Source organism: Podarcis tiliguerta (assembly GCF_965153285.1).
Source record: "Podarcis tiliguerta genome assembly, chromosome: 5".
NCBI classification, from domain to species: domain Eukaryota; kingdom Metazoa; phylum Chordata; class Lepidosauria; order Squamata; family Lacertidae; genus Podarcis; species Podarcis tiliguerta.
This window is the reverse complement of record NC_139538.1, coordinates 93,666,570-93,910,362: the sequence shown is the minus strand read 5'-3', so window position 1 is coordinate 93,910,362 and position 243,793 is coordinate 93,666,570. Positions and strand designations below refer to the sequence as shown.

Below are 243,793 nucleotides of genomic sequence, written 5' to 3'. Positions count from 1 at the left end.
CTGGGGTTGCGGCGCTCATCTCGCTTTATTGGCTGAGGGAGCCGGTGTACAGCTTCCGGGTCATGTGGCCAGCATGACTAAGCCGCTTCTGGCGAACCAGAGCAGTGCACGGAAATGCTGTTTACCTTCCTGCTGGAGCGGTACCTATTTATCTACTTGCACTTTGACGTGCTTTCGAACTGCTAGGTTGGCAGGAGCAGGGACTGAGCAACGGGAGCTCACCCCGAACCGCCAACCTTCTGATCGGCAAGTCCTAGGCTCTGTGGTTTAACCCACAGCGCCACCCGCATCCCTTGGGAATAGTAACAAGCAGCTTAAAGATAGCAAATCCTCCTGGTACATGGAAGGCTAAAGGACTGGCTCATCTCTGTCTCGTCCTCCCTAAGTGCAACGGCACACAGAGGAGCACTTGGAAGGGGCCTCACAATCAATCAAGTTTATTACGGCCATGGGCCCATACAGAAAAAACATAAATAACAGCTTGTGGACGTGGGGAAAGAAAAAAAAAAAAAAAAGAATAAAAATAAACAGCCGCTAAAACGCCCCTATAACAATAAAATACTGTAAGGTGGAGTGGCATCCTACACCTTAATTAGCTTGTAGTGCTCCTTGGCGTCGCTTTTGGGTAAGGACCGCGGCCAGGAACCTAGCCACTTTCAGGGTCGTATGTGTATCCTTATCCTGCAAGATTTGGGCAAGGTGGAATGTTGGAGGGGTACCCACTAGTTTCTGAATGATTGATCCCAGCAAATTTGCCCGTAGCACATTAAACAAGGGGCAAGAGAACATAATGTGCTGGAGCGACTCCGGCGTCACCTTATCACATTCGCACATGGCGGGGACTTGGCCCTTTGAGAATCTATGTCTCAGGACATTGGAGGGAAAAACGTTAAACCTCGCTTTGGTGAAGGCCAATCTATGGGCAACAGTCGAAAGGGAGGAAAGGTATGATGGGACGCAGTAAGTTAAAGTGATACCAATGCTCTGGGGCGAACAAACACCTCCCCCCAGCATATAATTTCGCTGTAAGTCGATGTCGTCCAGTCTTTGGCGGATCAGTCTTTGAGCTGTGATTTGATCTAATTTTAGGGAATCTGAGGGAGAGATTCCATAGCTCAAGAGTTTGGCATGAATTCTACTAGACCAAAGGCTAGAGAATTCATCTCGCCATAGGCATTGGACAAGGTAATGGTTTGGTAATCTGTGCCACAATGATAACCAGTAATTGAAGGCTTGCTTCCACAGGCAAGCTTCTAAGGATGCGATCTTCAATTCTAGTCGCATGGCTGCGTTGCTAACGCACATAGGGAGCATTAGGAGCCGACGTAGGAATTGGTTTTGCAGAGTCTCAAGGGGGGCAAGATCTGTCAACACGGCCCAGAGCGGGGCAGCATAAGCGAGCACAGCCACCACTTTTGCCTTGAACACCTTTAGGGCCGAGGGAACATGCAAAGCTCCATCCGAAAAGAAAAATCGGAGGAGCGCATATGACAGAGTTTTGGCCTTATTAAGTAGGTGTTGGATTTGAGCTTTCCACCCCAGATTGTATTGGAAAATAACTCCTAGGTATTGAAATTTTAAGACTTGCTCTATTTTTGCTCCACCAAGCTTCCATTTATATAATCTCCGACTTCTGGAGAAAATCAGAATCTTGGATTTGGCATAGTTGATGGTTAATTGGTTGAGTTGACAATACGTGGCAAAGATCTTCAGAGCTCTGGTTAGTCCAACACGTGTAAAAGATAGAATTACTGCGTCGTCCGCATATAAAAGGAGTGGGCAACGATAATCCGCTAGTCTGGGCGCGTGTGTACTTGGAGATGAGTTAACTAGGGATGCTCGCATGTCGCTGATGAATAGGTTGAATAGGCAGGGAGCCAATATACAACCTTGGCGCACTCCCTTGTTTATTGGTATCGGGTTTGTGAGGTCGCCCGCAGGAGTGAGTCTTACTCTGGCAAGGGTACCTTCGTGGAGTTGACTTATAAGCCATAAGAGTCTTCTATCAATGCCCTGTTTCGCCAGTTTCTCCCAAAGAATGTTTCTAGGCACGCTGTCGAAGGCTGCCTTTAGATCTAAAAAGGCCGCACAGAGGTAGCCCCGAGGAGGGGAGGAGCACTTCCGTGCCAGATGATAAAGCACTATCGCATGGTCGGTTGTAGAACGTTTAGTTCTGAACCCTGCTTGTTCGTGGCCAATCTGGTTAGTCTCATCTACCCATCGCAATAGTTTAGTCAGCAAAAAGCTGGCATAAATTTTCCCTATAATCGAAAGGAGGCTGATGTTACGGTAATTTTCCGGCTCCGTTGGAAAACCTTTTTTGTGAATTGGTACTATGATGGCCTCCTTCCATATTTTGGGGATGAGACCAGAGGCGTTGATTGCGTCGAAGGTTTTGGCCAGGATGCCAGCCCACCATTTTGGGTGTAGTTTAATGGCTTCGGCAGGGATCAGATCGGGCCCAGGGGCTTTGCCCGGTTTCAGCTGAGCTATTAGCTTGACTATTTCGTCCGGATCGGTGGGAGGCCAAGGGCCTCAAAAGATCACTCTCTGCCTTTCTGGCTAGCCACCACTTCCCCAAATCTCTGTAATTGTGAGCTTTTGGGGAGTGGGGCTCATCATTTAGCAATGGCAATACAATGGTACCTCTAGAGATGAACTTAATTCGTTCCGGAGGTCCATTCTTAACCTGAAACTGTTCTTAACAAGAGGCGTGCTTTTGCTAATGGGGCCTCTTGCTGCTGCTGTGCCACTGGCACACGATTTCAGTTCTCATCCTGGGGCAAAGTTCTCAACTTGAGGTAACTCTTCCAGGTTAGCGGAGTTTGTAGCCTGAAGCGTTTGTAACCTGAGGTGTTCGTAACTCAAGGTACCACTGTAGATTCCCAACCCCCTTTTTATTGTGCAATTGGCAGCATTAGAAAATGTGCTGGCAAACAAGCCGCCATCTTGCATGCCCATAATGCCCCAGAGCTGGTGTCAAATGGCCACTACAAACAATAAAATAAAATAAAAAGATAGCAATTATTCAGAGAAAAATATACCAAGTGGCTTTCTTTTCCAGAAGAATGAGGGGGGAAAAATACTCTTTGTCTTCTGGGGCGGGGGGAGATTACCCTCATGTTGAGGACACTTTCCTCAACATGTCCAGTTGGATGAAAATTTATGGGAGGATGTGCAACAGTGTGTGTTAGCCTATTATCCGAACAGAATGCCAGTCCATAGGTTTCATGACAAGTCCATGCACAATAAAAGGAAAAGGAGAATTCTGACCATTTACTTCACATTTAATTAGCCTATAACAAAGAGAAGCAGGTATTAGACAAGAATGGTATTCAACATCTACATGGACTTCCATTTTATTTCAGTAAAAGTGTCTTAATTGGCAAACCCACATTGGCAGACTCTTTTTTATTCCACACAGCCTGTTAGTCCATAGGGCGAGTCTCTCTCAAAAGAGCAGAGATGTTGCTTGCCTAGAGCGTTCGCCATAATGCCTGCTCCACGCCAGGTGGCCAGCCTCGTGGCTGTAGCAGTGAGCCAACGACACCAGAACCAATCTCACGGAACACCTGGCAGGATTGTCAAAATTGGACGTCTAACCCCAGCTGGACAGCAGCGGGGTGTGATGAAGTGCCATAGCCGGGGACACATCTGCAATGCCACTGCTCATGCTAGCCAGGGGGTGGCAGGAAAGGCTTGGCTCGGTCCAATGATGTCTAGTGACGGGTGGCGAGCTCAGGAACCTAGACCGGCTCAGTCCCTCCCAGCAATGGGAATGATCCATTGGGGGGGGGGTTCTTTCTGTGGGCTGCCACCCACACTTCCACCTGCCTGCACTTTCCATAGGGAGGATGTTGAGGTCTACACGAGAGGAGGGACACCACTCCAGCAATGAAGGTCAGAGCAGCTGTTTTGGATCGGCTGGAGGGAGACTCAACATTTGGAATGCAGCCTTAGAAAGACGGATCTTGCAGTGGGACTCCGTTTATTAGCCAAGCCCCAACGCCAAGGTACAGCTTTCAGCCTGCATTTACTGTAAAAGGTAAAGGGACCCCTGACCATTAGGTCCAGTCGTGGCCGACTCTGGGGTTGCGGCGCTCATCTTGCTTTACTGGCCGAGGGAGCCGGCGTACAGCTTCCGGGTCATGTGACCAGCATGACTAAGCCGCTTCTGGCGAACCAGAGCAGCGCACGGAAACGCCGTTTACCTTCCTGCCAGAGTGGTACCTATTTATCTACTTGCACTTTGAGGTGCTTTCAAACTGCTAGGTTGGCAGGAGCAGGGACCGAACAGCGGGAGCTCACCCCGTTGGCATCTACTGTACCCGTCAGCAAAATGTGCCTGCTCAGGACTGTCTCGGTGTATGAATAAGAAGATTAATTTAGAGCACTGGTGGACTTAAAAGGACTAATTATCCTGGAGTTACCTTGGAGAAAAGGATACTGCAAGTTTAAACAGCAGTTGGGGCAAATGAAAGCCGAGTGGTGAGGGCAAAACTGGGGAGAGAAAATGAACATCAAGAACATCTGAAACAATGTGGACATGTAGTTTTGCAGTGTTAACTGGAAATTGCCAAAAAAGAAAAAGAAATTAGAGAATATGAACCTTTCTATAGTTTTCCTGCAGTGCTAATAATCTTTTGCATCATATTGAAATTTAGAATCTGTGTACTGCACAGAGCAGAATGTAATGTTGTTTCATTGCCACAAGAGGGAGATCGCATTAGCTTTTGAGAGAGGATGCTTTGTTCCTTTGGTAGGTGGTTATACCGACCTCCCTGAGAGAGGGAGAGAAAACATCTGGCATAATCAAATGGCACTACTTGGCTGTGGTTCAGATGCAAATGGAATCAATCAGTCAAATGTAGAAATAAGTAGCAATTTTCTTCAGGCTTTTAACAATATTGATGGCTCTAAGAACCAGGGACGGGCACCCTGTTCATCATTTCCAAATTAAGAAAATGCATTAGTGTGAGGTGGCGTGCCAAAATGAACCTGGTTGTATTTGTGCTGCATCTTATGCACCTAAGTGTGATCCAGGCAGAGCCCCGTGGATCACAGAAAAAAGATGCAGGCCCTGTGCTGATGGGAGGCGGATTATGGCAAGCAAATCCTTTGTGGAAACAAGCGTGAAGGAGGCAAGGGGTGGAAGAAATGGACTCTTGTGCCAATCTGAATGTAATTTTAGTAAATTTGGAAAATCCCAAATTGGACGTGCTGGGCACACAGCACTTGGATCTTAAGAAGCCCTGGTCCATCCAGATCAGTACTGTTCACACTGATTGGCAGCAACCCTCTAGGATTTCAGAGAGGGAGTCTTTCTTCCCTCCCTGGAAATCAAACCAGGGACCTTCTGTGTTCAAAGCAGGTGCTGCACCTCTGAGTGGTGGCCCTTTGTCCTAGAAAGACGATTCTTCCTGGTATGTTATTCTCCCCAAAAGAGGACACTGGAGCCAGCCTTCAGAATTAGTGGTAAAAGGGACACAGAAATTGAACAAAGATATTTTGGGCACAGCTACAATTAGTCCTGATTAACTGCCCTTGGCATCAAGTGGGATTTGAGTTAGCCACAACCAATTCCATTGCTTTCAATGAGATACAATCATTGCTCGCTTTTGCTATATTGTACTCAGTGCCCCCCCTTATTTGTTTTTAGTCCTTTTATTTATGACCCTTCATCATTTCTGTTCACAGCCGTGGCTACTGTCACATACACAAACAGATTTCTGCAGCAATGAGCCCTAGAAACTGCTCTTCAGAAATGAAAACTGGAGCCCGTGGGACACAGGATATACGCCACGTCGAAAATTTGCAAGATGTTTGTGAAATCAAAACGAAACCATACATTGTTGCTTTGTGATGCTTTAGCATTTGTGTTCACTTAAATATCCCCAACAACACACTAGAATATACAGTACAGACATGGTCCATGCTTGATTAATTGGACTAAATGTTGAATATGATGATTGTCAGATTGTCCTTAAATGGAAAACGCATTGTGGAATGATTTAAGTAGACCAAAGAATTAAGCAGATTTGCTTTTTTAAAAAATGCATCTAAACAGACATGAAGTGTATAACTTACTAAAAACACATTTCCCCCCCATTTCCAGTCTCAACGTTTCATATATATATAAACCTGTATTCGTCACTAAATCCAAGAAGGATTTCCCTTTCCTTAGGTCCAAAAAACAAAACAAAAACAAAAAAGCTTTCTTGAATCTGTGGGATTTCTTTTTCCCATCAAGAGTCAGCAGTGTGCCTGGGAACACGGTAATGGTCAGGTTTGATGCGTGCCTTCTTCTCTTGCGGATTGGCATACTTCCACTTGGATGGAGACATCTTCAGCTTTTTCCTCTTCTTGTCCGTGCACCACACTTTCTCACAATACTCCTCCACTCTCTGGAAGTTGCTGTAGCCTATTAACTGCAGGAACTCCTTGTACCAAGGCCTTGAACCCTGGGGTATGCTGCTCTGTGCCGGGCAGGGCATCTTGTGTGATGCATCCTCCTCATAGTCTTTGTTGAACATGTCGTCCACACGCTCTTCTTCCACAACTTCTAATGTGATTTTCCTTACTGTGTGAACGATGCTGTGCTCCACTGTCTGGCAGAAATACGTCCCGGCGTCCATCCTGTGCAGCCTTAAGAACAAGAGGCCAAAGTCCACTTTGAGTACCCTTTCATCAGTCTTCACCTGAGGGTGGGCAACAAGGAAATGGTGTTATTCAGTGGAAATAAAGCAATACAGTAATACAGTAATATCGCATGGGTGTGGTTTTAAAAATAATATAATAATAATCAGGAGAAAGAAGGTAAAAAAAGTGTAAGGGTAATTAGAAACACTATGACAGGATAACAGAATCATGGAGTTTCATTGGATTTCTGGAAAGCTTATCAGGAGCAACTTGAGTGCAGAAGTTGGAGCAAACGGAAGCATAATTTGTGTGTGTTTTTTTGATTTCAAACATCTTTGGGTTCAATGCAGTCAAAAACTAACCACCTTAGGGGACTTCCGGGTTGGTGCCTCCGGGTAATAGCGGAATTCCTCTGACCGGGAGGAATTTGCTTCGTGGGAATCTGGGTCTGGCCGCCACGGCGAAGGCGGAGACCCGCAAAAAATCACAGGCGGGAGAAGCCTGTGGACCTGGGATTCGGCTGGCACCTTTTGCGCCTCCCCTACTTGTGGGGAAACCCGATTTTCAGGGATCCAGAGTGACGTGGGGTGAGCGGCGCGGTGCTTCGAGTCGTCTGCTTCTTCCACGGAGCGAAGCCGCATAGCTGTTGCCGGAGAGCACTGACTTTTTCCTGTGGACAATTTGACTTTAAAGCAACTACCCATGAGTAGAGCTGAAACGGGAGGACTGGACTTTAAAAAAATTTAATTTGATATCGAAGCGGGGAGGCTCAAAACGGGAAGTCCGCCTTCCCCTTTTGTAAATAGATGGAGGCAAAGAGGCTGCAAGCTGAAGTCTTGGAAAGCCTTTTTGTAAAGGACTGAATTCCCCCCCCCCCGACAAAAAGAGCATTAAGCCCCCCCCCCCCCCCCCGTGGAGGCAGGAGAAGGGGGGGGGAAGTTGTGGGTTGAGTGTCATTGTAAAGAGAGCGATGAGAGTTAAAATACAGCCGCTCTGACCCTGGAAACGGACTGCTAGTGGGATTGACAGGATTGACAGCGCTTAGAACGTTCACTGAAACTAACCACCTTAAGGTACTACTCATTTTAATAAGAGAGATCAACTCTTTAACTGAAATCAATGATATTTGGGGTGGAAGTTGATGTGCTCATGGGGGATCCATGTGTCAGAATAATTACCTATAAAAGCTGCAAGAGGTGCTTGATAACACAGCATGAATGGGTGAAATGCAGATCTTGGGTTTTCCTGGTGGATTACAGGCTCGACTCTAGGAAGAGTGCACAAGCTCATGGCTTCCTCCTCTGACCATGATGCGCATGACCTGCCTACCCGTGTCATGTGTGAACTGGTCCACAGAGGAGGGATTACATATCAAAGAAAACTGCATCATTCCCAAGCACCCTTCCCCACATAATGATAATAATCATAAGATCCTAGGCGAGGAATCCGGGTGACAACACTGGTGTCATTCAGATAACAGCTCTCAGTCTCATTGCTCTCTCGATAAATTTGGCAACCTTCTCTGTTGTCGAGCTGTTCTGGTTGGCTAGGAGTGAGAACAATTTGGCTTCACAAGAGCGGCCCGGGATGGCAGATAGGAGCGGTGTAATGGTCTTGTCCCTGAGATCTTTATATAGGGAGCAAGACAAGAGAACGTGTGACACCGTCTCTACATAGCCAGCTCCACAGGGGCAGAGCCGTTTCTCGAATGGAATTTTTTGATATCTACCTTCGAGAACAGCTAAGGGTAACATATTTAGTCTGGCGAGTGTAAAGGCCCGTCTGAGTTTTGGAATGGTTAAGGTAGACAAATAAGGTGCCCGAAAATCAAAGTGGGAGGGGGGCAGATAAGCGTACCAAGCACTAAATTTCTTAATACAGGACAGATTATTCTGCTGCTCAATATCCTTCATGCGCTGATCAATAATGGTTTTTGCCTTGGGGAGACCCATTTTCAGGAGATGCTGTGCTTGTAGGCCACATGTAAGTAGTTTTTGATGCACTACTTTGGACCAACGACTTCTATGAGCATCTCGTGCTACTAGAGGTAGTAGTCCGGATGGATTTAAATTTAAGCGAAGCCAATAGTTGAATGCTCTTAACCAGGTCCGGGTTTCGACGGAGAGGAGGCCAGTCTCCAGCCGTAGGGACGCATGGTGGAACGGCTAGAATCTGTCTTAAGAATTTAGACTGGACCGTTTCAAGTGTGTGGCAATGATTTCCCGTCCAGATTTGGGCCCCATAGAGTAATTGCACCAAGGGTTTTGCTTGAAAGACCTCCAGAGCTGCTGGGATATGTCTGCCCCCCTTTGTAAAGTAAAAGCGAGACTGTATTTTGGAGCTTTGAGATGCTTTTTCAATAGGTCACAAGATTTTATGGTAACCATATTTGTAATGTATTTTTGTTGGTGTTTGTCCTTTGATACTATGGCCTGTCGGCTACGCAAATAAAGTCTACTACTACTACTACCCTTCCTCACAATCTAAATAAACTGGTTATTTAAATGCAGTATAAATATTTACAGAGCAACCTTTCCTTTTAATTTATCTCTACCCGAAGGAGTCTCAAAGCGGCTAACATTCTCCTTTCCCTTCCTCCCCCACAACAAACACTCTGTGAGGTGAGTGAGGCTGAGAGACTTCAAAGAAGTGTGACTGGCCCAAGGTCACCCAGCAGCTGCATGTGGAGGAGCGGAGATGCGAACCCGGTTCACCAGATTACGGGTCCACTGCTCTTAACCACTACACCACACTGGCTGCAGTAAGCGCAACAGAACGTTTCACAATATTGCACAATATTGTGATGATAAGGATATGATGATGGCTTCAAAATGCCATTAATACTGGAGGACGTGAAGTAGACGAGGGGGCCCGTGCAAGAGAGAGATTAACCCCTTCCATTCAGTGAAAACGTACCTCTTCCTTCCGTGCTTCGTGTGCTCTCTGTACAAACCAGATCACTTTGGCCTGCAAGGTCCTTGGTATACATTCAAGGAGAGTGCTGTTGTATTCTATTCCGTATACTAGTCGCTCTTCAGTCTTATCCAGGATGTCTCCTATAAAGAAAGAAAACACACACAAAAACCTGGTATGGTCCTTCACAAATACTCATTTGTCTTTCCCCAGGCCAGCCCAAGCCATTTTGCCATCTGAGATGATAAAGATGGGCACCACCGCATCCCACAGGGCTGGCAGCTGCTGCCCACTGCTGGCAGCAGAGAGAAAGGGCTTCTTCAGCTCTTGTGAGGCTTCACCAAAACTCCTGGTCAGGCAGCTGCTAGCAATGGAAGCTCAAGGGGCATGGCAGTGCCTGGCAAGGGCACCCACTCTTTCTTGCAGGGGCCTGGGCAGGCAGCAAGAGGCATTCTGTCTGCTGTCTCTCCCAATCTGCCATCTGAGGCAGGTGGCTCAGGGTGGCACATGATAGGACTGGCCTTCACACTTCTAGGAAAAACTTTAGCCTTCACTTTTCAATCACAAAATAACAAATAACTTCCATTATAACGACTGGTGGCAATTGAGGATTTATCAACATACGCCTTCCTTGATAAATTTATGATTGTACTGGTTCCCAAGATCATAGAAAGTGACCTTTTGTTTTAAAGAAAATGTTTGCAAATGGCTCTCTGATTAGAAGCAGCCTCTGTTGATGATCTTTTATTAAAAGTGCTAACAAAGCATTGTCTGTCAAAGGGCTACTTTAGATAATATGTTTTTTATATAAGCATTGCATATGTCTGTGTGACGTGAATGGCGCTGCCTCTTTCCTGAAGGAAACGAGTGGTTCTGTGTCTGAGTTACAGGATTTTGCAGAATGTGCATGCCTAGCAGTACTAGCTTTTGCTTTTAGCCCCTCAAAGTGCTCCACACTTGCATCAACAGGGCAGCAGAGCCAGGCTAGGCATGCAAATTTCATCCACTTCTGTCAAAAGGGGGAAATGTTATTATCATTTTTTTTCATTTCCCATGAAAGGAGATGCTCTATCTAGTAGAACAGAGATTCATCAGTAGTCTATACTCATACCCCTTGATCCAGCTAAATGCTTGTAAACTGGACTTCTTGCTTTCACATTCAGGAGTTAAATTAAGTCTGAATGGACCACTGCCACTGCTTAACAACTTGGTGGGATCAAGTCTTCAGTGGCTGCCACTGAGCAAATGATTTTGTTGTCCTGAGGCCAGAAATTAGTCATCTGCTGATCTTTATAAATTGCATAAACTTGCCAAGAGAACTTGCAGCCCTTTGCAAAACACATGCCATGTTGAATAGAAGGCTCTTTGTGGAAACAGTCCTCCTGTAGGCTGCATTTAGTGCCAAAACCATGAATGCACACTCAATGGTGCTTCTTGAAGAATAGAGGCCAAAGCAATGTCTTTTGTCTCTATTTTATAATTTGCCTTTCTTCCATGATAAAAACTTCAGTTTTTCTTAGAATTATGACTCTGCTACATTCTAATCTGAAGGTCTCTTGAGTATCTTACAACCCTATCTAAAATTCCAATGCATGGTGTGTTTTTTTTTACAGTTAAATATGACAGTGTGCTATATATTCTGTTCAGCAGCAAACTCTTCAGAGAATTGCATCAAAACCCTAAACAGTATGGAATTTCCTCACATCACCAGACAAATCTGAAAAATATTTGCGTTGTGAAATATTTCCCTTCCAGATTATTTAGCAGGAGAAGGGAGGGTCAAGCTCTTTGGGTCTGGTCCACAAAATGATGCCTGCTATCTAAATGGTGCACGTGGGAAAGGAATTAAAGAGATCGGTAATTGAGAGTTCTAGGCAGGTTCAAGGATATGAATGCATTATGCTTCTGGCCCCTGCTAGCATTTGTTTCTCTCCAGATTTATTTCTGCTTCATTGCAAATTCTCTTTGGAAACTTCATGTTAGGTCCTAGTACTCAAGATTAACAGAGGCAGAACCATCGGAGGCAAGGGCCAAGTCCAGTAGAAGATGGCTGCTACATAGAGGACAACTGGTAGCAAAGCTGAACCAACAGACAGATGTGAAAACTGGCAGCTAGATAGGGCAGCAGTTGCTTAGGGAGACTAGGCAGGTAGAGATACTTAAATAGAGTGGCAGGCACCTGTTAGGCTTGACCTGGAAGGATTGATTGCCAGGCCAAGTTAGGAAGAACTAATGAGTTCATTTGTCTCTCATTTGCACTGAACGCTAAGCCAAAATTTGGCTTACTGAGAATGAGTAAAAGTGATTCTGGAGGGAGGCTGCAGCTGTTATGCCCCTCCCCAGTTCCTTTCTTGAACTAAGCAATGATTTGGCTTAGTGCAGGGGCCACCAATGTCCGGCCCGGGGGCCGGATAAGGCCCGAGACCCTCGTTTATCTGGTCCGTGGCAACCACTGCCCTCCTGCCCCCTGCCACTGCCCGCTCTTACCAGTGCGCTGCAGCGCGGTACAGGGACCCACTTATGGGTCGGAGGAGCACAGGAAATAGCTTGTGCGCATGCGAAGGGCCCTCCTACATGTGCGCAAAAGCTATTTCTGGTGCTTCTCTGACCCAGAAGTGCACCGGAAATAGCGTGTGCACACGTGTATGGGACATGCTCCCCCGCCCTCCGGCCCGCCGCATGATCGTAACTGGAGACACTGGCCCGAGGCATGAAAAGCTTGCCAACCCCTGGCTTAGTGTGTTGTCCAAACCTGTGTTCACGGTTTAGCTTCCCCAGATAAATCACAAGTCAAACCATTCTGGGAGCCCATGTCTGCTCCTTCATGCTAAGCAAGTCATGGATTGACTTAGCATTTTAAGACACACACAAAATAGCTGGTTAGCACTTAACATTAAGTCATCTCTGGGAGTTGATTTGCTCATTTGCATTAAACCATGCTTTGCCTTAGCATTCAGTGCAAATGAAGGCAATGACAGCCAGATTAACCCACTGGTTCCTCCTAACTTGGCTGGGCTAGAAATCTAGGGCTGCTATGCGTCCCGGACATTACCAGGATTTCACATGCGGAATTGACGTCCTGGATCTTAGCCAAGTCAATCAAAAAATTGATCTTCCTAAAACCGGGGTCTTCCTAAAATAAGCTTTCGGGATGTCCTGGTTTTTACTTTTTGAAATATGGCAACCCTATAAAAACCATCCCAGTCTATAAATCCTACCAGTGGCCAGGTGTCCATATTCACGTTCCAGCAGATCCTGACACAAATTTGCATAATTCATCAAGTCTAGCACTCAAAAGGTTTTCTCTTGACAATTTAAGAACGTTTTCTTGGGCCACTGAAAAAGCTTCATGTATCAAAGAACTTTGCCTAAGCAATAACCCAAACCAGATCTCCTTGGTTTATACATTTATACACAAACTTGTATTGGCAGACAATCAGGATGATGTACCTAAATTAATGAAATCATTGATATAAGTTCTCTTAGGGTTCTTCTTGTAAAGGTATGCATTGCTAAGTTCTCTGTATTTCAAAGGTGGGGAATCTGTGGTCCCCACGCTGAACAACAAATCCCTTTGTCCCTAGCTATTGGCCATGCTAACTGTGCCAATGGGAGCTGGAGTTTAACAGCCTCTAGAGAGCCACAGGTCATCCATCCCTGATGCGCTGACTCACTAAAGCATTCTAACGCACAGCATGAGAATTACCAAGAAATTGCTGGCCAAAGCACTGCTGAGCTGCATTTCCATGACGGACATCTTGTCTGCGGAAACGTCTAGGGAAAAGTAAAAAAACAAACAAAACAGTTTGAAAAAAATACAACTTGCGAACAGCCCTCAGAAACCTTCCCCAATTCCTGTGGGAAATTCATATGTTTGTGTCATCTTGAGGTCCTTTAACTGAAAATGGCTCTTCTAGGGCCTGGAAGGAAAATGTCTAGTATTTTAGGGAAACCCGTAAGAGGTGCTTACGGAAATTTCATTTCGAGAATCCAGAGTGCCTACAAAAGGTCTCTAATCTCTGCTATGATTGAAGTTAAGTGGGGTTTTTTAGCAACAATGTTAAGGAATATGTAAAAATGGTTTGTTAACGGGTGATAATCTAAAGCTATAATATATTAAGATAAAAGATTAAGATAAAATTAAAGAGGGAAAGGATTTGCTGAATTAACCAACTGAACTGGAATACAAGAAAGGGAGGTGTGAGGAGGTCAGGGAAACAAGTAAATGAAAGATAAGATATGGAAAGACTGATTTGTTTTTAACTGTTTTTATTTTGTATTTTCTTTTTCTTTTTATTCTTTTTTATTCTTTCTAATTTTTGTAATATGTTGAAATCTCAATAAATATATTAAAAAAATAAATACATCTCTGCTATGATTAAAGGACCACTCACCCTACCTTTGAGATCGGAGATCCAAACAGCATATAAATAAACAGGAAACTAGAATATTTTGAGAAGCCTAGGCCAGAACCTTTCCCCCTTACATCTAGCATTCTTTGTAGATAAATTAGTTATCTATTATTAGGTGTGGAAGAAAATTTCATCATGCGAACACCCCTACCCCACAGCCTGAATGGTACAGCCTAGACATAGGTATATCATTGGGTTGAGAACTTGGCTTTAGGCTGCTTTGCCTCGTGGAGGGGACCATCATTCTCATGTTCAATGAGCCGCAGGCCCAGGAGTAGTGCTATTCCTGTTTGCAGAGTGCCTGATATAGGTGTGTAGATGAAGGTCATTTCCTTCTTAGAGGCTATTTGGTATGCAATATATCCTGCAGGAAAAGGGACCCGGGTGGCACTGTGGGTAAAAGCCTCAGCGCCTAGGGCTTGCCGATCGAAAGGTCGGTGGTTCGAATCTCCACGGCAGGGTGCGCTCCTGTCGCTCGGTCCCAGCGCCTGCCAACCTAGCAGTTTGAAAGCACCCCCGGGTGCAAGTAGATAAATAGGGACAGCTTACTAGCGGGAAGGTAAACGGCGTTCTGTGTGCTGCGCTGGCTTGCCAGATGCAGCTTGTCATGCTGGCCACGTGACCCGGAAGTGTCTGCGGACAGCGCTGGCCCCCGGCCTATAGAGTGAGATGAGCACACAACCCTAGAGTCTGGAAAGACTGGCCCGTACGGGCAGGGGTACCTTTTATATCCTGCAGGAGCTAATGACCTTTAGGCGAACAGTGCTATCTAAGGGGTGCATCTCACAGTTAGAGATGCTTCTTGCATTTGTGGACTGCGGCAAAGCTAATAGACTGAAAATGGCCATTGTAGGGTCTCCAGTCCCTAGTGAAATTAAGGCCAAGTACATGTAACTCAGCTGAAGGCATTTTCTTCCTGTTACATTTCTTTCTGTCTTCTTCCCCTCTGTCAGTTGCCTGCCTTCCCTCTGTGCTGCTAGACAGAAAGTTCAAATAACATGCCTAATTTGCAATAAGCATTGCTATCCAATCAAGGTGCAAATGGTAGGGAATGATTCTTCATATTCCCCAGTCCAGATGGGGCAATGCACCCCCCCATCATTTCCATGTGGGACAGCCAAATTCTACTTGATTTAAGCACATGAAAAATCTAAAGTTATTCTGTTGGGAATATTTCCCTGAGTGATGTTCAGAAAACGTGACGACAAAGGCAGAACAGTTTTGGAGATTCCCACTTTGTCTTCGACATTTAAACAAAAGAATGTGCCACTATTGGAAAAGAATATTTCTAAACTTTGTTCTGGCCAAAATATGAGTGTAATCAAAGTTTTCCTTCATGTCTTTTCATATCTCTACATAATCATGAAAAAAACCCACCGGAAGGAATTTTGTGGGTGGGTCAATCATGTGTTGTTATAATGATGTCATTTGATTGACAGGTGGCCAACCTTCTTTTACTTCTTCTTTTTTGATGTTTTTTCCATTGGTCTGGATTGGAAAAGGAGTGGCAGAAAGGGCGTTTAAAGGGTGTTTTAGAGGGTTTTCCCCAGTTAGAAATTTTCGCTTATGCACGTGGGGCCTGAAATGTAACCCCCTGCATAAGTGGATGGATGTCTGTATACTGATTTAATGTGTAGAAATGTAGACATCTTTGTGACGTTAACATATATGAGAGAGTGCTGGAAGGGAAATAGTTAAACAGGTTGCACAGACAGGACCCAGGGGGGTGGAGTCAGTGGGTCTATTAAACTAGTTCTGGGAGGAGTTCGTTGGGAGTTGTTGGTGGGTAGTTGGTCGGATTTTGTGGGTTGGCTGGTTGGGAAAGGCAGTTGGTACTAGAGAGACAGGGCCATGGGTTCTTGAGTGTGGAGAGGTAGAAGAGATAGAGAGAGGAAAATAAGACTAGGAAAGTAAAGAGCAACAATGTTTGGAATGCTGTAAAAGTTTTGTTTGTGTCTGAAATAAAATACACTCTTCTTTATCAATTGAAAAGCTGACTGAGACTGAAGTGATTTTACCAGGCAGGACCTGGTTGGTGGCAGCGGATTAGTGGTGTATGGGTCAATAGTCCGTGAGACGACCGGGGGCTCCATACTAACGCCACAATCTTCATGACTACACAGAAGATACATAGTGCTAGTTTGGTAACAGATGCCTTGAAGTCTGTCCCAAGGATTTGGGAATCATGTATTTTGTGGAAAAGGAAATACAATTTATGCTTTTAGTAGAGTAACCAACCATCATGCTGGACTTGTGAGCTTTACAAGGGCATCTGCTTTGACAGCCTCAGTCTAGGAAGCGGTTTATTGATTTGAAAAACACAACACAAATTGGGTGTGCATGTGACCAATTATGCATTGGTGTGCATTTTTGTGTGAACTGAAAACAACCACAGTGAATACCAATTGTTTTCTTTGGATTGGTTTCCGTTCTTCACATGGGACCAATAGGCAAACATTGGACATTTCCTTTTCCATTGAAATTCTGAGACATTCTTATTGGCTTGGCACCATGCTCTTGAGAAATGGGTTTATCTCCCTCCCCAGTTTTCCAGGCCTGTTTCAATCCTATTCACCCTCCCCCTTCTCCCACCAACTGCTTTTAAGTGGAGGTGGGGGTGTAAGAAAAAATAGGGAGGTCTGATCATGCTTCACACATCTATGACTCTTCAGATTTGAAAGTACAGTGGTGCCTCGCAAGACGAAATTAATTCGTTCTGCGAGTTTTTTCGTCTTGTGAATTTTTCATCTTGCGAAGCACGGTTTCCCATAGGAAATGCATTGATGGTTTCCCATAGGAATGCATTGACGGTTTTAAGAAAAAGGCGCAAGACGTTTTCGTCTTGCGAAGCAAGCCCATAGGGAAATTCGTCTTGCAAAGCAACTCAAAAAACAAAAAACTCTTTCGTCTTGCGAGTTTTTCGTCTTGCGAGGTACCACTGTAGACTCAGATTTCTCTGAATCTCCTCTGAGCAGTCTCTTCCTAATATGTCTGCACCCAATCCATGAAGAATATCTGACTGTAAGTTTCTTTCTTCTACAGCCAGACGTACCTCATGGTTCAGTGCCTGAAACTGTTGAAACGAATCAATGCACATTGTTAAAATTGTGGTTCTTTCTTTCTTTCTTTCTTTCTTTCTTTCTTTCTTTCTTTTTTGCCCTTTAAACATTTATTATTCACTATTTTGTATCTCCTGAAATACGTTCTAAAAACAAGTGAAAAGAAGTGCAGGGCAGCTGACTGTAGAAGAACAATCAAAATCAAATATCATTCTGTACATCACTGTACACTGATAAATTAATTTACATCTCTAAACACTATGGTAATAAACAACTGCCTACGATGAGTTAATTCAGTTTCCTTGTACAATAAAGCCCCGTCCGCACTATAAATTTAAAGCAGTATCATACCATTGTAAGCAGCAATGGCTTCTCCCAAAGAATCCTGGGAACTGTAGTTTGTTACAGGTGCTGAGAGTTGTTAGGAGACCCCTACTTCCTTCACAGGGCTACAGTTCTCAGAGTGTTTTTACAGCCGGTCCCTCTTCCCAGGCAACTATGAGAATTGTAAGGAAGCCATGGCTGTTTAAAGTGGTACGATTCTTCTTTAAATCTATAGTGCAGACAGGGTGATGGGGGTAAATTTCAGACTCATAGTACCAGAGGGACCTTGTAGGGCATCTACTCCGACCCCTTGCTTGATGCTGGGAATCCAGAGCTGGTGTATTTTTAATGGATGGCTGCCCAAACTCTGCTAACTCTGCCCAAACCTTCAACAAGAGAGAGAACTGTCAAAGGCACTTCCTAATTCTGGAAGAAATGGAACCATCTCAGCCTGGTATGGAGAACCTATGGCAGAATGCGAATTTGCATGCAAGATAGGAGTCCCACCTCTTTGCCTGTGTTCCTGTTGGGTAGTATCTGGAACAAGAGATCCCATCCCAAGCACAGTAAGGATCCCTTGCGAGGCAGCAGTCAGCGCAGGCTGTTCCATACATGTCACACTGGTGGAACTTCAGTTGTGCAACGGCGGACTCAGACCCAACATAAATTTGTTGCTGTAAGGAAAGCACCAATATTAGGAGAATGTTGGAAGACTCCTTCTGTTGAGCCATAACAGCCAGTCCCCAGAGTTCTATAGCATGGTGGAAAAGGACCAAGAAACAAAGCTTGTTTAGAGGACCTGTTCTCCTTGAAGGAGCAACGACACCCTCAAAGTGTAACTTAGCTTTGGTGTAGGGAAACAAGAGTGAAGAGGCATTACAGTGCCTGCATACCCTCCTGTGGGATGTAAACACAGGAGCAGTCAATGACAACATTCCTAGAGTGTACATGTTAGAACATGGGGAGGGATGTCAGTGCAGCAAGCAGGTAAACTTCCTGGGGACGGACTTCCTCCGCATGTGACCGGAGGTGGGTGTGGCCTCACCTGTGCAGGTAAATGATAAAAGCACAGGGCAGGCAGCCATCTCTCTCTCTCTGCCATCTTCCTTCGATGAGGAAACATCTAAGGATGCTCTCTTGGCTCCCAGAGAGGAGATAAGGACTATCTTGCTACAAGATAGATTCTAAGTGTATGTAACCTTTTTTAAGCTGTCTGCCTTCTCGGATCACATTGTGAACAGAACGTGAGTAAACTCTTTTATACTTTTATAAAGACTGTGCCGTGTCTTGTATTTTAAGAGGGAACAAAGGGGAAATTACCAGAGTCATTATTATAGAGGTTCTAGTGAACCTGTGCAGACGTTACCATTGCGAACTTAAAGGGGAATGTCTATAAACTCTGCTGATATTTTGGGAACTTGTTAGCACAAGTTGGATAAGGATATAATTAGTCAATATATCCTGCACCCCTGAACATTTCCACACCTCCAACATTTCTAAGGAAAGACAGGACATTCTGGGATCAAATCAGAAGCTAGGATGGCTTCTGTAAATCCGGAACTGTCCCTGGAAAATAGGGGCACTTGGAGGGTCTGGTTCCTGTGTTTCCCTAACTTAGGAGCTGGCTTTGGCCTCTCTCTAGGGCAGGGTGGGGCAGTTCAGGCTGACAGAATGATGTCTTGCCTAAGCTCATCTTGGTCACCTGCACATCAGCATATCATCTTCAGACCCCCCCAGAGAGATTTCCATTTTGTGGCCACGCTAGAATATGCTGGAACCATGGAAATGCTTTGATACGATGCCATGATATATATATTAAGGTAGATAGACTAGAGTCTGACCATTTTGCCTTAAAACACTTAAACCCCCAGGTTTCTTCAGTGAGCCGTGCTACATTTATCAGCTACTGCATTTTCATCAAGTTCCCATTTCTCTCATGAATCAGGATGGCTGCTTGCTTACTTTGCAGCCGATGTGGGACACAACATTTAAAACAGCTTAAGGCAAATGGGGGGGGGCAGGGGGATACATCTGAATATTTCATAGGGAAACAGTGCGTGAGAATGTCTTGATATTCAAAATCCAAGCATCACTCCATGGAAACTCATTTTAGATGGCATATTAAGTCACACCATGGTAGCAATGACATTTTATTATCAACACAGAGGCATCCTCCCTCTTTCTGAAGTGAGGGGAAAGATGGCAACAGCAGCCGTAATGATCAATGCCAGTAAAAATATGATGCTGTGATCCTAATTTTATTTAATGAAATTATGCTGGTTTTTAAAATGTTTACATTTAGGATTGCCTCCTTAAGCACATTTTGGTTGGTCTAATAAAGGTATTGCCCTAATACGGGTTATTATTATTATTATTCATTGTGTTGTGGGCCAATATTGTGACCCTAACTTTTTATGTACCCCAACAATGCGGTGTGTTTATCTGTCGGTTCTTCTGCATCCACGCGTTGGAGATTCGCAACTCCTCGGTGGCGTAGCGTGGGGGGTGCAGGGGGGGGGCGGCCGTACCGGGCGCAACATCGGGGGGGGGGGCGCTCACACTCACAGCTCTCTGCCCTTACCTGGCTAACTCACTCTCTCTCACTGCAGTGCTGGCTGTGCGAATCTGATCCGAGCCGCGGGGTCGCCGCCCACTGTGGAGGGGAGGGTGCCAGGAGTGCAGTGTGGTGCGGAGAGAGAGCGAGGGATTATCTGGGGGAGGGGCAGTGCAGCGGGGGGGGGGCCCCGCAAATTACTTGCCTTGCCCCAGGTTAGGGGGCGCAAATTACTTGCCTTGCCCCGGGTGCTGACAACCCACGCTACGCCACTGCAACTCCTGTAGAGACGTGGGTTGCTCCTGAGCATGCCAGCCTAGCACAAAGGCTGCTAAGGTGTTAAAATGAGACCAGAGCAGGGAATATTGAACTAATACTGCAATGCAGACAATGAGGAGACACAATTCCTTGCATCTTAGTCTGGGATTCTGAGTCTTTTCTCTACAGCTCTTTCCCAGACTGTTGCCTCAATCTAGTGACAGGTAAACCCGTCCGGCTTACTGGTAATTTGTTCCATCTTTATCAGTTTTCTTCAACAGGTTTGCCTCCTCAATAAGAACGGGGCTATAGAGATCTGTGAAACACCTATAAGATCATCATCTTGCTTATCTAAGTTATTTTTGCTTCCAACGTCCTTTCGCTTCCTTCAAAAATTCTTTCAGTCATTTCGCCAGAGCACTCTCAAAATTTGCTCTGAATTTTGCTTCATATGAAACTCAGTGGGAATTCTAATTTATACATGGTATACATGATCACAGTCCTGAGTCCTGTAGTCTTATACACAGAGCCACACTCACCCTTTTGGAAGAAATCTCCATGGATATAACAGGAGCTGGCACCTGAAAGGAAAGAATTTTCTTTTATTTAGGAAACAGACCAGCTCTGTAGATAACACACACACACACACACACACACACACACAGTGAAGTTGAGATAGATAGATAGAATGATTAACAAAATGTTTATTATTTATCTATTTATGAAGCTTCTGCATTCATCAGTAGCTCTGATAAAAATGAAAGGTGCTGTTGCCAAGGCAGCAGTTACAGAGCTTTGAGGATGGAAAGGCTTCATTTGCTAAAGATAAGTGATGGTGGTACTGTTCTCCATTTGGCATCAAATGTGTCCAGTGTGTACATTCAGAAGTTATCCCTCTGTGCTTACATCGTAGGATCAGTTGGCATCTCTGTTGCAGTTATTGGTAAGTCTGACAGGCTGCGGTTCTCAGAACCGAGGTTTTTGGCAACTGGTTGCTCCCTGTTTTTTTTGGACAAAATGGCAGATTTCTGGTTTCTGAAATGTGTGTGTAGGTCAGCAGTAGTCTTACCTACATAGTGGACATCACAGTAGTGTATATATTGCCTTAGTGATTAACACGTTCTGATGCATTTGTAACTATATTTTGACAGAGAATGAAAAGCACTCGAATTATTTACAGGTGCTCTACCAATGTTGCTGAATATTCTGTTCCACAAAGTATAACAATAACCTGGACATCATCATCTCATTGTCTGGGAGACAGGGATTATGACACCTGGTGTAGAGGCATGGATTTCTGAAGAAAGAAAACCAGAAGAGGAGAGCCACAAAGAATTCAAAGGAGTGTTGAGGGTTGCCCTTGGGATTATTATCACCTGGTGGGAAACAAGAAGGCACAGGAACATGGAGGCCGTGCCACTGACAGCTTTCTCAGACCACCAGTGTCTTTCATAGAATCAAAATTCTAATGATCTCAAGTAGGAAATGGGTTTGGCTATTTACATGGCAGTTTTGTGTTGGAGCTCAGGCAGAAACCATAATCAAAACCATATATTACAACAATACAGTAGTGCCTCGCAAGATGAAATTAATTCGTTCCGCGAGTCTCTTCGTCTAGTGGTTTTTTCGTCTTGCGAAGCAACCCTATTAGCGGCTTAGCGGATTAGTGCTATTAGCGGTTTAGCGGCTATTAGCGGCTATTAAAGGCTTAGCGGCTTAGCTGCTAAAAGGCTATTAGCGGTTTAGCGGCTTAGAAAAAGGGGGTGGGGAGTGAAAAAAAATCTCAAAACTCGCAAGACATTTTTGTCTTGCGAAGCAAGCCCATAGGGAAATTCATCCTGCGAAGTGCATCGAAAAACGGAAAACCCTTTTGTCTAGCAGGTTTTCCATCTTGCGAGGCATTCGTCTTGCGGGGCACCACTGTACACTGCAGCTTGGTGTGCTTTTTCATCATCATCCTCATCCTCATCCTCATCATCACATTATTATTATTACCACCACCACCATCATCATCTCCAAGACAGTTGTTAAAGGCAATCCTAGAAGCTGCATTGGCTTTCCCCAATTCTTCCCCATACCACCCAAACATTGCAAAATTCAGCAGTTTTCATAGTCACAGTCCATACACTCTACTAGGGAAAATGTCTTGGTTGGAATGATTTTCAGTTTTATACCGAAACACAGTCCAGTACAATGTTACTAGTGCAGATGATACAAAGGCTAATTTATAGGCTTTATGGCTGAAATTCTGTGCTCATTCAGGGCGCTTAAAACTTATTTACCCCAATGAGCTTTAAGTAGCCTCATGTGTGCGCAGGACTGCAGTCTCTGCGGTTTGGTGGATATGAAGTCAGACTGAAAAGAATACCTTACTTTGAACACTTGCAGCTCTTCAAGAATCACTTCTTCCATCGATTCTGTGTCCTGGTTGTAAATTGTAATGACTTTCAGTACAATCCCATTATCTGCAGTTGAGTTTCAGAGAGAGAGAGAGATAGAGAGAGAGATTGAGAGAGAGAGAGAGAGAGATAGATTGAAAACTCAGGACTGGTAACCATATTTATTTGTACACCAGTAAAGCACAAAATGTTTCCAAACAAATATGACCAAAAGAATTCTGAAGGGAAATAGAATATGATTTTTCATCCACTCTAAAATATGAAAATACAAATGGCCAGAGACAGAAGTTTTCTTCCTCCCATCTGTGAAGTAGATTTGGCTGAGAGAGAGAGAAGCCCAATATGACCCCAAAAGCTTCTGGCTGAGTGGATATGGGACTTTCTCTTCCTACCCCAGCTCAGAAAAATCATTTGACAGCTCTGTAAGGTAGGTCACTCATGAATATCCTACAAAAACAGACCCTCCAAGTGTCCCTATTTTCCAGGTACGACCCCAGTTTACAGAAGCCATTCCAGTTTCTGATTTGATCCCAGAATGTCTATTTTCATCCCTATTTTCATTAGAGAAATGTTGGGGGTATGGGGGTGTCCGACCCCCGAGCCATCTGAAGGGAGGTTTTTTAATGGTTAATGTTTTATTATGTTTTATATATGTTGGAAGCCACCCAGAGTGGCAACCCAGTCAAATGGGTGGGGTATAAATAGTAAAGTTTGTCGTCTTCTTCTTCTTCTTCTTCTTCTTCTTCTTCTGGAATAGGTTGTTCCTATTTTCATCAGAAAAATGTTGGAGGGTATGCAAAATGTGAGGTGGCAACTCTGCTACAGCTATGCAACTGAATTTGTGGCGAAACTGTGATGTGAACTGGTGACCTTCCTGACTGACCAGTATCATTGATGATAACAAAATGGCAACAGCATATAACAGGCTTGTATTAATATTATTATTATACTGACCTATACCCGGAGGTCTCAGGGCGCTTCACAGAATAAAATCAAAATACAAAACCACAAAATACATAATCAAAATTGTAGGCCCAGCTCTAGGATTATTTGACACAGGCAATTATCCTAAAAGTCTTAGGAACAATGTCACCAGAGTGGTTTGAAGATCACAGCTGAGGTCCCTTTACAAGAAAGGAGTTGTGGAAGACAGCAGAGTTCACCACTTCTAAAAAACTTTTAGTTAGAAAACACAGCAATAAATCTTCCAACTGAGAAAATGGCCCCATTTAGAAGTCTCCTGCGGAAGGAGAGGCCTGAGGAGAAAAGAATTCCACCCCAGCAAAGAGAGGACTGAGTTTTAAAGTAATTGGACACTAAAGTGATCTGACAAGCGTTTAAACTATGTTACTCCCTCACAACTCACAGCATGCAAGTACTCAATAAATCAGAATCATGCCCAGAATTCATACTGCTCAACTTCCAAGAATTTGCTCAAGTGGAGAGCGGAGAAGCCACATCTCAGCTAAATCGAGACCTTCAGAACATCTGGCATGAGGGAGCCAAGGCTGGAGGAGGGCAGTGAAATGAGTAGCCAATTGCCCAATGGCCATGATGACAGAAGTGTGGCCCTGCCCATCACAAGGAATTATATCTGAGGAATACTAGCGTTATTGCTGGGCAACGGACATGCATGCCCTAGTACAGGGGTGGTGAAGTTGTGGGACTCAAATGGCCACCATCCCAAGGCAACATGGCCAATGGCCAGGTAACACAGGAGTTATAGTACTACAAAATCTGGAGGGGCACAGGTTTGTGATTTTAAATCTCTCACCCAAGAGTACTTGCCCCCCAACCTGGATCTTAGGCATCCAGGGAATTCTCTCTCTCTCTTTTTAAATATACCATATTTTTTCCTTTAACCAAAATACAAAAAACCCAAGAAGTGAACATTGACTAGGGAGAAAGCAGAGCGTGAGCATCAGCTGGGAGCCAGAAATTCAGGCCTGCAGGTAGCTAGGCCAAGGAAGACTGCTCAGAGTTCACCTAAGTTCATGGAAGCTGAGTTGGGGAAGAAAAGAAGGGAAAGTGGGTGCTTTTAACCCCTTCTCTTTCCTTCTCAGTACGATTCCGAGCACAATTCAAAGTGCTGGTGTTGACCTTTAAAGCCCTAAACGGCCTCGGCCCAGTATACCTGAAGGAGCGTCTCCACCCCCATCGTTCTGCCCAGACACTGAGGTCCAGCTCCGAGGGCCTCCTGGCGGTTCCCTCATTGCGAGAAGTAAAGCTACAGGGAACCAGGCAGAGGGCCTTCTCGGTAGTGGCGCCCGCCCTGTGGAACGCCCTCCCACCAGATGTCAAAGCGATAAATAACTACCTGACATTTAGAAGACATCTTAAGGCAGCCCTGTTCAGGGAAGTTTTTAATCTGTGATATTTTACTGTATTTTTTGTTTCTATGGAAGCCGCCCAGAGTGGCTGGGGAAACCCAGCCAGATGGGCGGGGTACAAATAATAAATTATTATTATTATTATTATTATTATTATTATTATTATTATTATTATTATTATTCAATTACCTGTCCCAATAAATAAGACATCGTATTGCCCGTCTTCTGCTTCCACTCTGTCTACGACTATTTGTTTGAGGTTGTATTTCCCATCCGTCTTCACAAGAACTGGTCTCTTATGAACAGGCCTAACCGACTGATACATCAGTGGGTGACTCCTAGCAAAACGGATTGCTTCATCTGGGTAGTCTTTGGTGCTCACGTAGAGACCTCCGTTCACTTTGCTGGCACACTAGGAAACACAAAGTAGATTACAGTTATGATGCTGATAGCTGTCCATGGAAGAACATGGAGCTAGTAAAAGGTGGGTCCTGCTTTATTTTGTAAGATTAAGGCTGCTCCCGTAAACACATTTAACAAGGTACAAGCATCACTGGACAGATTGGGACTCACATGCACTGCACAGCATCCAGATCAAATGATATCTTTTGCAGTAAGCATTGCAGTTTGACAAAATACATGGAATAGATTAGATTTCTAGGTTTTTAAAAAAGGAGTAGATAGAAAGTTGCAACTGTGAACTTGTGATCACTTTGGAAGTTGGATAATGCCAAAGCTGGGGGAAAAAATGTAGACAACAAAGCTGCTGCAGAACTTGAAGATTGAGGGATTTGTTCTGACCTGTGGAGAGCAATGATGCGTTTCAACGACTTTCCCTTGAAATAATAATAATAATAAATTTTATTTATATCCCGCCCTCCCCAGCCAAAGCCGGGCTCAGGGTGGCTAACAACACTAAAATAGTGCAACATTATAAAACATTATAAAATTAATTAAAATCAAAATTGATGGCAACCATAAACTAAAGTTTTGTAAAGATTGCCAAAGGAGGGAGTCAGGCTGCACCCTGACCAAAGGCCTGGTGGAACAGCTCTGTCTTGCAGGCCCTGCGGAAAGATGTCAAGTCCTGCAGGGCCCTTGTCTCTTGTGACAGAGCGTTCCACCAGGTTGGAGCCGCAGCCGAAAAAGCCCTGGCTCTAGTTGAGGCCAGCCTAACCTAACTTCTCTTTTTTTTTATAAATAATTTTTATTCACTTTCCAATAAACATTTTTTCCAAATTTAACATTTGTTTTGACATAAACATCTTTTTGACTTCCATCAGCCTATCTGAAAATTCTCCATAATCTCACTACGTCTCACATTTCTTACATTTATATTGCACATTATATCTCTTAATCTTAGCCTTTCTTTTAAACAACATCTAACCTAACTTCTCTAGCAGTCTGTCTCTCAAATGGCTTTCTAAACATCTCTTCTCCAAGAAGAGTACAGTAGTTGATGGAACAGATTCAAAACAATATTGTTAAGAGTTGTGGTGCCAGGGTTTGTGGGTGCAAGGCTCCCTTAAATCCCTGGGGCTCATAGGTGTTAGAATTTAATGAATGCTTGGAGAGTTAAACTTGAGGTCAGACTCTGAATAGCTGGACTCAGCTTCGTGTGTTCAGGAGATCACCTGAGGGATGGGCCATTAACAAAGGCAAAGATGGGTCATTGGCAAACTAAAGACTGGCAAACGGGTTGAGCCCCTCCCTGAGCTCTGAGATGGTTCACAGAGACAAAGCAGAGTGGAGAGTTTAGGATTGCCATTGAGGATGATGTGGGCTGGAGGAAAATAGTTGCAGTCTGTAAAAATGCGGCAAGCTGGAGAGAGGTTGAGCCACATCTGGAGTCTTTTTGAATCCAAGGCTGCTGTGGCCATGGCAGAAGTCTTGGAGTGTAATGCTGGGAACCCCTCTATCCTAGGCTCAGGTATGTGTGCAAATAAACCATATATCATAAAGGCACCGCAGTCTCCGCAGTGCCTCATTTCCAAAGGAAACCTGAATCCTTAATAAGTGCTTGGAATCTCGCAGAGCTTAGAGATTGGGGTGCCGTGCAACAATAAATTATATCGGTCTGATAGAAAAAAAAAGATGTTAACTGTTCCATTTCTTCAAACATGCAAATGCTAATGCTGTTTTTTTTTTTAAAGAAAAGAATCGGTCAGCAATATTTGATTCCAATGCCTAGCTTAATTTCCTTTGATTTACACCCATAGCCTTGCAAAAGACAGATGTGCTGAGTGAGCACCCCTCAGAGCTATAGCACATGCCAGTGTTTCTATCCTCACCCTAAACATCTTATAAAATACAACCAGGGGGTAGGATTCAGCCCCAGCCATGCATGCCAACATTTTCTCCTGCAAGAGAGGGGTACTGCTATGGAACTCCTTTCTGCACATCAGGAAAGTAGAAGATTATACATCAGCAATTTGATGTTTGCTTCTAGGGCAGAGGAAGCTGTCGACCCCCAGACACTTTTGGAATCCCAACTCCCATCAGCACCAGCCAGCATGTTCAAGAGTCAGGGGCAAGAGGAGTTGCTGTCACAAGTTTAAGTTCACTAACTGTACTAAGATAGGCACGTTTTTATCCTGAAAAGGAAGCTTTAAATTAGTCGATAGAAGTAGCTCCTTATAGAGTCTTCTGTTCAAAAGTTACCTTGTGCACTTTAATTAGAACCATTTAAGGTTTTTGCTAGAAATATTTCAGTAATCATTTATTTCCTACATGGCTGCTGAAAACAGTGTGGTTTTAAGAGAAGGTTCAAGCCCAGCCACAGTAGCAGGCTCCCCCTATTTAAATTGGATTTTCAATCAATAAAGTGAAATAAAATACTCTTTATGTTTACTGGAAACATTCAGTCTCAACTTGCGGCAGGGGCTGTAATTGACTCTAATAAACTCCTGCACTTGTCAAATGGGGCAGTGTTTATTTTCTTTTCCCTGGGTCTTGGCTATGGCCTGACGTATTTGCTCAGCCTCGGTTTTGAAGTGCATTTTCTAATCAGCCAGCAGTGGGATTTTCATCATAAAAGGCGTCGCATGTGGCTTTCAAGCAGGAGCTCGGACGTCTGGTTGCCAATGAAACAGAAATGCCAAATCCAGTTGAAAAGTTCCAGCTTGAGCAAGATTTGAGAATGTATTATTTAGATGGATTTAAAACAAAATGTTTGAAAAAATATGTGTAAATCGCTTCAAGGCTAACTTAGCCCATCAGCACATTTTTATTATTCTTTGGGGTTGCTTTGTAGTGCTGCGTTTGAAAGCACCATGCTGGGCATTAAGCAATTAAGCCAACTGTTTAGAGAGATGCCAACAGCAACAGGAGAGGCTCTGCGAAGCTCTAGCAGGGATTTGCCTTAGAATGAATCAATGTTTAAGATCCAGTGCAGTGGTGTGCGGTCAGTGGACTAAGGGGGGGGGACAGGCTTCTCCCCTAAATGTTCCCAGTAAAGTAGAGTATTAAAGTATCAAAGCCTGGTGCCTCCTTCACAAAGCCCAGGAAGCTTCTGCCTGGCTTAGGGAGGCAGGCGCGATGCTCCAATGGGGTCCAAGACCTCTCCCACCACCTCCCCAAAGCACCCCTGTCTTTGGGAAGGAGGCAGCAGGGATCCAGCATTCTGTCAGAAGCCTGCACCCTCCTCCCCAAAGCCTGGGAAGCTTCTGCCCGGTTTAGGGAGGGAGGCGCGATGCTCACGCACATGATGTTGCTCTCCCACATCACCCTCACAACCTGGCACCTCCGGCCCTAACTGTTCCCACTGTTAATGAATGATGGAATGATGTTGGTTTGAGGTAAAGGGTTTTATAGCAACAAGGTTTGAAGTATTAGGGAAAAATGGAATGTTAAACAGAGGGAAAGGTAAAGTTAAAATATTAAGATAATAATTAAGATAAAGGTAAAGAGGGAAAGGATTTGCTGAACAAACAATTGTATTGGAATACAAAGGAGGGAGGTGTGGGGAAGTCGAAGAAACAAGCCAAGGCAAGATATGTTTGGAAAGATGGAATTTGTTTTTAATTGTTGTTGTTTTTTGTATTTTTTCTTTGGTATTGTTTTTTCTTTTTTCTTTTTTTGTTTATATCACATTGTGAAAATCTTAATAAAATCTTAATATAAAAAAAACCACTAACTGTTCCCACTGTTCGCCTACAAAAAAAATCATTGCACGCCACTGATCCAGTGGCACAAATACTATTTTTTCCTGTTCATTTGCACCAAGTCTCTGCTTACTCAAAGGAGAGGTGTTCTGACGGAGAAGGCAGTTGCTGCAGTGGAATTTTAACGCGGCCAAAATAAGTAAGCGAAGGAGTGTGCAGTCATCCTTTCCTAAGTCAAAGTATTTTATGTCCTGTTCCCACTTCCAGGTTTGCAGCCAAGAATTCCCTTAACTACACCCAGTGTCATGATAGAAAGGGAGAGAGTCCCATGTAGATGTCCCCCGCCCCAGCCAAGCCCTAGACACCCACAACATTTAGGAGATCTGACAGGCCCCTCCATATTAAACACCATGCCAGGTTAGAACAGAGGCATGGCAGAGCGTGGAGGGACCTCTGCTCTAGCTACATGCGGAGAAACTGGCTTCTGCTTATGGACCTTCCTTTCTGGGCCAGGGAAAGGGCATATCTCACCTAGGATCTCTACCAGCGGGAGTCCCACCGATATGGAGCAGGTTTTGCCCCCTCCAGATGCAAGCTCCAAGTGCAATGAATGGCAGCCCTTTGTTCATATGGGGGAAAGCAAAGAGGGATGACTCACCTTGCAGCCAGTCATCTGGAGAGACTGGGGAATTATGTTAGAAGGTTGTTTATTGATTACAGCTCGGCTTTTAATACCATACTTCTGGACATTCTTATCAAAAAGCTGATGGCACTAGACCCTTCTTCTACCATCTGTGACAGGATTAAAGCCTTTCTGAGGGATTGGACACAAACAGTGAGGATTGGGCCTGTTACATCTACCTCCCTGAAGCTCAGCACTGGCACCCTGCAGGGATGTGTGCTGAGTCCCTACCTGTACTCGTTGTATACATATGACTGTATTTCATCTGATCCATCCTCTGTAATTATTAAGTTTGCAGATGATACTACCACAATGGGTCTAAATACAGGTGGAGATAAATCAGCGTACAGGGAGGAGGTTCAAAAAGTATCTACATGGTGCTTAGAGAATAACTTGCACCTAAATATTAGCAAGACAAAGGAGATGGTGTTGGACTTTTGGAGGAAGAGAGGGGAACTAGCCCGTTGTATATCGGGGGGTTGTGTGGAGAGTGTTTCTTCCTTTAAATACCTGGGAGTTTACCTTAGTGAAGACCTCACTTGGAAAAACAATAGAACGCAGGTGGTTAGGAAGGCCCAACAGAGACTCCATTTTCAGCATCTTGCGAAAGAACAATGTTAAACAACAATTGATGACCTCCTTCTACTGGTCCACAATAGAAAGTGTCCTCTCATATTGTATCACAGTGTGGTACATTGGCTTGACAGCCACGGACAGAAAGTCTTTACAGAGGGTGGTGAACACAGCACATGATACCATGGGCTGTGCCCTGAGCCCGCTAGATGACATAGCAAGGGATCGTTGCCTTAGGAGAGCAAGAAAAATTCTCAGGGACAATTCACACTCCGGCCAGCACCTCTTTAATCTTCTACCCTCGGGCAGGAGATATAGAAGTATAATCAGTCGTACCAACAGGCTAAAAAACAGTTTCTATCTGTGGGCTGTTAGGCTGCTGAACAGAAAATAATATAGTGCAACTGATTTTTTGGGGTTGGTGTGTTGTGCAACAAGCACACAGAGTGCAATGAGATTGAGTGTTTGAGGGGGGAGGGAGGCTCGGTTAATTTCATTGTACACAGCTTGTACATTGACAATAAAGGTATTATTATTATTATTGAAGTCAGAGGTATGTTTATGGGCCCTAAACCGACCAACTGCCTCTGGCAACTCCAGTTCTTATCTACAAGATTTGTCTATTTTTTTGTTTCAATGGTACTCTATTTTATGACATTTGGGGATGGAGGGGAACCTCGCTCACTTACTGATCCAGGCCTTGGGTATGGCACTTTCCCTTCATACACAGACCAGTGGTATTCAGGTCCCTCTTTATGAGCATATGGTCCATTGAAAGCTGCCCGGATGCTAGCCATGTGATAGACACATATAGCATATCCTCGGAATATGTTGCTGCAAAACAAAAATCAAGAAAGACTCTGGTAACCTCATGTTCAGATTACTGCAATACACTTTACATAGGACTTTTCTTGACGGCAGTGCAGAAGCTGCAGCTGGCACAGCGTGTCACTAGAGGGCTGTGCAGGGTGTACCGACCATAACACACCAATTGTCCAAGAATGTCATTGGCTACTGATATGCTTCTGGACCCATTTATATGCTGACATATAAAGGTCTGAACAAATACTTGAAGTGGTGCCTCTTCCAGTATTTGTCAGCCTGGGTGTTAAGTTCTGCAACGATCTCTCCAATGAATGCTATCTCTTGGGACCTTCTCTGTGGTGGAGTCCCTTTCCCTGAAGATGCAGCCAACATTTCAATGTTGAGTTTCCATTGCCAACTGGAGACGTACTTATTCACCCAGGCCATTGGGATACTCTTGCACTTGAGCCTGGGTATTACTATTGATTTGGTCTGCTGCTATAATGGTATTATGGGTAAAAAACTTGAAAAAACTGGTTCTTAAATTGTATCGTATGTTACAAATGCAATCACAATGGTTGCATTTTTGTGCTTGTTCAGTTGAAATATTGTGGTCCACCCTGTGATCAGTTGATGGACAGTTGATAAATAAATACTTTCTATTCTATGTCCAGGTCTCAGTCCACTATGTTCATTGACACCTTAGAAAATATATCTAACCAGACCCTTTCATTTGCTAGTAGGGCATATGGTGTTTTCACATTCACCATAAAGCAGGTTCCTCAAAATGTATCCATCTTTCATCTAGGGTGGCTACATCACGATTCCTTACCTTGTAGTGTTGAAGAGTCCGAATATCACGGGGTTTTTGTTATCTCGAGTGTGGAGCAAAAAGACGTCCTCTGCAAAGTGGAGGCATGATGCTGGTTAAGTATGAATAAACCATTTATGGAAGAAATTAGTCTTAGTGACTGCTTATGCAACCTAGCAAATGAATAGGTTTACATTCTTACTTCTGTCTCAAAACCACTGACACACAGGGCCATTATGGACGTCATGGCAAATCACAATTGAACACGGCCAGAACAAGCTGTCACGTGTCTTCCCTCTTCTCTTCTGATATGAATGTGAGGACAAGTTGAGAAGGTTTTGCTTCTGTTTGTGATCGTCCACAGTTTAGCGCTACAACAGACGTTTTGTTGTAGCAGGCAACTTTACGATCGATGGTTTCAAACAAGCTATAGTTAAGATTAGCCACAATTTCCTGGGTTTGGATGAAACGTCAAGGTGCGCACTATGGCCAGGGTTCAAATCCCCACTCAGCCATGAAGCTCACTGGGTGACCTTGGGCCAGTCAACATCCCTCAGTCAGGCTGACGTACCTCACAGAGAGAAGAGGAGAGCCAGTCATGGGACATCGAGCTCCTTGGAGGAAAAGGTGGCATATAAGTGTAATATATAAATGTAATAAACCAATAGTTAATTTAAAAAAGAAGAAGAAGGAAAGAATCTGTTTTCCTCTGTTGTTGCATACATAAAAAAAGTTCTATTCTTCTTTGGCACCAATTGGCCAACCATGCCCAGGAGAAAGGCCTCTGGTTTCTTCAGGAAGGTATATATACTCATCGCGAAGTATTGGAAGACACAAGATTTACCCACCCAGGAAGAATGGCAGATGAAGTTGATGGACTATATGGAACTGGCGGAAATGACTGGCAGAATCCGAGACCAGGGAGAAGAGTCGATGGAAGAAGATTGGAAAAAGTTTAAAGACTATCTACAGAAATACTGCAAAATTAATGAATGTTAGAACAAAGTTGGAATGAAGTTATATGGCTTTAGTAGAAATGTTATAAGGAATTAAGTATAAATAGATTAATAGAGTGTTAAAGGAAAAAATAAGGTTAGAATGTCTTAAGATAACTATAGGATAGAAAACAGAGGAAGATGGAAAGGAATTGCTGAAATAATTAATAGAAGTGGAATACAAAACGGGAGGTGTGAGGAGGTCATTGAAATAAGTGAATGGAAGATAAGATATTGAAATTGTTTGATGTGTTTTAAATTGTTTTTGTTTTGTTTTGTTAGTTTAATGTGTTAGTGTTAGTGTTATGTAGTGTTTTTGTATTGTATTGTATTGTCCATTTTTATTTCTTCTATGTAGTGTTTTAATTGTTGGAAAAGTAATAAATATTATTTTTTTAAAAAAAGAATCTGTTTTCCTCATGGCTGTGCCAGAGGAGGAAAGCATAAAAGGCCAATGCAAATTTTGACTCATTCTCAACACAATAAACCATGTTTCATCATGATGCTCAAAGTCCCTAAGTTCATAGGAACTTAGCATAAGATTAGTGATAGCAGTCACTTACACACAGCTGTGAATCTGCATGAGTTTACAATGGGCTGTGCCTTCCACCTACACAGAAGCAGGAAGCTCACCTAGCTCATCAAAATGTGTGTCGATTCCATTCATCCCTGGCACAGAGCAGATCAACCTGGTTTTGAGGAAAGTGGTCCATTTATTCACCAGCATCCGTTGTCCACCCATGTCATTCTAGAGAGGACGGAGCAAGAGAAGACAAACGCACGGACAGGTTAGACGTGTTGTGTTCTTCTGCTATTGGAGGGGAAATTTTGGATCACTACTTTGCTGCTATGGGTAGATTTGACACTTCCAGTGTGTATGAAGACTTTATGGCTTTAACACCAAGCCAGCACTTTTAATTCCCTCACTTGCTTTGCATAGTATCCAACATGATGAAGGGTTCTGGAGAATCTGGAAGCCTGCTCAGTATTTTGTGACTTTTTGGTTGGTCCTAATAAAGATCTTTCCCTATAGCGGGTTCCCCCCCTTTTTTCTTATGTCCTACAGTGACCCCCTTTACTTTTTATATAGCTTACATTATTACTCCAGAGTCTACATTTTATCTAAACTATCAAAGTACTCATTAAAAGCAGTAGTTTGGTAAGAATTTTTTTAATGAAATCATGCCAATAACAAGTTTTAACTGTCTAGATATTATTAATCCCTTTCCGATTACTCAATTTTGGCACATCTGTGAAGCAAATACGCTAGCCAGTTAAATTCTTTGTTTTATTAATCACCCTTAGCATTAGTTCAGTGAGATTAAGAAATAGTGACCCTCACATTTGTTTATTTCAGACTTGAGTTACTTCATGGAACTCATTCTGAGGCAGATGGTCTGGGTGCTGTAATCCTAAAGTAAGAAATCTTGTATAAAATGACTACAGTTACTAATTACCCTCCTTTCCTAAGGGTGCAAAGAAACATTTCCCTCTCTCCCCAGGGCTGAGCTATAAAATCATGCCTGTTCTGCAAATCTGCATTAAAAGCTGGCTATGAATGGTGCTGACTTGCCCTATTCTGTGACATGTCTTGTGATTTTTTTAAATTTAATTTTTAATGTTAATATAGTGTTGAATGAACGGTTGAGCTTCTAGACTGGCTATTTATTGAGTGTCCACGTTGATGTGCTGACACAAAACCTGTGGGGAAGTTATCTACCCCAACATCCAGCCTGGACACTGAGGTCCAGCGCCGAGGGCCTTCTGGCAGTTCCCTCACTGTGAGAAATGAGGTTACAGTGAACCAGGCAGAGGGTCTTCTCGGTAGTGGTGCCCGCCCTGTGGAACGCCCTCCCACCAGATGTCAAGGAATAAACAACTATCTGACTTTTAGAAGACATCTGAAGGCAGCCCTGTTTAGGGAAGTTTTTAATGCTTGTTGTTTTATTGTGTTTTTAATATTCTGTTGGGAGCCACCAAGAGTGGGGAAACCAAGCCAGAAGGGTGGGGTATAAATAATAAATAAATTATTATTATTATTATTATTATTATTATTATTATTATTATTATTATTATTATTATTGAATGTTCCCAATATGTTCATGCAGAGATTATACGACATTCCAACTAGTGGTTCTTATGCCAAACTTTCTGAGGGAATTTCCCCTCCTTGTTCTTGTTTATTTTGCAGTTAGAAAAGTGACATTTATGAGATTCTGTGCATATTTACATAGAGGTATTTCCCACTGTTTAACCAAACCTTCTTTTGCAATCCTACGGACATTCATTGAGAAGGAAGTGTCATTCATTTGCAGTGGCGCTTGCATTTGAGTAAGCATGCGCAAGACAAGGCCGGGAAGCGGCAACCCCAAGCACATTTATGTAAAAGCAAGTTGCGCTGAAATAAATTGGGCTCTCCACTAAGAAAACATGATTAAGATCAGGCGTGGTGGTGCTGGTGGGATCTGCAAAGCTCTTTTGGTTTCTTCTATTGGGCTTAATGCTGAGCTTTTGTAATTTTATTTTCCCTCAACAGAAGCTCTGAGTTAAATTTAGGAAAACACACACACACACAAGATAAGGAGCAGACCAAAATTTTGCATGCGGCCTGCCACTCAAGTGACTGTTTTCTTTCCATACCCGTTTCTCTTGATCCCTTTTATGTTTCTCCTCAAGTTTTACTTTATGCCACTCAATAGGGAATGAACTCTACAGATGCAGCTCATTGCTGAGCTATGCCAGAACCACAGTTAGGTGGGTGGTCACAACCATCTCCCACCCTGTCTCTGGACAAGGGGCTCTGTATGGAGCCTGGAAGAAAGTCAGAATTCAGGCTTGGATGTTCTTTTTAAATACATATATTTTTTACTTTTAGCTTTCCCAAACCCAAAGCATCTAAACTCCAGAGCAAAAAGAAGGAACACACTGTAAGCAGAAGTTTTATCATAAAAGGTTTCTTACGGCACACGTTCTTCCAACTCTGGAATAGATGGCGTGAGCACCTGTCTCGGCCTCTAACGCTTTCTCAGTAAAGAAGAAGTACACCTTGTTATCTTCCCGGTCTTCGTTGTCAGGAATCATGAAGGAGCTTACAAATTTTGGTTCTTTAAAAAACCAAAGGAAAGGGGGGAGGGGAGGGGAAGAGATACCAAAAAAGCAAAAGGAAAAAGGGATGAATCAAATTTATTTTAGAAAAAACACTGGTAATCATGCATATATAAAAACATGTATAAGTGCAACCAGATAGCACACTTTTTATTCCAGATATTATGGACTGGCCCAAGGCAGACATGAGCACTGAGCTATCTATGGCTTGAGTTTTGGATTTGATATCCCACTTTATCATTACCCGAAGGAGTCTCAAAGCGGCTAGCATTCTCCTTTCCCTTCCTCCCCCACAACAAACACTCTCTGAGGTGAGTGGGGCTGAGAGGCTTCAAAGAAATGTGACTGGCCCAAGGTCACCCAGCAGCTGCATGTGGAGGAGCAGGGAAGCGAACCCGGTTCCCCAGATTACGAGTCCACCACTCTTAACCACTGCACCACACTGGCTCGCTTGGGGAGGGGGGGGTTATAGGTCCCAATCCAGGAACATTTTGAGATCCCGAAAACCAGAGTGCCTTCATTTCTAGTCTCTTGATGTGTATCATTAGGAACTAAATGGACAGATACGGATCACAGTTGGGAAAGGGAACAGGAAATCTTCCCATTCAAGCTGACAGACCTGGGTTCGCACACTTGGAACTGAGCGAATTCATGCACACGTCTGCAAGTGTTTTATCTCAATGAAATAACGGGACTGCAGATCTAAGCTTGCTCAACTGCTGCAGGGCAATGCAGTCATTGCGCCTTCAACTGCGGTGATGAATTTGCAAGGGCTGCTTGAGGTTAATTATTTTAGAAGGAGTACAAATGATGTGGACTGGCCATAATGTGGCCTATACATCATACACAGGATGCTGGCACATTAGCATTGACCGTGCAGCTCATGATAGATTGCTACGGGGGGCCTTAAGTGGTGAGCAGGTAAGCCCACAATGAGATTCTCTCTGCTTTTTGGAGTGAGATGAAGGCACCAGAAAGAGGGAAGCATTTACCAGCATCTTCCAAATTCCTGCTTAAATGTGGCCACAAAGTGGGGCACTGGGAGGTACTTCAAAAATGCACAAAGACACTAGTTTTAGTAATATTTGCATCTCCAAATGTATAGGAAGAGAAAGAAATTAAAAACTTCAGTTCCACAGAGGGCAGGCCAAACAATTTCCCACTCAAATCACTCCAGACAAATTGTCAATTTCCACCCTACTCTAAATCACCCCAAATCTGTTCCTCTTCAATTCATTTACCCCCAGTTAATTTCCCAGTATATCCTGCTCTAAATCAATTAAATTCCCCTTCACTTACACCCATTCCATAACCCCCAAATCATCTGTAAAAGTAGTCTTACATTAATTCATTTCCTAAAATTAATATCCTATACACACCAAATTCAATTTATTGCAAATTCATGAATGACCCAGAAGCATGTGGGACACTTCAGGAAATATTTTGGGGTCTCTACCTCATGGGTTTACTCCAGCAATACCTCTTGGTTCAGATCCTGGCTCACAGAGAGGGGAAGCCAAATTTCCTCCCCAGTATACTGCTCTAATATTTGGAATGTGCCTAAGTCCTGAGCAAGATAGCCTTAAGTACAAACATACTTTTGCAATAGATATTTCTAGTAAATATGAATGGAACTGCAAAGCAATAACAACCAAGATCTCAAGGGGGACCAAAAGACAAACTTAAAAACTGTTTCATGCAAGTGAATGAACATATGGAGAATATCAGCTTTGAAAATATTTGTGTAGCTCCAACTTACATATCAATATTTTTTTTCTTACACACATACACAAAAAAACCCCTAAGATGCTTTTCCAATCTTACTCTCTGGGGTTCATTTATTTTAATTTATATTAGCCTGAAACTTGGCATGCATTTGATACAACCATCTGTGGCTGTATACAAAACAGGAATCAGAGCTGTTGAGGCAGACTGATTTGCCACTGGGGGTGGGGGTGGGGAGAGCAAAACACTGTGCGAGAGGGATGTGCAGATTTGAAAGCATTTTGCCTCTTTTGTTGTCAAATTGGAACCATGTGACTTGGCTACGAGAAACCAAACACTGACGTTTACCCTTGGGATAGATCAGAATAACTCAACTCATCAAGGCTCTGTAGGGACGATCCTTTGACAGTCATCATGGCCCTCAATCTACATGACGCTCACAACTCAAGCAAAAATTAAGAAACCCAAGGGAGTGAGTCTTCCAGAGCACACATTCAAAATAGCTCGGGGCAATGAGAGAGTCAAACAGCAAGGTAGTTCACACACTCAGGTACATGAGGACCTAAGTATGCATGGTAGGTGAGCTGTTGTGCAGATCTTACTTCTCCCAAACCTGACGTGAGCAAAATTAAATGTGGCGTTATGCACATTCATATACCAGACGTTTGACTTCTCCATCCCTTTTTGCGGGGGAAGGATCAAACAAATCATGTCTACAAATGTGCATCTCAAAGGTCCAGGGGGATGGGTCATGCTGATTCTTTCTCTGCCTATGGAGTCCTTGTCAGCTGACTGAGTGTGCAAATTCTGTTTCCTTTCTCTGTAGAATTAGTAGGGAACAATTTGGGTCTGTATGAACTATTGGTATTGCACAATTGGCCAAACACATGATATTTATGCTAACCTAAAGGACCCAATAGGGACACAGGTGGCGCTGTGGGTTAAACCACAGAGCTTAGGACTTGCCGATCAGAAGGTCGGCGGTTCAAATCCCTGCGACGGGGTGAGCTCCCGTTGCTCGGTCCCAGCTCCTGCCAACCTAGCAGTTCGAAAGCACGTCAAGTGCAAGTAGATAAATAGGTACCGCTCCGGCGGGAAGGCAAACAGCATTTCCGTGTGCTGCTCTGGTTCGCCAGAAGCGGCTTAGTCCTGCTGGCCACATGACCTGGAAGCTGTACACCGGCTCCCTCGGCCAATAAAGCGAGATGAGTGCCGCAACCCCAGAGTTGGCCACGACTGGACCTAATGGTCAGGGGTCCCTTTACCTTTAAAGGACCCAATGCACAACTTATAGTTGGACTCTCCAGTGCCCTCCCCAATCTGGACTCACAAGCAAAAGTACTGTTCCCCTGAGATCTTTTCAAGGGATCATCACTGATGCTGCAAATATTGACTGCTAAGGGGATTAGCAATGATTTGGAGAGGACTTTGCAGGTAGGATAAGGCTAGAACCTTGTGTCGCTGAAGCCTTTTAAACCTACTGGCGCATCTGGGCAAAACACTATTGTTTATTTTTATGATTACTACGATTAAACAACGAAGATTTCTTACGGACCCCTTGTACCTTTCAGCAGGCGCTCATCGTCTGGCTCAGTCCGGATGTGTGCCGCACGGCCCATTGTGCGGAAGATGGCAGCATCTCGCCCCCAGTAGTCACTGTAGAGCCCAGCGAACAATTCCCCACCTGAAGGTCAGATTGCATCCATGGTAAGTGGAGAGAGGGTTGCCACACTCACACAACATACATGTTACATCACAGGTGAGGTTTCAATCTAGACTTCTCCCTGGCATTCTGTTTTTCCATGCGCAGGGATGTCAATGCTGTTGTCAAGGCCCAACTTGTATACCCAAGCGTTACAGGAAAAGCTGTGCCCACGGAAGTGTGAAGCTGGCGTAAAAGCTTAAGGCAATTTACAGTAGCAGGTATAAAAGTCCCAATGTGTTTTATACATGATACAAACAGAGACATCAACAGGAAGTCAATGGTTAACCCACACTTAAAGAAGTTGAGGTATTCCATCTTTCATCACTGATGTATCTTTTAAAAAAACCTTACAGTAAGTCTGCACTTTCCTTTCTCCCAAATCTCCTTGCCCCCACCATGCTGAGTGAGACCAGAATTCCCCCCCCCCTACATTAAATTACTTGTACTCTACATTACGAGTTCAAGATTCCGCTCCAGAGCGAACTGCAAGGCGCTGGCTGCCCGATGACATTTTCTGCCTCGCTTGTCTTTTTAAAAGGGGATTTCATAAGGTACTTGGTTTTCCCCCTTTCTCAACGTGTCTTACATTTATTTGCCACTGGATGGCACCCGAGTACCACAAAAGCAGCAGAAAGAAGCCATCCTTTCAGAACAGGAAGAAAATTAGCCCTTTGACAGTCTAAATTAAACTGTGCAGATATTTTACTGCCCTCTGACAAAAAACTGAATACTTTCAACCTTTTTTAAAGCTATAAGCAAACATATTTGACTAACTTTACTGTTATGGTTTTTAATTATTATCATTATCACTATTACTACTTTCCCTCTCTCTCAAGGATTTGCAATCTTTTACTTGCTGTCTGCAAATAAGTGCGGATCTGATTTCAGTGCAACTGATGCATTTGGAAGTAATGATCCTGCAATTCCTAATACTGTAATGACCCTAAATATTCTGCAGAAGTATAGGAGATACGGCAAACCCAGAAATCTTTCATTGGTGCTAGCCAACCCACGCGGAGAACAGCTTCGCAGAGGAACAACACCTTAGCAAATAAAGTAAATAAGTCACAGCAGTTCTTGAGAAAAAGGACTCCTTATGTATTTGAGATGGCATGAAAACTTCAGTCTCCAAACACCTGAATAATCACTCCCAACTTCACAAGGTGCCTGGGCTTATGTAGCCAAAACAGTATGACAGCTCACCCTTGCAAAACGATATGTGTGTGTGTGTGTGTGTGTGTGTGTGTGTGTGTTATCAGCATCCTTGGTCCGAGACCAGGGAGAAGAGTTGATGGAAGAAGATTGGAAAAAAATTAAAGTATATTTACAGAAATATTGTAAAATTAATGAATGTTAGAAGAATATTGGAATGAAGCTACATGGTTTTAGCAGAAGTGTTATCAAGAATTATATGAACATTAAGTGTTAATGTGTTAAGGTGAAAAATTTAAAGTTAATTGTGTTAGGATAAATTTTAGAACAAAAATTGAAGAAGAGGGAAAGGATTTGTTGAACCAGTTAATTTGAACTAGAATACAAAAAAGGGAGGTGCGAGGAAGTCGAGGAATTAAGCTAATGAAAGATATAGATATAAAATTTGGACATGTGTTTTTGTTTTCTTTTTTATGTTGTATTGTTGTATTGTATTCTTTTTATTGTTGATGTATTGTTTGTTGAATTCATGTATTGTCTTTTTTATTTTTTCATTGTTTTTCTTTTTATAATTATAAAATATCTAATAAATATTATTATTATTATTATTATTATTATTATTATTATTATTATTTAAATCCTTGGAAGAAGCATTTGTGTGTGTTTTTGTAAGCCTGCATGTTTGTGCTGAGGCTGCAGTCTGGCTTAGCATTACATGTGAACTGTGTAGTGTACAACTTCCACAAGGAAATTTTCTATCCATGTGTGATTTTCAGCCTTTCTCAGACTACAGACATCCTTGGCAGACTGAAGGTCATGCATGACTTACAAAGCGAATTCTTAAACTAAGTTTTTAATTCGTGAGGTAACTTTGATTTCCCAGAGGAAGTGCCAAGGGCTTTACAGTTCATTACGTGGAGGGTCTTCCCACTCTGCCCTGAGATAAGGGAAATTTGAGCATTCGTAGAGGCATTGTCACTTTGCACACTGGTGTTTATTTTCTTACTGGAGAGAACCTAAAGCCCTAGGATGGCTGCTTTGGGGCTGCCAGCACTGATTGCAGTCACATGCGTGAGAGAGCCTGTAGACTCGCTTCAGTGTCAGATGCTAGATGCCTAAAAGACTCAGTTTAGGCATTTCACTACATACATCTTGTCAGAAGCAAAGGGAGCAATCAAGCTAAAGTTAAGCAGCCATTCCGATTCCCCACCAATTTCAGTGGGAGGTGCTGAAGCAAGCACTCTTATTCTTCTGCCGGAATCATAAATCTGGTGGGATCAAGTCCACAAAGCACTGCAATTTAAGGGGATATTGGTAGCATTTCAATTCCACAAATATACTTTGGATTGCATCCAATGTGTTCTTCCATTCATGGAATAGTTTTTTGACCCAGTGACGGTTTGAACAAGAATAGAGTTTGCAGTCAAATGTTAGATGTGCTATGTAAAATTAGACGTCATTGCATAATTGCAAACTAAACTATCTGGATCTAAAACTGTAGAACAGGTAAGTCTTCTTTGTTAATAAACATGTGCAGAGGGGAATGGTCGCAGCTCAGTAATGGAGCATCTTTTTCGCCGCTGCATCTGCAGATACAGCTGGGGAAATTCCCTGTATGAAAACCTAGAAAGTGGCTGCCAGTCAGTGTAGGGAACTATAATGAACCAGGCAGACCAACACGTCCTATGTTATTGTGCATGCAAAGCATGTTATTCATATCGTTCTTACTTATTTAAAATATTTATATCCTACCTTCTAGTCTAAATCCTTAAGTCAGGAAAATATACATATGGAAAGGGCACCTAAATGGGTATATTATTTTTAATATATAACTAATGACAAATAGAAGGATGGGAAAAACCACAGAACAAAGCCAATGGAAATCATGCTTCAGTGTGAGGTAGAAGCTCTCTGGAGTTATTCCCCGCCCCCTCTCAAAAATGTCCTGAAGAGTAGAAGAAGAAGAAGAAGAGTTTGGATTTGATATCCTGCCTTTCACTCCCTTTAAGGAGTCTCAAAGCGGCTAACATTCTCCTTTCCCTTCCTCCCCCACAACAAACACTCTGTGAGGTGAGTGGGGCTGAGAGACTTCAAAGAAGTGTGACTGGCCCAAGGTCACCCAGCAGCTGCATGTGGAGGAGCGGAGACGCGAACCCGGTTCCCCAGATTACGAGACTACCACTCTTAACCACTGCATCACACTGGCTCTCTAAGGAAGTTTCACATTGTTCAGGGCACTTATGCTGATTATACATATCGGAAATGTGGCATCTGAATGTTATTGTGTGGTTATTGTGGCCTTTCAATTCTTGCAACTACTCTTCACCTGACCCATCACCAATGATGAAATACAAATGAATTGATTTTGTATTGTTATATACTGTCCGGGGCGTGTGTGTGTGTGTGTGTGCTTGTGTTTACTGGAGAATTTTATGGCCTGTACATACATAGAAATATAAAGAATGGTCCTCTCATTAGATCTCTGAATTGATCTAGCTGGGAGAGTTGACATCCCTGGTTTCACAGGGCCCTTCTCTGAACTGGTGCTACTCAGAGACATGGCACAAGCTGAGACCAAAGAAACCTAGGGGGTTCCTGGGATAAGGTGAGGCATAAGAGCTGTCCTGTTGCACAAGTTTGAGCAGAATGAGAATCTTCAGCATAAAGGTCATGCTCAGGGCTGCTTCACTGGCAGCGTGTGACATGTGCTGGCTCTGTCTCCTCCACCCAAGCATGGACCATTATCCAACACCAATATTTCCTTCTGCTGCTACTTGAGATCCTTTAGCTGGAACTGTCGGGGGTTGATCTGGGCACTTCTGCATAAAAAGCATTTGCACTGCCACCCAGTCACGGGAATAAGTCACATCTCAGTCTCAGCAGCAGAAAAGATCTGGGCTAGAAAAGGCGCAGATAACAGGGCTGCTACTACTGTGTGCTACATATCAAAAGCCACGCGCCTGAAGAAAATTATCCTTTCAAGAACTTCTGTGGTCTCTGTCAACCTGCCAATGAGATCTATTACCAAGTAGAGCTTTTGCTTTATTGGAAACAGACAGGAGAATTCATTTGCTTTGGGTACTTAGGTCCAAAAATTCTTTATGGAATTTATCTAACCATTTAACATTTTTATGTAGCATTATCTGCGGTTGAAGGTCTGTTCTGTTTCCTGATTGTAATTTACAACTTACTCTGAGTTTATTCAGAAATGAAATTGTTCCTTGCTGCCTCTTTCCTTAGTACCAGGTCAAGAGAAAGTAAGTTTTGAAGGTAATTTAAGAAAAAAAAACCCTAAACAATGGGGAAAAAGGAGGAACTGAAATCCAATCCAAATTAATCACTTTGCAATCACAGTGCAAATTAATCACAGTGCAATCTGTGTGAATACACAGTGCAAAAACGTGTGTATTCAAAAGGAAATCTCACTAAACCGAATGGGGCTTACTCCCAGGTAACAGTGCCACCTTGAAATCTTGTCTATTTCAACAGAAAAGGTAAGCAGCTTCCTCGGGTCTTAGGCATGCTTAGTTTTGGCTAGATTGTCCCCAGTATTTTTAACTAATGAACTGAAAATCACCAAAAATGGAGTATCGGGGATTGTCCTCTGCCATGTATCAGTCTCTGTTGAAGTCATGATAAACAAACAGGATTTTAAAAACATAACAACTGTATGTGATATTTTAAAATGCCAACATGTTATCCCATCATTCTGGGGGGAAGGTGTGCCAAGAGGGTAAAGCTATAGTCTTGTCTATGTTTAGCCCAATCCAGGTAGGAATAGGCTTCTGTTCTTAAATCACTTTTTGGTGTCTAGTCCATGTGCCCAAACAGTTATGGAGCTCTTTGCCCGCTGAGATTAAGCTGGCACTTAATAATGATGTTAAAGTTTTGTAAAAAATGTATAAATTATTACTTGAGTGGCATACTAAATATGAGGAAGTGAAATCGGTTATGATTCAATGGGCCAAAGATTTTGGATATAACATACAATTTGATCAATGGATAAAATTGTGGAAAGAAGGAATGAAATTCACTGCATGCACTACAATAAAAGAAAATGTAATGAAAATGATGTACAGATGGTATGTAACACCAGTGAAACTTGGTAAGATGTACAATCTTAGTAATAAATGTTGGAAATGTAAAGAAAAAGAGGGAACATTTTACCATATGTGGTGGGAATGTAAGAAAGTGAAATGCTTCTGGGAAATGATTTATAATGAGATGAAGAAAATGTTGAAATATACTTTTATTAAGAAACCAGAAGCATTTCTATTAGGAATAATAGGGAATGATATTAGAAGGAATGATGTGAAATTATTTAGGTATGCAGTGACAGCGGCAAGAATCTTGATGGCCCAGAAATGGAAGAAATGCCGACCAAGGAAGAATGGAGAATGAAGTTGATGGAATATGCAGAGATGGATAAATTGACTGGGAGAATAAGGAACCAACGTGACCAGAGATTTTCCGAGGACTGGAATAAATTTACAGAATATATCAAAAATGTATGTGAGGAACAACTAACGCTTGTTGGCTTTCAAGAAGCTTTGTGAAAAAGATTGATTGAAATGTTGTTTGAAAGATAGGTTAAGATTAAGAGTGGTAAAGTGCAACATAAACTTAAGAAATGTGAAATGTAGTGATAATAGGGAGAATTGTCAGATAGGCTGAAGGAAGTCCAAAGATGTATATGTTTAATGCGAATGTCAAATTTGGATAGAATGTGTATTGGAAATTGAATAAAAATTAATTATATATAAAAAAAGAGATTAAGCTGGCACTGTCTGTCATATCTTTTAGGACACCAGCTTGAAATTTGGTTCCTCCAGAAAGCCTTCACTTGGAGATGACCCACCCATATTGTATAGCTGTGACTTTCTGTGAACATGCTGTTTCGTTATGCTGTGTTGATTTGTTTGCTTGTTTTTGTATTGGTATTAAAGTTTGTATTTTGTACACTGCATAGATATATACAGCAGAAAAACTGAACAACCAAACAATAAAGTTTGGCAGTGCCTGGGGTGCCTGAATTGCACTTGGACAGTGTTCATCAGCAAATCTATCCCATCATTTCCCAACACATAATTAACAAAAGGCAAAACTGCCATCATGAACCATCAGTATTTCACTGAGAGAGGTGGTAGTGTGCTGAAAATTCAGGCATGGGCTACTGACCTGCAAGATGATCTCTGGAATCAGGCCCAGGGTCGACAGGCTTATTGTGGATCTATGTCCCTACTCAAAATCAACATCTGTACAAACCTTTCCTACCCAATTTCGACCAGGTGTTTAGCACTACAGCTGCCATAATCCTGGGCCATTGGCCATGATAGCTGGAGCAGATCAGATTGTAGTCCTGATCTGTGATGGCAGATATGGAGAGCATTATTTATTTATCTATCATCTATCTATCTATCATCTATCATCTCTCTCTCTCTCTCTCTCTCTCTATCATCTATCTATCTATCATCTATCTATCTATCTATCTATCTATCTATCTATCATCTATCTATCTATCTATCTATCTATCATCTATCTATCTATCTATCATCTATATCATCTATATCATCTATCTATCATCTATCTATCTATCTATCTATCTATCTATCTATCATCTATCTATCTACCATCTATCTATTTGAATCTAATATACAGTGAATCAGAGCTCAGTGGGCAATATTGCTTTGAAGTTAAATTACTGTGCCTGAATATTCCCTAATATTATGCAACCATTGCATGTCTACCTATCAAACCGGCAAAAGAAAACAGAAGAACATTGGCTATATGGTTGATCTAGTGAAACAAAGAGAATTAAACGCAACATAAATGCAGGTAGAACTGACACATCAAAGGCATGTAAAAGAATACTGTAGTGACAACACCTTAAGAGAGTTGGGGAAGAAAACTCAGAAAGAAATTTTATAACATACGACAAGCCATTACCAAATAAAGTGGAGATGAAGGAGGAATTGGGGTCAAATGGGCACCTTCCACGTCCCCTCTCCAGTCTGTGTGCTTCTAGATAGAACAGATGATCCTTTGAAAAGAAGAAGTACAGAAAGCATTATATAAAGTTCCGGTTTATGCAAACGAAGCTGCAGCTACCTTTGTACCAGTGCTGCGGCTTAGGAACAACTACCGTATTTTTCGCTCCATAAAGCACACCAGACCATAAGGCACACCTAGTTTTTAGAGGGGGAAATCAAGGGGAAAAAATCTTATTTCCCCCACCCCCAGCCCCAAAGAGCAAAGAAACCAAGACAGGATGGATCCCGCTCGCTGCTTGGCTTCCTCTTTAGCTGCGCGCAACCTCTCCAGCCGGGAGAGGCTGTGCGCGGCTAAAGAAGCCATAGCCGCATGCAGCCTCTCCCCCCCAGAGGGGCTGTGCGCAGCTATGGCAATACGCCCACCTCCCGCAAAAGCCCACAGGAGCAGCGCACCCTTTAAGGAGTGTGCGGCTTCTGCGGGCTTTTCTACAAGGAGGGAGAAGGGCCTGACTGGCGGTGTCAGTCCTTTCTCCTTCCTGGGGAAAAGCCCGCAAGAGCCGAAATTATTAGCTGCTCAGGTATTACTCCATTAAAAGGAACAGCTTTAATCAATCTGGGAAGCAACCACTGGAAAAGAAAGAGCATTGCTATCGTATTATTTTTCTCTTTATGACAGCATGAAATTTTAAACCAGCAGACTTTAAGAGAATTAAGTGAAAATTAGTAGTTAGAAATGAAAAATGAATTTTATAGGGTGAAGACTGGGAATATTATACTTTTGTATTATTATACTGGAAATACATTTTGCAGAAAATAATCAATGGAAGACCAGCTGAATTATTTGAACCTTCTCCTGTTTGCTGGGAGTGCACACAAGCCCAAAATTTCAGTCTCATAAATCAAAGCTATCCCAAGATGTGTGTTGGGGGGGGGGGAGGGAGGGGGAACCTGGTTCTAATAACATCTCAGAATAAATCAAGGCAACATCTAAATCCAAGCTCAAACTTGCAAATCAATAAGCTGAATGGAAGAGCTAACAAAAACCAACAATGTACCCAAATGGAAAGACCTGTTGATGGCAATTTACACTCGTTGAGGCAACTGCAACTACGCCAGAAGATTCTGCAGGAATATCCTGCGGCAGGAATGAAGCTAGATCGTGTTTGTTGCAAGAGCAAAGGCCCAGGCACCAGAGCCAGTGTGGTGTAGTGGTTAAGAGCGGTAGTCTCGTAATCTGGGGAACCGGGTTCGCGTCTCCGCTCCTCCACATGCAGCTGCTGGGTGACCTTGGGCCAGTCACACTTCTTTGAAGTCTCTCGGCCCCACTCGCCTCACAGAGTGTTTGTTGTGGGGGAGGAAGGGAAAGGAGAATGTTAGCCGCTTTGAGACTCCTTAAAGGGAGTGAAAGGCGGGATATCAAATCCAAACTCTTCTTCTTCATCCCTGCTTCTTCTCTCTTAACAACAGAAATGAACTGCTGGTCCTCGTCACCAGCACCTGTACAATACCTTTCAAGAGCCGTTCAGGGAGCACCACACCCTGTCAAATCAGCAGCAAACTATGTACCTTTCTATACCTCCAGGAATAGGGCAGTATAGAAATTCAATAATAATAAAACAACACAAAACTAGGAAGGTGTACTAATGAGCTTGTACTGGAGTGCCTTCCCTCACGACAGATCTTGGTATTTTGAGAAGCATTGATTCTCAGACTTCATCTGGATAGCTCAGTTGGTTAGGTCATGATGATGACAAACACCAAGGTTGCAGGTTCAATCCCCGCATGGGACAGCTGGTTGTTTGAACACTTACTTTTAACTTGGCAATTAAGTTGTGCTATTTCTAAATTGCCGCCGGTTTTAAACATCACATTCTGCTTTCATCGTTTACAACAGTTCTGCTTAAGACTAAAAATTTGGGTTGATGAAACTGCTTTCAACATTTTTCACCGACATTAGGTTTTTACTCTTACCAAACCAAATCTTCTCCATTTATACCATAAACGAAAATTCTCTCTTGTGCGAAATGCTCGGTGTATTGGCTTAAGCCTAACGAGTAAATTAGACGGTGCTCGTACTGTCTTTTGTTATCTATGTTTGCACAGCTGCAGTTTCTGATTGAATAATGTGGTTTACATTCTTCAAGGTACCCTTCCACGTTAAGGTGGACCACAATTTATATTCCACTGAAACAGAGAGATGTGTTTTTTCAGTAAATCTTACCCGATTTGACAGAAACCAAAGCATATTCTTCATAAATGTTTGCAGATGCGCAGGATCGCTGGGGAAATGGTCTGCAAAATTTCAACATTGACTTTTTTATTTTCCTGTAGAGTTTTTCCATCTCAACCTTTCAGGACATTGTGGCCTACAATGCTGGCTGCTCTGAAGCACCCAGTGCTGGTGTTTTTCACCATGAATCGAGTGATTTGTGTGTGTCAAGTTCCACATGATGCTAATTTCAAAGGAAAACGGTTCCCTATTAATATCGGTTTCAAGGACCAGCACTGTAATTTTAGCCACTCTTTGCCATTTGTGAGAACAGTGCTGTAAAAGAAATGTCAGGAGAAAAACTGACACGCTACAGGATATGAGGTAGCACTTTGTTGCCATTAGTCATGTCTCCGTCTCTTTCCAGTGACTAGGATAGAGTCATAGAGGAAAACACAGAAGAGGAACTAGAGATTATTCTGTCTCAGTGTAGCTGGGAAGGAAAAGGTTTGATTTATGGTACCTATGACTTAAGAAACCTGAGAAGTATTCATCGGGCATTAACATTGCCATTTTAAAAATAAAATAAAAATCACCACGCTATTTGTTTTGTGAAGTCTTAGCTACTCTGTAACATAGCAACAGGGTATGAATCAATGACATCAAAAGGCAGCACTTGCCAAAAGATGATATACGATAAAGAGAAACCACGTCCCATTCAATGAGCTCTCTTCTTAGGGCCAATGACATTATTTTGTTGTACGTAAGATTTTAAAGCTAATCCTTTCTATCGCATAAATGAGACAAATGCACGTTTTGGATTTCTGACACACCCTTTGCCATAAGATCCGGTTACAATAGAAAAAGACGACATTAAAATCAGTTAAAATGTATATCAGACAGGCATGAGCGTAAGAGCCTCAGGCTTTAACATCCAGCTCCTTTAATACATTCTGACCAAGCATCTGCAGCCACAATAACTTGGTTCGCCCCCTAATTTCCACAGATGTGAAAATGCATGTAAATCAGTTTTGAAATAATCCTATAAACTCAACCCTTATGACAGGAACAACTCAGGGTGCTCCCCAAAGCATAAGACTCACTCTCCAAAATTCGCCAAAACCCCAGAGATTTTTAAGGTTTTGAGCGGCTGATTCCCCCCACCCCCAATTGATTTATAATGTATTCTTCTATTATTTACATACTTTACCATACTGTGATGGCTGCTTTAAGAAAAGCAGGCAAGAAATAAAAAAGACTCACTGGTTCAACCCAATAAGTTAGTTGTTACTTTCTTAACCACATGTTTTTCCTTAGATCAATTGTGTTCATACAGTACATCTCCCCATCCTTTTATGAAGAGCTGGAACGTTCAGCTTAGTGAGGTCACCGAGTTAAGAGTTCAGTTTGGAGCCTGTGCTTGGATTTAAACAAAACACTAAATTTTCTGCTGATTTACTGACATGTCCTGTGGTTTTTCAGGTTTAAAAATACCGTGTACAAGTCAGAGTTCAGCTGATATAGCCAACCTCAATGAAGCTTCTGTAGCCTGTATTTAACATCATTACTGCAGATGGAGGGGAAAGCTGGTAACTTTGGTTTTTCCCCTATACTTCGGAATATACAGTATTTACAACAGCATTCAAAAACATGAATGTATTTGTAAAGTAATCTATCTTAAATGGTATATTGCCCTTTAATAGCAAATGAAGGCAAAGTTTGAAAACACACATCAAGACAACGTGTATCTATTTCTTTGTAGTTTGTGAGCGAAGAAGGTCAGGACTGAATGTCAATTCCTTATCATGCAAAACCCCACTCCATTTCTCGTTACAGGTTTCACATTTGATGAAATAAGCAATGTTAATATTAATGAGAAAATTATTATCCTAAGCTGTTCTTGATAGCTCTTCAAACACAGGCCCTGATCCTGCTCTGCATCCAGCTAGCTATTCTCTATCCACTCGGTCTGTGTCCATGCAAACTTCATTCTGTTTGCATTTCCCCTCTGCTCTTTTGAGACAACGGCCTTCATATTACCGCTAAAGACAATTTAGCAAAGGCAAATAAGAGAAATAGTGGACGCTCCATGGAATTAGGAGTGTTGACACTGATCCACAACAGGGATGCTTCCAGTCACCTCCATGAAAATTGGAATATGCGTTATTGATGTAGCTATAAATGAGAAAAGGGGGTGTTTCAAATCCCCCTCCCATGTGAATGTTGCTGAGAAGCTCTTCTGCGTGCAAATTTTCCTGGCTGCATGGCTATCTCTTATTCCACCATCTTTTGCCCACTGCGCTTGGGGCACTAATGCAATGAAGAAGTATTTCTCACTTCTAACGTCTACTAACTGCATCTCATGATGTACAGAGGCCACTTGCAAGGGACCCAGAAATGTACTGCACTACCTGTGGGATGCATCTAGACAAATACATATGGAAAGAAGCTTTAAGAGAAATTCTGTGTGGAGTATGATCATGAGAAGAAGTATCTTGGGTGGTGGTCCTGTGTGAGCCGGCACTTGGGATTAAATATAACAAGCACAGCTGACCATAGATGTAAAAACTTGAGCAATGCACCTTTCTGTATGTTATGTACTGAGCTGAATAGGATCCAAAAGGCAGCAGTCTGATTGGTCCTAGAACAATAGGATCCAAAATGCAGCAGTCTGATTGGTCCTAGAACATTAGGATTCAGAATGCAGCAGTGCGATTGGTCCTAGAACAATGCAGAAGTATGATTGGTCCGCAGGAGCCACCCAATCCAGCTCCAGGTGGAAGTGAATCCGCAACCTGATTGGCCCACGGGAGAATCCCAGAATTAGCCAATCACGTGCGGCCCATTATGTAAATAATGTATATAAAGCAGATATTTTGGGGGAACTTTCATTCCTCACTACTATGAGCTGAATAAAGAGCATAAAATCAACACTCGACTCAGAGTATATTTCACTGTACCTCATACCACTACAAGTGCAACTCACTTATACTGCCCATCTCCTGCATCTAAGTAATGTTGATGTACTGTACCAGGTCACACTCTAGCAGTTCAAAGTAATGCTACCCGATTGCCAAACCATAGACTGGTAACCAGAAGTGCCCCACAAATTTATATACTCCCTGCCCACCCACCTCCTCCCCCCAGCTTGCTGTGCTTTTCCCCCTTTGTTCTCCACTGAAAGTTAACAATAGGACAGTCTTTGTTTATTTGCACCCCTTCTTTGTGAGTTAAAAAAGGCTCACATGCAAGCTTAAAGCAATCCCAAATATCAAATATCCAGGCGTCCCGTCCCCCCCCCCTTATGTGGGGGTTGCGTTCTGGGGCCCTGCATGCATAAGCGGAATTGCGTAAAGTGGGGAGCACCCCACTTTAATAGGGAGGGCCCATGGGGGAAGGAGGGACAGAGGGGAAGAGAGACTCTCAGCTTGGAAAGATTAGCCTGTCTTGAGCTTGCCTGCCTGCGAGGACCCAGTGTGTGTGGCGGCTGCTGGCCACAGAGTGCGAGGGCTGAGAAGGGCACCCAGCAGAACTGGTGCCAGGATGGGGGAGCAGATGCAAGGTAGGCGGTGGAGACTGGTCAGCTGAGGGACAATCTATTTATTTATTTCACAGCCACCTTCATAAGTGTGGGTGGGTGTGCCTGGATTAATACAGAAACAGTTGCAAGAAGCATGAACCAACAGATGAAATAACCTTCAGCAAAGTGTTAAAAGTCTGGGCAAATGGGAAGGCTTATGCCTGGTGTCTGAAAGAAAACAATGTTGGTGCAACAGAAGCCTCCTTGGGGAGTATGCTCCATAGCCAGCAAAGTCCTCTCTTGTTGCACCCCACTTCAGACAAAGGTGGCACTAAGAGAAAGGCATTAACGGACGAATACAGAAAACAAGGAGGTTGATATGAACCGTGTTATGTCAAAGCTGGGTAATTAAGGCCAAAGGTATCAATGGAAAGTATGTGTAAATCTGTGCTGGACTGAATATTCAGGGACTTAAGAAACTGAAATTTCTGAAATTTCCAATCCAGAACCCGAAGTATCTGCAACAGACCTTGTATCTGGGTAAATACTGGACAGGAAATTTGTTTTTGTCCTACATTTTCATATTATGCTTTTAAAGAACTTTTAAAGGACTGATACTCCACATTATTTAACATGCTTCATTGTATTATATCTATTGTAAGTCACTTTGCGAACTTTTAATGTGAAGTGATGCAAATCAAATTTAAAATGGTCAGACTATTACACCATACATAGAAAATTCTCAGTGAAATATTTGCTGAAAGAATATTCCTTATGCAATTGATTATGTGTGGACTTTCAAATAGGTGATTATAGGGAGATCTCTGTGGTGTTTAGACACATTAAGAACTTTACTGCTGATGGCATATTGGGCCAAAGGGACACTGAACTTGAATTGTTTCAAACACATTGAAAATTTAAAATCAGTTAATATAAAGCTACATAGAATCATCTGTTCCTTTTCTAAAGAGCATGTTGAAAGTTAATACTTTGCAGCCATTTCCCCTAAGATCTGTTTTTAATCTTCTTTACTATTGAAATTTATTGAATAACAATAGTGCTAGGTCATGAAATCTTTATTATTAAAGATAAACAGCAAAAGAGAGATAATAAATCGTAACCTAAAGTATGATTTTGCAGTCTATATTTTTGTTACACATAAATGATATAGACAATATATGGAACTGTAAAGTAAAAACATACTGGAAAATCTAGAGTGAAGTCAGGTTTCTCCTTCTTGTTGTAAGTTTAAAAATTTGGGATTCCTTTCAAAATAGCCATCCTGATTGCTGTGATCAAGAAATGCTGGTTTGATTTAATGCATACTGAACGCACAAATCCATGCAAGTATCAGTTCTTTCCCTCCCCCTCCCCTCTCTTTTCTCCCAATTGTACTTTTCTCCGCTTATTTGTCTGTTTTGTAACACAAGAAATCTTTAATAAAACCTAATTTTTGAAAAAAAATGCATTGGTTAGCTTACTGCTTGGAGAGCCAACTGCACAGTTAGGGATTCAAAATGGTAACCATGTCAACAAAACAGCTTTTGAAAATTGCCCAAACTTTATAGTTCACTTTAATGATGGTAAAGAGGATGCTGTGAGCCACAGCAGTAGCTGATTTCTCATGCTCCATTCTAATTCATAGTTCTGGCATCCCCTGTGGTGTCCCCAAGGCTCAGTGCCTAGTGTGACCAAACCAGTTGCGCTCTCCTAAATCTGCCTCTGGCCATGGATAACTAACCTGTGGCTCTCAAGACGTTTCTGGACTACAGCTCTCATCATTCCTGACCACTGGCCATGCAGGGCAAGGCTGATAGGCTTTGGAGTCCAACAACATTTGGAGAAACACAGCTTTCCACCCTTGCCATAAGACCTATTTTTCTAGCTTTTGTTGAACACCGGGAACTCCCCCATCCCATGTTCCATCACCACTTTGTGAAGATACCACAGTTCAAAATGCACTCTGCCTAGCTAAACCATACATTGCAAATGAAAACAATGAAGGCTCATGTAGCACCGTAAAGATTAAACAACGTATTACAGCATAAGATTTTGCGGAATAGAAACTGAAAAGCTAGTTTGTTCCCTGCTTCCGTCAGGTTCCACCAGGCCAGACTTCTAACATAATCCACCAGCTTCTACCCTCCCAGATTCTGCCCTGCTGGAATCTGCAAGCATGAGCTTAGAGATTCTTCCAGGCTCAACCCCTGATTTGGTGGGATTCAGTATGACCCCACCCAGATTGCCTGTCTTTTGAAAGGAAAGACTTGCCACCTGCAGTTTCACGGAAGGTGCAAAACCCTTGCTTAGTACAGCAGGAAAGCAAGAAAAGAAAAGAAAATTTGGTTACTGGAAATTGTAGAGCTTATCAGAAGAACAAACAAGCAAAACCCCCCAAAAAACTAATGGAAAGTGTAGCATAGCTATTTTTCAAGCCTATGAATATTTAAGATGTAATTAGCATTCTACATGAATGGCTGTGTGAAAATGAGGAGAATGAAAAGATGGCACACCTAGGGGGATGACCTTTTTGAGATAGGGAAAAAGGAGAAGTGAAGAGTCTCTTGATAAAAACCATTAATTAATTTGGGATACTTCCGGAATAATTCTCAAATATTACTAAATACAGATTATTTAGTGTTTATTCCGGTTGCCTAGTACTTTACAGCACAGTCAGCTCATGAATAGCAGCAGGAGTCATCACAAGCTGAAAGATTAATAGAGCTAGCAGAATGAAAGCCGAAGACAGGTCCAAAATCAACTTATTTACTTATTTTCTCACATTTGCAGCAATTTGTCAGTCATTGGAAGAATATGAAGGATCACTTGAAGATGTCAAGTTACATTCAGACTGCTTTTTTTTTTTTTAAAGACATCATCTGAAGCTCCAAGTGCCATGTTAATGAATCTAGAAAAAATATTTGTCGGTCAACAAATATTCATTTGTCCTGCAGAACTTCCATGCATCTTGACAAAGAAAAGCGAAAGTGGGGAGAGCACTGTTTGTCTTTAAGGAGTGGAGGATCACAGACATTCAATAAATGAGTAGCCAGGCCCAGGGGACGTACAAGAAAATGAGCAAGGGGCTTTGGGCAAAGGAAGCTTTCCTTCTGAAGGCTTATTTCCATTTTTCAACTTTGAACAACTCTCCTATCAGTGTTTTGTCCACTTGGAACCATCTGCACTGCAGAATTCAGAGGAACAGAAGTGTTCCATCCCATCTCATCAGCAGTGTGTTCAAAGAAACGACTCCATTCAAAGGACTTGCAAAAGTGGAAGAACGTGGACAGCTGCCTCATGGTTTGTGCCCTATGCAGAATTACCAGGAAATAACTCCCAGTGATCCAAGTGGGTCTTATTTCTGAGTCAACACATTTGGGATCAGGCTATAACGGTGCCTACACATGTCACAATCACTCTTGAATCGAGCTGCTGCCAAACATTTGAAGCAGGCCCCACCAATGGAGCCATTTTCTTATTTGGTTGTTTTATCCTGCCCTCTCCCCAGAGGCTCAAGCACTCTGTGCAGCAGTTCAGAGCTTCTTCCAAGTAAACTTGGCTGTCAGGTTGCAACAGTCCAGGCTGAGCAGGGCTTCACTATGAAGCAAATCCCAGGCTTTGTGAGCAAACCATTTTATGAATGGGCTGTAGAAGAAACACACAGAACACGGCGATTCTGAATGTAGGCAAAGCCTAGGGAACCAACCCTAGTTGTAAAGAACATCAATTTAGGTGGGAATGATGAAGGTTCGCTTATGATATTTCTTCACATTCTTTCTCAATGGCCTGTGCTCGCTTTCCTAATGGCTTGTGATGAATGTAACCCACCCAAACCTCATTGATTCACTTGAGAGCCGTGATTGTACAAATATTTATTTTTGTTATTCGAAGCTATCTTTTTTGACCTATCATATTGCAATCCAAACCAAGGCAGCTCTGTGCAATTATTTCTCCTGGATCCGTTTCCTTATGACCTCATCTCCGCGGCCCAACGTGCAGGGGCTTAGGGAAGCAGAACATCTGGTTTTGCTGATCAAACAGGAGTCAGCCCTTCACTAGATGAAGAGTGTGACAAATTCTTACCCTGAGCATATTCAGCCAGACACACTGCTTATGTGTGCCTGAGTATGTCATTGTCTGGTCAAGAAGCCAACCATCCAGAAAGCCACCAATTAGGGCTGTTTATCAAGCAAATCCAGTTATATAATCAAATATGCAGCGCTAGTTACTATTGAAATTGTTTGCTTGCTGCGCTCTGCCCTTCAATCCACTGTTTATGTGAAGCCATTTAGGAAGCTTTGAAATTATGGCATGATTTCATGCACTTAATGTGGTTCTGCATGAAGTGGCCTTGCAAGAACAGTAATTTGTAAACTGCACTCCTGTACCAATATGCGTTGAGGAAAATGGCTGCCATCCTAAATCTGGGAGGAATCCCAATGAATGCAATAGACTTCTGAGTGGGCAAGTTTAGGATTGTGCCGCAAATAAAGCAAATCAATTAAACAGGCAAAGTCCAAAGTATCTTTGCACACATTCTTGCCCTGCCCACACTTCTTGTCAATCAGCCTGCCCTGGGGCAGAATTATTGCAGTGGGTGTGATTTGTCATTCACAGTCACCTGATGCAAAGATGTAGCAGGGCTTCTTGCTGCTCTGGGCTAGCCTTCATCCAACAGACACTGTTAACAAGAGTTATTGTGAAAACCCCTAAATGCCTCCATTTTAGCAATGGTTTCAGTGCAAACAGCTTCATGCCCATGGATCACCCATCACCCATCATTCATGCCCACCACCCATCAGCTGATTGGCAGTAGAAGCATGCCTTGCACCAGCAAGGTGTGTTGTTGCCACACCAGGTAAAGGTAAAAGACCCCTGGATGGTTAAGTCCAGTCAAAGGTGACTATGGGGTTGCGGCACTCATTTCACTTTCAGGCTGAGGGAGCCGGTGTTTGTCCACAGACAGTTTTCTGGGTCATGTGGCCAGCTTGACTAAACCGCCACTGGCACACAGAGGACCGTGATGAGTGCCAGAATGCACGGAAACACCATTTACCTTCCCCCTGGAGCGGTACCTATTTATCTACTTGCACTTTGACGTGCTTTCGAACTGCTAGGTTGGCAGGAGCTGGGACAGAGCAACGGGAGCTCACCCTGTCGCGGGGATTCAAACCGCCGACCTTCCCATCAGCAAGCCCAAGAGGCTCAGTGGTTTAAACCACAGCGCCACCTGCGTCCCATGTTGCCACATCAGCAGATGATCCACACCATCATATAGGTAAAGTGTGGGTCAGGTGGGCATGGTTTTTGAGGAACAGCTCACATGCCATATGACCTGAATATGACCTGTGGGCCAGAAACCCCTCTCCACCCTAATGCCTATGTTTGAAACACAGAGACATGAAGGCAGCAGTGGAGGTCCTCTGATTAGCCCTTCCTGAATTTGCCAGGGACTGAACCCAGTATCTTTTGCACACTAAGCATATGCACAAAGGGAAGAAAAGTATCTCAGCTATTAGAAGACACAGAGCCTATAATGATAAGGTAGCACCGTGACAATGATATGCAGTGATATTTAGGTCAGACCGATGGTTTATGCATCAGCCACCATTTCAAAATGAAATTTTAATCTACCTTTGCCCAATTCAGGAAGAAGGCAGGGACCATAACAGCACGGATCCACTCAAGTATTCTGTTAAATTTGGAGTACATTATTTATCTTTCCATTTTGACAGAAGCATCAGATCTCTGTGCTGTAACACCATGCAGTTAATCCCAGAATGGATTTGAGGTCCTGGTGATCAAGAACAGCAGCAGAGCAGATGCTCAGCGAAAGGGCTTTGCATGCCGACTGTTCCAGGTTCAGTCTCTGGCAGCTCTTGCTGATAAGGTTCTGGAAATAAGTAATCGTAAGAGCTCCTACCAGACAGAGTAGATGACACTATGCCAGACAAATAGTCTGACCCTTATAAAATATGAAAATTTGAATTCTGAGGTTGCGTTGAAACTTGCCCATTGTTCCTTTGGCTCTCGTATGAATCAGCGAGGCCACAGAATGTAGGTGTCATCAGGCAGAAAGTAATGTATTGCTCATGAGGACAATCTTACATCAAGAGTACTGAAGAACAGAGAGGGAGATTAACAACCGCAATGTGCACCTCGTACGGAGCATCACGTCACGTGGCTCTGGGCTTACGATGGAATTCAAAACAATCAATATGCAGGTAAGTTTCCCTTGTGTTTCCCTTTTTTTGCCCTGGTGCTTGAATCACACATGCAGATGTATATACATAGACTTCAGGTGTCTTTCTACTTGTGTTGTGCACAAGAGTAGAGCACAAAGAAAATGCATGAACCTAAATCTTATTCCCCCTCCTCATGACAAGCTGGGCTTAAGTGTGGACCACAAACTATAAGCCCACTCTGCTTCTTCTGGTTTTGGCGTGGTTAGATAAATGTCTAAATGCTCTTTGGAAGATGTACCTAAACGCTGAGTAATTTCACACATCTGACGTGACCACCTGAGGGAAAGAACAGGCAGTGGGTCATATGGAACCAGGAAAGGTTGTGACTAGACTCTTCTAAAAAACCAATAACGCATTTTTACCCCCAGTTCTCATTTCACACTGGCAGGATGTGCACAGAGAAGTGTATAACAAGACAAAGCCATGCCTTCTCCAGCTATCCACACATCCTATGTCTCATACAAAGACTCCTTCAAAACAATGAGACCTGACTTTCTCTGCAGTAGTTTGCTCAAGAAGTATTAATAAGTGCCTTCATTACAAAGGTCAACTACTCTAGTTTTAAAGAACCAGCTGAGTCAATAGTCCTCATTTTCTTTACTTATTCCTACAGTTTTCTCACTCTCAAAAGTCTCTTAATCAAATCACACATCATGCCTGCAAAGAGGGAACAGGGCACACACAGCAGACCCATGCAGTCAACCAAAACATTTCATTGCTTTTTGGGTGTAGAGGTACACCCCCCCCCCCCAGTTTTAATCATAAAGTTACCCTTTAAATATTTTAAAATAAAGAAATAAGTTTAATTACTTATTATTTCATATACCACAATGCAAAAATGGCAATTTATAAGTAAAAAAACCCAATTGCACATTAAAAGATTAATGTCCATAATTAACAGCTCCTCATTTGCACAGCAGTGATACATACCAAAATTGTTAAAATAAAGCCTTAAAATATGAATCTTCCATCAAATGAGCCGGCAGGCATTTATCTACTCACTGGAGATGAGGGAGTTTTATTATTGGCAGCTGATTACAATGTGGTTAGTGGGAAAGATAGATCTGGGCTCTCTCACACTAGAAAGTGATGGTTACAATATAGCTAAGATTGGGGTGTCTCACTGAACCACAACTCACATCATCCCCAGCCAGGGGCCATGTTTGCTGGGCACGATGGGATTTGTAGTTCGGCAACACCTGAAGGGCTCCGCACCCCTGAGCTAAGAGGATGAAAACTTTGCCTTGGGTAACGTGGGCCATTGTGACATTGTTACAAATGTAACTCAAAATTATAAAACGAGGTGTCAGGCGTGAGGAATTCGCTTCCTCCCCCAATGGCACCAAGAAGCAGGGAAGAAACAAGAAAGTTCTTACTTATGATTTTATTCAGTCATCGCAGTGAAAGACAAAGAATCTAGCCATTCCCCAATTATGGCCTTGCTCACGCTGAGCTCCTCCCCTCTTCTTTTGAGGAACAGCACCTGCCTCGATGGCGTGAGTGCGTGGTCAATTGTCTTTGTGATCTTTGTTCTTGCACTCGTAATGAATGCACATTTTGGTGGTGGTTATGCTGCCCAGTTACATGTCAGATAACTGCTCTGCCTCCCTTCCTCCTTCTGCTAACACCTCATAATTTTGTTGTTTGCCTTTTTCTGAGCTGTTATCTTCCTTAAAGCCCTGCTGTTTGAAGAAGAAGAAGAGTTTGGATTTGATATCCCGCCTTTCACTCCCTTTAAGGAGTCTCAAAGCGGCTAACATTCTCCTTTCCCTTCCTCCCCCACAACAAACACTCTGTGAGGTGAGTGGGGCTGAGAGACTTCAGAGAAGCGTGACTGGCCCAAGGTCACCCAGCAGCTGCATGTGGAGGGGCAGAGACGCAAACCCGGTTCCCCAGATTACGAGACTACCGCTCTTAACCACTACACCACACTGGCTCTCTTTACTGCTGTAATTTGAGAATGCATTCCTTTTCTCTGGGAGCTACAGGGGAAGCGGGTGGGGGCGACCTCCGCCATTCCTTCTCCCCTTCAGTCCAGTCCCTGACACGAGATTCAAGTATGTCTTATGAAACTGACTGCAGCAGAGGTTTCTCAGACTTTCTTCTCCACAGATCACTTACATTGCTAGGGATCTTGGTGGACCACTTAAAAACTACAAATCAAAACACACAGAATTTTGAGGGAATGGGCAACATTACTGCCCCAAAAAGTACCCTATGATGAAAACCATGCGCCAAAGGTCTGAGCCTCATTAGCCTGTTTGATAATACAGCCTTTGTCAAAAGGGCTTCAATCTCCATTGTCAGAAAAAGCAAATCAAGCACAGGGTAGGAATAAGGAGAGAAATTTGGTTCAATTTGCATTTATGAAGCCGTGGAATTGGAATTCACTAACAGATTATGCACCATGAACTTGACCTGGGTCAAATTCAGTTCTGCAACATGGGCTTCAGAATCCTGGGAGGGGAAATGAATGTTCATTAGGTGTTCCCTTCAACCACAGAACTTCTTAATCTGCTCTTTACCAGTGGCTGCTGGTCACTCACTAAATCTTGTACTACTTTGTTTTGCATGGACAGGTGGAGACCCCCCAAACCCCAGGCGACCCCCGGGAGGAATAATGACACCTGACAATGTGTTATGGGATTAAAATTGGCCACAACTTTATTAAATTATCAGATGTAGGAAGACCTTGGCTGAGGCATTGGGCATTTATCCCTCCCAGTTCCCAGCCGGAGATCTGGAGAACATCAGGGTTATCCAAAGTGTGTGGGGATTGGGTTGACTCTGGAGAATGTCTGTTCAAGCAGAGAGCACACACCCATTTCGCCGCGTCATAGGGGAGAGCACTGACAACCCATTGATGTATGGATGGACATAAGCTGAACTCAGAGGTGATGGGGCTTGAGAGTCAGAATCGGAGAGACAGTGCCCCGCTTGGACTGAAGAAGGGAAGATGGGCAGATTTCCCTATGGAGGGAGGCACTGAGGGAGAGATTGGAAATGCGGAGCTCTTTAGCCTCAAAGGGCCTTTGGAGTGTGTCCTGGAACATCTTTTGGATTACAGCTTCGAATATGGAGTATGGGCAAACTTGTTGAGATGGAATCAAGGAGCTGCTAAGAAGGAAGCCCTTTGGGACTTAATTTTTGGCATCAAAAGAAATCTGCAGACAGGACAGGGAGAAGAGTTAAGAGCCTCGGATAGAAGAGCACCAGGTTGATGGACTATATGGAACTGATAGAAAAGACTGACAAAATCCGAGACCAGGGAGAAGAGACGGTGGAAGAAGATTGGAAATTTTTAAAATTTTATTCAGAGTAATATAGCATAATTAAGGAATGCTGGGAAATGGTGGAATGAAATTATATGACTTTAGTAGAAATATGATAAGGATTTAAGTATAGATAAATTTTAAGATTTTGATGGTAAGATAAGGATAAAATCAATTAAGATAATTAAACGATAGAAAGCAGTGAAAGATGGAAAGGATTTGCTGATTTAATTATTAACTGGAATACAAAAATGGGAGGTGGGAGGTCGAGGAAATAAGTTATTGAAAGATAAAGATATGAAAAATGGATGTGTTTTTAAATGTTTTTGCTTTTTCTTGTTGTGTGGATGTATTGCTTTTTTTCTTTTATTTTTGATGTATTATCTTTTAATTTCTTTATTTTTTTTTATATACTGTCTTTTTCTTTTTTTCCTGTAACTATAAAACCTTTAATAATTTTTTTTTTTAAAAAAAGACAACCCATTGGTGTATGGCCAGTGCCTCTCCTCAAAACAACCCCTTTAACGGGTAACCCTGGGATCTCCGCGGGGGGGGGGGCATGAGTCACCACTTCACCCCCCCCCCAATCGAGGGAAGATAGACTAAAGGATTCTGCTCAAGGCCTACAAACCACCAAAGTTGTGACATTTTGCTATGGGGAAGGCAAAACCTGCCAATGCAGGAGATTTCCTTCCCGGTCCCCCCCGCTCCGGAGACTACTAGACCCCCAGCAAGGTAGCTGGCTTCGCTGCCCCCTGAGCTGGATATCTATAGGTTCCCACCTAGCCTCGTCAATTAGCCAATCGTGGTGGGGGGGGCATTGCCAAGGGAGTCGGCCAGGTAGAGTTAGGACTGCCCCCCCACACAACAGGTAAGTTACACCCTTTATTGTGCGTGTGGGTGGTCTTAACTCTACCTGGCCAACTCCCTTGACAATGCCCCCCCCCGCCAGGATTGGCTAATTGACGAGGCTAGGTGGGAACCTATAGGTATCCAGCTTGGGGGGCAGCGAAGCCAGCTATCTTGCTGGGGGTCTAGTAGTCTCTGGAGGGGGGGGGGCTGTGCGTGACTACGCAAAAGCCGCCCCGCAGCTAATGCGGGGAGCGGTCATTATCCTGTATTATTTAACCACTTTATCTCATCAGTTAAACAAAACCAACAACCCTTCTCTCATTACACCAATTTAGGTAAATACTTCATGCCTTGGTTGAAGTCTGGCTCATATAAACTCACGCCACAGAACATTTGTTCATCTTTGAAGGTGCCACAGGACTTGGAAACGGCTCTCCTTTTCTTTCAGTTGGTGGATTCCTGCAAGCGTTTTATAACTTACCGTGAGGTGAAACCCATTTTTCAATACTTTTGTCACATGGCATCACGGTTGACTAATATCACTAATCCTATATAACAGATGTCTTATTAATATAACAATATCCATTTATCCACATTTCCTTTACTTGTCAGATGTGCGGAGCGGGGAGCCACAACATAAATTTTGGTTATGGAGACAATTAATAAAAAGCATTTCAACTTGTCAGTTTTAAATGCCTGGTGTGTGTTTTGTTTTTAATAAAAAAAACACAACCCCAATACATGCATGTCCAAGGACATCCCATAGGCCACATTTAGATCTTGTGACAGCTGTACAAGTTTATATCCCGGTTCCCTTGTGAAAGTTGTTGCTCTTTGCCTGGGTGCCTATAACTACTGAAAGAATTAAGGGAATCTATTTGCAGGCTGCATGAGAAGGACAGAGAGCAGAAACAACGAACTGAAAGTCTGTGAATTCAAACAATGCACTGGAGCTCAACAGATAATAAATGGCAGGTAAAATCTCCATTCATGCACAGAGCAGTTGGAAATGCTGGGCTCAGGTATATTTACACCCTAATCCTAACCTTGTTTGTGTCACAGTGTGACGCGGCAGCTAAAAAAGCCAATGCAATTCTGGGCTGCATCAATAGGAGTATAGCGTCTAGATCAAGGGAAGTAATAGTGCCACTGTCTTCTGCTCTGGTCAGACCTCACCTGGAGTACTGTGTCCAGTTCTGGGCACCACAGTTCAAGAAGGACACTGAGAAACTGGAACTTGTCCAGAGGAGGGCAACCAAAATGGTCAAAGGCCTGGAAACGATGCCTTATGAGGAACGGCTAAGGGAGCTGGGCATGTTTAGCCTGGAGAAGAGGAGGTTAAGGGGTGATATGATACCCATGTTCAAATATATAAAAGGATGTCACATAGAGGAGGGAGAAAGGTTGTTTTCTGCTGCTCCAGAGAAGCGGACAGAGAAGCGGAGCAATGGATCCAAACGACAAGAAAGAAGATTCCACCTAAACATTAGGAAGAACCTCCTGACAGTAAGAGCTGTTTGACAGTGGAATTTGCTGCCGAGGAGTGTGGTGGAGTCTCCTTCTTTGGAGGTCTTTAAGCAGAGGCTTGACAACCATATGTCAGGAGTGCTCTGATGGTGTTTCCTGCTTGGCAGGGGGTTGGACTCGATGGCCCTTGTGGTCTCTTCCAACTCTATGATTCTATGATTCTATTCTATGAAATCTGCAACCTTGGCATTATCAGCACTGGAGCTCAACAGATAATAAATGGCAGGTAAAATCTCCATTCATGCACAGAGCAGTTGGAAATGCTGGGCTCAGGTAGATTTACACCCTAATCCTAACCTTGTTTGTGTCACATTAAGAGCTAAAACAGGTGAGCAGAAGCCCCTTATTGTTTCATGGCAGCGGAAAAATCAAATACAAAACAAACGAGTCAGAGAAAGGGTTCTAGATGAGCATGCATCCCAGAATGCTATTTTGGGGGAAGGGGGAGGATCAAAATGTTTGTGCACTTCTTTTCATCATGCCTGCTCAAACTCATCCACTACAGCTCTAAGGCTTTAGTCCTAAGGACAGTTACTTATGTGTAAGCTCCTCTGAAATCAATGAGATTTACTGTGCATTCCTAACCACGGCCACTCAAAATCAAGTCCTATTGAATTCCTTGTGGCTTACTGCCTACTGATATCAGTGGGATGCACTTTCAAGTCTACATAGGGAGAATTGCAGCTTTAGCATTCTGTTTGTTTTTTTAAAAAAAACAAATGAAGAAAAAGCCTAGTTGCTTGAAAGGTGGGATCAAACATCTCAGTACAATCCAGACAGAATTAACAACCACAGCAATCAGAACAACCATTGCCTCCTGTGGAGCACTTTTGAGTGTTCAAAATGCTTCACGGACTGAGTTTGCTGTAATCCTTACACAACAGCTACATAGGTTAGTGAGCATAACTCCCATGTATGTACTGGGGAATGAGGCTGTGTGCCTGAGTTCATGGAGGAGGTGAAATTTGAACTGCTGTCTTCCCGATTCTGAGCTCAGCCTCTTAACTGCAGCACTACATCCCTCCTCATTTTATGCATTTTTCATTTTAATTGATTGATTGATGAGGAAATACATGGAAGCTCACAAAACAGCTAACAGAACCAAGAATGAGAAACAGGCCTGCAAGAATTCACTGAGTAATTAATTACAGAGCATTTAGTCAATGCTGAAGCGGAACAAACCATTGGCAGCCTTTTCAACTGGATGCATTATTTATTTCTAAAATCATTTAGAGGCTGCCTCTAGGGGACGTAACCCACCCAAGGCAACTCACAATATCATAGAAGTAGAATGACTACAAATAATTAAAAACAAAAAAACACTAATCAGTCAATCTGACGTTTTGTTTGGCTGCCACCTTTCCAAAGTTAAAACCATGCTCAGGCAGCTTACAACATATAAGAGATTACAAACATAAAAAGTAGTCATAAACAATAAAATCATCAAAAAGTGCACAACCAAATCGAAAAATTTCCACGTAAACTAACAAAAGTGATAAAGTGAACAGGTAGCACCCTAACATAACAACTAACATTGTTAGATAGATTGTAAAAGAGCTCTCTGCGGGTGGGAACTTATTTAAGAAACGGCAATACAAGAAAAGGTGTGTGTGTTTGAAATGGGTGGGTGGTGGGGAGGCAGATTCTGGTTATTTGTTACTGTCGATATAGTTCATCTGAACTGGGTTGGAAGTAGAGGGACTATTTAGCTACGTACAGTGGTGCCCCGCAAGACGAATGCCTCGGAAGACGAATGCCTCGGAAGACGAAAGAGTTTTTCGTTTTCTGAGCTGCTTCGCAAGACGGATTTCCCTATGGGCTTGCTTCGCAAGACGAAACGTCTTGCGCCCTTTTTTTTTTAAACCGCCAATGCATTCCTATGGGAAACCGTCAATACACATTGGTGCTTCTCAAGACGAAAAAACTCGTAGAACGAAAAAACTCGCAGAACGAATTAATTCCGTCTTGCGGGGCACCACTGTATCTAGGCTCTTGGCTCTTGATAGATGTATCTTGAAGCAACAACAAAGTTTATTGATGGGACCACACACACACACACACACACACACTGATATACATATCGGCAAAACAAAAAATGCAGCCTAAGAATAAAAATATACAAAGTGCATTGCTGTACTAGGGTGATTGTGAACATTCCCTCACAAAACCAATATATATCCATTGACATGTATGATCTTGCTTCCCTATAGCCTGTTTGACAAACAAGACTAACGTAACAGCTCCAACTGGCAGGCCTTAATTTGAGAATGCAAGGTATATTACTGCTATAGCGAGAACATTTACTCAGGCTGAGCACGCATAAACATGGATGTCATTCCTATAGTAATGTCTCTGACTGAAACCACACTTTCAAAACAAGTGTAACATTTGATGAAAAATATATGTGATTTGTATACAGTATTTTTACACCAATGTAAATATCGCTCACGAATTCTGCTCCAAGCAATTAGGAGGAGATTTTCAATATCCTAGGAAACAGCAGATCCTATTCAATCCACCCAAATCTTTCCCTAGGAAATCATTCAGCAATACTTTTTTTCTGTTGGGAATTATGGCTAGAATTTATATGTACACACTCTTTGATTGATAGTTTATAATAAAATGCAAACTATTCTGGCAAACATTCTGATATGTTTGGATAAAAACTGTAAATGGAAAGGACAGTCTTTGTAACTGCATATATTTTCTAAGCTTCTTTGCTGTGTCTGTAGGGATGTCAGTTGATGTTTACCCCTAAGCTGGTAGGCTCTCTCTGCTGCAGCTGAAAGTTCATGCAATAAAAATATATTAAATCAAATCTAATGCTGCTTTCTGAACATTATATCCTTTTCTATTTTCTTATTGGGAGAGTATGAATGATAAAGGTAAAGGTACCCCTGCCAGGGGTACAGGCCAGTCTTGCCAGACTCTAGGGTTGTGCGCCCATCTCACTCAAGAGGCCAGTGCTGTCCGGAGACACTTCCGGGTCATGTGGCCAGCGTGACATCACTGCTCTGGCGAGCCGGAGCCGCACACGGAAACGCCGTTTACCTTCCCGCTAGTAAGCGGTCCCTATTTATCTACTTGCACCCGAGAGTGCTTTCAAACTGCTAGGTTGGCAGGCGCTGGGACTGAACAACGGGAGCGCACCCGCCGCGGGGATTCGAACCGCCGACCTTTTGATCGGCAAGCCCTAGGCGCTGAGGCTTTTACCCACAGCGCCACCCGCGTCCCTCATGTAAGAATCATGGTGGTCTTGTGATCATCACACTTGGCTCTGGAATTAGAATGGCAGCTCAGAGGGCCAATAGGTCTGGCTGTCTTGGTCTTCACAACTAGCTTTCCTTCTCCACAGACACATTCTGACCAGAATGCAGGTCTCCTGAGTAATAATGGTCTTTATCTCTCTTTGGGACCACGTTGGCTGTCATAGTATGTATCACTTTCAACGAAGAAGAAGAAGAAAAAGAAGAAGAGTTTGGATTTGATATCCCGCTTTATCACTACCCTAAGGAGTCTCAAAGCGGCTAACATTCTCCTTTCCCTTCCTCCCCTACAACAAACACTCTGTGAGGTGAGTGGGGCTGAGAGACTTCAAAGAAGTGTGACTTGCCCAAGGTTACCAAGCAGCTGCATGTGGAGGAGCGGGGAATCGAACCCAGTTCACCAGATTACAAGTCCACTGCTCTGAAACACTACACCACACTGGCTCTCTTTGTCAATGAAGCAATTCAATGAAGCTGGGAGCTTAGGAGCTGTAGACCTTTCAAGGCTCATGGCCTTGTCTTCCTCTCCTTCCAAGCAGCTTCACCTACAACTAGGTGGCTGAAGCTCCTGTCTAGCTCTGAAGCTCCTGTCTAGCTCACCATCTGTGGTTCTGCAGCCTTCGGGGAAAGGGGGATTTCCGAGAGCTGATAAAGAATCCATGCAGCTGGTGTGGGGACCTTCAGTCCCCAGACAGCAGCCACAGAGACCTGAAGGAAGACTATACAAAGTTTCCCCACCCCCATACTCACAGAGGACTTCTTTGGGCTAATTGTGCAGCGTGTTTCTTACCTCTGACTGATGGCCAACTCGGATAAAGGCACAGACGGGATCAAAAGCTCCTGTCCCACAGGCCAGCAGGTGTGTTCGGTTGAATCGGTGCAGGGCACGGATGTAATTTGCGCACTCTTCCTAAGAGGAGAGATAAGAACTGCAATTAAGTAGGCCTCGTTTAAAAGCAATTCTTCTGTCTCTTGAGGTGACATCATGAAGACTGCACTTTGAACAAATTCCCTCTATCCATCTGGCATACGGATGAGCTTTCCAACTCTAAATGGAAGTTCCCTTTCCACAGAGGAGAAGGGTGAAATAAGTGAGAGTTGTCAGGCCTCCAGAGCCTCAGACTCAGGGAATCCGGAAGAGGAGCCTGCGAGAGGAGGGGGACGGCAAAATTGGGAGATGATGGAGGCAGGGAGGAACATCTGGCGCATCAGAGGCAGAGTCTGATGGACGTGAGAGAAGAAGTAATAGCAAGGAATCTCATTCCTTTCAACAAGCCAAGCAGAAAAGGGGCCTAGGCCTTCTTTCCGTATTCTAATGCTTCTTGGAACCCCGAGAACGAAGGTGACAACACATGACTATACTCAGTCCTACTCAAAAGCATGTCCCTTTGGGGCTTACTTCTAGAATAATAATAATAATAATAAATTTTATTTATATCCCGCCCTCCCCAGCCGAAGCCGGGCTCAGGGCGGCTAACAACACTAAAATAGTGCAACATTATAAAAAATTAATTAAAAGCAAATTCAAAATTGATGGCAACCATAAACTAAAGTTTTGTAAAGATTGCCAAAGGAGGGAGTCAGGCTGCACCCTGACCAAAGGCCTGGTGGAACAGCTCTGTCTTGCAGGCCCTGCGGAAAGATGTCAAGTCCCGCAGGGCCCTTGTCTCTTGTGACAGAGCGTTCCACCAGGTTGGAGCCGCAGCTGAAAAAGCCCTGGCTCTAGTTGAGGCCAGCCTAGCCTCTCTGTGGCCTGGGACCTTCAAGATGTTTTTATTTGAAGACCGTAAGTTCCTCTGTGGGGCATACCAGGAGAGGCGGTCCCATAGGTACGCGGGTCCTAGGCCGTATAGGGCTTTGAAGGTTAAAACCAGCGACCAGAGCCATCTCGGTCCCATGACCAGCGCGGAAGCCGGACTGGAATGGATCCAGATAATTGTGTATAAGATCACAGTCTAAACCCCCCAAGCATCAGGCCAAACCTTGAGGCCTAGCAACTCTTAAATGGGACATGGTGCCGCTGCAAAAATCCCCCTTTCTAATTTTAGTATATGTGCTGCCGAAGCGAGCACCAAAAATCCCCCTTTCTAACCTACCGTAAGGGGTCTCATTTCTCTTTGCAGAGGTGTTGTAGCCGGCTAGGTATCTGACTGCCCCTAGGTTTTGCAGTTCCAAGCAGAATCCCAAACCAAGTCCTGGTGGGAGAGTCCTGAAAGCTGAGCTATGTTTGGCTTGGCATTTCACAAGTTGTCCAGGGCTGCTATCAAAGGGTGCAGTAGTGCTAAATCACTACTAAACAAGTGATTTAGAAAAGCGTGAAAACTTCTGCTAAATATTCTATTGCTCAGGATTGAAGCAAGTTATAAGCAAGGTGCATCAAAATCAACATGTTTTGAGTGATGCATTTTGAAAGAATTTTGAAGGGGATGTTTCAGGAATGATTTAAATTATTATTTTTCTGAAACAGATATGAGATAAAAAGCTTAGGAAGTCAAAAGGAGAAGTTATTTTAAATGGTAGAGAGAAAGTGACTTCAGTATTTAATATTTTTATAACCTATCCATGGTAACATCTTACGCTCTTGAAAACTATAACCTTAAAGATGGTTTCATGTGCAGCCTTCTGAACTGTGAAGTTCAGATGGGCCTTAGTGTCAAATTAAAATAACAGAAGAACTCTTTACATACACCTAGGAGACTCCCTCAGTCAGTGCTATAACCTTTAAGGAATATCCTGTTACACCTGATCTGATCAGCTGGTACACCAGGTATCAAAGAGCTGTCCCAGGTGAGGTGCTGGCTGCTGATCTCTTGTACCCACCAGGGCTGCTAGAACAATGTGGCCTATGTTGCAGCTGGTCAGCCTTTTTTATAACATGCTGATAACAGGAATACACCTGTGTGCCTCTCCTGCATCTAAGGTGGTCAATTCAGGGCTTAAGCCTCATTTCTATTATCTCGGAGGCAAGGAATAACATATAAGAGCCAGAATGAAGGGAGGGTCAAGCGCTCTCTCTCCCTCCCCCCTCCAACATTTCTCCGATGAAAATAAGGACATCCCATTCCATAATGATAATATTACTATTTATACCCCACACATCTTACTGGGTTGCCCAGTGGCTTCCAACATACATAAAACATAATTAAACATTTTAAAAAAACCCTTCCCTATTCAGGATTGCCTTCAGGCAGCTCAGGGGTCACCATACCCTCCAACATTTCTTCAATGAAGATAGGGACGTCCTTCGGAAAAGCGGGACATTCAGAGATCAAATCAGAAACAGGAACGACATCTCTAAATCAGGGACACCCCTGGAAAACAGGGGCACTTGGAGGGTCTGCAACTGGGGGCCGTGCCCTCATGTTCATGAGCGGATGCTAAAGGAGGCAAACATCATCAACCCTGTTTGAGTGCCATGTAAGATGCATGCGGGAGAGAGGGGTCTTGCATACAGAGGGGTTCCCGGCTCTGATACTCCCCTCCCTTCAGTAAATAGGAATATTCCAGTTAATACATACAGCATATCTTCCTTTGATTGTGCATTCCTCCACCTGCAGGGATGTAGTAGGCCAATGAATCTGTAATAAAATGAGTTATTTAATAATCTGGATAAAGGATCTGTAATTCTCATCTTTCCTTGTCTGGAGCAAGCTCAACAACAACAACAAATCTTTATTATAGTCGTAGACCATCATAAGGAGGGAGGGCTACAATCATTTAAAATCTTTTTTTAAAAAAGTTTGTTTTTTAAAAAAACTAAACTAAACTAAAAGGAGTTGAAACAGAATATATACATAAGAATCCAAAAGAGGCTAAGAAAGTCTATAAAAAAGGGTTAGGAACATCAGACAAGGCTGAAAGAGCGCTAAAGGATAGTATATATAAGACCACAGCTATCAGTCTACAGAGCACTCCAGTACGAGTGCTCATCACATCCAGCCTGTGGCACAGGTTATCATCTGACAAATATTGAATGCTGCTGTGCAGAATCTGGCAACATTGTATGCTGTATTGGTACAGTGGTGGCCCGCAAGACGAATGCCTCGCAAGACGGAAAACCCGCTAGACGAAAGGGGTTTTCCATCTGCAGAGGTGCTTTGCAAGACGAATTTCCCTATGGGCTTGCTTCGCAAGACGAAAAATGACGAAAAAATTTGAATTTTTTTTCCGCTCCAAAACCCCTTATTTTGAATCGCTAAGCTGCTAAAAGCATTTTAGCAGCAAAACCGCTAATCCCTTAAGCCTTAAAAAGCTGTTTTTAGCCCTTAAAGTGCCAATAGGGCTAATAGCGCTACTCCATCAATGGGCTTGCTTCGCAAGACGAAAAAAACGCAAGACGAAAAGACCTGCGGAACGGATTCTTTTCGTCTTGCGAGGCACCACTGTATCTGAATTGGTATCTGATTGGTATCTGAAACCAGCAGGGAGGTATAGAATCGTCCTGTGAGCCCTGGGAACTTATGCAGTGATGGTAAAATGAGGCTATAATTCTCAGTTTATACTAATCCAACCTTTTGCTCATCTTTCCTTGTATGGAGCAGCCTCTGTTCTCGACTGAACAGAATGAAAGTGAAAATTTATCAGAAGAAACTGAGGTTATGTGAGAGGCAGTACAAATTCAGACATTTACAGAAGTTCAGGGATACTTGAGGCAGAAAAGATTTTGGATGGGTTGGCCTACTCGATAGGCAAAATGAAGCTTTAAAAAATGATTAAGGTTTTTCAAAATGCAATAAAAAACAAACTAATCTAAGCCCAAAAATAATTAAAAAGCAAAAAAAAAAAAAAGAAAAAAGAAAAAGGAGGAGGAGACAGGACAGGTCTTCTCTCACAAGTATATCTCAACTTTTGCCCCAAACAGAAAAAGGTGAGTCCTATCAGCAGGTAACAAAGAGATACGAAACAGAGAAATATAAGAAGAAAAAAGAAATAGGAATAGATGGAAAGAAATAAAAATACACAGAACTTCCAGCTATCTGTCTTTCAGTTGTATATATGTACAGGATTTCTTCAAAATATTTAAAATGTTCACTCCAAAATAATATCCAGTTGTTCTTCCTTCTGCTAGATGTTGTTTCCCCCATCTTCAATTTCTGAGGGGGAGGGCGTTATCTTGCCAGCTGGTATTTTTTATTGTTTTTATGATACGTAAGCCTCCTCAAAAATGGTTTTTGATGGGGTGGGAATCAATATATCATGTAAATAAACACATAAACAGATAAATAATTTAGCCTCCATACAATTGTCCAATAAGTCAATTCATTCCGCAAGTGGCAGTATGAGCCAGGGCATTCCCAATGAACAGCCAAAATCCAAACCATTATCCATTTCCGACTGAGTTTTAAAAATGTTTATGTTTGAAAAGCAGGATGAAGTTCAAGAACGTGGAAACTTGCAACTTCTCAGCAGCAGATTATGGAGCCAACTAAAGGGTATGACCATGGATAAAGCCATCTTTCACCCGAAGAAAGTAACTTGGCCAACATCCTTTTTGCACATATGCACAGACAGCACATGAGTGGACTTATAGCCTTTGCACAATGCATTGCCTTTCCTTGATTGCAAGTGTTTAATTGCTGAATATTTTCCACACAGATAATGTAAGCTATGTTTGCACAGTACATAAAGCCAAAAACTAATTGATTGTAAATGGTGGCCTTTAGCCCTCCATGTGTGATTTTCCTAGGTATTATATACTGTTGGAGAATTCCTCATGATGACTACATCCTTAACTTGGTATTGGGTGCTTGCCAAGATGACAACCTTTTGGCAAACTGGCAATCCCTATCGCTCAGTGATTACTCCAGAGCATTTGAGCAGGAATGATATTATACTAGCGCACATTTTGTTGGCCTTTGTGTGTGACTTTTTTTGTTCAAACAGAGTTATTCAATAACTGTCATGACCATGAGTCAGCGTCTGAAGCATTTTGTAAATTTCAACACGAGCAATTTTTCTTTATCCATCACATTTATTTCACCTTTGAAATACACAAAGCATGCAAGGAATTTATGCTGGAGGGGGGAAGCTGAAACAATAGCAGGAAGTAGCTTTGAAACATGTCTTCTGTTAGACCAGGCATAGGCAACCTTGACCCTCCAGATGTTTTGGGACTACAACTCCCATGATCCCTAGCTAACAGGACCAGTGGTCAGGGGTGATGGGAATTGTAGTCCCAAAACATCTGGAGGGCCGAGGTTGCCTATGCCTATGTTAGACCATACACTGGAGATCAGTACTAGAAATGAGTGACCTAAAATTATCCCACTTATTTTTTTTAAGGTGTACACTACTGACAGAGGTGTGGTGGCTATGCAGCGTATTGAATAATTATCTGTGTTTATTCAGTGCCATAAATCACTGGCCCTTGGGGAATGGCTCCATTCCCCTGGGGCCTGGAGAAGCTAAGAATTGCAGAGAATTTGGTGGACAAGGCCTTTTGTGGATGGGACAGCTGTGTCCTGCTCTTTGGGGGACTTTTCCCCTGCCGTCATAGAGAATGGGGTTCTTGGATAAGGATGATCCCCACAAGTTGGGGGATGAGCAGTTATCCTCTTGGGTCAAAGACAGACCTCTAGAGGTGGGAGCATTTTGGTAGGGGGCAATTCGAAAGTTAGGGACGTAGTTGGGTGTGTGATGGGCAGGCAGACCATATGATCACTTACCTGTCTGGCACAAAGATTGTGGATGTATCTAGAAAGTATGGTGAATAGTGTTGGGGAGGAGTGAGTGGCCATGGTGCGTGTTGGCACCAATGACATGAGAAAATGTAGTCAGGCATGCTATGATTTAAGAAAGAACGTAATGAAGATGCAGTATAGATGGTACCTGACCCCAGTCAGATTGGCCAAAATGTATAAAAACGGTACTGATGTTTTCTGGAGATGCAATAATGGGGCAGGCACCTTCTTACACATATGGTGGGAGTGCAAAGAGATAGTAGGATTTTGGGATAATATTTATAACAAACTGAAAAAGATGTTTAGATTTTCATTTGAAAAAAAGCCGGAATCCTTTCTTTTGGGGATCATGACAGAAGAAATTTAAAACAAAACAAAACAGTCAGACCAATAAATATCCCAAAATATAAATATCCTACAGTTTTTCCTGATTTCCTTAAGAATGGATAGGTTTGATCTTCTTGCAGTCCATGGGACTCTCAAGAGTCTCCTCCAGCACCAGAATTCAAAAGCATCAATTCTTCAGCGATCAGCCTTCTTTATGGTCCAGCTCTCACTTCCATACATCACCACTGGGAAAACCATGGCTTTAACTATATGGACCTTTGTTGGCAAGGTGATGTCTCTGCTTTTTAAGATGCTGTCTAGGTTTGCCATCGCCTTTCTCCCAAGGAGCAGGCGTCTTTTAATTTCGTGACTGCTGTCACCATCTGCAGTGATCATGGAGCCCAAGAAATTAAAATCTCTCACTGCCTCCATTTCTTCCCCTTCTATTTGCCAGGAGGTGATGGGCCCAGTGGCCATGATCTTCGGTTTTTTGATGTTGAGCTTCAGCCCATAATTTGCGCTCTCCTCTGTCACCCTCATTAATAGGTTAATAGTAAGTTCTTTAATTCCTCCTCACTTTCTGCCATCAAGGTTGTGTCGTCTGCATATCTGAGGTTGTTGATATTTCTTCCAGTGATGTTAATTCCAGCTTGGGATTCATCCAGCCCAGCCTTTCACATGATGAATTCTGCATATAAGTTAAATAAGCAGGGAGACAATATACAGCCTTGTCGTACTCCTTTCCCAATTTTGAACCAGTCAGTTGTTCCATATCCAGTTCTAACTGTAGCATCTTGTCCCACATAGAGATTTCTCAGGAGACAGATGAGGTGATCAGGCACTCCCATTTCTTTAAGAACTTGCCATAGTTTGCTGTGATCGACACAGAAAATCTACTTAATTTATTTTAAATGTGTTTCTTGAACTAAGTGACCTTTGGGGACCCGAAGAAATAGCCATAAAGTAAAGAGTCCAGAGAGAGTGACCACCTTACATTCTTTGCCAATTAAGTTATTTTCAAGTTATGGCCTCATAAAAATCCAAGTGCATTTTACATCCACCCAAGTTTTTATTGCTTCATCCTTGGAGATTCCTAAACCATTCCTTCTTGCTGAAATTTCTAAGATATCATTCAATTGTTTAATGAGAGAGCGAACACATCTGTGATGAACATGTTTCCTTTCTGTTGTTGAAAAATATTTGTTAATCAGACTCATCCATCAGGTTGAAGCCAAGCCGGTTAAATAAAACCTCGGTTCATAGCCACTCTTGGAGAGCACAGCACAGCAATCTGACCGAATACAATACAATCCCTTTTCATGGGACCGAAGATAAAAAGAGATTTATTAAGACTGTGCACCATTACAGTAATTAAAGTATTTCTGTTAGTTCTGCTGACTTTAGTCTTTAGAGGGGGAAAGTAGACAGGATTATTTACATTATTATTCCTCACTATATCAGATTGTAATTGTGGGTTACATCCAAAACTATTTCTACTCAGAGTAGACACACTGGAATTAATGACCATTATTTACTTGGGTCCATTAATTTCAACAGGTCAACTCTGTGTGTAATTTAGTTGGAGTCAACCCATTGTTCCCACTCTTCTGCCTTTAATAATAAGAAAACAAATCATGGCAGAAACATTACAATGAATAAGCTGGGCCCCACTTCCCAAAATTGACTATTTTCCTGGAAAATAGTCACAGAAATGCCATGCAATTTTTCTGCTGAAGACTGGGACTGAACATTTTAGGAGGACTCCAACTCAGCCCTAATTTTTTAATCTTAGTACTTCTTTCTTTCTGTAATTGGGAATGAAAGAGAAAATATAGAAAATGGCATTTCCTTCTAATAACGAGTAATAGTTTTTGTTCATGAAACTGCAAGTTGTTTGACACACAAAAAACGCAGCTGTGGTGAATTTGCTGCAAACTGAAAAGCAGCTATTTGGATGGGTTTAATCAAGATTTCAGTTAAGAGGCTGATGACCAATCAACTACATGTTCGTTAATCGGAACACAACCCCTAGTTGGAATCTGACAGCGTTAAGGTAGAATTATTTGTTGTTTAGTTGTTTAGTCGTGTGACCCCATGGACCAGAGCACACCAGGCACTCCTGTCTTCCACTGCCTCCTGCAGTTTGCTCAAACTCATGCTGGTAGCTTCGAGAACACTGTCCCACCATCTCATCCTCTGTCGTCCCCTTCTCCTTGTGCCCTCCATCTTTCCCAACATCAGGGTCTTTTTCCAGGGAGTCTTCTCTTCTCATGAGGTGGCCAAAGTATTGGAGCCTCAGCTTCACGATCTGTCCTTCCAGTGAGCACTCAGGGCTGATTTCCCTAAGAATGGATAGGTTGGATCTTCTTGCAGTCCATGGGACTCTCAAGAGTCTCCTCCAGCACCAGAATTCAAAAGCATCAATTCTTCAGCGATCAGCCTTCTTTATTATGTAGAATTATTATTAAATGTAGAATTATTACATGCAAACATTTCATGTATATATACTGTAAACTGCTCTGTGATTATCCTATGCTATAGGTCTCAGGTCTGTTGACACATTGCTCATTCATAATATGACCTTTTTTCTTTCTTTTGCACATTGGATAACTCAGGAGAGAAATTTAAAAAGAGATGAATAAGGAATGCAACACCTCTGCCCCACCCTATCAATTGCTAATGTTTAAATAATTATTTAGGGGACAAGGGCTCAGCAAGAAAGATCTGGCTATGTTTAGAGTGATGCCGCATAGAGAAATGTTCCTTTGGAATGCAGATAGAGATAATTGATAAGAATAATGATCTGTTGTGAACTTGACAGAAGTGTACAATAGATGAGCCTTCCTGCTTTGGCTCATCTTCCTTTTTCTTTTTCTTTTTCTTTCTATTTTTCTTTTTTATTTTCTTTTATCTTTTCCTTAGTTGCTTATGTTCTGTGTCATGTACTTTGATATTTTTTGTAGTTTTTAAAGTTTTTTCTCTCATTACTATTAAGGAATTTTCCTTTGCAATTTTGGTTGTCTATATTTATATGTACCTGTTTAAAGCAAAATCAAAGTTAAAAAAAAACAACTGCTAATGGTCTGCTTGCTTCCACTGTGGTTCATGTGTGCATTTGTAAATAAAACATTTTTTAAGATACTGTAAGACTCCAGTTGTCTCTCATCCCAAGGAAACTAAAACTTGCAATGCTGCTTCTCGACAGCATAATAATATAGACTATTTTCCTCTACACATCTCCCTCCTTTCACATTTTTTTTGCATAGTGTTTCACAAATACTTATTGTTGATTTGGCTGTCTTGCACTGAAGCCTCCAGGCAAAACAATGAGCTATGCAGGAAGTGAAGCAATAGTTATGAATCTGAAGAATCTGTTCAAATGGAATAAATATTCCTCCTGCAAACAGACACTGAATATTCAATGTGTCATTTTATAGGATATAGACTTGGTCTTAATAGCTGAAAAACACATTACTTTCTAAATGCCTTTGCATCCTCTTGCAATCCAGGATCCGTATGCTATCAATGGACATAATCAGATGGAAATAATAGCTTGCCTTACAGTAAATCTTCCCTATTCTTGTCTGGAGGATTTCTGATGGTACTTCTTATAGAGATTGCTTTCCTACTGAGATAAACGTATATGGACACCTCTTGAGGGTTTGCGGCACCTGCTTATCACCCTGAAATTATATACCATGGTAATCAGATAAAGCTGCTTCTTTAGATGTGCTGTAAATGCTTTGAATTGATGCAGATGAAAGTGGTCAGGCTTTAAAAAAGGATAATTCACAAAATAGGTGGATTCCCCACTCCTGGCATGTAAGTGGTATAACATTTGTCATTTCCCAAGCTGAGCTAAAAGTCACAGGCCAGAGATGGCAGTAGAGCTTCTGAAGTCTCCAACAAGCTGGAAGGATGCCCATCCAATTTTCAAGTGGTGGTAGAAAGGTGAAAGATGTCAAATGAAAGCAAAACCTCAGATCTAACATCTTTGAGGTTTCATGTCAAATGGCATGTAACTTTTGTTATTTTTGTTACATCTCTACCAATCTCTAGGTAAGGTAAAGGGACCCCTGACCATTAGATCCAGTCGTGACTGACTCTGGGGTTGCGGCGCTCATCTCGCTTTATTGGCCGAGGGAGCCGGCATACAGCTTCCGGGTCATGTGGCCAGCATGACTAAGCCGCTTCTGGCGAACCAGAGCAGCGCACAGAAACACCGTTTACCTTCCCGCTGAAGTGGTACCTATTTATCTACTTGCACTTTGACGTGCTTTTGAACTGCTAGGTTGGCAGGAGCAGGGACTGAGCAACAGGAGCTCACCCCGTCGTGGGGATTCTAACTGCTGACCTTCTGATTGGCAAGTCCTAGGCTTTGTGGTTTGACCCACAGCGCCACCCGCGTCCCACTCTCTACCTACAGCACAAAGCAATCCTTCCTTCCTTAAGCTTGCACAAGCATTTGTGGTTTAGCATGTTCTCCTTCAGGGAGAGCACGTGTTGCGGTGGGGTCTACTGAGCCACCCCTCTGTTACCAGGCAGGGTCTCTAAAGATGGCCTGGGGCAGTGATTGGTTCACTGGGTTGCTGGGGTAAAAGTTATGTTGCAATTTTGGTGGGAGGGGTAAAAGGTTTAAATACTCTGCACGCAGCCTTGTGCTTTCTCTTTTGCTGCATGCAACGGATCACCCGCCCACCCGCCCTAGAGTAAGGGGTTGTTGCGTTGACCTTGCTATGCCTGTCATGGGGTCATCTGCCTTTGAGCAGGGGCCTGGTAGGAATTTTTCCACCTGGCAAATTGGCTGGCTGGGTGGTTTTTGCCTACTGCGTAGTAAATCGTCACAACTTGTAAGGTTGTGGTTAGGCATTGGTTATAAATCTGGTGGAGGAGGGGTTAGGATAGGCTGTGCCTGCCCCTCCATGGTTGCTGCGGAAAGGGAATTCCGTTAAAGGAATCCTGGGGCTTGCCATCTTTTCGTCCAATCCCTGGAATGGGACTAGGGCCGGCAAGCCTTCGGGGAGCAGGCGGGTGAGAGTTGAGGGTCTGTGTCTCAGCTCCAATGCCTCCCCGACTTGCTTTCCCCCGCACTGTCTTTCGGTGGTGCCCGGAAGTCAGTTCTGTCCCCAGGCGGGGGGACAGATAGTCTTATCCCATGCCTAAACAACCACTCACAGTTTGTATTTGAATAAAGTTGTGGCCAAAATCATGCCAAAAATCTTAAACAAAAATTACGTGTCTGTTGTGAGTTATTTGGGGGGTGGATTGGGGACCTCGACACGCAAAAAACGCAGACAGGTCATTCTTTCGCTTAGTTTGGATTGAAGCTGGCTTGGGGCGGATATGTATCAAAACACGGCAGGATAAATACAGGATAGATACGGATAGTGGCCGACATCATACATAACTGCTTTATAAATCCGCAGTGGGAGCCACGGATGCAGAGCGAATGGGAGCATGTACACACCTGAATTTAGTGGCAACTTTATCTACTAAGAGACAGAGCAACGGAGAGGCAAGAGATTGCACAAATGAACCCACGAGAAACTGTGCACTCAAAGTAAATGCAAGAAGTGAATGCCAAAAAAAGAGAAAAATTATGTACAATCCCTTTCAATTACACCAGTTATGTGTTACATTCAAGGTGAGATCTCAGCACATGAGGAAATTAATAATAATAATAATAATAATAATAATAATAATAATAATAATTTTACTTATACCCCACCCTTCCCCATTCAAAAACCGGGCTCAGGGTGGCTAACAACAAATTTAAAACACTTAATTATAAAAGCAGCATAAAATACGGTATAGAAACATGAATAACAATAAAAATCAAAAATCAGTTAGTTAATCCCCAGGGCTAGCTGGCTGAATTCGTCCTACTTGGGCCAGCGAGGAGGCCATGGGAGAATTAGCTGTGGGATCTCAGAGTGGGTGATCTTCATAAAAAGGGGAGGGGGAGGGAAGAGAAGGAAAATAAAAAATCAGGCTGAATTCAAATTAAAGGCCAGGTTGAATAGCTCTGTCTTACAGGCCCGGCGGAAGGAGGTTAAATCCTGAAGGGCCCTAGTCTCATGGGACAGAGCATTCCACCAGGTCGGAGCCATCACTGAAAAGGCCCTGGTGGAGGATAGTCTGACTTCCTTAGGGCCTGGGACCTCTAAACTATGGTTATTCATGGACCTTAAGGTCCTCTGCGGGGCAGACCAGGAGAGGCTGTCCCATAGATACCAGGGCCCTAAGCCACAAAGGGCTTTAAAGGTCAATTAACCAGCATAAGGCCTCATTGAAGTGGACATTTTGGAACGAGCTTGCTCAAATGGTGCTCCCAGAGTATTGTGAGAGAGAGAAAGAAAGAAAGAAAGAAAGAAAGAAAGAAAGAAAGAAAGAAAGCGAGCCCCACATTATAAAGAATGTCTTGCTATTACTGTAGCATATATAGTTACTGTACCTCTCTGTAATTTTCACTGACTCGGTCTAAGCTGAGAGAATATACCAGGTTCTTTCCTCCCACAAAGAGCCGGTCTTGATACTCATCCAGAAGCATTACATGAAGGCCGAGGTATCCAGATGGACTGTGGAAGACTGATGTTCTGTTCAAATCCCAGAGCTCTGAAACACAACCAAAGTGTACATTATAAGTGCTGAAAAGCCTTACACTCATATTCCCTTGGGTAATCAGGAAAATGGTTCCAGGACAGTTAGATCTTCCCAAGCTTTTAACTTTATGGAATACCTGGGTTTTCATTTTTGAATTCCCTTAACCTTAAAGGAAGAGCTTAAAGGTGGAGAGCTTTCCAATTCAATATTGCTTCTCAATACATCAGTCGTTCACTCACACAATAAGGAGAGTCTTCCTTTTTCAATAAAGATATCTTTAGAAAAAATCAGAAAGGTTAGATTAAATCAATTGAAAGTCCTCTTTCATCCTTCTACTTGCCAGAGCTCTACAGCTGTATTGTCCTGACATAAATCGTCTAATGCCTAACAAGCTTATACCGGGGTAGCTAGATTTTGCACACAATTATATGCTGACACTTACTACAGGACTAAGAATATAGATTTGTAGATTATATATCCTAAATTAAATTCTTCTCAAAAAAACCCAACACCCTACAACCACCAAAGATGCCATAATAAAGGTGTTACAAGATACTACAAGCCATGTCTATGTCTCCAAGAGGTGTAACCATTGCTGTGATATCTTTGGTGACTATTATTCAAAAATATGCATTCTAGTCTTATGGTTATGTCTTGAACCTGTCAACCCCATGTTGGCAAGGATGAAAAAGCAAGGCCGTTTCTTTTGCAGCCTTGGAAAATGATCAAAACAATTTCTACTTCAGAACCACTGCCATAAAGAGCTGCAAGTTCTTGTGAACCTTAGACATGTAGACTGCTTCTGCTGTTTGATATTGTTTTGATTGATGTATTTTATGCATTCTACTTTCATTTTATATTTATTTTGCATTAGCCTTTGGGCCAAAAGGTATATAAATATATGTGGTGAATAAAAATACACTATCACACCATCAGGTCTGATGTTTGATGGAGCGAAGGTTGGAGCTTAGAAGCACACAATTTCAAATATAGAAAGAAAGATCTCAAGTGATGGGTGATGGTGTAGATAATGTCATTATACAGTTTGGTCACGTTGTTGTTGTTTAGTCGTGTAGTCGTGTCCGACTCTTTGTGACCCCATGGACCAGAGCACGCCAGGCACTCCTGTCTTCCACTGCCTCCCGCAGTTTGGTCAGACTCATGTTTGTAGCTTCAAGAACACTATCCAAACATCTCGTCCTCTGGCGTCCCCTTCTCCTTGTGCCCTCCATCTTTCCCAACATCAGGGTCTTTTCCAGGGAGTCTTCTCTTCTCATGAGGTGGCCAAAGTATTGGAGCCTCAGCTTCAGGATCTGTCCTTCCAGTGAGCACTCAGGGCTGATTTCCTTCAGAATGGAGAGGTTTGATCTTCTTGCAGTCCATGGGACTCTCAAGAGTCTCCTCCAGCACCATAATTCAAAAGCATCAATTCTTTGGCGATCAGCCTTCTTTATGGTCCAGCTCTCACTTCCATACATCACTACTGGGAAAACCATGGCTTTAACTATACGGACCTTTGGTCACTAAGTTTGGTCACTAAGAGGTACTAAACCTTAGCTATACCTGGGTTCTGTCATAGATGTCCCATTGCTGTTCTTAGTTAAGGGAAACCCTGTCCTGCTTCCTAACTTGTGTGTTCTTGAACCAATGACACTTGGCTCAGCTCAGCCTAACATGAGAATGTTTTCCAGTCTACTCTTACCTCTCGAGCAAGCTTACACTTGTGCACTAGGGACAGGAGAACATTAGCTGGAGGTGAGAAAAGCTTGCAGGAGAAAGGAGATGCTTCATCAGCCTCATCTTTAAGGTATGGATGTTCTGTTTAAAGATTTTGGTTTCCTTCTGAATATCTTGGGGAAAGAACTAAGATCTCAGGTGAGAAACCTTCTAGAAGGAAGGGGGAAAGCTAGTTTCCACAGGACCCATCTTGAGGCTTACCCCCTGTTCAAAAATTCAAACCAGTTGGCTTTTGTACTTTGGCTAAAAGAAAAATACTAGATAAAATAAAAAGGAGAACTACTGGATTCCTGGGTTCAGGTTTGTGGCAAGTACTGCTGGGTGAGAGAGCCCTAACAGAGACTTTTCAATCCTGTTCTCATGCCACCAGACACAGTAGGCCGTGCATAAATATTTACAATATTCAGCATCCCTTAGTACATTTTTTTTACGGAATCTTAGTACATTTTGATGTTCATTTTTCAATAGCACCAATTCATCACAAGCAAAAAGGATGGCATGGCCAATGCTTTGCACTGAAAGTAAAACAGCTTCTCAACTGCAACACATGAGGGGAAAACAATATTTTCCTCCCAGTTTGATTCTATGTGTATTTAAGCAGATACAGGTTACTCTTAGTCTCAAGTAAGTGTGAAAACTGACAACATATTTCATTTTAATAATGAGCACTCACACTTTACATTGTGGGTGCCCTTTGCAGGATCGCGTGTGGTGCTACAATTCCCAGGGAGCTTACTGGCAAACAGGGGCTGGCTTGCCTCTCAGTGTTAATTTTCACGCCCAGCCTCAGTAATCAAGTTTTTTGCTGGGAGGTGGGGCCAGCCCCATTTATAATTAGGTGGTGGAGCCAACAATAGCCAGGCAGTGGGCTCTGGAGATTCACCCACCCTCCCCTCCCTTTGTTTAATGTTTATTGTTTGCAGGTTAACTTTTTTCTTCCTGTTTGGTGGGCGCTTCTACGGTCGTTAATGGGAAAATGGTTGAAGGACAGGGAAGAAATTTTCCTGCATTGGCAGGTTTTGTCTTCCCTGTAGCAATTCATCACAACTTTGGCAGTTATGGCCTTGGGTGGAATCCTTTAGCCTTTTCTTCCCTATATGGGGGGTGGGGCATGAAGTGGTGACTCAGCCCCCTGCGGCGGTGATTTCAGAGCCCCCCCTCTTAAAGGGGTTATATTTTGGGTGTCACTGGCCAGACACTGAAAGGTCATCAGTGAACTACCCTGCGTGTGGGGATATGGGCTGGGCTGTCTGCTACACTTACGTCTCGCAGAGCACCCCCACATCCCAGTTCCCCCCGGCTGGGGGGCTGGGAGGGATACACGCCCAAGGCCTAAGCCAAGGTCTTCCTACATTCAGAAGTTCAATAAAGTAGTGGCTTAATTTTAATTCCATATAACGTTGTCAGAGTCTTTATTCCTTCCTTATGATCCCTGGGGGCTGGGGCTGTCGCCGCCTGGTCACACAATGGGAAGCTTTATAGAAAGGTGACTGAAGTTAGCACCAAAATGAAAAGAAAGAAAAAATTCTCTTAGAACAGTGAATCGTATGACCCCCGATAGTTTTTCAGTGGAAGGCACCTCAGTCATTATCTATTGTACACCTAGTTGATATTCCGGTCAGAGCTGTGAAGACATTTCTGACAGACAGACAGGTGAAAGATTTTACAGAGTATATCGTTTGCACAAGCAGACCTACTTCACACATTCTCTAACCTCTTGTGAAATCTTCCTCAATCTCAAGTAATTATATGGAGCATCCTTCAAGGAAGATGCCTTCCAGATGTGGGGCACTGGTGAGCGGCATTTTGAACTCATCAATATGCAAGGGACCCCTTTCATGATTTCTTTATGGAGCAACGGTCCACGTTACCATATGTCCCAAGCAATAATATCCCAGACTGTATAATGTAATAATCTACAAAGTTCATGTAATGTGAGCAGACCATCTAACGGGCATCTCGTGTCTTCAACTATCAATTTAGCAAAGGGCTGTCAAATGGATTTCCTGCCATTCTTAAACCTGGGAATATTTGTCAGGATGTTGGCAGGCTACCAAGACATTTAATTTGTCTACGTTTCTTGGTACCTGCTGGAGAAGAGAATGCAGAAAACGCCTTTTTAAAATATGATGGACGTAGTCAGGTGTGGGGGGAAGACAGAAAGACTTCTTGTTTGGAGGGGGAGCAAAATTAGATGACAACCCAACCCCCTGGCCAGTGGTGGCAAGGCCTGATGGATAACTGCTGTCTACACAGCCCTGTTGCTCGTGCCACCCAGGGGGGTGGGGCGGGTGTGTGTGTGGAAGGGACAGTACAATGTCTCTTTGTAGATTTTACCAGAAAGTGGAAATGGACCAGATACCTCAAGCAATCCCGTCCGCGGGCATGCAGAATTGTTCAAAGTTGTGCTCTATTTTAAAGCATTCCCATGCCATAAATTGGAGGTGCAAAAGCGAATTGTAATTCATAAAGACAAGTCAACATCTGAAATTAAATAGAGTGATTATTGTTCTTAGAGCAGGTTAAGTGTTTCATGAAGTTCAGAAATTTATCCTCACACTTTAAAAAAGAAAAGAAAAGATTGGACACTTTTTTTTTTTACTGGAGCCATCCTGAAGACAAGCAAGACAGAGTGGTTTACATTTTCCCTTCTCAGTTGGATCTGGTTGCTATTACTGCACAGAATCCAAAAGGCTGTAAAAACACGAGACACATCTACACTGTAAAATTGGTTACAGCCTGTCTAGATTTTTAAGCGGCTCTGTATGACTGAAATTATTTTCCTAATTTTTCCTCTGTCATCTCCTATAAGAACTTGGTTTATGCTCCTTTGTGAACACATATCAAATTCAGCTAGTGTCATTGAAACTGATCTGTTTTTAGATCTTAACAATGGAAATATAAAACATAACAAACCTGCCAAGATCTATGGCAGGAGTCTTTTTATAATCCTACTGAAACCAAAGTTCATGATCACAAAGAATTATGGTGTTTGCTTCCCCTCCCAGGTTTCCACTGGGAGGTTGGAGTTTCCATGAAAGGGGTTGGGGCTGAAACTCCACATATGAACATTAAGCAACTTGTATAGCTTCAGATTTTACAATTTAGCCTTAGGAACAGGTTCCTCTCCAAACAAATAAATGAGCACCCTTTCAAATAAACTAATTCAATAACAAACTGGTAATTATAATCTAATAAAATCCCTAATCTAATATTGAAACAAACAAGTTCTCTAGTATCCTTTTTCAATCGTCCTTCAGATTTTTTGGAAGAGAACAGCATTAAAATGTTAACCATTTTATTGGTGGTCTCTTCTCAAAAAACAAACTTGAAAGAGACATTTTTTAAAATAAAAATGGGAGTGAGGGTGGGCATAAAGTTTACCTTTTGGGAGGGTTCTTTTGCATTTCAGAATATCTATCTATATCTATCTATCATCTATCTATATCTATCTATCTATCATCTATCTATCTATCTATCTATCTATCTATCTATCTATCTATCATCTATCTATCTACCATCTATCTATATCTCTCTATCTCTCTCTCTCTCTCTCTCTCTCTCTCTCTATCTATCTATCTATCTATCATCTATCTATCTATCTAATCTATCATCTATCTATCATCTATCTATCTATCTATCTATCATCTATCTATCATCTATCTATCTATCATCTATCTATCTATCATATATCATCTATCTATCTATCATCTATCTATATCTATCTATCTATCTATCTATATCTATCTATCATCTATCATCTATCTATCTATCAACATCTATCTATATATATATATATCAGAGGCTTATAACTCATAATCTCCACACAGATGAAAGGTTGAAGATTTTGAGACTAGATAATAGAGATTCCCATTGTTCTGCCAAATCAAAATTCCTATTGACATCAATATGTGACAGACAATCTCACTGTCAGCAACGTACTTGATGTCAGCTGTACAACTGGGTCAGATTTGTGGGACTGAGACTGTGTCACAATAATAATTCAGAGAAGCAAATTTCCAAGAATTGTCTAAACTGGATCATGTGATGTTCCCTTACGCCAAGTCAGACAGTTGACCCACTCATATCCGGTATTATTTCCGGAGTAGCAATTCAGAGTCTCAGGCTGAGGAACCTCCCAGCCCTGCTATCTAAGATCCTTTAAATTGAGGTGGAAAGTAAGCCTGAGACCTTCCTCATTGCAAAGTCACATGCTGTGCCACTGAGTTATAGCCTCTCCACCGAGGGATCACAACATTATGGAGAAGGGGATATGATATACCTATAAAACCAGCCAGCAACACTGCCACACTAATCTTGGAAATGAGTAAGAGAACACTATCTGAATATCATGGTCAACTCAAGCAGGATGCCTTCCTTGGTGGCTGCTCCACAGTGACCTGCCTTTGTAGAATAGGGCAGTACCTCTACAGAGAAGTTAAATGCCAAGAGCTTTTAGCCCCATCACAGTTCTGGGTCATATGTATCAGCTAATCACATGAACTGACTCCAATGAAAACTTTGAAGTAATGTCCGAGAAATGAATTCATACAAGCAAGCCACCATTTGTCTAGTCATGAACATTCAGAACATTCAGACTGCAGCATATTCTGACTTCCTGACATTTCCTTACGTGGTGTTTTACACAACATAAAGGTCTCTTCTGAAAATCTAGTGGAATCTACTGGAAACTTATTGATCATTTCCATGTTAATTGCTTCCAGAAAAATATATATGCAACCTTGTTAATCAGGAGCTTTAATTTAAAATCCAACACCTGGTCCAGAACTGTGATATAACAGACACTGTACACCAATGTTTGCTTGTATTGTCATGGTCTACTACTTTTTGGGAAAATGGTTTATATTTTTCTCTGATCAACCACTTATTCTCCAAAAGCTTTCACCAGAGTCAATGCCTCTCATTAGTCCTTGAGTTCTTGGTGATTTATTAATACACACTGAGTAAACTATTTTGTTTTATTTTTATTTTGCTTTAAACAAATACAAATAAATATAAACAACCAAAAATACAAAAGAAAAATCCTCGATAATAATAATAATAATAATAATAATGGAAAAGGCTAAAAAACTACAAAAAATATCAAAGTACATGGCATAGAACATAAGCCATTATGGGAAAGAAAAAAGAAAAAAGAAAGAGGAAAGAAGAAGGAAGACAAAGGGGTGGGTGGGTGGGAACGCGCCAAAACACAAGAAGGTCACAACAGATCATTATTCTTATCAATTCTATCTGCATTCCATAGAATCCCTCACCTTGGTATCAGGGAACATCAGGCAAATGAGTAAACTATTTTGAACATCATCAAAACCTCCCTGAGTCTTGAATGGGAAAATTTGTGAGAGGGGGGAATTTGGGGAAATGAGTGAATGCTTCAGGAAGCTTTAGACCAGGCATAGGCAAACTTGGCCCTCCAGATGTTTTGGGACTACAATTCCCATAATCCCTGACCACTGGTCCTGTTAGCTAGGAATGATGGGAGTTGTAGTCCCAAAACATCTGGAGGGCCGAGTTTGCCTATGCCTGCTTTATACCCAAAAACTTGAAGGTCACCAAACATGGTACTTTGGGGGAACTTAGGTACTGCTTTGCAAACTAGCACACCTATCTCATTGCCCCCTGTTCAACATGTAGATTGTAAAATGAATAGGCATTCAATACTTCAATGCGAGTCTCCAATACTTTTCCTGTCAAAAGGTCACGGAAACATTTAAGCAGTCCAGAATGTGGAACGATACAATGCTCTTTCTATCTGGCAGCAGTGTGGTTACGAATATTTTATAAGGCACATCAAATTAAAATCATTTTAGTAGTTGAAATCATGGATCATTATGTTTTAGAAAGCACACGTGGTTCAAATAAAGCAACGTATTTCTTCTGATCAGCCACAGACAGACAGGTCCTTAGGGACGTTGGTTTATTAAGGTGTACCAGTCACTACACGCTTATTACCAGTTGAGACAGAGTGGAATTCTTCCTACAGTGTTTTGACAGAAAAGGTATCTGCTGCCTTCATTTAAAATGAAGATGCCGAATTTGAAGAGGTGGGGGCAGGGAGGGTTGGTCTTCGGAATGATGTTTAAATTGAATTTCCTTTGAAATAATGGATAGAAGCAATCTATCCCTGGAGAGTTACACTGGGCGCTCAGTCCACAGGCTAGCATGGCATGTGACTGGCAGCTCATGTAAAGCTATCTTGATCCCAAAACATCTAAAGGAATAACAACACAAAAGCAGCATTGTACTGACAAGGAAAAGGAGGGGGCAGAGAAAGTAATGGAACAGCAACAAAAAAGGACATTTCCCCTCCCATAGAAACCCATAGATTTCAAGTTGAACCATTAAAACTGGGGATGGGGAAAAAATTATGGCATATCTGTTGAAGAACGCAAAGTGACAAATTGAGTCCAGAATCAGAAAATATAAACAGTTAATAAATGATGTGTAAAAAGAAAGTTCTCATCGCTACTAGGATCAATCCATCCCACGTGGAGCAGCAGGATCTTGGACTGATACAGTTTTCAAAAACAGTACAGGGGCAGCGTCTTTCAGTTGGCGTTAACAACTGGAAAGGCGCCACTCATTCCAATGTGCAGGGATTTACTGATTTGCACGGGATAAGGCCACATGTTTCCTATCTCGTGCAGCCTGCGAAACGTGACAGTTGATACAAATTGCTGTATTGTTATGTACTGTCCCAATAAGCGCCTTCTTTGCACGTTCAGAACTTCTGCAGAGTATCAGCAGGAATTCTAGATGCACACAAGCACACCATCATTAGCAAAATCCAGCTAAATCAGATTGTGAATTTTCACAAGTCTGATTTGTTAGCACTTTATTTGCACACACACACCCTCCAAGAGTCCTACTTCATTGTGATGCACTTCCAAAGGAATTTGGGCTCCAGAGTGACTGCTGTGCCCATAGAGGAAAACTGATGAATAGTACCAATCAGCTTACTGAGAATCTTAGCTTTTTGTTCCGTTCTGTCCCCCCCCCCTTTTAAAGCAAGTTTCTGTGGCTGCTGAAATCTCAAAAGCTAAAGAAGAGGCTGAACCAGTTTTCCAGTGGTTTGCGATGATTCTTTGGCATCCTTGCCCTTCTCATGTTCAGCACAATGGGAGGAGGGAAAGCATACAAGTTTTTATAATTTATACAGGCTGTACAATTTGGCTTCTCTTGACAGAAAATCTGGATTGACCAAGTGCAATACTCTATTTTAACAGTGAGTACATACAGCCCATTAAGTGGGTATATAATGTTTCATAATATGTTCAGTACAACTGAGATTTTACCACCAGCTAAATTACCATAGTCCACATTGCGGATGCTGAGAGTGGCTTACCTAAGGTTCCCCTGTGAGTTCATAGCAGAGGCAAGATTTGACCTTGAGCCATATATTCTCTGTGCTGAACCACCCCCATTTATTTGATTTATGAAAAGTAAGATACAGGCACTCACACACATGCATCATCCGACTGAAAGCTTTTACATAGCTCTTTTGAAGCTATGTAATGCGGGTGGCGCTGTGGGTAAAAGCCTCAGCGCCTAGGGCTTGCCGATTGAAAGGTCGGCGGTTCGAATCCCCGCAGCGGGGTGCGCTCCCGTTGTTCGGTCCCAGCGCCTGCCAACCTAGCAGTTCGAAAGCACTTTCGGGTGCAAGTAGATAAATAGGGACCGCTTACTAGCGGGAAGGTAAACGGCGTTTCCGTGTGCGGCTCTGGCTCGCCAGATGCAGCTTGTCACGCTGGCCACGTGACCCGGAAGTGTCTCCGGACAGCGCTGGCCCCCGGCCTCTTGAGTGAGATAGGCGCACAACCCTAGAGTCTGTCAAGACTGGCCCGTATGGGCAGGGGTACCTTTACCTTTACCTTTGAAGCTGAAGGCACTGTCTTTGGACCTGGAAGCTCTAAATGTATGCTGGTTATGAATACCCCCTTCCTGGGGAAGGTTCTTGAGAGGGTGGCTGCCAACCAGATCCAGGCAGTTTGGCTGAGGCTGTTTTGGGGGATCCATTTCATTCAGGGGTTTGGCTCAGTTTGGGCACCTCTGAAACCACCTTGGCCGACCTGTGCTTGTCAGGAGAGAGAAGGGGGAGTGTGACCCTGTTGATCCTCCTTGATCTCTTGGCAGCTTTCAGTATCATCAACCAGGATATCCTTTTGCGGAAGTGGAGGAGGGCAAGCCCCACTTTGAGTCAGGCTCAGATTGAAGGGCATTGGCCCCAACTCAAAACAAAATCACCTTCTTTCATTTCAAGCTTTGCACATCTTGAATACCTGCCTCATCCCGTGTGTGTGTGTGTGTGTGTGTGTGTGTAGATTTTCAAAGACTCCAGCATTTAAAGTCTGGAAGTCACTGCTTTTCTGTTAGATTTAGATTTCTTCCTTCTCAACTTTAATAACAGAATTGTTAAGCATGACTCATTATTTTTTTTAACCACTTGCATAGCTGAATAGTCTCGCCTATAAGATCACATTATAATTTAACTTAAGTAAGGACTGGAAGAAACATACTTTGAAATTATGGCTCTGAAGGAATGTCTGCAGCAGTGTGGGGGGCCTTCCGCAATAAGTACACTCACGCCAAAAACAAAATTTAGTGATATATAGTGTAGTATTGTTAAGGATTGAGGTTAAACAATCTAAAACAATGCTGCTAGTCAGATTGCCGTATATTGTGCTGGAAGATAAACTATAGACTGACTTAGTACAAGGCAGATTCCTGTGCCTTTCTGGACCACAAGTTGAGGAGGCTGCTATGGGAACAATGGTCCTGTAGGAAAACTTCAGTTCCTGGCAGTCTGCTCAGAGGACGAGCATCTTCTAGAATGGGCCTTGTCTACAGCAGCGGAATGGTCTCCCCAGGTAGGCTCGCCTGGTGCCTTCACTACAAATCTTTAGGCGCCAGGTGAAAACTTTCCCCTTTGTGGAAGACACAAGACCTACCCACTCTGGAGGAATGGCAGATGAAGGTGATGGACTATATGGAACTGGCAGAAATGACTGGCAGAATCAGAGACCGGGGAGAAGAGACGGTGGAGGAAGATTGGAAGAAATTTAAAGACTATTTACAGAAATATTATAAAATTAATGAATGTTAGAATGATGTTGGATGGAGGTTAAAGGGTTATTAGTAATAATGTGGTGAAGGAGAACAGAAAACTCGAAGGTTAAAAAGATGAAGAATTTAAGGTATAACACACTAAGATAAAGATAAGGACAAGACAGAGGGAAGGGATTTGCTGATTAAATATTTGAATTGGAATACAGAGAGGGGAGGTGTGGGGAAGTCTGGGAAATAAGCGAATGTAAGCAATATTATGAAAATGGAATTGTTTTTATTTGTTTTTACCTGTTTTCTTTTTGGATTTTGTGTTTTCTTTTTTCCTTTTTTCTATGTGAAAATCTTAATAAAATATTATGGAAAAAAAAGAAAAAGAAAACTTTCCCCTTTGGCCTTTTGCTAACTGTGGCCTTTTAGAAGTGGGTGGGATATTTTTAATGTATTTCTCTTTCCTCTTGGTTTTAATGTATCTCTGTGGGGTTTATTGTCTGGTTAGTTAGTTGGTTGGTTGATTGGATGCAAGTTTCTTTGGGTTGTCCTGGGCAAGATAAAGCCAATAGCAAATTTAATTAACAACAACAACATTGTTGGTCTACATGGAGCCCAAATTCTATAGTCACAGCTCAACAGAGTTCACAAGGGAGACCCGATAGACACACAACCCAATGGGACTATTTGCTCTTATATTTACATACTGTCCTCTTGCGACACATGAGGTGGTGTACAGCAACATGAAAAACAATTAAAAGCAGTACAGAACAATCATTAAATGACTTGACTACTCCCGAAAATGTTATACCGTTGCATAGGCCTGTCAGCATATGTAATATGTGTGTTTGTGAGGATAAATTCCATGCACTGCCTTAATGTGGATAAAAGTATGATAAATAAAATGATACATTCACCGGGCAATACAGCTGTTGTCTCTGTAGTCGCCATAAGCAGTTGCAATGCATCACAGATGCTAACCTTTCAGAAACTAGGGTGGAATCTATATTAAAAAATGCTGTGAAAATGCTTTTTTAAAAAACAAACAAAAAACAAAAACATTTTGAAAAATACACTGAATTTTGCATAGCTCACTGTCTCCATCTAGGGTCACATTTGTATATTGTACTTTACAACACATTTAAAACGTTTTATTTGCAGGTGTGTTGCCGAGTCCTAGGTATGGAAAAAACTTGGTAGAACATATGTGCCCAGACTTTGTGTACTTGGAGCCAACAATATCTAATTATAGACTCAGCATTGCCCAAGCTCAAGGCTGCTTAAGAAAACAAACACGGAATGTTTTAGCTTCCATCACTGGGTTTTAGCTGGAAGTTGTTTGAGGCTGGCTTCCTTTGTGTTTCCTATCAGAGCTTAGATCTAGTAAGTACTTCATGCATCCGTTCATCTACTTCACACATAGCGAAGTGCACAAAGCAGGGAGCCTTGCCACTTCTGCTTTTTTGTGGACAGAGGCTTTGCAGTAGAAATACATTGGTTAATATAGGACACATTTAGTTAGCAGGGACAAGAGAACGTTTGTAGTACCCTTGACAGCTAAACCTCCTGGACAGAGGCTCTTGCTGTCTTCCTTCCTGCTGGGCATGCCAAATATATTGCTTTCCTTTCCTTTGGACCACTCCAGCGAGGCTGGGGTGTCTGTGTCTTGTTGTCAGGGCAGCCCTGGACCTCCAGACACACTGCCCAGGCTTGCAACCTGGGAAGGTAGAAGAAGAAGAAGAAGAGTTTGGATTTGATATCCCGCCTTTCACTCCCCTTCAGGAGTCTCAAAGCGGCTAACATTCTCCTTTCCCTTCCTCCCCCACAACAAACACTCTGTGAGGTGAGTGGGGCTGAGAGACTTCAAAGAAGTGTGACTGGCCCAAGGTCACCCAGCAGCTGCATGTGGAGGAGCGGGGAAGCGAACCCGGTTCCCCAGATTACGAGACTACCGCTCTTAACCACTACACCACACAAGGTCACTTCAGCAGTGGTGGAGCTTCATGCTCTGGCACCTAGGGGCACAAGGCAGGCAGGAGCGGGGCTGGCACACGTCCTGGGGGTGAGATGCATTGCCCACAGGGGCGTGGCGTGCATCCTGGGGGCGTGGTGTGCAGCATGAGCGGGGGGGGGGGGAGCTGCGATGGCACCCCACTGGGATCGCGCTGCTAGGGGCAGTGCACTCCCCCCCACTCCTCCTCCTCCACCAGTGCTCTTCACTCCTTTGTAATGCAGTGGTTTGACTTCACCGGGGGAGGCACTCTCTGTTGTCTCTCAAGACAGATGGGTGCCAACCACAACAATGAGGGCCAGCCACAGGGTTGAATGATTTATGAGCCAACAGTGTGACGCGGCAGCTAAAAAAGCCAATGCAATTCTGGGCTGCATCAATAGGAGTATAGCATCTAGATCAATAGTGCCACTGTAGTTCTAGATCAATAGTGCCACTGTATTCTGCTCTGGTCAGACCTCACCTGGAGTACTGTGTCCAGTTCTGGGCACCACAGTTCAAGAAGGACACTGACAAACTGGAACGTGTCCAGAGGAGGGCAACCAAAATGGTCAAAGGCCTGGAAACGATGCCTTATGAGGAACGGCTAAGGGAGCTGGGCATGTTTAGCCTGGAGAAGAGGAGGTTAAGGGGTGATATGATAGCCATGTTCAAATATATAAAAGGATGTCACATAGAGGAGGGAGAAAGGTTGTTTTCTGCTGCTCCAGAGAAGCGGACAGAGAAGCGGAGCAATGGATCCAAACGACAAGAAAGAAGATTCCACCTAAACATTAGGAAGAACTTCCTGACAGTAAGAGCTGTTTGACAGTGGAATTTGCTGCCAAGGAGTGTGGTGGAGTCTCCTTCTTTGGAGGTCTTTAAGCAGAGGCTTGACAACCATATGTCAGGAGTGCTCTGATGGTGTTTCCTGCTTGGCAGGGGGTTGGACTCGATGGCCCTTGTGGTCTCTTCCAACTCTATGATTCTATGATTCTATGAAATTTATCTTTACAACAACTCTCTGTGGTCGCTTAGGCTCACAGAGAGCTGCATGACTGAGTGGGGATTTGAAGCTGGATCTCTCCAGCCCTCATCCAATGCATGGTCAGCATAGGAAGAAAACACTGCAGTCCTCTGCCATCTGATTCCAGTAGTTTTCAAAGTTGCATGGAATGTAGCTATCACTAGAGGTGGATGTCGGGGAGCCTGACTGGTTCGGTCGCTCTGGGTCCGGAGCCTCAGGGACAGGGGCGGAGCAAGGTGGGGGCAGTGGGGGCACCGCCCCAGGTGTCATCTCCGAGGAGGCTAACATTCGGCATGCTGCTCGCCCGCGACTCCCGCCTATCCCGACCCGACGGCTGCCTTCCCCCATTCCCCCTTCGTTTTGAGAGCCCTGCACTCCCTGGCTGCTGGAGGAGGCAGGCAGGCAGGCAGGTAGAGGATGGGAAGGAGGCATGCAAACAAACAAGAGGAGGGTGGAGGGAAGGAGGGAAGCTCCCTCAACTCAGGACCCAAACTATGTAACCCAAAAAAAGCTCAACAAGTCCTGGCAATGAGAATGGGTAGATCACAACCAGTTTTTTTTATACTGTGAGTAGATCACAGTCTCTTGGGAATCCTACTAGATTTCAGTGTGGGAGGGGGTGACAAGAAATTTCCCGCACTGGGTACCACCTGACCTTGCTACACCACTGCTCAGGGATACCACATCTATGATGTTGAATGGAAGACGAGAGGCTCTCTGTGTGCCAAATGTTGATGTCACGCAGGGTGCCACTGAAATTTGAGATGCAAAGGTCCGCCATTGTTACTGCATTTTTAAAACAATGTAAGTGATAGCCCCAAGCATAACCAAACACTAGATCCCAAATTTGCGCTGGCATGATGCAGCACTCCACTGTCACGGTCCAGTTCACGGGCGAGCGAAGTCCCGGCTGGGGACGTCGGGACCGGGGGCAAGATGGCGGGGTGGGAGCAGGAACGGGAGTCCAGAAGCCAGGAGTCAGAAAGCCAAGAGTCCAAGGGTCAGAGAGCCAGGAGTCCAGAAGCCAAGGGTCCGAGGATCAAGAGGCAAGGAGTCAAACACAGCAAGGCAGGGAACGTGTTGCTGTGGCAAAGAGGCGAAGGGAAAATGCTGACCTTATATCCCTTCCCGGCTCTTGCCACCAGGTGCTGTGAGTTACCAATCGGCCTCACCGCCTTGCCTCTTCAGAACAAACTTAGGAAGGCCCCGGTCCTGCAAGAGTCCTATTGGTCACAGGGCCTGGCACCTGACATCCACAACTTAAGACCGCCACATAGAAAGATCTAAAGTGGCTTCTTCCATGCGGCAGCCACAAGATTAAAAGGTAAAGGTACCCCTGCCCGTACGGGCCAGTCTTGCCAGACTCTAGGGTTGTGCGCTCATCTCACTCTATAGGCCGGGAGCCAGCGCTGTCCGCAGACACTTCCGGGTCACGTGGCCAGCATGACATCGCTGCTCTGGCGAGCCAGAGCCGCACATGGAAACGCCGTTTACCTTCCCGCTGATAAGCGGTCCCTATTTATCTACTTGCACCCGGAGGTGCTTTCGAACTGCTAGGTTGGCAGGCGCTGCGACCGAACGACGGGAGCGCACCCCGCCACGGGGATTCGAACCGCCGACCATGCGATCGGCAAGTCCTAGGCGCTGAGGTTTTACCCACAGCGCCACCCGCGTCCCATCAGCCACAAGATTAGCCTGCCTTTATCCTTGTTCTGGAACAAGTAGTTGCAATTCTGAATTAAAGTGGTGCACAGGAGCGTGGCCTTGCATTTGTGATGTTTTATTCTAATGCCTGTTTCTCAAGAGCAGAATTTCTGTAGGTGCCGTCAAGACCTCCAGAGGCTCAGAGGGGTCTGGCGAGGTTGTTTCCTTATGTAATCTCCATGATATCATTCACACTCTGCGTTGGATTTCTTTGATGGCTTACAGGGAATTGGTTGTGGGTCACTGGCTGGAGTAGAGACCATTGGGACAATATAATCATGAATGGCAAGAAGACTAAACGGACACCATTGCATAACCCATCTCCTCTGCCAGTTCAAACAAAGATCAGAAGGGGAAGGCACCACAGCCCATTAAAATGTGTATGTTTTAATTATAACGTATGCATGTAGCAAAACATTCAATGCAGCTGGTGCCAGCTGTTTTATAATGTGAAACTATTTTAGTGGAAGAGGCCGTTTGCCATCACAAACAGTGCTGGAGGAGTGGGCAGAAAAACCCATGTTGCCAAATTAACACATAAAATAGCAACCCAAACAAAAGCAGACTTATATTTTTCATATGAATTTAGGCTGGGTGTGAGCAACTGCTGATAATTTTAATTTGGCTTGGAAACAGAGAAATGGCAGCCTTTAGAAAATGCTACTATTGTGTACTCTGGACTTAAAATATTTCTTCTTCTTCTTTTTTTACAGTAAAGTACCCATAAAATTCTGTGTTACGCCATGTAAATACACTATTGCAATCAAGCCATTTTGCTTATATTTTCTGGATTCAAAGAATTTTTCTGCTGCTGTTAGTCATAAGCCTTGGGGCAAACTGAACGTTATGTTTCAATCCTTGAGACCTTCTTATTTATATTTTCCATGGCGGTTTCAGGAAGAGGGAATTTCAAGCACGGAATAAGTGGGTGGGGAAACGGTTAAATACCTGCCTTGCAAGTGACAGGGTCAGGAATGCCTATCACTGTTTTTCACATTCGATAGCGAATTGTGGTCAACTTTGCAAGCACACAAAATTTTCTTTCTTATTTTTCAGTTCTCTAATTTGCTTGATATACTTTGTGCCCGCACATTTTTCACATGGTCACTATGCAATTTAATGGGGGCTAAAGTAAGGCAGCATGTTTCTTTTCTTATAAAAATGTTAGAAATGAGTAGTATTTTTCCGCTCACCAGAAAAAGGCCCATTAGGGAAATCCCCCAAATTAGCAGCCACTGTAGTTATCTCAAGAGAACTGCCAGGTCTCCCTGGTTGGCATGTGATGCCGTTTCGGGTAAGTCCTGGACACCTGACCCACACCTGATCTCATATATGTGTTCTTCTTCTTCTTTGGCTATCACTCATTAGCCTGGAGAAGAGGAGGTTAAGGGGGGATATGATAGCCATGTTCCAATATATAAAAGGATGTCACATAGAGGAGGGAGAAAGGTTGTTTTCTGCTGCTCCAGAGAAGCGGACACGGAGCAATGGATCCAAACTACAAGAAAGAAGATTCCACCTAAACATTAGGAAGAACTTCCTGACAGTAAGAGCTGTTCGACAGTGGAATTTGCTGCCAAGGAGTGTGGTGGAGTCTCCTTCTTTGGAGGTCTTTAAGCAGAGGCTTGACAACCATATGTCAGGAGTGGTCTGATGGTGTTTCCTGCTTGGCAGGGGGTTGGACTCGATGGCCCTTGTGGTCACTTCCAACTCTATGATTCTTTGATTCTATAACTCATAGCTGAGTGAGATTGTCTTTCATAAACACGGTCAGTGAGCCTGTGAAGTCCCACACACGCTTACCAGGGAGCAGGGATGGAAGAGAATTCCAACTCAGGAAGCATTTAAAATGAAATTTAGCAAACCTGCACTATACAAAGCAATATAAGCTGCAAAGCACAGCTATCATTTGAAATTTGCGCTTATCTGAATTTTTATACGCAGTACTCCAACCAATGTTTGCGCGAAAAGAATACATTAGAGAAAAATATGCATAAAAATGAAGGCGTTAGCGAAAATAACATTAAGCGGTGCATATGGGAAAACGGCTTGCAACAATGTGTACATTTGTCAAAAATGCAGATAGACATGGGTTTATTGGGAGAAATTCATACTAAAATATTGAGGAATTTTCATGCTGACTAAAATAAATAAATAATGAACTGCTGTAGAATGTAGAGAACTGAATTTAAGATTGGAAAAACAGTGAGGGAACCAGAACTGGCAGCTCCTTCCACCCCTGCTGATAAGTATAGGCCTTCACTGTTATTTGGAACAAATTTTGAAGAAGGCCTTCTCTGCTAAGAATAGCCATGCCTCTTTCCTTCTTTTCAAATTCTCCACATTCTATACTGGGAAATATTTCAGTGATAGACATTTATGTGCGCACTCGTGCTTTCTGTATATACTATGCTGCTTATGCCTCTTGAAAAACTGGGTTCTAAGTGAATTCCATTAAAGACATGCAAGAAATTTCCTTTATTTAAATATTTACTTTATTCTCACAACTCTATCCAGTTTAAATTGTTTCAGCCAAGTGTTGTGTGCGTGGGAGGGGAGAGGCGAGGGGAAGAAGAGTTCTTGCACCTTTAACTGTGCTAAAGCAGGGGAATGTCAGCCAGTTTGGCCTGGCATGCCAATTTACATTCCCTCCCAGAAGCTGGACTGTAAACATTCCGACCACTTTCTTCTCCAGGGGCTTCAAGTCAGGCTAATGCAACCAGTTGGTGCCAGAAGTGGACTGACTGCCACATGCACATTACAGTATAGACTGAAAATGTTTTGTGAGTCTTTATATTTAAAAAAACACACCGACTCAAATGCTGTGGCCAGGACAAGGGCTGATAAAGTACAAACTGCATCCAAAACCACGGAGCAGCGACAGGAGCGAAAACTGAACAAGCAAACCGAGGCTGGATTCTGGGTCATTTTTAAGAATCAAGTACACAAAATGTCAGAAAGCTTCTTTTGGGGAGGTGTGGGGCAGAAAAGGATACCTGTGAACAATTTCATGCCCGCTTGCTTTCTGGGTAGCTAGCTTTAGTGATGCCTGTTGTGTTTGACAGCATCTTAAAAAGCAGAGACATCACCTTGCCAACAAAGGTCCGTATAGTTAAAGCTATGGTTTTCCCAGTAGTGATGTATGGAAGTGAGAGCTGGACCATAAAGAAGGCTGATCGCCGAAGAATTGATGCTTTTGAATTCTGGTGCTGGAGGAGACTCTTGAGAATCCCATGGACTGCAAGAAGATCAAACCTCTCCATTCTTAAGGAAATCAGCCCTGAGTGCTCACTGGAAGGACAGATCGTGAAGCTGAGGCTCCACCTCATGGCCACCTCATGAGAAGAGAAGACTCCCTGGAAAAGACCCTGATGTTGGGAAAGATGGAGGGCACAAGGAGAAGGGGACGACAGAGGATGAGATGGTTGGACAGTGTTCTTGAAGCTACAAACATGAGTCTGACCAAACTGAGGGAGGCAGTGGAAGACAGGAGTGCCTGGCATGCTCTGGTCCATGGGGTCACGAAGAGTCGGACATGACTAAACAACAACAACAACAACAAGCTTTAGTGACATGAAAGAAAACATTGTACATATGTAAACTGTGTCTTTCTTCTCTTATTTAAATTTAATGTTGGCATTGTCAAAAGGATGTAGAGCAGCCATGACCAAAGCCCATTTCATCAATCTGGCCCACTGGTCGATTTAATCCCGCCCCTGTGGCAATATATGTCCTGGGATAAAAATCCTTAAAAAAGCTTAACAACTTTGGTAGGCCTTCACACATGTTCACTTCATCAAATCTGGCCCTCTTTGAAAAAAGTTTGGGCACGCCTGATAGAGCAACTGATCCCTTTTTAGACTTAACAAATACCAAGGCCCAAAATGCAGGTTCTGGGATGTTCCTCAGCCAACGGCTGTCCCTGGGGTTGGGTGCAGCCGGCCTTTATATGTGGCGGGTAGACCAGAGTAAAGCCTGCTCCACTCCGTTCTGCTCCCAAGCTCTGCCTACTTACCCAGTATGCAAATGGTCAGCCAGCAGAAAAGCCGGCCAATCAGAGCGGCTGACCTGGGAATTCCCCAACTGCCAGCTGCCCAACCCCAGCTTTGCTCTCAGCGAAGTGAAAGCGCCACAATGGGCTGCAACAGCCGTCCACCCCATTAGCTGGGTAAGTAGCCATTGTGCAGCAATATCTGAATCAACTCATGAAGCTCTCTGTCAGGGCCCCTAAGATTCTCATTCCCCCATAATTTGTTTGACACCCCCATAATTCTTCCTAATTTCCTCCAGGAGTGTAGACCAGAGCCATTTATCTGCTACTGGATGCCGGAACGTTACTTGTCAACAAGCCTTTGGATTTCAGATGCACAGCAAGTTTGCTTTTCTCTGTAGAAATCACAATGCCATATGTATGTCAGCTCAAAAGAGAAAGCCACATTATTAATGCCTTTATTTTAGTTGAATAATAGGACCCAGCACTGCACCTCCTGTAACTTGTGGAATGTAGAATTGTTTTCCCAGCAGAGAGTGGGAGAGAAAGATATCAAGGTTGACTGGATGTGGGGTGCAATAATGGAGTCTTTTGGAAGTAGGAAACCTATTGGTTGAGAAGGCAAAGTCCTGGGGTGAACAGACAAGAAAAATGATGACTGATATGAAGTATGATGAACTCCCCCTGAACATAAATGAAATAAGAATGCTCATCAAAGCATTGCTGTGCCCTTCAACTGTGAGGTAATAAGAAAGTGCAAAGATGAATAAACTTCAGACTGTATCTCATTAATCACACATATCTTAAGAGTGGCACCACTCCTTTTGCTTTTCATGTATACATTTGCATGGCGAGGTACAGCTGATGGGCTCCTACACATTTTTGCAAGGTAGCCAATGTGTCAGAGCTTGACAAATGAGTTCCCCCCACTCCAAAGCTCAAATTATGTTATTTCTATACAACGTTGACTAATGTAGGAAACCAAAGTAAGATAAATTATTTCAAAAATCGAAAATGATTTTGGGCATTCTTGGAAAGCAGAAGAGGAAAGGAGACATTCCACAACACCGGATAAATGAGGTTGCGCCACTTCTATGCTGCCAAACTCTATTTCTATATATTTAAGGTATCTCTGCATGTCACCCGGCAGGCACAAAACCTCAGGATGGCCCACCATTTCTAGATGTTCTGAGTGCATCTCAACGTTTCCAGGTATTTTAAATTGTGTTGTGCTAACATTGTGGCATTTGCTACCTTGGGCACCTTTGAGAGGAAGTGAGAGGGATGGAGAGATAGAAATAAGACTTTTCAATTCAAATGCAACCAAGTTATTAAATGACTACGAAAACACAAAATAATAGCACTTTCCAAATTCATCTAAAAAAGCAACTCAGAGAGCAGAATCCTTTTCTGAAATGCATCCCCATTTGATAATGTATCCCCATTTATAATGTATGAGAGAATAAAACTGTTTCAGCCTGGGAACGAAGGAATTACAACGCGGGCACCAGCCAGAGGGGTTACCAGGATGGCAGGGGGTTTGTGGGTTCAAAATGTGGAATGCCATGTGCCCTGATTTCAGTGCCACTGTGCCCCGCTGTCACTGGCGCAGGAAGAGGAGTGCGGGGGGAGCGCACCGCCCCTGGCAGCGCAATCCCAATGGGGTGCCATCATGGCTGCCCCCCACCCGTGCTGGGTGCCACACCCACCACAGGAGACGTGCCACATCCCCAGGATGTGTGTTACACCCCTGCGGGCAGCACATCACACCCCCCAGGATACACGTCCCGCCTCCATCTGCTCCCCCCCCACCAGTGCTGGAGCACGAAGCTCTGCCACTATACCTTGGTACACGGCCGTGACATGGCTCCTGAGAGACCACATCCATGCTGCTTCCCCTCCCTGTTGGCCCTTCTTGGGCACCATACAATCTTACCTTCCTAATGTACAAAGCCCTTAACAACTTGGGCCCTAAGTATTTGAACCGGTCCCCTTCTTGTGTGCTAGGATTGTCTTGAGAGGCCCTGCCCACTGGGCCACTACCAAATGAGGTTTGTTGGGTGGTGACACATTCGAAAGGACATAGGATCAACCCAAGGCCTGGTTGAAGAGGAATTTTTTGCCTTGCATCTAGAGATGTTTATGAAGGTGCCAGGCGAGCCTCCCTGGGGAGAACACTCCACAAGCAGGGAGCCACTGCAGAAAAGGCCCGTTCTTATGTTGACACCCTCTTGTGGAGGTGGCACATGAAGAATGACCTCCAATGTTGACTGCAGGGTCCAGGCCCAACGTTGGTGACTGAGTGGTATTTACACTGGTGTTTCTATACATTAATACTATGCTATCATTCACTTATTAAAGCAATTTGTTATTTTATGTTTTCTTTTTTACTGCTACTTATACTTAGGGTTGGACGCGGGTGGCGCTGTGGGTTAAACCACAGAGCCTAGGGCTTGCCGATCAGAAGGTCGGTGGTTTGAATCCCTGCGATCGGGTGAGCTCCCGTTGCTCGGTCCCTGCTCCTGCCAACCTAGCAGTTCAAAAGCACGTCAAAGTTCAAGTAGATAAATAGGTACCGCTCCGACGGGAAGGTAAACAGCGTTTCCGTGCGCTGCTCTGGTTCACCAGAAGTGGCTTAGTCGTGCTGGCCACATGACCCGGAAGCCGTCTGCAGACAAATGCTGGCTCCCTCGGCATATAGAGCGAGATGAGCACCCCAACTCCAGAGTCGTCCGTGACTGGACCTAACAGTCAGGGGTACCTTTACCTATACTTAGGGTTGCCATACGTCTGGAATTTCCTGGACATAGCCAGGATTTGGCCGTTGGAAGCAGCATCCAGGCGGAAATCACTAAAAATGTCCGGGAAAATCCAGACGTATGGCAACCCATGTCAGAAGTGTAGATTTTGGCGAATTTCCTTAAAAATAGCTCAATAAGTTACGGTGGTTTGTTTGTTTGTTGGAGATTTTGCAAAAAAAAATCAACAACTTTGGGCAAAAGTGATTTCTCCTACCTCCCCACACCAGTGGCGTAGCGTGGGTTGTCAGCACCCGGGGCAAGGCAAGTAATTTGCCCCCCCCCCGCTGCACTGTCCCTCCCCCAGATAGTCCCTCGCTCTCTCTCCGCACCGCACCGCACGCCTGGCACCCTCCCCTCCACAGTGGGCGGCGACCCGGCGGCTCGGATCGGATTCGCACAGCCAGCACCGCAGTGAGAGAGAGTGAGTGAGCCAGGTAGGGGCAGAGAGCTGCGAGTGCGAGCGCCCCCCCCAGTTGTTGCGCCCGGTGCGGCCGGCCCCCCTGCACCCCCCACGCTACGTCACTGCCCCACACTACAGTTCTGGAATCAACAGTGGGAATAACGCACTGATTATTTATATGCATTTAAAACTGTATTTCAAATTGTAGCCCCAATCCTTGCAGTCCAAGCGTATGTGTTTATGAGTTCATCGCACCTTAACTCTCAAGTGTCTCAGTCCTCTTTATTGGAATTACCAACTTCCTTTCATGTGGTAACATAAATAAGTATCATGAGTGAAAATCATGTGAACCGCTGCCCCATGTCTCAGTCTGCCCCATGCTATGCCTTTTCTGGCATACATGTGTTCACGTTTAAACTCGGAAAGAAGCAAACTGAAAATGATCACGTCTAACGACGTGACAAGAATTCTTGGACGGTGTATTATTCCTACCCCAGAGACGACTTTATAAACACAAGCAATTCTGTGATTCAAATGGGGAGAATGTAGACATTGCAAACGGCGCTCCCCACAGCACCATTTCTAGCGAGGAATCAGCCAGAAGCTAAGAAAATATCTCTAGGAGTTAAAGACATTAAATACGAAGATAGGAAGAAAAACAAACAGAGGATCTAACGCCTCTGCTCAATTGCATGTATTAAAACACATCTCATAGCCTAGATAAATATATGAACAGGATTCCCTGCTGTTTATGCCTAACCATTGTTTGCAGGAATATGTGATATATCAGCAGGGCCTCTGCTCCTTCTCTATTTAGTTATGCTCAAAAGGGCAAACTCACTCTGTTATGGTTTAGAGACCTGCTGATTGCACATGGAAGATTTTGAAATATGTGTTTTTCAGGGGGGAAAAATATTACTACAGAACGGATATTCTCCTTTGTTTTTCTTACTGCTGAAGGTGTTTCCGTAAGGGAGGGGGTTCTTTGTTCTGCTGCCTACCTGCTCCTGTTACTAAGTGCTCCTGCTAAAGTTATATTTTTTGAGGTTGTAGATCTGTTTCTATGCTATAGCAAAATACCCTCCAAGTGCCCCGATATTCCAGGGACAGTCCTGGAATTACAGAAACCATCCCTGTTTCTGATTTGGTCCCAGAATGTCCTGGTTTTCCTTTTTCCTTCCCTTCCCGCCTCAGGCAACAATTACTGTATTTTTCACCCTATAGGACGCACTTTTCCCCCTCCAAAAATGAAGGGGAAATGTGTGTGCGTCCTATGGGGCGAATGCAGGCTTTCGCTGAAGCCTGGAGAGCAAGGGGGGTCGGTGCGCACCGACCCCTCTCGCTCTCCAGGCTTCAGGAAGCTATCCGCTAGCCGTGGGAGACCCAGCTCTCCCACGGCTAGCGGAGACCTTGCCGGCATCCCAAGCTTGGGGCATGCGGAGCTCAGTGCTCCCCAAGCTTTGGGATTAGCGCAGCACACCTGGGTGGGAAATAAAATTTTTTTCCTTTATTTCCCCCCAAAAAAACTAGGTGCGACCTATGGGCCGATGCATCCTATGGGGTGAAAAATACGGTAAAATTTGCTGTTGTTGTTGTGTGTAGGTGGGTAGGCAGGTGCAAACACAGAGTCCTGTTTCCACCGAAAATAAAATCCCTGCACCAAATGAAGGAAATGGTGAAGCTGGTGTACAAAGCCCTTCCTACACTTTTGAAGGGAAAGGTCATCAATCCACTTTAAATTCTTTAATTGCAGTGCTTCAGCAGTGCTTCAGCAACTACATAGTGTGAGTGGGCCGCAGGAGCGGTTTTCCCGGGCACAAAATTGTTGGGGGGGGGCACAATATTTCAATAGCTGGTGCTGCCTCAATACATTTGCACGCTTACATCACTAGGCTCTATTGAAAACGGCTTCTCCATGCAACCCAGGAAGCGACCTCTCCAGACAACGGAACAACTCTTCTTTTCATATCTCTGTAGCTGTGATCTCTTGGGTGACGTGGACGCCATTAGGCAGTTGAATGAAGACATGTACTCCTTTTCCCTCCCACCCACCCCAGGGGCTGGCAACCCACGCTATGCCACTGACAGCAAGCAGCCATTTTTTTTTTTAAGGAAACACATGGAGTGTTTATTCCTTTCCTGTAACTTTGAGTATTGAGCCTTGTTACTGGGTAAAGAGTGGGCAGCTTCACACTGCAAGGTGACAGATGTGTATGATGTTTGTGTGCAGCCAGATCAAATGCAGGAGAAGCTTCTTGATGTAGAAGAGGACCTCCCTATTTTCTTCTGAGAAATGTTGCAGGGTAAAGTAAAGGTAAAGGGACCCCTGACCATTAGGTCCAGTCGTAACCGACTCTGGGGTTGCGGCGCTCATCTCGCTTTATTGGCCGAGGGAGCTGGCGTACAGCTTCCGGGTCATGTGGCCAACAGGACTAAGCCACTTCTGGCAAACCAGAGCAACGCATGGAAACACTGTTTACCTTCCCGCTGGAGCGGTACCTATTTATCTACTTGCACTTTGACGTGCTTTCGAACTGCTAGGTTGGCAGGAGGAGGGACCGAGTAACGGGAGCTCACCCCGTCACGGGGATTTGAACCGCCAACCTTCTGATCAGCAAGTCCTAGGCTCTGTGGTTTAACCCACAGCACCACCCACGTCACATGTTGCAGGGTAGCGTTGCCGTATTTCAAAAATGCCTGGAAACTTTTTTGCGGGGGAAACCACCAAAATTGTTGCGCTTCAATTCCATATTTGATTCATGTCTGGTAAAATGGCAGCCCTATTGGAGGGTATGTACCAATGCACATACCCTGAAAATCTCGGCAAGGATCTAACCCTCATGACTGCAAAAATATGCAATCCTTAAGGTAAAATCTTTATTTTTTATTTTTGCTTCGGGTAAAAGAATCATATTAGTCCACTGCCATAGGTATTAAAGATAGCCCTCCATCTTTCCCAACATCAGGGTCTTTTCCAGGGAGTCTTTTCTTCTCACGAGGTGGCCAAAGTATTGGCGCCTCCGCCAACACCATAATTCAAAAGCATCAATTTTTCAGTGATCAGCCTTCCTTATGGTCCAGCTCTCACTTCCATACATTACTACTGGGAAAACCATAGCTTTAACTATACGGACCTTTGTCGGCAAGGTGATGTCTCTGCTTTTTAAGATGCTGTCTAGGTTTGTCATTGCTTTTCTCCCAAGAAGCAGGCGTCTTTTAATTTTGTGACTGCTGTCAGCATCTGCAGTGATCATGGAGCCCAAGAAAGTAAAATCTCTCACTGCCTCCATTTCCTCCCCTTCTATTTGCCAGGAGGTGATGGGACCAGTGGCCATGATCTTCGTTTTTTTGATGTTCAGCTTCAGAGCATATTTTGTGCTCTCCTCTTTCACCCTCATTAAAAGTTTCTTATGGGCCTAGCCATACCCCATAAATGCCGTATACCCCAGCCACACCCCAAGCAGAGACTGGGTCAGCATTCATCTGAAGGGAGTGGGAACTCTGGTCAATTAAAGTCCTTGTCCCCATTTCCGAAAAGCCTGCGCATGCTGAAGGCTCAAACTGATCTTCTCGTGTGTCAGCTGGGACATTGCATCTGAGGCACATATTCCTGCAGGCACTTTCACACACCTGGTACCCAAGGACACCAAACAGCCAAACAGAGCTTTGATCTAAACTAGCAAAACTACAGGCTATTTTGAATATGTGAAAACCATTACCTGGTAAACCATTCTCTCCACTGCAAAAGTTAAAAAGGGGACCGCCTGGCGATAACCTCATTTTAGCCACATGGATTTGCGAACAATGAGGGCTTAGAGCAAAGGAGGGGAGCACCGGGGAAGTTAACTGGAAATACTTAGCACTTGAGAAAACACTCCTATTTCATTTCCATCTGCTGGGGTGACAAAATTACGCTGGGAATATAGTTGCTCCTGGGAAATTCAGAGTTCATAAATCTAAAGTCTTTAGTGCTCCGTGCTTCTAATATAATCTGCTGTCATTACGTAGTGCTTTCACATTTCAGAAGGCAGCCGGAGTTAATGTAACCGTACACATTAATCTAACGCTAATGCAAAATTATAGGCACAGGCTGCCTCTTGATACCAGAAAACCTTAGGCATCTGAATATATCGGTCTCCCAAGCACATGATTCATAGCACTTCACGCAGCAGTTCTGACACGGGGCTGCCAGAGGCCCAGCCAAGTTCGGCCGCTCATTGCTGCACAGCAAGCACCCTCGCTGCGAGTCACGGAGGCCGTCCGTGCTGCAGTTTGTTTGCATTGCCTTGAGCAATGTGCACGGGGGGACTTGCATGTGTTTTAATGTCAGAAGGCAACTCAGGGAATGACTTTAATGTTGAATGGCCTCCTAGAGAGAGAGGGAGAGAGACTGGCCCCTGGCACCTATGGGTTTGATTTTTATTTTATTTTTTAAATGCAAGCCAGACACTATAGCCTGGGTTTTATTACACTGTGGCATAGCAAAGATATGAGATTTGCAGGGAGGTTTTGTAGAGGAAAAGAGGGACCTGTGTGAACAGGAGCTGGTTAAGTCCTTTGCCCCCCCCCCCCCAGTACAAAATGAGCTGCAATGGGTGGAGTAAGAACATAAAGAAACGAAGCCAATGTACTCCAAATCGTGTCCTCCCTAAAAGATGGCACGCGTTGCGGTGAGACCTGGAGACTGGCCTCTTGGTTGTGGGTGGGTCCATTGGATAGCACAACACCCGATTGGTAGGTCCCTCGATGCTGGGTGTCAATCTGGCCAATGGGGTTGCAGTCTAAATGGATCAAGGGACCTATATAAACCCATGCACGTGACCCAGAGCTTCCTCTTTCAGCCTTAACATCCGCCCACCTCTTCCTACTTTTAGGGCATTTTGTGATTAATCTTGCTATGCTGTCGTGTGTCGTCTGTCGTTGGGACAGGGGCACAGCAAGAATTTCCTCCACTTGGCTGATGGGCTGTTGCCTTCTGGGTTTCGCCTGCTGTGCAGCAATTTGTCACAACTTGTAAGGTTGCGGATAGGCACTGGTTCAGATGATAGGGATGGGAGCAAGTCTTGCCATCCCTATGTGAAGGGTATTCCGTTAAAGGAATCCAGGGACTCAACTTGGTTTGGCTAGCCCCCAAAAAGGGGTTGTGCCTGTTCCTGAATCCAGGGGAGCATCTGGGGAGTGAACAGAGTCTGCTCCCAGGCTTTCCACCTTTCTCAGGTGTTCACCTTTGGCTGACCTCTGGGTCAGCACTGCCTGCAAGGGTGTATGGAGCTAGTCGAACCAGAGCCTATGCAACCACTCACTTTTCTGTAAGCAAAAAAGTTGTGGCCTAAATTCTGCCAGAAACCAAAACTAAAATTTGAGTCAAATGTGTCTTTATTTAAGGAGGGAGGTCTCTGGGTCTGAACACGCAACTTCCTGTTTCCAAAACCGATCAGCCAGATGCTTCTGGAAGCGAAGTGGCAGGGTAGGAAAGGGGTGGGACTGCATCCTGCGTCACACCAAGGGATGCAGCCCAGCTGAGAAGATGCAGTTCTGCCCTCCAGCAACCTTGCTGCTGCTTGAAGTGGCTCCCTCTTGCAGTGCTTACACCATGGGACCAGAGTATCTCATGTGCAGGTGTGGACTAGGCCGGCTGCCTCACTCCCTGTCCACCCAGCTGGGGGTCTTTCCCAATGGCCACTGTCTGTGGGAAGACAACTGGCAAGATCCGTCAACCAGGCCCACCCAGCAGCAAGCAAGCATCACTATCATGGTGCCGACTCTGGAGGAATTGCCAGGATTACCAAGGCCCACCCCACAAACTCAGGGTCTGCTACCTGACACAGCCAACTCATTCTCATCCTAATGTCAGGGCCAGTCCCTTCCAGGAAGAAAGCATAAAAGTACAGCTTCTGTCTGGAATAATGGGTTTCCTCAATATCATACAGAGATGATATCTGACAAATCACGTTTGCGTGTGTAGGTCCCCAGGCCACCCCTCAAATAACTTCACACATAACACGTAATTTAGTTTTGGTTTTTGGGCACTATTTTGGCCACAACTTTATTAAAATACAAAATCAGTGAGTGGTTGTTTAGACATTGGTTATGACTATCTGTCCCCCCGCCTGGGACAGAACTGACATCCCGAGGTCCGATCGGTAGCCAGTAGAAAGGAAAGTCAAACTGGGGGGTCATCTGAACTAAGCATTGGACCCACGCCGCTCACCCCAGCAGCTCCCCGAAAGCTTGCCGGCCCTAGTCCCATGACAGGGATTCCCATGACAGGGATTGGGCGGCCCTGGTCCCATGACAGGGATTGGACGAAATCATGGCAAGCCCCAGGATTCCTTTAACGGAATTCCCTTCAGCGCAATAGGAGGGGCAGGCACAGCCTATCCTGACCCCTCCACCACCAGCATATTATAACCAATGCCTAACCGCAACCTTACAAGTTGTGACGAATTACTGAGTAGTAGGCAAAAACCAAATGGCACAGCCCATCACCAAATGGCAAAATTCCTACTAGGCCCCTGCGCCAAGGCAGACGACCCCATGACAGGCAAAGCAAGGTCAACCGGAAAAGAGGGCGGGCGGGCGGGTGATCCGATGCACTCTGCAAAGAGAAAGAGAAACCAGAGTGCACCAATATTTAAAGACTATGGTCCCACCCACCCAATTTGCAACATACAATTTGCCCCAGCAACCCGGTTATCCAATCACAATGCCGGGCAACAACTATTAACCTGCCTGGCAACAAGAGGCCTGGCCCGGTGGCCCACACCGCAACACGTGCTCTCATTTATTGGAGAACACGCTTTAGTCATATTTAGGCGTTACCTTGTTCAGTATCCGAAACAAAAGATGTTTAAAAGACCTTCTTAAAAAAACCAAATACCTTCCTAATGATATCCTTGTGTCCATCAGTGCCTCGTGTCTGTGTTTCCTTTGCTGTCAAATTGTACTTAAAAATAATAAAGCCTCTAATACAAATTGAAATTAACCCCAGATGGTTTTCTGAAGCTAGTTAACATTAATGGCCTTCCTCACTTTATTTAACACCCATTTTTTAAAGGCAGGATTTCATTGGCCCAGCTATATAACCCTGATAACCGTACACTTTGTCAAAGGGAAAATGAGCCCAGGCTCGTAAGTCCAGTGGTTTGCACAATCAGCTGCATTTGGCAGGTTGAGGCCACGTCATCAGGTTTTGGTTTTCAAGAGCAGTCATCTTTTGAGCTATTTCTGAATATGTTGCATGGGGAATGCTTTTATTTAAAGGAACAGAGTAGCTATTTTTCCATTCAGGTAGATGGCTCCGTGGAACCAAGGGCTGGGCTAGGTTATTGCTGCACTTAAAATGATATCTAAATACAATCGCACAAAGTAATCATCGTCCGAAGAGAATCTGTAAGCAGTCTCTAGAGAAGACTGTGCAGATAAAGATGAATGAAATGGTCAGATCCAGCTAGGTAGATTGTTAGAAAACGTGTTCTCCCTAAACGAGAGCATGTGTTGCGGTTGGGGGATACAAGCCACCCTATTCTTACTGGGCTGATTTGGATAAACCCAAGCCCTTAAGTGGTTAATTGGGTTACTGGGGAGTTTTGAATCTTGCCAAATTTGGGGGAGGGGTCAGAGGCTTTAAATGCAGGACGCACAACGCTTGGCGTCCTCTTGGCTTTTTGCACCGGATCACCCGCCCACCCTCCCTTTAAGGGGGGGGGGGGTTCTTGATCGCTTGACCTTGCTATGCCTGTCATGGGGTTGTCTGCCTTGGAGCAGGGGCCTGGTAGGAATTTTGCCAATTGGCTGATTGGCTGGTGCCATTTGGTTTTTGCCTACTGCGTAGCAAATCGTCACAACTTGTAAGGTTGGCGGTTAGGCATTGGTTAAATTGGTTGGTGGAGGGGTAAGTGCCTACCCCTCCAATGGTGGTGAGAAAAAGGGAATTCCGTTAAAGGAATCCAGGGGGTTGCCATTCTTTTCGTCCTTGTCCCTGGCATCGGACTTGGGCCGTGCAAGCCCCACCGGAACATGCGGGTGAGAAGTGAGGGACTGATGCCCAGCTTCATTTCTCACCCAATACTTGTTTCCCACACTGACTTCCGCTGGAATCCGGAAGTCAGTTCTGTCCCTGGGGCAAGGACAGATAGTCATAACCAATGCCTAAGCAACCACTCACATTTTTTTTTGTATTTTGAATAAAGTTGTGGCCAAAATTATGCCAAAAACCTTAAACAAAAATTGGATGTGTGATGTGTGACTTTTTTGCTGGGGGGTGGCATTGTGGGACTCAACAGGCAACACTTTGTACCTGTTGTAGGGTCGTTTTATGCTGATATATTACATACTCTAATGTCCTTCTTTAAAGTTTCTTAAGGAAGGCAGTTTATTTTTTCTGCCCTACATGTGGGATCTTAAATCATGGTACTCAAACTGCAGGGTCATAAAATCTCTCTCTCTCTTTCTTACTTACTGTTAATGTTATTAAAAGATACTATCAAATCGTTTGATGAATTAAGTAAGGCAAAAAGAAACAAAAACGAAATGCGCAAACCACATGCACTCAGCCATAACATACTGCCGCGTACATAGTTCATAACTTGGAGAAGCACAAGAATTTCGTTCTAATTTACATGCCTAGCGAATGGGAGAATAATTCTTCAGCTATGTAGTAATCTTTCAGTTAATAAAACACATCCTAACAGGTCTGAAAACAAAATCAGGTATCTACAGAGGACATGTCTTAATTTAATTAAGCAGTTTCAAAAACGCAAGTTTGGCTTTCTAATTCATAGAACAAAAACAGCTGGAAATATTTACTTTGAACTCATAGCATTTCTTATTGACCTTAGATTGAATCTAATTAGAAACAATACATGCGGTGCATAACTTTCCATTGCTGTTGGTAAAAAACACTACGAAGCAGGTGCAGTGGATACAGCAAATTTCCAAGCCCAGCTCTGTCCTGCAATGGAGGGGAATGGCAGGTGGTCTCAGGAAGGATGGTCAGGGGCATAGGAGCCAACTTCTAGGGTCCAAGGTCCCTTTGCCCCCCGCTAAAATATTTGAGGGGGCTGTCTCCCCAAAGTTGATGGGCATTGCTATTCAAATGGTGTGCATGCTTTGTGTCATGTGACACAGAAGCTTACCTGCTTGCCTCCAATATTTTATTCAAGTTGGCATCCCTGGTCAGGAGGCTGCAGGTGCCACCTGAGGAGGCTGCCTCACTCTGCCTAGTGGTAGGACCAGCCCCGCTATGGTCCTAAATATAAATTTGATAATACAAATTTGCTTGACAAAACAGTGAGAGGAACCTCTGAGGTTTCAGGTGGTCAGAGAGTGGGGCCTCAGTGCCTTTGGGTAGTTCATTGACTTTCCCTTTCAAGCAGAATATATTCTGCAAAACTAGCGAAATTATTTAAATTGCTTGTTTTGCACAGGACACAACATTTACCGTATTTTTCACTCTATTGGACGCACCCGACCATAGGACACACCTTGTTTTAGAGGGGTAGAACAAGGAAATATATTCTCCCCCTCTCTGCGCAGCGTCCCTTCAGCGAAGCAGCAGGAGAAATGGAGCCCCTTCCATTTCTCCTCCTGCTTAGCTGAAGGGGCATTGCGCCTTAGCTGAAGGGGCACCTACCCTTCAGTGAAAGGAACCCGAAGCCTCCAGTGCGCAGCGGGAACTCCTGCTGCGCTCCGGAGGCTTCAGGCGGCTATCTTTGAAGCCTGGAGAGCGAGAGGGGTCAGTGCGTACCGACCCCTCTCACTCTCCAGGCTTCAGTGAAGGCAACCCAAAGCCTCCGGAGCACAGCGGGAGCACTCCCACTGCGCTTCAGAGGCTTCGCATTGCTATCGCTGAAGCCAAGGAGCCTGCATTCGCTCCATAAGACGCGCACACATTTCCCCTTAATTTTTGGAGGGGAAAATGTGCGTCTTATAGAGCAAAAAATACGGTAGTTTCCTCCTGGCACCGAATCTGTGGTACAGAATATTTACTGCCCTGCCTGCCTACCACATCTGTGTCTTGGCATTTTCCTCCAAAGTACTTGGAAGTTTTATTCCCTTTCCTTTTCTCCAAGGATCTCATGGCATCCATAGTTCTCCCCCACAACAGCCCTGTGAGGTAGATTAGGTTGAGAGGCAGTGATCGGTCCAAGGTCTCTGAACGAGCTTCATGGCCCAGTGGGGTTTGAACCCTGGTCTCACAGGTCCTAGTCTGACACCAGGGCTGATCCCTGGTACCTGAGGCAAACCACAAAATGGGAAGAAGGGGTGAGAGAATATTTACATCAGGAGCAAGGAAGGAATAAGGATCTACATTGGGGAGGGAAGATCTACATTGGGGGGGGGGCAGGAGGGTGGAAAACAACCTCACCCAATGGTTGAAGTGGGAATCAAAGGCTGTCATGGGGGGGGCATACATTACAACATTTCTCCAATGAAAATAAAAAGGTAAAGGGACCCCTGACTGTTAGGTCCAGTCGTGGACAACTCTGAGGTTGTGCGCTCATCTCGCTCTATAGGCTGAGGAAGCCGGCGTTTGTCCGCAGACAGCTTTTGGGTCATGTGGCCAGCATGACTAAGCCGCTTCTGGCAAACCAGAGCAGCGCACAGAAACGCTGTTTACATTCCCACTGGAGTGGTACCTATTTATCTACTTGCATGTTGATGTGCTTTTGAACTGCTAGGTTGGCAGAAGCAGGGACCGAACAACGGGAGCTCATGCCGTCGTGGGGATTCGAACCGCTGACCCTCCAATCGGCAAGCCCTACCCACCACAGTGCCACCTGCATTCCACCCTATTCAATAGTAGTAGTAGTAATACTATTTGTATCCCACCAATCTGACTGGGTTGCCCAAGCCATAATAGAACATTAAACATTAAAAAACTTCCCTATGTAGGGCTGCCTTCAGATCTCTTCTGAATAGTTCCTTATCTCCTTGGCTCAGGGGTCACATCCCTTCCAACATTTCTCAGATGATAACAGGGACATCTTAAGGAAAAGTGGGATATTCCAGGATCAAATCAGAAACCAGGACAGCTTCTGTAAAGGGGCGGGGGCTCTGAATTATGCAGCGTGGGTCGACCAGCCCTGTCTGGCACTCTTACCATGACACCAACAAACCTGTGATATAGGTGGAGCTGAGAGCAGGCGCACAGAAGAGGCCCAAGGTCAGCCAAGGAGCAGGAATGAGAACCCCGATTTCCACACAGCTTTTAGCTGTCCCAGCCCCTCGCAGTGGCTTTGCGATCACTTAGGCATCCGTTTGGAAGATGTTTTGCTTCAGGGCGTTCCACAAATCTTGCTGACAAGTTTGAAGCAACTCTTCTAACACAACGCCTTTATTACTATTGCCAAGAAGCTTTAAAAAGAAGTCCTGTGCGCTTCATTCCATCCCTCCAAAAAGTCTCACTTTCATACACTATTTTTCAAAAATGTACACAGGAGGGAATCGTTTTCCTTATTCCAGAGCTGCTTGGAAATCAGGACAGACACAGGATGCTTTAAGAACTTAGGAGGATGATAACAAACCCTATAATATATATTTTTTAACTGTGCACCACCCGAATAGGCATTGACTAGTCTGTTTTCTGTCAGGCCATTATCCAACAAATTAGTCATTAATTGCTGTTGAAAATCAATTTGCTGGAATAATGGCTTAAATGTATTGCCTAGTGGTTTGTCACAAAGGATATGCAGCAAAAGAGCCAAGAACGCCAGAATTTCACGTTGCAATTCAGAAGTTGTGTCTGGGCTGCCAATCATTTTTTAGCCACCAGGGCACTTTCTTCACCCCCCAGCAGTAGGAAACTCTGTCAACATTTTCACAAGAGCAAAATAATTGAATTAACGACAAACTCCCAACATTATTCCTTTTCAGGCACACTGAAGAGAAACAGAATTACACTTCTGAGAAATGCCGAAATGCTTTAAGACAGGATCAATTAGGCGTCATAAAAGCAGGCTGACCCCGCTAGCTGGCTTCCAAGCATGGCTAGATCTCAAGGCGGCATTATCAGAAGCAGCTGCAAATGGAAACATGGCTTACTGGAGAATGAAAGCACTGAAACCAGGAAGAGCATCAACCCCATGGACTTTGGTAGATCAATATTATTGTAATTTTGCTCCTAGATTTTCAGAGCCCTCCACTCGCAGGCATCATGCAGCGTAAGCACTGAAATATTTGACTTCAGCAGAAAAGTGGAGCAAGCTCCTTTGGGAGACCGAAAAGGCTTTTTTTTCCCGTGAGAGGGCAGTTACGTCTAAGGAATGACACGTTGAATGTTTCTCAGTTTGATTTCTAATAGAGCTCTAAGTTCCACCGCTGTCCAAGTTCATACATTTTAGAGATGGAAAACATATTAATTGTCATTCATAAATAATGCTAGATTGGGTACATAGCATTTTAGATAAATTTTTTTAGCAGACTCTGTCATGACTTTACAATCCAAAGCTAAAACATATTAAGTAGGAGAAAAAAGCAGCAAGAGAAGGAAGTTCCCCTAGGAATCAACATCCAAAAATTCAGGTTAATACAGTCTAAAATTCTTCCTTCAAGGATTAGCAGCTGGGAGACCTTGATCCAAGCCCCCAGAGGGTTGAAACAGGACTGCTGGAATTGTGCCAGAGGACTTGCTGTCCTGCCATTTGCACAGTGGACTTCTTGCTGGTCAGAATATTTGGTGTGATAGATATTTTGACTCTGCAGTTCCATACATGGATTCACTGGGCATGTGCTGAGGGAAGATGTTGCGTATTCAGCCCTCAGATCCCCAAACTAGTGTGCCTGTAGGCCCCATTCCCTGATATCTTCACGTTCAGCCATAGTGCAAAAAAATAATAATTTTAAAAAAGGTCCCATGTATAAATGTGGTTCTCAGTTGCATGGAAGAACAGGGGAATAGATCACTTTCACCCTTATGCTGAACATGTGCATTTGGGAAAACTAGAGACAGCATGTGGGATCAGTATCCACATTGGGGAAATGGATGCATATCTGGTATCAGAGCACTTTAGATACGGCCCCTCCCTGCTGTGGCTTTGGAAACGATGCTCTCAATGGACTTCAGAATATCATTTTAATCACCAATAGGTTCCCTTATCGGGCTTCTTTTTTTTTGGGGGGGGGGGAGAACCTTTTATGGTCTTTATTTAATTTTTAAGATTGCTATTGGTTTTAATTTTCTGTTGTTTTATTACATCATTGTAAGCCAGCTGGTGAGCATGTTTGCTTATTAAAAAACAGGGTAGAAATATATGAAAGCAAAGAACGATTGGGTCCTGCAGTTCTTTGAACACAGAATACAACAGTCCAGCCCCACTAGTCAGTGATGGCTTCTGAGGAAAAGAAAATAGTCACTTTCTTTAAGCATCCTGGTAAATATTCTACCATTTTAAACTGGAATGATGGGATCATTTTTATATACCAACAGTGGATTTGGAAAAGGGTTTGGCTAAGTGAAAATATTATTGATTTTCAGCCAAACCCTGTGAATTTTCACATGACAGTGGGCCAGCTGTGTGGAATGAGGCTTACTCCCTGGTAAATGTGTACAGAATTGCAGCCTGTATTTATGAAATGCTTTGCCCAAAATAAGATTCCTTCTCAGGTTCACCAAAAACACAATTACGACACCAAAAAACCAACCACATTTTTAATCCTTATACAGTATCAAACAATTGGTTTTATGCAAGCTGAAAGCTCATTTTGCCTTTTAAAAGCTGATTGGCCCCTCATCACAGCTACAAGGTTTCTGATCTACAGCTGGAAAAAAATGTACCTGCTTGATCACAATTACCTTGATGTTCTGGGGTGGGGAGGGGAAATAAAATATTGACAGAACCCTTTTTTCCCCCTGCCACCATCTGAAATATAAGTTACCCCCAAATTAATTTAAAGTAAAAAATTGAGACCAGAATGGGGTTGAAAGGGTGCTGTGGTGCTGAAACAAAATGATTGGGCTTTTTTTGTTCTACCTGCAAGTTTTTTCCATGGAACAAGTTGGCACCTGCCTCTCAATCTGCCAGAGGCAACGGCGCAATCTGAAGCAGGAAGGTGCAGATGAGCACACCATATTTCACCTGCCTGATCCCTTTGATGAGAACATCACACAGTGATGAAGTCTGTTCACTAGGGAGAAAATGATATACATCGGAACAAGGTTGCACAGCATTTCTGGAAATAACATGCTAAATCCGAATGGATATTTTCCCACAGTGATGGTCATGAAGGGGACTATATAATGTGATTATATAATAGGAGTGGGGTGGTACTTTTATAAAGCCCAAAAATTTCTGCAGAAATTACGAGTGCAAAAATTTGAAATTCATGGGACGTTATACTTGAAAACCTAAGTGTTTCAGTACTGCTGGCATCTGAGTTTTTTTAAAAAACATGACAGGTGTCAAATATGAAGCCATGAAAGCAGTCAGCTAGCCCATAATACTGGGACTCTGTCGGGAAACAACAAAGGTTGTGACATGATTGAAGCCAAGCAAGTGTAAGAAGAACTGCCAGGAGGAAGGCAGACTGAATCCATCATTGCAAGTAGCGACCTTCTATTATATGGTCTCAAAAAAATCAAAGAAAAGTTCGTTCCCAAGGGAGAGGGAAAATGCCACAGGATTCTCCTTAGTTAATTAGGCATTATTATTTTATTCATTTATTCAGCCTGCTATTGCAAATGTCATGCTAGGAAAGCAAGGGAGGAACTAAGAAGTAGAAGACACACTGTTAGGTTTAGCACTTCTCTCACACAAGACATGGGCTGCTGGCAGTTATTCTAGTTGAGGTTTATTTAGCAGTCCGAGCTTCCACAATTCATTCCTCACTGGCGGAGTCAGTTGACTCAACTGACTTCTGGCTCCTCCCAAGGCCAGATATATGCCATATCCTCCTCTTCCCCCTGCTGGTCTTCCTTTGTTCTATTCACTTGCTCTGCCTCCTACTTCTTGGAGACTCAGGTGCAGCCAATTCCTACTCCTCTGGAGCTGAATCCAACCCCCTCCTACCACCTGCCGCCTGCCTCCTGCATCTCTGTGCTGCTGCGAAAACAGGCAGCATTCCAGACTGACAAATCGTGTCCTCCCTAAAAGAGGGCACGTGTTGCGGCGAGACCTGGAGACTGACCTCTTGGTTGTGGGTGGGTATATCGGACAGCCACAACACCTGATTGGTAGGTCCTTCATTGCTGGGTTGAATCTGGCCAATGGGACGCAGTCTTAATGGGTCGAGGGACCTATATAAACCCATGCACGTGACCCAGAGCTTCCTCTTTCGGCTCGTGCATCGGAACACCTGCCCACCTCTCCTTATATTAAGGGCATTCTGTGATTGACCTTTCTATGCCGCCGTGTGTTATCTGTCATTGGGACAGGGGCACAGCAGGAATTTTCCCCACTTGGCTGATTGGCTGTTGCCATTTGGGTTTTGCCTGCCGCATAGAAAATCGTCACAACTTGTAAGGCTGCGGATAGGCTCTGGTTCAGGTGATAGGGAAGGGAGAACAGTCTTGCCATCCCTATGTGAAGGGTATTCCATTAAAGGAATCCAGGGACTCAACTTGGTTTGGTCAACCCCCGAGAGGGGGTTGTGCCCATGCCTGAGTCCAGGGGAGCATCGGGGGGAGTGAACAGAGTCTGTTCCCGGGCTTTTCACCTTCCTCAGGTGTTCACCCTTGGCTGACCTATGATAGAGCTCTAGGTCAGTGCTGCCTGCAACGGTGCAGGGAGCTAGTCGAACCAGAGCCTGTGCAACCACTCACTTTTCTGTAATCAATAAAGTTGTGGCCTGTTATGTACTGAGTTGAATAGGATCCAAAATGCAGCAGTCTGATTGGTCCTAGAACAATAGGCTCCAAAATGCAGCAGTCTGATTGGTCCTAGAACAATAGGATCCAAAATGCAGCAGTTTGATTGGTCCTAGAACAATATGATTCAGAATGCAGCAGTATGATTGGTCTGCAGGAGCCACCCAATCTGGCTCCAGATGGAAGTGAATCCACAACCTGATTGGCCTACAGGAGAATTCTGGAATTAGCCAATCACGTGCAGACCTTTGTGTAAATAATGTATATAAAGCAGATACTTTGAGGGGACATTCATTCCTCCTCACCACCATGAGCTGAATAAAGAGCATGAAATCCACTCTCGACTCTGAGTATATTTCATGGCCTATATTCTGCCAGAAACCAAAACTAAAATTTGAGTCAAATGTGTCTTTATTTAGAGTGGAGGTCTCTGGGTCTGAACACACAAGGGCTTCTCTCACTTTCATGGTGTGAAAGAATCAAGTTCCTGTTTTCCTCTGCCTCTTCCTCCCCCTCTGCAGACTCTTCTTTGCTGGCCATGTCTCTGACACAGACTGATGCTGAAAAGAGCATCCCAGCTGTTAAGTTGTGGGCGAACATATCAGACGACACAGCGATTCTTCCAAAGCAGCTCTTTATTTGTAAGCTGGAACAGAACTAACTGAGGAGCTCAGTCAGCCTGCTTATATAGAGCTCCAGAACAATGTAACTGTTGCCATTTTCTAAAACTATCCAATCACTGAAGGTCATTTTTGATCCTTCATTTGCATAACTATCTACAGTATCCCCCTGCTGGCCCAGGGTGAAAACTTCAGTACATAACACCAGCCCATGGCTGCACCCCCCTCTGTGAATCCCCCCCCCCACTTTTCCATATATTTTTGGCACCTGCTGTGTATGGAAAGGCAGGAAAACGCCTGTGGTAACATCAGGGAAAGTTGTGGCACATGCTAACAGGTGGCAACAAGGGAAATTTGAATAGGGGATGCATTTCAGGTACCAGTTCTGTGCATCTGTGGACAGGCTGCTGATAAGCCGCATTGCCTATTCTACCAGCACACCATGACTTGACCAAGTGGAGCACCTGCTTGTGAGCAAGTCTGTTTTGCTCCTTTGGACCACCCCCAATGTTTTGCACAGAGCAACAGAGCATCCCTCCTTGTGAGTCCTCTTGAGCTTGCCAGAAGCAGGCTTGGTTCAGGCACCCCATACTGCGCTTCAGAGACATCTGGAAGGAGGAAGCGAGAAGGTGGCCTCCCCCTCTAGCATCCCAGAGAACACAGGAGAGAGAGGAGAAGCTGGACATTAGCACAAATAATTTGTGGACCTCTAATCATTTGCTTTGGTTTATAAATATATCAATGAGAAAAGCTCTGTTTAAAAATTATTGACATTGTTGTTCATTTATACACTTCTTTTCAGTCCCCTTAAGTGGTGAACTGGACCATAAAGGAGGCTGATCGCCGAAGAATTGATGCTTTTGAATTATGGTGCTGGAGGAGACTCTTGAGAGTCCCATGGACTGCAAGAAGATCAGACCTCTCCATTCTGAAGGAAATCAGCCCTGTGTGCTCACTGGAAGGACAGATCCTGAAGCTGAGGCTCCAATACTTTGGCCACCTCATGAGAAGAGAAGACTCCCTGGAAAAGACCCTGATGTTGGGAAAGATGGAGGGCACAAGGAGAAGGGGACGACAGAGGACGAGATGGTTGGATAGTGTTCTGGAAGCTACCAGCATGAGTCTGACAAAACTGCGGGAGGCAGGGGTCATGAAGAGTCGGACATGACTAAACGACTAAACAACAACAAAGTGGTGAACAGTATATTATTGCCACAAATAATATTTTAAAAGTACAATAATTCATTCATACAAACACAAATATTCCTCATATGCCCCATTTCCATTTCTCCCTTTTTCTGTCTTTCCCCTTTCCTTTCCCTTTCCCTTTCCCTTTCCTTTCCTTTCCTCCTTTCTTTCCTCCTCCATCCCCTGCTCTATCTTATGTACCCCATTTTAATTACTATTATTACTATTAGTTTAATTTCAATACACCTTTCTCAATCAATTTCCTTTGTGTGTGTCTCTATATTTGAATATACTAATATAATTACTAACGGATGCGGTAAAGCAATTAAGTGTGTAATCACACCTAATGAAATATGCTTGCTGTATTTCTCTCTATTTACTTGCACCCCCCTTGAAAAAAGCAGTGATGAGGCACATGACAGTACAAAAGCATTTATATGAGCTGTTTTTTTTTAATAAAAAGAAAGTAGAATAAAAATAAAAGGTGCAATAATTCACTCGGCAATATAAGATAGCAAATCACAACATTGGGGGAGCAAGTATAACTGAAGACCTTTCTGAGCTCAAGAATTAAAGTGTGCTCTCACCAACCTTATATCTACCATCCTTAGGAGATGGAAACTTAAACAGACAAAATATGCGAAATAAAATTTACCCCAGTTAGAGGAATTTAATCTGTCGCATCTAACAATGCAGGGGATCAAGACAATCTGCTCATAAAACAAACTTTTTTAAAAAATGGAATCAGATCAAGTATTAAAAGTTGAGAGATAATCCAGTTGCTTTCTAGGTAAGTACAATTCCACAAAAGCCTAAGCTAAGAAGGGTGAAGTCCTTTCCCCTGTGCCAACACAACAGAAGTGAAACGGCAGCAATACCCCAGTGGTGGCAGTCATCCCAAAAAAATCAGTCCTGATTGGCATTCTGGATAGATGTCAACAAAGCATTAATCCTTTTTAAAAGGATTATCATGAAGAAATCAAGAGAGGCAAGAGATTTCTGAATCCTTTACAAAAACTCATTAATCAAAACGATGGCACAAAATACTTTTTGAAATTACACACCCATTCAGCATAAGAGCGGGCAGCAAGTAGAGCCAAAATCCTGTTTTCCAAAATTAGGTCAACAGGAATATGAAAATAAATTTCAAGAGTAGCAGAGCAGGATAAGAAGTTTAGGATAAGAAAAGAACTTTGGCTTTAAAAAAATGGCAGCTATTGGTCCTTTAAAATCTTATTTATATTATTTCTAAATGCATTTTAACAACCTTCACATACCTCTGAGAGTATCTTGTCCTTATTTTGCAAACCCACACCCTCTAACCTCTCTAATAAACCCTTATTAGGCCGTCCTCAAAGCAGTAGATGGGGAACATTTCGTTTCCAGATTTATTATCAAGAGCATATGAATTTTCTGATGAAGACGACTCATGCAGAATGACCTTTTGCCTCTTTCACCCAGTTCTGAGATTGATGCTCAAGATTTAAACTCCCAACAGGAGTGACCCTGACTCTCAGAATTCCTAAGAGCAAAGGTCTGAGAAACCTTTAATAGCTTATGGAAGAAGCAGCAGATGTCAAAGTCTTGGTTGGAAACAGAGTTGCTGGATTAAACAACAATAGTTTATTTTATGTTATATGGTGTCCAGCCTAGTGGCAAACATGCAAATGCCTTGTTCCATTTTCTTCCTGTAAACTTTGGATTATTATATTTTTAAGCAGTACCGCAATTTAAAAACAAAAGGGTCTCAGGCTGCAGTCCTAACTCCACTTACCTGGCAAGCCCCTCTGAATTCCATAGGATTTGCTTCATAGGAAAGGGATGTGAGTTAAGAATATGGGCTATGGATTGGATAGGAGACTTAATAAAGGTGTCCTCAGTCCATATGAGTGGTGGAAAGAAAAGAGACTGGAACTAGGTTCAAGAGGAAATAATGAACAATTTACAAGAATACTACTTTCAGGTGCAAACCCAAATACACAATGGAGAGTAAGCTCTTTTGAACTGGGAGGAACAAACTTCTGAGTAAACATGCTGAGAACTGTACTCAGTAGTCCCACATGTTATGGGGTGGACCCAGGGCTTTTTTTCTGGGGGGACGCAGGGGTACGCATACCCCTAAACATTCTGTGAATCTAAGTTTGGCTTCATTGAGGGGCAGTATTTCAATATGAGTAGGAAAATGAGAGTAGAGTACCCCTAAATATTTTTTAGGGAAAAAAACTCTGGGTGGACCCACAAAGCTGCCCTCTTGGAACTGGTGTCACTGCTGCTTACCTGAATGGGGCCGGGGTGAGGTGGGGCTGGGGTGAGGCATGGCTGGACCAGCCCTTTCCGGTATCATCATGTGAGCCCCCTGCCCTCGCAGGCACAAGGTCCCTACTATTTTGCAGGTTTGAAATTAAATTGGAAGTGAGTGCCATTTAAATTAATGGGATACAGTGGTACCTTGGTTTACAACCATAATCCGTTTTGGAGGTCCGTTTGTAAACCAAAACAGGTTGTAACCCAAGGTGCACTTTCGCCAATGGGGCCTCCAAATAAAATTGGTTCGTAATCCCAAAAAAATGGGTTGTAATCCAAAAAAAGGTTGCAAACGGGGACAGGCACTTCCGGGTTTGACATGTTTGTAATCCAAAACGTATGCAAACCAAGATGTATGCAAACCAAGGTACCACTGTATTAGCACAACAGCGCAACCCACAAAATGCTGTGTTGGTTGGCTTCACTTCCAAATAATTGTGTATATGAATAGGAGTATTGGGTGTGTGTTTTTTGCCATTGCTGGAACAAAGTTTTAAAAAGCTTTTTGATCAACGCATCACTGTCTAAGCACATCACAGAGTTACATCAAAGGTAGCTTAAAGGCAAGAAAAATAATATATACCTAACCCACTGTTGGCTAAATTCCAGTAGCGGTGGAAATTCGCCTTTATAAAACAACAAAGGCTTGCTAGCAGGGGCCAGTCAGGTTATAAAGCTTCTCTCTTCAAATGCTACAAGTCAATATTTCTCAAAAAGAAATGCAACATGTAATGTATTATTCTGTTAATTCTCCTCCGTTCTCCCAACAGCTTTAGTTTTCCATTCTTGGAACGACACACAGCACAGCTGACAACTGGGATTTTCCTCAAGAGCCCTCTAAAGCACAAGCAGAACTTCCTGGCAGAACACTTTCCTAGCCTATAACACAGTTTGCTGAGTAAATGTGAGCATGCAAGAACCCCATGTAAGAGATGCAGATAGCAGAAAGCCATTATCAAAACTCCCAGCATTGTGCTACTCTTTGCTTATATGCGGCACATCAAACCTCCTCTCTGGTCAGATTCTTATTTTTCAAAGCTAGCATTTTGAGAATGGAAGTTGTTGACTCAATGAACTTTGACATAGGGATATACAATGAATTTTTCATCAACAACTATTTCATATCTGCCTTATTCTTTCTCATGGCTTGATTTTTCTGATTTTACTGAAAACACTGATTCCCTTCCCACTGCCGGGACTAAGAACACAACCTCCTTTGAACTTTGTGGCTTTCAAAGGAAGAATCAGAAGCACGTTCTAGGTGCACTCCCAAGTCTTCCTTCCCTCCGGCTTGAATAAAAGCTGCGGCTGCAAAAGGAGATTTTAACACTATAGCCCTGGCTTGAATTCAAGCCAAGGCTGCAAAGGTAAATTACTTATTTTCAAGTCATGGCTGTGGCTACAGAGGAAGTCCTAGTACAGTATTTGAAGGGCACTCTCAGTCCTTCCTTTCTATCTGTAGCTCAGTGCTTCTTGAATTAGGTGTCTTTTTCTGTCTCTGCAGAGTGAAAGAAAAAGACACCCAATTCAAAATCTGCCAGTATTCACCAACCACTGGTGTAATTTGGCCCTGTGGGTCATGTGACACTAGGTGATGGACAGGTGGGGAGGTCTGGGGACAAACCACGCTGTGACCAAATGGGGAGTCCTGGCAGGTCTACCTGGGCCTGAGATTCTCCATGACTGTCTTAAACTGCAAACCATTGTTTTAAAATGTTAACTGCCTTGGGTGTTTTGGAAGGAACAAAACACACAAAGACAGTTATTAAAACATTCATTGTCCTCATCACACATGCACAGACGAGGGCCAGTGTGGCCTGAATATTTCCTTCTGCTGTGCTTGTTTATGAACACATCAAGACCTATCAGTGAATCCAGAATCCACCAGAGTGGAAACTATTAGTTTTCCCCAGTAATGCGGCTAAAACATGAGGGTAGGCAGTGCTGAGAAGAGTCAAATCAAGCTGATCCTGTAAAATAAAGTAATTAAAGAGGCTGTATTTTCCCCATCAAATGTCAGATTAATCTGCCATATATTTTATTGTGTACAAGACGGGCTCACTGTAGTTCAGGTTGACTTCTAAACCTCCAGTTTAATCCCTAACTTTGCAACACAAGGAAAAGGAGATTTGGGACGAGGATGAGTTATCATGCAAAAATGCTAAGATGATTATACAGTCAAAGTATACCTCGGCGTACACCTGGATATATCCTGAGATCCAAATACAGGGCGCTTCAGCTGTAGATTGCAAAGCTTATGCTTGCTGGTAATTTCTGACAGTAAACCAGCTCGTCAGCATTTATCCCCTGCTTTCAGAAGACACATTTGCTATTTATAATTTTGCCTTTCATACCTGCTTGCTTGACAAAGAGCAGCCTGCAGACATCACTGCTCATTGCATTTCTCAGTGTCAGGATATTTCTGATTCCTGTATTGTTACAAGCAGATTTCAATCCAGAGATGAGCTAGAAGAGCCAGAAATTTTTAAACCTATAGATACGTTCAGTTCCCAGTGATACACGACTCATCTTTGTCACAGCTGCAGACTGGATATCTGACAACAGGCAGACTCTGACAGCACCCACAGATGCTCCCGTCTTCCTCTTGAATTGGAAACTTTTGATCTGGCCCCATTCAAATCTTTCTACTTCCACTCTCTTTACCATTCACATTGACCATTCAATCAACTTGAAGATGCTCGCTCATTATTAAGAGTCAGAAAAGGTCCATACGCACAAGCTGGACTAACTTTATGACACAACCCTGATTTAAAAATAGGTAGAAAGACCTTTATGTGGAAGCCTTTGACGCCTTTCCAGGTTATGGGTTTGGACCAACATTTAAATAGGGTGGGCAAATTCAAAGTGTTCCATGCATTGCTAAACACAAGTAAGTGGTAGTTTCTAGAACTTAAACATATTGAGTGGTAGTCAACTCACAGTAGACCTATTGAACTTAATGGATGACTAAGTTAGGCCCATTAACTTTAATGGGCTACCCTGAGTAAAAGTTGAATGCCACCAATTTTCACCCACTGTGTATATCATCGGTACCCTCAGGGCACCTGGAAGATCTGCCCAGCTTACCTGGCCTGCCAAAGCCAGCAGTCAGCTTATAGAATCATAGAATCATAGAATCATAGAGTTGGAAGAGACCACAAGGGCCATCGAGTCCAACCCCCTGCCAAGCAGGAAACACCATCAGAGCACTCCTGACATATGGTCGTCAAGCCTCTGCTTAAAGACCTCCAAAGAAGGAGACTCCACCACACTCCTTATATAAGTGGTTCTCATATAGATTTAAGATGGATATATCATACCTCCATGAGGAGTGGAATAGGCAGTTGGAAAGTCCTGTTCAACTTAAGTGCTTCTCCATCACACTCTCATCTACCTCCCTTGACCTGAGCATGCATCTATTACAACAAAAGCTGACATTCTGCAGAGGTAAAAGGTAAAGGACGCCTGACAGTTAAGTCCAGTTGTGAATGACTCTGGGGTTGCGGCGCTCATCTCGCTCTATAGGCCAAGGGAGCCGGTGTTTGTCCGCAGACAGTTTTTCCAGGTCATGTGGCCAGCATGACTAAGCCGCTTCTGGCGAAATCAGAGCAGCGCACAGAAACGCCATTTACCTTCCCACGAGAGGGGGGCTTTGACATGCTTTTGAACTGCTAGGCTGGCAGGAGCAGGGACCGAGCAATGGGAGCTCATCCCATCATGGGGATTTGAACCTTCTGATCGGCAAGCCCTGTGGTTTAGACCGCATTGCCACCGTATTCTCCAGAGGCTCCATGATAAATGGTTAGCCCTGTCCCCCAGGTGTTGGCAATGTGGAGCAGAAATTAGACCTCTTGTCCACATGATGTGAAACTGCCTCACTGTAGGCCAGTTTGGGGTGAAGTCATTTCAGAGACATACACGCTTTGTTGAATTACATTCCTGTTATTTTGAGTTTACTACTAGGCCATGAACTAAGCACTGGGCACATGTACACCAGGATCAACCATCAACACTGTACTTCAACATGGAAGGAGAAGTCATCACCTTCCACAAAGCAATAAATTAACTATTTGTGTGGACAGGCGGAGTCCCCCAGATCCCGAGCGGCCCCGTCATGTGGAATAACAACTCAAGACAACGTGCTATGGGATTAAATTGGCCACAACTTTATTAAATTTCAAATGTGGGTAGACCTTGGCTCAGACATTGGGCGTTCTCCCTCCCCAGCCCCCAGACAGGGACCTAGGGAGCATCAGGGTTATCCAGTGTGTGTGGGGGGGAATGGGCCGGCTCTGGAGAACATATGTTCAAGCAGAGATAGCCGCCCCCATTACGCCGCCGCCGCAGGGGAGAGCAATGACGACCTTTCGGCGTACGGTCAAAGCCTCCCTTCAGAACCCCCTTTAACGGGGAACCCTGGTATCGCCACCGCAAAGAGGAAGATGGACTAAAGGATTCCGCCCAAGGCCTGATACCGCCAAAGTTGTGACGTTTTGCTACGGGAAAGGCGAAACCTGCCAATGCAGGGAAATTCCTTTCCGGCCTTTTAACAGCAACATTGACGTAGCAGCGCCCGCATACCTGTGAAGAAAAGTTAACCTGCAGAGTGAAGAAAAGTTAACCTGCAAAACAAGACATTAACTGAGGGTGGGTAGGGTGGGAGAAGCTCTGGAGCCAAGTGAGGATTCCCAGGTAAGATCCTCCCTCTATTGTGTGGGCAGGTAGTCCCTCCCCTACCTGGCCTGGTCTCCTTGGCAACACTTCACCCAGGTGGGATTGGACAATTGACTGAGGTAGGCGGAGACCTCCTGGTATCCCACCTGAGGGAAGGCGAAGCCAAGCCTATGCTGATGGAGCCGCTCCAGATCCAGGGGCTGCGCGCATCCATGCAAAGGGCGTGCCCATTTTTATGCGGGGAGCGGTCATTGCAGTCTGTGTCCTCATTTGAACCTGCAATGCACCAACCCGAGCACAGCAAAGAAAACAGATTGTTTGGTTGAGACTTACGTATCATAGTATGTGCCCAGTATATTTGCATTTCCAATTTCTAAGGTTAGATAATCCTAACCTATGTCCCCGTTCTCTATTTTAACTTTTGTGTGTTTGTTTTGTTTTAATGTTACTTCGTCTTGTTCAAAAATTGCAATAAAAAACTTTGGTTAAAAAAAGGAAAACACTATTCCCCGCCAACCTACAAACAGCGTCAGGAAACAGGGAAGGAAAGGCTAATGCCGTATCTATAAAAAGAATTCTGTGCTGGAGAATTCACTAGGCACCTTTAGTCTTAGCAGCTACTTATTCTGCACTTGCCTTTAGGCTAGTCCTGGAGGTAAAATAATTTAGATGGAATTACTCAGTGTTGCCCTTGAAACAAAAAAAACCCCACCTCAGGCAAAGGGAAAGTTAGTTTTAAATAACGTGAGTTGTGCTTGCATGAAATCCTTCATTAGTATGAGTAACACACCAAATCCATTAACACGGCTTTAGGAGTGAGAAAGTTGTTATCACAAAACCTCAGGGGGAATCCAGGACTGCTGAACTAATTCACTTTCTGGAACATCCAAACTGGTGCTGATGCTGCTATTTCAGTTGCCTCTCTTTTACAAATAATTTTTGAAAAATCAAAATGGAGAGTGTTCTACTGGATTCTGCATTCACCTCCTTCAGAAAAATCTTCTTGGGCTGCAGTGATTCATGATGTACAAAAATAAGGAACACAAGTTAGAACTTATTCTATTAAGCTCGCTGAGTGATGTAATTTCAGTATTCAAGGGGTGATATGATGAGTAATGGGTGGAGAATCAAAAAATATCCCTTGATCCAAAACCATGTGGGTTTCTATCTTGTAAATATTTCAGTGTTTGTTCTGACCAGAGGCCAACATGAGTTTGTTAATCTTTCTTTTTTTTTAAAAAAAAAAAGCCTCATATTGGCTTATGTACAAGTTCCTCCCAAACTCAAAGTGCAGCGAGCTTTGTGGTTGCCTGCCCATGGCGTTGGTTCTCCTGCAGTCGGCCAATCTCAGAAGAGCTCTGTGGACACCCTAAGCCCACAGTGTAGTGTGCATCAACTCCATCAAATGCTAGACTCCTTCCAAAACTATTTCACATTACAACATAACTGGACACAAGCAATGCTTGTGGTGCGTATATCAGGCATAGGCAAACTCGGCCCTCCAGATGTTTTGGGACTACAACTCCCACCATCTCTGACCACTGGTCCTGCTAGCTAGGGATGATGGGAGTTGTAGTCCCAAAAACGTCTGGAGGGCCAAGTTTGCCTATGCCTGGCATATATGCATACAGCATGAACATTGTCGGTAGAGCAACAGACCGATGGCAGTCATGCAAAGCTACCAATAGCACGTTTGCTGGAGGAGCCAATAAAAGCAGCTCACCATGATTTGCAGTGGCCTTCCAGGTAGGCGGGAAGAAGATCACAGAGATTGGTGGTGTTCCGTGCTTTTTTGGGGGGGTACGCATACCCCTAAACATTTTGTGAATCTAAGTTGAGGTGCAGTATTTCAATATGAGTAGGAAAATGAGAGTACCCCTAAACATTTTTTAATAAAAAAAAGCACTGGTGGTCTGGCACAGTATGCAGCCCAGCACAACAAACTTAAATGCACCCTCAAAGTTCGGAGGCTTTGAGCATCCCTAACCTGAGATTTCCAAGTCCACAGACAGCATTCTTCTTCTTCTTCTTCTTCTTCTTCTTCTTCTTCTTCTTCTTCTTCTTCTTCTTCTATAATAATTTATTTGTACCCCACCCATCTGGCTGGGTTTCCCCAGCCACACTGGGCGGTTTCCAACAAAGATTTAAAATATATTAAAATGTCACACATTAAAAGCTTCCCTAAACAGGGCTGCCTTCAGATGCCTTCTAAAAGTCTGGTAGTTGTTCTTGTCTTTGACATCTGCTGGGAGGGCCTTCCACAGGGAGGGCGCCACTACCGAGAAGGCCCTCTGCCTGGTTCCCTGTAACTTGGCTTCTCGCAGTGAGGGAACCACCAGAAGGCCCTTGGAGCTGGACCTCAATGTCTGGGCAGAACGATGGGGGTGGAGACACTCCTTCAGGTATACTGGACCGAGGCCGTTTAGGGCTTTGAATTGCGCTTAGAAACATACTGGGAGCCAATGTAGGTCTTTCAAGACCGGTGTTATGTGGTCTTGGTGGCCGCTCCCAGTCACCAGTCTAGCTGCCGCATTCTGGATTAGTTTTAGTTTTCAGGTCACCTTCAAAGGTAGCCCCACATAGAGCGCATTGCAGTAGTCCAAGTGGGAGATCACTAGAGCATGCACCACTCTGGTGAGACAGTCCGCGGGCAGGTAGGGTCTTAGCCTGCGTACCAAATGGAGCTAGTAGACAGCTGCCCCAGATACAGAATTGACCTGCGCCTCCATGGACAGCTGCAAGTCCAAAATGAGTCCCAGGCTGCGCACCTGGTCCTTCAGGGGCACTGTTACCTCATTCAGGACAAGGGAGTCCTCCACACCAGCCCGCCCCCTGTCCTCCAAGAACAGTACTTGTGTCTTGTCAGGATTCAACCTCAATCCTTTAGCTGCCATCCATTCTCCAGGCACTCACACAGGACCTTCACTGCCTTCACTGGTTCCGATTTAAAAGAGAGGTAGAGCTGGGTATCATCCGCCTTCCACCCAGTGCACCAGACTGATTCTGTTATTTAAAAGGTGCAGTTCTAATGTATATTTTGCACTTAGGAGTCAGGCAGATTTTGTAGGAGCCAGCTTGGAAGAAGGAGAGACCAAGTACCAGTCACAGGAAAAATCCTGTTCTTGCTGGTATGCTCTGGTCTTCCCCCCGCCCTCCCAGCCCAGGTGCTTCCCTGTAGTGCTTAATTTCAGAGCTGTCAGGGATGAAGCTGACCTGTAAATCACAGTCTCTTTTTCCAGTCACTGGCTTCTGGATGCAGTTAGGCACTCAGAAGGTAAGAGAAGGAAATGCGCAGCCTCCCCCACAGCAGCAAACAGAAGGAAGAAACCTGTTCCCTATCCTCTGCAGCGGCCCATGTGCCAGGGTCAACGTTTAGGTGTCCGAGTTTCACATCCCAGATTTTTATTCATTTATTTGCAGAGCAACATAAGCGAAGTACAGGGCAAAATCCTGGCATGCCAGCTTTCTGTGTGCAGGGATGTTCTCAACTGGGCAAGAATCCTAGCACAATCCTACAACTGTTGGGAATCAAGCCAGTGTGTGTCGACAGGCTTTCTATGTGACTGAGAACAGAGGACCAAGCACACCTTTCTCATAGAATCATAGAGTTGGAAGAGACCACAAGGGCCATTGAGTCCAACCCCCTGCCAAGCAGGAAACACCATCAGAGCACTCCTGACATATGGTTGTCAAGCCTCTGCTTAAAGACCTCCAAAGAAGGAGACTCCACCACACTCCTTGGCAGCAAATTCCACTGTCGAACAGCTCTTACTGTCAGGAAGTTCTTCCTAATGTTTAGGTGGAATCTTCTTTCTTGTAGTTTGGATCCATTGCTCCGTGTCCGCTTGTCTGGAGCAGCAGAAAACAACCTTTCTCTCTCCTCTATGTGACATCCTTTTATATATTTGAACATGGCTATCATATCACCCCTTAACCTCCTCTTCTCCAGGCTAAACATGCCCAGCTCCCTTAGCCGTTCCTCATAAGGCATCGTTTCCAGGCCTTTGACCATTTTGGTTGCCCTCCTCTGGACACGTTCCAGTTTGTCAGTGTCCTTCTTGAACTGTGGTGCCCAGAACTGGACACAGTACTCCAGGTGAGGTCTGACCAGAGCAGAATACAGTAGCACTATTACTTCTCTGGGGAGCTGACACATAAAGGCCCAATGTATTTGGATCAGATCAAGGTTTCTTTAAAATAAGTTTTCAAAATGAGATGTGCTGTACAAACACTGAACTCTGAATGCGCTTATTTGGATTAGTGTGGTTTCTTCAAAAGAATCTCCTGGCCACTTTATGCTGTGCCAACTTGTGTTTACTGATTTTTTTTTCTTAGCGCCTTTCTTCTTTCAATATTTCTCCCTTATCATTTGTATACAGACCTTCCTTATGTTTATTGGATGTATATACACAATAGGAAAACTGGAATGGAATGATTTATACAATATTTACAACGTAGGTCCTTTCCAGACACTGTTTAAACATACATGCAGTGGGGGTGGGCAATTATCTGTGCTCTACCCAGAACTGTTAATGCCATTTTGAAGGTCTGGATGGAACCCACATAGGTGGAACCGTTCACGTGTAGGACGCTCTCGCAAGCAATAAGGAAACTTGATTTTTAGGATTTCAAATCGCACAGAGAGAGGCCTATAAGTATATAGGTGCTATTCTGACATTCAAATGAATATATGCATGACAGGGGTGGAACCTACACTGGAGCTCTGCTCCACAGACGTAGGTTCAGCATCACTCCACAGATTATGCCTCAAGGAAAGGGTTAAACTCTCCTCCTGAAGCGCAATCCACTTTGCACTCCCATCTCTCCCCACCCCCCACATTTTAAATACTTTATTGAAATTCATAGGTAACATACACAATATACCAAGATGAAAACAATCGTGTACTAATAATCTTACATATGTTTACATAAATTAAATTTATGCGATCTCTTTTTTCCTATCTTTTTACTAACATAGAATAGTCTTCCTATCATTTCCCGATGCATATAATCTTTCTGGTGATGAATGTGCTTACCATTATTACCTTACTCTTTCTGTATTTTCTAATACTTTATTACAACAATTTGTACCTTTTTGCAAGTTTCTTGGCAGTTTGTTTAGACATGGGTCATTCAAACACTGCCATAGATATTGTACCACTGCTGTTATTCTGTAAATATCTCTTATACTTATCCCATTTGCACTTTGCTTTGCATTCCCATCTCAATGCTGCAAGCACATTTTAAAACCCACTGCAAGAGATCCACAGTTAGAGACAACTTGTTTGGCCTTAAACGATTGTGCTGAAACCAAAGCCAACCAAAACTAGCAAGGATTGCCCCTCTCAAGAGTCTTCAAGCTAAAAGCTCGCTGTCCCAAATCCTCCAACGCTTCCATAACACGAGTCTTCAAATACTTGCTTGAGTACCTAAGAGCCAAAATCTCACCACAAGATCCGCAGCTAAATTAATCTAAAGTACTTGGTGCTTGAACTTCCTGGCACTAAATCAGCTGAAGTTCAAGCAATCCAGCCTAATGGGGTTATGGGTGGGTTGTTAAGTAACCAACTGCTGCGCACTAAAAATAGAAAAAAGGACCTTTTGGTGTTTGCGGACAATAAAGTCACTAAGTGATAGTAAATGTTCTGGCTCTGTGTTTCTAAGGGATGGCATCTTTTTCGTTACCATCTAGGTGATCAAATGTAGCTTGAAGTAGCTGTAGGGAAACTTAGGTCCTATGGATGTTGCTGAACCACAACCTACATCCTCTCTGGCCATTGGCCTTGCTTGCTCATGGGAGCTGTAGCATAGCTGAATCTGTAGGACCAGCAGTTCCTTACAGGTGCCTATTGAAGGAACTCTGAATGGGTTATATAGACGAATCTCATTTTGCCATAGCTGTCACTTACAGATTTGAAAATAAGGGACCAGCGGCCTCAAAAATAAGGGACCAGCAGCCAAAATAAGGGATTTTCAGAGCACAGGTATGTTCAACTTCTGAGCCCCTCCAAGCAAAAGGCAGAAAGCCCAGCCAGCAGCCAAACGAAGCCTCAAGCGGTGGTTCCCACAGCGCAGCAACTCAGCAAAGGGGATGCAGCAAGGAAAACCACGTCACCTCTCCGCTGGGAAGCACTGAGCAAAGGCGAGTCCCCAGGCAACGTGGCCGATTTGATTGGCACAAGGCATGCAAGCTCCACCCCCCCAGTCATTCTCAGACTCCTTATTCGGTGAGCAACGCAGCCAAGCAACACAGTTGGAGCCTCCCTCCTCCCTGGCTGGCAGGGAGGGAGGGAGAGGAGCTTCTTCCTTTGAAACCCGGGAAATTTAAGGGACATCATCAATAAGGGACAGCAGCGGGACACGGCGCTGGGATAAGGGCCTTTCCTGCCAAATAAGGGACGGTTGACAGCTATGCATTTTGATCCCATAACAATTCTGTGAGAGAGTTTCAGCTGGGAGATAACAACTAGATCTAAGCCAGCCAATGAGTTATAATGAGTGAGGAGGTTGTGAATGCAGATTTGTTCAGGAGCTTCACAACTACACTGGTGCAGCTGGGATTGAACTGCCTAATTCAGGCATAGGCAAACTCGGCCCTCCAGATGTTTTGGGACTACAACTCCCATGATCCCTAGCTAACAGGGCCAGTGGTCAGGGATGATGGGAATTGTAGTCCCGAAACACCTGGAGGGCCGAGTTTGCTTATGCCTGGTCTAATTCAACCTTTTCAGACCCAGGACCCACATTTAAGCCAAACGTGCGTTTGGGGGCCCCTTTCTTAATCTTTTACCATATTCTTGCATAGTGGGACTGCTCCTGTTGTGACCTACCTTGGAACAGGCCCAGACCCACCAGTTGAAGACCCGTGGTCTGAGGCCACGCAGAGAGCTGTATAAAATAGGTTGCCTCCATCCTGTCCTCATCTTAGGCCTGTGGTCGTTTTTCTGAGCTGCGCTGTTGTGCTTAAACAGTGTGAATGGGAAAGTGTTAAACCGGAGATGGAAAGCACTAATGCTATTTAAATATTTCAGTATTTCCGTAGCTGCAAGGTAAGTAGCCACTTGAGAGGGAGGGGGAGAAAGCTATTTTAAGTGGAGCTGCTTGAGTGTTTGAATGAAGTACCAGGTGTTGATCATGCATTCCTTCATTTAAATAAATAATTACAAAGATTGTTTGTTTTGATGTCCTGACCGAAGCGCAACCAATTCAGAAGCCCAACCATTTCAGGTCATGTTTTTATTGCGCGAATTTATTTCACACGCCTTTTATTTTTATTTTAATAAATGATATCCTTTAATTGGCATTAACGTGCGCAGGCTGGCTAGAGGCAGAGACATATCCCAATTTCCCCATCTTTAAGTGTGATCACTTTGTCAAATATAATGAGAAAAAGAAGGGGAATAAAGTGCTTTGTTTTGTGACTGAACTGCCCTGCATGTGTTGCATTGTTTGTGCCTTCCCAATGGTCAAACCCATTTGGATTATGGATGTGCTGCCTGCCATACATGATGAAACCGACCCCTCAAGATGCAAACAAGTAGGCTGCTATATGAGCCCCATGGATGTGGGACAGATGAGACATTTCAAACTAATCCTTAGTGAAATGAAGAATATCATCCCCCCATTTAATTAATAGGCCAGGAGGTTGGTGGGCTTGCACTTCATGGAAAGCAGAAACACCAGGGAGCTCTCATTCCTGAATACCCCATAGGGAACAGCAATTGTTACTTATGCACCCGCCTTTAGCACCCTGCCGGCTGCTCACAGCCGAAGACTTGATGAGAAAATTGAAAGTATGGAACCTGCTGCTCACCAGGGATGTGGTTTTTCTGGCGGTGGGAGGGGGAGAGTCCCCATTACAAAATTGTGAGCCGGGAGGTGGGGCTGATAGTTAGAAGCTGAGTACTTTCTCTGTCATAACAGACTACAAAGGCAATTCACCCAAGATTTCTTAAACAATAATGGTATGGCAGTTCATCAGTTTGCTGAAAGGTCCCTATGAGTTTGAAGGAAAAGGCTTCAGGAAACTAAAATGATGGAATCATAGCACTCTTAAAAAAACAAAGACCTTTGAAAACGTTGGTGTCTGCAGCATACTTTCTGGCCTTGCCCTAAAATAAAGAAATTCTGGGGCAAGGTGCAAAATGAACCAGAAACAGTCAGAAGATATATGCCTCCAATAGATCTACTCGTTATGCTTTTAGGGGATATTAATAGCAGTTCAAAAGCACTCCCGGGTGCAAGTAGATAAATAGGGACCGCTTACTAGCGGGAAGGTAAACGGCATTTCCATGTGCGGCTCTGGCTCGCCAGAGCAGCGATGTCACGCTGGCCACGTGACCCAGAAGTGTCTTCGGACAGCACTGGCCCCCGGCCTCTTTGAGTGAGATGGGCACACAACCCTAGAGTCTGTCAAGACTGGCCCATACGGCCAGGGGTACCTTTACCTTTAATGATTTAGTTCCAACAATCAGGTTCTAAGAAATCAATGGTTATTAATGTATTAACTGCTAAATAACTGGAGAAATGTGGGATGTAATCCACTGAGAGCAGTCAAGTACAACATTCCTTGTAATGCTAGAGAAGACATGCGAGGGAATGTTTGGGCCAGCCAGTTGAAACTTCCTGTTCCTTCTGGCTGGAACATCCTTCCTTTTGCATGTGATAGAAGGTGGGTGTGACCTAACCTGTCCAGGTAACAAAAAGATGAGTCACGCAGCACCCCCCCCTCTCTTCCTTCTTCATTCGACCAGCTTTTTAGCTAGGATAGGAATGCTGCACTGGGATTATCCCCCCCCCCCCCATGGGGTAGATCCACATGTACATATTTGTAACTAAGTCTGCCTTCAGGAATCCAACTGTGAACTGATGTAAGTAAACTTCTTTTATTGACTTTGAATAAGATTGTGGCGTCTTTATTCTTTTAAGAGGGATTCAAGGGAACTTACCAGGACGTACAATTCAATCTGAAGACAGATTGAATTGTATAATAGTCAGAGGCTTACACGAGCCTGCAACCAGCTATTTGCTGTGCATGTAAAAGGGGAATGTAAACGCTGCTAAGTAAAGGAACTTGCTAGCGCAAGTTAGGAAGGATATCAATAAACAATATATCCTCTCCTGCCATCCTGAACATTTCCATAAATGTTCAGGACTCCCACCAGGGTTGGCCCAAGACATGTTGGCACCTGAGGCGAACCACAAAATGGCATTCTCTAGGGAAGATGGGGCGAGTGAAGAGCTACCTTGGGAATGGGGGTCAGAGTCAACGCAATCTTACCAGATGGTTGAAGTGGGAAGCACAGGCCATTGGGCAGGGTGGAGGGCACACTGAGTCACCCCTCAGGGAAGGAGGAGAGCAGCAGCACCTCCTATTCACCAAGAGGCTGCTGTAGATGTGGAGTTGGGGGTCAACTGCCGATAAGGTATATACAAATTTAATAAGTAGTAATAATAAGAAGGTGGCAGAACCAGCTTCCAAAGCACATGATACAGCCCTTACTGCCCTGTGGCAGCTGTAGCGACCAACACATCCCTTGGAAGCGGGATCTGCTGTCCCGGTGGATCCTGCCACCTGAGTCGGTCACTTCACCTTGCCTCATGGATGCGCCGGCCCTGACTCCCTGACTGGATAATGTTGTGTGGAGCATAATAAATACGATTAAATTGACTGATCTAGGCAAAGTTTAGAGAGGGCAGACAATCTTATGACTGTTTCATGGGGTGTACTTAGAATGTACTGGAGTAATGCAGTACAGGAAAATGTTGAGACATGTAATTTGGGTTGTATCCAGTGGCAGTTCCATTGATGTTAATGGGTGTGACTAACTCTGGTTCGTTGATTTCCATGGGTCTACTCTGGGTACCCTTCATTTCCAGAGGAGCACTGTTAGTCGTCCCCCATGTTTATTTTATTTATTTATTACATTTTTATGTCACCTTCCGAAGAACTCAAAGTGGTTCACATCCTCCCCGTTTCTCTTCCTCTGCCCCATTTTATCCACATAACAAACCTCTGAGGCAGGTTAGGCTAAGAGATGGTGACTGGCTCAAGGTCACCTAACGAGCTTCATGGCTGAGTGGGGATTCAAACCCTGTCCTCCCAGGTCACAGTCCAACACTCTAACCACTAGGCCACACAGAGACCTAACTAGCGTCAGCAGAAAGTTGGGTATTTAGTGTCTCTGGTTCTGTGCTGTTGAACTCTCTTCCAGCAGAGATTCAGCAGGTAGCTTTGCTTCTGATTTTCAGGCATCATTGGAAGACAGGCCTATGAAGTTGTTTGGATTCTTCTTGAGTAGCCAGTCATTTTAACAACTGCCCTATGCTGCTTTTAATGGGTTTTCATATTGCTGCACACTGTCCTGATATTTTATACGAAGGCACTATATAAATACTTCCATTAATAAATAAATAAAAGATCAGTAATATAATTTATTTTTGAGCATAACTCAGTATATACAGAGAGAATAATTGTATTTTGCATGTTGTGAAACAGGATCACATTTTTTTTTAAAAGTTCCACATCAGATTTTGACAGATTGAGAAGGTTCAGTCCAAAACTCAGCAAGCTCTAATGAATATGTCCCTAAATCAAGACTCTGTGGGTCAGTTTACATGGAGGGAGGCTCTCACATGCCTCTGGCGCAGGACCCACCCCCATCCTATTCTTTCGGAGGCACCAATTCCAGGAGCCTGCATGAAATCATGATGAGGAGGACACACAGAGAATGTGCAACACCACTCTTTTAATCAGAAACATTTTACAGAGGGAACATACCGTCCAGCAGGCTGCTGCTTGTACTGCAGAACAGAAACTAACCAGCACTCCCAGCTGATTGCTGGCTGGTCTGGTCCTCACAGGACAAGCCAGGAAGACAGATACACCACATATTAGCTTGTCCCAGCCTAGGCCCTTCAGACGTTCTTGGGCTTCAAATTCCCAGCAGCCCCAGGCAGTGTTGCCAACAGTAAGGAATAATCAGAGTTGTCCAAAATATCCAGAGGGCACCAGGTTGCAGAAGGCTACCTTGCATTGACTTCTTATTCTCATCTGCCTTTGATGGACAAGCTTTTAAATTGCAGTTGCTCCATGTTTTACACCACACAACTGTTGGTTGGCTTCTACTGGACTACTGTTCTAATCCGAACTTGAACCCGTTTTATATGTTGGTGTGTTAAGCTTAAATTTGTAGGTATTTGTCATATTTTCAAAGCGCTCGTGTTGATTCTTAGATACCCTGGAAAGACTTTTACCTCTAGAAAGTGGCATAATGTTTTTAATAAATAGATAAATAGGACTAGGTTTGCTGCTCTGATGCAGGAGGGCCACACCAGAAGGACATTGGCTACATGAACGGCGTCCAGAAAGGATTACATTCTTTGGCTATATGGCCTACTCAGATATACATCTCCAGCAGACTCCAGCCTAATAGACCAACACAGCCTGGAGAACATCAGTAACTATGACAACTTCTTCCTAAAGCTGAAGGTCATCACATCAGGCACCTATTTCCACGATCGCTTTGGAACAAACCTAGGCATGTAGATAAGAACAACTGGCTTCTGTCTGGGGTAGAGTTCTGCAGGCAGTCTGAGAGGGGAGTCAGAAAGCAGGAATCCTTGCAGCTACAAAAGAATAGCTGACAGTGAAGCAACACCTCATGCAACCATTTGATAAGAAGGCGGAGGAAATCTACTAGCTAGCCGGTGTCATCTGACCCCTGTTGAAATAGTAGCTGCAAGACTCATTCTAGTTATCTGCGGTGATGGCCCTGAAGCAGTCCAGCAGTACCCTCTTGCAGAGCTAAGGGTCATCTAGTTCAACCCCCTGCAAGGCAGGAATCTCAACTAGATCGTACCAGACTGATGGCCATCAAAGCTCTGCTTGAAAACCTCCGTGGAAGGATTTGTCCTGCATGTGAGCCCCACTTCCAGAGCAGCTGTTGGGAGCTCACTTTAACTTCCTGGCTCCTCCTCTATGGCCACTTACCTGCCCCCCATGAATCAAATATGTTGTCAGGTGTGGGGCAGATGGGCATAGCTGGGGGAATAGCCTCACAGGCCAAAGTGGGATCTGTGCTGGGAACATGGGCTGAAGGTATCCCACTCACCGCTGGCACAGAAAATGAAGCACTTGTGCCCAAGTCTTTGAACAGAGATTCTTGACATCCAAGTACGGTATCTAAGAATGAATGCTCTCCTTATGGGACCGCCTCTCCTGGTATGTTCTGCAGAGGACCCTAAGGTCCATGAATAATAATAGCTTAAAGGTTCTGGGGCCCTAAGGAAGCCAGACTATCCTCCACCAGAGCCAGGGCTTTTTCAGTGACAGCTCTGACCTGGTGGAATGCTCTGTCCCATGAGACTAGGGCCCTGCAGGACTTGATCATCTTCCGCAGGGCCTGTAAGACAGAGCTATTCCACCTGGCCTTCAATTTGAATTAGCCTGATCATCTATTCCCTTTTCCCTTTCCTCTTCTATGAAGAAACCCTTTCTGGGACCCCACATTTAAATTTTTCCCTGGTCTCCTTGCTGGCCCTAGTAGGACCAACTTGGCCAGTTAGCCCTGGTGATCATTTGATGTCTACTGACTGGGTTTGCCCCCCCCCCAAAAAAAAATGACCCCTGAATTTTAGAATTTTATTGATATTGATGCTGCATTTTATGTTGTATTTTATGCTGTTTTATGCTGTTTCTAAGTTGCATTTTAATCAGTGTTTTATGTTTGCTGTTAGCCTCCCTGATACCCCAGTTTTTAAACCGGGAAGGGCAGGGTATAAATAAAAAAATATTATTTATTATTATTATTAAGAGGAGTAACATCAGAGCTCTTGGGTTTAGGTGCCTTTTATGTGGATGTGAAGTGAATTTACAAACACCACTGGTGTACACAAGGAGTAGGACTCAATGAGAGCCATGATGAACCTCTCAAACTCCATGCTTCAAGCACCTTTTCAGAGCAGCAGGAAGGCTCTATCTCTGCGTCTGGCTAATAGAGGAGGATAAATGGGTGGCAGATGGGAACAGTTAGTGCCTTGGGACCCTGGAATGATTTCCTTGAACGGACAACAGCAAGGCTCTTTTTATAAGAGGCTTTAAGATGTTCTGGCAGCTAGAACAGCTAATGGGGGTGATATCCTGAGATTCCCTGGGTTTAAAACCTTTGGGTGAATTAAACATGGGCATGAGTGCAGGGCTCGGAGATCATGAGAAGAAACCCTGGCAATGTGGATTGTGCAGGAGCATCTGGGACAGGTGTGGTGAAAGCAGAAGCTGCTCTCCAGGTAGGGTGGAGCTCCTATGCTAGATACTCAGCAGGTAAGTCATTGCTGGTCACGGGGATGGAGAGGAGGAGAGCGGAAGAAGCGAGGAGGTCAGTGTGCTGCAAATGCACTGGCAGGACCATAGGACAGGCTGCCTCCCCACAGCCTCAGTCCTCGCCTTCCTCCTGGTAAGCAAGAGAGACCCACCAGCAGGAAAACTAGTTCAATGAACCGAGTCTGGGTGAAAGGATAACCAAGTGGGGGTTAACAAAGAAGACCATGCCAAATGAAAATTCAGAAATCATGTCCATGTTAAACGGCTATAATGTGCTGTGTATAAACCATTTGGACCGGAGCTGGGATGGAATGAGTTGATCCATGCCTCCATATTTAACTGTTGCTGTGTCTCCAAGGGAGGGAGAAGGGAAATGGGACCCCAAGGCTTCTGCTCTGAAATGTTGCTTCTTTCTATCTGAGGGCTGCCCTATTGGTGTTGACCAGTGGCAGGGCCTTTTCCGTGGCCACTCCCTGTTTGTGGAATGTCTTTTCTGGTGTGGTGCATCTGGCGACCTCATGACTTTCAGGAGGTATTGGAAAATAGGTGATGCCTGCAAGGCACTGTTTTTGGTAATCCAGAGATCACTGTTTTTAACTGAAACTCTTTAGATAAAAAAAAAGCAAGCTTTATTTTGGGTGTGTTTGCAGGGCCGGATTTAGGTTTGATGGGGCCCTTTTTATGTCCAGCTGTCCTTTGTCAACTACAAATTGACGCTGTTTTTTGTTGTCGAATATATGCTATATGGTCATTTATGGACCTCATAGGTATCTAAAGCCACTTGCACATAACAAAATACCGGTATGTGTTTTATCAAAGTAATTGTTGAACTGAAATACAATTTAGACGAATATATTAATAGTGAAATATAATTAAGAAGAAGTATATTAATAGTGAAATAATTATTAAGCTCTAACTTAAAATGATTTTTTTATTCATAACAAACTTAATAATGCAAACACATTGGCATTTGGCAATAACAAAAGTTCCTTTAGAAATGAGCAAACCAGTGATATTTTAGGGAGCAGGCTAGCAGGCGGGGTCCATTACTTATATCATAGGAACCTGCACAACACAAAACACGATTGCTGTATGTACGTTTTATTTTATTTGTTTTTTATCTTATATTTTGGAAATGTATATCCAGTTCTTTTTTCCTTTGAATTTTTTGGGGGCGCCCAAGAGAGTGGGGCGCTAAGCTATAGCTTAGTAAATCCAGGACACACATTGAATGAATGAAATCCACCTAGTGGATTGAAAGCTCTTGGTGCTGGTAGTGAGGTTCTGCCTGCAATTGTGGGGATGGGAAGCCCTGACTGGTTAATGGCCTCAAACCTCTGCTTGAAAACAGCTTGAAATCTACATTTTGGCTAAGCTGGAGGAACGGATGCGACTTCCAGGCGGTTCTTCATTTGTTCAAAATGTGGTCGTTATCCTGAACTTCCAAGTACAATTATCTCATCACCTTTCTTACTGCAAAAAGCCCAACAAGAAAAGCGACATGAAATTGTTCTGGAGAGCAGTGTTACAATCTCCACATGAACACGGACACTTGGATTTTCACTTGTTTTTATTCCAGTTACAGGATTATTATTCCCTTTCCCCATTTAAAATCATTTGTATATCACTTAATATTAAAAAATAATAATAATTAAGTATCATAGAATCATAGAGTTGGGAAGAGACCACAAGGGCCATTGAGTCCAACCCCCTGCCAAGCAGGAAACACCATCAGAGCACTCCTGACATATGGTTGTCAAGCCTCTGCTTAAAGACCTCCAAAGAAGGAGACTCCACCACACTCCTTGGCAGCAATTTCCACTGTCGAACAGCTCTTACTGTCAGGAAGTTCTTCCTAATGTTTAGGTGGAATCTTCTTTCTTGTAGTTTGGATCCATTGCTCCGTGTCCACTTCTCTGGAGCAGCAGAAAACAACCTTTCTCCCTCCTCTATGTGACATCCTTTTATATATTTGAACATGGCTATCATATCACCCCTTAACCTCCTCTTCTCCAGTAGTGCATCTCAGAGCTTTTTTGGTGTCACATTTATATCTCCTGTCCCCCCCTCATGCCCATGTATATATATATGCTGCATGTGTATATATATATGCTACAGTCAATGGAAGCTTCAATTATCTTCAGAGCTATAATCAACAAAAGCTTATGCCACAACCAAACAAAACTCTGTTATTCAAAGTGCCATAAGACCCTTTTTTTAAAAAAAATGCAAACAAAAAAAATGGAGGAGGGGAGTTTACAACTAGAAGCAATTTGAATGCTGTATAGGAAATGCAAGTTCTGTATATTTAAAAAGGGAGACAGAGAGAAAGAGCGAGCTGCCAAACTTATACAGCCTGAACTGTGACACAAGGTATGAAAAAATAATTGACACTTCTACAAAAATAATAAGAAAATGGTTGAAAGGTGTGCAGCCATGTTTGTTAGGGTAGGTACTTCCATCTTGAGGAGTTGACAATCCCCTCTTCCCCAGATCTCATATAAGAGCCATTCTCATGCAGTACAGCTAGCAAATAACAATTGGCTCAGGGAAACTTTGCATTTCCCAGTTTGGAAGCGTTTCAGCAATATAAATCTCCTTTATCTCTGTCTGAATGAATTCTGTTTGTCATGGCTCAGCTGATTGGCCCAGCTCATTCCAGCTTTTAAAGCAATGTGACAAGGGGAAATGCTAGCAGATCACTGTCTTTTCTCTCTCTCCTCTTCATCCCCAGAATCGCTGGGAGGTGGGAGATATGTGCAGGACACGGATCTGGAAAGGCTGTTTTTTTAAATAATTGAAAGCTGGCACGTGGCAGTGAAAACTGAGGTGAAAAGTAGGGTCCTGACTGAGCCAGGAAGGATGTTTGGACTGTGATCAGATAAAAATTGGTCTGGGATATTTACAAGAACTGAAACACGGGAGAAGCAGATCATGAAAAAAAGAAACCAACCACACCATGCAATTTAAACTCAAACCAGCCTTCGTCAATCTGGTGCCCTCCAGGTACCCTGTACTGCAACCTCTTTCAGTCCCAGCCAGCGCAGTCCTGGTGGATGGTGTGGATGACAGCTAAGGAGACCAGGTTGATGGAAACTGTCCTCCACCCTCCCACTCTGGTCCCACAGCTTGCTGGCATTGATTTAAGCAAATTCCAGGCAATGTTGCAAGTACAGCCATGCCCAACTCCTATGCTTTTATTTTGGTGAGCAATTGCCTGCAATCCTCTGTCCACTTCCCTGAGAGAAAAAGTACAGTGGTACCTCAAGTTACATACACTTCAGGTTCCAAACGCTTCAGGTTACAGACTCCGCTAACCCAGAAATATTGCCTTGGGTAAGAACTTTGCTTCAGGATGAGAACAGAAATTGTGTGGCGGTGGCACAGCAGCAGCAGGAGGCCCCATTAGCTAAAGTGGTGCTTCAGGTTAAGAACAGTTTTAGGTACGGACGAATTAAGTACTTAACCCGAGGTATCACTGTAGGTTGGAACTCATCCCTTAACTGAAAACAAGCCACAGAGTTATTACTAACCAACCAGTAGAGGTGGGGTCTTGCCTTTTTATTATTTTACAGGCTTGAGAAAACACAACTGAACAAAAAATGAAGTTTGCATCACTGACGAGGTATGACTTAATTGTGTTTACTTACACAGCCCTATGGGGGACGCGGGTGGCACTGTGGGTAAAAGCCTCAGCGCCCAGGGCGGTTTGAATACCCCACGGCGGGGTGCGCTCCCGTTGTTCGGTCCCAGCGCCTGCCCACCTAGCAGTTCGAAAGCACTCCCGGGTGCAAGTAGATAAATAGGGACCGCTTACTAGCGGGAAGGTAAACGGCGTTTCCGTGTGCGGCTCTGGCTCGCCAGAGCAGCAATGTCACGCTAGCCACGTGACCCGGAAGTGTCTCCGGACAGCGCTGGCCCCCGGCCTCTTGAGTGAGATGGGCGCACAACCCTAGAGTCTGTCAAGACTGGCCTGTATGGGCAGGGGTACCTTTACCTTTACCTTTTACACAGCCCTATGTTTTTTAACTGAATCCTAGAAGCATAGAATGGGAAGGGACTGTCAGGAGGTCCTACACACGAGTAGGTGTCCAGCAGAGACACATACCTGACTGGCATGTTCTCTCCCTCCTGGTCGTTCGTTCGGGAACTTCAAAAGCTTATAAGAAGTGACTGCAACACGGGGGATGAATCCTAACAGGGACTCCCTGCAACACAGGAATCTTTTGCCCAGTGTGAACTGAGAAGTGAGCACAGGACCGAAACCTCCTAGATGCCGCCCTTGTGACCTCCTGGATGTCCCACCAGGTCTAAATTCCACCTGCCTCCAGTTGCAGAAGAGGCTACTAAAAGAGCCTGGAGCCGGATCTTCTGGAAACAGCTCTCATGATGCTCATGAAGTAGACTTAGGAATCTCAACTCTTAGTGAAGGGAGCCCCATTCATTCGTTGCATAGGGTAAGAGCCTTTTCTTTCCATTACACAAGAACAGAGAATCAATTATAGGGAAACGCACCAAAAACAAAACAACAGCTGCACCACTTGGTATGGTTCCCAGTGCTTTATCTTCATTGCCTTACACTATTTCCTAAACGAATTACATGGAAATAAAACCTACGGATTTCAGAAGGGTCCTACCTCCATATAAGTACATGCCTAAACCCTGGCATATGGATTAGCAGAGTATCACAGATCCACGGGACACTGGTTTTCCAGATAGGTGGGTCTAAAACTGATAAAGTGAAACATACTTGAAAGGTGCCCTACTTACTGAAGCAGTCTGTTCTGCTTGGTGGTGAGGTGGAGGGTTAAAATGCGCTTAAGATTCCACAAAGTAGGTCCCATGAAATTTACTTAAGTTTTTAAGTGAAACAAAAGAGTGCACTGCAAATATTTTATTTAGCTCAATGCATTTTAGAGTCAGTTATTCTCCTTTAGGGGCACATATTAACCAAGGCAAGTTTTCTACATTGTTGTATGCCCCCAAGTTTCCAAGCGGTCTCCCCCTCCCCTTGGCTTCCTTAATGGCTCATTACCTTTGCTTTGTTTCCTTAATGGCTCATCTCCCAGGCGATTAACTCATGAGGAAGCTGGCCTGGCTTATATTTTAATGCTAGCTGGGTCCAGCGTTTCGCAAGGCTTGATTAAATTCCGACACTTATTGGGTCCTGGCATTTAGAAGTGTGTCACACCCACAAAATCATAACAATATAGTTTCAGAGTACGCTGGCCTTAGTTTGAGGTAGTAAAGAAGACTGGTTTAACACGGGGGTGAGGAACCTCGATTCCAGGGGCTGAATGTCTATCTGCCCTTGACAATCTCCCCACATCAGTGGCGTAGCGTGGGTTGTCAGCACCCGGGGCAAGGCAAGTAATTTGCGCCCCCCCTGCTGCACTGTCCCTCCCCCAGACAGTCCCCCTCTCTCTCTCCGCACCACACTGCACGCCTGGCACCCTCCCCTCCACAGTGGGCGGCGATCCGGCAGCTCGGATCGGATTCGCACAGCCAGCACTGCAGTGAGAGAGAGTGAGTGAGCCAGGTAGGGGCAGAGAGCTGCGAGTGCGAGCGCCCCCCCCCCCGATGTTGCGGCCGGTGCGGCCGGCCCCCCCTGCACCCCCCACGCTACGCCACTGCCCCACATACACCTGCTCCCCAGGCCACGCTCCCTCTTGCCAGACCATGAGCTTCACCAGCCTTGCTTGCCCTACTCCTTGATTATTTTTGCCTGTCTGGACTGTCTCATTGAACCCAATAATGCTTCTTGCTTGCCTGGATGGAGAGGGGTGTATGAGCATGTGTCGAAAGCATCCCATTGTACAACGGTAAAGTTTGCCTTGGTTGCACCAGCCACTTTTCCTTTTGGCCCCACCTACTGCTGGCATGCACCCCCCACCCCCTGCTGAAGATTGTCCAGAAGGGAATGTGGTCCTTGGGCTCAAAAGCATCCCTACTCCTGGTTTAATTCAGGGCCCTTTTTCTTCATAGGCTTCTAAATCCTCCAAAATCAGGTGTAAGAAATCTGAAACCCCGAATACACCATTAACAAAGCCTGTGATCACTGTGGGCAGGTCTCAGTGACAAACTTATAAATCCTGCTTTATGCCAGTTTAATGACCTTCCTCCAGCAGTCTCACTTAGTGCAGGGAACTGTCTGTCAAAGCTCAGTGGAAATAAGGGATGGCTGTTAAACCATCCAGAGGGGCTGGGAGCTGGGGGCACTGTTATACAGTGGTTCTGCTCCTTCCTCCTGGGCCATGTTCAGAAAGTGGTGGTGAGGGATGAGTGTTCAGACCCCTGGGCTCCCAATTGTGGGGTGCCTCAGGGTTCCATCCTCTCCCCCATGCTTTTCAACATCTACATGAAGCCACTGGGAGAGATCATCAGGGGGTTTGGGCTGGGTGTTCATCAGTATGCGGATGATACCCAGCTCTAGCTCTCTTTCAAAACGGAACCAGTGAAGGCGGTGAAGGTCCTGTGTGAGTGTCTGGAGTGGTTGGAGGATGGATGGCGGCTAACAGATTGAGGTTGAATTCTGACAAGACAGAAGTACTGTTTTGGGGAGACAGGAGGCGGGTGGGTGTGGAGGACTCCCTGGTCCTGAATGGGGTAAATGTGCCCCTGAAGGACCAGGTGCGCAGCCTGGGAGTCATTCTGGACTCACAGCTGTCCATGGAGGCACAGGTCATTTCTGTTTCCAGGGCAGCTGTTTATCAGCTCCATCTGGTACGCAGGCTGAGACCCTACCTGCCCGTGGACTGTCTCGCCAGAGTGGTGCATGCTCTGGTTATCTCTCGCTTGGACTACTGCAATGTGCTCTATGTGGGGCTACCTTTGAAGGTGACCCGGAAAAAACTAATCCAGAATGCAGCAGCTAGACTGGTGACTGGGAGCGGCTGCCGAGACCATATAACATCAGTACTACAATGTGCTCTATGTGGAGCATCTCCACCCTCATCGTTCTACCCAGACACTGAGGTCCAGTGCCGAGGGCCTTTTGGCGGTTCCATCACTGTGAGAAGCCAAGTTACAGGGAACCAGGCAGAGGGCCTTCTTGGTAGTGGCACCCACCCTGTGGAACGCCCTCCCACCAGATGTCAAAGAGAACAACTACCAGACTTTTAGAAGACATCTGAAGGCAGCCCTGTTTAGGGAAGCTTTTAATGTTTGATGGATTACTGTATTTTAATATTTTGTTGGAAGCCGCCCAGTGTGGCTGGGGAAACCCAGCCAGATGGGTGGGGTATAAATAAATTATTATTATTATTATTATTATTATTATTATTATTATTATTCCAGTTTAAGAAGCCTCCAGTTTTTTCCTTCATCCAAATCTTTTCTCTCCATAGTGCTTCATGGCTGAAAGTAAAACAGGGTATGTGACAGGGTTTATCTGTGTTTGTTTAGGCTTTAGGTGGTAAGAATAGGCAGATCATTCCATTTCTTTGTTCTCCATTTTCCCAGTCTTAAATTCAGTTCTCCGTATTTCTGCATCACTCTGAATTTTTTAAAACAGTTGTCATAAAAACTCACCAGCATTTTGGTACAAATTTATCATACACGTTTTGTGTGTAATTTATCTTTATATGCACTTTTTTGCATGTGTTTTTCCCCAATACAAGGCATTATTTCCACTAATATATGCACATTTTCATGCATCCTTTCCACCAATGTGCACTTTTTAAAGCATTATTCAGTTGGAGAACTGTCACAAAATTTGGGAAGGTGTGCATTTTGAATGAAAGCTGTGTTTTAGTTTACATATTGTTTTGGTAGGTGGGAATTAGGCAGGTCTGCATTAAAAATCGAACGGGATCAAATTTCTACCCATCCTTTATTTGCTGGGCAGATTTTAAAGCTGAACCTTGAACTTGACTCAAAGCGATAGGGTGGCCCCAAAAAGTAAAATACATTTTCAAAAAAGTTCTTTACCCAATAGTGTTCTGTACAACTGGAAGGGAGTTGCTTGATGCAATTTAAATAATGTGCTAGTAATTGATGGCAACAGATATGGGCGCCTTTAACTGAAGAGCTGCTTGAAAACAAAAGTTATTTCAGCCCATACAAATGAAATAATTTTAGTGGACACTGGGTGTTTCCTGTGTGTTTGCCTCTGTGTGGACACGGGTGGCACTGTGGTTTAAATCACAGAGCCTAGGACTTGCCGATCAGAAGGTTGGCGGTTCGAATCCCCACGACGGGTGAGCTCCCATTGCTCGGTCCCTGCTCCTTTAAACCTAGCAGTTCGAAAGCACATCAAAGTGCAAGTAGATAAATAGGTACCGCTCCGGTGGGAAGGTAAATGGCGTTTCCGTGCGCTGCTCTGGTTCGGCAGAAGCGGCTTAGTCATGCTGGCCACATGACCCGGAAGCTGTACGCCGGCTCCCTCGGCCAATAAAGCGAGATGAGCGCCGCAACCCCAGAGTCGGCCACGGCTGGACCTAATGGTCAGGGATCACTTTACCTTTACCTAAAGGAATCTTAACCCAAAATGACTGTTTTAGCTTTGGAGTTGTTAAATTTCCCTTGCTTACCTTGTAGTCTCCCTCAATATTTAGCCTGGGTTTCTATAAATAATGAACAGGCCCTTGTCAAAGCAGGAAAAAAGAAATCTCAGGATATAAATCCCAAGGCAGAGAATTAAAGCATAGTAGTATGCTTGTTAGAGGGATGCGGGTGGCGCTGTGGGTAAAACCTCAACGCCTAGGACTTGCCGATCGTCAGGTCAGCGGTTCGAATCCCCGCAGCGGGGTGCGCTCCCGTCGTTCGGTCCCAGCGCCTGCCAACATAGCAGTTCGAAAGCACCCCCGGGTGCAAGTAGATAAATAGGTACCGCTTTATAGCGGGAAGGTAAACGGCGTTTCCGTGTGCTGCGCTGGCTCGCCAGATGCGGCTTTGTCACGCTGGCCACGTGACCTGGAAGTGTCTCCGGACAGCGCTGGCTCCTGGCCTCTAGAGTGAGATGAGTGCACAACCCTAGAGTCTGTCAAGACTGGCCCGTACGGGCAGGAGTACCTTTACCTTTACCTAGTATGCTTGTCCTATTAGAGAAATAAGATACTGAGCGAAAGTGGTGCCAAGAGTGATGGAAAAAGCAACAAAACTAATAAATGCAGAATAGTGGGTGGCTAGTTCCTTGGATATAAATTTAGCATATACTTCATCGTCTGGTGTGGGCTTGAGAAAGACGATCTTCACGCCTCTATGGTAGCTACTTCCAAAAAACACTGTAGGCAGAGCAAATAAGAAGTCTTGCCATTAGCACATATTTCAAAGTAATAAAGAATCAGATAGCAATATTTGGTAGACTATGTGATGGCTAAGCATGCGATGTTAAATGGGCATCATGTGCTGTATAATCAGCTGCTCACAATAGTCAATGTAGAAGGCTGACATCAGTGTAAGGTGATCTTGGGAGTGGGGGCCATGGATGGCCATTTGGGTGGTATCCACAGAGTGTGAATATAATAATAATAATAATAATAATAATAATAATAATAATAATAATAATAAATCATCATAGAATGCTTCAGTCATTCCAAATGGAAACTGTAAAGAAGAACTGCAAATTGCCAGTAAAATTACAAGTCCAGATGTGCCGCTAAAACCCTTTTGTATTTAGAGCTGAAGAGAAACCAGAGACCTCATTTCATCAGAGGCCACCTCATTCACCTCCAAATGGAGCCCCCCAAAATCTCTCTTGGATTCTCAAAACGGCTGCAAGGAGACAAAGCTACAGCACCAAATGTCACATCAAGTCTAAAATACTGTTGGGAGTTTAGCCAGGAAATGCAAGAAAGAACCTAGGAAGTTTCTGCACAACAAAATCCTCCTTTATGCTTTGAAATGGAGTAGCTTATATTAGTGGTTAATCCCACAGCATGGTAAACAGCAGAAGATCTGAATCATCCAACTTTGGTCAGACAAGATGTGCTGCTTATTCCATGTTCAGTGAGATTCCTAGGCTTTGCCCATGTGGCAAATGTGCCAGGGACATTGCTCTAAGAAAGCTCCCTTTGCGAAAGTCATGACTCCAGGCTTATTTGTGGGTAAAGCAGGGTCTATGTTGTGGATGAAGCTGGAGCTGAGTGGCAAATGCAAAACCAAGTATCTTTCCAGGGTGTCTAACGAAGTCAGCCCAAGTTTCTGCCAGTACAGAAGAACCTCTACTTACAACCGCCTCCACTTGCAGACGTTCCAAGTTGCGACGACAGCAAACCCAGAAGTAACTGGCAGGTTTGCCTCTGTTCGTGCATGCGCCAGAGCTGCAATCACCGTCCGCGCCTGCGTGGAAGCAGCAGTTGCCATTCATGCATGCGCAGAAGCAGGCAATCACCGCCCACACCTGCGCACAATGGCGTCTCTCCCAGCGACCCGTTTCGCCATAAGGACGGGCCTCTGGAACGGATTTTGGTTGTGAGTTCCACTGTAGTGGCGTTCCTCTTTATGTGTCCTGACTGCAGAAAGCCCTCGCTCATTAAATTTCACCTCCCTTTTTTGAGTGTTGTAAAGTGGGTGACCAGGGCATCAAATGGTCTAGTTGCATCAAGTACCGTTTTAGCACATTTCAAAGCGTTGGTGCTGACCTTTAAAGCCCTAAACATCCTCGATCCTGTATACCTGAAGGAGCGTCTCCACCCCCATCGTTCTGCCCAGACACTGAGGTCCAGCGCCAAGGGCCTTCTGGTGGTTCCCTCGCTGCGAGAAGCCAAGTTACAGGGAACCAGGCAGAGGGCCTTCTCGGTAGTGGCACCCGCCCTGTGGAAAACCCTCCCACCAGATGTCAAAGAGAAAAACAACTAACAGACTTTTAGAAGACATCTGAAGGCAGGCCTCTTTAGGGAAGCTTTTAATGTTTAGTAGGTTATTGAATTTTAGTGTTCTGTTGGAAGCTGCCCAGAGTGGCTGGGGAAACCCAGCCAGATGGGTGGGGTATAAATAAATTATTATTATTATTATGTTGTTGTTGTTAATTGCCCTGGCATCTGCCGATGAAAGGCGGTATACAAATTTAATAAATGATCATGATAGTGAGTTCACACAAAGCAGAGCATCACTGCTGGCGGCCTATGAATCAGGGAATGGGAGAGCAGCTGCCCTCCCAAAGTGCAATTTCACTTTGCCACTACAGCTAAGCTCACCTCAATGCATTGTACACATGAAGAGGGCTTCACGTGATGTTGGGGCATTGGGTGGCCCTGATAGCCCCTGTCTCATCCATGCATAGACCTCCATGTGCAAAGGCTCCACATAAGCTGTAGCTCATGCAGGTCTCTGGTCACAGGCTCCCCTGCTGCAGTTGTCCACCTTTATGTGTGGATGCTGTTAGGTGATGCTGGAGACACCTGTGGCAGCAGGTGTGAGACCAGGGACACAGCCTCACTGCCACCTCGAGATGCAAAGGTTTCCCTTCATGTGCGCTACATGTGAAGGGGGCACCAGTCATGGTGCAAGGAAAAAAACAAAACCATTCAGTGGCTTTAAAAAAGCCATGCAGTTTGAGCTGTCCTTTCTTTTCCATGCTGTCAAACACATTTGTCCAAAAAACCCCAAACAGCTTAAATGGGATTTGATTCTACACCTTTGCAGAATATTGGTGGTGGTTCCTTTGAAGTTCTTGTAAATTGAAAGTGTGATGTAAGATGAAAAAGAGATAAGAGGAAAGACTTTTTAAACACATACCACGTGAATTTCTCACTGAAAGAAGATCCTGAAACTAACACCACGTCTTATAAGCTTTTCGGCTTTTGAAATCCGTCTAGCCTTTAGAGCACCACAACAGTCTAAACCAGCTGTTTCAATGCCTGATAAATAAAAGAGGCAATTTTATGTTCTTTTACTCTTGCTTAATCCACCCACCCACACTGTAACATCCAGCTTAATTATAAATGACAGCAGCATGTAAAGTCTAGAGTACTGAGTAACAATTGTTTCTGAACTGCAAAAGCATCATAAAATTAAGCAAACTTCTCTCCCTTTTCCAATTATAACAAGTTGTATCTAATGTTAGTCATATTCAGAATAAATCCACTGAAATTAATAGCCACAACTAACCATAGAATCATAGAACTGTGGAGTTGGAAGGGACCCCAAGGTTCATCTAGTCCAATCTCTGGCAATTCAGGGATCTCAGCTAGATCATACATGGTAGATGGCTACCCAACCTCCGTTTAAAAATCTCCAAGGAAGGAGAGTCCACAACCTCTTGAGGAAGACCATTCCACCATCTAACATCTCTTACTGTCAGAAAGTTATTTCTGATGTTGAGTTTGAATCACTTTTCTTATAACTTGAAGCCATGGGTTTGAGTCCCACCCTCCAGAGGAGAAGAAAACAAGCTTGCTCCATCTTCCATGTGACAGCCCTTGGGATATTTGAAGATGGCTATCATATCTCCTTTAAGTCTCCTCTTTTCCAGGCTAAACATACCCAGCTCCTTCACCCACACCTCATAAGGCTTAGTTTCCAGACCCTTAATCATCTTGGTTGCCCTCCTCTGCACACATTCCAGCTGGTCAACATCCTTCTTAAATTGTGGTGCCCAGAATTGGACACAGTATTCCAGGTGTGGTCTGACCAAGGCAGAATAGAGTGGGACTATTACTTCCCTTGATCTGGACACTAGACTTCTGTTGATGCAGCCAAGAAGAGCATTGGCTTTTTTGCTGCTGCATCACACCATTGACTTATGCTCTTGTCTACTAAGAACCCTAGATCCTTTTCACATGTACCCGCTACAACCAGTCAACCAGCTACAAATCCGCCTAACAGTTACCTCATTCAACCCACATTTTACTAGCTTCCTTGAAAGAATATCATGGGGGAATTTATCAAAAAAACCTTGCTGAAATCAAGATACACTACTTTCACAGCATTTTCCTGATCCACCAATCTTGTAACACTATACAAAAAAGGAAAGAAAGGAGATAGGTCTGGCATGACTCATTTTTGAGAAACCTATGCTGCGTCTTAGTAATCACAGAATCCTTTTCTAAGTGCTCACATTTTAATTATCGGTTCTAGGACCATTCCTGGTATTGACAATAAGCTAACTGGTTGGTAGTAGTTACATTGATCTTCATTTCTCCCCTGTTCAAAAATGGGGAAAACATTTGCCTGCTTCCAGTCCTTAGGGACCTCATCTGTTCTCCAAAAATTCTCAAACATCATAGACAGAGGCTGTGAGATTACACCCGCAAGCTCCTTTAGTACCCTTGGGTACAGCTCATCAGGCCCGGGATTTGAATTCATTTAAAGTAGCTAGATGTTCCCTCACCACCTCTCTTCCTAGACTGGACTGCAGCATCCTCCTTACCTATTCTATTATCTTTTTTAAAAAAATAATATTTATTAGAAGTTTAATAACTACAGAAGAAAATAAAAATAAAAAACAATAAAAAATTTAACAAACAATACATCAAAAATAAAAGGAAAAACAAAAAAAAAAAACCCAATACAGCAAAACAACAAGAAAAACAAAAACATTTAAAAACACATCCAATATTTCCATATCTTTACCTTTCATTTACTTGTTTCATCGACCTCCTCACACCTCCCTTTTTTGTATTCTAGTTCAATTTAGCTATTTCAGCAAATCCTTTCCATCTTTCTCAATTTTTTGTTCTATAATTTATCTTAACACAATCTAAGTTTAAATTTTCCATTTTGGCCTATTAACAATCAGTTTTTGCTTAATTCTTTGTAACATTTTTGCTAAAACCATATAACTTCATTCCAGCATTCTTCTAACATTCATTAATTTTGCAGTATTTCTGTAAATATACTTTGAATTTTTTCCAATCTTCTTCCACCGACTCTTCTCCCTGGTCTCGGATTCTGCCAGTCATTTCCGCCAATTCCATTATTCTATTATCACCAAGGTTGGGCAGTGCTTCCCTTTTGTGTTTTTTTCAGTAGAGGAGGCGTTTTCTCTGAACTTCCCTATTGTTTTTACATTACAGTTGTACCTTGGAAGTCAAACAGAATCCATTCCAGACGTTCGTTTGACTTCCAAAACGTTTGGAAACCAAGACACGGCTTCCGATTGGCTGCAGGAAGCTACTGCAGCCAATCGGAACCCGCAGAACCAGCGTCAGACATTTGGGTTCTGAAGAACGTTTGCAAACCGGAACACTCACTTCCGGGTTTGCAGCATTCAGGAGCCAAAATGTTCGACTTGCAAGGTTTTCGACTTCTGAGGTACGACTGTATAGGAAGAAAAAGATTTTCACGAGTTCCTGTGTTAAACACCAAACAGGGATGACTTGGCTGATCTCCACCACATATGTAACCTTGCTAAGGGATTCTATTTTTTAAATGGTGCTCCTAATAGATAAATAATAGTTTGCATTCGCCCTATCGAGCAGCAAAAGTGAGAGAAAGAATATGGCCTGCAGACTAGCACTTATTTATTGGGTCACATGGCTAATTGCTTTGCTGGTCAAGTTGCAAGCAAGTATCAGAAATACCCAGCATTAGCAGGAGGAACCACAACCAGAATTGAAACCAAGGTGGAATCTAGACATATATAAATAACGCTGTGGAAATGCTTATATATATATATATATATATATATATATATATATATATATTGATATATATATATTGCCATAAGCTCACCATTGCCATCTAGTGTCACATTTGAATAATGCACTTAAAACACACTTAAAATGTTATATTTGGAAGAGAATAACAACCATGAGAGCCAAGTGTTTGCTCTGGACATTTGAAGTGTCAAGCTTGTAGGATTAAGTGTGACCATGCTCAAGAAACGGAACACAAACCAAGTGTCAGATTGCAGGTATTGAGGTTGCTATGTGCATGGTGCCTATTGCCCAGAGTTCTTATCATGCATTTTTTTTAACCATATGCTGAATACTCAGAAAAACAACAAATACAGCTGATTATTACCCTAGTTCCAGGCTCTGGATGTATCACAGTGCCTTTCGATAACGGTGATGTGGACAGCTCCCAGTCAAGCTGGTCATTGCTGTTTGCTCTGACAGTGCCGGTAACCATCTGTTCTGAGACAGAAGGGGTTGAATTTCACCTTCTCCCCCCCCCCCAATGGATTGCTGCTGCTGTAAAAGGTGTAGCAAACATCATCTTGTTCTACAGGTAAGCATGGCAGCTACTTAATCTCAGGCCAAATATCTTTTTAAAATAAACAGCCATAATGTTTTTCAAGCCTTCAGAAGTGCAGCAAGTGAGAATAGTAATAAATTGAACAAAGCCACCAGCAAACTAACTCCTGTTAACATGGTACAGTTGTCGGCTACAGGCTTGTCACTCCGGAAGGCTAAAAAAGGGGGATCATGACTTTATAGATTGTAGCTCTTCTGCTTTGTTTCTTGACTCATCAGTAAATAAATTATACCCCTCGGTCTCATGAGCAGCTACAAGTCAAATGATTTACAGCTGCTTCTCTCTATTTTTGTAAGCCTGCTAAATAAATCTGTTGCACATTACAAGGAACAATTCGTATCCCGCATCCTTATAAAACAAATTTAGAACCATTAAGAAGCTTCCCATTTGACTTCCAATAGAAGTTTAATTGCATCACAGTTTGAAGCCAATAGGCCTTTAGATAAAAAATAAATAAACAGAAGAGAGGGGAGTTTGGAGCAGATGCCAAACTGCAGAAGGACTTGGGATTCTATACGCCTTTCTTCCCAATATTAGTTCGCTGGCTTGCCGAACTGCCACATTTAACGGCTTGCCAAAAATAATCATTACCATATGAAAGGGTTTCATTTAAGTCCCTTCTCAGTCTATTAGTAAATATTCATTTTGCCAGGAATCTGGAAACAGGCAAAATGATAAAGTTCAGATGATGCACTCACAGGGCCATACGGCTTGAAAAATGTTGCTGCTTCCGTGTTGATGAAACTTTCAAAAAATGTGAGCAATGTGATTTCGTAAGGATCACACACGTACTGTGAAATTTCTTTTCCTCAACAGCTGCCGCTTTACTGTAGCCCATGAGTCCAGAGAAGACCATATATCTGCCCTTTCTCAGGGCATTGGCATCCGACCAAACATCATATACTGCAGCCAACAGGAAGGGAGTTTAGCAAGATGCTGAGCAAATAATTCTTAACAAAAATGCTATTCAGTGAATTATCCTTACTTCCTGATGAAGATTGCAATTTCCAGCCTACTTATGGTTTCGAGGATCACTCATTCATGCTATGCTAAGTTTGGATTGGCTGCAGACATCAGAGTATATCTCTGCCTCAAACGGAGGCATATTACACTATGGACCTAGCTGTCAAAAACTCACAGGGAGAGAGAAAAGACGGTGGAAGAAGATTGGAAAAAATTCAAAGTATATTTACAGAAATATTGCAAAATTAATGAATGTTAGAAGAATGCTGGAATGAAGTTATATGGTTTTAGCAGAAATGTTATAAAGAACTAAGCAAAAAATGATTGTTAATGGGCCAAAGTGGAAAATTTAAGGTTAGATTGTGTTAAGATAAATTATAGAACAAAAAATTGAGAAAGATGGAAAGGATTTGCTGAAATAGCTAATTGAACTAGAATACAAAAAAGGGAGGTGTGAGGAGGTCGATGAAACAAGTAAATGAAAGGTAAAGATATGGAAATATTGGATGTGTTTTTAAATGTTTTTGTTTTTCTTGTTGTTTTGCTGTATTGTTTTTTGTTTTTCTTTTTATTTTTGATGTATTGTAAGGTATTGTTTTGTTCTGTTAAACTTTTTATTGTATCTTTCTTCTTTTTTTCTGTAACTATTAAACCTCTAATAAATATTTTTTTATAAAAAAAAACCTCACAGGGAGAAACGTAAGCTATGGAACTATGATAGCCTACCAACCAGTTACAATACATCTGGGTCCTTAGATGACTCACAGCACACAGGAATGTCTACCTGTGTGGCATGCAGCTGCCAAAACTGACCAAAAGAAAGGAGAGTGGTTTGATGTTTCAGTCTGACAACTGACAACTTGCCCTCCCACATTACCACTAAGGCCCAGATCCTTAAGTGAAAAGCCCAGCTATGACATGCAAGGGACACATGCCCAATGAGGGGCTTGGGCTGCAAACCTATGTGCACATATATTTATGGGCACCTGCAAGGAGCATCCAGAATGTTAAAGCTAGTTTTCCTCAGGCTGTTGCATGTTAGGGCTGGGTGATATATCAATATATTGTCCAAAAGTGGTTTGAAGTCCACATCGTGATATCGGTTTCATAATTTTTGACCTGGCTATATATCACGAAACATGATGTGTATGCTATGCAAAAATCAGGATGCAGGAAAAACCGTGAGGCCAGCTGGTGTCTCTACAGAGCTCCATCTTTATTTAGCACATCATTGATATATCAGTATTGTTAATATTATTTATTCAACTTATACATCAGTATATATATATCAGTATATCACAATGTTGATCTGGTGATATATTGTGGTGTTGAAAACTAGATATCTCCCAGCCCTAGTGCATGTATTCTGTCAATACCAGAGAGACATTTGACAGTCCAACACTTTCTTTTGTTTGTGTGTTTTACAGATAACCACCTAAGTGTGGACGGACCATTTGCTTGCTTAGTTTCACTGTATCTGCAAGGATTTGTAACTAGCCAATGGTTAAGGATGTTCCCTGAAACCCAAGGAGATGCACAAAGCTTTGACTTAAGGTATTCACTCTCCAGAATGAAACTATGCAGATGCTTGGCTGGCATTTGTTGCCATCTGAGTGACCTCGGAAACTATCTAGAGGTAAGAAACCCAAGGGCAAAAGGAATGTCTCCGGCAAACAGGAGAGTGCTTAAGCATTCCTTCTTTCCTCTTGTGACCAAAGCTGTTTGCATCTAAGAAGTGATCGGCTCAGGGCAAATACAGTTATCAGAACTGAACTTGACAGTGGACATGAAGACCGTAGAAGTGTTTTCTGAAAAGCAGTTCCTGCGTTTCTTTAAGAAGGCAAAAACAGGATCCTAAAAGTATAGGATAGGAGACTCTGAGATGGTTCACACTTATTTGTACATGGAGACACAGAACGTAAGCCTGTTTTCCCCCTGCTTCCTCAGTCCAGTACCAGCTGCTCGCTGAATATTTTCAATCCCAAAGCAGGGAACAGTAAAACAAAGTACTAAATGTATTCGGGGGGGGGGGAGGGGAATAACAAAACACAAAAATTCAGAAATCATAAAATCAGGTCCAATAAATAACAATGACTTAGCAGCTGCATCATAAGGCAAATGAAGCTAAACCACAGTGAAGACAACAATTAGAAAACAGGTGTGAGAAGAACCTCTCAAGCAAGTCTCTCCTCCTGCAACCCATTCCTTAGGCTCTTTCCACCCCACTGCCTCTGGAACATGGCAACAAAATTTGCAGCATCCCAAATTCAATGACGCTGCCAGTCATATATTGTGGCCTGACTAATTACCCAAGTTCCAAGTAGGTTAAAAATAATTTTATAAAGGGGTGAGTCTCTGTACATGGCTGAAGGGTTGGATTCCGCTTGATGAGTCACAAATGATGGAAGCCTTTTTTGAAGCACCAGGGGTTGTTACACCAGGTGCCATGGAGATGCACCCAGCTATTTTTTTCTTGGGATGATTTGACTAATAAGTTTCAATGTACACTGGCAGTGATCCTAACTCCTCCTCCTCCTCCTCCTCCTCCTCCTCCTCCTCCTTCTCCTCCTCCTCCTCCTCCTCCTCCTCCTCCTCCTCCTCCTTCTCCTCCTCCTCCTCCTCCTTCTCCTCCTCCTCCTCCTCCTCCTCCTCCTCCTCCTCCTCCTCCTCCTTCTCCTCCTCCTCCTCCTCCTCCTCCTCCTCCTCCTTCTCCTCCTCTTGCCTTTCTCCATCATTTGTCTTCTTCTGCACCTGTACTTCACTTGAGGGACATGGTGGGACTGACCTTGGGAAGGACTGCCATACGTCTGGTTTTTCCCAGAGATTTCCTGGATTTCAAAGGCGCAACTGATATTCAGAGGGAATTTCCGAAAGGCAGCACTTTGTCCTGGATCTTAGACAAGTCAATAGAAAAATAAACAACTTTTGGGTTTTCTTTTAAAAAGCTCAACAATTTTCAGGGTGTCTTTGTTTTTACTTTTTGAAATATGTCAACCCTTAAGGTGGGTGAGATAGCTGGCCCTGTGTCACAGGTACATTTCTAAACTGTGGCCCAGAGACTACATGTTGCCCAAAGGGCACTTTCAGGTGGTCTCCCAGATGAACGTAGATGAAAATGCCAAGGTGATTAATGTTGATTGATCTGCACTTCTACATCTCAAGCAGTTCTGCTGAGTGCATGCAGTGATGAAAAAGGGGAAACAATAGAAGGTTTGCTGTGCTGTGTCACTATTCTTTTAACTTTGCCACTATTATTTCAGTAATGCTCACTCAGCAACTAGCCAAGCTTCCCGCCCTTGCAATGCTTCACCTTCTCCTGTCCCTTAATTTGGGAGTGTTTTGAACTGTCATGACTATTTGCTCTGGTGCTCATTTGATTGAATATCTGTGAGCAGGATCTGGGTGGACACAACCCTGATGGCATCCCTGTTGTGAACAAGACAGTGGCCATCCTGAACCTGCAAACTGACGGCTGTCTCTCTTAGCCCCAGTCTCCCCAGAAACTTAACTTGGAGCAGGTGGAAGGAAGAGATGGGTGCTGCAGAGCATCTTTCCCCATGACAGATGCAGGGACTTATATGCCATTCTCCTCACCATCAGGAACAAAGTGTCCCGCCACCAGCACTTTCTCCCTTCTCCAACATAATATTTCTGGGAAGCCTGAGGGCTCTCCTCATGTTTGACTGGAGACTTCTGGGATGCTTTTATTCCATCTTCTGCATCATTTCCTATACTTTGTGGAGGTTCACAAAGAAGAAGCAAACCAGAACGGTGGTCCCCCGTACAACAAAACTTTAGGAATTGATGGACTAGATGGTCTTTTGGTCTCACTATTTTGTGATACAAAGCTCCCCATCTGTTTTTGAACAGGAAACTCCATTTCATGCCTCATCAGCCCTGGAATGTTCAGTGCCATTCCATCTCAACAGCTTGTCTAGGGCCTAGTTCATACATGCTAAAATCCCCCAGGCTGCCATCCTTAGTAGGAACAAATATACGAGCAGTCTGACTACGCAGCAGGTAAAAGAAATGTGCCACTGGCCTCATGCAGGGTGCTCCTGGCAAACTCAGTGGCCCATTTGTCTCGTATGTTCCTTCTTCCATGCTCCTGTGGCTGCAAAACTGCCCCCCATGGGGGATTTCAGTGGACTGGACATATGGCCACCAGCTAAACTGGAAAAGAGCTTCGAAAATGAACAAATGTTTCAAATGGACTGAAGTGGTTTTCTATCCTTTTCTCTCCCGGGGAAGCATGTTTTTTTTAAAAAAGACGAGGGATTCCTAATTAGTGCTGACTGCACACTGCCGTTTCATCATCTTGGTCTGGCAGCATGAAGAGAACCAGGACACCAGATTTAATAATGCTAAGTATTCCCAACTGCAACGTTTTACAGTACTCGTTGACCCAAGGTTCCTCAGGAAGGCTGAAAACAGATGTGTGTTGCTGCACAGCATACAGTAAATCACCTCGAGAATATTAATGCGACATTAAGTAAAACTTTTGTTTCTAGCGGAGCCCTGACTTGCACCATAAAGTTTCCAACAGATGGTGTTGTCACTTTGAAAGCAGAGAGATAAGAGAACAGAAACAGCCACATCCAGCCCATTCATGTTTCGTAACTTCAAGTGACACTCAGTTCTTCTCCAATGTAAAGAACAAAAGCTGAAAACAGCCTGAGGAGTGAAATCGACGCAGCTTGCCGTCTTCTTCATGCCAAGCAACTTCAAACCCTTCCAAGTCCTGCTGCACAAAATCCACAGAAGCTTTTGTTGACAAGATGCAGTTATGAGAGGAGCTGAGAGGAGATCTAAAGCATACAAAGCCCAGCTCGGCTTCAGATAAACGAGGAGACAACAATCCTGAACATAGCTACCACGAATCTGATGGCCACTTTGCATGCTACCAAATCAATTGCTTTAAGTTACTCACGTAATACAAGAAATGCTTTCAAGCGTCCATACAGCCCAGCATTCTGTTTCCAACAGTGGGAAGTCAATGCCTCATCGGGCCCATGAGCCAAGCATGAAGAGGGCTGACCCCAGCACCTGCTATTCCAAGGTGCAGAGTCTGTGCAAGCGAAGGTTGCTTCAGAAACAGAGGCAGCCTGAACATCATGGCTGACAACTATGATTAGACCCATCCAAAATGTACTTTTTCCTTTTAAAGGGCCATCTAAGCCTTTACCACAGCTTCTGGCAAAATAATAGTGATAATTAATGTTATTCCATATGTGAAGAAGCACTGCACTTGTTCGCTTCGCTCCCCAGTACTCTTGAGTAGAGCAATTCTAGAGGAAAACTAAGGATGAGTCTGAACAAATACAAGGGATTTGCTTTTTTGTAAATATAACTGACCTTTCAAGAAAGCATCTCCACAAGGCAGCCTACAATGATAAATCACAACAATACGGCAATACAGGCAATTCTGAACTTACGTAGGGCATTGTGCATAAAGCCAAAACCGTATATAGTCAAAACACATTGGGTTCCAGAGTGGGTGGGAGTGCCTGTCTTTTTTCCCAGAGGTCCCCACTCCCTTTCCTTTTTTTAAAAAAATTGTCAAGCATTTAAAGCTGCATGCACACAAGCTAAATGTGCATAAGTTGCAAGTTATCTGTACATAATAACAAATCATTTCCCTCAAATTTTGAGCAGTTGCTGTAAACCTGGCCAATCTAACAAATCATATCGTCCTCCCAGAGAGCACGCATTGCAGTGAGATCTTCAGGACTGACCTCACTGCTTGTGTGGGTGGGAGCGATTGGATAGCCACAACAACCCTTGGTTGCTGGGGTAAATCTGGCCATTGGGATCATTTCATGCATTAACCAAGAGACCTTTATATACCGCTGCACATTGCATTGAGCTTCCTCTTTTTCGCTTTGCACATCGGATCACCCTCCCACCCTCCCTATATTTAGGGTTCATTATGACCTTGCTATGCCATCGTGGGCCGTCTGTTTAGGGACAGGGGCCCAATAGGAATTTTCCCATTTGGTGGATTGGCTGGTGCCATTTGGGTTTCACCTGCCGCGTAGCAAATCGTCACAACATTGTAAGGTTTGGCGGTTAGGCATTGGTTCAAGGTGGAGTGGAGCAGAGGTTGTCACACCTGCCCCTCCCAATGTGCGAAAGGGTATTCTGTTGAAGGAATCCAGGGGCTCATCTTGCTTTTGTCCGATCCCCTTCCAGGGGTTAGGGCCATGCCAGAGCCACTGGGAGCATCTGGGGTGAGCTTGAGACTGTGCCTGGTCCAATGCTCCCCCATCTGTACTGACCTTTGCCAGTGTCCAGTCGTCAGGGCTGCCCTGCTGAGGTCAGGTGAGCTAGTCAGAAACCAATGCCTAAGCAAACTACTCACGATCTGTAATCAATAAAGATGTGGCCAAAATTATGCCAATAACCTTAAACTAAATTCTGTGTCAATTGTGTCTTTATGTATTGGGGGAGATCTTGGGATCTTAATACGCAAAAATCATGCAATCGGTATATATTTTTGAGCTTGATCAACCGCATCAATTTTTGTCTGACTGTGTTATATATGGACTAAGTTACAAAACAGAGTGGAAGTAAACAGTGCTTAGTACAATTGCATTCTTAGAGGACTCAAGAATGTCACAGACAGCTTGCTGTGTAGCATTTCCCAAACACATATAAATTCCGATTATCATTCCTGTTTGTATTCACACTCCATATAAGCTCTCGCCATAATACAATTCTCACCTTTTCAAACACTATGAGCAGCCTACTTTTGTGTGTGTGTGTGTCTGTTTCCTGTGCTTTCCATGTTTGTTTCTCAAGTCTATATCTGCAGGCAGAGAAAAAGGCGTGTAAACAGATACAGTACGGCTTAATATAAATGTGCAATTGTCTCTGTGGGCCATGTGAATAATTGCAATTTGGAAGACTTATCAGCTACAGACTAGACCACCAGAGTAGAATTAGATCCATGACATTAGGCTACCAAAGAATAAGACGATGCTGAGGCCATTTTATGTAGCTTCTAGGATCTTGTTACAAGCCTAAGAATTCCAACACTTACATTTCTCACGAAGTCAAAAGGAAACAAGTATGTGTTTTAAAATGTTTTAAACACGTTTTCATTTAAATGGTATTGCCTTGCCATTTTGGTTTTGGCTGCCCTGGGCTCCTTTAAGAGGCACAGCAGGATATAAATTGAATTTACAACAATAACTGCAATTATCCCATGATATGTGAAGTTGCTGTGACCAGTCCTGCGTCATAGACACAGATGTTGTTTTCTCACAACATTGAAATGCTCAAGATTTTGCCCTTTGGGTAACTCAGAAGAAGGAGACCCAATTGGCCATTGTTAGCTCCAGGTACTAGGGGTGGAAGAACAAATCTCTCACACGTGTGTGTGTCCCACCCCCACCCAGCATTGGGATCTGTGAGAAGGAAAACATGGGTACGAGCTGCCCCTCAAGGGGTTAAAATAGAATTTGCCATACTTGGTGTTATGTACTGAAGTTCTTGCCCTGGGCCAGCAGGGGGATACTGTAGATAGTTATGCAAATGAAGGATCGAAAGTGACATTCAGTGATTGGATAGTTTTAGAAAGTTGTTACAGTGACGTTGTACTTGAGCTCTATATAAGCAGGCTGACTGAACCCTTCAGTTCAGTTCTGTTCTGACCTGTGAATAAACAAGAGCTGTTTGAAGAATCGCTGTGTCGTCTGATATGTTCACCCACAATTTAACACTTGGCAACATGCTTTGGGGCTATTCCATGGTGGGTGCTTAAAGTCTAAATAACCAGGCCTCAATAGTAAAGTGGGAACGCGTAGGGTGAGGAAGTGGAATACTTAAAGCCACACTTTCAAGACAGAGTTGTGCAAATCACAGGCTAATTGTTGGCCAACTGCAACAAATAAATGATTTTCCCATCCAGATTAGGCTGCTGAATCAAAGAAAGCAAAGTAGGGCAGGACTTTTTTGTGAACTGTGAACTCAGGTACTGAAAACAAATTCTTAGGCTCAGAATGTGATCCTGTAGTTTAATTCTATGTCATTTGCACCTGACTCAGCTTGGTAGATCTTGGGGTACTAGTAGAAAGAAAAGAAAAGAAAAAGATGGCCCAACAAGCCTCAAGTTTGCCCACCCTTTTGTGTACCCAGTCAACATTTAAGGTACAAAGGAGATTAGAAAGGCAGTTTGTCTCCCTAGTCTTGGCATTTGTGCAGAACATTATGCAAAGTCTTAACTTTTCATTATGCATGTAATACACAATAAGTTGCTGTTCAGCTTGCTATTGATTTTCAAGTTGGCCCTTATCCCTTGTTGTGGAAGATGAGCATTCTTGCTCTCTAGCAACCATAAGATGCAATTCTCCTCCACCAAAGCTTTCTTTGGGTGTTGGCTGCATGAAGAGGGTCAGGGTGCTAAAAGAGGCTTTGAGTTCATGTGTCCAACCCCAAAGTCACACAGGTGGCCCTGCTGGGCATAACTTCTCAAGCAAGGATCCTGCTCATAGGTGGAAGCTCCCCTTGTGATTTAGAACCCTGGGCAACTACAGACCTTTTCAGACACTACCAATAAGCGATACGTTGTCATGTGATGGAGCAGCAAGGACAAGCGTGTTAGCTCTGCCACCTCATCACTGTTCTCGTCATCCCCCAACATTTGGAGGGTCAGCTTATGAAATGGGAAGCCTGTTGTACTTACAGCGGTTCCCCATGTATTTTAGAACTCTGATCTTTTCCCAAGGATCCCCCTAAAACATCTGAGCATCTTCCATGGGCACAGAATGCTCTCAGTTCAGAAGATCACCCTAAATGGGTTGGAGGATGAGGACAACAGCTATGAGCGGAGAGAGGAGCTAGCATGCTAATCCCCATCGCCTCTCCCACAATAACTTAACACTTACTGGTGCAGACTACCTTCCTCAGAAATAATGCCCAACACAACAGGAATGGGAGAAGATGTGTGGCTTTGGGGACAGGGCTAATCCCCTTTTACCATGCATGCACATGACGAATTCCTGAAGAAGACTCAAGTGCTTTTCTTATCCCTTTCTTTCTTTCTTTCTTTCTTTCTTTCTTTCTTTCTTAAAAATAATTTTATTGGTTTACAAAAGTCCGTCCATTATCTCTTTTCTCTAACCTAGAAAAGGCAGCAACCACAATATATGAGTCAAAGTTAGTACGGTACTGAAACCTCACATCCCAGTTCCTCAAATTTCCCCTCTCCCCCCCCCAAAAAAGAGGCCTCTGTGTTTCTTCCTTGTTCTCAGAGCACTTCAGAATTTCTTCCTAATTTCGGTGTGTATGGGGTAGATAGTACCATATCATTGTGAGATGGGTAAGGGTGACTTGTGTGATTTTATTTCCATTAAATGTTTTCCCAGCACCCTGCAGCCTCCCTGACTGCCTTCCCCATGAGAGAAGTTACAGACAATGTCTTCTCCTGTTCTGTACCCAAAGTATGGGGACCTGGGGAGGCTGGCTACCAAGGGCCTGAGACTGGTATTTGTTAAGTTGTGGGTGAACATATCAGACAACACAGCAATTCTTCAAACAGCTCTTGTTTATTCACAGGCCCAGAACAGAACTGAGCTGAATGGTTCAGCCAACCTGCTTATATAGAGCTCCACTACAACGCAACAGTAACAACTGTCTGTAACTATCCAATCACTGAATGTCACTTTCAATTCCTTATTTGCATATGTGGACCTGAGTGAAAACTATCTACAGTATCCCCCTGCTGGCCCAGGGTGAGAACTTCAGTACATAACAGTATTCTTACTTGTCTTGTTTTTAAGGGAAGCCCTTCATTCCATCTTAAAGTAAAAACCCCACCCATGAGAATTTCACTAAAATGTTCAACTGCAGTTTCTTTTGTAAGATGCTTCTGAATCACGAATGGCTTCATGAAAACATGCACCAGGCACTAATTATACTGTTCTTCTTAACAGGTTTTTGCATGTCAGTTTATCACCAAAAGCAATTACGAGGGAAAATAGAAGATAAAGATGTTTGCAAAAATGCTAATATTTACAATGCATTCTCAAGAGTTCAGAACGTGACTGGCAAGGCGCTGAGTGATAAGTGGGCTCTTTCTTACCTGAGTCTTAATGTTAGTCAATCTAGGCAAGCAAAACAGATGGAAAGCAGTTGTTTAAGAAGTTACACCTCACAAATGTACATAACTACCTAACACTTCATAATACTGCAAGTGTAACAAATCACTGGCCATCAACAAGACAATTAAAGACCAATCGATGAAGGAAACAACTTATTACTTCAGAGTGGAAGGTCTTATTTATGCCTGTCTCTCTCACACACTTCATTTTATTGCTTTCTGCAGTAACATTTCTGGAAAGCCGGTTTAGCCATCTAACTAGTTAAGCATTTATCTGCAGGAGTATTTGAGTAACGTAGACTGGAGTGAACATTAAACACATTTTGGATGGGTGAAATATTTTAGCATTCGAATTTCACAAAAAGCGAGCTTAAGTCATCTGAATCCCAGCTATGTGTACTTCATGCCGCGTCTGGAAACAAGTACAGAATTTGCCTTTTCCCAATAATCCAAGCTTCCATTCAAAAACAAGAGCCTGCCCTCAGGCTTCTCACAGAGAGAGGGGCAGTTAACAAAATCCAATTAGTGCATTGCGAATGGGACTGGGTTTGGCCTGTGGCAGAATCACTGTAATTTTTCTTTTAACCTTCCAGTACAATTTTTTTCGGGTGTGTGTTAATGTCATAGTAAGAATTTCTAACACCTGGGGAAGTGAATAGCCATTTAGGCAGTTTTGTATAGAGTTTAAGGCTGGGTCACACCAATCTGCTGATTCTAAACAACATGGTTTGGGATTGAGGCTTGATCTCAATGTTAGCATGTAGTACACAACAGTGCTTTGTGCGCAACACAGTCCCGATGTGTAGTGTGGCTCATTGCCATAGACAAATCTAGAAAGTGGCCCAATAAGTCCTGAGCCCTGGACTCTTCATAGGAGGAGGAGGAACTTGCCTGGAACCTCAGGGGAGAATATGAACTCCTGGAGCAAGACCCAGTGGCGGAGCTTCATGCCCCGGCACCGGGGGGTGGGGTGGAGAGCAGGCAGGGGCAGGGCTGGCGGGCGTCCTGGGGGCATGACATACTGCCAGGGGGCGTGGCACCCAGCCCAGGGGGGCAGCCATGATGGCACGCTGCCAGGGATGGTGCGCCCCCCCACACTCCTCTTCCTCCCCACTGGCAAGACCACCTTCTGAGTTAAGCACCCCTTTCCCTTAGCCTCCTTGGTATGTGCTTCCAGTTGAGATAAGTCAACCGTTGGAAGGGTAGACTTGCTGGGCTCTTACAAAACCTAGTACCAGCCTACCACATGTCATGGGTGCTTTAGTTGAGATTCTGGCACTGCCACCATAGGGTTGGACTAGATGACCCTTCCAACCCTATAATTCTATGATCCTATTATTATTCTTATAGGGCATATCCACACCGATTCTGCACATCACACTGTGGTTTCTCTTCAGATCGCAGAAATCTTTCGCCTTCTACTAATTCTGCATATCACATGATAAAGAAAGCACCGGGTGAATAGAGGGCTGGTGCTTGGTTTTGTTTAAAATAATAACTCTCCATTGTGCTTTGTCACATCATAAGAACTCTGCATGCACTCATTAATGTCGAACACTGAGTGCTAATGTGAATGTTACATTTTAGGCACACAGTGGGATTAATTACAACGAAATGGCAACTTGCTGCAAAGCTTAGAGAGCCAGTGTGGTGTAGTGGTTAAGAGCGGTAGTCTCGTAATCTGGGGAACCAGGTTCGATTCCCCGCTCCTCCACATGCAGCTGCTGGGTGACTTTAGGCCAGTCACACTTCTTTGAAGTCTCTCAGCCCCACTCACCTCACAGAGTGTTTGTTGTGGGGGAGGAAGGGAGAGGAAAATGTGAGCCGCTTTGAGACTCCTGAAGGGGAGTGAAAGGCGGAGTATCAAATCCAAACTCTTCTTCTTCTTAGTCTGTCTTTGCTGAAAAGGTTGTGGTGCAATCTCTATATCTTTATGTTTTTGTGCCCTTGGCACCCACAGCAACATCCTCTGGACTATACAGTTCAGACGGGAGACAATCATGCACACAAGTTTGAATAGCACCAGCAGCATTTCCCCATTGTTCTTGTGGTTCTTTGGATTGGGAGAATGACCATTGCTGTTCCCAGGGTACAAGCATAGCATAGAATAGCACTGTAGAGTTGGAAGGGACCCTGAGGATCATCTAGTCCAACCCCCTGCAATGCAGGAATATGCAGCTGGTCCATACAGGGATCGAACCTGCAACCTTGGCGTTATCAGCACCATGGTCTAACCAACTGAGCTATCCAAGCAAATCTGTTGCTTCGAATTGCTTGGGCCTCCCCATCCCATTGCTCTGACCACCACAACCCAAGCTGCAGCCGCTTACTCATGATAAATAGCTTGCACTATATGCTTTTGTAAAATGCACATGGAAAATGGACCTTTAACCTGACAAATTCTCATCATATTGAAGAATGCATTGGGATGAATGGCGGCTGACTCAAGTACAAGCAATATCTAGGAAAGACATTTTTCCATGTAAAAGAATTGCCAGAGTTATGATGTGCTGCTACTGATTCCCTGCAAAACTTGGAGAAAAACATAGTGAAATGCACTATTCATTTCAACCATCGGGAAAACATTTATGCTAGCAAGTGAATGCAGAAGCACTAATACCAATAGCAACCTAGCAGGAAGCCAGCTCAGACTGTCAACCAATGTACTGCTGTGCAGAAGTACAAAAAGAGGTTTATTTATTTCAGACAGTAACACACGCACCTCAGACACAAAACTGCACACAGTCAGTCTAAAGTTATGTCCACTTTATGGGAATTGACTGTTGCACATTGTGATAGTCGCAGGACTGTATTATGTGTGGATGTCAATTTGAGATCAATGGGGTTTTACGCAACCGTCTGATTGCCGCAATTATTTCCAGCGAGGACAATTGTTTGGTTAATAGTTGCTAGGGTAATTTGAAATCCCTGTAACCAGATATTTTTTCATATATTTTTTAAAAAATGTTTATGGAGGGAATGAGGAGAATCAATCGAGCCATTTCCTTTCAGTGAGGACAATCGATGACTTGTTTGTTCAAACGATGAGACATTACTTTTACCTCTGGGCCAGAATGAAACTCAGGTATAAATGCACATGGCAGGAATGTTCCACCAGCACTGCAAGCACATTGATTGGTGCCGATGTTTAGATCCAGACAAATCACAAACCTATTTCTTATGGGGTGCCCCATACAACTGTGCTTCAGAGAGCTTTGTGGGGATGTGCTATGCAAACCATAGTAAGCCATGTGTGATTTTATTAATCATGCAATTCTATCAATGTTTCATTTTTTAATTTTTTTTTTAAATATATGTGTTTAGCTGTTTTTATTTTTATATAAGCTATGTTGAGTCCCGTCAAGGGAAAAGGTGAGGTATAAACAAACAAACAAACAACAACAAAATCAAACCTAATCTAGAGTATTGGTTGAGCAAAACACTCTGATAAATTAGAATAGTCAACTTTGTTGTTCATTCCATCTTTCTGTTTTCTCCTTGCAATTAGCAGTTTGTATCACTCTACGAAGCATAGTTGCAACTCAAGGATGCATACTGAAGATCAGTTCCCAGTTTCCTCTTGGCAACCTGTCGTTCACCTGTCACCACAACTAGAATCAAACTGGTCAATGGAGTTTCCTCCTTCCACTCTCTTTAGAGGGCATGCCTAGTGTCAAAATGGGGGTTCTAACTCACAATAGTGAGTAGAGAACCAGGGAATGGTGAGCAATTACTCTGGTTCATATATGGCTATAACCATAGTGTTAATATATGGCTTAATATATGGCCATATAATACTAAGCTACTTATCAGTATCATCCCTGTGTAAAGGGCATTACTCAGTTTCAATAATGACAAAAATATTTTAAACACTCCAACTGGTGATCAGAAAGAAGAAATCTGAGAAACACTTTAAGATTAATGCAGCAGTTTTCTAATGTCTGAAGTCTAACCAGTTAAATAGTTCTATTGCCTATAGTTTGGTTTGAGAAAAGTACTTGCTAAGCCCTCCAGATGTTTGGACCACAACTCCCATCAACCCCAACCAGCACAGCTGCTGGGATTTGTAGTCCAAACCATCTGGAGGGCACAAGCTTACTCAGAAGCAAGACGCACTGAATGACATGGGGTTTATTCCCAAGAACGTGAACACAGGTGTGGAGCCTTAACAGCCAGGCCCCCTCTACTCAGAAGCAAGCCCCACACAGTTCGATGGAGCTTAGCTCCCAAGTAAATGTCGGCACCCTCTCTTTGGGGTAAGCCCCCCTGAACAAAGTGCCTGTATACATATGCACATGCCTGTATACATATGCAGAGATGTGGCTTCACAGCTGCAGAACTATTTCCATTAACTTGGTAATAAGCCCAACTGAACACAATAACACTTCCTTACACATGAATAGGATGAGGCTCAATGTAGATTTGGTATTTGGACATTGAAGCACCATCTGCTGCAACCATTGTAGTGGAAGTCAGGGTGCAGGCATGTTTACCCAGAGGTATGGGGGCGGGGGCCCTTGCTCCTGGGTTTATAACTTTTCAACCTATGCTGCCTCTGCAAGGAACTAGGCAAATGCTCAGCCCCTGCTCCCTAGAAGCCACAGGTTAGCCTCTCTGTCAAAGCAGCTTTTTTACCAAATCCCATCATGAGCAAATGAGAGTCTAACTTCCTGGGTTGCTGCAGGCATTACGCAGAGATGAAATATTAGCAGATGCGCGGTTTTAAACTCTGGGATTTGGGAAGATGAGGTGGTTTCTTTCTGACACTCTTGCCTTCACTAAACCGGGAGAGTTGAGAAACAGTTCAGAAAGGCACAAATATTTTCTAGTCAAGTAACATTTGACTTTGGGCTATATATTTAAGCTGGAAGCAGACCGCTATTGGCAGTCAGTCAGCTTAATTACAGTGTGATGACACTTGTTCGTTTGGAAGATGATTCATCTGGCGGCTTAGGAATCCAGCCCACCCCCACTCTGCCAAATACTCAGCCTAGATCCAAAAAGAGAGATTCAATTTAGCCTGCTAATTCTTAATGGGGATCAGTCCTTCAATGGCAGGGCAATATATACACCAATTTGGGGTGCCCTAATGATTATTTTGGGGAGCACAGAAGTGCAAAGTTGAGCTGCTTGCTTGGGCTGGTTCTGCCTGAATCAGGAAGCAGATTCACAATACAGAGAAGTCTCAGTACATCCCCCCCATAACTTTATATTTTTAAGGGGCAAACTCCTAGAATTCAGACATCCCCACTTTGCATGGTAATTGAACATATTCCAGGTGTGTGATGCTGGCTGTGTTAGCCTCCTTCATCAACTCATCTTAAAGAGACTGCTACATCACAGCATCTAGACTTGCTCACACTTGCTGAGGGTGAACGTGAATTAAAGAGTTTCGCTCTCTGCTGTCTGCATCTTCAAGACACACAAGCTCCTGGCTGGTTCAGTACAACGCAGGTGCACGTGTTTGCCAAGAGTGGAAACGAAGCTGTCCTGTGAAGGCAAATCTTAAAAAAACGCCATCAGAAACGCCTGGGAGAAAATGGCATTTACGGCTGTTGGCACAATTCCATGCCAATGAGAGCATTCTTTATTTTTTAAAAAGGCATTTCACACAAAAAGACAGACGTTGCCTTACCTTTATGTGACAGGCGTAACCTTGGCTGGCTTGTGTCTGTCGTGTGGCACGGACTCCAGAAGTCTAGGAAAACACTAGACAGTGCCAAAATGAAGAGGTCTGTAGCTGCCATGCTGCCCCAGAATAATGAGGGTGTTCTTTGTTTTAATGGGTTAATAAATCGATAATAGCAAAGCTCAGAAGTTCCGCTTTTCACTCCGAAGAGTACTTAGATCTTGGGGGTTCCCCGTGGAGCATTTCATGGGAAATCCTTCAGGAGAATAAATTCAGGGATCTCCGGAGAAACAGTCGTTTTCTTCTTCCTCTTCTGGCCAATATCATGAAAGAAAGGAAGAATGAGGAAGAAAAGAAGGCGCCCTCCCCTAAGACGGTGGTTTTCTGCACAAGCAAGGCGTCAAGTGGGCTGCGTTGTTGCGTCTTGTTGGGCTCGGTGGCAGCAAACTCTGCGACTCGAGTCCAGGAAAGAGGCTGCGATTTTCGCTCGCTCCGAGGCAATTCCTTCAGAGGCGAGGAGGTGCGTGCGCGCAAGCGGGTGCTGGAGGAGAGAAGCAGCCCTCTTCGGTCCTCTCCAGAACTCAGCCCCTTGCTCGGACTTGCCAAGCAACTCCTTCCTCTCCTCCCCCCCCCCCCAATCCGCAGCTCACCTCCACTCCCTCCCTGTCTCCCTCTCCCTCTTTCCTTTGGCTAATTGGAACCGAGAAGGGCTCTTGCAGTTGTCGGATCCACCCCCAAGCAGGGATGCAGCTTGCTTCCCTGCAGTCACTGGCAAAGTTCAGGGCGATTTGGCGAGGTGCCGGCGCGGGGAGCGGCTTCTTCGAAGGAGCATCTCCGGCCACGTGCAGATGGGCGCCCCCGGTCCTCCCGGGAACAGGGGCTGAATGGCCAGGGACGAGGTCCACGTTTCTCTCTTCCCCGCCCCACCACCCTTTGGGGAAATGCAGCAGGGAGCATGTTCCTAAAGCCCGGTTTGAGCCACCACGCGCCGAAAGCAAGCGATGCTGCCGATTCCCGGTTCGAGTTCTGTATCTAGAGAGCCAGACGCACAGACAGATAATTAGACGGGCTGTCAAGCCATTAAATAATTGTCCCCCGGTGCGCGCTAATCAATTAAATGGGAATGAATTTGCATTTTGCATATTACAAAGATATCCGCAGAGGAGTCTTTCTTTTCTAACACATTAAAGGGAAATAGGAAGGTAACCATTTACTTACTGCACTCAAAGATCGAAACATATTTTTGCTTTCAGTCCATATTGCAGTAACGTAGCAGAGCCTAAATACTCTTAAAGAAACACATTTAACTCATAGTCCCGTTGCATAAAAGAAACTGCAGGATACAATTCTATACATAGCTACCTGGGAGTAAGTCCAGCTGTACTCAATGGGGCTTACTTTTGAATAGAAATGCTGCCTAAAGCAATTAATGGTATGGATAAATTTATTTGTGTGTGTGTGTCAAAGAGAGGGAGAAGGGAGGACACACAAAGTGATCAAATTTACTTGGAAGTTAAGTCCCATTCATTTAAACGGGATTTCCTTCCAAGGGTATTTCCAGACTCCAATGCAAAGAAAACATTTCTTCTGCAGAATTGAAATACTGTACAGTGGTACCTCGGGTTACATGCGCTTCAGGTTACAGACTCCACTAACCCAGAAATAGTACCTCAGGTTAAGAACTTTGCTTCAGGATGAGAACAGAAATTGTGCGGCGGCAGCGGGAGGCCCCATTAGCTAAAGTGGTTCCTCAGGTTAAGAACAGTTTCAGGTTAAGAACAGACCTCCGGAATGAATTAAGTTCTTAACCCGAGGTACCCCTTTGGGGCGTTTGCAGCCATATCCAATGGTGTTTCAAATATATGAAACTTCATGTGTGTGTGGAATGTAACCCCCACGTAAACCTAATAAGAAAGCAGCTGTTGCACTTAGCTAGCTAGGAGACACTGAACAGGCACAAGCCCAAGGCATGGCATCCGTGAATGAGACCTTGCCTACTTAGCATTATCATCATCAAACCTTTTATTGGCATCACATACAAACATCCAAAACAAATCAATACAGAATTACCACTTCCCCAGTGGTACAAAACATTTACTAAAAGAAAGGAGACAGAGCAGTGTGTCATCACATTTCTAGGTCTCCAGGGAGATCAGACGTCTGCAGTGTATTTCGATGACAAAAAACCAAATAGAGATATTTAGCCACTAACTTGGTGAGTGCCTGATCAGTCCCCAGTACAGTGGTGCCTCAGGTTAAGTACTTAATTTGTTCCAGAGGTCCGTTCTTAACCTGAAACTGTTCTTAACCTGAAGCACCACTTTAGCTAATGGGGCCTCCCGCTGCTGCCGCGCCGCCAGAGCCCGATTTCTGTTCTTATCCTGAAGCAAAGTTCTTAACCTGAAGCACTATTTCTGGGTTAGTGGAGTGTGTAACCTGAAGTGTATGTAAACTGAAGCGTATGTAACCCAAGGTACCACTGTAATAGAAAATGTATGACCTCCAACTCTTGTTTCCATTTCAGGATACAGAGTTGATCTATAAATTGCTGACGGAGATCAGCATATAGTTTACAATTGAGAACCATGTGTGTAAGGGTTTCCACCAGGTGGTCTTCACATGGGCAAGTTCTTTCTCCTTCCACCCTGTCTGAGAACCTTCCCCAAAGGAGGTTTAGCATTATGGGTAGAAATACCATATTTTGTCCTCCCCATGACACTTTCCCCAAGTCCAGGATTTCACTTTCATTTATACTTGGAAGAAATACAGGGTTACACTCAAAGACGCAATGGTGGTAGGAACTCATCTAAGCCCTGGTGGCTTCCAGTTCCACAGGGAGAGGATCTGGCTCCCCCCCTTTCCCGCTTTCAATAATGCCCCAGATTAAAGCTGCATAATTCAGTCATGGGAGCTGGCTAGGTTCCCAAGATGCAGCCACCTAGCTGAATTTTGCTGGCAATGTGACACCAGCATGTGATGGTGGATCCTGGGCTTTTCAGATAAATGGAGAGTATGGCTGTGTTCACACTCCCATTTACTGTGCACTCTGTGTTTCCAGTGTGGGGTTTTTAATATACGTTCATAGGACGTTATCCAAAATGCATGTGTGTGTAGGATAAAGACACCCCCACCCTGTCAGTGCTCCTCCCCCCTTCGGCGTGAACACAGAAATGAATGAAGCCTTGCTAATGTGAAAAGCTGGGGGAAAGAGCTATGAAATACATGGAGAAAAACTTCACTGCACTCTGGTGTGTGTGTGTGTGTGAACACACCTATAGTGATTTTCTCTCTCTCTCTCTGAAATGTCTTCATTATATATATATATATATATATATATATATATATATATATATATATAAAAAAAAAAATCCTGTTTTCCCAGCTGAAATGCAATGGTGCAGCAGAGGCCAGCATTCATTCAGGCCATATGGATATATCCAGGCTGGATGGCAAAGACAGAGCAATTATGAAAACACACCCACACACCCTTGTGATGCTGAGGACTCCAAGAGCATGTGTGTGCATAGGGAGACTGAAGGAAAAATTTGAGTTCCACCTCTCCAGTTTCCCTTGTGTGACTGACATCAAATTTCCCTCAAATCCCCTTCAAGAACCTCCTTCAAGCAGCTGTTGTTCAGATTTATGGCCTTCTAATTGCCACTTTCATGCCGGCCCAGTTCCCTTGGAAGGACAATTAATTCTGGATCCCTTTGCTAATCTATCCCACTTCCTGCAGGAGACTTCTGCTTCCCACAGTGCTAGGGACAATTTTGCTGCTCACCTGAATGGTTTTCATTGTTATAGTATTCAGTCCCTCCAGCTTCCTTGTTCGATTTCTGATGTATGCTTTGCAACAAAAGACAATGCAAAAGAGCTGGGTAACTTCAAGGGTTGTGACAGAGCACAGGTTTTGAACTTGGAAAGTCCCAGATTCGATTTCTGGCATTTCTAGCTCCATGTGCAAAATCTTGGAGAGCCCCTGCCCATCAACAGAGATGGGTAGGCCTGCTTCCTTTGGGGTTAATATTTTGGGGGCCACACATTGGTGCTGATGCCAGGCAGGAGTCAAAAGATAGTTGTCCACTCCTAACCTCCAGAGCAAAGGAAAACAAGCTGGCTTCCTCTTCTATGTGACAGCCCTTGAGATATTGAAAGATGGCTATCATATCTCCTCTCAGTCTCCTCTTTTCTGGGCCATTTCAGCAGATCTCAACAGAAGGCCTTGGTAGGAAATGTACATGTGGGCCCATGTGATAAGTCTTTCTCATGTTACCCCTGTTTTGCCCCTCAGCCCCTTCGGTGTGGCATTATGTATGGCCCTGGTGGACCTTGCAGTGAGAGGGGGTGATGTCCTCAAAGGCATAGATTCCTTCACATGGAAGAAGTTAAAGGAACATCTCAGGTAAGTGTGGTGTGCTGCAAAACCTTGCTTATGATGAAGTGTACAAGAAGGTATAGAAGCTGTACTGCGCTGGGAGTCTTCCATAGCCAAGGCCAAGACAACTCCCGTGTTTGCAATAGCAAAACCCAAGCTATGGCTCAAAGGAGCATCTCTATTAAATGTTAACAGACTCAGGTGATTCCAGCAACTGGAATCGATAGCGATGACTTCATGCTTGGAAAAAGAACAAAGATTCTTCCTGAAGAACGATGGAAACATGGGGCTCAGGTTCGGTGTGGAACATTCTGCTGCAGGCCCTGCTGTTGTAGCGGTCCTTTTTTCCAGAGAACTAGAAAATGAGGCAGGAAATATTGTGAAGCTCAGAGGTGCTTCTACAGATGCAGAGCAAATAAGTAGCATTGTCTTCTAGCCCAGGGGTAGGGGCTCTCAGTTCCCGGCGGCCAAATACCTCTCAGTGTGGCCTTCTGGACTCTCCCCAGGACACCCCACTTGGTGGCCCTGCTTCACTCCTTCCTTGAGTGTTTTTGCCTGGCTCAAATGTGTCCTTGAAGTCTGATCATTGCTCTTGCTTCCTTAGATGGAGAACAGAGAGGGGTTTATGAGCTTGCGTAGAAACTAGCCTATTGCACAAAGGTTTTTAGGGATGATTTCATTGTCTTTTTCTTTTCTTTTTAACCGCATGGAGGTTGTTGGTGTTGTTTTTAAATCACGCTGTATATACGTTTTATAAAACAAATAACTAAATAAAATAAAACTCTCATTTGTTGCTCCATCCATTGTTAAAGGTTTCCTTTGAAATTGAAAACAAAATAGCATGCTATTAGTCCTCATGGTTACAAGGAGAGATCTGAAAAGTTGATAAAAATATATATGATTTTTTTGGTCTTCACTGTCATTAGCAAGGAAAGAGTGGTTTCTACCTCTCTATTTCAGAGTTTCAAAACATGACAGACATGTCCTTGTGATGATGATACATTTCTGGTCCAGCCTTCAGCAGCCCACTTTTGAATGGACATTTTGCATATTGACAAAAAACAAACAAACAAAACTTTATTCGATACATGACTCCATCATTAAGGCAGGGTATGATTTTTTTTTCTTTTCTTTCCCTGCAAAGCTATAAATATTTATTGAACCAGAATAAGCACCATTATAATTTAACTACAGATTGCCCGATTCCAATGCTCATTCTGCTCTCAAGTCTTCTAAGATAACCCCTGGGAAAGGGTGGGGGGGGGCTTTTAACACTAAACATCCCTCCCAGATTTGCCATGCAGAGGAGGAACATGTACACTGAAATGTAAATTCAACGACATGATATAAAGCATGATGCTGAACAACAAGACATTATAATAAATTTTCTGTGTCAAGTCTATAAAACAAAATGAAGTTTTGTTGTGAAGCCCCCGGGCCTGGGAATTGGTCAATGTATGTCCTTACCGTATTTTAAAAACTAGTCTAGAAAGTTAACAGCCTGTTATAAACACAGAACCTCTTGTCAGTCCTTGGAGCTGGGAATCCCCTTTCCTGCCCTTGGGAACAGAAAGGGGAACATTTTAAAAAAGCATATTGTTCACCTTTGATGGCTTAAACCTCACCCTCCAAATGCACAGGGGCATTTTAAAGAGCCATGCTGTCCAATGTTGATGGCTCTGATTCTTTCTGGAGCGCAGTTTCCAGAAAGTGGACCTGGAAGTCTCATTGCTCAGCTTTGTCTCTGATGCTTTTTTTGTGCCAAGGAAATAACCTGTTCAGGAATAGGTAAAGGTAAAGGTACCCCTGCCCGTACGGGCCAGTCTTGACAGACTCTAGGGTTGTGCGCCCATCTCACTCAAGAGGCCAGGGGCCAGCGCTGTCCGGAGACACTTCCGGGTCACGTGGCCAGCGTGACGAAGCTGCTCTGGCGAGCCAGAGCCGCACACGGAAACGCCGTTTACCTTCCCACTAGTAAGCGGTCCCTATTTATCTACTTGCACCCGGGAGTGCTTTCGAACTGCTAGGTTGGCAGGCACTGGGACCGAACAACGGGAGCGCACCCCGCCGCGGGGATTCGAACCACCGACCTTTCAATCGGCAAGCCCTAGGCACTGAGGCTTTTACCCACAGCGCCACCTTGTTCAGGAATAGCTTCTCCAAAATGGAATGCTCTCCCCAGAGAAGTCTGCCTGGCCGCTTCTTTGGTAGCATATTGGTACCAGGAGGGGACAGCTCTTCTTTCCCCAGATTTCCCGATCCACTTTTTAAAAACATTTTCTAGATCTTCTGATTTTATTAATTACGGGTTTTTTTAAAATTTGTAATTTTTAAAAATCGTATTTTAGTTGTTTTATGTAAGATGCTATGATATTTACAGTAGTACTTTACCAAGTTTCATGTCAATAGTGTTTACATAATCTAGCGCTAAAGCTGTTAGCAGATGTGGCAGTAAATAGTATATTAGAAGAAGGCTTCTATACACAAATACCATTCATTTTTGAGAAACAACGGTGGTGGGGAAAGCTTGCCAAACCCATAAAACAAATCAAAATGAAACAAAAAATATTAATGGCTGCAGGACAAGAAGGTAGCAAAACTTCTGTGCTCTGGAACTACCTCCCCCCTCCCCCGCAATAGTTTGCCCAGCTGACCCCTAGTTTTAGAAAGCCAATTTTTCCACCTCTCTCTTACAGCATGCCCTCTTTCTTCCATTTACTCTAGAGTATCTAGGGCACAGGAGTTGAGCTTTCCCAGTAAGTACTGTTGGTATAAAGTGTCCCCTTTGGGCAAAGGCATTTCCCCAGCTATTTGGCTTCCATCTCATGGCTTTGTGGAATTCGCTCCGTCAGTTTCTAAGTGCAACATCCGAAGTACATCAAGGGCTCCTTCTCTAAATCTAGTTGACATCAGTTGCTGAACCATGATCTTCCGGAGTTCTTTGTTTTTGGCCAAATTCCACCCCCCAGCCCCGTAATGGGAAGAGTTTTTCAAAGGTGGATGCCTTTGGACAGGGTCTAGTTTTCTGTCTAACGGTTTTTAATAAACCTCAAGCTTTCAGTTCAAGTTGCCAAAAACGCATTCTTGAGGTGCCGTTTCCATGTTGTTCTTGGTTTCTTTTTGACAAACAAGCTGTGACAATCCATCGTGTTCTTTTTCTAAGATGGATTTTATTGCTTGTCTGGGTGTGGATAGTTATCCTGAAACCTCTGTGTATCTGATTTTAATTTATTTTCCGTGGTGGGGAGGGATGCAGAAACTATTTCACAAAGGGCTGGGCATAAAAACTCTTGCACAGGATAAGCAGAGAGAGAAAACAGAATGCATAACAGAATGCCACAATCTGTCAGCACTGATTTACTTCCAGTGAGACATGTGCTCGGATGCACATTCTTCTCCACAACTAGAGAAACTAGTGAGAGCTAATGCTGTCCTGCTGCTATGATGTGCACACATTTGAACACCTGTTGAAGGAGGACAGTCCCTTTCTGCTTTAATAATAAAGGTGCTGTGCCTGTCCTTTTTTATTGTCACTGTAGACAGATACATGCTCATCTCCGATGGAGAGGAATTAATATTTAGCTGTCTGCAAAGCCATGACAATTCTAAAAAATGAAGCTTATCATTGGCTGTCTGCCATAACAAGGAAGGTTTGAATACACAGCACCTTTTGGGGAGGGTTGTTTTGTTTTTATGGTATAACGTATTTATATTAATATTTTAAAATATTATAAGTCACTTGGTAACAAGCTACTAACAAGCCTAATAAGTAATGTTAGTATTTTGTTTCACAAATCTTTGTCTTGTTTTTTTTGGGGGGGAGGGGGCTAGTTTTTAAATAGCACTATCTTTTAAAATATTTTGACGTGCCTATTGCTATTTAAGTATACCTTTTTAAGCACTCTAATGTATGTTGATTGGTCCCTTTGTACATCACTGAGACAGGGATACGACAGACGCACCATCCCCAAATATGTCAAATATACTAGATTAGCTTCTTAATAGCAAATCCTGATCCTACAGTATTTTATAGCCAACCCTGAGGTCATTTTTAACATGGCTATTTTGTTAAATGTAACTTAAATGATAAATAATAAACCGTTTTAATCACAAATTAGTTCCAGGCTTGAAACCAGTTTCAGGCATCTAAGGTTTCATTTGAGAGATCTGAAAATCAGTTCTACTTTTGACATCCCAATGTCAAAATTGCAAGAAATTATAAATTATGAGTATATTAATTACATTGGGGATCATATTTGCCATAACCATGGATGAACAATGATTCAGGCAGCTTTTAGACAGGCAACATTGTTCAGCTGTGGGAATATTTTGCTGCTGATTTCTTGGTGTGTGAACTATGCTTTACATCACATGTCATTTGAATTGTTTTTGGGAATTTCAGGGGGACTGTTTTATTCTGTTACATTTTCTGCATTCTTATCCCCCACCTTGGGGCAATTTTTATTAGGTAAGGCAGTGTATAAATATTTTTAAACAAACAAACAAACAAACAAACAAACAAACAAACAAACAAACACATAAAGAGTTGCTTCATTTTTGCAAATGCTATGGCCATAACCCCAAATACACAATACAAAAATTCCATTGTAATATATGGGGGGGGGGGGATGCAATTTTGTGCACACTGGAATCCTCTTGAAATGAATGAGGCTTCCTTCCTAGGAAAGAGAAATAGAATTGGGCTATAAAAGACAGCTCATATTTTGCAAGAGCCAGTTCAAATGCTCATTTAACTCTTTGCATAAATAATCTGCACATGCAATCATGTTGGTTGCACCAGAGATTCCAGAGCAACTTGTGTGTGTTGTGATTTTTTAAAAATGTTGAAGCTCCCCTCTCCTTTTCTCAGAGACACTCTGCAGGTTGGTTTTCTCATCCATGTAGTTCTCTGGGATGATGGTGATTCAAATAACAAATGCACAGGAAAACAGTACTCTGGGCACACTGTGGAATCTACTAATTCAAGAAATGTATTTAGCTATCGATGCTTCATGGTGCAATTGATGCATACAAACCAATGACTTATGCCAGTTTTCATTTATCCTTAAATAGTGCAAATAATGGTTTTTAACTTAGTAAAGGTAAAGGCAAAGGACCCCTGACAGTAAAGTCCAGTCGCGAACAACTCTGGGGTTGCGGCGCTCATCTCACTTTACTGGCCGAGGGAACTGATGCTTGTCCAAAGACACTTTTTCCGGGTCATGTGGCCAGCATAACTAAGCTGCTTCTGGTGAACCAGAGCAGCGCACGGAAACGCTGTTTACCTTCCCGCTGGAGCGGTACCTATTTATCTACTCGCACTTTGATGTGCTTTCGAACTGCTAGGTTGGCAGGAGCAGGGACTGAGCAACGGGAGCTCACCCCGTCACAGGGATTCGAACCGCCAAGCTTCTGATCGGCAAGCCCAAGGCTCAGTGGCTTACACCACAGTGCCACCCATGTCCCTTTCAACCTAGTAAAGGTAAAGGTACCCCTGCCCGTATGGGCCAGTCATGTCCGACTCTAGGGTTGCGCTCTCATCTCGCTCAAGAGGCCGGGAGCCGGCGCCGTCTGAAGACACTTCCGGGTCACGTGGCCAGTGTGACGAAGCTGCTCTGGCAAGCCAGCACCAGCGCCACACACGGAAACGCCGTTTACCTTCCCGCTATAAAGCGGTACCTATTTATCTACTTGCACTTAGGGGTGCTTTCGAACCGCTAAGTGGGCAGGAGCTGGGACCGAATGACGGGAGCTCACCCCGCCGCGGGGATTCGAACCGCCGACCTTACGATCAGCAAGTCCTAGGCACTGAGGTTTTACCTACAGTGCCACCCGTGTCCCTAGTAGCAAGGGATAAATAACAGTAGGAGGAAAAGCTAGCAAAGGAAACCACAGCTAATAAAGTAGTCATCACTAATCTGTTGTCACTAGTATTGGGCTCACATATCTACTAAAATTGACAAAAGCAGAAAAAAATATTATTTTGTTTATTGAAGTAGTGAAGGTTCTGAAAGATCACAACACAAAACTTGTGAATGTGTTCACTACCAGTTTGTGTGAAGGCAGAGGACTGTGCGTGATACCACGTTTAATCCTTGAATGCATATATGTACTGATTCCTCTACTGTCAGGGTTCAAAACATGTTTTATTCAGGAGTCGGAGATAAACTCTTACACTGTTGTAATGGTTCTAGGGGTTGCTCGTGCGTAAGTTGCCGTTACTCCTGGCTAGGTTGCCTGGTTGAACCCTTTCTGTCTGGACAGCCTCAAGTTCTGTGGCTGCCTCAGTTGCTGGCAGAATCCGTCAGTGGGCATTTCTTGAACCTCTTCCAGCATAGAAGCTGTTTGACGCCCAGTCTCCTCCCCCTTTGCCTGCGCGGAAGTTTTCTGCGCAAAGTGGGTGTGGGCAACGGAGTACTTGTGCCATCTCCGCTGGTCTCCGGAGAGGAGTCGTGGAGCCACCTCTCTGATTCCCCCATCTGCCCCCCTTCTCCACTGGTGTTACGCTGATTTCCTTCCCCAGCAGATGGGCTACCTCTCCCCCTACTGGGACCCTCTCCACCATCGTCCTGGAGCCTCCTCTCCGCCTCCCGCTCCGATGGCAGTTCCCTGACAACTGTCAAGAGACCTGGGTTCTGTAATAAAGAATAAAGATACCCAAGTTTTGACTATTGATCTCAGACGGATTGTGTCTCTTTGGTATTTGGACACTGGGCTCAGAGACTTATTGGTAACCAACATTTCCATCTTAAGTTAACTCAGTACAATCAATAAATATAAGCAGTTTACTTCAGATTCATCATTTTTTCCAGCTGCAGTCCCAAATGTCTAACTCAGACAAGTTACCAATGGAAAATCCTAAAGATCTAACTGTATTTGTCATTCATTATGGCTGGATTAAAAACAATGAGCACAGTGTGCATTTTCTTCCAAACAGAACATCTTGTGAGAGCATAACTCACTGGTTCTTTTTCTGCATCGCTTGAGAGCGAGAGTCTCTCTCTTGGGTGATCATTCTACCAGAAACACTTTTGCTGATCATTGTTATTATTGTTACATTTTACACTTGACATCAGCCGCTGGATGTATATTTACTTGGGCAGACTTGCAACTACTACTTTAAATAAAAAAATCCAGTGGTTGAAGAGGCTTACTTTAGTGGCTATCCAACCACTTCATCTGCTAGCAGGAGGATATATGACAAGACATCAAACAGCATGTGAGTAATCCTTTAAATTATGACCTTGTGAAGATGCAGAAGCAGCAGTACCTCCTGTTTCAGCTGCTAGATAGTTGAACACTCCTATCTTCGGGGAATTGGTTGGCACCCTGCGGAGAACATTCACATCATCAGTAGGAATGGATGAGCAAGGCACTGCTCCCTATCTTCAAAACGTTCCACAAATCACTGCATGGAAATCCATCCAAAAAGAGAGAACAGAGACTGTGGTTTCAGACGCTGTACTTTAGAATCAGAATTAAAATCCATTATCAGAATGCTGTAATTCTTAGGATTTAAATAAAGACACAGGGCTCAAGTGCTATTTGTTGAGTCAGCAAGAAAGCAAGTAGACACAAATCTTGTGGAAATAATTACACGTTTGTCAATCGTGCAATGGAATGCAAAGTGACTGTTCCAGTTGGGCCATTGGTGTGTTGCAGCGTGAAAGTACTTACTGCTCTCTTGTATCTCAAAGTTTGATTGGCCAATCTGGATGGTTGGAAGGTGGGGGGCATGGCTTTCTAGAAGTGCTGAAGACAACTTTTAAGGCACCAGAAAGTATAGTTGCATTTTTTTGACAAAGCAATAAGACATCTGGTGTTTTGAAAGTGACCTATAAAATAGGAGATTAAATTGTACTATGCCTTGAACCTGTAGCATAACCAATGTCAGAAAATAAATGTCAGAGGTTGACATAAAATGCACAGCTTATCTGGGGGGGAACTAGTCAGGACAGCAGAGGTGTGTTCCCTGCTGAATATTTCACAATCTAGGGAACACGTATTTGTGCTGTTGCTCAGATTTGACATTCTGCAGAATTCTGCAGCCTGCTTGCTCGCCAGGGCAAGACAGTTTGAGCATATATTTCCAATCCTGGTCCTACAAAGCACCAAATGGCTCAGGACTACAATACCCCAAAGACTGCCTGTCCCAATATGAACCAGCTCAGACCCTACAGTCATCTTCTGGGGCCCTCCACAAGAGGAGGCAACATGAGAACCGGCCTTTTCTGTGGTGGCTCCCTGTTTGTGGAATGCTCTCCCCGGGGAAACTCGCCTGGCACCTTCATTACATATCTCTAGACACCAGGCAAAACCACCTCCTCTTCTCCCAGGCCTTTGACTAACTAAACCATCCAAGGCCTTTTAAACTGGGCTGGAGGTACTTCTTTTGTTGGTTGTTATATTCAGGTAGGTAGCTGTGTTGGTTTGACGCTGTCAGGGAAAAATAAATAAATTGTCCAGTAGCACCTTAGAGATCAACTAAGTTTGTTCTGGGTATAAGCTTTCGTGTGCATGCACACTTCTTCAGATACTTCTTTCCACACAAAAGCTTATTCCCAGAACAAACATAGTTGGTCTCTAAGGTGCTACTGGACAATTTTTAATTTTTTTTTTATTGGTTACTATGTTATGTATTTTTCGTGTTTTTATGTTGCAAACAGCCCTGTGATCCTTAGATGAAGGGCGGTATAGAAATTTAATAAATATTTATCATCATCATCATCATCATCATCATCAGTGCTTTGCGTGTCGAGGTCCCCAAGCCACCCCCCAAATAACTCACAACACACACTTAATTTTTGTTTAAGGTTTTTGGCATAATTTTGGCCACAACTTTATTTAAATACAAAACCGTGAGTGGTTGTTTAGGCATTGGTTAAGACTATCTGTCCCCCCGCCTGGGGACAGAACTGACTTCCGGGCACCACCGAAAGACAGTGCAGGGAAAAGCAAGTCGGGGAGAAATGGAGCTGAGTCACAGACCCTCAATTCTCATCCACATGCTCCCCGAAGGCTTGCCAGCCCTAGTCCCATTCCAGGGATTGGACGAAAAGATGGCAAGCCCCAGGATTCCTTTAACGGAATTCCCTTTCCGCAGCAACCATGGAGGGGCAGGCACAGCCTATCCTAACCCCTCCACCAACCAATTTTTAACCAATGCCTAACCGCAACCTTACAAGTTGTGACGATTTGCTACGCAGTAGGCAAAAACCAAATGGCCCAGCCAATCAGCCAGATGGACAAAATTCCTACCAGGCCCCTGCCCCAACGGCAGACGACCCTATGACAGGCATAGCAAGGTCAATGCAACAACCCCTTACTCAAGGGCGGGTGGGCGATCCGTTGCACGCAGCAAAGAGAAAGCTCCAGGCTGTGTGCAGAGTATTTAAGCATTTTACCCCTCCCACCAAAATTGCAACATAACTTTTACCCCAGCAACCCAGTGAACCAATCACTGCCCCAGGCCATCTTTAGAGACCCTGCCTGGTAACAGAGGGGTGGCTCAGCAGACCCCACCGCAACACGTGCTCTCCATGAAGGAGAACACGCTATATGAAAATGGAGGAAGTAGCAGAGCTGGAGTGAAGGGCAAGGGGACACCAAGGGAGAAGGAAATAGCAGCTGGAATTGCAAGAATTCCAAAACTCAAAAATCCAAATCTAAATTATGCCCAGTGCATGTTATTCTGTTCCAAAATAGACTTCTATGTTTCATAATAGCTGAGTGGCAGGATTTGGCAGTTGAGATATCTACAATCACACTGAGATCTCTGCAATGAGATATACACCCCTCAAGGGCCGAATAAGTTGCAACATGCAGCCCCTCAGTTTTACTCTGCCACAGGGCAGTGTGTGTGTGTGTGTGTGTGTGTGTGTGTGTGTGTGTGTGTGACAGGGAGCCCCACCTAGTCACTGTCAGCTGTTTGGAACAGTTTCTTTATAAAAACCTTTTTTTTGTGGGGGGGGGGGGGACCACTACTTTTGTTCAGTCATTATTCTGCAGGCAGTTTTCTGACTCACAAGCTTGCGTTTGGACTGAAGTGGTCTTTTCCCTCCAAACACCAAAGGAGGGCATGACTAAAGCAGAGAATTGCAGGCTGCCATTTGCTATGGCTTGGCTGCTCCTAACACAAAACACATGGCCATTCCCTGAAACAGAGAGGTAACAGTAGGTAACAGCAGAAAAGTGGACAAAATACAGCTGCCTGGGGGATACCCTGATTTACATGTCAATAAGTGGTTTGACTTCACTGCAGAAATTTATTACTCCAAATAACTACCATGATAAACTTCTAAAAGGAGGGCTTATTCACTAGATGCTAATCTACTGCTGTCGTGAAATTAGGCCAGTTGGACAAATTATTCATGCCTTTTTTTATTAGCTAAACAGGCAGGAGGAAATTCTATTACAACGTGTTCAACTCTTCGTTGTATTTGTAGAGTTTGCTTTTACAATTGGTTGGAGAGGAAAGGAAAACTAACTACTTCCAAAGTCCCAAGGTCCAAAGCTGATGAATTTTTTGCAAGTCCGTCTCTAGGTAAGAGTCTCCGTTCCCTTAACAGTGACCACTACCAGCCCAGGAAAGACTTTGCCATCAAGACTTTAGAGGGTGTTATGCTACAACGGCAGCAAGAATACTTATTGCGAAGTATTGGAAGACACAAGAATTACCTACTCTGGAAGTATGGCAGATGAAGGTGATGGACTATATGGAATTGGCGGAAATGACTGGCAGAATCTGAGACCAGGGAGAAGGGTCAGTGGAAGAAGATTGGAAGAAATTTAAAGACTACTTACAGAAACACTGTAAAATTAATGAATGTTAGAATGATGCTGGATTGAAGTTAAGTGGGATTTTTTAGCAGCAATGTTAAGGAATATGTAAAAATGGATTGTTAACAGGTGATAATTTAAAGATATAATATATTAAGACAAAAGATTAAGATAAAACTAAAGAGGGAAAGGATTTGCTGAATTAACCAACTGAACTGGAATGCAAGAAAGGGAAGTGTGAGGAGGTCAGGGAAACAAGTAAATGAAAGCTATGATATGGAAAGATTGATTTGTTTTTAACTGTTTCTATTTTGCATCTTCTTTCTTTTTTACTCTTTTTTTAACTTTCTATATTTTCTTGTTTTTTTCTTTTTAAAATTTTTTTGTAATATATTGAAAACTTTAATAAATATCTTTTTTAAAAAAAGACTTTAGAGGGTGTTTGTGGTGGGCGTGTCCAAAAGCACAACAAATATGACTAGAAACATTTACATATTTTTTTAAAAAAAAATCATTACAAATTGCATAAATTCATTCCAATACTTGTTTTAGTCATACTATTCGAAGGGACAAATAAGGACATGAAATATAAAGAACTACCGGTATTTACCTTCCTGGTTCTTGCTCCATGTTCATCCTTAACCCAACACAGGAACATGTCCAATTTCAAAATTGGGACACTAGGAAGGTACGTATTGCTTTCAAAGTGGTGTGGCATATATCTGGGGTGGCCTACATTAAGCTCAGTTTGTTTTGCCTCATTCTTATCTAAACAGCCCTGTGACCATTTTGGTGATGGTGGTATAGGTAAAGGGACCCCTGACCGTTAAGTCCCATCACGGATGCCTCTGGAGTTGCGGCGCTCATCTCACTTTACTGGACGAGGGAGCCGGCGTTTGTCCACAGACAGCTTCCGGGTCATGTGGCCAGCATGACTAAGCCGCTTCTGGCGAACCAGAGCAATGCGCAGAAACGCTGCTTACCTTTTCTCAGAGACACTCTGCAGGTTGGTTTTCTCATCCATGTAGTTCTCTGGGATGATGGTGATTCAAATAACAAATGCACAGGAAAACAGTACTCTGGGCACACTGTGGGATCTATTAATTCAAGAAATGTATTAGCTATCGATGCTTCATGGTGCAATTGATGCATACAAACCAATGTCTTGTGCCAGTTTTCATTTATCCTTAAATAGTGCAAATAATGGTTTTCAACTTAAAGGTAAAGGTAAAGGACCCCTGACAGTTAAGTCCAGTCACGAACGACTCTGGGGTTGCGCCACTCATCTCACTTTACTGGCCGAGTGAGCCTACATTTGTCCGCAGACAGTTTTTCCGGGTCATGTGGCCAGCATAACTAAGCTGCTGCTGGTGAAACAGAGCAGTGCACGGAAACGTCGTTTACCTTCCCACCAGAGCGGTACCTATTTATCTACTTGCACTTTGATGTGCTTTCGAACTGCTAGGTTGGCAGGAGCTGGGACCAAGCAATGGGAGCTCACCCCGTCACAGGCATTCGAACCGCCGACATTCCAATCGGCAAGCCCTAGGTTCTGTGGTATAGAAATGTTTAAATATATAACTAATGAGCAGATTCACAGGGTAACCTGATAATGCTTCCAGGTTCCTAATACCAGCTGTTTTGGACAAGCTGGGACTTTTTCCGTAAGTGAAATCTTCTTAGGTGGGTTGGTGAACCGCCCTGCAGCCATTAGCTTCCTAGAGGAATCTGACCCCACTTAGCAGCACAATTAAGAACCGTTGAGAAAGTTTTAAATCTCCCTCCCCCCATCTCTGTGTGAATTTAATAAGAATATGCTGAACTGGCAGCCTCAGGGGATAAAAGCTTGGCAGTTGCTCTCAGAAGAGCCTCACCGGAAGGACGTGGAAGGCTTTTATCTCTCGCCCTGTCTTAACTCTTCAGCTCAAATGGGCTGGAGCGCAATTCATTTTTCAGGGCTCATCCATTTTGTGGCTTTCCTGGTATGGCTATCAAGGATCGGTTGCATTTTCCCATCACTTAATTGTTCAGATGATTTGGAACCGTGACTCAACTTGTTTCTGAGAGGGAACCGAAATTGCAGTAAACACCTTTCAACCGTCCAAGGAGGCATTATTAATATTACGTACAGGTTCTCTACTGTATACCTGTAACGTTACGAATGTCTTGTCATTCAAGATATCAATCATTCACTCCCACAAAACACACACACAGAGAGAGAATTAATTAAAACTATTTCTGGTACACCAGGGCTGGGGAAACCTGTGACCCCCCCAGATGTTATTGAATTCCAGCAACATCTCAAGTGCCTCATGTTTCTCACCCCTCCTTGTTTCTGCTTGCATCTTACTTGAAATACTTATTTTATTTGGACAGCAGAGAACTGCACAAGGTGGTTGAGGGCGAGGGGAAGCCCAGACCCACCAAGTTATCAACAGGTGGGAGATGTCAGTTTAATTTGGGGCCAAAATGGATTTTGCAGCCGTGGGTGGATAAGGCAGCAGATCTTTAAGAGGCCCCTCTGGCTATTTTTGAGACCTGATCCTGGGACTTCTCCCCAACTATCTGACACACACTCAATCTTAGGCTGTGCACACATAGAATCATAGAATCATAGAGTTGGAAGAGACCACAAGGGCCATCGAGTCCAACCCCCTGCCAAGCAGGAAACACCATCAGAGCACTCCTGACATATGGTTGTCAAGCCTCTGCTTAAAGACCTCCAAAGAAGGAGACTCCACCACACTCCTTGGCAGCAAGTTCCACTGTCGAACAGCTCTTACTGTCAGGAAGTTCTTCCTAATGTTTAGATGGAATCTTCTTTCTTGTAGTTTGGATCCATTGCTCCATGTCCGCTTCTCTGGAGCAGCAGATAACAACCTTTCTCCCTCCTCTATGTGACATCCTTTTATATATTTGAACATGGCTATCATATCACCCCTTAACCTCCTCTTCTCCAGGCTAAACATGCCCAGCTCCCTTAGCCATTGCCATGTACTGCGGCTCCCACTGCTAGCTTTGTACTCCATTACCCACAGTGCAGAGCTATCCAGTTTCTGGAGAAATGCTGCTGTTTTCTGTGTTGTCCCTTATACCAGCTTCAATCCAAAAGGAAAATGTAAGCCACATTCACATTGCAGTGTGTACATTTGAGACAGTCCCTGCGCCTGCTTGGATGGCATTGCATGCACTGGTCGTACTGCTAGACCAGTTAAGTGTATTAATTAAGGGATCTTTGTGAATGATAGTCATCAATGCAACTGGTGATGCTTCAGTGGTACTGAACCTGTGACCCTCCATATGTTGTTGAAGTCCAACTTTCATCAGCGTGGTGCACGATCAAAGGTGATGGGAACAGGAGAGTCACCCTGGCTCAGAGAAAACCGTCTAGCAGGGCCACGGGATCCCACGTCCTGGCTTATGGGAACTGAAACATCAGTAGCGCCAGGAGGAAATGGCTATAAGGCTGCCATCCTACACCGGGCAGTTGGACTGGACTCAGTGGGGCTTACTTCTGAGCAGGGCTGGATTTAGGTTTGATGAGGCCCTAAGCTACTGAAAGTAATGGGGCCCTTTGTATGTCTAGCTGTCCTTTGTCAACAGCAAATTATTGCTGTTTTTTGTGTTGACTATATGCTATATGCTATATATGAAGGGACGCGGGTGGCGCTGTGGGTAAAAGCCTCAGCACCTAGGGCTTGCTGATAGAAAGGTTGGCGGTTCGAATCCCCGCGGCGGGGTGCGCTCCCGTCGTTCGGTCCCAGCGCCTGTCAACCTAGCAGTTCGAAAGCACTCCCGGGTGCAAGTAGATAAATAGGGACCGCTTACCAGCGGGAAGGTAAACGGCATTTCTGTGTGCAGCTCTGGCTCGCCAGAGCAGCGATGTCATGCTGGCCATGTGACCCAGAAGTGTCTCCGGACAGCGCTGGCCCCCGGCCTCTTGAGTGAGATGGGCGCACAACCCTAGAGTCTGTCAAGACTGGCTTGTACGGGCAGGGGTTCCTTTACCTTTACCTTTATATGCTATATGGTAATTTATGGACCTACATGTTGCCATGCAACTAGTCCATGCAGAATGTGGGCACCCTATATATAGAAATGAGCAAACCAGTGATATTTTAGGGAGCAGGCTAGCAGGCAGGGCCCATTACTTACATCATAGGAGCCTACACAACACAAAACACTGTTGCTGTATGTAGGTTTTATTTTATTTCTTTATATCCTATATTTTGGAAATGTACATCCAGTTTTTTCCCTTTGAATTTTTTTGGGGCACCCAAGAGAGTGGAGCCCTAAGCTATAGTTTGTTTAGTTTATACATAAATCCGGCACAGCTTCTGAGTAGATATGTAGGAGCACATTGTAAGATGTCTTTCACTGGGAGACTAAGAGAGCTTTTAACACAGAAGTTCAGCTCAAGTATCTTTCTTCAGACTCAACTGCAGCTTTTAGAAGTCACTCTTTTCTTTAATTCTCTGTGATGAATCTAACAACACCTTCCCAAGCAAAGAGCCTAAAGGCACCTTTGACATGTCTCCAGTTATCAACAAGGAGACTCTCACCTCTTGGTTATTTAATAATAATAAAGAATCTATATTCGGAAAGCCATAATAATTGCTTTATGTCGGTACTAGCTGTTTCACCTACTCGCTGTTAGAACAAACTCTCATTGAGATAAATGCTGAATGTTATAAAGCTAATATCCAGCTTGGATAGCTCAGTTGGTTAGAGCATGGTGCACTGATAATGCTATGGTTGCAGATTTGATCCTTGAATGGGACAGCTGCATATTTCTGCATTGCAGAGGGTTGGACTGGATGATCCTCAGGACCCCTTCCAACTCTGCAATTATTCTATGATTCTATGTTTTGGGAAGAACCACCAGAAATAGAGGGACGCGGGTGGCGCTGTGGGTAAAACCTCAGTGCCTAGGACTTGCCGATCGTATGGTCGGCAGTTCGAATCCCCGCGGCGGGGTGAGCTCCCGTCGTTCGGTCCCAGCTCCTGCCCACCTAGCAGTTCGAAAGCACCCCTAAGTGCAAGTCAATAAATAGGTACCACTTTATAGTGGGAAGGTAAACGGCGTTTCCGTGTGCTGCGTTGGTGCTGGCTCGCCAGAGCAGCTTCGTCATGCTAGCCAAGTGACCCGGAAGTGTCTCCGGACAGCACTGGCCCCCAGCCTCTTAAGTGAGATGGGCCCACAACCCTAGAGTCAGACACGACTGGCCCGTATGGGCAGGGGTACCTTTACCTTTACCACAAATAGAATGAGAGTGTTATAAATGAGAGCTAGTATTTGAATAAATTCATGATGACTAAAATCTGGAAAAAGATAATAATACAGTTTAAATGTGATACTGTGTAATGAAAACTATGTGATGTTTAAAAATAATATTTGGAATGATCCGGCCAAAATTAAACCTTTTAATTCTCATTTATTTCTGTAAGAATTCAGCACAAGCTTAAGAATGCAATCCTATGCACACTTAAGAGTAAGTCCCTTGGAACCTAGGGAGCAAGTGTTTTTAGGATTGTGATGCACCTGTTTCAAATCATTGGAACTTTAACAGTTACATTCAGAAGTTCAATGAGCTTCTCAATACATTGAGTTCAATGAGTCTTACTCCAAGGATCGCACTGTAAATTATTCAATTTTGGCAGGATTATGATAATTTAAATGTGAAAAAATGCAACCCACATTTAATCATGGTTCAACTTTTTATGCTGGAAGGGATTGGACTACATCTGCCTTCTATTCAAACTTGAATTCAAATGACCAAAATACAAATAGGCATTCTAGACATTCCAGTCCAAGTCAAAGAAGCAAATGCCAAAGCAAGTCTGCAATAGAACTTTAGCCTCACTCAAATTCAGAACCTAAAGCCCTTTGGAGTGGTATATTTAAGCCTGACTTTCATCCAAATTCAAAGTTAAATTTGTGCACACCCCACTTTGTATGAATCTGCTTTACACAGAACTCTGGAATTTTCTTCCTGACTCCAGAGTCTAATGTTAAAAAAACAAAAAACTCTTTGTACCGAATGTCTCAGTTGAAATGGAAATGGAAAAAGAAAGTGCAAGGTAAGCTTATCCTATGAAAACATCACAGGAACCTAAATATTAACTTTTTAATATAGAATTAGAATAGTGGTCCGCCACTTTAAGAGAGGGCAAAATTATTACCTGCTGTTTCATTATTAAAAAGTAGAAATTGATGAAAAAAAGGTGGGGTGGACTCACACTCCCTAAAAGCTTTTATTGCCACCCTAAGGTTTGTTGTCAAGAAATAAAAGTCATTATTTACCTGGAATTTGCTTCTAAGTGAATCTGGTTGGGATTGTGATCCCTTACAGTTTATGAAATCTTCCTGACTGCTTGGAATTCCCTCTTGCCATAGGAGTGTCGGCAAATGGCTGATTATAAGCCATTCCACTGTATGTATCTGGATGATCAACAATGGTGAATTTTCTTATAAGCCCCCAAGAGAATACTCTGCTTCAGACCTAACACTAAGCTATGAATTTTGGGCTCATATCCTTCTGCCTTTCACTTTTCTTCTCTGGCACAGCTGCGAGGAGGAGAGCAAAAGCCATCAATTCCATTTTCAGTCAAAGGCCGTTGTTATATGTGAAACCTAAATGGTGCTTAAACTATGAATTATTGAAACGACACAGCTTCATAAACCACAGTTAGAATCTGGCTTGTTTAAGTTAAGACTAACCACAGTTTGTTTGGACTCAGACATCACACTAAACAGCAGTTAATTTTAATTTTAATAATAATAATAATAATAATAATAATAATAATAATAATTTATTATTTATTATTTATACCCCGCCCATCTGGCTGGGTTTCCCCAACCACTCTGGGCGGCTTCCAATAAAACACTAAAATACAATAACCTATTAAACATTAAAAACCTCCCTGAACAGGGCTGCCTTCAGATGTCTTCTGAATGTCAGGTAGTTGTTTATCGCTTTGACATCTGATGGGAGGGCGTTCCACAGGGCGGGCGCCACTACCGAGAAGGCCCTCTGCCTGGTTCCCTGTAACTTGGCCTCTCTCAGTGAGGGAACCGCCAGAAGGCCCTCGGAGCTGGACCTCAGTGTCTGGGCAGAACGATGGAGGTGGAGACGCTCCTTCAGATATACTGGACCGAGGCCGTTTAGGGCTTTAAAGGTCAGCACCAACACTTCGAATTGTGCTCGAAAACGTACTGGGAGCCAATGTAGGTCTTTCAAGACCGGTGTTAGATGGTCTCGGCGGCCGCTCCCAGTCTAGCTGCCGCATTCTGGATTAGTTGTAGTTTCCAGGTCACCTTCAAAGGTAGCCCCACGTAGAGCGCATTGCAGTAGTCCAAGCGGGAGATAACCAGAGCATGCACCACTCTGGCGAGACAGTCTGCAGGCAGATAGGGTCTCAGCCTACGTACCAGATGGAGCTGGTAAACAGATGCCCTGGATACAGATTTGACCTGTGCCTCCATTTAAAACTACTCCTGATCGCCTCTTCACAGCTATGTCGGATGGTGCAGGAGGAAAGCTTGACCAAATGTGTGATACTGAAACACACATTCTTTTGGCTGTGCAATGGAACTTCCCCTCTGAATCCTCTCCTTGCACCCCAGCCCCCAAAAAATCTGGTCTGGAGGGTTGGAAGAAACCCCACAGCAGATTTAGGGAACGGAGGCTTGCAGTGAGAGGACTGTTGAGTTGAGTTTTGAAATTATTGCTAATGGATCTAAAGTACTGGATTAGAATTTTAGTATTAAGTCTAATACTAAGACTTGCTTATTGTATGATCGGCGGTTTGAATCCCAGCGGTGGGGTGAGCTCCCGCTGTTTGGTCCCAGCTCCTGCCCACCTAGCAGTTCGAAAGCACCCTTAAGTGAAGTAGATAAATAGGTACCACTCTGGCAGGAAGGTAAACGGCATTTCCGTGTGTTGCGCTGGTGCCAGCTCGCCAGAGCAGCTTCGTCACGCTGACCACGTGACCCGGAAGTGTCTGCGGACAGCGTTGGCTCCCGGCCTCTAGAGTGAGATGAGTGCACAACCCTAGAGTTGGACACAACTGGCCCGTACGGGCAGGGGTACCTTTACCTTTACCTTTATTAAGTCTAAAAACCCACAAGTTGTCTTCCGACACCCATGACATCAAATGGTAAAACAGAACTACCAGTCAAGTAGCAAAAGAAACAGTCAAATGAGAACTTCCAAGATTTTTCTGTGGGGCTACCTGTAGGCCTGGTGTGAAAAGAACTACCTGAGAAATATCTACAGTGTTACTCGTAGCTAAAGCACCGGTTACTTGGGTTCTCAAAGGAGGCCCTTGGAAACGTTAACAATCATTGGGTAGAAAGCAGACAGATAAAAGTCTGTACTTATATGAATGTAGGAAAAATGTGAAAAATAAGGGATGGCTGAATAGCCAGCTATGAAAGAAGTTCCAAAAATAGACCATGCTTGTTTAGGAACTAGCACTAATTATGGGACCAAATCACAGTGTTGGCAGGAATTCTGGATAATTTTCACAGTGAGAAAGTTGAAAACACCACTTTATAGAGCCGTCAGTAAATTTCCACATGAACCATCAAGATTTGCAGTTCTTTCCCAGGGCATGCCATAAACCAGAATTCTCCCTCCCCTCCCTGATTTTGCACACTGACAAGTTTTAGATCTCACACAGAGCTGAGGTTTCTGGTCTACAGATGTTTTTCTTAAGATGAATGTGACATTATAACCCCCGGTTTTACTATGTTATTGGAATTATACTATAAAATAATTATAGGGCATTCTATGGAATATTTAATAATCTTTAGCTTTGCACATAAAAAGGAGCAGTGTGTTCTTAATTCAGGAGATTGAATTTCTCTTTTTAATTTGGAAAATGAACCCACAATTCATATCGCTTGTCTCCAAAATATCTTACTACCGGAAGCTTCAGTGCACAATTGCTGCAGGAAAGCCCTTGCCATTGTCGACCGTCCAGTCATACCGTCCTGTGAACATGCAAATAGTTATGCCAGTAGGTCCCTTGATAAAGCCAGTACTCCGCACACATTGTTCTGTTAGGTATGTTCCACTGGGTGACTGAGCACAGGGTGCAGTGAGCAGTTGAGCTCATCCACAGGGAATTCTGGAAACAGGATATTCGCTTGATTCTGTAAGTAATGGCCTTTAAAGTGGAATGTCACATGGGTGCAAATTTGTTGGTGTCTGTCAGTGTGCAGTTGTGGGACTCCAGGACACTTTCTCCTCTTTGCCTGCTCTCAGTGGCGTAGCGTGGGGGGTGCAGGGGGGGCGGCCGCACCGGGCGCAACATCTGGGGGCGCGCGCTCGCACTCGCAGCTCTCTGCCCCTACCTGGCTCACTCACTCTCTCTCACTGCAGTGCTGGCTGTGCGAATCCGATCCGAGCCGCCGGGTCGCCGCCCACTGTGGAGGGGAGGGTGCCAGGCGTGCGGTGCGGTGCGGAGAGAGAGCGAGGGACTATCTGGGGGAGGGACAGTGCAGCGGGGGGGGGGGGAGCGCAAATTACTTGCCTTGCCCCGGGTGCTGACAACCCACGCTACGCCACTGCCTGCTCTGCAACCTTGCTTGGTTCTGCTGCATCAGTAGTGGTGCTGTCAGGGTAGAGATCCAGGGCCCCACTCTGCAGAGTTAGCAGAAGCCCACCCCCAATGCTGAAGGGCTGGCTTACCAGATCAAAAGACCATTATGCCCAGAATCAAAGCCAATGTACACATTAATGGTTCAAAACACAGCATGGTTATTTCCCTCTGCTGTATTTCAAGTCACACTTTTACATTGCTGTACACTTGCGGGGCTGAGGATGTCTCCACCCAATGCCCATTGCGCAATTTGTTTTCCTGCGCTGAACTCCAATTCACTAAAGCTGACCTCTGTGCCTTATGCCACCTCAGCTTAACTGTGAATTACGTTTTCGACTTGAATGGAAGCTGGTTTGAAGGAAAGCGCAAAGTATCTCTCAAGCGACTGCAGGATATATATGGGTTTTGGCTAATGTCATTTGTTCTTGGTGGAAATGCACTAGAGCCAGAGTAAACAGAAATGTGCAAATAGCCTATAATTACCTAAACCACACCGTGAACCATCAGTAGTGAATATTAAGCCAAGCAGCAGTGATATCAAATTGTTATAACAGGGTGTGATTGGAAGGAACATAATACAGTTCAGCTTCTGGAAAATGGCAGATCTGTCCCTATAAGCTGTGTGATAGGAGACTGTCTGCAAACCATATGCAAGCTGCCCTGGTATCCTGGAAGAACACATAAATAGATTCATCAGTAACTATGTTCCATTGAATTGACCACTGTCAGTCTGCACTTTGGACTACCACAGAGCCTAGTAGCTGCATTACAGTGTAAGAATCACACTGGTGTTTAGACTGAGAATCATCCCAGTGACACAAAGCTTATTCAAACTTAGCAGTGGTTCTGTGCAGTGTTCCTCTGGCTTCTCTGTACTTATTGTTTTACATTGTGGTGCATGTTACAGCTGTACTGGTGTGCAGAACAAGGCAAGCTGTAATTTAGAAGCCTTTCAAGTGGATTCAGTTCTGGGCTGTGCCGCATGAAAACATTTACAAAGGACAACCAGAGTAGAACAGAGGTCCAGTGGATGACAAAGATGGAAGACTAGCCAGTTAACAAAACAAAAATGCATATGCCTGTGATACTTCGGTCACAGGTTCAGAATACTTGACTGCACGATCACAAATTTTCAGAGCAAGAAGCTGAACAAAGTCTTGCTCTTAATGGATGATAAGCCCATGGCAGAAGCTTTACAGGAACCACTTGCCATGAGAAAAAGTATAACCCAAGCTGAAAAATAAGCTTTTACCACTAAAGAAGAGATCTAAGGGCAAGGGTTCTTTTTGGCTAACTGTGTGGGAAGGGGAGGTTAAGAGAGCTGTAAGGGGTTTAACAAACTGGGGTGGGGGAGAGCTGATGAGGTCTAAGGTTGGTGAATGAAGTCAGCAGAGGTGCAGCCCCTAGTCTCTCTCTCTCCTCTCTCTCTCTCTCTCGGCACCACAGTTCAAGAAGGACACTGACAAACTGGAACGTGTCCAGAGGAGGGCAACCAAAATGGTCAAAGGCCTGGAAACGATGCTTTATGAGGAACGGCTAAGGGAGCTGGGCATGTTTAGCCTGGAGAAGAGGAGGTTAAGGGGTGATATGATAGCCATGTTCAAATATATAAAAGGATGTCACATAGAGGAGGGAGAAAGGTTGTTTTCTGCTGCTCCAGAGAAGCGGACACGGAGCAATGGATCCAAACTACAAGAAAGAAGATTCCACCTAAACATTAGGAAGAACTTCCTGACAGTAAGAGCTGTTTGACAGTGGAATTTGCTGCCAAGGAGTGTGGTGGAGTCTCCTTCTTTGGAGGTCTTTAAGCAGAGGCTTGACAACCATATGTCAGGAGTGCTCTGATGGTGTTTCCTGCTTGGCAGGGGGTTGGACTCAATGGCCCTTGTGCTCTCTTCCAACTCTATTCTATTCTATTCTATTCTCTGGACTTTGGTTTTTCAAATTTCAGCAGTGCCCTGTGTGAAGCCACAATTGGCACCCTCTGCCTCTTGCCTTCCCTTTTACTCAATTCACTGCAATGTAATTAAGTTGCCTTGCAGCATCCCATAAGCCAGGTGCCCAATGTGACAGAACCGGTCCCACTGCCCTAAATCAGACGGCAGCCATCTTCTCCTGCAGTTCAGCTGAGCCTAGAAGCAAAATGCCTTCCCAGTGTTATAGACAAATCACTAATTGAAACAACCTTCATTTTTAAAAGTGTTTGTTTAGATGTTGACATGAGCATCCAATTCATATTATTTTCTTCTCTTACACAACAGAACCAAAAGAAAGGTAAATCGCGATCACCTCTCGGTCAAACAGCCATTTCAAAGAGGATCGGAATAACCCTACTGGAACAGGAACCCTGCTTTCTTCCATTAGTGACTGGCTGTCACTGTGATGGGAGCACAAGAGTTATTACTTGGTTAATGTATTCATCCCCTCAAGCCTAACTGAGACCAGGCTCTGACCTTATTTCCTGAAGGTTTGGCAAAGATTTTGAAGGCTAGCCTGTTGTTTGGCTGGATGTGCCAGGCCTCCCTCCTACTGCTTCCTAGCTGGCAGGAGATGTTAAATTAATTAATCATGCTCAAGGAATGACCTTTATTATTATTATTTATATTGCTGACTCTACTCCAGCACGAGATCAGATTCCTAACCAGAGGGCAGCGCTGCTGATCAGAGGGCACAAGCGGAAGAAAAAAAGGGGAGAACACACAGCAGAATTTTGAACCTTATAACCTGTGTTGACATCTGATGCCTTGATACAATTTAGAAGAGAGAAAATCAAATTTTGCCACCTTGACTGAGGTTAGGTATTAGTACCTCATTCAAAATTGGGGTCACTCAGACAGCTTGCAGATAGAAGCAGTTTTTCAGTGTAGAAGGATAACCAAGCAGATTTTAAAACCATCAGAGTGAGGACATTAATAGACTCCAGAGACAACTTGAAACTGAATAGAATGGTGGGTTCTTACTAATTAAAATCCCCACCCTCTGAAATACACTCCTATAACATTATCCTATTTATCTTTGTATCACTTGTGATGATGCCAGTTCGCTTTCAATTCAGACTTATCTGGCTGGTTCACAGATGACTGCAGCATTAAGTCTCTCGCAGTTGAGCCTGCAAACTAACTTCACTGAAAAGCATCATAGCTGTCATGCTCTGAGGTGTTTGGCCAGTGGTGGTTCATTTGCACTGCAAAGCAGATGGCCCACAAGTCATGTCGCCAGAGCAACCACATTCTACATACACTGTTCTTTCCTCTGGGTTGGCAACTAGGGGGCGGCTGGTCCTTCTCAGGGTGGACAACTTTAGTCCAGGGTCTTCTAGTTCTTGATCCCAACGACCAAGTCATTAACTTATTAACTCCTTAGAGTTTCCATCGCTGGTAATTCTGGCAGGATAAAGTGGCAGAAAATAGATGGAAAGAAAACACATATGGAGACAAGCTTTCTTGTGACAATTTTGTTTCAACTCCACTGCTGTGGAATTCTTTATCTATCGACTGTTCCTATAAGGCTGTGACGTATCTGGTCAGCATCACTGTTATATTAGACATAGATGAGTTACAACGTTTCTGCAAAACAGGAGAACATAGCAAGACCTGTTTCAGTGTTTGTCTTCTGGATTAAATCAACAGAAAGGCGAGGGATGAGCATATTGAGCTCTGCCTTTACGTTGTTATTCTCTGTGTTGGAAGGTGACCGACTGTGGTGGGGGACCTGCTGTGATGTACAATATAAAACCCTAGAAAAGCAGGGTATCTTCAACTTTTGCAGACCCAGGACCCACTTTTAACCCAAATATACATTTGGGGACTCATTTATTAACGTTTTACCGTATATTTGCATTGTGGTAGTGCTCCAGTTGTGGACTAACCTTGGACAACCCACCAGTTTGTGGGTTGACTCAAAGAGTCAATGCAGATTTTACTGCAGCTGACTACCCACGGAAAATGCTGCTATATGAATGGTCTACTTCTGTGAGCAGAGTTGATGCCAGAAGATGGAAAATGACTGCTCCCCTTTGGTGAAATCATAGAGTGGAAGGGGCATTCTGAGAGTATGTTTGCAGCAGTTTTATGACCCCAGAGCTGGACATCTCTCATGTAACCTAGCTGAAAACAGCCGAATAACCTATCTGTGCTGACTTCTCCTTCCATTCCCTTATGTTTGCTCAGTGTCCAGCACAAAGGCCTCTCACCTCCAGTCTGAAACTACAGTAGAAAAGCAAACAATAGGGACAAGAACATTAATTATAGCAGCTGGTTCTTTTCATCTGCATCCATAGAATTCAGTACAAACAGCTAGAGTCAAGATGTTCATTGGGATCAGGAGAAAATGTTCTAAAATGAAAGGAGGCTAAAATGAGAAGAAAAGGCCAGGACCTATAAATAACAAATATGAAGAGCCTATTCATTTACTGTTCTATAAATCTATTAGAAAAACTATGCCTTCAGTCAGGAGAAGGAATCCTGTTATTATTGCAGGCAAGAAAGTGTTCCATTTGTTTATTTTTTACATAATCTTAACTCTTTCTCTATTTTTAGCAATTGATTCCTGTTTTTCAGTGTGTGTCCCCCCCCCCCATTGTTCCTACCTTAAAAGCCATTTGATTAAATGCGTTTCTCCATCACTATCCAACAATGGAATTGATTTAGGATATTCATGCAAGAGGAGGAAAAAATGATAGGAGAATATTCAGAGAAGAAACAACAGATGGTGTCCTATGCAGTTGAGAAAGACAGAGTCAGTAATTTCAGATATGAATCTTAAGATTCTACTCTGTCATTTTTGGTTTGCCACACAACACCAATTTTCATAAATTTTAAACAAAAACACACACAAAATGTATCATGTTTGGGGTTTGACAATAATGATTTCCATATTTTGCCTCCAGGATATCCAGTCAGTTTGCCACACTCTAAGTTTCCAATTATTATCTGCAGGCTATGGATTAAGACAATAATTTTCTGGGTTAGTCGTCTATCACTTTACAATCTGGTCTTCTTCCATTCCTTAAAGGGGAGAAGCCCCTGGAGTCTGTGAGAGTCTGAAATGGCTCTAAACATTGTGTGGAAATAGGCAGCAGTTTTTGAGAGACTTCAGTATGGAAATGATAAAGGGACCATTGCCTCTTATTGACCGGGGCTCATTTCTTTTCTTCCATTGTTGTCTTAATTGAAAGCAAAACACATTTACCAGAGCTGACAGTAGGCTTAATGTGCAGAACCACAGGCAATATTGCCTTCATCAGATTGCCTGCAACAAAAGGCGTCCATCTGCCTCTAGCCAGCCAATGCTATACAGATGACAGGAGGTGCAGCTTAACTGTAATGTTTGCAGGTTGGCCAAGAAACCTTAGTTTCCTTCAGACTTTTGCTACATTTGGGTGGGATTCAATCACATATCAGCAAATCCGGTTCCCTTTGTGTTCGTGTGCTTTTTTGTGTGGTTTTCCTGCCTGCCTCCCTCTCCATCCTGCCTGAAGTCCTACATCCTAGCAGCCATGGATTGCTCTAGGCCAGGGATGTCCAACAGGTCGACCACAATCTACTGGTAGATCCCAGGGAGGTTTTTGCAGATTGCGGTTGATCGCTGGGTCCCTTTTCTTAGCGTGGGTAAAATAGAATCTGCCCCCACCCCCTCACCCCACTTTTCTCCTCTCTAAAAAAAAAAAAAAAGCTCTAAAATGAGAGTAGATAACTGCCAGTTTCTAATTCTGGACATGCCTGACTTTGCTCAGGCCTCAACCAAAACTGGAGCACAGCCCTAGTCAGTAGAGCATGAGACTCTTAAACTCAGGGTCGTGGGTTTGAGCCCCACATTGGGCTCCTCCCTTTTAAGGGGTTTGGACCAGCTGACCCTTGTTGTCTCTTCCAACTCTACAATTCTATGATTCTACACTACTTGGGTAACTTTGTTCAACTAGCTTTGAACAGCAATATCATGCAGCCCAGCTTATCAACAAGGATGTCCCATTTCCCTAAAGGGAAAAAATGGAAATATACCACATACATGGATTCAATAAATCCAAATTACTACATTTGCTAATTCTCTAGCTTGTATGGGGTTTATGTTCTCTAACTGCTTTTGAACCCTTAATTGCTCAAATATCTCTGGATTCTAAAAGCTTGGTATCAAATAGGCTCCTCCCAGGGTTTCAGGACATCCTGGGACGGTGACCTTAAATGTCAGATTGATTGACATAAATGGGATCTCATTTGGGTAAATTCTCCATTAAAACTATTATTGCCTAGGATTTAAGAATCAGCTCTCAAAATGATACTTAGGTGGTATTTGGTGCACTTTTCCAAAATCAATACAAATCTCTCTCCACTTCGCTGTCAAGGCTGTAATACTATTGGACATTATATGTATATGTGGTGGAAATGTGAAGCTTTATATAGTTTTTGGATAAAGGTTTTTATCATTATCTCTCAAACCATAGATCAATCACAAACAGCAGATCCAGTCTTGGCCTTGCTTTCAATAGAAAGCAATAGAAATGCCAGAGTATCTCATAAGATGCTGGTCTTTCTATTACTAGCAGTAGCAAGAATGCCAATAGCCAGTCAATGGAAATCTTGCTCACCTCCCTTGATTGATTATTGGTTTCATAGAGTCTGGGATATATGTCTTTTTGAGTGCCTCACATATCAAAGAAAAGTAACTAGGGGAGTAATTAGGGCTATTTGGTCTGAAGTTTTGATATACATTAATACAACAGAACATAGGACCCCGATGATCCATTTAAGTTTGTGGAGAGGATATAGCTTAGAAGGTTCAGATAAAGTGATTTCTTGATGGATTGTGATTGTGATTACAAAAGATGTATCACACAAATTAATGTATGGTACTATTTTCCCTTTTCTTCCCCTCCCTCTAGTTTTCCTTTCCCACTTTTCTATCAGCATGTTTGATGTTGTTTGTATTTTAAAAAATTAATACAGTGGACCCCTCCAAAAAAGAAATGATATCATTGGAGACTTTGTCAAATGTTTTGCTGAAAATGCAGGTGCACTAAGCCTAGGATATCAATCTGAGTAGACAAGAGAAACTGGAGTGTAAGTGGGACTTATTTCCAAATAAAAGTGGGCAGGATTGAGCCAGAAGCATTATGGCTCATGACACCATAGGAACTTCCATCCTGTAAAATTAACCTTCTTGTCAGAGGGTAGAGGAGAGCCATTAAAAACAGCTCAGCCTGTGCCTGAATAACTTCACATTTTCTGGATTTTCTGTCCTTTATGATGCATTGCCCAGTAAATGCTAAAAGAAAAAAATAAGCGCTTGAAATACATACCACTACTAAAATTCTTTTCACTTCCAATCAAAGCTTATTATAATGCCAAGCTGTTACACCCCTTCCCAGCCCGACAGTTAACAAGTAGTTTCACTTTTAAGCCTTGATACAAAGCTAGGCATTTGATATTCCGCCAAACTCCAGTTCTCAATCAACTGGTGAAGTTCAAAGAACTTTCATTTTGCAGTTGAATACAGAGCCTGGCTCAATGGAGCAAAATGTTGATTATGGAATCCCTTTGTTTATGCCAATTAGCACCTGTCAGTAAATACAGGGGCAGATGGTGAAGCTGCTTTCTTTTTGTCATTGTGGTTTTAAAAAAATTCCTTTGCTATGCACGTGCAGAAGCAGCCAAAATAAAAAAGGCATGGCAATAACAAAGTTCACAGAAGCAAAGGCAGCATTTCAATCCGACTAATGCCACCGACTTAGAAGTGATCTCCGCCTAAGATCTGTGAGCCTTACTTCGTGCCTAACCTGCTTAGAATTGAGGTGTCTGTTGTTCTTAGTAGCAGCATATGCAAAACAGCAATATAGTGTCTCCTGGAGGACAAGAGAGACGGTCTCTGCCCCAGGGAGCTTACAATCCAAAGAATTCCTGGAAAAATGAGAATTGAAGGATGTAAGAGAGGTAGTCATGTAGGCATTCAGTTAGTTCTAAACGCTGTGCACCATATACCCTAAAGAAGATCTGTGAAGCTGGTGAACAACCAAACTGACTACAGTCCACATCAATCCGATATTACATCTTATGTGCTGCTTGATAACCCTGTTTTCCCAGCCGCAGGACAACAGCAAAGAATCGGAACATATCAAGCACCACCTTATGTTGCTGGTAGGCTACACTTGGCTTGATGAGTCAAAAGTTGTAAAGGCCCAGACTACACAAAACTACCTGAAAGCTCTCCCTGCGTGGCTGCAGGGCTGGTGCTCTCACCAAGCGATGGTTCAGGCTCAGCCTCCTCTCACTTGCCACATAACTTTCTATATTAATGTAATTTATAATATAATATTTATCGATAGTGTTAATAAAGCAACAGTGAATGTCTCACAGAGCAGATTTGCTCTGCCACCTATCAAACATTTCCCAAAACCACACTCCAAGAAATCGTGCTTCCATGTTATGCCATCCATCTGACCTTTTCACTTTTGCTTGGAAGAAAAAGCCAGTGGTACTTAAGGACCCTGACCATTAGGTACATTCGTGACCGATTCTGGGGTTGCGGCGCTCATCGCGCTTTATTGGCCGAGGGAGCCGGCGTACAGCTTCCGGGTCATGTGGCCAGCATGACCAAGCTGCTTCTGGCGAACCAGAGCAGCGCACAGAAACGCCGTTTACCTTCCCGCTGGAGTGGTACCTATTTATCTACTTGCACTTTGACATGCTTTCGAACTGCTAGGTTCGCAGGAGCAGGGACTAAGCAACGGGAGCTCACCCCCTCGTGGGGATTCGAACCGCCAACCTTCTGATTGGCAAGTCCTAGGCTCTGTGGTTTAGTCAGTGGGATTTACTTAGCCAGACAAAATCCTATCGCATTCAGGGTCAGCATCACCGCTGGCAACGTTGGATCTCTGCCTGGAACCCACAGCAGGGACAGCCTCACCACGAGGCTGACGGAGGCAGTCACGTCGAGCGGTGGAATCTCCAGCCCTGCCTGCCCCTGCCATTGCCGCTGAGAAATGAGGAGATGCTGCTTTTTCTCGCAGAACCCTTGTGACACCTCATCAGTGCCACTACTTATGCTCGCGTTGGCCATGTTTGGGTGGTTGTTCTGCCTGCCTGTCACCGGTGCAGGAGAAGCAAGAAGAAGTGGCAGTGAGATCTTGCAGACCTCACCGGAAGCTGCAGCTTGTAAGCAAGGCTTCAGCCAGGGTGGGGATGGCAAGACCTTCTTGTTTTGCTTCAGGCTGCAAAATGAAATGGGCTGCCTTCACTAGCAGGACCCACTGGCTGCCCTTTTACATTACTCTGGAGCAATGTTAGAATCATAGAATCATAGAGTTGGAAGAGACCACAAGGGCCATCGAGTCCAACCCCCTGCCAAGCAGGAAACACCATCAGAGCACTCCTGACATATGGTTGTCAAGCCTCTGCTTAAAGACCTCCAAAGAAGGAGACTCCACCACACTCCTTGGCAGCAAATTCCACTGTCGAACAGCTCTTACTGTCAGGAAGTTCTTCCTCATGTTTAGGTGGAATCTTCTTTCTTGTAGTTTGGATCCATTGCTCCGTGTCCGCTTCTCTGGAGCAGCAGAAAACAACCTTTCTCCCTCCTCTATGTGACATCCTTTTCTATATTTGAACATGGCTATCATATCACCCCTTAACCTCCTCTTCTCCAGGCTAAACATGCCCAGCTCCCTTAGCCGTTCCTCATAAGGCATCGTTTCCAGGTCTTTGACCATTTTGGTTGCCCTCCTCTGGACACGTTCCAGTTTGTCAGTGTCCTTCTTGAACTGTGGTGCCCAGAACTGGACACAGTACTCCAGGTGGGGTCTGACCAGAGCAGAATACAGTGGCACTATTATTTCCCTTGATCTAGATGCTATACTCCTATTGATGCAGCCCAGAATTATTGAATTGGCTTTTTTAGCTGCCGCGTCACACTGTTGGCTCATGTCAAGTTATGTCAGGCTTTCTAGGGAAGCATGGGTATTTCAACTTTCAAACTTACAGGTGTTCACTGCTGCCATCACTGACCTACGAGGGGCCCCCTTCAAACCTGGATCCAGCCAAGATCACTTGCAGCTTCAATGGAACCTAGTGCCAACTGCTTTCTGTTGGATTGCGCCCAGCTTCGCCTGTGATTTTTAAGACTGAAGTATTAAGAAAACTCTGAAAAGAGTTCCTATCGTCAACTCAATATGAAAGGCAATACTTTGGATTTACATAAAATTCAGGATATGCTGTGGTCCAATTAAGTTGAAAATAAAACTGCCACCAGTGAACTATTATTATTATTATTATTATTATTATTATTATTATTATTAATTTTACAGAGTGGTTTTATCCTCTGAGAGTTTTATAAAGCTTTCAGAAACAATGCTGGTGCGGCATGTGGTGGAGCAGATCTGCCGGGCTCTCTTCCCGACACCAGCCCCACAGCTTAGGAACAACCTTAGGAATAATCCTTGAGAAAACCAAGAAGCTTAATGCCCTCCTTTGTGTGTTCAGACCCAGAGACCTCCCCCCTATATAAGTACACACTTGACTCAAATTTTAGTTTTGGTTTTTGGCAGAATTTAGGCCACAACTTTATTGATTACAGAAAAGTGAGTGGTTGCATAGGCTCTGGTTCAACTAGCTCCATACACCCTTGCAGGTCAGCCAAGGGTGAATACCTGAGGTAGGTGAAAAGCCTGGGAACAGACTCTGTTCACTCCCCCCAATGCTCCCCTGGACTCAGGCACGGGCACAACCCCCTCTCAGGGGTTGACCAAACCAAGTTGAGTCCCTGGATTCCTTTAACGGAATACCCTTCACATAGGGATGGCGAAAGCGTTCTCCCATCCCTATCACCTGAACCAATGCCTATCCGCAACCTTACAAGTTGTGATGATTTGCTGTGTGGCAGGTGAAACCCAAGTGGCAACAGCCAATCAGCCAAGTGGGAAAATTCCTGCTGTGCCCCTGTCCCAACAACAGACGACACACGACGGCATAGCAAGGTCAATCACAAAATACCCTAAATATAGGGAGAGGTGGGCGGGTGTTCTGATGCATGAGCCAAAAGAGGAAGCTCTGGGTCACGCGCACAGGTATATATAGGTCCCTCGGTCCGTTAGGCTGCACCCCATTGGCCAAATTAAACCCAGAAACAAGGGACTTACCAATTGGGTGTTGTGGCTGTCCAATATACCCACCCACAACCAGGAGGTCAGTCTCCAGGTCTCACCACAACACATGCCCTCTTTTAGGGAGGACACGATTTATCTTATTTGTGTTGATGGTTCCATACATTCATATAAAAGTGAATCCCAGGTTTGCATTGAGGGTGCTTTGCGGTTTGATGGATTGCTGCATTATGGAAGGAATGGGAATAATCAGTGTAGTTGATGGAATTTATTCAAAAGTGCAAATTCACACGAGTGTTTAATTATTTTGCAAAGAGTTAAAAACACAGATCATTATAAATGAAGCCATATTCCATGCTAGATTGATTAGTTTACTGCGCCAGATCCAACTCCCGCTGCCTCTTATAATTATGAAAAATAAGGGCCACGTGATATTGCCAAGTCATGCATGTTTACATCATCTCCATCTCCGACTGAGAAAAAAAATGACTTTTCTTTGCCTAGAAGGATCAAAGGACCTTCCACAACAATTGGAGAAGGCAGTTGAGGCTTACATATTTTTGAAAAGTAATTGCGATGGAACCATGCCATGCCAAATAGCGCACAAAAAACTGAGTGCATCAAAGTCATGTGTGAGTCATGTCTCCTGAACATTATTTTGATCAATTTGGATTTTTTATCTTATTCTGGTCAAAGTCTTAGGAGGATATTGCATGTTTCAACCACAGGCTAAAAATACCAGTAAAAACTGGTGATTTAAAGGTCTTAAGATCCCCTGTATTTGCATTTTTTCTTTCCTACGGTGAAAATGGGTGCCAGAGTTAAACCTGAAATGTTGAATAGTATCCTGAATGTACACACCAAATTTCATTATGGCATCTTAGTCATCAAGGCATATCTCACATAAAAACATGTTTGGCTATTTCTTCCCCCAACTTCCCTGTGAAAATGGCTGCCCAGTTAAGGTGATGTTCAGATTTGAAACATTAAATTCAAGTGCACACCACTCCCTGAGGTTATATACCCCTTTGCATTCCAATATCCTGGTTTTAAAGACAGATATGCCATTAAAACCTACTTTCCATTTTTCCTCCTGACCTTGAAAATGTATAAAGGTGTTGGGCTGATATATGAACTTCAAAGAGAATGGTGGCTTCAGTAGAAATACCATCTATCTTCATGTTCAAAGTAGTTATCACATTATGGTATGTTGAAATCCTATTTTTTTTAAATTAACAGCTGCAACAGAAAAGTTGTTATAAGAGTTTGATAAGCACGCAAATGCTAATTGTTATTCCACACTTAGGTTTACTGATGAAAAGGGAAAGGAATGCAGATGGAAAGAGATTTATGGGAGTTTTATGAGTGCTTTCTTCGACAAGTCCAAAGCACTTTATAAACCAGCCTCTCTTTTGTCCAGGGCCTGGCCTGTTACAATGAAGCAATTATAGGTTTATTTTCTCAAAATATTTGATTGGAGGCCTTTTGGATGGAAGGTGTTCTTTTTAAAATGAGTTACTATTACACCTTCTTTGCGACCACAGATCAGATAAAGCTCATAGAGCGCAGTTATACTTGGAAACTGACACAATTAGACAAATGTCCTGTCTGGTCCAGCATCTCATTTCTAATAGTGCTCAGCCAACTAGGAAGTCCACAGCATGAAGGCCTTGCTTACTGGGTGAGTTGTTTGTTTTTAATTTATCAGATCATCTTTTGTCACCAGCGTTTGGCTCAGTTATTTCTGGGAAAATACAAAAAAAAAAGAAAATGGTTCTAGATTAAGAAATAATAACAATAATAATAATAATAATAATAATAATAATATCTATCCAATAACTGCTCCAGATTCAAATAATTTAAACAGCGCCTCGGCAGTCTCCATATCATGGCAATCCTCTCACAAACTTTGCTCTCTGTCATCCAGTTGATACCCTGGGCTGGGTTCCTGCTTTGGAAATACAGTACTAAAAGGAATTATGTTCACCTCACCTTTCTTCCTAAATAGTTTTTATCCTCTTTACAGAATTCATTTATGAACTGCTGAGGGTAAATAATGTTGCTACCTTAGCACTGGCGGAGGAAGGGGGTGGGGGTGTGTGATTCGCCCTGGGTGTCATCCCTGAGGGGGGATGACATTGCTGTGTCGCCTCCCCAGGACACTCACCGCCCCACCCCTGTGGGACGCTCACCCTGCCCCCAGGTGCACAGTGTGTGCATCGCTCCAGGTGCCAGAGCAGCTAGCTCCACCTCTGTACCTTAGCAGTGTACGGATCATTACAAAGATGGCTCCTTCCAGTTCCACTGAGATAGCGTGTTCTCCAATAAATGAGAGCACGTGTTGCGGTGTGGGCCACTGGGCCAAGCCTCTTGTTGCCAGGCTGGTTAATAGTTATTGCCTGGCATTTGTGATTGGATAACCGGGTTGCTGGGGCAAATTATATGTTGCAAATTGGGAGGGTGGGACCATAGTCTTTAAATATTGGTGCACTCTGGTTTCTCTTTCTCTTTGCAGAGTGCATCGGATCACCCGCCCACCCGCCCTCTTTTCCGGTTGACCTTGCTTTGCCTGTCATGGGGTCGTCTGCCTTGGCGCAGGGGCCTAGTAGGAATTTTGCCATTTGGTGATTGGCTGTGCCATTTGGTTTTTGCCTACTACTCAGCAATTCGTCACAACTTGTAAGGTTGCGGTTAGGCATTGGTTATAATATGCTGGTGGTGGAGGGGTCAGGATAGGCTGTGCCTGCCCCTCCTATTGTGCTGAAGGGAATTCCGTTAAAGGAATCCTGGGGCTTGCCATGATTTCGTCCAATCCCTGTCATGGGACCAGGGCCGCCCAATCCCTGTCATGGGAATCCTTGTCATAGGACCGGGCAGGCAAGCTTTCAGGGAGCTGCTGGGGAGAGCGGCGTGGGTCCGACGCTTAGCTCAGGTGACCCCCCAGTTTGACTTTCTCTTCTACTGGCTACCGATCGGACCTCGGGATGCCAGTTCTGTCCCAGGCGGGGGGAGAGATAGTCATAACCAATGTCTAAACAACCACTCACTGATTTCGTATTTTAATAAAGTTGTGGCCAAAATAGTGCCCAAAAACCAAAACTAAATTACGTGTTATGTGTGAAGTTATTTGAGGGCTGGCCTGGGGACCTACACGCGCAAAAGGTTGAAAGGCTGGAGCTGGTGTGCATTATGGGCCCTTTTATGGCTACTTCCTCTGCCAGCCCTGGCTTCCCAGGAGCTTAGACCATGGTCAGTGGCGTCTCCCAGGCGACCTTTAGGCTTTCTAGCCCTTCTCGGTATCATGGGAAGACTGCATCACTTCCCAAGCAGCAGAGGCAACAGCAGAGATGGGCTTTCATTCATCCAAGCCGTAAAGAGGAAAGAATAACCTGTATTCTCCACGGTGCATTTATTCAGGCATTTATGTATGCTTATTAACATACTACAAAAATATGTCAGGCATACAAATATAATAAAAGAGAAATTCCTTGGTCGATAGCTATTAGCCAATGGGGATACCTATTCATCCCAGGGGAAGCAAGATTTATGTTGACTTGCCTGGTTCTAATAAGACATAATGAGCAGAATATATGAAAGGCCTACTGTAGTCCTTTTGCCAAGTGGAAAATTGTAACTCTAAAATACTAATTAAAATGTTACCATAATTTGAGAATCCAAACCGACGACACCCAGAGGGACCAGCAGTCTCCTTCTGATATCCTGCTTGCATAAATGTTGCCTTCGTAGGTATTGCTAGGAAAATATATTCCCCAAACAAGTAAAACGCATGCAATTTTTATTCAAGTCCTTACCTGTAAGGTGGGGGAACACAGTTGACTTCTATTGCTGGCAGCTGCGATGGATACTCCGGCCCTGCCAATTTAACAGGACATGAAAGAATGTCTAAAATGATACTACTTGTTCCCAAGAGCACCTCAATACACCGAAAAATGCAAAGGAAAAGTCATTGCCTTAAACATATCTTGGAACCGAAGTATCGTGCGGGCCCAACAGGGTTTTGTACTTAGCAATTTCCTCCACTCATCTTCCATATGAGAAACAAACATATTATTTTTATATAGCCTTTCTTGAAATTATTTATAATCAGAACTTTGATTCAAAATGGCAGGTGGTTGGGGTTGTGTTTCATTAATAATAATAATAATAATAATAATAATAATAATAATAATAATAATATCTTTATTGTCATTGCCCCCTTCGGGGACAACGAAATTACTTGACTGCTCCATAAAACCACTAATTAAATTATGCTCCATAAAAACACTAATTATGCTCCATAAAAACACTAATTAAACAATACAGTATGATACAGCAAGGGAGATTAGATGACTTTCAAAGTCCGGGCTTCCCATTCAGGGCCGAGATCGCTCTGGAGAAGAAGCTGTTCTTAAGACGGCTTGTTCTTGTCTTCATCGTCCTGTATCTCCGTCCCGACGGCAAGAGCTCGAAGAGACAGTGACCAGGATGCGATGGATCTTTTACTATGTCCAGTGCCTTCCTATGGCACCTTGTGGCATAAATCTGCTCTAAGGTGGAGAGTGGGCAGCCAACAATGCTCTCTGCTGCCTTAACAACCCTGCGCAACCCCATCCTGTCCTGGGTAGTACAGCTTCCGTACCACACACATAAGCCATAAGTGAGCACGCTCTCAATGGCACAGTGATAGAAGGCAAGCAGCAGTTTCTGCGGAAGATGGTTTTTCCTTGGTATTCTAAAAAAGTACAGTCTCTGCTGCGCCTTCTTCACAAGCCCCCTTGTGTTGACACTGAGGCCCCTTGAGTTTTCTTGAAACGCTACAAAATTGGTCCCGATTCATTAACACCTCCTCATCCCCACTGGCCAGGGAGATGGCTTAGTTTAATCACTGAACCTATGTCTGTAGGATCTCAAGTTCTACAGGGCTTTGTACACCAATACCTGAACCTTGAACCCAGCCTGGAAGCTCATTGGCAGCAAGTGCAAATCTTTCAGCAGTAGCATCATATAACCGTATTTTTCGCTCCATAAGACGCACCTAGTTTTTAGAGGAGGAAAACAAGAAAAAATATATTCTGAATCAAATGTTGTACAGTGGTACCTCGGGTTAAGTACTGAATTCGTTCCGGAGGTCCGTTCTTAACCTGAAACTGTTCTTAACCTGAGGTACCACTTTAGCTAATGGGGCCTCCCGCTGCCACTGCACGATTTCTGTTCTCAACCTGAAGCAAAGTTCTTAACCCGAGGTACTATTTCTGGGTTAGCAGAGTCTGTAACCTGATGTGTCTGCAACCTGAAGTGTCTATAACCCGAGGTACCACTGTACTAAACTATTTAATAAATTACTGGTATATCAGAATAATATTTCAACCATGTAAAGTGAACAGCAGTCAACAGTGGCCTGAAGAACCATTAACAAATAAAGAGAGACTTTATCCCCTAGTAAGGGGGGCAGGCAATGGAAATATTTGAGCTTCCCACATTGAGTCCCTTAGATCTAAGGACTGTATGGTTTGGCGCTACACAATAATTTTAATAAAGCCAAAAGAAGTTGGACTTCCTTTTTGTTCATTGCAGAGAGCTCTGGGGGCTTTCATATGAGGGAGGAATGAGGGAGAAATCTGATTCAATTCCCATTTAAAGTCAAACCTACCTAATTCACACCTTCATACACAACACAAGGACCAAACCACAGACGCCCTTCAAATTTCACACTTCTACAAAGGAAAGCACTACTGCCCCGGCAAGACCAGTGGCAGAGGGAGGGTCGTGCGTGGTGGCACGTCGCCAGTGGAGATGTGGGACATCGCCCACATGAGCATCGTCCTAAGGGGCTGGCATGCGTGTGCCCTCCCATCCCAATGGGGCGGCCAAGTGCAGGGGCGGAGGGATTACACTGCTCCCGCTGTGCTTGCTCTACACCCGTGTAAGCGGCTCCTGTCCCACCTTGTTGCTTTAAAGCGAGCTGAGGAGGAGGGACAGATGGGAGTCATGGCTCCCGTCCGTCCCTCCTCCCCACAGTATTCTCTGCATAAGAAGCACAGACATTTCCCCTTACTTTTTAGGAGGAAAACAGTGCGTCTTATGGAGCGAAAAATACGGTATATGACAGCAATATTCTGCCTCAGGGAGCAGCCAGGCTTCCACATTTAGCAGTAGCTTCAGCTTCAGGTGAGCCTCAATGGCAACTCCACAAAGGGCGTATTGTAGCAATGAAATGTAGAGATTGCCACCAGTGCATTGACAACAGAAGTCAGCCTATCTTGAGCCAAAAATTGCCAACAGAATTTTTGGTAAAATTGGTAAATTTGGTAAAATCTTGCCAACAGAAGCTGGTAAAAGGTACTCCTAGACACTGAGGTCATATTCAAGAAGGCATCAGATAATGCGCTAATAAACAAAACTTAGAATCATAGAATCATAGAGTTGGAAGAGACCACAAGGGCCATCGAGTCCAACCCCCTGCCAAGCAGGAAACACCATCAGAGCACTCCTGACATATGGTTGTCAAGCCTCTGCTTAAAGACCTCCAAAGAAGGAGACTCCACCACACTCCTTGGCAGCAAATTCCACTGTCGAACAGCTCTTACTGTCAGGAAGTTCTTCCTAATGTTTAGGTGGAATCTTCTTTCTTGTAGTTTGGATCCATTGCTCTGCGTCCGCTTCTCTGGAGCAGCAGATAACAACCTTTCTCCCTCCCACTTAATAGTGTGTTGTGGGGCACATGGCTTTGTCCATGGACAGGGAAGGAGAATGGCCACATGCCCCACTTAACACAATCCTCTGCACTGGAATACAGAACTTTAAAAATATTGACACCCCTCTCTGAATCTGCCACATTCACAGCTCCATTAAATGAAATCTCAGAAACTAACAAATGACCATAAGTTCACCATGTGTTAAGACGTTGCCATCCATTATGGAGCCACTGTTGTGTCCCTGGGCTCCTGGGGGTGGACATTGACCCAGACCAGTTTCTGCTCCTTTTCTGTCCCGCTCCACTCTGCGATGGGATTTGCAAAATGCAAACGCCCCACAAATCAAGCGCACTTGACAGCAGGGAGTTGCGATTTACAAGCCACTGTAGCTGCACAAAGGCAGAGCAGCTGTGTGTGTGACAGATGCTGATGCACTCCTGGCACATTTTTCTCCTGTCGTCAAAAGTGGTTTATTAGGTGTAATCTTAATCTCTTCAAAAAGTCGGTGCCCTAAATATGGCTTGCAGCAACACTGTGTTAATAATAATGAATAGTGACAGCTAATTGGCAAGCCACTCGATTCTTGGACTTTGCAGTCAAAGAATGAGGCCATTTACCTGAATGAGGCCAAACCTTTGCAAATTTCCGTTGTTGCTGCCGAAAATCAAAATGGCCTAAAGATACCCTGCTTACTTTGGGGCAGCTGCTGGGGCTCCAGCCTAGTGATGGTGGTGTTCATCTCACCAGGCCTTTGGTCAGGGCACAGCCTGACTCCCTCCTTTGGCAATCTTCACAGAACTTTAGCTTAATGGTTGCCATCAATTTGATTTTAATTAATTTTTATAATGAAATGTTTTTAGAATGTTGCACTACTTTATTGTTGTTAGCCGCCCTGAGCCCGGCTTCAGCTGGGGAGGGCAGGATATAAATAAAAGTTATTATTATTATTATTATTATTGGCCCCCCCTGCCCATGATCAGCACTTGGTCTATAAGGTGGGGTCACAGCAGGGCCAGAAAGGGCTGGAGCTGAGCTACGGCATTCTAGAGCAGGAACAAGGGGTCGGCAGCAACAGAGTTGTGTGTTCCTGAACTCAAAAGGGAGCTGTTAACAGAGGTGGGTTTAGGGGAACGCAACCAGTTCACCCACACTGGCCATCAAGTTGATAGGGTTTTCCAGGGAGTGCTGCAACAATAACTTAGAATGGAAGGTGAGAGGGTGCCAAATTTTGTCATTGCAGAGGGCACCGCTGACATTTGAAAAGTCCATGGTTCCACTTGTTCCATGCCTAGAAAACATGGGTCTGAGCAATCTTCATATTGCCTTGCTCCTTTCCCAGAGAAGGCCTGCTCCTGACTGCCAAATAGGAGCAAACATCAAACCAGAGAAAGCCCCAATTGCTGTTTGCTCCGATAGAGCGCTAAAGAGCAGTTTCCCCCGAGGGAAAGCACAGGGAAAAGAGGAAGGAAGGATGATCGTTTACATAGTCATCCCCATCTCTTCTAGTGATGAGGGGCATTTCCCAGGGGCATTTCCAAGCAGAAACAGGCCATTTGGCACAGAAATGACCCAATGCCATGTGCCACACGTCATTGATATACATATTTTACATGCTGCATATCAAAGATTAACTAACATATTCTGACTTTAAAGCAAGTATGAAAGAAGTGAACAGAAGCACGGCCTTGGATTCCTCCCCTGTGCAGCCTCTCACGCCTTGCCAAGAAGGTCAGCGTGGGGAGACAGACAGGAAACCCGTCCCACACCTGGTTATATTGTGCCTCTGGAAAGTGAAATTCCTCTGTCTGCTATTAAAACCTGCAGGTATAAATGTCAGCCCATGTGGGTGGCTGTAGGAAACCAGCTGTGTTTTTCCGATTTTAGGTTGGGAGGTAGCGATTAAGGAATTACAAGGCGAACAGTGTTCTAGAACGTGGAACTCAACAAAGAACTACGGTGTGTTGCCATGGTAACCAGCTGGCATGGCCCTGTGCCCCATAGAAAACATTTTGCATCACAGAAAAGGAGGAAGGATGAGAGCAGCCATGTTTTCTCCATTGATATATATTTTTTTAGTTCCTCCAGACTGGGCTACCAGGATAGATAGAAGGATAAGTTAACTGATATAATCACAGTCAGTTTGCATATTATAAAAAGCAGGGAATGCAAACATTCACAAGTCCTCGTTCTGGTTTCCAGAACTCCTTGCAACAAACAAGCAAGTCCACTTTGAAATATAAGTGAGTACCTCAAGAGAAGCTGGTCACAAAGTCTTATTTTTCTTTCCCTTTTTTCTTTTTCTTTTCTTTATTAACAATCTCTTATATCATATGACACATTTCATATAGCATATCTTGTATAACATATACATATACATATACATATACATATACATATAATGTATTGTACATCTTCTTGAGTAAACATATATATAATCCGTGTAAACAAAAACCATATACAAGTAGTATTTTGTTTACTTACATAAATTAAACTGTTTCGTATTTTTACTATCTTTTGTTGTCGTCTCTATTTATTAATATGAATTAAAGAAAGAAAAAAACCAGAAAAAAAGAAAAAGGTATAGTTGGACTTCCTATCATTTCCAAGTGTATAGCCTTATTCTATAATGAATATACCTATCATTATTGAGTTATTCTTTATATTCCTTCTAATACATTCTTATAACAGTTGGTACCTTTTGACTTATTTCTCATATGTTTCACTAAATAAGGGTCAATCAAATTCTGCCATAGACGTTATACAACTGTTATAATATATTTCTTATATTTATCCCATTTTTGTATGAATACTTGTCTTCTGTTGCCTCTCAGGCTATTAGTCAGTTGTGCCATTTCTACATTTTCCTGTAATTTATTTTGCCAGTCCGTTACGGTTGGAACATTTTCCCCTTTCCAGTTCATTGCGATCAATGTTCGAGCTGCAGCCGTGGCATACAGAAAAATTTCTCTCAAATTTTTCAGAAACAAGCAAGACCACTTTGAAATATTAGTGAGGACCTCAAGAGAAGCGGGTCACAAAGTCAAGAACACAGAGCTGTATACAATTTGGAAAACTGTGATGGACTGGGATTCGGACTCGGAGGCTGAACTTGAGGAATCCCAGCCTGAACAGGAGTCCCTGCCTCCAGAACCAGCTGAGCCGGGGCTGGGGCTTGAGCCCGAAGGGTCCTCACCTGTGCTGGATCCTCAGGTGCAGGTATCAGCTGAGTCTGCTCTGGCTCCTGAGGTGATGGAGGACCTGCAGGTGCTCCACTCTCAGCCCCGTCAGGGGAAGTTGAGGTTGCCTCTGGGTCCGGTAACCCTCCAGCCTCTCCTGAGCTGCAGAGGCTCAGGGCAGAGAGGCAGAGGGAACTAAGTTCCTGTAGGAGGAGTGCTCGCTTCCAGGCCAGGAGAGGCCAGTCACCTGTAGACTGGGGCTGCCCTGTGCCTCGTGGCAGATAAAAGCCAGCCAGCCCCAGTCCCAGGTTGCAGGAGCAATATTGTTGGTAGCCAGTTCCTGCCTGACCTCACCTGACTTCCTGCCTTCAGCTTTGACGGACTGCCTCCCTACTGCACCCTCTACCTCGAACTGGACTTGGACCTCGCCTCGCGGTTAACCCTCAGGACCAGCACAAAAACTCATGCAATGGGAATGCTAATGTGTAACAGTAGTTTCGCTTCCATAACTTACTATCTGGGCAGGACATATCCTGGCCACGTGTCAGGGCTGCCTCACCTGTGAGACAGCTGAGGCTACAACCTCAGGCAGCAGGATTCACAGGGGCAGCAGATCCTGATGTAGATCTTCCTCTGCCCAGCCCCTGTTCCTGTTGCAGATCTTCTCCCACCCCTTCTTCCCTGGTTCAAAGGCAGCACCATTTTGTGGTTCGCCTTAGGGGCCAAAATGTCTTGGGCCAGCCTTGATATGTGTCCTATCTCACAGAGGACCATCCTCTGTTTGAAGGGCATTTTGGAGGACAGTCCTCTGTCTGAAGGCCTGCTCAGTCCTCTTCTGTCTAGGGATCAAGAACCATGAGAGGAGAGGGCTAGAGGGGCCTTGAAGTTGCTCATCAACACTTGGACAGCAGACTGTGAAGTCACCCAAGTCCCCTGGCCAGACTTTTCCACTATGGAAGAAGAAGAAGAGTTTGGATTTGATATCCCGCCTTTCACTCCCTTTAAGGAGTCTCAAAGCGGCTAGCATTCTCCTTTCCCTTCCTCCCCCACAACAAACACTCTGTGAGGTGAGTGGGGCTGAGAGACTTCAAAGAAGTGTGACTGGCCCAAGGTCACCCAGCAGCTGCATGTGGAGGGGAGGAGAGCGCGAACCCGGTTCCCCAGATTACGAGACTACCGCATGGAGAGAGGCATTATATTTCTATTTAAATTAGAGTAATTGTTTCACAGCTATCCTTATAAATCAGCAATCGCAAATGCCAATGTGTCCATTTTGGGTGATGCATTTCTTCTTTTTGGATGACTTGAAAGTGACTAGCCTTGCAAGACACCCTCAGTGGGCCCCCTCAGTGAGTCTACCCACTCGCTGGCTCTGTTGCTCCTCTGCCTCACCATTTGCTTCCCAGAGGGAGACAATGAGTAAGAAGGCAGTGCCAGGCACTCCCTCTCACACCCACAGTTGTTTGGTTGTTCATACTCATTGGGTAGAACAGGAGGCAGGCAAACAAGAAGGTTATGATTGTGAAGAAAAGGAAGAGCCCCACCAGAGGCCTTTCTCCTTGGCATGGTCGGCCAATTGGTGTTAAAGAATGATAGAACTTTTTTTATGTACGCAACAACAGCAGCTAGAATACTTATTGCGAAGTATTGGAAGACACAAGATCTACCCACCTGTGAAGAATGGCAGATGAAGTTGATGGACTACATGGAACTGGCGGAAATGACTGGCAGAATCCGAGACCAGGGAGAAGAGTCGGTGGAAGAAGACTGGAAAAAGTTTAAAGATTGTTTACAGAAATACTGTAAAATTAATGAATGTTAAAAGATTGTTGGAATGAAGTTATATGGCTTTAGTAGAAATGTTACAAGGATTTAAGTATAAATAGATTAATAGAATTTTAAAGGTAAAATAAGGTTAGAATGTGTTAAGATAATTATAGGACAGAAAACAGAGGAAAATGGAAAGGAATAGCTGAAACAATTGACAGAAGTGGAATACAAAAAGGGAGGTACGAGGACGTCGGTGAAATAAGTGAATGAAAGATAAGACATTGAAATTGTTTGTTTTAAATTGTTTAAATTGTTTTTGTTTGGTTTTGTTAGTTTAATGTGTTAGTGTTGTGTAGTGTCTCTGTATTGTATTGTTCTTTTTTGTCTTTTTTTTCTTGTTTTGTAGTGTTTAAATTGTTCAAAAAGCAATAAATATTATTATATATAAAAAAGGAAGAGGCCCAAGGTGCTTTTGACAGCCATCCCCTCTGCCTGCTATGCTGTGGGGGCCTGACCATGCCGACCCCCAGCACTGGCCAGGATACTGGCATATGGGCCGGAGGATGCAAAGTTCATGCATGGCATTGGCCAGGTTAGTTGGACCCCATTGTGTTAACAATGAGTGTACCCTACAACAAAGGAACCTCCCAGTGAAGGTCAGTAGTTCGAATCCCTGCGGCGGGGTGAGCTCCTGTTGCTCTGTCCCAGCTTCTCCCAGCCTAGCAGTTCAAAAGCACGCCAGTGCAAATAGATAAATAGATACCGCTGTGGCGGGAAGGCAAACGGTGTTCCGTTGCACCAGAAGTGGTTTAGTCATGCTGGCCATGTGACCCGGAAAGCCATCTGTGAACAAACGCCGGCTCCCTCGGCCTGAAAGCAAGATGAGCGCCACTACCCCATAGTCACCTTTGATTGGACCTAATCGTCCAGGGGTCCTTTACCTTTACTTTTTACTCACAACAGCTGATTTTCCATTTGAAGGACCCCCTGACAAGCTTCCAGGAGTCCCCCAGATTCACACGTGAAAACCACTAGTGCAGAATAGGCTTCCCAGTTGCATATCTTGCAAGATAGTGAATATAATTTAATAATGATGGGTGGCGCTGTGGGTTAAACCACAGAGCCTAGGACTTGCCGATCAGAAGGTTGGCAGTTCGAATCCCCGCAACGGGGTGAGCTCCCGTTGTTCGGTCCCTGCTCCTGCCAACCTAGCAGTTTGAAAGCACGTCAAAGTGCAAGTAGATAAATAGGTACCGCTCCGGCGGGAAGGCAAACAGTGTTTCTGTGCGTTGCTCTGCTTCGTCAGAAGCAGCTTGGTCATGCTGGCCTCATGACCCGGAAGCTGTACACCGGCTCCATCAGCCAATAAAGGGAGATGAGCGCCGCAACCCCAGAGTCGGCCACGACTGGACCTAATGGTCAGGGGTCCCTTTACCTTTACTTTACTGTATTGACTAAGTCTACTGAAATACAACAGGGATTTGGGGAACACACACACCTTCCAAAGCTGCAGCTCACCAAAGGAAGGCTTCAGCTTAGGCAACTTAAAAACAAAATGCTACTGGACCATAAATGGTAATTCCAGGACTCCCTCTCTTTTAATATCCTTTTAAAGATGAAAGGGGGCTTTGCTAATCAGTCTGAAGTCTCACAAGCAGCGTATGGGTTGAGTAACATCTGCAGGCTCACAGATTTATGAGGTGGCGTTATGGATATAATTTTTGTTCTGGCACACAAGGTGCTGAAATAATATATTTCAAAATGAAACACATTGGTGAAATAATACATTCAGCAACCACAGAATAAGGAAAAATACAAGGCACATCAAAAGCTGAATTTATACAAAGTACACAGACCTATGCAGCTGGAGAGATGCTCTCCTCCAACATGTCCCTGACCTTTTAAAAGTCATGACCACTTGGGACACAGAATTGGGGAATAGTTGTAGCCATGAATGCATGCAAAAGGGGTTAATAAAAACGATTCTCTTTTTCCCCTGGGAAAAAACCACCAGTGTCTACCTGTTGTGGAGGTCAGAAATCAAAATCAAAATTACAGTTCCTAACCTTGCATTACAATGTTTATTCTTTCTCTAATTTTTTATGAAACCCAGAAAGAAAACAATCCAGTTGACTACTTGAAGTCACTAATTACTTGGGTTTTTTTTACCTGGTTTTGTTAGGTATTACAAGTCAAATTCAAAAACTTTAACTTCAGCATAGCAAATACTTTACACATACTTTCTTCTGGGGCATTGGCTACGCCTCCCAGTTTGGTGTCTCTGTGCATCCCCTCAATTCCTTCCTCCAAGTCCTTTATCTATGGGCACTCTTTGGGTTCGATCAGCTACAAATCCACAGTTACGTAGTCCAGCCCACATTTTACCAGCTTCTCCACAAGAATATCATAGGGGACTTTTCAAAATACTTAAATAAAGATTCACTACATCCAAAGTATTCCCCATTACACCAATTTTATAACTTTATCAAAAGAAAAAAGAAATTAGATTTGTTTGGCATGATTTGTTTTTGAGAAACCCCTGCTGGGTCTTTGTCAGGCATCCCCAAACTCGGCCCTCCAGATGTTTTGGGACTACAGTTCCCATTATCCCAGACCACTGGTCCTGTTAGCTAGGGATGATGAGAGTTGTAGTCCCAAAACATCTGGAGGGCCAAGTTTGGGGTGCCTGGTCTTAGTAATCACAACATAATCACAACATCCTTATCTATGTAGTCACAGACCAACTGTTGAATTATCTGTTCTAGAACCTTCTTAAATTAGCTGTCTTAAAGTCCAGAGCACATGTCTGACTACACTCAGTTTTCTCTTGCCTCTGTATCATGAAACCCAGGAGGACATGGTTACTTCCTCCCAAATTTCCAAGTACTTCCACTTTGTCAATCAGTTCCTCCCTGCTGGTGAGGACCAGGTCCAATGTAGATGATGCCCTTGTTGTTTCTTCCACCTTCTGGAATTTGTGAGCCCTTACATTTTTGGCAGAGTTTGAGTTCCAACAGATATCAGGGAAGCTGAAGTCTCCCATGACTACTATATCTCTCCTTTTCGAATGTTTGGTAATCTGTTTTAGGAAGGCATCATCCGAGTCTTCAGTCTGGCTTGGTGGTCTATAGTAGACACCTACATAGTAAGGTCAGTGTTGTTTCTCTCTCCTACAATTTTTACCCCTACACCCTCAATCTGCCTTCCATGCTCCAGATCATGGATGATGGTGATAATAATTTATTTATTTATTTATACCCCACCCATCTGGCTGGGTTTCCCAGCAAAACGCCAAAATACAATAATTCATCAAATATTAAAAGCTTCCCTAAACAGGACTGCCTTCAGATGTCTTTTAGAAGTCAAATAGTTGTTTATTTCTTTGACATCTGATGGGAGGGCATTCCACAGGGCAGGCACCACTACTGAGAAGGCCCTCTGCCTGGTTCCCTTTAACTTCGCTTCTCACAGTGAGGGAACCACTAGAAGGCCCTCAGCACTGGACCTCAGTGTCCGGGCAGAACGATGGGGGTGGAGATGCTCCTTCAGGTATACTGGACCTCTTCACAAGTGTTCACATCATTTACATATAATGCTGCTACTCCTCCCTTCCTGTTATATCCCTCAATTTCTACATTCCAATTCAGTTCTGTGCACCAAATGGGGATTTGATATTTTGTTCCTCAAAAGAGCAGCCTTCCATTCCACATAGTAAGCCTCTTTTGAGGTTGAGAGGAATTTCAAAAGTACCCGGTAGGTTGCAATATGGCATGAAGGTCTGATACTCCAGGGGAAAATATCAGAAAATCTGGGCATCCCTCAAGTGTGCTTTTTGGTTCCTGGCCATGGTAAATACATTGAGAGTTGAGACGTATTAAGAAAGTGGTGAAAGGGGGGAGATGTGATCTGCTGCAGTCACCCAGACCTCCAGCCACCACCACCCTCTCCCCAGAATGCCTCTGGGCCCAAATATATTCTTTTCAGCAATGGAAAGGAGAAAGGTGGAGAAGCTGAAGGCCAATGTCTATCCAGATGGCAGCTTAAAAAAGCAGAGCAGTGTTTTGTCACTTCTTCCGCTCCTCTCTGCCCCTGTTTCTATTTCTCTTTTCCATATACATTTCTGTTAATAAGAACATAAGAAAAGCTCCAATTGGCCAGACCAAAGGCCCACTTGGTCCTGTATCCTGTTCTCTCAGGGGCCAACTAGAAGCAAAGCCCACAAACAGAGCACGGGTGCAAGAGCAGCCTCCCCACCCTGGAAGCCCAGTAACTGGAATCCATGCTGAATGATAAAGCGTGTTCTCCTTCATGGGGTCTGATAGGCCACCCCCTCAATTGCTGGGTGGGATCATTTAGATGGCCATTGGCAGTGATTGGGCTGTTTGGGTTACTGGGCTAATTTTGATGTTGCCAATTTGTGGGATGGACTAAAGGTTTTATACGCAGGGCATGCAAGCATTGAGCGTTCTCTTTTGCTGTGTGCAGTGGATCACCCGCCCACCCTCCCTAATTTAGGGCTGTTGCGTTGACTTTGCTATGCCTGTCATGGGGTCGTCTGCTTTTGGGGCAGGGGCCTGGTAGGAATTTTGTCCATTTGGCTGATTGGCTGGTGCCATTTGGTTTTTGCCTACTGCGTAGCAAATCGTCACAACTTGTAAGGTTGCGGTTAGGCATTGGTTAATTTTTGGTTGGTGGAGGGGATGTGGTTGGCAGTGACTGCCCCTCCAATGCTGCTGCTGCAAGGGAATTCTGTTAAAGGAATCCAGGGGCTCGTCATGCTTTCGTCTGAATTCCTGGTGTGGGAGCTCTCCCCCTGGGAAGAAGAAGAAGAGTTTGGATTTGATATCCCGCCTTTCACTCCCTTTAAGGAGTCTCAAAGCGGCTAACATTCTCCTTTCCCTTCCTCCCCCACAACAAACACTCTGTGAGGTGAGTGGGGCTGAGAGACTTCAAAGAAGTGTGACTAGCCCAAGGTCACCCAGCAGCTGCATGTGGAGGAGCGGAGATGCGAACCCGGTTCCCCAGATTACGAGACTACCACTCTTAACCACTACACCACACTGGCTCTCCCACTGGGAGCATGCGGGGAGAGGTGAGGGCCTGGGGCTCAGCTCCATTTTCTCCCCAATATTGTTTTCCCTGACTTTCGCTGGAATCCGGAAGTAAGTTCTGTCCCTGGACGGGGACAGATAGTCGGAACCAATGCCTAAGCAACCACTCACATTTATGTGTTTTAATAAAGTTGTGGCCAAAATTATGCCAAAAACCTTTAAAAAAATTCTGTGTGAATTGTGAATTATTTGGGGGTGGCTTGAGGACCTCGACACGCAAACCCACCACTCCCTGACTCCACTCCAAGCCATTTCACTTTTTGACCCTTATTCTTGAAAAATGATTCAGTTGATGGACACCTTTGCACCTAGTTAAGATATCAAAAGGCATTAAGTTTCAAGAAGATGGATTTCAATTAATTACCGAAGGTAAGGGAACGTTGTGATTTTAAAAGTTTTAAGCCTCTGAGTTCTGCTTTCACAGTTTTCGTAGCCACATTGTTAAATGCTTATTAACCTTGCCTACATCTTCAGTTCTGTTATATAAGTCAGCAGAGGACTAAATGGTGGTTACTGTGGGGAATCACACAGTTCTCTGGCTTTTAACATCCTCATCGTAACATTGCATTGAAATTTTTAATAGCATACACTCTGAAGCTGTAATGTTGTTATTACTTTATGACTACTGTGTTATACAGTCAGTGCAAGTAAGTTTATACAGCCAAATGGTTACCAGAGCACTAAATGGGATAGGAAAAACAGCAAAGACAAGCAGCAATAGGTCTGAATATATGTAGGAATGTGTAGGAATGGGAGGCACACACAGACAACACTTAATTAGTGACCTATGATCAGTGGCGTAGCGTGGGGGGTGCAGGGGGGGCGGGCTGCACCGGGCGCAACATCTGGGGGGGGCGCGCTCGCAATCACAGCTCTCTGCCCCTACCTGGCTCACTCACTCTCGCTCACTGCAGTGCTGGCTGTGCGAATCCGATCCGAGCCACCGGGTCGCCGCCCACTGTGGAGGGGAGGGTGCCAGGCGTGCGGTGCGGTGTGGAGAGAGAGTGAGGGACTATCTGGGGGTGGGAGCGCAAATTACTTGCCTTGCCCCGGGTTAGGGGGCGCAAATTACTTGCCTTGCCCCGGGTGCTGACAACCCACGCTACACCACTGCCTATGATAACTTCACAGTTATTATAATTACCAGAAAGTAGTAACTCCTAACATCAGCAGGATTTAATTTCAACTAAATCTGAGAGCCTATGTGAGCACAAACGGATGGACAAATATTTCTCTTTCCAGTCTGTACTGTTTTCTCATTCACAAATCTGTTCCATGCCGTTTCTGAATTAATATTATTATTTAGATCCGAATTTAAATCCATATTTAAAAGTATTTTCTCTCAAAATGCACTTTCTGAAATGCACTTTTGATATGTTTTATGAGCACCAGAACATTTAGGAAGTGAAAAAACCACGAAGTTCCAATCAGTACATCAGTTTAGCAGGGAAGTTTCTACTGTACCGAAAGTCACAAAGGTTCTTCAAGTTTATGAATAGATTCTAACAGTTACTACATTTTGCTACATGTTTGCAACGGATGCCTGGCAAAACTCTTCCCACCTGGTGTTACCTCAGGGGTCAGGAAAGTTTTTGTGGCTTGGGCCGGTTCATGGTTGCGCAGATACCTCAGTGGGCCGGAGTGCGCACGTACATGTGCAAAAGCTATTTCTGGTGCTCCTTCCGGCACGGAGGAGGCGTGCACAGCTTCCCATTGGCTGCAGGAACTTCATGCAGCCAATGGGAAGCCAGACAGCATTGCAGAGGCACTCCCTGCTCTGCTCCATGCCTGTTGAGTGCAGCGCACGGGAGCTGACTGAGCGGGCAGTGGGGGTCCCCAAGCGGGTGGTGGTGGGGTCCATGGACTGGTTAAAGACCCCCATGGACCACTTGTGGCCCATGGGCCTTAGGTTGCCAACCCCTGTGTTACATACTATAGACTAAAGTACTTACACACACATTGCAATAAGTTATGGCTTCATCAGCAGTCATTAAAAATCCATGCAAAGTCACACACCAAAAATTGTGCCAAAGGAAGAGTGAAGTAATTGGTTAGAATGTTCCAAAGTGTGGCAAGGTTTGTGTAGAAACAGAGTGGATGGAGAAAGCCACTAAAAGCTTTTGGCCAGCCCCAGAATTTGGATTTAAGCGTAAATATGGAACTTGGAGTTCTGAAACCCTTGTTTCATGTGTGTGTGTATATACACATATGAAGAGAGAGAGACTAACAGCAGAGCATTGGCAGGTAGGTTGAGGTGGCTTAACCTTTCCCTACCCATTAATGGGTTGCAACTCGATAGCAGTGCATCTGTTTTGCAAGCAGAAGACCCCGAGATACAATCCCCAGCATCTCCAGGTCAGATTGGGAAAGGTTGCCCCGTCTGAAAACATGGAGAGCTTTTGCCAGCCAAGTGTACAGAATACTGACTATTGGTAGCAAAGGTAAAGGTACCCCTGCCCATACAGGCCAGTCTTGACAGACTCTAGGGCCCATCTCACTCAAGAGGCCGGGGGCCAGCGCTGTCCAGAGACACTTCCGGGTCACATGGCCAGCGTGACATCGCTACTCTGGCGAGCCAGAGCCACACATGGAAACGCCGTTTACCTTCCCACTAGTAAGCGGTCCCTATTTATCTACTTGCACCCAGGAGTGCTTTCGAACTGCTAGGTTGGCAGGCGCTGGGACCAAACAACGGGAGCGCACCCCGCCGCGGGGATTCGAACTGCCGACCTTTCGATCGGCAAGCCCTAGGCTTTTACCCACAGCGCCACCCGCGTCCCGGTGACTATTGGTATCACCTGCTATGTGGGGCCTTCTTTCCTTCTGATGCGCACATATTCTCCCCACCCGAACACTTTAAACTGATTTTGCCCCACGTGGACTCTGGCACATGAAGTTAGCACAAAGAGGCAAGAATTACTGAGTGAGAAAGGTGTCAAGACCTATTGCTGTGATCAACTCTTTCCTCCCTTCAGGCTTTAAATGCCCAAACCAACAAAGCTGTGCTTGCTGAAATAATATGTATTTCTAGCAGACAATAATGGAAAAACACACAACAGGCTTGCCCAAATTCATACATCCTGGTTTCACTATCTTATCACTTATTTGACTATTTTAAAAACTGGTTATGTCTAATAATGATAATGTCCAGTGCTATGATTGTATTCCACAGTTCAACCCATACTATATCCAAATTTCAAATTGTGAAAATAGGTACATAAAGAATTATATATAAACTCATTATGTGAGTAAAACAGGAGGGTTTTAAAGATTTCTTGTGCATTCTATGTAACAAGAATAGAATGGACCTTCAAATTGCTTTGAAACGTCTAAAGATCTTTAAAACCTCCCACACAGCTCCCTCTGCTGTTGTAATTAGTTTTAATCTGCCAGGGAAAAAGCTGAACATACCTAGAGGCTAACCTATTTGCTAAAACCAATTTTAAAAGTTTCCTCATTTGATTATGTAAGCCTGTTCAGAATAATTCGGTTGTGCAAGGTTGTAGGTTCATAGTGAAAGGAGATTATTTTTTGGTTCAAAGTTTTGTGCTGAAACAAAACTTGAGTAATATAAATGACTTTAATGGTCTAAAGACCATTGTGAATTCACATTAGTATCATCATAATTCGTATAGTTAAAGCCATGGTTTTCCCAGTAGTGATGTATGGAAGTGAGAGCTGGACCATAAAGAAGGCTGATCGCCGAAGAATTGATGCTCTTGAATTATGGTGCTGGAGGAGACTCTTGAGAGTCCCATGGATTGCAAGAAGATCAAACGCATCCATTCTTAGGGAAATCAGTCCTGAGTGCTCACTGGAAGGACAGATCCTGAAGCTGAGGCTCCAATGCTTTGGCCACCTCCTGAGAAGAGAAGACTCCCTGGAAAAGACCCTGATGTTGGGAAAGATGGAGGGCACAAGGAGAAGGGGACGACAGAGATGGTTGGATAGTGTTCTTGACGCTACCAGCATGAGTTTGACCAAACAGCGGGAGGCAGTGGAAGACAGGAGTGCCTGGCGTGCTTTGGTCCATGGGGTCACGAAGAGTCGGACACGACTAAGCGACTAAACAGCAATAATCATAATTAGCCTACCTTTGAATAAACATAGGCAGGAAGAGCTGTGTTAGTCAGTTCTATCTCCTCCAACAAGAGAGAAACCAACTGTCATCTTGTGAAGAAGTTTCTTAGATAATGATCTTGAAAGTTTGAGAGCACCACTACTTATGCTTCCTGTCAGGGAAGAATTATGGATGATGGGATCATAATTGTGTTCTATAATTTATTGTAATTAGAGAGTGCATACAATTAACTTCCATTTATTTGAACCAAGTATCTTGTTGTTTTAATGTAAGGCACAAGGAAAGAATGATAAATACCTGATTATCAGTGGCAGTTCCTCTACTTTAATCCAAACACTTGACACAGGAAACATTTAAAGTAAATCAGAATAATTTATAAGAATAAAATCAACCAAAAATGCTTAATAAGAGATAGGCATTCCTTCATATTTGTATTTATTAATTTATTAGTTGCAATTTACATGTGTGTCAAGGCAATTTACAGATGTATAATAAAAATAGTTTTGAAAACAGCTAAAAAAATAACTGAAGATTGGTTTAAAAGCAACGAAACATGAACATCTAAGACAGAAACCAGCCAGAAAAGCTTGTTGAAGCAAAAATGTCTTCAATTGATTTTGGAAAATACAGAAATTGAGTTTGTGTCATATCTGTAGACATACCTGTGACCACAGGGCAAAGCCATCCAGCCCCTCTGATCCTCTCTGATCCACCAGGTGGAGTGGTTTGAGTGGGGATGTCCCTCTGCCCAGGCCTGCCCAGCTTCACCAGCTTCTGCCATTGTGGAAGCTTGACGGTCAGCAAGTAAGCACCTCTGGCAAAGTGTGCCCACCAAAATAATGGGTGGAAGCTACTGCCAGCAACAGTAACTAGTGGCAACTCCTAAAACAGGATGGGATGGTGTGGGGAAAGGTGGGGCCAGCAGAGGATAATAGTAATAATAATAATAATAATAATAATAATAATAATAATAATAATTATACCCAGCCCATCTGGCTGGGTTTCCCCAGCCACTCTGGGCAGCTTCCAAGAAGGTATTAAAATACAGTAGTCTGTTAAACATTAAAAGCTTCCCTAAACAGGGCTGCCTTCAGATGTCTTCTAAAAGTCTGGTAGTTGTTCTTCTCTTTGACATCTGGTGGGATCCCGTTGGAATCATAGAACTGTAGAGTTGGAACGGACCCCAAGGGTCCAGCCCACTGCAATCTCAACTAAAGCATCCATGACAGATGGCCGTGCAACCTCTGCTTAAAAGCCTCCAAGGAAGGAGAGTCCACAAGCTCCCAAGGGAATTGGTTCCACTGTCGTACAACTCTCACCATCAGAAAGGTCTTTCTGATGTTGAGTCGGAATCTCTTTTCTTGTAACTTGAAGCCATTGGTTCAGGGCCTGCTCTCTGGAGCAAGAGATGGCAGCCAGCCTAATCTAGGCCTCTTTGTTGCCTGAGAGCTAGTGAGGCAAAGAGGCATTTATCCTGATCCTACCCTCTACCTTGGCCAGTGCTCATGCCTGGTGTGTGTGTGTGTTGTGCTGGCTGTACCCCTCCATCAAGGCCTGTCAATGCCGATTGGATTGGACCGTACTCATGTTTACCAAGGGTTATGTCTAATGAGGTCATTCCATTGGAATAAATGAATATGACTAAGTTAAGCCCATCGATTTCAATAGGTATACTCTGAGTATGATTTGGTCAGATACATTTAAAACACCTGGGATCTTGCTTTAGGAGTCATTCCTACACACACAGCCAAACTGCTCAATCCCACTGAAGTCAATGGGATTTAAGCACCCCAAATGTTTCCAGCATCGCAGCTGCTGCTTAATCTCCTTTAACTTTTCAGAAACAGAATTTGAATATATCTAAGTTCCGGAGGGCTTACATTATCAAGACAACAACTTATATTTCCTTTTTGAGTGGAAATGGGATGAATAGCAAGAGATTTTTTTAAAAAAAAAAACCCATTGGGATTTATCACTGAAAAATAGATGCTCATCTTGGTGACTAGTAGGCACAACAACTTTATTATTGTGTTGAATGAGGCTGTAGCTGTCTAATCACGGACAGCAAACTGAATGAAATCCTTGAAGAAAAACTGATTCCACCCAGGTCTGTTCCCTCTATCCCCCCAGCTCCATTTCTGAGCCAAAGTAGCCATTCCACTCTTGGAGGAGTTGCGCTCGCTGCCAAGGAGAAGATAAGTTCAATAAGCAATGGAATTGCATCAAAAAGGAGCAGCTTGCCAGGGTAAACAATAAACTACTTGAAAACACATTACTATAATGGTGAGTTGGCAAGGAATCTCGCATCTTCTCTCTGTTAAGTGATTTCTTTATTCTTATAACAACAGCTCAAGTATGATTGAAAACAGAAACTAATTGAGAAGCAGATATGTAATGAAACACAAAAAATAACAATTACCCCCTTGGTAAGGAGTAGCAAGGATGGAAAGCTTTACATCTCCCCTACATACAAGAAGAGATTAAAATACACTGCTGCAATTGTCACAAATTTCTCTCCTGTAACATGTAACATTATTTTGAACTGTGTGTGTGTGTGTGTAAAATATGTTAGAAACCCATTTCAAACCACTTCAATGGGGACAGTAACAGAGGATAAGCTGAAAATATTACATATAATATGTGAAATAAATTTCATAGAAGCAATAATATACACAGAGTAACAGTCAACAACAACAACAACAACAATAACCCATCTGGCTGGGTTTCTTCAGCCACTCAAATACATTACAGTGGTACCTCTATTTACGAACTTAATTTGTTCCGGAGGTCTGTTCTTAACCTGAAACTGTTCTTAACGAGAGGCGTGCTTTCGCTAATGGGGCATCTTGCTGCCTCTGCGCCGCTGGCACACGATTTCCGTTCTCATCCTGGGGCAAAGTTCTCAACTCGAGGTAACTCTTCCAGGTTAGCGGAGTTTGTAACCTGAGGCGTTTGTAACTTGAGGTACCACTGTATCTTACCAACAGGAACACTGTGAGGTAAATCGTTATTATTAGCCACAGGCAGCCGATGAGGGCTGGATCAGCAACAATAACGGCTTTTCTAAGGCCACTTGCTGAGCTGTTGGCTGCAGCAATGTTGGAACTTACTGTAAGTTCCCGATGTACAATAACGATTCTGATCCATAAACCATTGCCTATTGCAACAGTAACACCGTCTGTTCACAAGAGCAGTGAAGAAGAAGAAGAAGAAGAAGAAGAAGAAGAGGAGGAGGAGGAGGAGGAGGAGTTTGGATTTGATATCCCGCTTTATCACTACCCGAAGGAGTCTCAAAGCAGCTAACAATCTCTTTTCCCTTCCTCCCCCACAACAAACACTCTGTGAGGTGAGTGGGGCAGAGAGACTTCAAAGAAGTGTGACTAGCCCAAGGTCACCCAGCAGCTGCATGTGGAGGAGCGGAGACGCGAACCCGGTTCACCAGATTACGAGTCCACCACTCTTAACTGCTTACACCACACTGGCTCTGTAATTCTGGAATGAATTGTGTACCCTGGTTTCATATCCAGGTGTGGAAGGAGCCCTCCATAACACATGTTCCTAAATCTTCTCTAGAGAGTTGTGGGAACCCCCTAAAAGATTGTGATGGGGGGCAGAGATGGTTTTGTCGCACTAGGAGACATCTTTGTGCTGATGGGACAATCTGCATAGCGCTAGATTGAATACAACCCCACAGTTTCCCAGGTTAGAATTCACAGGAAACTGTGTGTGGTTTTTTAAAAAATATATATACACTTTTTCTGAAGCTGCATGCATGAAATGAGGAAAGAAGGAGAGGAACAAAGAAGGAGCTCATAGGCACATGGTTTGTTCTGGGCCAATAAATAATGTTTACCAGATCTGGATTGTTATTTACATCTGAATCAGACCAAAATCCAAAATGTAGTACTAGAGTATATTTTTCAGTGATCATAAGTCACATCAAATTAATATACAGGCAAAATAAATTTTAAAATAGATGATGGCATGGATTGAATAAATAGTGAAACTAGTTCCACACTTCCATGCTGACTCTTTCTGAAGTAAAAGCTCCCATTCCTGCCACATGACAAATGGAAACAGAGAGGGCTTCAAAAAGCAGCTTGTAATAATGCCACTTAAAGAAAATAAGTATTATTTTGTAGAAAAACAACTTCCAAATCCCTGGGCATGCCCAGTGTTGCTCCTTGGAACCTAGCCATGATTTATAAAAATAAGATAGTGATTTATAAAAAAAAGATAACAATGTTTTTTCTATCTATAACAGCAATAAAAAAATAGACTTTTTTTGAGAACAACTGTTAATGTTGCTTCCTTTTATTCACTGGTCTTTTCCTAAGGATTGCTGCTTTGTTTCCACATGGTGTTGGCAGCAGAACTGCCCAGCTGACTCCAAGATCAATACCACCTCCAAAGTCTAAATGATTATAATCTAGGTAAGCATAGAGACCTATCTAGAGCTGCCCTTAATTCTCCCCTTCCCCAAATGTCACGACATGCAATGGAAATGGTAGAGAGTGGATAACTTCAAAGGAAGGAAGCCGTTGTAGGAAACAAAAAACTCTGCCCTTGCTAACCATTCATAAATATCACTGGTGTGGGAGGTGGCACTGCACATTATAAACATAAGCATGATCATCAAAAGGTTCTGAGACACCACAGAAATGAAATACACATTACAGAACAGAACACAGACGAACAACTCAATACACACCAAGGTATTGCATGTACACCCAGTGCTAATATCAAAGGCTGCTTGATGACCCGCACAGTTGCTTATAGTCTTCTCAGCAAGAGGATGGTGTGTGCGGCCTAATATATAATGCGTGGTGAATATATAATGCGTGGTGAAAAGATGCCTGGGCTTGTGACGGAGCAGGCGATCAGCATGGATTCTTCAATGCTTGCTACAAAGAACAGAGAGCACATTGCAGCACACCAAAAGGGGAACTTGAGTTGGTCCTTTTGCAAATTCCACTTGAAGGCCGTTCTCTACTCTATCAGCTTGTGCCGAAATCTTTTTAAAATCCTTGATATTTCAGCGTAGGTATGTAAGTAATTAAGGGACGCAGGTGGCGCTGTGGTCTAAACCACTGAGTCTTGGGCTTGCCAATCAAAAGGTCGGCAGTTTGAATCCCCGTGACGGGGTGAGCTCCCATTGTTTGGTCCCAGCTCCTGCCAACCTAGCAGTTCGAAAGCACGCCAAAAAGTGCAAGTAGATTAATAGGTACTGCTCCAGAGGGAAGGTAAACGGCATTTCGGTGCGCTGCTCTGGTGTTGGTGTTCCGTTGCGCCAGAAGCAGCTTAGTCATACTGGCCACATGACCTGGAAAAACTCTCTGGACAAACGCCGGCTCCCTTGGCCAGTAAAGCGAGATGAACACAGCAACCCCAAAGTCGTTCGCAACTGGACTTAACTGTCAGGGGTCCTTTACCTTTACCCATGTAAGAAATTTAGACAACCATTTAAAATTAAATTAAAAACAATGAAACTTGGTTCCATGGCACTGAATCCCTAAAGGATTCTTATCTTTCATTTTGCCAGAAAGAAGATAGGAAGAGTTTATGGAGCAGTAAAAAAAAAAGAGAGAAAAAAAGAAAAAAAGTGAAAGGGGAACTCTTCTCATCATTCATATTTTGAGTTTAATTAGCTGCTAAATGTGCAGCTTGTCATTACCTGCTTCATCAACATGCATTAGGAACCACCATTAAATAGCTTTTTATTTGTTTAACTGCAGCTCTGTGAGGGTTGGGAATTAATGTATTTCTGAGATTTGCTTCATAAAACTGTCAAAGGACAGTTTAAATGTTACACCTGCTGGAAGACTAGATATTATCTGCATACCTGTAATGGGAGTGTTTCTCAAGTTGGTCTAACCCATTTAGACTGCAGTCACATACATACATGCATATAGGTGTGGACACAATGAGATTTACTCTTGAGTAGATACACAAAGGGCTGCGCTGCCGTTTACAAGTTGGTTGCCTAAGATCAATGGATGCTGGAGGCAACACAACACGGTGGACACAATGTATTTCACAACCTTGGCTCTCTTACAATACACTCGGATGCTTTTTTTGAATATCGTATTTCTGTTTTATGAATGGTTCATGATCCCCATGATCCCATACACAGCATGCAACCGTAGAGAAGAGGTTGAGAGCAGCAGTGGGGCACGGGTGAACTGCAGTTCCCATAAGCCATGACCATGGACCAAGCTTCCTTGCTGGGGCTGATGGGAGTTTTGAATCCATCAGAATCTAGAGCCTCACAGGTTTCCCATCCCTGGATTAGAGTGAACCGTGTGGTGAGTGGCCACGTTGGGAATCATCCCAACGGCACTTTCCCAACACCTGCAATCGACAGAGATGGCTGCTGACTCCCTGTGTACAAGGCCTGTTTAGTCTCTATGAATCCATATATACAACCAAGTGAAGAGATTTGAAAATGTGAACTGCAGTAAAAGGCGCAAAGCGTGTTCTCCAAAAAATGAGAGGACGTGTTGCGGTGTGGGCCACCGGGCCAGGCCTCTTGTTGCCAGGCAGGTTAATAGTTGTTGCCTGGCATTGTGATTGGATAACCGGGTTGCTGGGGCAAATTGTATGTTGCAAATTGGGTGGGTGGGACCATAGTCTTTAAATATTGGTGCACTCTGGTTTCTCTTTCTCTTTGCAGAGTGCATCGGATCACCCGCCCACCCGCCCTCTTTTCCGGTTGACCTTGCTTTGCCTGTCATGGGGTCGTCTGCCTTGGCGCAGGGGCCTAGTAGGAATTTTGCCATTTCGTGATTGGCTGTGCCATTTGGTTTTTGCCTACTACTCAGCAATTCGTCACAACTTGTAAGGTTGCGGTTAGGCATTGGTTATAATATGCTGGTGGTGGAGGGGTCAGGATAGGCTGTGCTTGCCCCTCCTATTGCGCTGAAGGGAATTCCGTTAAAGGAATCCTGGGGCTTGCCATGATTTCGTCCAGTCCCTGTCATGGGACCAGGGCCGCCCAATCCCTGTCATGGGAATCCCTGTCATGGGACTAGGGCCGGCAAGCTTTCGGGGAGCTGCTGGGTGAGCGGCGTGGGTCCGACGCTTAGCTCAAATGACCCCCAAGTTTGACTTTCCCTTCTACTGGCTACCGATTGGACCTCGGGATGTCAGTTCTGTACCAGGCGGAGGGACAGATAGTCATAACCAATGTCTAAACAACCACTCACTGATTTTGTATTTTAATAAAGTTGTGGCCAAAATAGTGCCCAAAAACCAAAACTAAATTACATGTTATATGTGAAGTTATTTGAGGGGTGGCCTGGGGACCTACACATGCAACCAACATTGTCTAACATATATCGTCTCTCTGGATAAGTGCATGAGCGGGGGGAGTTATTTCAAGTTAGCCTTGATTGTTTTTGCACCAGTGTCCATTCATGCTTTCATACCAATGTTCATTCACATTTTGAGGAGGAAGAGAAACATTCTAGGTCTCCTCCCCCCCCCCCACACTTCTCTTTTATCTCCATAAATGGCCTAAGGGTTAAGCCACCTTTTCATGCTCATTGCACTGCAAACAAATTATAAAGCTGCAAAGCTGTGTTGTCCTCCTCTCCCATTATACTGCCCTTTCCTTTGGAGTTGTTTATTTCTGGTGTTATCTTTCATTGTTTGTGTACTATTGTGAGCTTGCTTTAACCTTTCAGACCTTCATTGACTTAGAAAGGAAGGAGGTAGCAAGGGGCTGACCTTTCTCCAAATCTTGGATTTGAAAACAAACAAAGTTTGTATTAGCATGCGAGCTAATGAGAAAGGAAATAACTGCAGTATTTCAAAATGGGCTGAACAGAATGCAGACAACTAAATGAGTTAACATTCAAGAATGCCATTTTAATAAGAGGTTGCATATCAGACTGTTTGATTATTTACAAGAGTCATCGTTTTGGTTTGAGAACAGGAAAACGGAAATGAGCAAGGGTTACATTATAATTCAGGGCATGCTTACAGTAGCAGGAGGATTTTGAGAACTTTTGGGATTTCTCCATCATTGGACCAATCTCAGAAGTGAGCGACACAATATCCATTGACACAGTCCTGTTGCATGGTCACACATTTTTGTAACTTTACACAATGCACTTCCTGGTGTACAAAGGCCACATAGGAACGCTCTCTTCCCCTTCTTAGATGAGGGCAGGATATTGCAGTACTTCTGCCAGCCGGGCCTGCCTTGAGTACACAGCGTTACCAGTGTTTGCCCATTACAGTGGTGCCTCGCAAGACGAAATTAATTCGTTCCGCGAGTTTTTTCATTGTGCGAGTTTTTTCGTCTTGCGAAGCACCACTGCAGTTAAACACTGACAACGGCGGGGAGGGGCGGGGAGAAGCAGGACAGCTGCCGCAGCCGGTACCTCAGACTCACCCGCGCGTTGTGGCCACTGTGCGACGCGGCTGCTGGAGGGCGGCGGGGCTCAGGAGCGCGACTCCAGGGAGAGAGAGGCGCTGGCGGCAACGGCTCTCTGAGGGGAGCGCGCGAGGGGGGTGGGAAGCGGCGCGAGGCACTAACCGTCAGCCGGAAGGTGGTAGGGAGCTGGAGGAGCCGGCAGCCGGAAGGTGGGAGGGAGCTGGAGGAGCGGGGAAGTGAGCGTGCGTGCGTGCAGTGACCGTCGCCATGACACGAGAGGCAGGGCTGTTTCGTCTAGCGAAGCAAGCCCTTAGGAAAATCCGTCTTGCGAAGCACCTCAGAAAACGAAAAACCCTTTCGTCTTGCGAGTTTTTCGTCTTCCGAGGCATTCGTCTTGCGGGGTACCACTGTATTTATGTGTTTCTCCCTTCATATCTCACTTATTTATTAATTAGAAATCTCACCTTCCCTCCAAGCAGCTTACATATATAAGCACACTGCCAACATGTGTGGGAATGTTCAGGGATGCAGGAGAGGATATATTGTTTAATTATATCCTTTCCAACTTGTGTTAACAAGTTCCACAATTTAGCAGAGTAACATCCCCCTTTTTAAACTTACACAGCGGATGTGTTTGCTCAGGCTCACTAAGGCCTCTATAATAAGTTTTAAAGGTAATTGCCCATATAGTCCCTCATAAAAAGATAAGACACGACACAGTCTTCTATAAAAGTATAAAAAGAGTTTACTCACACATTCTGTTCACAATTGGATCTCAGAAGGCAGACTTAGCTTAGAAAAGTAATATACAGTGGTGCCTCGCAAGACGAAATTAATTCGTTCTGCGAGTTTTTTCGTCTTGTGAATTTTTTCGTCTTGCGAAGCACCACTGTGCATTGACGGTTTCCCATAGGAATGCATTGACGGTTTTTAAAAAAAGGTGCAAGACGTTTTCGTCTTGCAAAGCAAGCCCATAGGGAAATTTGTCTTGTGAAGCAACTCAAAAAACGAAAAACTCTTTCGTCTTGTGAGTTTTTCGTCTTGCGTGTCATTCGTCTTGCGAGGTACCACTGTACCTGGAAACTATCCCATAAGGAGACAGTCCCCTTGTCTTCTCTTGGTTGGAAGCCAAGAGAGCATCTTAGGCTAAGCAGATGTTGCTTCTTCAACGAATGTGGTCAGAGAGAGAGAGATGGTGGCCAGTCCTATGCTTTCGTTACCTGCACAGGTGAGGCCACGCCCACCTCTGGTCACATGCAGGGGAAATCTGTCCCAGCGTAGGAGAAACAGGAAGTTCCGACTGGCTGGTCCAGACATCCCCTTTTATGTCCACTCTAGGGATATTGTACTTGACTACTCTTGTGTTTCACATCCCACAACATGTCTATGAACATCAAGGTCAAGTGGGTGGCACCTGCTACTAAAATGCAGCGCCCAGTCTGCCACAGATATTTATTGAACATATGGAATCCACCCTGAATGAAGGAGGGAGGGCTCGTCCATGCTTCTGCTTGCCCATGCTTTCTAGGAATGGGTCTAAAAAGTTTTTCATTTGTCTCCCTTCTTTCCCTGGGAAAACCTGCTCTTTACTGCTGAATTGGAACAAATGACAATTTGGGTTTTCTGCAGGTTGCTGTTTGCTCCAATTCAGCGGCAAAGAGCAGGTTTTCATGGAGGAAGCACTGGGGGGGGGGGGTGAGCGCTCAGACACAGTGCTTTAAAGCACTGACCTGAGCCTAGAAATGTGGCACAAAAGTCCTGATGGGTCCTGTATAGGAACAAACGTCAATTCACTGATTGGTGTTTGTTCTGATTCAACGGTAAGCAGCAAGGGAGGTGGTGGAAGAAGCAGAAGTGTGGTTGAGCCCTGAAAAGAGCATGTTGTGTATGAGACGACCATATGTGACCCCAATATTTCAAATGCTAGCTGGTCCTGATGAGAGCGTCATATTCTTTTTTCTTTAAGGTAGTTTTTTTTTTTAAAAAAAACTAAAATACCACACAGGCTATCAATGACTCATGTACTGCAATTTGCATTCAGTGAAGGTCTTCAGACTGTTAACAATCAGCTCTTTCATTTTGCCCCCTCCCCAATTTTTAAGCAGCTGACAAAACCTTTGCATAATTGAAGAACCATTTTCACTTGTCCTTCATTATCCTTCAGGGAAAACTAATTTCTCCTTCGGCAGCAGCATGTTCACTGGCCTGAACGACATCTTGACTGTTCAATCAATACTTTTCTTTTCTCTACTTAGTCTATCCCTTTATGTTCATCAGAGCACTAAGCAGCACACGTCTTACCTGGCAGGCAGATGTTTGCAGTAAATCCATGAAACATTGTCATGAAAAAGGAGCCTCTGGAGCATTTCTCCCTTCCGTTTCAAATATCAATACTTTCAAAACACAGCAAAGAGCATATTTCATTCTCATTCTTATTAACCACTTTTGAACTGCTGTAAGAAGGTTTAAACAGAAAATTGACAGGATAGTAGAAGCAGTTGCCAGTTATGATAACAAAGTTTAGTGCCCAATTGCAGGAAGCAAAGAATGTTAACTCTAGATGCACATCTGAAGAAGTGTGCATGCACACGAAAGCTCATACCAATAACAAACTTAGTTGGTCTCTAGAGTGAACATGTTTACACATGGGGAGGAATGTTTGTCCAGCCAGCAGGTCAACTTCCTGTTTCCTTCTGGGCTGGGACAGACTTCCTCTGCATGTGACTAGAGGTGGGCGTGGCCTCACCTGTCAGGTAATGACAAAAGCACAGGGCAGGGCAGCCATCTCTCTCTCTTTTGACTCCTGCATCGAAGAAGCAACATCTGCTTAGCCAAAGAGGGCAAAGGGACTGTCTTATTATGAGATAGTTTCCAGGTATTGTTACTTTTCTAAGCTAAGTCTGCCTTCTGGGATCCTATTGTGAACAGAACAATATGTGAGTAAACTCTTTTTATACTTTTATAGAAGACTTTGTCGTGTCTTATCTTTTATAAGGGAATAAAGGGGGAAATACCAGGACAGTTATTATAGAAGCTTTAGTGAGCCTGAGCAAATGCATCCACTGCAAGTTTAAAAAGGGGAATGTTACTCTGCTAAATTGTGAACTTGCTAACACAAGTTGGAAAGGCTATTATCGGACAATATATCCTCTCCTGCATCCCTGAACATTCCCACATGTCAGTGAGCCAGAGGCAGAATTGTTGAGCAGAACAAGGAGTGGGGAACCCAGCCAGATAGGCGTGGTATAAATATCATCATCATTGTAAAGTAGGGGAGTTTCTCTATACACTTGTGTGCCCCCCTCTGCCCTTCATTCAGGCAAGGAAGAAACCATATCAGAGTTCAAGGACACATGCCAGTCAGGCAAAAGATCCAGGGAATAACCAGTGATGCTCCAACAGAAGATCTCAAGCTGGTCCCCAAGAGTTCAGCTGGTCCCCAAGGTACCCTGGCCCTCAGCTGTCCAGGGCTTTGTAGATTAATAGAAGGAACTTGAACCTTTCTCAAGCTCTGGCCTGGAGACAGTCCACGGGTGAGACAGTCAGGCATGGAAGACGTATTTGTCCCCCACCCCATCCCATAGTACTAATTATGATATGAAGTTTGATGAAGGAAACCACTGAGTTTTATAGGTACACATCCTACAATGCACATTACTTTTGAGACCTATCAATGTTTTCACTAAAATCATGTTAAGCGCATTAGTCAGTATTAAGAACTTGTTTTGAAGAAGGTTTACTAAATGGGACATGCTGAAAGAATATGATCGCAGGGTGCTTTTAAAGCACATTGCCTTCATGCATCTCTAACCAAAACATATCTCTGTCCCTTTCATTAGTTCAGAGGGAGCCTTTAAAGATGAAATAGGATTGCCTTGTTTCTCTGTGAAATGCGGTTTAAGAGTTGCAAGCATGTTAATATTCTAAAATGACCTCCATCGGGATTTGGCCGTCTCAGTGCTTAAGTCCTCATTCCAGAAACAATCAAATAATATAGCAAGGGAGGGATTTTGCTGGGATTCATCATGGAAATAAGCTACGGAAAAAACAGCATTGGGGGGGTGGGAATGGAAACAAAGCATTCTGATAACGAATGAACCTGAACTCTGTATTTTCTATGGTACACTTTTGGGGGATAATTATTTTACCATTTTTTATAATGCTGCAATAGTCAATCAACCATGCTAGGAATGAATAAAAAACAATAATCACTTATTTACAAATAAAATAATTATGGAAACAAACAATAGCTCAGTATCCAACAAGAAACCCGGAGCAGAAATAAAAGAGGGAAATGCAAAGTCTGTGCTTTTAATTCCAGATTGTCAAGCCCATTCATTTCAATGGGTCTATTCGAAGCATAGCATAACTGGATAGAGCTCTGTTAGGCTGGGAATGTAGAACTGGCAAAGAGAATTCAGAATCACTTTGGCTTTTTCATTCTGTCCACTGGAAGTGTTTACTTTCTGTTATGTGAGTTCTATTCTTACAACACACAGCATTACCCCAATTTATTGACAGTGCTTGGGAAACAACAGAGCCTCTGTGCTAAATCAGGAACTGTTTGATCAGGTGAGAGGGTCTTCAGAAATTGCTAAATGCTTGGCCACTAAGTGTTTGCTTGGTTGAACTGAAATACTACACACACCCATTAAAATGTTACATTTTTACTCCCCCTACCGCAATAATTATACAATAAACCTATGGAACATGAAGACTGATTGAATGGGGGGGGGGATATAGAGTGGCATTTTGATGCCAATAATGTTGCATGAATGCTGCCTCCCACCAAAAAGATAAATAAAAATGCTTGGATGAAGAGCAAAGATCCCGCAGTAAACACTGAAAATGTTTTTTTTTTTTACACGCCCCCCCCCCCCGTGTGTCTCCACCCCAGCTTTACTCAGGCACAAGAAGAACTTGACATGAGCCAACAGTGTGACGCGGCAGCTAAAAAAGCCAATGCAATTTTGGGCTGCATCAATAGGAGTATAGCATCTAGATCAAGGGAAGTAATAGTGCCACTGTATTCTGCTCTGGTCAGACCTCACCTGGAGTACTGTGTCCAGTTCTGGGCACCACAGTTCAAGAAGGACACTGACAAACTGGAACGTGTCCAGAGGAGGGCAACCAAAATGGTCAAAGGCCTGGAAACGATGCCTTATGAGGAACGGCTAAGGGAGCTGGGCATGTTTAGCCTGGAGAAGAGGAGGTTAAGGGGT

General features: G+C 43.8%; 1 protein-coding gene and 1 long non-coding RNA gene across 3 annotated transcripts; both read right to left on the bottom strand.

Moving 5' to 3' along the window:
- Positions 1 to 3,266: 3,266 nt before the first annotated feature.
- SEMA3E (semaphorin 3E) lies at positions 3,267 to 174,515 on the bottom strand. 2 transcript variants are annotated; one of them, XM_083440749.1, is made up of 17 exons: positions 173,513 to 174,515; positions 80,886 to 81,046; positions 70,943 to 71,002; positions 68,215 to 68,334; positions 46,490 to 46,583; positions 39,242 to 39,370; positions 35,818 to 35,960; positions 33,490 to 33,604; positions 31,883 to 31,952; positions 30,936 to 31,080; positions 25,078 to 25,300; positions 22,533 to 22,624; positions 20,699 to 20,740; positions 17,855 to 18,021; positions 13,259 to 13,326; positions 9,556 to 9,695; positions 3,267 to 6,698 (listed from the first exon to the last, which is right to left on the bottom strand). In XM_083440749.1, the coding sequence occupies exons 1-17, from the start codon at positions 173,622 to 173,624 to the stop codon at positions 6,246 to 6,248; spliced, it is 2,334 nt and encodes a 777-aa protein (XP_083296875.1). In that variant the 5' UTR covers positions 173,625 to 174,515; the 3' UTR covers positions 3,267 to 6,245. The 2 variants fall into 2 exon arrangements, with proteins under 2 accessions (XP_083296875.1, XP_083296876.1); XM_083440750.1 differs by having other exon boundaries at positions 39,251 to 39,370.
- A 36,131-nt stretch (positions 174,516 to 210,646) lies between these two features.
- On the bottom strand, positions 210,647 to 217,958 carry LOC310677622. Its single transcript, XR_014511341.1, has 3 exons — positions 217,820 to 217,958; positions 213,171 to 213,231; positions 210,647 to 211,102 (listed from the first exon to the last, which is right to left on the bottom strand). It is a non-coding gene; the product is annotated as an uncharacterized lncRNA (long non-coding RNA).
- Positions 217,959 to 243,793: the final 25,835 nt, after the last annotated feature.

What these genes read in the sequence shown, in the direction of transcription:
- SEMA3E (XM_083440749.1), bottom strand. Translation starts at nt 173,624, where the DNA reads ATGGCAGCTACAGACCTCTTCATTTTGGCACTGTCTAGTGTTTTCCTA. An exon ending in TCAGTGAAAATTACAGAGAG is followed by an intron (nt 71,003 to 80,885) that starts GTACAGTAACTA and finishes ATTTTATTACAG; the next exon opens with ATTCATTGGCCTACTACATC. An exon ending in CTTTGGCCAGCAATTTCTTG is followed by an intron (nt 9,696 to 13,258) that starts GTAATTCTCATG and finishes CTTTCTTTATAG; the next exon opens with GAGACATCCTGGATAAGACT.